The following is a 288,358-nucleotide window of genomic DNA, read 5'->3' on the forward strand; positions in this document are numbered from 1 at the left end:
AAAGATGCCTAGTAGAGTCAGATTCGGGAATGGAGCATGTGAGGTGTATGAAAAATCGTGTCGAATGAGGTTCGACATCGGAATGGAAAACAAAATTAGTAGTGTTGAGCGCCACTCACCGTAGGAGTGGGAAGGATTAAAATAACACATTTTAATATAATATGAAGGCGTATTGTTGAACAGAGACCCCGCATTTGATCAGTGTTACCGACGTAGTACCCTGGTACACTACTCTGTGCATCTTTTTACTTGACAAGAGATGTGGAACTCGTTCGATATCATTTCGACGACAGAAACGTTCGTATCATCTATGGAACATGCAACTAACTAAGAATCCTTGATTAAGTGGAGAACGTTTGAGGCAGGTTCAATGTCTTTCATCGCATTATCAAGTGTTGACAACGAAGGGAGACTCGGTTGGCATCCACAGAGCTGCGCCGTCCGTCGTCGCTTGTACGGCTGTGGGCACGGATTGTCCCTCTCGCAAGAACGCGCGTGGAACGGACGCGCTACCAGAACTGCGCCTCTCGGGACAAGAAGGGCGCGGGCCGACCCGCCTTGCAAGAACACCGTCCGGCGCCGGCCACATAAATCAGCTCCTCACGGCTCAATACGCGGCCTTCCGCCGCCGGAGGACGCCGCCGCGGCAGTGCCCGCCTCGCGCGCCCGCTGCCCCTCCCTCGCCGCGCCGCCCCCACCAACGTCGTCTGCGAGCGCAGGCGCCGCTCGCCATTGGACGGCACGCCCCGCCTCGCCCCGCCCACCGTCCTCTCACCCCCCTGGCCCCGCCCAGACGGCCCGTTAGTAGAGAGACGCTGCAAACGGCGGAATCGATGCTGGAAGGCAAGGACAAAAACCTGCCTCCGACCCCCCTGCGGGGCCCTTATCAAGCTTTTCAATGGGAGATTGCACGGCGAAGAGGCAAGGGGTTGAATATATATGAGTGCTCGCAGCCACCACCTCCGCGCCTCTCCCCTCTGTACTGGCCGCTCTCTACGTTTATGTGTGTGTGCTCCGAGAGAGACCCCGGAGAGGCATCGAACGTTTCTTTCCTTTTATCCCCCTCTCCCTCCCCAATCCCCCTCCCCGTTCTCTTGCTCTTCCGTATCGTTTCACCCCTTCCTCATCCTGCCGCAACGCTCGGAAAAGTTTTACGCGAAAATGATCCTTATTCGCGGACACGATCCCCATAATCTTTATGCGGTTAACTCGAATGTGCGTAAGTCATTCCCCAATACGGCGTTATGAAGTAGTCGTCGCGCTGTCTCGCTCGTTCCTCGCTCCCTCTATCCCATCTTCCTCCGTCCGCCCGCCGCGCTGCACCCCGTTTTTCTTTTCGCACGTCCATTTTCTTCCTTCTTTTTTTCCGCGTGCTAGCTTACTCTCTTCGCGCTAGTCATAGCGACTGCGTTGTGGCGCGACGGTGAGGGGTGGGGAGAAGGGAGGGAAGTGGGACCGGTTGCCGCTGGCGGGCGGTAGAAACTGGGCAAGAAGAGGGCATTAAGAGTCTGCCAAGTCGGTATTGGCTTGTTATTATCTGAAAAGCCGGGCTGCGCCTGGCGGGGGTTACGGGCGTCGGAGTAGGGAAGGAGCGGCGGTGTAGCGGTGGCCGGTCGCTGTAGCCTGCCGGGTGGGAGGCCGCCCCCAGTTGTTCTCGTCGCGCAGGGAGGAGCGATTTTTATTGTTATTATTATGATTATTAGCGGCGGCGCGAGCCAGGGGTGGGGGGCAGGTTGGCGGTCCTGAGCGCCCGCCGAGTCGCCGCTCTCGCAGTGGCGCATTCGACCACGTGGCCTGCGGACCTGCGCTGGCAGTGCTGTGTGGACAGGCGGCAGCGCGCACGTGCGCAAGGAAGTGGCAAGCGCTAACGGTAGTTCCACTCTGCTAATCTTCTGCGAGAAGGTACAGACGCTACCCGGGACTACCAACAGTGTTACCCTGTACGAGTGATTGTTAGTGTCGTGGCAGTAACCAGAAAACATCTGCGTCTCGCGGAGATGCTTAAACTGTTTTTGAACTTGATTTGTGTCTTAAATCAGCGGAACTTCACTAGTGAAAAATTTCGGCCGAGAGACTGGGAATTTGTCGACTTGGCTCGTAATGTAGTGCTAGTCTGCCGGTAAGGCGTCGGAGCGAGAAGGGAGACATGTACCCGAACTTGCTAGGGTCGCCGTTTTACCACCATCATCATCACCACCACCACCATCACCACCACCACCAGAGCATGTTGAAGAGCTCGCCGTTCCTGATGGACAACCTGCTGTCGACCAAGGGTGACGGCAAGTGCGCCGCCTACGGCCAGCTGCAGCCGCCCCCGCACGCGCCGCCGCCGCCAGGGGCGAGCGCCGCCCCCGCTGAAGGCACGCTCACCGTGGGCATCACGGCGTCCTACTCGATTGTGGCGGAGGCGCGCCGCGGCGCCGCGCCCGCGGCCCCGGGTTCGTGCCCCGGCGGCGATACCCACCAGCCGCACGGCCGCTACCCGTCGGTCGCCGGCGACGCCGCCTGCTGCCCGCCGGAGCTGGACGACGCGCGCCTTGAGACGCCGCCCCCGCCACCCCCGACGTCCGTGTCCGCCCCCAGCCTCATCTCCGCCTCCGACACCACGCCGTCGCCCAAGCCGATTCTCAAGTTCAGCGTCAGCGCCATACTGGGAGACGCCAAACCGCCGCCGTGCACAGGTAACAGCATCACCTCTGCCACAATTACATCACTGCTTGGCGTTGCCAGAAGTATTAAGTCCCTTTACTTAACCCTTTCGGGGTTACAACTCATTTTACTGGCATTTGAAAACTAGTAGCTCAAAAATGCTCTTCATTCATGGCTAGTACTGCACTTTCACTGCCAAAAAATTGGGTTGACGAATTGAAAGTCAGGGTGATAGAACACATGGAACCCAGAAGTCTAACTAGACGCAAGTTTTCGTTGAAGTTAGGATTTTCAGACCTCAATCTCTATTTGTATATGAGCTTTATACCAATTACGAGAAAAGTAGATATAACAGGTCAGTGTCAAAACACATTTACAATGATGTCAATGAAAAACTTGACTGAGTCTGAATCAGAAATTTTCTTACCAAAGTTTCATGGCGGCTTAGACGTACCATGCACATTGCATTATCTACATTGACAATCTAATAGAATTACTGACAAATGCAGTTATGTTTCAAAGTGATGCCTATAGTGTAGAAGGGAAAACATTAAATCACTTCAGACTACCTTGAAACGGGGGAAGATAGTGAAGTGATTTGATTTTTATAAAACAAATGCGCTGTTCCACCTGTAAACACATCTCATGTCGCTTTATAATTTTCAGTCTTCTGTGAATCCATCGCATTTTTCTCTAGATTCCGAAAGCTTCGCACTGATTGTAGCAGCAGACGTATCTGGGAAACAATCGAGTCAACTCTCAGATCTGCGCATTTCTTCGGTGGTGTAATATGACCCATAAACCATGAAAGGGTTAGTAGAGAAATAAATATAAATAATACAGTTCTCTGCATCAGTATCTCTTTCATTGTACCACAACCCATTTGGATGGTTCACAGTATCATTTTCAGATGGAAAAATATGACCACGGATTCAGGCACTATCGCTCTTGCGCAACAAAAGTGGGTCTTTATTCACAAGAAGTATCGCCTGTTATCGAGGAGGGATCTCAAGTTATTCCAGAGTTATATATTTCCAGAAGCCTCTTGACACCATTCTAATAACACAGTCTTCCACGTGAATACAGAAAAATAAGAAACACACTGTATCGCAAAAATTTAAAGGATATCGAAACAACAAAATACCGAGGAGTTACAATTACCAACAACTCACAGACAGAATTTTGTTGTCATAGCACTTAGAAGGTGCAACAAATCTCATAAAGGCGCAGCTTGCACTACGCTAGCACATTCTGTTCTGGAGTACTGCTGCGCGCTGTGGGACCCTTACCAGATAGGACTGACGGAGGACAATGAAGAGGTTCAGAAAGGGGTACTCGTTCTGTATTATTACGAAATAGGGTAGAGAGTATAGTGGATATGGTATTAGAATGGCAATCAATAAAACGAAGGATATTTTCATTGTGACGAGATTATTTCAAGAATTTTCAATCATAAAATCTCCTCCGAATGCCAAAATATTTTCCTGATTGTGACCTAAGTGGAGAGCTACGGCCATAGTCATAAAACAATTCATAGCTCTCACGGAGAGGTGTCATTTTTCTCACGCAGTATTCAGTGGTGGAACAGTAAACAAATAGCCGATTGTTGTTCTGCGCACTCTATACGAAGCACTTTAGTGTGAAGTGCAGAGTAATCGTGTAGATGTGGAAGTCGATGTAGGTGCATTCTAGACGTTACTACAGAGTACAGACGGCTTTTCATAGCTGAAGAGCATCTGAGAAAAATATTACTTTTAGTCTTTTGAGGTAAAGTAGAAGCAAATAGTTGTTTCATACAAAGAATAACTTACGCACAGAGAAGAATACACACAACAAATAGTACTATGCACAATATATTTGGTTCTACTTCATGTCAAAAGACGAAACATAACCTGCTGTGCTCTGCGAAAATGCTCTGTGTAAATGTCAAGAATGTAACTTAGTAATTCCTCTTCTGAAGATGGTGTGAATAAAGGAACGCGTGTTGGTACAATAAACAACGGACTGTCTAAGAACATTATTTCCATTATATTTAATTATCAGTGGCAGTGCTCACTATGGAGTCCTTTGTGGACGAAATAAAGAAAGAAAACTCGGAACATAACATTGCGCCGTATACATCCAAAGAAGAGTAATTATGTTGAATCTTGTAGCAGCAACTTCTTTAGACACATATTGAATCATGTAATGTGAATGTGACGTCTCATATATTGTCATATGCCACTTGGTACACTATGGAGATGTCCCGATGTATTCATTTACATGCAGCGCAGCATACATAATCGCAGCATAAGATACTCATTTCCAGTTCACATTATCTGAGTCATCTTAGCCAACAAGCTCGCTTAGGCAGGTCTTTTCTTTGATGAATGACCAGTTTTGTTTTCTTGGAATGGAGGTGGCAAATGAAGTGCACCCATTAGGTAGTATGCCTGTCAGTAAAGTCATTACGACTTGGAGCTGCCCAGTTGCTGGAAAGCCTGTAAATGTACAACTACGAGAGAGAAGATAGATCAGGTAAAGCGTAGATAATAATTATACAGTAATAATAATGATTAATGCCGTGTTTTCAAGGTGCAAGCTACAACTATATATTTAGATTGAGCCGGTTTTCGCAAAATATTAATCGATTTCGATCAAACGCCTGCATGTTTAAATCTCGCACTTTTTCTGTGGCTGTATCTCGCGTGTCGATTAACCATATACCCGTTCGCATTTCTCTTATTTCTAAACACTAGCTATACCCTTTTATCCAAACCCTTTGTGGATCGTACATATATAGCAGGTACAAGCGTAAATTAGTTTTATAAGCAGTCTGTCGCATAGGCAGACTGCAGTTTCTTAAAATCCTACCGTTTAATTAGAATATTTCCCTTTTCGTGTAAAACTTCTCGTTCCATTTCTCAAGTTACCGTATCTTATTACTCCCATATATTTGTACTACAGCTGATAAATTAAGAGTGCAATCAAAGGTTGTCATGCTTTTTAAGTTTCATGAACACCGCTTTAGATTGATATTTGCGTTGACTGATATTTTGTTAAGAACCTACAATAAAAAAAAAATGGTTCTGAGCACTATGAGACTCAGCTTCTGAGGTCATCAGTCCCCTAGAACTTAGAACTACTGAAACCTAACTAACCTAAGGATATCACACACATCCACGCCCGAGGCAGGATTCGAGCCTGCGGCCGTAGTGATCGTGCGGTTCCAGACTGCAGCGCCTGGAACCGCTCGGCCACCCCGGCCGGCACCTATAATATGTTTCTACATTTTTATCGGATAATATCTCCTAAGGATCAGAAGTTTCTGCTAAGGCATTCCGCTAAATCAGTGGCACAAAACGTTAACAGTACTAACCCTTGTCACACATACTTGTGAAAGACACAAATTGCTTCTATCCTACTGATCATCTCTTGTCCACGATAATGTGATGCGTCCTGCGTCAGAGTCGACCTAAACCTTTCTAGATATAGCATTTAAACTTGTAATCCTTCGCATGCTCTCTTGCAAAAATGCACAGAAACTGTTCTGAAAATATGGAGACACGAAATCCAGCTACTGATTAGAATAAAGGGCCTAAAGAGCGCTAATTGGGTAAGACATAATACACTCCTGGAAATTGAAATAAGAACACCGTGAATTCATTGTCCCAGGAAGGGGAAACTTTATTGACACATTCCTGGGGTCAGATACATCACATGATCACACTGACAGAACCACAGGCACATAGACACAGGCAACAGAGCATGCACAATGTCGGCACTAGTACAGTGTATATCCACCTTTCGCAGCAGTGCAGGCTGCTATTCTCCCATGGAGACGATCGTAGAGATGCTGGATGTAGTCCTGTGGAACGGCTTGCCATGCCATTTCCACCTGGCGCCTCAGTTGGACCAGCGTTCGTGCTGGACGTGCAGACCGCGTGAGACGGCGCTTCATCCAGTCCCAAACATGCTCAATGGGGGACAGATCCGGAGATCTTGCTGGCCAGGGTAGATGACTTACACCTTCTAGAGCACGTTGGGTGGCACGGGATACATGCGGACGTGCATTGTCCTGTTGTAACAGCAAGTTCCCTTGCCGGTCTAGGAATGGTGGAACGATGGGTTCGATGACGGTTTGGATGTACCGTGCACTATTCAGTGTCCCCTCGACGATCACCAGAGGTGTACGGCCAGTGTAGGAGATCGCTCCCCACACCATGATGCCGGGTGTTGGCCCTGTGTGCCTCGGTCGTATGCAGTCCTGATTGTGGCGCTCACCTGCACGGCGCCAAACACGCATACGACCATCATTGGCACCAAGGCAGAAGCGACTCTCATCGCTGAAGACGACACGTCTCCATTCGTCCCTCCATTCACGCCTGTCGCGACACCACTGGAGGCGGGCTGCACGTTGTTGGGGCGTGAGCGGAAGACGGCCTAACGGTGTGCGGGACCGTAGCCCAGCTTCATGGAGACGGTTGCGAATGGTCCTCGCCGATACCCCAGGAGCAACAGTGTCCCTAATTTGCTGGGAAGTGGCGGTGCGGTCCCCTACGGCACTGCGTAGGATCCTACGGTCTTGGCGTGCATCCGTGCGTCGCTGCGGTCCGGTCCCAGGTCGACGGGCACGTGCACCTTCCGCCGACCACTGGCGACAACATCGCTGTACTGTGGAGACCTCACGCCCCACGTGTTGAGCAATTCGGCGGTACGTCCACCCGGCCTCCCGCATGCCCACTATACGCCCTCGCTCAAAGTCCGTCAACTGCACATACGGTTCACGTCCACGCTGTCGCGGCATGCTACCAGAGTTAAAGACTGCGATGGAGCTCCGTATGCCACGGCAAACTGCCTGACACTGACGGCGACGGTGCACAAATGCTGCGCAGCTAGCGCCATTCGACGGCCAACACCGCGGTTCCTGGTGTGTCCGCTGTGCCGTGCGTGTTATCATTGCTTGTACAGCCCTCTCGCAGTGTCCGGAGCAAGTATGGTGGGTCTGACACACCGGTGTCAATGTGTTCTTTTTTCCATTTCCAGGAGTGTATTTTTTGGTACCAAGTTGGTTGCTGTGGAAAAGATCGTTCTAACCCAGCTAATGGCAATTCCAATTCCAATTTGTAGAAAATTATTCTTACTGGGAATCGCTCTGGAAGTATTCTCAGTCAGAGGTTAGCGTGTATTTTGAGTAGACGACACAGCTGGCGGATTCGTGTACGCATGGTTGACGCTGGAGTATACATCTTAACTGTTCGCACTTCATTTATCGTATTTTGTACAGACTTTTATTAGATATAACGCCTATCAGAAAAGGAACGTTATCAGCGCAAGTGATGACTATTGTGTATTGCTGCGGATCGTTCGCTGGTGAAGCCTTTTGCGACCGTATCATTACTTTCGGATACCTAATACCGTTTAATCTTCGAACGTAATTTAGTCATTTTATCTGATTTGCTCGGATCTCTTCCAATATATTCATTACGTCTCATTTGAGTAGTTTGCAGCTTAATTAAGGGTGTGATCTATTTATGTGTGTCCTAAAATCGCTGAGTGGATTCTTCGTTTTTGTTTTCTGTCAGGTTTCAACAATGCTGCGTAGAGGACCGTAGGATCTCAAATCCCATGAACCACTCAATTTTATTATATTTTCTCTGAAGTACTGGATGGCACACATATGATGTGTGCTTATTTCTCTCACTGTTCGTCTTACACACTACGAGACCTACCAGTTTTTTTTTTGTAAGGTTATGTGATTGTCTATTCTTGGCGATCGACTGGAGTAGAATTTCGGTATTTGGTGAAGGCAGATACGGTGTCTTCGTAAGTACTACAGGGTCCATGTCGGCATAAAATGTTGGCGAATCTGACAGTGCTCGATTCCACGAAGTCTCTTTTAGTTATAACACCAACTTCTTAATCAAATGATCGTATTTGTCTTGGCACAGCCATTTCCAGAACTCTACATTTTCTGTTCTGCTTACCTACGAAGCCAAAAGGTAATAAAAAATTTTTCTTTCTTTTTTCTTTTAAATTGATTGGGAAGTCTTAAGAAGGTGTATATCAACTTTATAAGCAAATGCAGAAACTTTATAAAGAAATTATGTCAGAAACCTTAAAAAACTGAGGCAAGGTGGTGTTTTCCTTTTCTTCTCGTCGTACAATGGAATGTCAGAGGTAACTTCCACACTGTAAACTCATTCTTCTGCTCAGCTTCTCGTTACGTACGTGAATCAAAACCAAATTCGCAGAATATTTCAGTAACCAGTTATACTTTGTTTAAGGAGACGAAAATTTCGTTTGAATGAAACTAGTGAGAATAAAGGTTTTTAACAACATAACGCGAAGAGGAAAGTTTCTGAAGAAATATCTTTAAACTGGACATCTTCCCTGTTTCCCAATAAAAACGTCGTAAATGGTGGCCGAGCTACTGATGAGTATTACCCGAATGCTTTGCGTAAGTATCCATTCATTGCTTCTCACGACACCTCAAAAGCAATGTTGAATTTAATTGATATCTGATGTAGGAAGAGATGTGCAACGAAACTGTTAATGCTGGAAAACAATCTGTGAGAACCAATGGATCGGGTGAAAATTTTTATTTAGAAGATGAAACCATTCTACCAGCGATCGCAGTAGACTGTGTTGTATCTTAGATTGTTCCTTGCGATCGATAAAACATTGTGAACTTCGGTTCACATTCAGAAGCATTTCATCCGAACGTAATGACAACGTCAAAGCCGGCCGGTGTGGCCGAGCGGTTCTAGGCGCTTCAGTCTGGAACCGCGCGACCGCTACGGTCGCAGGTTCGAATCCTGCCTCAGGCGTGGATGTGTGTGTGATGTCCTTAGGTTAGTTAGGTTTAAGTAGTTCTAGGTTTTAGGGAACTGATGACCTCAGATGTTAAGTCCCATAGTCCTTAGAGCCATTTGAACCATTTGACAACATCAAAGGTTCTCCTCTGCAGTTTGAGTGGTGACGCCGACAACGGAACAAAACGTCAAACTCAAGCACATCAAAGGATACTGAGACAAATCGTTTAGCCTTACTAAATTAACTGCTTATTTCTTAACACAAACAAATATGTGCATATTGTCCCGTACGTATCATGCAAATGTTACATGCAATTTCCAGTGTGAACATATCGTCAAAGAACGACTCAATACGACAAAAATTAAGAACAAGATAGGGAATATAAACCAACTTAAAATGCACGAAAACTGAAAGTCGGAAAAAATAACGTCGGAATCGGCAAAAAAAACATCAATTTTTTTCCTGTCTGTAACTAGATATGAGTGTTAGTACGTATCTTACTAATTTTTGAAAATCAGTATTACTCGTGAGATATATAAATTTAAAAAAAAAACTGTAAGAAGAAAGGACGCGCCTCTGGCAACCAGGAATGTTACGAATATGTAAGATAAAGGAGAGTACCATAAAGCATCGAAAAAAAGTAGTCAGTGGCATCAGCCTTATTATCTCTCGGTGTATCCATCCGAAATGAAGTAAAACGTAGCTAATCTTGAAACAGGAAAACCAAACGCCAGACGGCAGTCAATGGGTAGGTTTTTGAACAACATAAATTACTTAACGAATAAATACAGTGCAACACTTTGTTGCAGCTCACTGTCGGTGTAGTTGTTTTTGAGACTCCTGCTGCTAAGTGGTAGTGGTTGTAGAGATTGAAAAATTCAGTAATATCCCCACGATTCATGAACGTCTCGTCTAGTTGGCCGAAAGAATGACAAACCACTTTTCAGAGAGAGCTTCTAAAAAAGAAGGCATCAGAAAACATCTGTGCGTTTAAAACTACATTGCTAACCTGATAGCGTGCATGAAATATGGTGATAAAATATGAAAGATTATGTTCTCGATTGCTTTTATGGTACTTCCTGAGAATTATTTTAAATACCGCCGTGTTTCTCGAATGATTTTACAACGATAAAAATGCGGTAACAAAGGGCGAATATTGAATCTGGGAGGGATTTCCTTACATTTCTTTGTCACAAATACACCACTTACACGGACTATAATATAATTGCAGTATGTTTTGGAGAGCATTCTATGACCAGTTGAAAGTAAGTCCTGCTAGTATGTAAAATAAAGAAGAAAATGGCGGCGTCTGAAGATGTTGTCGAAACGCATCATAAATACGGAATATTATAAAATATTATTCGTCGGCATCGCTATCATTAGAAACAGGGTTCAGCTCACGAGGCAAGATTATAGGAAATCGGCTGCGGCTTTGCTGAACATACCGTCTCATAATTCCCCGTGACGGATCTGAGGAAACTACAAGAAACCTATATCAAGATGGCTGATAGGAATTTCTCTTGCTTCTTTATTATCGCTTACTTATTACCCCCGACATTAAGCTGTATGAAACAGTGATTGGCAACATAAATGCGAACGATTATTATGTGTAATGGACGCACCTTCACAAGAAATAATGAGACGTTGAATTAATTAGAATTAAGAGCGAATATTTGTCTCAGTGGAACAGGCTTTTAGTTTATATTGAGACTTCCTAGCAAGAAACTGTAACTTGTTTTCTTATCCTGTCGGTGAGCCGTTTGTCTCAGAATGTTGAGAAAATTTCTGTGTGATAATGATATCAGTAGTCAGACAAGTTTTGTTATAGGAATCGAAGAAGCTCCCTGTACCAGTAAACAATATTCTTACAGATGACTGTCTCAAATATTAAGACCCCATTCAGTGTAAACGTTCGAGTGAAAACAGTCATCATATATCCAAACAACTTGTGATCACCGTCCAAAAGTTGTGAGGAATCCTTACACAACATTGCTTTGTGAGTTCGTGTCCTTCTGGCGTTCTATACATGTCTTCAATTGTATAGGCTGTATCAGTAAATCTTGTGTTGACAAACACGAATTTCAGCCTTGGAAACATCTTAAAACTAGTTTAATGCCTTCTTAACGTACAACGTGTCAATTTTAAAACGCAGTTACATACTCAGGTATTATCTGTCATATCAATTTCTCAAACACTGAACAACTTCTAAACATCATCATAGTTTTTTGTTTTCTTTTTAGTTTATTCGTGTAATTTTCTCCCTGTGAATAAAGCGATAAGCAAATAATTTTTTTCTAAAATGACCAAACTCGAATGAAATATAAGTCAAACGTACAATTGTTGAAACTTCCTGGCACACTCCGCTGCAGAGTGAAAATCTCATTCACGTACAACTGTTGTTTTTCATTATCATTTAGCACGAGTGTGAAAGCTGTTTACTGCCGTCTTCATGAATGTGGTAGATTTCTCGTACTGTACTATAAATAAAACTGATACTGTAGGCAATAGACAAAATAAAAAAAAAACATATTTTTTGAAACAATGACCTGCCAAGCTCGAAGTGCATCCTTACAAAAAGTGCGCAAATATGCAAGCTGCACCTGAAAAGATCGGTGATTGGCCTCAGAAAATAAAGGAAACTAGCGTTACAAATAAAATGCCTTTACTGGCCTTCATAGTAATCAACCTTGGTTACAAAACACTTCTGACATCGGTTGTCAAGCTTCAGGAAACCCTTCTTATGGAATCGCTCGAAGCGCCGTGGTCGCGCGTTGTCGTATATCCGCAAGGTTTGTAATGATAGTGAATGGGAACGCTTACACTGTCTTTGCTTATTGATCCACAAGCATCTGTCCCACTCGTTCAGTGCTGCCTAACATTGTGGGAGTTGACCCGAACGCGGCTCACTCTCGACGAGGGTCTTTCCGTCTGTGAATCGTTTACACCGCTTAGACACACCCTTGTTACTGCTTCAGCACTGCACATTTGCAATAATACGCCATGAGTCTTCGTTGCCATTTTCTCTAATTTGAAGCAAAACTTCATATTAACGCGTTGTTCCATTTTGCGCTCCATTTTGAAATGACAGGAGTGCGACGGGTGCTGGCGGATGATGGGCGGTTGTCTTTCAAATTGATAGCAGGAAGGGTTGAACGTAGGCAAAGGGAGTGTAAGCATTATTGTTCACGAACGTTCGCTGACGTTACAGATATCCAACAACGTGTAACCAAGGTATTTCTACAAGAAGCGTTTGCTCGCAGCTTCCATCAGCTCTACAACAGATGTCAGAAGTGTTTTGTAGCTAATGGCGACCACTGCGAACGTACTATGTTGTTCTCAACGGCTTGCGTTCACCAGAGACCAGGGTGTAGTCAGGAGTGCCCCAAGGAAGTATGATAGAACCGCTATTATTTTCTACATTTGTAAATGATCAGGCGGTCAAGGTGGGCAGCAATCTGCGGTTGATTGCTGATGACGCTGTGGTATACGTGAATACGAAGTGCGACAATAAAGTAATGAGACTGATGTGAATAAAAATGTTGGTTACCGTTATAGTCAAGTTTAGTGTTGTCTCCTTCACAGTAATTCCCTTCTGACTGCACACCCTTTTTTCAGCGCTTCTGCCATTGATGGTAACATTTCTGGAACTCATCTTCTGTAATATCCTCCAAGACCCTCATCACAGCTTTTTGTGTTGTTTGAAAATGGTGTCTCTTGACCGCCGTGTTGACTCTTGGAAATTGAAAAAAGTCGCACGGCGCGATATCTGGTGAATAAGGCGGCTGTGGTCGTACTGAAATTCGTTTTGAGGTTAAAAGTTGCTGTACTGGGCAGTATGGGATGGTGCATTATCGTGATGCAGAACCCAATTATCAGCAATGTTGGCACGGACACGAAGAACTCTTTTACGAAGTTTTTCTAAAATTTCTTTATAGTAATATTGGGTACCTGTTTGTCCAGGAGGCACCCACTCTATATGAAGAATTCCCTTCGAATCAAAGAAGCACACAAGCATGCATTTCACTTTTGACTTTGACATGCGAGCGATTTTTGGTCTGGGTGATCCCTTTGAGCACCATTGAGAACTTTGGCGTTTTGTCTCTGGATCGTACTGAAAAAACCGACTTTCATCACCAGTGATAACACGGCTCAACAATTCTGGATTGATTTCCGTTTGCTCTAACAGATCGGCTGCCACATTTTTCTATGTTTCTCGCTGTTCGTGGTGTGAGATTTTTGGGGAACAGTTTTGCACAAATCTTACTCATACCAAGATCATCAGTTATTATTAGACGAACCGTTTCTCGATTGATGTTCAGTTCTTCTGCAATCATTTTCGCGGATAATCTTCGATCAGATCGTAGGAGTTCACGCACCCTGGCCAAGTTGACATCCGTCCATGAGGTTGATGGTCGACCACTGCGGTCTTCATCTTCAACATTCGTTCTGCCTTCACTAAACATTTTATGCCAAGGAAACCTTGAGGTCTTGACATATCCTCCTCTCCAAAAGCCTTCTGAAGCTTACCGTAAGTTGTCGTCGCGTTTTCACCCAATTTAACGCAAAAATAAATGGCATACCGTTGCGCAGCATTATGCGGTTCCATTTCCGTAACGAGAGACACAAGCAAGTGTTAACTAATTACAGCACAATTCACGACTGAGCAGTTGTGCCGGCCGCTGTGGCCATGCGGTTCTAGCCGCTTCAGTCCAAAACCGCGGGACTGCTACGGTCGCAGGTTCGAATCCTGTTTCGGGCATGGATGTGTGTGGTGTCCTTAGGTTAGGCAGGTTTAAGTAGTTCTAAGTTCTAGGGGACTGATGACCTCAGATGTTTAGTCCCATAGTGCTCAGAGCCATTTGAACCATTTTGAGCAGTTGCATCGATGTGCTGCTTGGACTAGAAGCAGCTTATAGACCAAGGTCAAAGATATTGTGCCTACGCAAGCCTACAGGGTTCCCACATCTTACAAAGAAAATCAGTGTCATCACTTTATTGTCGCACCTCACCTCGTATATCGAAGATAAGTGACTGTAGGATGATACGCGATGACTTAGGCAAAATTTCTAGTCGGTGTGATGAATGGCAGCTTGCTCTAAATTCACAAAAATGTTAGTTAATGCGGATGAGAAGAAAAAACAAACATGTAATGTTCGGATACAGCGTTAGTAAAGCCCTACTTGACGTAGTCAAATCGTTTACATATTTGAGAGTAACGTTGCCGAGAAATAAGAGCTGGAATGAGCATATCAGGATTGTGGTCGGGAAGACGAATGGTCGACTTCGAATTACTCAGAGAAGTTGAGGAAAGTGTTACTCACCTATAAAGGAGGCCGTATAGAGAACGCTAGTAGGACGTATTCTTGAGTGCTGATCCGCTGTTTGGGATCCGCGCCATGTCGGATTAAAGGAATACATCGACGCAATTTAGAGGCGGGATGCTAGATTTGTTACCAGTGAGTATGAACCACGCGCAGGTGTTACGGAAACGTATAGGAAACTCAAATGGGAATCCCTGGATAGAATGGTACGTTCTTCTCGGGGGCCGCAACCACAAACTTTACAAAACCGGCATTTGAACCCGACTGCAGAAAGATTATACGGCCTCCAACATACGTTTCGCGTACGGGCCACGAAGATAAAGTACAAGAAATTAGGGCTCATATGGAGGCATATATATAGTTATATTTCCCTCGCTCTGATCTGCGCGTAGAACAAGAAAGGAGTCGTCTAGCAGTGCTACAGGTTATCCTCCGCCAAGCACCGTACGGTGACTTGCGGAATATATAGGTAGATGTAGATGTAGAAGGCCACTAAAGCTATTTTGTTTGTAACTCTTGTTTCCTTTAGTACTTGAGACCATCCACCAAACTTTCCAGAGATGCATTTTACAGTCGCCCGCATCTCGTAGTCGTGCGGCAACGTTCTCGCTTCCCGCGCCCGGGTTCCCGGGTTCGATTCCCGGCGGGGTCAGGGATTTTCTCCGCCTCGTGATGGCTGGGTGTTGTGTGCTTTCCTTAGGTTAGTTACGTTTACGTAGTTCTAAGTTCCAGGGCACTGATGACCACAGATGTTAAGTCCCATAGTGCTCAGAGCCATTTGAACCATTTTACAGTCCCTCCTTGCTCTCTAAACTTAAAAAGTGTGGACATTGAAATTCTCAATATTTTGTTGCAAACGTATCAGAGGTTCCGATGCTTCGGCGTAAAAGACAGAAAAGCGCTTCCTCGCTCTGACAAATTATGAAATGGAAGAAACTGAAACTGTCTACTATAAAAGGTAGTGACAAAATGCATTGGGTTGATAGTCATATTGTTGCTCTTCCCTACAGTTGACAGCGATGCACTGTTCTCTAAATGTAGTCATTGGATCGCGGCTCACGCAACAATCTTAGGGCTTCCAGCCTACCACGCTTCTCATTTGAATTTCCAAACTCTCAAACCTGAAACCGAAATCGATCTCTGACACTTGTTACGGGGTCTGGATCTGAAAAATGGCTACGTGGTTCCGACAAACGCTAGAATCCCTTTTCGAAGCATTGTTTTAATATGCCACTAATATGTCTGTTTGTATACGATCTTCTACGCATCCATCAATTCGATGTAACAGTAACTAAATCGTTGTTGAAAACTTCTCTTCTTTCATGTAAGCACAACAGAAAACAAAACTTTATCTCAAGTAACGTATATTCTTTCGTGTTTTGTAATACCATTAAGTCTGCGACTGATGGGACACATATCGTCGCCGAAGAAACGATACCGCATAGGTTACTCTTACGATTTTAGGAATGTAGGGAAGATAGCATACTTATATCAACGCACATGCTGTTACAGCAGGAATGGCATTTTTTCGATTTTTTACAATGAGAATGAAGCTGAAAGAATACCGAGTAAGTCAAGGAATGTAAAAGAAAAGTGTAAATACCGCGTAACTGGAGCGTCGGAAGCTGTGTGACGCTCCACTTTCAAACTCTATTTTCAAGTGAACCACAATTTCTTTTCCGGTGAAACGATCGTCTTGTGAAACGCTGCTCTGTTCCATTAGCTAAAGTCTTGACTGTGAAACTGCTATCGAACATGAAGAGATACGTAACACCAATTACGATGTACTGTGACTGCTCGCGCTTTTGCATTTACATGGAAAATCGTCGCAGATTCACTTATGAGAGATTGTTTCTTCAACTGTGACATTTGTAAACACGGTGCGTTTAATGTGGACCGTGTTTCGCGGGTGGCATAGCACGAGGCTGTTGCGCGGGTTGCTTCAGAAAATTCTGCAGGCGACGACGCGGCAAAATTATAGGTATGATACGCAACGCACATCCAGTTTTATGGTTCTGGTGCACAACGAATAAAGCGTCACTTTCACCTTTTATTAATAGTATATTCAGCTATCGTGAAATCAATCATACGAACTGAGTGACATTCTTTAACCACGTATCCGTTCTACTGGTGAGTGTAAGGCCGAACCAACACGTATAATCTTCAGTAGTTATCTAAATCGCACAGCTTTATACGCTCTATAAATGGCTGGATTAAATTCTCAGTTGAATTTAGAAAAGAAAAAAAACCTAAGCAATAGCACACAAATAATGCACAGATTTCTTCAAATGCTCACACAATACATTTCAATCTCTCCTTTCTTGTAATAACAGGTGATCAATCGTATCACTGAAGGTTGCAAAAGGTACGGCTTATCTTCAAATTTGTCACAGGTTCCAGAAACAAGTGTTTATTTTTTATAAAAATGAAATATTTACAAATTTTCGGTTACTTAAATTTTAATTAAATTATTCGTAAGTGTAAAAAAAATACACCTCGTAAAATACGTCATGGATAAGAGTTTGCCCTCGTAGAGTAAATTACTGATATTTTATATTATCAACAGGTAAACTAAATTAGTGTATCCAAAAACAACAATCAGACAAATGAATACGCAGTAGTAAATTACGTCAACATTTATAAACGACGAGAAAGATTTCCATTAATTAACACTTAGCATGAGTTGCAAGTCTGCGTCACTAATTCACGTCGTCTACCCCGGGAAAATGTTCTAAATGACACAGACTTGGCATTGGTTGGTCACTTTCGTCTCCGTTTGATTTACTTGCTTTTTATATGTCTTCTCAGCTAAGCAGAACTGTTAAACGATGATATTCTAATCGAGAATCCGACGTTCCCTTCGAGTGCGAAGCTGTTACTGAGAAAAGCAAAAGGAACGGAAAAAAAGATTGACGTTGGGAATAATCCAGGCTTCTGCACATATGAAAGGATACGTTATCCACTGAATTATTTTCGAACTTCGTCGTTAGCGCACATCGCTTAAGAAAGCCGATCGCCAAAGAAGTCTTATTATAGACGCTTTTCGATATAAAGATATGAATTTCTACAATTTCGTATGAGTGTTAATTCATTTTATGTAGGATAGATCTTTCAAGATTCGTCATTAGTTGTTTCCATTACTGGGAAAATGAATGTAGAATTTCTTCCGGTATAAATACCACTGTTGTGTTATCATACTCGCTGTCGTTGTCTGTTGTGAAATACAGTAACATGAAACATAAATTGATTGTGAAAAATAACCAATTTCAGCTTTTCGGTTACATTTCACTTGTTTCCTTCTTGAACATGGAGAAAAAATCATGGACTTATTACTATAATAGCACAGAACATAGTGGTTCATGATCTTAATGTACCATGTTATTATGGTATAATACATATACACTATCATACTATAGCTATTATGCACAGCGTTTTAGAAAAGGAGAAGTTGAAATGTCGAGGATACCAGAAACGTCGAAATCAATGTTCCCGCGCCTTAACTCTATTTACATCTACTCTTTTTCCTTATTGCTTGTTTTTTCTTTTGCATTTCAGTGTTATTTTGTATGATTTGCCACAGATTTTAATTCCAGCTTTTCATCCTTCATATGGTTGACAGTAGACATAGAAGTGAAGAAAGGACATATAAACTGAAAACTTTTATTTTGCGACTGGATTTTTAAGCGTTCTGATGAGCACTGATGAGTGACCTCTTCCTCTCCCCCCCAAATTGATTTTCGGTGCTCTAGTTCAGTACCACATGGCTGCTGTGAAATATCGCCGATTTGAATGCGGTGTTAATAATCTGGTAAATTCGTGTACGTTTGTTTGTTATCTCCCCCTCGTGGAGCGAAGCGCAGCTTGTGTTTGGAATGTTAATGACGCAGAATCCGGTAATAGCCGCAGGCCCCGAAACGTGTGTGGCCTGACACTAGCAGAATGACTTCTCTTGTTGTCCTGTGCGGCTGACAGTGTGTGCTGATGTAAATACGATGTATCTGGAGCGCACGGTCCAAGGCCGCTTACAGTCTGACGGGCTACCGGTGTGAACTGATATCTAAATTCGTACTCTCCAGAAGAAGAACGCACTAACACTAGAAAGAAGTAACTACCTTAAACAAATAATAAAATACATAATTAGTAGCCTTTTGCTCTAAAAGCTAATAACAAACTTCAGTTTATCAGGTCTCAGATGTTACGTCCAATTAGCTTACAACTGATCATGCCTAATAGACTATATAAAAGAAAAAAAATCGGATGAAATCTGTGCGTATAGTTACAGAATAAGCAAACAATACAAAAGAAAATCGATTCTACATAATCAAAAAATCGTTATCATCGTCATCATCATCATCAGCAGCAGCAGCAATGTCACGTCCACTGCTGGATAAACGCCCCCTTTAGATTCGCCCACACGATACCATCTTCAGTTACACGCGTCCATATTGCTGTTGTACGTTTTCTGACGTCATCTACCTTACGGCCTTTATCTCTTGGATTCCAACAAATAGCGACGCCGATGCGTCTACCATCCATTCTCTTGGATTCACAGTCCGTCCATTTCCACTTAATTTTCATTACGGTTACAATTACACCTTCCATCACCTAATTTTCATTACGTTCATAATTACGTCTTCCATCCCAGCTCCTCCGTAATTCATTCATATGTTTCACGGCGATAAGAAAAACGCTTTTCAAACACACTTGAAGCGTAGTTTTCGAAACACTATTTCGTCCAGAAAAAGCTGCGTAATATGTTGTTACACATTTTATTTCTTTACCTGTCCATCCATTCCAAATATTCAAAAGCTCTAGATAGAAGACTCATCAATCGGTTCTGAGACCTCGTTGTTAATGTGTACTATTTTATCTCCGATGGCATCATTCCACATTATTTTAGCCTCAGTCTGGTCGATTTTCATGTCTAGTTCCAAATCCGCCCTGTTAAGTTCTTAACATGGCACTATAGGCAGGCAATGTTTTTACCAAAACGAAGGACCTTTAGAAATGATCTGGTGACTCGTATCACTTCTCCGTTTTTCCAGTTAACAGTTGTGAAAACTTCCACTATAGCTGCTGACAATAGTTTTGGTCATATGAAATATTCCAGCCCAACTCCTCTATAAGTTCGAGACTTCTCAATTTCCTGGTGAGACTTATTGGAAGTTCTAGCATTGGCTATATATTCTTCCGTTTAGTAACATGGTATGAGTCAATACCTTGTTATGAAGGACTTTTACTATATATGTAGTTGAAAGTGAGTCGAAAACTTTCTCAGACTCGATGAATTCGAGGCAAAGGGAGCATAATTCTGGGTATGGGTCGTGATTGGCAGAAACCTGACTACAGTGTATTTGGGTGTACCTTTATTGTTTTATGTGAGAGTAGGTGTTACGTTATTTCTGTATCAGTTACGTTTTCATCACCCTCTGTAAGCTGACGACGAAGGATGGACGTTATGGGTACGAGATATAGGCAGATGACGTTTGGGTTTCTGATCATTGTACGTTTTACTCGACGTTGAGTTGTAACCATTGTGCGGGACTAATATGCTCTCAAATTCATTCGGATGATGGCTGCACCGTACGAAGCCGAAATATTAGTAGAAAGAGATTAATATTTTCTCTAAGAAACGTAAGTCAAACAATTATTCAGTTGCCCGATAAAAACTGAACACTGATGTTCTTATAAAGGCGACATCTTCACAGTTAGAATAAACATTTGCTTTTTATTTATTACAGTTAATGGAAACATAAAAAACTTGACAAAAATGTATACAGCTTATTTTTTTGTTGCCCTAGTGCACTATATATTTAAGGTGAAGCATGCAATGAGTATCCAGCGATATCCAGTTCTGTGCTTAAATCACTCCTGTAGCATTTATTGTCGTGGATTCATTAATAGTAATGATGAACGTTCAAACTTAAACATTTGAACCATCAGTCAGGGGCTGAGGGGATAGTACTATGATGCCCCGTAGAATATATCTGAGCTGTAGATTTTATCAGTCGGCGACGAAGTGAATTAGAAATTCTTTTCCCGTTCCATACTCTCGTATCGTACACACTGTGCAGAAGATGTACATAGGAAAGAATAGAAAGCTATAACCAAATGAGAAAAACTTTCAGCGCTCGTCACTGAAGATTCTAAATTGCCAGCACAGACCAGGTGCAATAGTTGTAATGGAAAGCATATATCTTTGCGAAGAAATTTCTGTAAAATGTTCACAAAGCTGCCCACGTGCATTGCCCTATTAATTAATTGATGTTCGAAGATCAGAGGACGGTCAGCGTTTTTTACTGATTGCCTCGGTTTTAACGTCATCTACGGACACAATGAAATAATTTAACAATTACAATAGATTTCATGCTCATTCTACAGAGACTATTATAAATTACAAATTCAAATCAAAATGTTGCTACACTTTTCTGTGTGAGTTACACATACACCGCTAACACACGGAGGAAAGACTTTTGCTACCCTACCTCGAATGAAATCCGGTGTTTTTGCACCCAGTGTGATCCTATAACCACTAGCGACTGATGTCAGTTAAAAACAGGCAGGATTCATTTGTAAATGTAATTCTGTATATCAACAATCAGTCTTTTTTCCTTATTCGATTACAGTGTGATAAAGTATCCGCTGGAAGTAACTTACTTCTAGAGAGGCCGTTTGATTTTCTGTCACTGCCTGCTACTTTTTCCGAGAGTAAGTTATTTGAGTAGTTGTCTACACCACTTCTCTCTTTATAATATTTTAGCTTCCGTACACTAAAATAAAGTCATTCTACTGGTGCTTTTTATGCAGATCTATTTAAAAAGAGATGCCGGTTATACATTTCTGCTTTGTTTATGATGTTGGTGTGCACCGGCGCTTTCTTTACCTTAGAAACAAAAGTTACTGAAATGATTTTAGTGGTATAGACGATTTTTTCGTGATACCCTTCTTATGTCTTAAAATTGGTAACCTTCAGGGTTGTGCCATACACATTCCCCTTGCCGTAAAAGATTATTTTTGTTGAATTTCTTGGCGAAGCCTTGGTCTAAAACAATTTTCCAATTTCCTGGCAATTCCCCTGCAAGTTTATTCTGCACAGCAGACTATTCATTAGTATACGTAACAAACGTATTAATCAGAATTATTGATTAGAGTAAAATTAAATTGCCAATGTGGAAACTAGGTAGATAACGGCACAGTTTTATTAGCAAAATATCGGAAAACTATTCTATGACAGCACTGGAGGTAAGTGCGAAAACGTTTGAAGTGTAAAATAATCGTGGATGAAATGAATACATGAATAATTTTCTAAATACAAGACAAACTTTAGGAGAACCATCAAGCTAATACAAATTTCTGAAGAACACAAAAGCCTTGGCTTATACAGTTTATTGAATGGGTTTATTCTATCTTAGCCTTCTACATAATTGTATGTTTTCTTTATGGTATTGCAGTTCCATATTGACATGGTGGTACATCTGACATCAAATCTTAATTACGAGAAGGAAGTGACGTATGAAGATTTAATGCGTTTTCTACATAGTTCTGCATAGAGTATCGACAGCTCTCTGCGAGAATTACCGGCTCCCCTTGTGTGAATGGCCTGTAAATAATTTCTGACGGCGTTGACGATATTGGAAACAAATTCAATTACGCGAAACAATCTGTGCCATACGGTACAGTCAAATTCTGCTTTCTCCCAACACGACCAGCATTTTCTTAACTTCCAGACGTTATCTCCAGTCCTCTCCGAATTGAAGAATCACATTATCTCTTGTAAGTGTTCACACGGATTCTGGGTAGCGATGACTTGTCTGTACAGTCGTGAAAACTCACAGTGATGCCGACTGCGTAGTAAACGTTTTCGCCGTGTTCGTATGGATGAGTTCATTCAGAGTTTCGTCTTTTTTCCGTTACGAACACTTCCAACCATTAATGCCAAACAACTGAGAGGTTAGAATATATCTCCATGAGGTTATGCCGTCGTCTTTCGGTACCTCCGCGAAACAGGAGAAAAACCGGTGAAGAATACAACAGTTTAAATCTGATGGCTGATGTTAATAATGCCTAGCGGCTAATTATGTAAGATAAAAAATTCATATAAAACTCTTTAACACTGGTAGCATGCCGCCACAGCGTGGACGTGAACCGTATGTGCAGTTGACGGACTTTGAGCGAGGGCGTATAGTGGGCATGCGGGAGGCCGGGTGGACGTACCGCCGAATTGTGCAACACGTGGGGCGTGAGGTCTCCACAGTACATCGATGTTGTCGCCAGTGGTCGGCGGAAGGTGCACGTGCCCGTCGACCTGGGATCGGACCGCAGCGACGCACGGATGCACGCCAAGACCGTAGGATCCTACGCAGTGCCGCAGGGGACCGCACCGCCACTTCCCAGCAAATTAGGGACACTGTTGCTCCTGGGGTATCGGCGAGGACCATTCGCAACAGTCTCCATGAAGCTGGGCTACGGTCCCGCACACCGTTAGGCCGTCTTCCGCTCACGCCCCAACATCGTGCAGCCCGCCTCCAGTGGTGTCGCGACAGGCGTGAATGGAGGGACGAATGGAGACGGTCGTGCACAGCGATGAGAGTCGCTTCTGCCTTGGTGCCAATGACGGTCGTATGCATGTTTGGCGCCGTGCAGGTGAGCGCCACAATCAGGACTGCATACGACCGAGGCACACAGGGCCAACACCCGGCATCATGGTGTGGGGAGCGATCTCCTACACTGGCCGTACACCTCTGGTGATCGTCGAGGGGACACTGAATAGTGCACGGTACATCCAAACCGTCATCGAACCCATCGCTCTACCATTCCTAGACCGGCAAGGGAACTTGCTGTTCCAACAGGACAATGCACGTCCGCATGTATCCCGTGCCACCCAACGTGCTCTAGAAGGTGTAAGTCAACTACCCTGGCCAGCAAGATCTCCGGATCTGTCCCCCATTGAGCATGTTTGGGATTGGATGAAGCGTCGTCTCACGCGGTCTGCACGTCCAGCACGAACGCTGGTCCAACTGAGGCGCCAGGTGGAAATGGCATGGCAAGTCGTTCCACAGGACTACATCCAGCATCTCTACGATCGTCTCCATGGGAGAATAGCAGCCTGCATTGCTGCGAAAGGTGGATATACACTGTACTAGTGTCGACATTGTGCATGCTCTGTTGCCTGTGTCTATGTGCCTGTGGTTCTGTCAGTGTGATCATGTGATGTATCTGACCCCAGGAATGTGTCAATAAAGTTTCCCCTTCCTGGGACAATGAATTCACGGTGTTCTTATTTCAATTTCCAGGAGTGTAGTTCTAAGTTCTAGGGGACTGTTGACCTCAGATGTTAAGTCCCATAGTGCTCAGAGCCATTTGAACCCTTTGAACAAATGACAGATGAATCGCAATACAACGGCTATGGCTTGAGTTGCTCATTACACCATCCGTACTGTTCAGTGCGCACGACAGCACAAGTTCGGCAGTAAACACTTGTGGCACAGCTAGTAACGTAAGCCCATTCACAACGGCAACGATGTCTCGCAGTTGATGGAAAAAAATCGGTTTTTAATTCTCGTGATGCCGAAACAACGTATAACAAGCAAAATAACATCGGCTTCTAATTGACGTGAGATCGGCTCAAGATATATTCGGAATGCTATCCACCATTTTCTGCCACAATTTGAAATCGAGAAACAGCACCTTCCACAAGAGGTCGGAGTGTCTCAGGGGTCACGTTCAGAATGCACTGCGCAATGCGTGACTTCAGTTCAGCTACGTTTGTAATTGAAGCACTGAATACGACGTCTTTCGTGTAACTTCACAGCCGGAACTGACATGGATTAAAATTAGGTGACTTGGACGGCCGGGCTGTAGGGAAATGATGGCTAATAATTCTAGCATTCCCGAAATGTCTCTGCAGCAGCCGCTTTACTGTACGGAGGTAAAATGGGTACCACCCACACTTGTTGGGATGTCGTTGGTGCTCAAAAGACTTTCATAGCGTTTACCAGTTATGGTACAGGTAACATGACCCCCAGGACTCATCTCGTCGACAAAATACGGCCCAAGATAAACAAAGCCGTCGACCGGCACACACACTCATCTTTGCAGAGTGAAGTGGATGGATTGACGCGTACGGCTTTTTCGCTGTCCACATTCTGCAGTTCTGCGTATTGTCTTGTCCTTGGAGATGGAAACTGGCTTCGTCTGTCCACAGAATGTTCCACGACCATTCGTTTTCCGCTTTCATGCCAGCAAGAAATTTCAGAGCGAACGTTTGGGTTGCTGGCAGATCAGCAGGAAGCAACTCCTAAACATGGGTGATTTCGCATGGATAGCAGTGCAGGATGTTTCGTAGTGTTTTATGCACCGTGCTGCTAGGCTTGTCCAACGTTCGGGCAATTCCCCGTGCACTGCATGTTTGCACACCACCCTTTGACTTCTCCTGCAATGCTGTGGCCACATCTTCGACATACGTTGGAAAAACTGCTTTCCTCCCTCTGCCATATTGCTCTTCAAAAGATTCTGTCTTTTAGGATTGAGTAATCATTTCTCCAGACCCTTAGCAGACATCGGAACAACGCCTTTTTTTATACTATTGAGTGTCCGGAACTTTCAGAGGGCTGCTGGCGCACAGTCACCGTTCTTGAAAAAGAGCCTACCAGCAGCGCACGATCTTTCATGGAGACAGCCATGCTGAGCTTCTCGGACGCAAATTGAGGAACAGCCGTGTGCAGCGCGTCTATTGGTGTGCAAATTCTGACGCTTACAGCGCCACCTATTGGTGAAACTGATTTTTTTTTCAGACGTTTCCCCCTGCGTCAATAATAACCTTTTCAAATATTGCGCCATTCTGAACAGTACTTCTCTTTTTACAGTGTTTTGAAACTGAAATTTAATTATAGACATCCCGTATGTTACACATTCTTTGGATGAAATCGGGTTGATTGACAGACCGACCTCCCGATCCTCCCCCCTTCTCTCACCGGCCAAAAATGTTCAAATGTGTGTGAAATCTTATGGGACTTAACTTCTAAGGTCATCAGTCCGTAGGTTTACACTCTACTTAACCTAAATTATCCTAAGGACAAACACACACACCCATGCCCGAGGGAGGACTCGAACCTCCGCCGGGACCAGGCGCACTGTCTATCTCACCGGTCTATATGGGCAAGGGGGATGAATGAACAATGGAAAGTTGTAATAGCCGATAACTGCGGCATCTGTAGGAAGGTCAGTAGAATTTCTATGTTTGTTGCGAGGACAGGCAGTAGAATCTTAAGGTAGATAAGTGAACGTATTGTGCATATAAATAGGAATAAATCCGTTACCTTTCTATTACGCTGTTGGTGATAAATCAGTGAAAACAGAAACAACCGTAAAATACTTGATATAATAGTACAGACTACCTAAAAAGCGTTGCAGGTAATTTAGATGTCACGTCGAACTCCACTCGAAGAATCCTAGGGAAAAGTAATCCATCGACGAAAGAAATGAGAAGAATTTTACAAAACATTTGTTCGGCGGATTATTGAGTATTGTTCTCCAGTGTGGAACCGTTACCACGTAAGGCTGATAGAAAAAATAGAGAAGATCCAACGAAGAGCGAGCGCCTTACGCCACAGGTTCGTTTAGTAAGTGCGAGAGCCTCACGGAGATGCTTATCAAATTCCAGTCGCAGTCCTCAAGGAGAAATTTACAGTTCTGAGAAGTCACGTTCCAAGAAGGCGAAGGAAACATGTTACTTCTTCCCACATACGTCTCGCTAAATGAACACGACGGTACGACTAGCGAAATTCGAGCCCATGATGATGCTTAGCGATAATCATTCTTCCTGAGTAACATTTGAAAAAAAAATCGGTATTTTATTTGTCTAAGAAGCATTTTATAAGGATCCATGAGCTTAATCGATGGAAAACAAGTAGTATACACGCAGGTCTATAAATTTAATTACCAGAAATAGAGGCACCAGGACAAGGAATTTCACGGTTGTAGAGGAATTTTTCCTTATGATTCTCCACTTACAACTGTATAACTGCGCGAAAGTGCTTTAATGATTTAAGAGATTCTTCTGTTGTTTTTCCTTTCACAACGTATCGCTTATTAATGACATCCATGTTGGAGAATAGTTGTGGTGGTTCTGTCAGGATGATCTTTAACGTTGGCCTTGAAGTAAAGTAGGCGTATACGATCTCGATTCTAACTTTTTCTGAATCCACCACAGGCTTCTTCTGACTATGACATTCTTCTTTGATACTTTCGTTTGAGATTCAGTCGGCGATTGCACAAAATACTTCGCGACAACATTAGGACTGTCTTATTTAGTAACAGACCTTGGAGTAACTGAACGAGGAAGTTCCGCTGGCAACTCAGCCTCCTCAAATCTTAAATTTAATTTGCGAATACCTTGTGGACACGGAGGTTGGATATTTGGAAAACGTTTCATAAATATCACTGTAATTATGGTCGCTATTCCAGTATGTTCCCTAACAGACACACGCAGTTATGTAGTTAACATTCTATTCTGTTTTTCTTAGGTAATAGCAAACAACAAGCTTCAAACTGCTCGCGTCGGCTGACTTATGGATACTACGCACTAGTCAAGTTCGCAGTTAACAACCGCTAAGCTACGCCAAGGATTTTTACTGTCAACTGACTTAATGGCCCATCCTGTGTATACATCTATACATACACATACATAGATATATAGATGTACATGTACAAATAAACTGAATTAAATACATAACATACACGCAATACATATTTACATGTATACAAATATATGGATACTTATATACATAGGTACAGATATTTACACACGCATATATAAATAGAACTATAGGCACTGCTAAATGACTGCTATATGTATTGATAAATAATAATCATTCACAGGAATTGTGTTTGCAGTGTCAACTAAGCGACTTCTCTGGTGCACTCGCTCACCTTTCTAAGTAGGTATAGTCCACTTGTGTATTGAAACAGACTTCAACGCCGAGTTTTCAGTTAAACTGGCAGAAGTGCAGACAAGTGAGTCGATACTCCGAGTGCACAGAGGCGGCGGTTTGGAGAGGCCCACGAGAAACACAAAGACGGACCGCGGCGCGTACGTCACGAAGGTAGGCCAGACTCGCTCGCCTAGCTCATCAGACAAGCTGTGCTTCTGTGCCTCTTAACACGTAATTGCGCGTTTACGTACAAATGAGAATTGCATCTTCTACTGGATCCGCTATTATGAAGTCTTATAGTTTATTAGTCCTCCAACGAGCTCAAATGGTTCAAATGGCTCCAAACACTATGGGACTCAACTTCTGAGGTCATCAGTCCCCTAGAACTTAGAACTATTTAAATCTAACTAATCTAAGGACATCACACACACCCATGCCCGAGGCAGGATTCGAACCTGCGACCGTAGCGGTCGCGCGGTTCCAGACTGTAGCGCCTAGAACCGCTCGTTCGCCCTGGCCGGCCATACAACGAGCGAAAGTCCATATGCCTACTAATAATTTGTGACGGTTTTACTGTCTACAATAAAATTTTATCGGTTCGATGAGACACTACTTCTTGTATGAAATGACTTTTAAGCAATACAGATTAAATGCTATAAACGAGGTGTTATACCACTTATGCAGAGCATATATCTTAAATTACAGCTACTGCACAGATGTACCAGGTGATTGAAAAGTCAGTATAAATTAGAAAACTGAATAAATCACGGAATAATGTAGATATAGAGGTACAAATTGACACATATGCTTGGAATGACATGGGGTTTTATTAGAAAAAAAAAATACAAATGTTCAAAAAATGTCCGGCAGATGGCGCTTCATCTGACTAACAATAATTAGCATAACAAAGTAAGAGAAAGCAAAGATCATGTTCTTTTCAGGAAATGCTCAATATGTCCACCATCATTCCTCAACAACAGTTGTAGTCGAGGAATAAAGTTGCGAACAGCACTGTAAAGCATGTCCGGAGTTATGGTGAGGCATTGGCGTCGGATGTTGTCTTTCAGCATCCCTAGAGATGTCGGTCGATCACGATACACTTGCGACTTCAGGTAACCCCAAAGCCAATAATCGCACGGACTGAGATCTGGGGACCTTTGAGGCCAAGCATGACGAAAGTGGCGGCTGAGCACACGATCATCAACAAACGACGCGCGCAAGAGATCTTTCACGTGTCTAGCAATATGGGGTGGAGCAGCATCCTGCATAAACAACGTACGTTCCAGCAAGTGTTTATCAGCCAGGCTGGGGATGATGCGATTCTGTAACATATCGGCTTACCTCTCACCCGTCACAGTTACAAAACCAGAATCACGCATTTCCTCGAAGGAAAAAGGCCCGATAACGGTAGATGTGGTAAATCCAACCCATACCGTGACTTTCTCTTCGTGCAATGGAGTTTCCACGACAGTTCTAGGATTTTCGTTAGCCCAAATTCTGCAGTTGTGGGCGTTGACAGACCCTCGGAGCGTGAAATGAGCTTCGTCGGTCCACAACACGTTACTCAACCAATCGTCATCTTCCGCCATCTTTTGAAACGCCCACACCGTAAATGCCCTCCGCTTCACTAAATCGCCAGGTAACAGTTCATGATGTCGATGGATTTTGTACGGATAGCATCGGAGGGTACTCCTAAGTGCCAACCGAAGAGTAGTGTATGGAATGCCGGTGCGACGTGGGACTTCACGAGTGCTGACTTCCACGTGCATAGACGAACCCGCTACAGTCTCCATTTCTTCCTGAACTGTCTCAGCATCATTACGCCTTGTGCTCGGTCGGCCACTACGGGGTCTATCGTCTAACCAACCCGTGGGTTCGAACTTCAAAATCATTTTCGCCACAGCTGCATTTGTCAACGGAGCTTTACCCGTTCGAATCCCCTTCCTATCGCGATAGGATCGTAACGCTGAAGTAGCACATTCCTCATTATGATAATACAGCTAAAAGCGCCTTTTCAGGTAACGTCAACATGCTGCGACTGCTGGCGCATCTGATTCTCTCATTACAGCTCCTTTTATACAAGATTGTCATGCGCAACCACTGACGTTTTGCTGTCCAGCGCCATCTGTCGGACATTTTGTGAACTTAGTTTTCTTTGTTCTAATAAAACCCCATGTCACTCCATGCATGTGTGTCGATTTTTACCTCTCTGTCTACATTATTCCGTGGTTTATGAATTTTTCAAATTTATGCTGACTCCTTGATCACCCTGTATGTTTTGTTGTAGTACTAGTAATCAGTAAGACTCTATAAAAGCAGATTTCAGTACAATATGCAATGCTAGTTAGTGCGTAAACACCCAGTTACGAGTTAATTGTATTAGAAACGCATATCGTCTGCTGAACTGAGCGAGCGAGCTAGCTAGCTCAGGCCTGCCCTAGTGACGTACGCGCCGCGTCCTGTCTTTCTCGTAGGCCACGCGGCTTCCGAGATGACGTCATAGGAACCGCTGACGAGTTTAAGGCGAGTATACGGAGGTAATTTCTGGTCTCTGGTGTACAGTCAAAGTGCCTCACATCCCACGGTGACGCCGCGTACGATGTACACCCGCTTGCAGTGCTGGCCTCCCACAGCCAGACACTCGCGGCCGCTGCGCGCAAATAGCGTTCTCGCGGCCAGTCGGCACACCCTGCGCTGAGACGTCACCCACACGGTGTGACGCGCGGGCGTAAACACCTTGTCGCCAGGGAGCGCCCCAGCGCCAACGTGGTACGCCTGCCACATAGCGGAGGTGCACTGCCGGCCCTAAAGCCTAGTTTACACGACGACATTGGGTTGCGCCACTCGCTGCGTTGAACGAGTTGCACGCTAATGGTTTCATGTTTGACTCTAGACACGGCAAAACCAGTATACACTTCAGTTTCGTTGTTTTTTTAGGTTGCTGAGTCGTGTTTGAAATGAAAGTTTTGGCAGCTGCACGTCGCACGAATTGTCACGGAGTTAAAGCTTGTTGCGTGGAATCGCTGCATAAGAAAAAAACTAAGAAACGTTTTTCGATTCGTGACCTGATAAAGAAAAGACGTCAGTTCTGTTGCTCAGCACCCTTGCTGAAATTATTTGTAATGGAAGACCCAAGAAGCTCTTTTAATTACCTTACAATGTCACCAGAACTATTCAAATTTCTTCGAAATAGAGTTCACTAATCGGTAAGGAATAAAGGTACTGTACTGCATGAAGCACTGTCGCCAGAACTGAAATTACGCATCACATTGCCTGTATTACAATCGAGAACACTCGGCATGCTATAAGATGTGGATTTAGTTGGTGATGACGCTGTTTCATTAACACCAGTAATTATTAACATTGACAGTAATAATTATTAACATTAACAGCAGTAATTGTTCGAAGCAGGCCGCATTAAGTTGAGAATGGTTTAGAAACTATTCTCTTGAAGATAGATCTGGACAGTGGCAATATTTCAAAATTCAAACATACGTGAATGGGAAGCACTGCTGCGACGTTTTAAATAGATGAATATTGAATAAAGAATGCAGCTTCTTGATATGTGTAGCCTTCCCTCTTGTCAACAATATTCCTTAAAGAAAAAGAGTCGGCCAACTCGAACGATGGGATTTCAGTTTTGTAGACGAGAGCATTTCCGCAGCTCGAATTACATTTGCTTGTATTTTTCTTAGTACTTCAATAAATTTTGCCCTGCAGGTCAGATATTGTCAAATTATCTGTGTTATGATCACACGTGAAGGTCCCAGGGGTAGTAATATATTGGTTATTTTTGTAATTAGCATCACGGAAATCCCACAAACACCTATGCAAAGCATAGATATCCAAAAAGCGAACATTATTCTCCGTTCCTCACTGCATATTTCAGTTTGTTTACACTCTACGAACACACACAACGTCAAAACTCAAGCAACTAGTGTCGCCAAAGTTGGATCACGCCGAAAGTGTTTAGATTCACCGACATGCGGCGCACATGCGCAGTGGCCGGTAACGCAGTTGCCTGCAACCTAGTGTCGTCGTGTAAACTAGAGGTTTGCCAGGACTAGTGGTCCCGGAGCCCGTTCGCGTTCTGCGAGCTCAGTCGAACCTGCTCATGGTGCCCGTTTCCCCCACCACAGCGCTACTCCGACAGGGTGTATGAGTGAGACGGCTTATGCTGCAAGCTTCACGTGCGGGAGACTTACGACGACGTGTTTGCGACGCAGTGCAACTACTTCTAAGAGGCGAATCTAGCGGTATACTTCCATAAGCAGGATTTTATGACATGTGACCATTTTAAAATTTTTATATTTCTGGCAGCGCAGTAACCTTTATTACTTAACTGAAAAAGTAGATTAGATAGTGCTAATACGGTGAGAGGAACTACAGGGTCCGGCAATAAAACCTCCCCCACTTTAATAGGTTTTCACAGAAAAACTAAATATGAAAGAGAAAAACTACTTTTATTTATGAAAAATACATACTCTGCCACTTTGCATAATTTGGCTTTAAAAATTATACCTGCTAAATAATGTCCTCCATTGTTGGCACGTTGACGAAGTCTATCCCGAAAGTTCTCCATATATATTCGTGTCATTTATCTTGGAATGGCTGCCACTTCTTGGGTGATGGCCTGTTTAAGTGCTTGCAGTGTTCTGTACAATAGAGTCTTTAAGTGTCCCCAAAGAGTAAAATCACAAGGCGATAAATCAGACGACCTTGAGGGCCACGCGATGTCTCCTCGCAAAGGGACAAGATGACCAGGAACCAACTCGAGCAACATTTCCATAGAACGCCTAGAGGTGTGGGATGTTGCTCCGTCTTGCTGGAACCACACTTCTTGACCTTCGTTATGTGCAACAAACTGATTTAGCATAGGTTGAAGGAAGGTCTCTAGCATACGACAATAACGGTTTGAATTAACCGTTACCGTATGGCCACCTTCGAAGAAATACGGTCCCCACACAAAAAATTCTTCAACGGCGCACCAAACTGTCACATGAGGGCTGTGTAGTGGTCGCTGACGAATTTCACGAGGGTTCTCTGCAGCCCAGTAGCGGAAATTCTGTTTGCAGTTCTTGATGAGCGGAAATGGGCCTCATCCGAAGAAATAAACAAATCGCCAATTGGAATGTTTTGAAGAATTTCCTCAGACGCAGCTCTGCGAGTTTCAAAATCTCTTTCACTTAATTCCTGGGTAGCCATCATTTTGAAGGAGTGCATACGAAGTTCTCTACGAAGAATTCTTCTCAGATAATCCCAGGGCAACTGCACGTTTAAGTGCTGAACGCATTGGTGATTGTTGCACAGACACACTCACACACGCCACATTTTCCCGCATTGTAGCGGTTCGAAGACGGCAAGTAGGTTTTATTTTCAGTGCTGAACCTGTCTTTAGAAAATTTGACACCCACAGTTGAATAGTTTTTCTATCCGGGACACGATCATGTCGGCCAAGATCGAATCGCCTCCGAAGCGCTCGATGAGTACTAATTACAGAATCACAGTTATGAATAAATTCCACAACAAACGCACGATGCTCATCTAGCCACGCCATGGCGTACACTGAAAATGGCACGTATACCGCTTTCAAACAAAACATACTCCATATCAGTATCCTCACTGCAACTCGTACGCCGGCTACGTCAATTGCGGGAGGTTTTATTGCCGGACCCTGTAAAAAGACTTCACATACAGGCACTGAACACTAAGTTGTAATGTTTACATACTCATATTTCAATTTTAGAATAAGCAATATATATGGGACAGTGGTTCGTGATACAGTCAAGCGCATGGACTTAGTATATTACAATCTGTTAAATCCCACCGTTCGCCGGACTTTGTCAGTTTCATAGCACAATAAAAATGTCCTCATACATGTTTTGAACTCAACATTGAAATAATTTTAGCGGCCCCTTTGTGCAATTGAGGATGCTGATTTTGGGGTAACATTTTACAAAATTCTTGTAAGTACCAGAATTGGAAAAACACATCTTTAAGCTTGATGCTGCACTATACGGCAACCAACTCAAGCTGGAGGTAATGAGGTATGTCAGCATTCTAAAGGCATAAAGGCCTGACAAATAAATCACAATTAGTTTTCGAATGTCTTTGAGAACTCTTGATAAAATATTTCAATTGCTCCAACACAGTCAGTTGTTTCTGGTATACAAATGACTGCCTTGACTTCCGGGGAATGTTACGTACCACGATCTTGGTGCTAGTTTCTCTGTAGGATTAATTTTTGTTTGATTGCATTAATCTGGTCCAACATATTTGTTATCAAAGATTTTCGCCTTGCATTAAGGCACTTAACTCAAAATGGTTCAAAAGGCTCTGAGCACTATGGGACTTAACTTCTGAGGTCATCAGTCCCCTAGAACTTAAAACTACTTAAACCTAACTAACCTAAGGGCATCACACATATCCATGCCCGAAGCAGGATTCGAACCTGCGACCGTAGCAGTCCCGCAGTTGGGACTGCAGCGCCTAGAACTGCTAGGCCACCGCGGCCAGCATCAGAAGACAATACACATAGTTTTTTGGTGTCTTTATTGGAGGTGAGGTGTATGAAGTTGATCTGCAGCCTACTGTGCTTTATTAATGAAGAAAATAATTTTTTTATTCTACTTTGTATCACATACAGACCAACATTACAATGGGAAGCCAAACCATCAACTAACTCGAGCAGATTGATTGTCCACCTATATTAGTAAATGCATAAATTGAACAACCAGTCACGAAGTTTCAGTTGCAGATCCCCTGTCTATTGGCTTCTACAGAGAATAAACGTTTGACAGTCAGTGTTTCGTATAATTACTGACCGAATGTAAAAATTTAAATTCTTATGTTAAAAATTTAACGCTGTAACACATGTGCTACAGTTACAAAGTCCGTGTCTGTAGCTGAGCAATCAGTGTACATGCCTGCGACGCAGAGGACATGGGTTCGATTTCCGGTATTGCCAGGGAATTTTCCTTGGTGGGAGGACCGGTACAGGGTGCAGTCAGCCTCAGGATCCCAGCTTAGGACCTACTTCATTGAGAAGTTGCGGCTGCAAGCTCTGGAAATTTGGCAAAAGGATCGGGAGAGTGATGTGCTGACGATATGCCCACCACGCGCATAGCACCGCGTGGCAGAGGATGGCACCCGGTTGACATCCCTTGGGTCTTCAGCGGCTGCAAGAGAAGCTCGTTTTGAAGGTAGAAACTATGCCGTGAGGCGACGTAACTTACGACGAACATATTACCCCAACTATATTCATTCAATGACTTAGCGACTTCCAACAAACATAACCCAAAATTTCAGACCTATATGAAACTTTTTCTCGCTGATACGCCCAGCAAAACAATAAAAAGAAAAAAAGTTTATCGCTTACTACATTTTCCATTTTCATACAATGAAACTTCAGTATCAGGTATGACGTTTTAGTTCATTGCTTCTTGACCACTAACTCTGTTCGCAACATGTTCTGCAGACAGTATCCATTGTACCACTGAAAGTATCTGTGGAATTATATCACATACGATACATAGTTCAGGGTATATAACGTCACATACGTGGCAGTTCGATCATTTAGGGAATCAGGGCTATATGGGTTACTGGTTGTTATTAATGGATTACTAAACACCCTTAAAAGTGCAGTGCGTTCTGTGCTTTGAAATTTAGTCCAACATATTAACAATATACACTTTGAACGGTCCATTTCATAATTACAGAATTGCTTCAGACTTAAAGAGAAAGAGAAGAATGGTCTAGAAGCAGACTTCTGCAAACAGTGCTGAACGTTCCTAAAACCTTTACTTGAAGACAAATCCGCAATAGTGTATGTTGATAAGGTAGCTGTGGAGTAGCAATTCGACACTTGAATTTGACGTTAACGTGGTAGTGCTATTTTCTCTGTTGGAGAGGTGGGAAATATCCTGCGAAAGATGTTATCCTGTTTGATGTCCTCCATGAATTGTACTACCCCATAAAATTAAAGAAAAGACTTCAGTGTGGTCGTCACCACAAAAATGAAAACGAACTTCTCCTGCTCCATGACAAGGCAAGGCCTCACACAACTCTGCGCACACGAGAGGAGCTCAAAAACTTCACTGGACTGTTCTTCCTCATTCACTCTACATCTCAGATTTCACACCTACCGATCTCAATGTGTCTGGTCCAATGAAAGATGCACTCCGCGGAAACCTGTACTTGGATGATGGGGAGGATACTGACGCAGGAACACGTTGGTTCCGGCGTCGACCTGTAGAGTCGGCATACAGGCCCTTCCAGTACGGTGACGTAAGTCCATCGCATCGAACGGAGATTATGTTGAAATCCAGGGTTTTGTAGCCAAAAGAGTGGGGAATAATAACATGTGTAGGAAATCTGGATAAAACCAACCTATTTACAGAAAAATAAGTGTTGCACTACTTGCGGAACGCCGGCCAGATGGCCGTGCGGTTCTAGGCGCTACAGTCTGGAACCGCAAGACCGCTACGGTCGCAGGTTCGAATCCTGCCTCGGGCATAGATGTGTGCGATGTCCTTAGTTAGATAGGTTTAAGTAGTTCTAAGTTGTAGGGGACTGATGAGCTCAGAAGTTAAGTCCCATAGTGCTCAGAGCCATTTGAACCATTTTTTCTTTAACTACTTGCGGAACACCCCTTGTAACAATAAATAATCAACACGTAGAAAATAATATTCTACAGCTTTACAACCAGTTGATGAATTTTAATGTTAAGGGTAAGTGAAGGTATCATTTATAGTCATTCTGAAATATTATGCGACGGTTGAAATTGGATTACAAAAATGTATTATGTACACGAAATAGGTAAAACATTCGAGCACTCACTCACTAAGACTCACTCCCCCTTCTTCAAACACACACACACACACACACACACACACACACACACACACACACACACACACACACACACACAAAACTAAACTGCTACTGAGCCGTTTCTTTCAATTGTTTCAAAATAAAGACAGCACCAATTGAAATAAAGAATAAACATGAACACGACATGAAAATTATCAATTGCTCTTACATCACAAAATCAAATATAGTCATGTGGAACATAATGAACTGGAAGCTGTTGTAGGTCTTCACGACTCGGCAGGAAGCTATGTGCCAAAAAACTGAACAGTATACTACAAGAAGGCGCATAAATAAGGTTTCTTCTCGGATGTTCTGATTACTTTTGCTTAAGAAAATATCTCTTATTGTATCTATTGACACAATAACGATTCTTATTCTCCGGTTTTCTTCACTGATCAGCATAATCCAGCGTCGTTTCTTGCTTAAGACTTTGTTATGCTAATCTGAAACACAATTAGCCAACAAGTGTCCATTCACATTATTCATGTTATATCGTGTGATAATTTAATTCAGTCCTACAAGTTCTCTTTTACATCCAAGCATCTGTTCATTATTATCTTCTCTACAAAGAATATTACACTGGAAATATGAGTAGACGCTAATATTTAAAAATTTGATCGACAAAACTGAATAAGAATAATGAAATTAAAATACTGGTAGTCCTTTAACCATAGTCTTACGGTGGTTAAAAGAAGAATTACAGCATTTACTGTGGACTTTCGTAATATTCGAGCGAAGGTAGAACGATTGTAAACAAAAAGATAACGAAAGAACGTTGAAATGATTAAACTTGATGTCTATTAAAAGAAAATTAAAACTAAAAAAGAACTGTGACTGCCAAATGATTCGTGAGTCGGCAGAGTGTCTGAGTTGCCGAGCGTTATTTACTCTTTCAAGAAAAATGACTAAGTATGTGGTATGTATATTTTTGGTGCCTAAAATGCTAAAGTGAGCTACACAGGGAAGAGATAATTAAGAAGGTGATGAAACGACAGAAAGGGAAGCGAATAAAGGAACTTTGGCGGAAGGAATGCTAAAGTGAGAGAAAAGAAACAGAAAACTCGCTTGCGGAGAAATGACAAATAAACGACACAAAACGAGCTGTACTTCGCGAATAGAAGCAGCTTAGCTTAGATCATTTCGTGGCCGAAGAGAAAATGGTTCAGACGCTTTGCAATTGTAGCATAGTTTAGGAAGTTAAGTAGGCCACTTCAGTATCACGCCTAGATATAGCAAAGCGATTGTCAGAGCCCATCTACACAGTTATACTAAGACATATACTTGACGAGATGTACTCAGTATTCTAGCCAAGAATCTAGCTAAGAGAGGAAGACAGGTAGCACTCCCCCGTACGACAATATCAGTATTTTACAGCATTTTCTGCGATAGTTATTCACTAGCGATTTTGTGCTGTACCCTGATGAAAGGTTAGAGTTTAACGACCAGTCGGCAACGAGATAATGAGAGACGGGACATTAACACGGATCGCTAAGCACTGGTAAGGAAATCGGTCATACCATTGTTGAAAATAGAAACTCTTACTCGTTGGGGTGGTATATTTACATCACTGAAATCTAAATCACGCTCATTGAATAGGGATTTGAAACTCTTCCCTCCTGAGTACGAGTGTAGCTAGTGTCATAACCAATGCCCCACTTTTACCAGTACACAAGGATATGTGAACTTGACGTTGATGCCAGGCCAATGGGCACAAGGGCGTGAATGCGTACAACAGACGGAAAATTGGCCACTCTTAGGAGACTTGACACTACCCTGTAGCTTTGATAAAGGTCCCATTTCAGTGAGGAAGAATATCAGAAGTTCCTCAGGTACTCACTCCATAACTAGCTGAAGCCACTCATTGATGATTACGTCCCATAAAGCTACCAAATTGCGGAGATGTTGATTCCTATGTTTTACCAGCTGTTTCAAGTGGTATTGGACATTTCGCACGGAATTAAGGTCGAGTGATTTGATGGGCCGGTCGAGTTGCGGTAGGATTCACGAGTTTTCGCTAAAGCAGGAACGTGTTCTTGCAGCCTTTTGGAAACGGCTGTTGTCCTATTAGAAGATTGATTGTTCGCAAATTATTCATCATGAGGATGGAGAAGAGAGGACAACACTTGATTACCGAGCTTGTTGAAACATGCTGGTTCATGTTCGCAACAACCAGGACGAGTAGGCGTAAGACATGGTGCGAGAAACACGTAAAAAACATTATAGAACCACACCTGGTTTGAACTACACCCTCTCCTCACTGGGCCGTAGGTTCACTCACGACTCGTCGGATTATACTATGCACTTTCAGTCACCAGTCAGCAACTGTCCAGTTATTTGCTTCATTGAGTACGTGCAGTTTTAGGGGTGCTGCTGTGAGCATTATCTCGTCAGAAGTACCCGACTCCAAATATCCATTACGTGCAGTTACATGAGCAGTTTTAGTTCGAAACTAGTTCAAGTGGACTTGCACTAACGGACAGCAGCAATGCCTATGTGGCTTGAAACGACTGTTGCTGATATAGCGTGACACTCGTTTCCAGTTCTTGTCGGTTAGGATGTTTTTACAACCACTTTTCCTACACCGTCTTACTCGTCTTGGAGTGGTACACCATTCTTTGGAGACACGTCTGGCTGTCCACTTTGCTGCTCTGACTTAAACCAGCGACGGAGAGTCACATGACTGCCTGCGACCTTTTCTACACCATCGAAAGTGACAGATGTGCTTTTTAAGTGGGTGACATAATTTATCCTGCGAGCTTATCAACCAGACGGGTAATTTCAGGAATTAATATTCGAAAATAATTTAAGTGACAGCTTTCCTCACGCTAGTCCTTTCGAAGCTTGTGCTCCGTCTGTGATGAAATCATAGCCTACAGAACTTTAATTTTCCATTCCTTCCTTTGTACTAATGATCCTATCATCGATAGGAGGCTAAACCCTAATACTCCTTACTTCCTCCCTTCGTCCTTACTAAAAACAACGTCGCCAATGGAACTTTGAACCCAAATCTTCCTTCCTCTGCACTGATGACCTTATTACCAATGGAATATTAAACCTCAAGTTCTATTTCTTCGTTCCATCTAACGACATCAAGATCAAGTATTGTCTCTCACATCCTTCATAGAGTCAGGATAACAAATGAAGCGTTTGTTGATCTAATTACCGCCTTCGACACTGTGTGGAGGGAAGGCCTTATCTACAAATTTCTCCGCAGCATACCCTGCACAACAATGGCTCGACTGATTAACAGCATGCTAAGCGATCGGAAGTTGCAGATAATCATTGGAAGCAGCATAAGTAAGGAGAGGAAGCTGAACAACGGATTGTCTCAAAGATCAGTACTCTCACCATTACTCTTCAACCTATATCTATCTGATCTACCTCTCACTTCGTCCAGAAAATACTGCTATGCCGATGACCTGGCTCTAGCTGTAGGATATCAGGAAATGAAGACAACAGAAGAGATTGTAACCAATGACCTGTCTGCATTAGATATGGAGACTCCAACCCAGCTTGAGTAAATCAGAAGTGTGTTGCTTCCGTTTAAATAATCGGTTGGCGAACGTGAAACTGGAAGTAAGAGACAGAGGCAGAATTCTTCGTCATAATTGGAACACAAAATATCTTGGTTTCATCCTGCACCATACACTATGCTTCAAACAACACCTTCTTAACTTAGCTCAAAAGTTGAGGACTCGAAACAACATCCTCCATAAGCTATGTGGAACTACCTGGGGATCTTCAGCAACCACCCTGCGATCTTCAGCCCTGGGCTTGGTGTACTCAAGTGCTGAGTATTGTGCCCCTGTTTGGACGAACAGTCATCATACAAGGCTTGTTGACACCCAGATGAATACGACAATGCGCATAAAATCTGGCACAATAAGATCTACTCCAGTTTGTTGGCTTCCACTGTTAACCGGTATAATGCCTCCTGATCTAGGCAGATGTACTAAGCTTACGAGAGAATTCCACAAGATCTCCAGGAATTCTAACGTACCGTGCATAGCGACCTGCCACTTTTAAATCGTAAAAGACTGAAATCACGTCATCCAACTCTGTGCGATGCTGCTGACATGGTTGCCAAGAATTTCAAACCCCTTGAAGAATGGAAAGGTCAGTTGGAATCAGTGACAGATGTGCGCCTGCATAACACCTTATCAAGTACTAAACTTCCAGGTGGATTCAACCTACCACGCAAGACCTGGACTACTCTCAACAGAATCCGTACTGGCCATGACCGATGCAGGGATGCTCTCTTTAAGTAGAAAAAGCTGCCTAATCCACCCTGTGACTGAGGGGCTCCATACCAGACTGTTCACCACAATGTCAGTGAATGCAGAATTCGAGCGTATCACGGCGCCGAAGAGGACTTCCTGCTAGCAACTCCAGATGCTGTGCGCTGGATTGAAGGATTGGACATTCAGTTGTAAAGTCAAACTTAAGTTTCTTGAGTGTCAGTATGTGCATATGTGAATGTAATTTAATTTTATGATATGTCTGTATTAGCCATACGCTAAATAAAAGATCAACTTCGGTGTACTCAACGAGGCCCGGCTATTGGCTGATGTTTCAGAGAAATGCTTCCTTTTACCTACGCTACAGTTCACAAACGGTATCTGGAGCTGTCAGCGCCTCCGTCTCCTGTGTATGGAAAATTAACTACAAAATCATACCACCCTCGGTCGAGACGCAACGCGCGGCACAATACCGCGGCCCCACACCAGTGCCGTATCAGCAGTGAGAGTGGGGTGGCCCACCTCACCCCAGGGGACGCTCCATTAGCGCTGGCGTGGGAAGCGAGGGTGTCCCCTCCCCCGGCCGCCCTCACTGACTGACTGCCTGACCGCAGCACGCACCACCAAGCACTGAGCTCCAGCGAGACGGTCTGGGTATCGAGTTTCTCCTCCACCTCGACCCTTGCGCGTCCAGTGGTTTCTAAAAGATACCGGATCTAATAGGATGGTGCCTCTTGTTACATGCAGTCTAACTAAAACGACGGAAACAGTAACAAAAACTCTGAACTTTGCTCCCAAATTATGCTAATGGCCATTAAAGTTGCTACACCACGAATATGACGTGCTACGGAAGCGAAATTTAACTGACAGGGAGAAGATGCTGTGATATGCAAATGATCAGCTTTTCAAAGCATTCACACAAGATTGACGCCGGTGGCGACACCTACAACGTGCTGACATGAGGAAAGTTACCAACCGATTTCTCATACACAAACAGTAGTTGACCGATATTGCCTGGTGAAACGTTTTTGTGATGCCTCGTGTAAGGAGGAAAAATGCGTACCATCACGTTTCCGACTTTGATAAAGGTCGGATTGTAGCCTATCGCGATTGCGGTTTATCGTATCGCGACATTGCTGCTCGCGTTGATCTAGATCCAATGACTGTTAGCAGAATATGGAATCGATGGATTCAACAGGGTAACACGGAACGCCGTGCCGGATCCCAATGCACGAACAGTTCGACGACGTTTCCAGCAGCAGGGACTATCACCTCGGAGACCATGGCTGCGGTTACCCTTGACGCTGCATCACAGACAGGAGCGCCTGCGATGGTGTACTCAATGACGAACCTGGGTGTACAAATGGCAAAACGTCATTTTTTCGGATGAATCCAGGTTCTGTTTACAGCATCGTGATGATCGCATCCTTGTTTACCGTCATCGCGGTGAACGCACATTGGAAGCGTATATTCGTCATCGCCATACTGGCGTGTCACCCGGCGTGATGGTGTGGGGCCCAATTGGTTACACGACTCTGTCACCTCTTGTTCGCATTGACGGCACTTTGAACAGTGGACGTTACATTTCAGATGTGTTACGACCCGTGGCTCCACCCTTCCTTCGATCCCTGCGAAACCCTACATTTCAACAGGATAAAGCACGACCGCATGTGCAGGTCCTGTTCATGCCTTTCTGGATGCAGAAAATGTTCGACTGCTGCCCAGCCAGCACATTCTCCAGATCTCTCACCAATTGAAAACGTCTGGCCGGCCGCGGTGGCCGTGCGGTTCTGGCGCTGCAGTCCGGAACCGCGGGGCTGCTACGGTCGCAGGTTCGAATCCTGCCTCGGGCATGGGTGTGTGTGATGTCGTTAGGTTAGTTAGGTTTAAGTAGTTCTAAGTTGTAGGGGACTTATGACCTAAGATGTTGGGTCCCATAGTGCTCAGAGCAATTTGAACCTTTTTTTCTGAAAACGTCTGGTCAATGGTGGTCGAGCAACTGGCTCGTCACAATACGCCAGTCACTACTCTTGATGAACTGTGGTATCGTGTTGAAGCTGCATGGGCAGCTGTGCCTGTACAAGCCATCCAAGCTCTGTTTGACTTAATGCCCAGGTGTATCAAGGCCGTTATTACAGCCAGAGGTGGTTGTTCTGGGTACTAATTGATCAGGATCTATGCACCCTAATTGTGTGAAAATGTAATCACATGTTAGTTCTAGTACAATATATTTTTCCAATGAATATCCGTTTATCATCTGCATTTCTTCTTGGTGTAGCAATTTTAATGGCCAGTAGTGCAAATATGTACAGTGTGTGTTCGAAAGTATTTGGACTTCCCTATGTAATTCGAAGTTGACCCTGTATATGCCACAAGAGACGGACCCGTCAGTAAAAAAGAAGGCGGAGAGTGTGAGCACAGAAGTAGTGACAGCAAAGTGTGCTGTGAAGGAGAGCTCGCACCTTCAACGAATACTAGTCATTGGATGCCAGCTGAATAACGGATCCATCATGAATATTTCAACACTTCTATAGCTCCCCAAGTCGAGTGTTACTGGTGTGATTGTCAAATGAAAACAGCAACATCAAAAGCTATAGCGAGACTTGGCAGACCACACGTACTGACGGGCAGGGACCGTCGTGTATTGCAGACGGTGACTGTAAATAATCGCCAGAAATGAGCGGAAGGAAACAAACGTCAGTTCCATAGTGTTCCAGTCTAGATACCACAATATCTGTGCGCAGGGACTCAAAAAACAACGAGGTACAATGGTCCAGCAGCTCCTCGTAACCGACACATTTGTGCAGTCAGTGCCTAGCGAGACTTGAGGAGGTGTACAGAGCGACGCTATTGGATAGTGGTTGACTGGACATGATTGATCTGTAGTGATGAACGAATGTGGAAATCTGATGAAGTGTTTGGGTTTGGCGAATGTCTGGAGAACGTAACCTGCTGTCTCGTGTATTGCCAAAATAGTGAAGTACAGAGGAGGTGGTGTTACAGAATGAGAGAGTATTTCCTCGTTAGGATGTGGTCCCCTTATTCCGCCTAAGAAAATCCTAATTGCGGAAGGATGCAGAGGAGGAACTGTTTGGAGACGATGACTGGTTGTGTCATAAGGACAGTGCACACTGTCACAAAGCAGTTTCTGCGAGACATTGTGACCAATAACAATCCTGGAATGGTCTGCCTTTGCCAGAGTTCCGACCGAAACCAAATGGAACACGTTTGAGATGAGTAGGATCCTTCAAATGGTTCAAATGGCTCTGAGCACTATGGGACTTAACTTCTGAGGTCATCAGTCCCCTAGAACTTAGAACTACTTAATCCTAACTAACCTAAAGGCATCACACACTACCTGCAACCGTAGCGGTCGTGCGGTTCCAGACTGTAGCGCCTATAACCGCTCGGCCTCTCGGGCCGGCAGAAGGATCCTTGACGGCGCTACAGACCCTAGTGTAAAACTTCAGTACCCTCTCTGGTTTCGGCTATTGAAGTACAATGGGCGGCCATTCCTCCCCAGACATTTATACACCTTCAAGCTGCCAAATAGACACACTCCATATTAATATTCACTAATAAGTGGCTGGATACCTTTGATCGGTTAGTATACTCTCATTCGAGTTTTCGACTTCAATGCGGAAAGCTGTATGACGTATGCCACTTAAACACGCCCTATGAGCCAACACACAGCACTCCAGTTAGACGAAATCTAAATGATATGCAGGAGGGCCTCTGTGGAGCCTCAAAATGCTCTCCACCAAGAGTACGTAAACTATTGTACAGGAGCGAACGGGAGGGAGTCCATACGGATGTTACATTCGTACTACCGTTGCAGTGTCTTCGTCACCATCCACCCACAAAGGAAACAACATACAAAACCCTCGTTCGATCAGTACTTTAATATTACTTTAATATTGATCGTCAACTTGGGAAACGTACCAGATAGGATTGATGGAGATAATACACAAGACCCAAAGAAGAGCAGCACGTTTCCTTACAGGTTCATTTAGTAAGCGCACAGAATCACGGAGATGTTCAGCCGACATCGATGGCAGGCGCTACAAGAGAGACATTGTCCACTACTCTTAAAATTGCCTACATTCCTAGAAATGTCAAACAATTTGTTTCTTTCTGCCATTAGAAGACCATGAAGGTAAAATCAGAGAGATTCGAGATCACACGGAGGCTCACCATCATCGTTTTCCACCGCGTATCAATCGTGACTGGAACTGGAAATGAGGGAAGTGACAGTAGCCCACCAAGCACAGAAGTAGAGTCTGTATCCTTGCGTGTTGCCCTCGCCACACCTGCAGTATCGAAACTGTTTTATTGAATATCACTCGGACGCTAGGTTGCGTGAGCAAAAGCCCACCTAACAACTACCTGCCCCACGTGCCTGTTTCTTCCATCTCATGTAGCAGTTACTGGAAGCGATCGTTGTTGTTGTTGTTGTTGTTGTTGCGGTTATGGTTATGGTCTTCAATCCAAAGACTGGTCCGACGCCGATCTCCAGGCTTTTCTACCCTGTGGTAGCCCCCCCCCCCCCCCCCCCCCCACCTCCCCGTAACTACTGCAGCGTATATCCATTTGAACCTGCTTACTTTTTTCAACCTTGGTCTCTGTCTACAGTTTGTAGCCTCCACGACCTTTACTCTAACCGCATGCATACTCTTCCCTTCATTAGCAGATTTCCTTGATGCCTCAGGAAGTGTGTTCTGCAACTGGTCTCCATTTTAGTGAGCATGTGGCATAAATTTCATTTCCCCCCATTTTGATTCAGTATCTCCTCCTTAGTTATTCGATCAACTCAGTTAATTTTCAGTATTCTTCAGTAACAGTACTTTCCAAAGGCTTTTACTCTCCTCTTTGCCTGAACTGTTTATCGTCCATGATTCATTTACGTGCAAGGGTCGTTACGTCCTCTGCTGTTGAGTTTTGCACAGCTATATTACTGTTTCACGCGGTGTATTTCATGCCGTTTCTGCTGTTTTCAAGCATTAGGCATTTAGGATTTGTGCTCAACGCCGTGTTCTCCGTTCAGTTTTTTTCCTCAGCCTATAATTGTACAGCATTTACTGCAATATTTATTCTCTGACTTTTCTGTCGTCCGCTTTGATTACGCAATCATTGAAGAAGAGTTACATTTTATTTTCCTGAGGGCAACTATGTAATTAGGGACGAAAATTTACCTGTAGTCGGCAGGCATAGCCGAGAAAATCCGCTGTGCGTTTCTTGAAGGATCAAATAATTAGCATACGTGACTTGAAAACGTGTAAATCAGGGTGTTCTGGTGTCGATTTGACTCCCTTACCTTCTTATACGAGTCAAGTGCCATAAACCGTACATTACTTTAATCAAAACGATTAGAAAACTTCATCTCGATCACGGGCCAGAGGAACATTAGGACATACATATCAGTCTAACGTGTCCGCCGTTGTTGGCAAACGGAATTCATACATGACAACGAAAACATGAATCGATTGTTCTTCTACAATATACTTCATTCGATAATGAGAATTTGTGTTATAACAGAGGAATTATTTTTAGCCGAAAGTCGGTTTTCGACTTAAGTAAATGGAGACGGAAGGTCCATAATGGGGTATTTTAGCCCTTAACCACTAGTGTCAATGTGACCTCAGTCTAAATTTCATTTGTTTAATCATTAAATGACCTATTTGAAAACAGTATCATTACTGTTACATTGAAAAATTGTAGTATTTCTTTATACACGAATCAAAAAACGTTTCGCATCACTCCGATTCCCAGAACTCCTGAAGATAGACATTGACTGTGAATATTGTACCACGATGTCACTAAGCCCGGCCAAAGATGTAAACAACCATGCATGAGCAGCGCTTATTAGACGGGGGTGGTCCGACAGCCGATCAGTTCCAGTCATTCCACCAGGAAGGAGGTACACGGCTTGTGTTGTCTGTAGTTCAACCATGCCTAGACGGTGAATATCGCGGTTCGATCGCGTCCGTATTGTTACTTTGTGGCCGGCCGGAGTCGCCGAGCGGTTCTAGGCGCTACAGTCTGGAACCGCGCGACCGCTACGGTCGCAGGTTCGAATCCTGCCTCCTGCACTGGTGTTTGTGATGTCCTTCGGTTAGTTAGGTTCAAGTAGTTCTAAGTTCTATGGGACTGATGATCAAAGAAGTTAAGTACCATAGTGCTCAGAGCCATTTGAACCATTTTTGTTACCTTGTGCCAGGATGGGCTCTCAACAAGGGAAGTGTCCAGGTCTGTCGGAGGAGCCAAAGCGATGTTGTTCCTACATGGAGGAGATACAAGGAGACAGGATCTGTCGATGACATGCCTCGTTCAGGCCGCCCAAGGGCAGTGGATGTCCGCTACCTACGGATTATGGCTTGGAGGAACCTTGAGAGCAACCCACCATGTTGAATAATGCTTTTCGTGAAGCCACAGGACGTTGTATTACGACTCAAACTGTGCTCAATAGGCTGCATGATGCGCTGTTTCACTCCCGACGTCCACGGCGTGGTCCATCTTTGCAGCCACGACACCATGCAGCGCGGTACAGATAGGCCCAACAACCTGCCGTATAGACCGCTCAGGATTTGCATCACGTTCGCTTTACCGATGAATGACGCATTTGCCTTCAACCAGACAATCGTCGGAGACGTGTTTGGAGACAATCCTGTCAGACTGAATGCCTTAGACACACTGTCCAGCGAGTGCAGTAAGATAGAGAGTCCCTGCTGTTTTGGGGTGGCATCATGTGGGGCCGACATACGCCCCTGGCTGTCACGGAAGGCACCGTAACGGCTGTACGACAAGTGGATGCCATCCTTCGACCATATCGCCAGCATATTGACAAGGCATTCGTCTTCATGGACGACAATTCGCGCCCCCATCGTGCACATCTTGTAAATGACTTCCTTCAAGATAACGACATAGCTCGGCTAGAGTGTCTAGAGTGGCCAGCATGTTCTCCGGACATGAAACCTATCGAACATGCCTGGGATTGACTGAAAAGGGCTGTTTAAGGACGACGTGACCCATAAACCACTCTAAGGGACATACGCCGAATCGCCGTTGAGAAGCGGGACGGTCCGGACCAACAGTGCCTTGATGAACTTGTGGATAGTATATCACGAGGAAGACAAGCATGGATCAATGCAACAGGTCGTGCACTGGGTATCAGAGGTACTGGTGTGTACAGCAATCTGGACTACCACCTCTGAAGGCCTCGCTGTATGGTGGTACAAATGCAATGTGCGGTTTACATGAGCAATAAAATGGGCGACAGTGATGTTTATGTTGATCTTTACTCCAATTTTCTGTACAGGTTCCGCAACTCTCAGAACTGAGGTGATGCAAAACTTTTTTTGATGTGTGTATTAGTTCATTAAAGTGTTGCCAATTTATCTGTTGTGGTCTGTATGACCCTAGTGATACTCACTGAGAGAATACAATCCTGATAATAGGGGCTTAGATCAGCAATCAAACTCCCAGTGAATCTCTGACAAGGAAACATCGCTAACTTGAGGAGAAAAAGCACACTTACAAGGTATCAGCCCCAACAAAGAATCTCGCTCGAAAATTTGGCCATAATTCTGAAAGTACGCAGTTATGACCTGAACGTACAGTTCAAATGGTGCAAATGGCTCTGAGCACTATGGGACTTAACATCTGAGGTCATCAGTCGCCTAGAACTTAGAACTACTTAAACCTAACTAACCTAAGGACATCACAGACCCATGCCCGGGTCAGGATTCGAATCTGCGACCGTAACGGTCGCGCACTTCCAGACTGAAGCGCCTAGAACAACTCGGCCACACCGGCCGGCGAATGTAAAGTTCTTAAACTTCGTACGCACGGGTTGTTTGTCGCTCGCTTCGCTCCACTGCAGTCAAGTAATGCTAACGGAAGTCCAACTAGCATAGCGGCTGCGCGTAGGGAATTAAGAAAAGTATGTTGAACAGTGGCCCAGTACTTTCTCTGGCTCACACATTCCGTACAGAACACTAAGCGGCTCTCAGGCAGGTATAAAAACGGTGGCACTGGACAGAGGATGACTGTAAACGAGGGATCTGGGTTGACGGATGCCTGCAGAACATTATCTGCCTTCAGGGGTAGTGTCAACAGTGAAGTGCGGAATTGCTGTTAATACAGCAGGGGGGTGTTTCTCGTTGGGTGTATTCCGCTTATGACGCTTAAGCAAACGCTATATACCGGAGGTTCAAATGGTTCAAACGGCTCTGAGCACTATGGGACTCAACTTCTTAGGTCATCAGTCCCCTAGAACTTAGAACTACTGAAACCTAACTAACCTAAGGGACCTCACACACATCCATGCCCGAGGCAGGATTCGAACCTGCGACCGTAGCGGTCTCGCGGTTCCAGGCTGTAGCGCCCAGAACCGCACGGCCACTCCGGCCGGCATATGCCGGAGGATATGCACACGTTTCGCAAGCACTGAGTATTGCATACAGAACAGAAACAGTTCGGAGACAATGACTGTATCATGATGACTCTGCACCCTGTCGTACACTGAGATGGCAAAAGACACGGGCTACCTCCTAATATCATATCGGACCTTATTTTGCGTGGCATAGTGGAGCAGTTAGATGTGGCGTTGACTCAACAAGTCCTTGGAAGTACCCTGTAGAAATATTGACCCACGCTGCATTCACAGTTGTCCATAATTGCAAACGTGTTGCCGACGCATGAAATTATGCACGAACTGACCTCTCGATTACGCTCCATAAACATTCGATGGGATCACTGTCGGGCGATCTAGGTGACCAAATCATTCGCACGAAATTTCCTGAACGTTCCTCAAACCAATCGTGAACAGTTGTAGCACTGTGACATGGCGCATTGTCATTCATAAAAATTTCAACATTGTTGGGGAATGTGAAGTCCACGACTTGCTGCAAATGGTCTCCAACTAGGTAAACATAACTATTTCCAGTCAATGCTCCGTTCAGTTGGACCAGAGGACCCAGTCCGTTCCATGAAATACACTCCACAGCATTATGGAAACACCACCAGCTTGCATAGGGCTTCGTTGACAACATGGGTCCATGGCTTCGTGGGGTCTGCGCCACCATGATTAGCCCATACCAACTGAAATCGGGACTTACCTGACCAGGCCACTGTTTTCCTGTGATTCTGCCAATATGGTCACGAGCTCAGTAGAGGAACTGCACTCGAGTCGGTCGCCTGCTGCCATGGCCCAAATATCGGTGTGGCCGAGCGGTTCTAGTCGCTTCAGTCTGGAACCGCGCGATCGCTACGGTCGCAGGTTCGAATCCTGCCTCAGGCATGGATGTGTGTGATGTCCTTAGATTAGTTAGGGTTAAGTAGTCATAAGTTCGAGGGGACTGATGACCTCATATGTTAAGTCCCATAGTGCTCAGAGCCATTTGAACCAACCCAAATATTGCACGGACTCGTTCGCCACACGGCTCACATTGACTTCTGCGGTTTATTTGATGCAGTGATGTTTGCCTGCTATCACTGACAACTTCCGTAAATGCCGCTGCTCTGGGACGTTAAGTGAAGGCCGTCGGCCACTGCGTTGTCAGTGTGAGAGGTAATGCGTGAAATTTGGTATTCTCACACATTCTTGACACTGTGGATATGGAAATACTGAATTCCCTAACAATTACCGAAACGCAATGTCCCATTCATTTGGCTGTAACTACCATTCGCAATCAGAGTCTGTTACTTCCCGTCGTTCGCTCACAATCATGTCGCAAACCTTTTCATGTGAATCACATTAGTGCAAATGGTAGCTGTGCTAATGTATTTCCCTTTTATACCTAGGAGACTCGATACTAGCGCTATATGCTTATGTGCACATCGCTATTGGATGAATTCTGGCGCTTCAGTGTAAAGCAGCATTTGTGAGACAATTGTTTGTGGACAATGACAATGTCGAAATATATTGGCCTGCCCGGAATCCCAACGTGAACCTAATGAAACACGTTTGGGATAAGTTATAATGTTGACTTCGATTAAGAGACAACGTGCAACATCACTTCCTTCACTTTTTTCGGCTGTTGATGAGGGTTGGTCTGCTATTGCCCACACACATTCATTCTCCTCATTGAGCGGGTTCCAAGCGGAGTTGGAGCTTTCGTAATGGTGAAGGATGACATATTAAAGTCCACAAGTAGGCGTCTATCCAGTTTAACAATCTTACTAACAATCAGGATGTATTTTTATACATGTGTTCTTCATTGATTTGTGTTGCACTTACAACTAAGCCTTTATCAGCTAACTTGGCATCGTCATTGTCCGATCCGATGGTGGATCACTGAAAGGAACCACACAGAGCGAATCAACTATAGTCACTGCTGGAGGTGTAACCGTAAGAGAGAGCTTGAACGAGTTTCTCCTACAAGCACATCATCATATTCCGACCTCCTTTGCCTTTCGGTTTTGCTACGTTTCTCTGATGCTTTTGCGAAAAGTTTTATGTCACTATTAACAAGAACTCTCATTTTTGAAGAGCTTATCGTTAAAAATGTATCGTCCATTTGAAAAAAAATGATTCAGTAATTACGTTTATAAAAGACGATTCAACATACAACAACAGAGCGTTGTTTACTATCATTTGCCGAAAACGACGTCCCGATTTCTTGAATCGTTCACGACATAAGATAGGTGCTACGTTTTACGCGACTGTTACTCTATTACGCCGCTGAATTATTTGCAATGTCTGGTATGAAGTAAGAAAGGGGCAGAAAGCTGGCAATAGCGTGGTTGATAAGTACGAATCGATAACGACCTTCCTGGACACGGGACGTGCTGTTTTCCACTGCTTACGAAGATGTCGTAAGGGCACAGGTTACGCACCGAGAGAATACATAATGGTGAGGTGAGGCCGCTAATGCGGACAGCGTGTTAGAGGCCGGCCGCTGCGGTGACACACTGTAGCAGCAGCAGCCGGTCCCCGCGCAACTTTTGGGTAGGCAAGTGCGCGCTGGGCGACTGCGGGGGCGGCGGAGGCGGCGGTGGCGGCACGCATTCAGCCACACGCACCCCGGCACACGCACACGCACACGCACGCGTTCTCGTTCACGCGCGGCCGGCTCTGGTGGAGGGTCAGCTAAGTGGCGCCGCAGCTGACGCGCCGCCTTGAGGCCGGCCGGCCGCCCCCTGAATTGATTTAGCAAACTACACGGCAATTTGCACCCACACCCTGCCCGCCAAGTCCCGCCTGCAGCGGCCGCCGACAATAAGAGAGCGCTTCCTGCGTCCCGGCCGACCGCGTGCCCGGAACGAACTTTTGAATACATCGCCTACGGGAGCTCATTCTCAGTAACAATGGCAGGACGTTGCGTGCTGCCCGTTCCGCGCGTAAACATGCGTCACGCAGTGTCATTATTGCAATGGAATGCAAGGGAAATTGTGCGACTAAGCAGTCAAATACACTACTGGCCATTAAAATTCCTACACCACGGAGATGACGTGCTACAGACGCGAATCTTGTCCGACAGGAAAAAGATGCTGTGATATGCAAATGATTAGCTTTTCAGAGCATTCACAGAAGGTTGGCGCCGGTGGCGACACCTACAACGTGCTGACATGAGGAAACTTTCCAACCGATTTCTCATGCACATACAGCATTTAACGGGCGTTGCCTGGTAACTCGTTGTTGTGATGCCTCGTGCAAGGAGGAGAAATGCGTACCATTACGTTTCCGACTTTGATAAAGGTCGGATTGTAGCCTATCGCGATTGTGGTTTATCGTATCGCGACATTGCTGCTCGCGTTGGTCGAGATCCAATGACTGTTAGCAGAATATGGAATCGGTGGGTTTAGGAGGGTAATACGGAACGCCGTGCTGGATCCCAACGGCCTCGTATTACAAGCAATCGAGATGATAGGCATCTTATCCTCATGGTTGTAACGGATCGTGCAGCCACGTCTCGATCCCTGAGTCAATGTATGGGGACGTTAAGAAAACAACAACCATTTGCACGAAAGTTCGACGACGTTTGCAGCAGCATGGACTATCATCTCGGAGACCATGGCTGCGGTTACCCTTGACGCTCCATCACATACAGGAGCGCCTGCGATGGTGTACTCAACGACGAACCTGGGTGCACGAATGGCAAAACGTCATTTTTTCGAAGGAATCCAGTTTCTATTTACAGCATCATGATGGTCTCATCCGTGTTTGGCGACATCATATTGGAAGCGTGAATTTGTCATCGCCATAGTGGCGTATCACCCGGCGTGATGGTATGGGGTGCCATTGGTTATACGTCTCGGTCACCTCTTGTTCGCATTGACGTTACATTTCAAATGTGTTACGTACCGTGGTTCTACCCTTCATTTGATCCCTTGCGAACCCTATATTTCAGCAGGATAATGCACGACGGCATGTTGCAGGTCCTGTACGGGCTTTTCTGGATACAGAAAATGTTCGACTGCTGCCCTGGTCAGCACATTCTCCAGATCTCTCACCAATTGATAACGTCTGGTCAATGGTGGCCGAGCAACTGGCTCGTCACAATACGCCAGTCACTACTCTTGATCAACTGTAGTATCGTGTTGAAGGTGCATGGACAGCTGTACCTGTACACGCCATCCAAGCTCTGTTTGACTCAATGCTCAGACGTATCAAGGCCGTCATTACAAATGTTCAAATGTGTGTGAAATGTTATGGGACTTAACTGCTAAGGTCATCAGTCCCTAAGCTTACACACTACTTAACCTATATCATCCTAAGGACAAACACACATATGCATGCCCGAGGGAGGACTGGAACCTCCGCCGGGACATGCCTCACAGTCCATGACTGCAGCGCAACACACCGCTCGGCTAATCCCGCGCGGCCCGTTGTTAAAGCCAGATGTGGTTGTTCTGGGTACTTATTTCTCACGATCTATGCACCCAAATGGCGTGAAAACGTAAACACATGCCAGCTCTAGTATAATATATTTGTCCAAGGAATACCCGTTTATCATCTGCATTTCTTCTTGGTGTAGCAATTTTAATGGCCAGTAATTTACATACATCAGCAAATGTACACTGAAGTGGCAAAGTCACGGGATGGTGATATGCACGTATACAGATGGCGGTAGTATCGCGGTATAACTGTTATTTGTACTCAGGTGATTCATGTGAACAGGTTCACGAAGCGAGTATGCCACACTACTGGAATAAACAGACTTAGCACGCGGAATAGTACTTGGAGCTAGACGTATGGAGCCGGCCGCGGTGGTCTAGTGGTTCTAGGCGCGCAGTCCGGAACCGTGTGACTGCCTCGGGCATGGATGTGTGTAATGTCCTTAGTTTAGGCAGGTTTAAGTAGTTCTAAGTTCTAGGGGACTGATGACCACAGCTGTTTAGTCCCATAGTGCTCAGAGCCTTTTGAACCATTTTTTTAGACGTATGGAAAATTTTATTTCGATATCAGGGAATTCGGCGCTCCGAGATCCACAGTGTAAAGACTGTGGCGACAATTCGAAATTTCGGGCATTGCCTCTCGCCATGGACAACGCAGTGGCTGATGGCTTTCACTTAAAGACTGAGAGAAGCGTTGTTGTGTTGGGTTGTCAGTGCTAACAGACAAGCAAGGCAGCTCAAAATAAGCGCAGAAATCAATGTGGGACGTACGACGAACGTATCTGTTAGGACAGTGCGGAGAAGTCTGGCGTTGATGAGCCATGGCAGCAGACGAGCTACGCGAGTGTCTTTGCTAGCAGCACATCACTTGCAGCGCCTCTCCTGTGCTCGTGACCATATCGCTTGGACCCTAAACGACTGGAAAACCGTGAGTCCCGATTACAGTTGGTGAGGTCTGACGGTAGGTTTCGAGTGCGCCGCAGACCCAACGGAGTCATGGACTTAACTTGTCAACAAGACATTGTGCAAGCTGATGGTGGGTCCATAATGGTGTGGCCTATATTTACATGTGACGAACTGCGTCCTCAGGTCTGCCTGAACCGATCATTGACTGGAAATGGTTATGTTCAGCTGCTTGGGACACCATTTCGGAGCAATTCAAGGACTTCATTTTTCCAAATAACGATGCAATTTTTATGGATATCGATGCGTCATGTCACCGGCCCACAATTGTTCGTGATTAATTTGAAGAATATTCTGGATAGTTCCATCAAATGATTGGCCACCTAGGTGGCAGGACGTGTACCTCATTCGACATCATCCGACCGCTGCGGCCGAGGGGTTCTAGGTGCTTCAGTCCGGAACCGCGCTGCTGCTACGGTTGCAGGTTCGAATCCTGCCTCGGGCATGGATGTGTGTGATGTCCTTCAGTTAGTCAGGTTTAATTAGTTCTAAGTGTAGGGGCTGATGACCTCATATGTTAAGTCCCACAGTGCTTAGAGCCATTTGAACCATTTCATTCGACATCTACGGGACTTAATCGACTGATCAGTTCGTGTACAAAATCCTGCACTGGCAACACTGTAGCCTTTATGGACGTCTATAGAGGCAGCATGGGTCAATATTTTGCAGGGGGTTGCAACGAGTTGTTGAGTCCATGCCGTTTCGAGTTACTGACCAAGGCCGGGCTAAAGGAGATTTGACACAATGTTAAGAGGTATCCCATGGCTTTTATCACCTGACTATATCGCATCACATTGATATGTGGTGCAGGTATTTTCCTGTTCTGCAGTGGCGGACAGTGATCACGTGTTAATATGCTACAGCACACTGTAAATGTCGCACTAAAATTATACCAGTTTTTCATTTTATTTTATTCCTGCCTATCTTAACCTAAGAATTATAAAACTTAACCCTTTGCCTGCTACAGACTTGCTCCCTACATTTTGTCCTGAAAGCAGCTTCGTTGCCGCTAAGCTACTCGCCTCATGCTCCTCCTACCTGTGCTGACAGACGGAATTCTGTCCGCTATGAAAACCTTATCATTCGATTTTAAGAAAACTATTCAGTGAAGATATTTGATTTTTGTAGATCTTACAGTTTGATATCTTCGTTCGATAAAGAACTGAGCCGGCTGGGGTGGCCGAGCGGCTCTAGGCGCTGCAGTCTGGAACCGCGCGACCGCTACGGTCGCAGGTTCGAATCCTGTCTCGGGCATGGATGTGTGTGATGTCCTTAGGTTAGTTACGTTTAGGTAGTTCTAAGTTCTAGGGGACTGATAGCCGCAGAAGTTAAGTCCCATAGTGCTCAGAGCCATTTGAACCAAAGAACTGATTTTCTATTCGTTACAGTTACGGTGCTGCATCAAATTAAGTAAAGCTTAGGACAAAATTTTGAAGAGTTTGCAGAGGTAGAAATACTTTGTATATAATTTGCGTATGGTTGATAATACCTCATACATTTCTGTGTATGAAATGTAGATCAGATATTAAAATTTTATTTAAAATTGAGAGCAAAACGATATGTCATTTCCTTCTCGAGTTATTGATTTTCATATCCGTCAGACAGTTGCACACGATACGCCCATTTCTGTCCCTGCGCACTGGGAACCATGTGGTCACAATAATCGTCGTATTTCATAAACCGTTCGAGATACCGAAACGTGCTATTTTGCAAATGACAACACCCAAAAGAGGCACTTATACTTTATGATAGGTTCTTGAAACTGTTTTATTCACTGAGAATGGAAGTAACGCGTGTGCAGCAATGAGAGGGTCAGTGGAACAGCATACATAAACACGCCAGTAGTGGTTACTTTCTCCAAGCAAAGAATATGAGGGATTTTCGAGTAGTAGTACAGACATCAGTTCCATAGCCTACTGGTTAAGTGCATGGAATGGCAATTTGTTGACTCGATCTCAATTTCCACTGCATCCATAATTTTTTCGTCTTATTTTATTCCTCATAGTCTTAAAAGATTAATTACAAAGTTTAATTATGTTTTAACAGTTTGTATGTGTGACATTAATATATACAATTTAGTTACGACTACTACCCTTGTAAGTGAAAAGACTCTGGCTACCACATTTACGCACACTGATAAAATTTTGGAGCCAAAGCCTTGTCGTAGTGGTAACAATGGATCCCGTCAGATCATCAAAGTTCAGGGCTGACATACTGTGCTAGCACTTGGATGGGTGACCATCCGGCCTGCTAAGCGCTGTTGACATGCGGGGTGCACTCAGCCCTTGTGCGGCAAACTGAGGAGCTGCTTGATTGACAAGTAGGGGCTCTGGTCTCATAAACTGACATACGGCCGGGAGATCGGTGTGCTGGCCGCTTGCCGCTTCATCTTCGCATCCATTGATGAATGTGAGCTGAAGATGCCACGGCGGAAGGTCGGCCTCATGGCCTATTCGGTTGGACTTCCCTTTTTTATATAAAATTTTGGATGAGCCGCTACTGCTACTGTGACTGTTCCTGTACCAGTCAGAATATAACCGCTGACGTTGTTTGCAAACATACACACTGTTACCATGAGCACTTCCTACGGACGAATGATGCACTTGAATGGTTTGTAGCATTTCAAAAATGTTCAAATGTCTGTGAAATCTTATGGGACTTAACTGCTGAGGTCATCAATCCCTAAGTTTGCACACTACTTAACCTAAACTATCCTGAGTACAAACACACACACACCCATGCCCGAGGGAGGACTCGTACCTCCACCGGGACCAGCAGCACAGTCATTGGGTGCAGCATCTTAGACCGTGTAGCATTTCACTTGAAAGGGAAGCACCAACGGACTCGGATTAGAGGCGTCTGTGGGACAGGAGGAACATCCACCGTGAGACGAAGGACATTCACGACCAATGATCGTGTCCGCATAATCATGTTACGCACAGAAGGCTAGTGCACCATGGAAGTTGCTCGACGTGTGAAACCAAGTCAAAGTGATATGCTGCTGCCATGAAATCGGTTTCATTTGACATGTAATGCTGAAGATTTACCCCACACGAGTCGTCTACGTTCTACAGGTACACAGTATAATCGATATGTATGACTTTTGAGTCCAAGGAACCGTGTGCTGTGTGGTCCAGAACTGAATTCGGCCTTCGAAGAGACTACAGGATATTATGTATCGCTTCAAACAAGTGGTGTGAATCCCCATTCCAGACCACCATAACGAACACCTCGTCGTACGTCACAACGCGGTGGACACTATTACAGATGGGCAAGACATCAAACAGAATTGATGCTACAGGATCGGCGTCGGGTAGTGTTTACGGACGAGACTCGGATCTGTTTGCCCCTTATAATCACATACAAAGTGTTTGTAGACATTCCGATAACATCGCACGCCTCCAGCATTGCGTCCCGCATGAATGCAAGGTGGTGGATGACTGATGTTCTGGTATGGCATTACCTGGGACCACCTCACACCTCTTGTGGTTGTTGAGGGGAGTCTCACTCCTCACTGTTCTACAGTACAAGGTCGAAGTTCTTCAACCTATAATGGGTTGGTATCAACAACATTTTGTCCGCCCCCGGTAGCTGATTCGTCAGCGCGACAGAATGTCAATCCTAAGGGCTCGGGTTCGATTCCTGGTTGGGTCGGAGATTTTCTCCGCTCAGGGACTGGGTGTTGTGTTGTGCTAATCATCATCATTTCATCCCCACTGACACGCAAGTCGCCGAAGTGGCGTCAAATCGAAAGACTTGCATCCGGCGGACGGTCCAACCGACTGGAGACCCTAGCCACACGACATTTATTTATTTAACAACATTCTAGTGAAAATTTCGTGGCGATGGATGATAACTCGAGTGCTCATTGCACTGTGCTCGCGAACACATTCCTTCCACGAGCTAAGATATCCAGAATGGAGTGGCTGCCTGTTCCCCGGACGAAATCCCAGTCGAAGATGTGTGGGATCGATCCCCACGAGCTATTTTTGGATCGTAATCGTCACTGAAGAGTGAGACGAAATCCCAGTCGAAGATGTGTGGGATCGATCCCCACGAGCTATTTTTGGATCGTAATCGTCACTGAAGAGTGAGACAATTTGGACCAGGTCTGACTTATTGATCTCATCGATGGAAAGCTACGACTGTTTCAAGACTGCGTCCGAGCAAAACTTTTGTTGACACTAAATAATGATCAAAAGATTTCCTGACTACGTAAATTATCCCAATACCAGAAGGAAAGAAGGAATGTCATGGACTTTAATGTCTCGTCAGCAAAGAGGCCACTAGAGACGGAGCACACGCTCGTATTACGGAAGGATGGAGAAGGTAATCACTCGTGCCCTTTTCAAAAGAATGATCCGAGAATTTGCCGTCAGCGATATAGGGAAGTCACAAAATACTTAAATATGGATGACTGGACGGACATTTGAACCGTCGTTCTCCCGAGTGCGAGTCCAATGCTCTAAATATCACGCCATCTCAGTCGGTACCAGTACCAGGAAAAGCTGTATCATGAAACAAAATAAGGATGGAAGCATCAGCCACATTCTTGAGGCTATGTTGATATTGTTGCTGTTATTGTTGTGGTCTTCAGTCCGAAGATTGATATGATACAGCCCTCTACGCTAGTCTAACCTGAGCAAACCTGTTCATCTTTGCATAACTAACCCAACAACCATCCATTTCAACTTGCTTACTGCATTCACCCCAGGTCTTCCTACATAATTGTCGCATCTTCCCTTCAGTACTAAAATGACGATTCCTTGATATCTCAGGTTGTGTTCTATCAACCTACTCCATTCTTTCAGCCTAGTTGTGCTACAAATAACTTTCTTCCTCTATTTCGATCAATACTTCTTCATTAGTTAATCGTTCTACGTATGGAATCTTCAGCGATATTTTGTAACACCACGTTTTAAAAGCTTCTATTTTCTTCTTGCTTAAACTGCTTATCGTCCGTTTCAGTTGCATACGTTGCGGTTTGATACCTTCAGCATAGACTTCCTAACATTTTAAATTTATATTAGCTGTTAACAGTTTTCTCTTTTTAGAATCGTTTCTTCTGCCAAACTTCACATTCTTGACTTTGCGAGTGTGAACGACACTGCTTGAAGTCGAAGGCCTTCCTTGTTGAGGGTCGTCTTCATTGACAGACGAAAGCAATTGAATCTCAAAAAATCATGCTGCGTCCGATCTACACCATTATCTCCTTCAACTTGCTTGAAGCGTTTCAATAAGCAGTTTCCCTACTTCCACGTTATGTTTCTGTATCTACAACCACATCCATATTCAGCACACCACAGCGAATTCCATGGATGTACAAGGATTTCTCCCCGGCTCATTCGCGTACAGCCCCCAGGAAGAGTGATTACTTAAACGTCTCTGTGCGCGCTGTAGTAAACCTAATCCTGTCTTCACGGTGATTATGGGAGAGTCTGTAGTATATTCCTAGAGTCAACACTTGTCAACAACTTTGCACACAGGCTTTTGCCCTATTGTAGGGTCAGTCCTAAATTACCTGCCAGTTCAGCTTTTACGGTATTTTTGTTAGGCTGTCCCGTGGGTCAGACATACTCATGGTCATCCTTGTTGCAGTTGTTTCTGTGCGTTCAGTATACCTTGTTACTGCTGCACGACAGTTTTGTAAGCAGTCCCCATTGTGGACTGATTCCGTTTTTCTGTCTCCTATCAATGAACCGAGCCGGATGGTGTGGCCGAGCGGTTCTAGGCGCTTCAGTCTGGAACCGCGCGACCGCTATGGTCGCAGGTTCGATTCCTGCCTCGGGCATGAATGTGTGTGATGTCCTTAGGTTAGTTGGGTTTAAGTAGTTCTAAGTTCTAGGGGACTGATGACCTTAGAAGTTAAGTCCCATAGTGCTCAGATCCATCTGAACCAATGAACCGAAGTCTTCCACGTGCTTTACATACGCCTGATCCTATGTTTACATTTCATATCCGCAAAAACTGTTACAAGCATACACAGGGATTGAACATAAATATGGAAACACCGCGAGAAATTCGTGCTTGAACTTTAATGGAGATGTCAGCCAACCTTGTAGGTTCCGCAATTGTATATGAAGACGAACAGTCCCTGTGCAAAGTCCTCAATGCGTTGCAAATGTCAGTCGTGGTCACAACAATGTTCTGTGTCATTATGAGTGAATTACGTCAGAGCTAAGTGAATTCGAGCGTGGGCAAATTGTTGGTGTTCCTATAGTGGCTGCTTCCATAACCAAGGTAGCTAAAGTGTTAGGTGTGTTTCAAGAGGTACCGTATCGCAGATTTATACCGCGAGCAGGGAAGGTGGAGAAACGTCATCCGCTAAGTGACAACGCAGATGAAAGTATGTGTTGAGTCACTGAGTGATCGTGACAGACGCCCATTGAAAAGAATTCAAAAAGTAAGTGGACGGCTGCAGAGCTGAATGTCGCACCCGCGAACCTTGCCAGCATCAAAACAACACGAAGGGAGATCCAGAAGCAGGAAATTGCTGGGCGATCTGGAAATCAAAAACCGCTCATCAATCATATACATATCTGTACCATCAAAACGTGGTGCCGAAGCCACAAAACTTGAACATTGGAACAATGGAAGAATGTCATTTGACGGATGAGTCTTGTTTCACACTGTTTCCAACTCCTGGGCGAAATTACATTCTAAAAATGAAATATGGCGTATGTTCACTGATAGTTTGGGCAACCATATCGTGGTAGTCTATGTGCCCATTGGTTACTCTGCGAAGTCGAATTACTGCCAGGAATTATATGCCCGTTTTCCCTGATCAAGTCTATCCCACGGTACAATGTTTACTCCCCAATGGTGATGCTGTATTCTAAAACGACATGGCCCCAGTTCACACAGCTCGTAGCTTACGGAACTGACGTGAGTACGAGGATGAATTGTCACATCTCCCTTGGCCAAACACCCGATATGAGCATTATTGGCTCTTTGTGGTCTTCTTTGAAGAGAAGGGTGCACGGTCCCTGTCGACGTCCATCATCTTTACCTAAACGTGCCATTATTTTGCAGAGAGAGTTGTATAAGTTTCTCTTGAAAACCATGCAGGTCCTATATTTATCCAATTGTTTTGAATGCCATCGGGTTTCTGTACCGTATTAGGCATGGTAATGCCTTGTGTTGCCATTGTTTTGTCCACCCGCTGTAGTTGTATGAGATGATTGATTCCAGTTCTGACTCACGGACATTTTAGTCACAGGACGCTACGTTTTCGCGTTTCGTGCACAGTTTTACATTTCCGAATCGTCATTCTTTGGACATCTTCGAAAGTTTATCAAGATCTGACTGAATATTTATGAGCTTCGTTCAGACAGAACTTCATTATACATAACTGCATCCCTCCCGCCTGAGGTTCGTGTCCTCCCTCGAGCATGGATGCGTGTGTTGTTCTTAGCATAAGTTAGTTTAAGTAGTGAGTAAGTCTAGGAACCGATGACCTTAGCAGTTTGGTCCCTTAGGAATTCACACACATTCGAACATTGAACATAAATGCATCATTTGCAAATTGGTTGGTAGATCACTGGTTTACAACTTCAGTACCAAGAGTTTCAACACATCTACCTGTTTGCACGATTGAAGTTTAATTGTACAGTATTTTTGGTAATAAGAGCTGGTGTGTTAACGAGTGAAATGCTTTCGGGAGTCAAGAAATACTTCGTCTAACTGACCCCATCTGACCCATATGTTGTAGCATGTTACCAAAGAAAAGTGCGTGATGGTTTTCGCGTGACCGATGTCTTAGGAATCCGTACTGGCTGACATGGAGCCGGTCATTCTGGACGAGAAATCTCACTACATTTGAGCTCAAAATATGTTCGAAGATACTACGACGAATGTATGTCAAAGATACTCGACGGCAGTATTGTGTATCTCTTCTGCTAACGTTCTCTGTTAGATATTACTTGCTCTTTCTTAGAGAGATTTGGTGCAGTTTTTTGCTCGAGGGATCTACGGTATATTATGGTTCACTCAGGAGCTAACTCCAGCGCAAATTCTGTATACAAACTTACAGAGATTATCTCTGGCCCGTAGTTTTATTTAATTTTAGCAATGTAAGATGTTTCTCAACGCATTAACACTAAGAGTATTTGCTGTTTCGAGGCATGCTGCTTCTGGATGGTATCTCCACTACTGCATAGTATCGAGAAAATATGGTGATTTTTTATTTTCTCCGTCTCATTTGCATGAATAAACAATTTCTTTCTGCACTAGTTACAGGTTTTGGTCTGACACGCCCGTTCTTGAATCACACACTCTGTTATTGACCTTAACTAATCATACAACATGGCGCCAAAAGGCACGAAAGGCTTTTCTACAGAAAGTAAAACTGTGAGCGACAAGTACTCTCACTGATAAGACAGACTACGTGTCTCCTGTTACACATGAACGACACAACGAAACTCTGAGACACTGACAGTCCTATGGCAGCAGAGACATTTGAAAACTGAATTTAAGTTTTCTGATTTTGTTTAAATACCCTCTATTTCAGTTCCTCCATTTGTTCACGCACAAATTTCACAGTGTTCCGTTGCTGATGAAATGGGGAGGTGGATCTAGACTCGTCGTCGCTGTCATAAATCTGTCACGACCGCAAGTAGCCGTAGCTCAGAAGCTAAACAGGACGCCAAAAATGTGAACGGTTCCTCTTGTGCGTGCGAAGGATGTAGAGTTACCAAAAGCTAGGTGTTTTGGCACTTCATCGCTGCATTACAGAAGTTCGGGTAGTTTTTTCACTAAGCCTTGCACACTCTTCCATGCTGTATCTGAGGTTTGAACGGCATTCAGTGGTTCCCAACCTTTCTTAGACCATTACCCCTGAGTGCAATTAGACATTAGTTAATACCCTCCCTCCCCCTCTCTACCGTCTGTTGCGCCCCCTCTCCCATGTTATCACCAACTTTAGCCCCTAACTAAACCGTAGGATGAAAGACTTTTTTTGCAACACTTTTATTTTTAATATAATGAAAGATGAATGATATTTTATTTGTATGCGTACGTCTATGTGTTTGTGTGTGTGTTACAATGAATGGCTAAGGAACTTGTGGTGCATCGGAGGTACTTATTCACAATTCCTTCCCAGATAAGAAAGCAAACTATCCACAGTGTGGGTAGACACTTGCTACAAAACATACTTCCCCTGCATTACTCCTCTCCGTTACGCACTTGCTTGATATGCACGCTGCAATCCCATTTAAAATCAACTGAGTTAAAAGGTGTGCACTATACTTACTGTTCATAAATCACTAACTTGATTGCTGCACCTCTTACTTCTGAACTCGCAGAAATTGGAAGACTTCAGGCTGTTAAAGCTTTCTGTGTGACCACAGCCAGTAATACGAGGGCTATTCGGAAAGTAAGGAACGATCGGTCGCGAAATGGAAACCACTGTGAAAATCCGACGAGGCTTTTCACGGACGTTTTAGAAAGTGTCTCTAGTATGCCCGTCGATTGCATCAAGACGCGCTTTTCAGTTGTGAGTGCACTGTGAGCGAGGAAAGGCGCCTAGAGCAACAATGTCTCCCACCAAGTAGGAGGGCCTGCTGAGAAGCTTCGCCTTAATGAATGCAGCCCACCTAACACAACTGCCCCTTACCTCCTTTTCACGGCAATTCTCAGCCGCACTCTGCAGGGGCAATGAAGACGCTACTGCAGCCTTTTCGATGCGAAGTGTTCGATCACCCACAACACAGCCCTAATTGGCTCGTCCTGAGTATCACCTTTGTTCACATGAAGCGCTGGACACGAAGACAACGCTTGGGCGCAGGCTACGCGCTATAGACCAGCGTAGAGAATTATCAGAAAGCACCCGCGGCTGCCTTCTATGACCATGGTTCTGGAAATTCGGTATAACGCTCCGACAAATGTCTAAGTCGGAGCGGCGACTATGTAGAGAAGTAGCTGGAAGGTGTTGCTAAATGTGCAAAGAAAACAGTTTTTATTTTCACTGTGCTTTCCATTTCGCGACCGATCGTTCCCTACTTTCCGAACAACCCTCATAGTAGTAGTCTTAACAATAATAACACTATGTGCAGCACTATAGTAGCCCTTATACAGTTACTGCTTTGTCGCACCGTCAATTAATTCTTTTATCTGTGTCGAAGCGAGGAATGAAGCAATTACTGGACTACTAGCAATAATCTCCAGAATACATTTTCTTGAGATGCTTATCATTTATTAACTATATATCTCACTGTTATCATCAGTGATGTAGGGATAAAGTACGTTATATGTGTGTAGTGGGTGAACTATGTGAGGAACCTGTAACCTCCATCGCATTAATGCTACTAATTGAGAAAAAATAATTATTGATAACTTAGGTAATCGATATTACAGTCTTACCGAACTGTGACAGTAGTAATCATCTTTTCAAAACAATTTAGTTTCGTGACGGAAACAGTAGCGAATCGTTTAGTTTTTACCCCACAGAAAATATCGCTTTACCCCTGAGGAGGTAATTACCCGCAATTTGGGCATGACTGAGATGCCGGGTCATGGTGTAAAAGAGCACCGCACTCCAACGGGGGCTAGGCGCCACCAGAGAGGCAAGATGGCCGCTGATTGGTAAGTTCAAAACGAGTACTGAGCAACCAGCCAGCTGCCTATTGCGCACGGGAGAGCCAGTTGCAGCTTCACGGGCTGGCAGCTGCTGGCGACTCCCTCAGGGCGTTGTGTTACAGCGTTGCGGTTCCAGACACCGCCGCTGCAGCCAGTTCACACAGTGGCGCGTCGCTACTTTTCACGCTAACACACAGCGCTGCAACTTCTATTCAGCAGCACACATCCTTTCTCATCTACCACCTCCTACACCACGTCACGTTCATATAAGGTCATAAATAATAGGGCGTAATACAGATACAGTATGTCATACGGAAGTTGCGGTAGTGAATTCGATGAGGATGCAATATTAATGCGCTTTCGTGTCTAGTGTGTCGTGGAGGGTACTCTATGTACCACTCCTATTTCCCCCTTTCCCTGCTCCAGTTGCGAATATTTCGTGGTGAGAACGTTTGCTGGCAAGTCCCTCTATGAGGTAGAGTCTCATTATGTTTTTACTTCGACGTCTTTTCGTAAGATAAACTTAGGAGGAAGCAATGTACAATCTTATCGACATCTTTGAAATCGATTCAAAATTTGACACACACTTGACTAAAAACCAGAAAATAATTACTCAAATATTTTTTTCCAGTGTAACACGTATTTAAAACGGACTGAAAAGTATAAAATAATTTCTCCTCCAATAGATAAAACCATACACATAGTTCTGAAATTTTTTTATTGTGAATTTTTAATAGCTATAAAAATACAGGGTGTTTCAAAAATGACCGGTATATTTGAAACGGCAATAAAAACTAAACGAGCAGCGATAGAAATACACCGTTTGTTGCAATATGCTTGGGACAACAGTACATTTTCAGGCGGACAAACTTTCGAAATTACAGTAGTTAACAATTTTCAACAACAGATGGCGCTGCAAGTGATGTGAAAGATATAGAAGACAACGCAGTCTGTGGGTGCACCATTCTGTACGTCGTCTTTCTGCTGTAAGCGTGTGCTGTTCACAACGTGCAAGTGTGCTGTGGGAAACATGGTTTATTCCTTAGAACAGAGGATTTTTCTGGTGTTGGGATTCCACCGCCTAGAACACAGTGTTGTTGCAACAAGACGAAGTTTTCAACGGAGGTTTAATGTAACCAAAGGACCGAAAAGCGATACAATAAAGGATCTGTTTGAAAAATTTCAACGGCCTGGGAACGTGACGGATGAACGTGCTGGAAAGGTAGGGCGACCGCGCACGGCAACCACAGAGGGCAATGCGCAGCTAGTGCAGCAGGTGAACCAACAGCGGCCTCGGGTTTCCGTTCGCCGTGTTGCACATGCGGTCCAAGTGACGCCAACGTCCACGTATCGTCTCCTGCGCCAGAGTTTACACCTCTATCCATACAAAATTCAAACGCGGCAACCCTTCAGCGGCGCTACCATTGCTGCACGAGAGACATTCGCTAACGATATAGAGCACAGGATTTATGACGGCGATATGCATGTGGGCAGCATTTGGTTTACTGACGAAGCTTATTTTTACCTGGACGGCTTCGTCAATAAACAGAACTGGCGCATATGGGGAACCGAAAAGCCCCATGTTGCAGTCCCATCGTCCCTGCATCCTCAAAAAGTACTGGTCTGCGCCGCCATTTCTTCCAAAGGAATCATTGGCCCATTTTTCAGATCCGAAACGATTACTGCATCACGCTATCTGGACATTCTTCGTGAATTTGTGGCGGTACCAACTGCCTTAGACGACACTGTGAACACCTCGTGGTTTATGCAAGATGGTGCCCGGCCACATCGCACGGCCGACGTCTTTAATTTCCTGGATGAATATTTCGATGATCGTGTGATTGCTTTGGGCTATCCGAAACATACAGGAGGCGGCGTGGATTGGCCTCCCTATTCGCCAGACATGAACCCCTGTGACTTCTTTTTGTGGGGACACTTGAAAGACCAGGTGTACCGCCAGAATCCAGAAACAATTGAACAGCTGAAGCAGTACATCTCATCCTTATGTGAAGCCATTCCGCCAGACACGTTGTCAAAGGTTTCGGGTAATTTCATTCAGAGACTACGCCATATAATTGCTACGCATGGTGGATATGTGGAAAATATCGTACTATAGAGTTTCCCAGACTGCAACGCCATCTGTTGTTGACAATTGTAACTACTGTAATTTCGAAAATTTGTCTGCCTGAAAATCTACTGTTGTCCCAAGCATATTGCAACAAACGGTGTATTTCTATCGCTGCTCGTTTAGTTTGTATTGCCGTTTCAAATATACCGGTCATTTTTGAAATCCTGTACTTTTGAATTTAATAGGAAAAACTTGGAACGCATGCAATATACACTACTTGCCATTAAAATTGCTACACCACGAAGGTCACGTGCTACAGACTCTTAATTTAACCGACAGGAACAAGATGCTGTGATATGCAAATGAGTAGCTTTTCAGAGCTTTCACACAAGGTTGCCGCCGGTGGCGACACCTACAACGTGCTGACATGAGAAAGGTTCCCAACCGATTTCTCATACACAAACAGCAGTTGACTGGCGTTGCCTGGTGAAACGTTGTTGTGATGCCTGGTGTGAGGAGGAGAAATGCGTACCATCACGTTTCCGCGTTCGATAAAGGTGGGATTGTAGCCTATCGCGATTGCGGTTTATCGTATCGTGACACTGCTGCTCGCGTTGGTCGAGATCCAATGACTGTTAGCAGAATAAGGAATCGATGGGTTCAGGAAGGTAATACGGAACGCCGTGGTCGATCCCAACTGTCTCGTATCACTAGCAGTCGAGATGACAGGCATCTTATCCGCATCGCTGTAACGGATCGTGCAGCCACGTCTCGATCCCTGAGTCAACAGGTGGAACGTTTGCAAGACAACAACCATCTGCACGAACAGTTCGACGACGTTTGCACCAGCACGGACTATCAGCTCAGACACCATGGCTGCGGTTACCCTTGACGCTGCATCACAGACAGGAGTGATGGTGTACTCAACGACGAACCTGGGTGCACGAATGGCAAAACGTCATTTTTTTTGGATGAATCCAGGTTCTGTTTATAACATCATGATATCATGATGGTCGCATCAGTGTTTGGCGACATCGCGGCGAACACACATTGGAAGCGAGTATTGGTCATCGCCATACTGGCATACCACCCAGCGTGATGGTATGGGGTGCCATTGGTCACCTCTTGTTCGCATTGACTGCACTTTGAGCAGTGGACGTTACATTTCAGATGTGTTACGACCCGTGTCTGTACCCTTCATTCGATCCCTGCGAAACCGTACATTTCAGCAGGACAATGCACGACCGCATGTTGCCTTCAGCTACTTTATAGCAACTGTTGTCGATAATCTCCTTCCAAAACAAAACAATATAACAGTTCAGAGTGAAAAAAGGAAACATATCACAAAAAAAAAACAGATCACGCTTCAAGTTTCCAGGGGAACAGATAAATATTATCTTCAATTAAACGCATCAAGTCTGTCTCATGCATTAGCTTATTGCTCCACGTAATGTGAACTAACGAATATATCTCTGTCTCGCTTCCTCAGTGGACGTTTAGCTGAATGTGTAACTTGTGAATGGCGATTAGTGCCGATGCAGCAACATGTGCCCATATCCGTGTCCAGATTACGGTGTAGATTTTTTTTTTCACAACTGCGTCACTACTTCTCCCTGGCGTCGCCTGTGACTGTGCTAGCGAGAACTTAGGAAAAGTTTTAATTTGTTCCCCTTTTCTACACTGTGGCGTAACGGTGCACTCAACAGTCTTAAAGCGTCAGCTCTACCCACAATGCCCACGATTCGCAAGGGGTGCCAGGCAACTATTCGAACTCGTAAGCTCCAAGCAGGGCCACAAAACGGTTTTACATCTTGACCTTTTACCAGTCAATCTCAGCAGCAGAATGCAGATACTTTCATTTCCTCCTCCCACTAATAACATTCCACTACAAATGGCTGCTTCTGGTGTAACTGGTTGTGGTGGGCGATGCTTGTTGTGTTAGATGTATGCAAAATGGCTTCTTTTTTATCTGATATAATTAAATCGTTGCCCTCCAAAATAATGATCAGGGAATTCGTTATTTATGAAATAAAACGAGATTCGAAATCGACTTAGTTTATTATATCAAATTTCATGATAAATGCTTTGACAAACGAAGACAATAATATGCTAAGGCCTTGGCTAAGGAACGTGATTCGGATAAACGCGTATCAAGCTAAAACTATTGTATTCGTGAAAGTTGCACTGTGATTTCCAGAGATTAGTGTTTAAAGTGGTACAGAAGTGTAAGCGTGTGCATGCGTATTCCACCTATAGTTGCTGGCAACTTTTCAGAATGAAACTTGCATTACTGAATTTCATTAAAAATTACTCGATTTTCCCTATAGTTCGTTTCAAAACGGTACTTACTTAAAAAACACACCTCGTATTAAATTTTATTGCAGGGTCTACGCTCGGAGAACGTCTGCCACGACTTAGGTGTTATAATCCTCAAAGCACAGGCCAGTTTGACTGGCTTTTGCAGGTGCCCGAGAGTCCCTTCTGCGGATTCTCCTCAGGCAGTCCCCCCATCGGCTGTAATGGCCTACTGTAATTCTGCTCGCTCGTAGCCCATTGCAAGACGCTTTCATAGTGGCCTCTTAATCAGGGGAACATGTAATTCCGTATGAAAATGTAATCTACATTAGTAGATTGATGGATGTTTCATTTATGGGTGGGGATTAATTGTTCCGATTTGATTTGTCTGTTTATTTTGGGTTTCATGTCAGTGAAGGGACAGTTTAGAAAAACGTTCACATAGCTTTTGGTAGGGTTTTTCGTAAGTTTATTTCTAGCAGTTGCTTGGAAACACTCGTTCTCATGCGAAAGACAAGATCAGCTCCACAGGTTCTGACCACTTCCAATTTTGAAGGATTACAGAAAGAGTGTTCCATCTTCTCCTGGTTGGACAAAGCCTCATCCCCCAGATTTCATAAAATGGCTCCGGAGTTCACAATAGACAAATGTATGAGCCTATATATGCGACCCATTATGATTTCTTACAAAATGACAAAATCTTTGGTTACATACAGTGGTGGTAAAACATTACTGGATAGTTGAGCAGATCGAAATGTAATGTGTAACATTTTCAGTTTAGACTGTGTCGCTGATCATGGGATGTTTACAGTAGCATTTGGCACAGCATTGCGTACGCACAAGAACTGATGTAGGAAAGTCACCATCGCGACGATCTGATTTTATACACACATTTGCAACCAAATAGTTCAGGTGAGCTGATGGTGCAGAGGCCGCCCATTTCAACTGCGTAGTTCAGTCAACGAAAAAATCGAGTGTATCCACTTACTTAGCCTTAAGTGAAACAACGATTACAAAAAAAATTATACGAATATCGGCATGATTACGGAAATGGGAAGTGTTACATAATGAAGTAGCAGTCCTAAATTTATCAAAATTCGTGAAGATGTTCCTCACATGATGGGTATTAAATGATTAAAATTTCATTCTATTTCGGAGCGATACCAATTACCATCATTAATATGTGGTGTTACACACACGGACACGAAAGTACCCTTATATTTGTTATGGGATGGAAGCAAACAGGCTCTGAATGTGATCTTGAAGCATTTCTCGCCACTGCTGAAATATATGTGGGTGTAGATGTAGATATGCTTCGTGATTTCATAAAAATGTGTGGCTGGAGACGGGTATGAATGTGATACATCTTCCGTTCACTTCCGAGATTTGCTTTATAGACGACAAATCAGTCAATGGTCCTTACATTCTTCAAGGCGTCTGTTCTGCGAACTGCTGCGTGGGATCTGGGATTATCCTGTTGGAATGTGCTGTTTGGTACTCTGGTCATGAGGAGTTTACCATACCCGCCACGTGTTGCTGACCACGCAACATCCTTTCCACAATTGCCAAATCAGTTCTGCTGTCACATCCAGTGGTTCTCCACGGATTTATTCCAGGAGCAGAAGTCTGGGTTATCTTCTGTGCCTTCCACCTGGCCGTCTATGAACATGTCGGCGTAGATGTGACCACCACAAACAGAAGCGAGACTAATGGTGTTCCTCTGGGTGTTCAACCAAGTTGCTGATTCCATCCTCATACACGCAACGACGATAACCGACTTTCCTCAAATGCTGCGAGCTGTGCTGTTATGCATCCTAGCTGTCTGGATGGAGAGAAGACAGCGAGTACAAATCGCAGCAGTCGAAGGAGATGACTTGACGATCGTTGAGATACTATTGCATAAAATGAAGTCAACAACTTGGCTGTTTACCTGAAATCACACCATTAATTAATTAGGACAAGAAAACCAAACAGCTCAAAAGGAAGACTCATTGGTGACCAACATGGAATGTCACTGAACGTCCTAGTTGACTGGCTCTACACCATGCAAGTGACGGCTGTGATATGTTGTCAGCGGTAATGACGCATGACAGTTCGAAGTCACAACCTTCCACTGTTCTGTTCCTGACTGTTCATGGTGACACAGTGCATGTATTCACGTTACTGATTCTATTAACATTATCTTCCTTATACATAGTGTAACGAAGTTTTTGAAGTGCTTCGAATGTGTCACTGCAGACATCAGAAACTCTATGATACAGAGCCGCTATTTAAATTTGAAACAATGACTAACGTACGAGGATCGTTCAATTAGTAATACAACATATTTTTTTCTCGGCCAGTTTCGGGTGAAAAAATGAGAACTTTGTCGTGCGACATCGTGGAATATTCCCGCTTCACCCGCTATAGTTTTATGAACTTCCGATGGACGTCGGCGCTGTATGAAAGGTCAAGGAAGCAGAGAGGCAATTCTGACGTTGCGGCTGGTAATCGAAGCAAGATTAAATAAAAACAAGAAACGTTCATAGGTCTCGCCGACCTGGAATAAGCGTTCGACATTATTGAATGGTGCAGGATGTCCGAAATTCTGAAGAAAAATTGGGGCTTAAGCTGTAGGAAAAGACGGGTAATATACAATATGTACTAGAACCAAGAGGGAACAGTAGAAGTGGAAGACCAAGAACGAAGTTCTGGGATTAAAAAGGGTGTAAGACTGGGATGTAGTCTTCCGCCGCTACTGTTCAATCTATACATCGAAGAAGCAATGAGGGAAATAAAAGAAAAGTTCAGGACTGGAATTAAAATTCAAGGTGAAAGGATATCATTAATAAGATTCTTTGGTGACATTTCTATCCTCGACGAAATTGAAGAAGAATTGCAGAATCTTCTGAATGGAATGAACAGTCTAATGAGTACAAAATATGGATTGAGAGTAAGTCGAAGAGAGACGAAAGTAATGAGAAGTAGCAGGAATGAGAACAGCGAGAAACTTAACATCACTATTGGTGATCACGATGTAGATGAAGTTAAGGAAGTCCGCTAGCTAGGGAGCAAAATAACCAATGACGAACGCAGCAACCAGGACGTTAAAAGCAGACTAGTACTGAAAAAAGGACATTTCGGACCAAGAGGAGTCTGCTAGTTTCAAACATAGGTATTAAATGAAGAAGAAATTTATGAGAACGTACGTTTGGAGCACAGTATTGTATGGGAGTGAAATATGGACTGCGAGAAAACCGGAAAAGAAGAGAATCGAAGCATTTGAGATGTGATGTTACAGATTAATGTTGAAAACTGGATGGACTGGTAAGGTAAAGAATAAGGAAGTTCTCTGCAGAATCGGCGAGGAAAGGAACATGTGGAAAAAACCGACAAGAAGAAAGGAAAGGGCGATGGGACATCTGTTAAGACATCAGGGAATAGCCTTATGGTACTAGAGGGGACTGCAGATGGTGAAAATTGTAGGGGAAGACAGAGATTCGAATACACCGAGCTAATAATTGAGGACATAGGTCGCAAGTGCTACTCCTAGACGAAGAGGTTGTCACAAGAGAGGAATTCGTGACGGATAGCATGAAACCAGTCAGAAGACCGATGACAAAAAAAGTTTGAATAACCTTCACAAAATTCAAATCACGTCTTTAGTGTAAATAATGCATAATCGCACATCGCACGCTATCAGTCAACGTTCTGCTGCTACAGAGTCTAACAACACATGTTCGGCTGTTTCAGAGAATAAAATTTCCATGCACCAAATGACTTCTTCATTTATTTTGTCGTAAGCGGTTTAGTGACTCAAGCCTCGCTATGAAAAGCTCATCTTCATACAAGCCTATTAATTGGAAGCATATGAAATTTCCGCCTTTGTTTTCGTATTTTGTGGCCTCTTTACAGTTACTGGGACTGTGATCAAGAACTGTTGATAATGAAGCTTTAGACTCAAAGTTGTTATGACGAAATAAATGAAGAAGTCAGTTGTAGCTGTAGAAGTTTTATTTCCTGAAATATTATCACCTGTGGTTCCTCAGAAGTTTGCTAGGTAACGATGGAGACGATTACGAAAAACATATTTGGTTCGGGAATTGTAGAGTATGAAGATAACGCGAAGAGTTCGAAACGCCATTGTGTATATCGTAAAATAATGTTACTTAATGACCGAAGGCGACGGCTGCAAGCACATTCTTCCAGCTACGGACATATAAGGAGTAATGCTTATGCTTGGACGACATTTGGTATTGAGAACGCGTTCAGGCAGTATTCAGGCAAGATAAGACAGTTTACAGAGGAGGGCCACGCTTGCGAGGCACGAGCCGTGAACGCGCTGCGCGGCACGCCAGTCTGTCCTGCAAACAGACTGCCTTTTCTCAGGCTCGAGGCGGACGCATACCGAGGTCGATGCTGCCTCACTGAGGCTGGGGGGCCGACACCCGGAGCGCGTCTGTTGTTGTTGCGAGGGCCCTGAGCCGGCGTTGAATGGGCCGGCCCTATTCAGCCGCGACACAGGTAAAGTAGCCAGTTAAACGCGGCCAACACGCCCCTGGGGGCGCGGGCCGGATTAGACTTTGCGCAAACCCGTATAATAAACTCCCCGCTCTGTGCTATAGACCGGGCGGCCGCCGCTGCGGTCGCTGAGCAAACATTTGCCCGCACGCGGCTTAACGCTCCAATCGGCCGCTTTATTTCTCTCTTTTCCTGCTGCACGGTCCTCCCAGGTTTTTGTGGCTGTCTCGGTATATCTTCTGCGTGGTATGTTTCCATCAATTCCCCCCGTGGAACGTCTTCGGCGCTTTTGTAAAGCCGCAAGACTTTTGCGAATGTTAGTCCACACACATAGCACGCACAACCCAACAGTTCCGCCCTCCTGAATGCTGCAGTTTGCACTTTATTCTGCAGAACACTTCCATACTTCTCGTTTGACGGTGCCCTCGATTTCCAGCAATTTACTTGATAAAGAAAAATATTTTCGTGGCAGTGGAATCAACTGTCATGCACAGTTTGACCGTCTCCAGCTTTACAAAAATAAAAAATAAAATGAAGCTACTGGGAATTCAGCAGGGCACTTTATCATCATCCGCAAGCAGTTTTTCGACTGACTTAATATCCTGCCGTTCCCGAGGCAAACTGCCATTGAAGCTGTTAACAATAAGATTTTAGCTGGTGTTGTCTGCGTAGCACATGTGCAATATACAAACTGTCCTCTTCCAGAATGTGACAGTTTCGGGAATACTTAATTACGTTTGGTTTCATCAGTATTTCTTGGGGAACGGTATGGGCACACCTAGATAGTCCTCGTCTTAACCTTTCCATAACCTTTCTAAATTGGCGCTGTTTCGAAAATTTCTTGCCACTGCCATGGACTCTCAAACATGCTGTATTCGAATTCAAAGAAAAAGTGCGCTAGAAGTCGTTCCTACGCAAGTGAATTGGGCGCTTCAACTGTTTCAGTCTCCTAACATCGAGTAACTCAGTGCTTTAATATTGTTACTAAAACGATATCAGCTTTCCTGTGTATTTTATTATCCTTTACATTTTACAAAATACCAGTACTGAGTAACGATGCTAATACATAATGTAACACAACTGAAGGCTCTGTCTCACACATTAGACGAAATTACCTACGCCGTTTTTGAATGAATGCCGCTTTCGCCTTGACGTTGTCCACGCATTTTATTTCATATAGGCCCTACTACTGTCAGAAAGTAATAAATATTTGCTACAAACATTTTATTCCGTTCTGCACCTTACATATCACACCTTACGTAACAACATCTAAAAACTTGGATTGCCTATTATTATATCAATGAAGAATTTCATGAATTTTATAGTGATAGATATGTATTACTGGTTCCCACATATAAAATACTATCTGGAAAAGACATTGCTGAATACATCGGAGCATCGATATTACGTAAGATATCCGCCGCCCAAATAGAATTTGTTCTGTATTATTGCACCATTTATAACGTTGTGCAGGTCTGGAAATTTTGAGCACTCGAGAAGCAAAAAGCTTTGCTCGTTGTGTGGAGCCTTACAACACATCGCCGCACACACTTCTTTTTTGATAGTCAATACTGGATATCAACACGTTCTGCCAGTCTCAGAAAGAGTGTGATGTTATTTTTCTTCTAGGTGAAATATGCCCATATGCATTTGAATTCATCGATTTCATCAATCATGTGGCAGTGTCATAGCTTCCTCCGCAGTAGACGAGCATCCTGATAATTCTTAACATAGATATTATCATAGACAAAAATATTCAATCCTGTAGCCAAGTTCCCTGAAAAACTGTTCAGTGTCCTTGCTGATGCACATTCGCGCGCTGGTACGTTACTTGCGTCAGCTGCTTTCCCACCCGAGCGTTGAAGTCTCCACGTGGATCCCTTCATGGTGGTCGTGTAAAGAAGCTGTTAAACAATTCAGCCGATAGTTGCAGCGTTACCTAATGAAATAAAATATAGGTTGTGCATCGGAACACATTGGACGAAAACTGCAATACTAAGCACAATAACTGACGCGCAAACTGAGAGAGCACTGTCATTTAATTGCCCAGCTCACCAGCTACTGTCATTCGAGCAGTCGGAGACGGTAAGCTTTTTCATTTTGCAGGTTGTGCCTAGGGGTCAGACTCTTGATGTGCACTGCGTCTGTTATTCACCCTTAATGGGCTGGCGTATGCTTTACGTAGACGCATTACTTGCGTTAGTGATTGTCTTACAGACCTTGCAATTGACAATACATTTGTAATGATCTAAAATAAACTGCCACTCTTCAAAACTAATGTGCAGTTTGATTCAGTTTAGTACTAGTTGGCTTAGACCTACCAAATCGAATCATATACTATGCCGTAAAAGTTTCAAAAAAGTGTTAACCAATATTGTGCCAGAGTAATGTACAGACGGTGCATCGAGAAGCCAGATTCATCTGCCGCTATGGTCTCTAATATGAGAACCAACCTGAAAATAAACATCCAAATGTAATGAAAACGCAAGAGGCTACAAGCGCGTGCTGAACAGTAAAGATTCCGGATTTTTTATCTGGAAACTCTTGAAGCCTTTTTAATAAAGCAAACTTTATTAACATTCTACATCAGTATTCTTCATTTCGACATATTTACAGCCATCTCCCCACTAGAAGGCTCCGAACTGTAGCGTGCTACGTGGCGCAGTGTATTGTAACTATGATGGCGCGTTAGAAACAGCGTGCTGTAATCGAGTTTCGAATTCATAGAGTTCGTCCACACATGTGCAAGCGCTTCACTGTCATCGATCGTTCTCCATACAGTACTGTCCTGGTACCATCGGATTTTCATTTGTTTCCAAGATCTAAAGAACATCTTCGAGGACTTTGACAGTGATGAAGCGGTGCAAGCAAATGTAAAATTAAGTCTGCGTCAACAAAGGAAAACATTCTACAGTGATAACATCAGCAAACTGGTCTCTCGTTGGGAGAAATTTGTTCGTCGCTAGTATGACATGTTGGGAAATAAATATTCACACATGAAGAATAAAGATATGGAACTTTAATAACGTTTGTTTCGTTTGAAAAAGCTTTAAGGGTTTTCAAATAAAATATTCTGAGACATTACTTTTTAGCACGCCCTCGTATTTCCTTACAGTTGGGAGCATTTCCGTTCCTTCTTTGGCATGCAAGACATTTCAGAATTCATCATACCTCACTTGTATTCGTGAAACGTGGTCCAAATGGCTTTAGGGTACCATATCCAGCAAAGCACGAAGTTACGTAAGCAAGTAATGCTCTGTACAATAAGCTGGAAACGGTTGCAGAAGTCTGTCATATCATCTTTATTTCTGGTGGGAAATCTTCTGCTTCTATTTAGTGTTCTACGGAGCAGTTTCAAACGCTCCAACAGCTGTTTGAGGGCTCCTTTTACATTGCCAGAGCTGGTTTTTTTGGATCAAACAGTCGAATACATCTGTATCTGTTCGTCCGTAAGCCGCAATATGGTATCTAGCGGAGAGTACATGGCGCAGAAGTATCAGTTTTCTCTAGTTTGGGCCAAATTGGTTATCGCTTCTCCTCCATTTAAATCCAAGTTTTTCTAATTTTTCTAAATGGTCATTACGCGAGACTATCATTAACAAAAAGTAAAATGTTTTATTCACTCATCGTATAGAGTATGCTCTACGAATTTTAAGAATATTTTCTTACATGACGCACAGCACACAGATTCTTCGAAAACATTATGATCACCGCAAACTTCGAGTTCGAAGGCCGCTTGGTGACGTATAGGTGGCATAACGTGGAAGAAAAGTACATAACTGGATCAAAGAGGATTGGGGAGTTTTTCCACCAACGATACGTGCCGAAAATGGCGAAATTAACTGACATAAACAACTTTGACAAAGGGCAGCTTATTACGGCCCAGCACTTAGCAACGAGCGTCTCTACATGGTGAAGCTGGTCGGATGTTCGCGTGCTATTCTCGCGAATATCCACGGAAGATAGTTGAAAGGACGTGCAGACCGGATACTTGCCCGCTTTACTAAGGACAAGCGGCAGTTTGTGGCAGCTCTGACGACAGAGCACAGTGCAGGTATAGGCACGAGTGTAACGTAGCACACTATTCAGCAAACATTGTTGAATAAGGGGCTCCGAGTGTTGACCCAACGCCGTCAGTTACTATTACAGAGGGCACCGCATTGTCGAGATTGAAAACGTGTCACCTTGTCGGATGAAACACTTTCTTGTTACACCTGTTCTATGGTCCTACTCTTGTACACCGTCATCCAGGGATATAATTGTACCACACCTTGGACATTTGCCGGTGGAATTAGTATAATACTGTGGCAGGCATTCACCTGGGCTTCAATGGGGCCAGTGGTAATAATCGAAGGCATGATGACAGCTATGGAGCCGCGCGGTCTAGGGCGCCTTGTCACGGTCCTTGCGGCTCCCCCCGGTGGAGGTTCGAGTTCTTCATCGGGCATGAGTGTCTGTGTTGTCCACAGCGTAGGTTAGTTTAAATTATATTAACTAACGTGTAGACTTAGGGACCGAAGACCTTAGGAGTTTGGTCCCATAAGACCTTACCACAAATTTTCAAAAGCAGCTATGGACTACGTGATCATTATTGCAGACCACCTACGTCCCTTCACACTGTTTTCCTCCCTGACGATGATCTCATCTTCCAGCAGGATAACTGACCGTATCGTGCTGCTATGATTTGAGTGGTAGTGAATACACGGTGATGTCTTGGCTACCAAATTCGCCTGATCTGATCCCGACGGAAAACATCTTGGACGTTAATGGGCGCTAGCTTCACGCTGACTAACAACAGGCCCATAACGTGAGGGGATTTTATGACTTGCACATAGATATCTGGTGCTACAAAGCTCCACGAACGTACCAAGGATCTGTCGAATCCACCTCACATAGAATTGTTGCTATGGTACGTTCCACAGATGAAGCAACACGCCATTAATCAGTCGTTATACTGTTTGTCTCTTCTGTGTAAGTTTTCTTTTATATCTCCCATAGACAATTACTGAGCATTTCTGAAAAGCTGTCGTGCTGACTGAATAAAATTCTGACAGTTCTTCTATGACTTGTATGCGCCTCTTCTGTTCATAAAACTTCGTACGGGTGCTAGACTCACGAACTATTTTTGCTAAATGGAAAACAGCTTCATTCTTGGATGAACTTTTATGATAACTCCGCATTCACTGACGATTCCGTCACGTAGGCTAAATGCGCTAATTGGTCTCGTATAAATGGCTCTGAGCACCATGGGACTTAACAGCTATGGTCATCAGTCCCCTAGAACTTAGAACTACTTAAACCTAACTACATCACACAACACCCAGTCATCACGAGGCAGAGAAAATCCCTGATCTCACCGGAAATCGAACCCGGGAACCCGGGAGCCGGAAGCGAGAACGCTACCGCACGACCACGAGCTGCGGACTAATTGGTCTCGTCATCGATGGATTAGAAGTGCTATTCGTGATGGTGGGAGAAGGCGTAGCAGCCCGTACAATGTCAGCGGTGACCGCTCAAAAGACTGAATCATATATATGAGCAGAAGGGATTCAAGTTGAAACATAATAGCAATAGTTTTTAAATTTCGTACTCTGTTTCTGATGTTTACTGTGAGACGCTGTTAAAATTGTGACAGGCAAAGCAGTGAAAGCTGTTGCATTTCTGCTTGGTTGAAGGTTCTGTATGTAAATTTTGAAACTTCACAACAACGAAGGACGAAAGGACAATAACGTGGACAAATGATACACTTAATATCATTGCTGCCTAAATTATAAGACCAGCTAGTAAGTACCTACCTGGTGCACAAGTTTGTAGCATTTTTGTTTATCAAGTTGGTTTTTCGGTTACTATTGATTTATTTTTCGATTGTCGTTTCTCATTTGTACACTACTGGCCATTAAAATTGCTACACCATGAAGATGACGTCTGGAACCGCGCGACCGCTACGGTAGCAGGTTCGAAACCTGCCTCAGGCATGGATGTGTGTGATGTCCTTAGGTTAGTTAGGTTTAAGAAATTCTAAGTTCTAGGGGACTGATGACCTCAAGTCCCATAGTGCTCAGAGCCATATGAACCATTTTTTGAAGATGACATGCTACAGACGTGAAATTTAACCGACAGGAAGAAGATGCTGTGATATACAAATGATTAGCTTTTCAGAGCATTTACACAAGATTGGCGCCGGTGGCGACGCCTACAACGTGCTGACTTGAGAAAAGTTTCCAACCGATTTCTCATACACAAACAGTAGTTGACCGATATTGCCTGGTGAAACCTTTTTGTGATGCCTCGTGTAAGGAGGAGAAATGCGCACCATCACGTTTCCGACTTTGATAAAGGTCGCATTGTAGCCTATCGCGATTGCGGTTTATCGTATCGCGGCATTTCTGCTCGCGTTGGTCCAGATCCAATGAATTTTAACCGAATATGGAATCGGTGGGTTCAAGAGGGTAATACGGAACGCCGTGCTGGCTCCCCACGGCCTCGTATCACTAGCAGTCTAGATGACAGGCATATTCTCCGCATGGCTGTAACGGATAGTGCAGCTACGTCTCGATGGGGACGTTTGCAAGACAACAACCATCTGCACGAACAGTTCATCGACGTTTGCAGCAGCATAGACTATCAACTCGGAGACCATGGCTGCGGTTATCCTTGACGCTGCATCACAGAGAGTAGCGACAGCGAATGTGTACTCAACGACGAACCTGGGTGCACGATTGTCAAAACTTCATTGTGTCGGATGAATCCAGGTTCTGTTTACAGCATCACGATGGTCGCACACGTGTTTGGCGATATCGCGGTGAACGTACATTGGAAGCGTGTTTCCGTCATCGTTATACTGGCATATCACCCAGCGTGATGGTATGGGGTGCCATTGGTTACACGTCTCGGTAACCTCTTGTTCGCATTGACGGCACTTTGAACAGTGGACGTTACATTTCAGATGTGTTACGACCCATGGTTCTACCCTTCAGTCGATCGCTGAGAAACCCTATATTTCAGCAGAATAATGCACGACCTCATGTTGCAGGTCATGTATGGGCCTTTCTGGATACAGAAAATGTTCGACTGATGCCCTGGCCAGCACATTCTCCAGATCTCTCACCAATTGAAAACGTCTCTTCAATGGTGGCCTAGCAACTGGCTCGTCACAATACACCAGTCACTACTCTTGATGAACTGTGGTATCGTGTTGCCTGTTCGACTCAATGCCCAGCTGTATCAAGGCCGTTATTAACGCGAGAGGTTGTTGTTCTGGGTACTGATTTCTCAGAATCTATGCACCCAAATTGCAAGAAAATGTAATCACATGTTAGTTCTAGTGTAATATATTTGTCCAATGAATATCCGTTTATCGTCTGCATTTCTTCTTGGTGTAGCAATTTTAATGGCCAGTAGCGTAGTTTACTGTTGCTATTTGAGCAAACATATTCTCATTTTGTCATTGGGATATAGTGAGTGGAGCTATGGATGTTATAAAATGGACTGGGTGGTGCTGAAATCGGAACGTTTCCGACATATCCTTCTGTTTGAGTTCAGTAGAAAGGTGACAGCAGTGGTGTCAGCCAGAAGCATTTGCCTCGTGTATGGTGACGATGCCATCGGACACAGCACGACGTGAAAATGGTTTTCTCGTTTTAAGGGGGATCGTTTTGATCTTAGTGACTCTCTACGTTCAGCAATACCTTCCGTGTTTGAAGAAATTCGTTTAAATCCATTCATTCACAATGATTCATGTTAGTGTATTTAAGAACTGACAAATGTGATGAACTGTGATCATTCCGCCATGGGAAATTACATGCAATGGGAAAGGTTCAAATGCCGGGTGTATGGGTACCGCATGCTCTAAACCAAAATCGCTAAAATCAGCCGTTGGTCATAAGTGCGTCTGTGCTTGCTCGTTATCGATTGGTTTGTGAACAACAATGACCACTCCTATCTTATACAGTTACTGGCGACGAGAAATGTTGCTTTATGCTAACACAAGGAAAAGAAAGGAATTGCTTACGCAAGAAAAAGCCGCAAATCCCCATACAGAGATCTGTGCGCATCCACAAAAGATAACGTTACCCATCTGTGTAACAACGACGGTGTGGAATACTACGAATTGCTTCTCCGAGGTGTAACCATCAGTACTGAATTTTATTGACAACAAGTGAGACGTCTTGGAGACGGAATCCGAGAACAACCACCAGGAAGCTGCGCTAAGTGATGAAACTCCATGGTAACGCCCGCCGCCGCATTCTACTAGACAGAAAAAACCGCTACGCAGGACTTGCCTACGGAAATCATTCCACGCCCGCCATGTTCACCTGATCTTGCGCCCTCAGATTTGCATATTTTCCGCTCTCTATCGAACAACCTTCAAGGAGGTTCTTTTTCGGATGAAAATGCGCTCCGTCTCAAAACTACGTGATTTCTACAGTCGCGGAATCAAAAAGTTACTGCAGCGTTGGCAGACTGTTGTAAAGAATGAAGGAGAATATATTATTGATGACTAAAGTCTCTATTATGTGTATCTGTCGTGTTTGTTCAAATTCAAATGGCTGTGAGCACTATGGGACTTAACTTCTAAAGTCATCAGTCCCCTAGAACTTAGAACTAGTTAAGTCTAACTAACCTAAGGACATCACACAGATCCATGCCAGAGGCAGGATTCGAACCTGCGACCGTAGCGGTCGCGCGGCTCCAGACTGTAGCGCCTAGAACCGCTCGGTGACTTCGGCCGGCGTCGTGTTTGTTAAACTTACGGAAAACGCTACGAACTTATGCACTAACTCAGCATATAGCCACAAGATAAGACCTATCCGTGCAACGCGCGTGGAGAACGATGTCTATTGTAGTCTTCGTGGTGAGAACACTGCACCTACTGAATATCACTTGCTTACACTGTTGAAGTAACAACATTGCTAATTTGCTTGGAAGAGCATCGTTTATGTTGTATCAACTCTACCCTAAGGCATGGACATTAAGTGAATACTAAACATAAAAGTTATTGAAGGAATGTGCTAAACATTCAACGCGTTATAACGACAAAAAAGTGTTTTGAAATATTTTCTACTTTATTTCTGTAATTTATAGATAAATAATAATGAAATAATAAAGACAATTTCTGTTTGTTATTGTACAAGCTTACCAGACGTAGCAAACAGCGCCCCTTCAGTTACGACGCTCTATTTTTCTGTGTAGAAGCGGGTACGGCACTCCGAAAGCAGTGGGGGAGTATCGTCCTGTGCCGAGAAGCTGGGAGGTCGTTATGGTCTGACGTCCACAGTTCACAAGCAGGCAAGTACAGTACGCAAGGGATGGAGACATTCAGTCGTTCATCTTGCTGCTAGCACCACATCATATGTATCGGCAGTATTTAAATTCCCGTCGAGGCGGTATTTGGTCTCTGCCATCCGGGAGCTCATTCAAATGTAAACTGTAATTTATTTGTTTACTGAGGGAACAAAATTTGTCTGCAAGAGAACGGGATAGATGATGTCTGACAGGCGCGGATATGAACATGATTACGGGAAGTACTAAACGTTCCGGCAATTTGGGAGTCTCGTAGAACGTGTATCTTAAAGAACAAAAATAAACAGTTTTTTTTTTTTCAAATAATTACCTCGTGCCTGATGTTTCCATAAATGAAATTTAAATAATCAGGTGGGCAATATTAATGAAAGAAGGTAATTTTACAATACATGTTTACAATGTGAGATGTAGATTCTCGGCGTAGTTCCATTTAGAAATACTGATTATTAGTGTTATGCTGCTACAAGTCACGTATATATTTATTTTCTTTTTACCTAACTACAAAGCTATGCGTTTCGAACATGTTTCGCTAATTTTCAGACGTGTGTACAAACAGAAATATGTGTTGCTTAATGATAAAATGTTTTAATTAATCTAAACTGACACGCAAATGATAGGAGTACAATTTTATGCACTCTTCTGCAGATAAAGTGACTATTGTGGGATAATCGGGAGGGGGAGGGGGTTTGAGGGACGGGGGGAGGGCAGAAATCTATGTCCTGTGTTATATGCAGTGTTATAACTTTGATGTGGATCTGAGCAAGATGCATGTCGTCTGTAGAGTTGGAAAACGCAGCTTGTGTGGGATGCATGCAGAGAGTTGTACATCAGTTGCTATGGCGCATTACATGTGTGACTCTATTTTAACAGTTGTGCACTTACGATTTCGGCGTCCTATAGCTTCATTCGCAATGTAATTGCTTTTGGAAATCAAGCGATATTGTTGTATAACATTACACTCTTGCACTGATAATGCGTTTGGTGTATTTCGCAGCATATATTGTTTTTAGTTGGAAGTAAGCGTTACTCTCTGATAGAAATATTGTAAGATGCGCTCGCAAATGGATAAAACATCTGAACTGTCTTCTCTAGCCCAGGGTGTTAAACAATCATTCTATATAAATATGAATATGGCTCTGTAAGGTAGCTAATATTAGGTGCGGATTGAAACAAATTAATTACAAATGCTGCTGCCACGTAATTAGAATGCATGAATTAATAAAAATGAAAGTTTGGGATCTATTCTAGAAAGACAAAACAGCTGTTCCCTTTTTCATTTTACATATAATTTATCAGGTGGGCTTTCAGGGGTCAAGTGACACACAACAATCATTTTAAATTACTTTCAACACTCAATAACAAAATATTTAACTCTTGGACGTATCGAAATGGCAATTATTAAATCGTTATCTCTACAAATGAAAATGTTATCACAGACAAGAATGATCAAAAATCTTCATCTATTGAATTTACTTCTACGACAGCGTAGCTGGTCAATGCACTAAGTTGGTGGAGAATACCTTTTAAACCTATGAAAAATCTCTCATGTACTCATTTTGAGGGTAGGTTAGTATCATAGCTTTTGATATTCAATGATCAAAGCGTACGCAGGTACGCGTGAGCAAAATCTCGACTCAACATATATTGTGACCTAATGCTGGATGGTACTGCAACCGCGTTGTCTCCGTGCTGGATCTGGAACGCTAATCCTGTACTCTGGCCTTGACTGAATTCACTCAGTCTCAACTGTCCTGCGTTACGTAGAACGTTAATGTTTCCCTAGTCGAAATAATGCCTATTGCACACTCTCGCTAATGGTTGGAGTGACGTGTACAATTTCATTGCCCGCAAAAATTCACACAGGAATAATTAAATACCTCTTTGCTATCTGTCGACACGATACAAGAAACATATCTTCCACACTTCGCAGATGCAAGGCTCTCAATGCCCTCGCTATTTTCCACACACTTGTGTGGTCTGCTGCGAGATAGAAAGGATGGACGGACGCGGGATTGAGCCGTCGTCCTACCGAATGCGAGTCCAGTGTAATCTAAAGAACAACGGAATACAAATGTTTGTTGGAGAGGCAGATATGATATTCCCATTTACTAGAAAATTGTTAAGGAATCCATTTAATAAGATGGTATCTAACAAAATCTGTTCTTGATTTTTTGTATTTATTTAGCATTGGAAACCAACTTCACAACTTCACACATCCCTGAGATTGCTTAGAACTGTTACTGTTAATACTTCCAACACCATCACACATATGCGCACTCTTTTGCTGATGTTCCACTCAGAGTGCATTATTTTGTTGTGTATTTCAGATTACTGGATTACACTGCTTCATTATAGGCAAGTTAGAACGAAGAGTGGCCTCCATCGTAGGTTAACTCCAAGGTTACTTAAATAATTTCATATCGATTAAATTTTCTAGGGCTCCCAATCGCGTCACGTGGTTAAAAACCCACGATCTTTCGGCAGACTGCTCCCCAGTTGTTGTCAAGCGATCACTGTCGTGTTATTGCAGTATCACAGAGAAACGTAACTTCTTATTGTTTTGTAAAGTTTTACGCATCGAGAAGGCAACACTGTCGTTGGGCAAGTTCGTAGCTCACAATTCAAGCTGATTAGCGATTTTATAAATCCACTACTTTCAGTTCACAAACATATTATTTCCGAACTGTACGTGGTTTGTAGATTTTTCATCCCCATAGGAAAAAGGTGGTATTTCCACCACGCCTATTCGTAGCAAAGTTTTGTAATAGCAATAGTGATTAAATTTCAGTCTCTAAGCAGTTGCAGAAAATTGTCTGAGGCATTTAGTTGCTAAATATCATTGCTCTCGCCGGATCTGTCGTTGTACACACTTCTAATACTGTCCATAATCTACAGTATAAAGTTTTCCATTTCACTAACCACATTTCTTTGAGTTTTTGTTTTAATTGAGTAATTAAGACGAAGTTCGGGATTTTATTATCACGCTCTTGCCCTTATTATACCGATTACTTTGCTACTTTGTCTACCTTCTTATTGCCTTGAATGTTGCTCTGAGCCTTCAGACATAAAGTGCATTCTTTATTAAGCTCTGTTAGCTGTTGGGGCAGAGAAGATTCAGTGTAAATTTGCTAGAATTTCTCAGCACTAGATATTAACAGAAACGCACGTTACTCCACTGGAAAACTTTATGAGGATTTATGTACCTCTTATACGCTTCAAGAATCATGTTGAGCAAAATAGAAGATTTAGACCGAATGAGATGGCCCAGTGCATAAAGACACCAGACTAGCACACGGAAGAACTGGGTTCCGATTATCCGTTTACCTATCCACGATTAAGTTTTCCATGGTTTGATAAATCGAGTATGAGAAATTCCGAGATTGTACTCTAGCAAACGAGACGGCGAAGTTTCTCCTCAATTCGGAGCTTCTGCATCTTCTGAAGTTATCTCTTCGCTGATAGGATGTAAAACCCAAGCGTTCTTCGTTCCTCGCTTTGGAAGCATTGGGGTTTGTACGGAGGTATGCCGTTAATCCCATCCCGCGTATAAAAAAGTAAGAGACAAAGTGCACCCTCTGGAGTACTCAAGTAGACGAATAGATATTTTACTCGTAGCCCTGGACGTAGACGATATGAAAGCTACAAAAGAGGGTAATGTTACTTGATTTCACAGCACTCTGTCGCTTTCTACCACTTAAAACATTCGAGTGTTTACTGACTCAGTGACAATGGTCTCGAAGGAAATTTCAGTTCGACCTTGTTCAAGTATGCAATACTTCAGTTGCTCTAGTAAGTAGTATATTTTGTCGCCATAACCTAAAATATTTACATTACGACGTCCGCCTTTTAGCGTCATTTTGCACTGGTATTGATTTGTAAGGACAGAGTCACATGACTATACCGTTACCGTGAACAGCAATTTCTTTCTTTTTCGCCTTTCGTTAGCCCGTTACCACCACCTTGCTTTGCTTGCCAAGGCCACTGCATTCGTAAAATCCGGCCTTGACGTTGAACGTGTGACTCGTACGACGGAGACTGTAGCTTTGCGGAAAACCACTTGTTTTTCTTGTGGCAGAGCGGAAGGAGAATTTTGAGAAGGCGCGTTCGCCGGCAACTTTTCCCATTACTGGAGAGGTCTGCGTTACACCTGGCGCTGCAAGCGGCGGCCCGTTTTGTTTTATTTATGTTGTGTCGATGGGCAAAGTTGCTGCATCTGCCGACACGGCATCAGATGCTAAGGAGATGCCTCTTTTATGTATCCCGATGGAATCCAGGAGACACCGTGCAAGAAGTTTGGCCTGCAGCTCCAGAGAAAGAGCTACAGTCTGTGGCGTCAGCAAAGTGACAGTCGTAAGATTCGCTACCGAATACGGGTTTCGTCTCACACTTGCATCTTATATAGTCCGGTAGCCCGTGACAAAAAAAAATTGCATTTATTTTATACTGCCAGATATTTTAATCTGTTCTTATTGAAGACTTAACAAAAAGTTTGGATTCTAGGACATGCGACACCCACGCGCTTTCAAACCTGTCGTAAAACGTAATTTCCAGAAAGTATCTTACACTAGATAAAACTTCTTTTATGCACCATGAGCAATATAAATTGTTTATAGAAAAAAACAGCGAGCACCTAGCTACGATTAATGCCGTCAGCAACTTCCAAAATGTGTAAAAAAATGTGTATGATGAAACCATTTTATGCTGTTTGAAACCTTTGTCTTTTGCTTCGTTTCACACCATATCGCTATAAAAAAAATTACAAAATACAAATTTTTACACCTTTGGAACGTTGTTGACGGCGTTAGTTCCAACTTGGTGGTTGCTGACTTTTTCTGTCAACAATTTGTATTGCTAATGATGCATAAAAGAAGTTTTAGCTAGTGTAAGTTTTTTGAAATTACATTTTACGACACTTTTGTAAGTGTGTGAGCGGTACTTGTCCCAGACTCCAGATGTTTTGATAATGGTTTTTTTGTTTGCAAGGACGCGAATAACAAGCTGAAATATTTGACAGTATAAAATAGTTGCCCTTTTTTCATGGGATCATCGATTATATTCTCAGTGAATGGAAGATCTTTTCGTGAATTCTGCTAATATTGCCGTGATAGCGGATTTTTGATACACTGAACCGATTGTGTGGTTTTCACTTTTCCACCAACTCACTACCGGTATAATAAACATTTGCAGTAAATCCTTATAAAAATGTTTATCCTAAGAACTTTCTTGTGCGAAATGTGTGTTGTTCTTTCAGAATGTTGCAGGGCAGCTGAAACAGTCAGTGAAATTTCGTTTACTCCTTTGGAATAGATCGAACAGGTAAAAATCGTCGCATGTTACTAAATCTTGTTGGACAACTTGTAAACTTATTTTCGATCTAACCAAATACATGCTTGCGAAGTTCTTTTTTGTATCTGTTGTGATAACGTTTTTTCTAATAGTGTTAATTACATTCTGTTACTATATTTTAGTTAGTTCTTGTTACAAAACGCAAAAGTTCTGCACGCTGTGCATTTAGAATTTCTGGTAATACCAAGTTAAATACAACAAAGATTTACATGCTTACAGGCGCTCGCTTTTTTCCTAGTGTTGTATCAGCGGCGGAGCTTCGTGTGTAGCTCTCAACAACGAACTAAACTATAAACTAGACTTATGTAAGAACTGTTAAAAAGCAGCCGTTCATTTCTTACGTAGGAATTAGACAGTTAAGTTATATCATCATTTTTAGCGTCCATATTTCATGCAGGCCCAAACGCTATTGGTCTTTGTTTCACCATGTAATCGCTGTGCACTTTATTCTCAGCTTACGGAAAATAACCGTAATTAACATGGAGAGGAGAACCGAATACGGAACTACAGTCTTTTGCTCTGAAATAAATTTTATAGCTTAGATATCCACTAGAGATATTAGACATGCAAAGATACGGCTTACAATGCTACGCTGCTTCGAACAGTTATCAGCAATTGAAAAGCATATCATTGCATCTCTATATTAGGCCCACCAGACTACAGATGGAAGCACAGATGTGTGGCTATTGACTGACAGCCTCTGTCCTATGGTTGATTCTTTATTTATGTTTTAGCACTTCGCTCTTTATCGTAGTCATTTACTAGATTATGTACGTGGCGTTGCTTCGTTTTACCAGCATAAGTATTCACAGTCCCATGAAAGTGTACTCTGTGACATTTTGTTCCACTTTTACGATATGGTATTTTCTGCATATTGGGAATTTCCTTTTAAAAACTTACGGTAGGAAGTGATGGCCAGCAGCGAAGTCCCTCCAAATTAACTAGTCCATGGTAATTATACTAGGTTGGTCTGAAGGAAGTAGTTAACGCTTATTCTTCAACCCTGTAACGAATGGAGTATTACTGTTTTAAACACAAAAACTGTTCTCTGGTACACACCTCCATTAGGTTATAAACTGTTACGTTTTTGCAGTATTTATTAAATATCAACCTTTCTACGCCACAAACGATAACTCATATACAAACGACTATTCATTGCTAGGCTTCTTCACAGTTCTGTTATGTGCTTGCGATTAACGTTTTGGAATGACAAATGGAAAATATCTACCCACAGTGTGCAGTGCAAGAACACGAAAGGTGTAAAACAAAACGCAAGAACCGTAGCGTTCGGAATATATTTCCAACTAATGTACCCTCGGTAACGAAGTCATTGCACAGAAAAAGACGGTGGTAAAAGATAAATAAAGAATTAATCATAGAACAGAAGATAACAATTAATAATGCTATCACACACCTATGCATGCTTCTGCAGTTTGAGAACCTCATATCCACCACGCCCACAACGACAAATTTTGTAACAGTATTTTTTCTGAACACAGAAATATTGTAAATCGAATCTTTGCACTTGTACTACCTCTGGTTAAAATATTTTATGACGTTGGGTAACGTTAAGACGAGTAGAGCAAGGGCACATTTATACTGCCTCCGGCAGAAATATTTTATTATATTTGGTAAACGTCAGACGAACAAAACGATTGCACACTGATCAACAACTACGCGTATATTCATTTGAATGTCAGTTATTGGAGAGAACTGTCGAATGTTAAGGTAATAATATTTTGTTTTCTCGTGATATGTGGAATAAAATACGAAAAATGAAAGCATAACTGAAACAAAATTGCCCTGCTAGCTGAAAGATGTAACAGTACTGTTTTCCACTCTGTGATTTATATTCTCCATAATTTTTCCGTAGTTGTTTCATTGGGTGTGTGCAATTGTATTGGCAAAGCAATTAAAAGAAAATGTATGTGAACTTTCGAAAATAATTTGTAGAGAGAGATGGTGTATAGACAGACGTCAGAACCCACAGAGTGAAATAAATGATGCGAACTTCATAATACGAAAGAAAAAAACTTTACTATTGACACTACATTACTAAATCTGCTCTCAACGATGATATTTTGCGTTCCAATTCTTTAGCTCACCAATTGTACTCTTTTACCTTGATGCCCGAATTTTATTTTGATGAGCCTTACCTGGATTTTTTTCTCTGATCCGGTGCGTGCGCGCTGTCACACACACACACACACACACACACACACACACACACACACGCGCGCGCGCGCGCGCGCGCTCGGGTTCACACACAAGAGCATACGCACATACACAATGCATTCAGACAATGCTTGCAGTATGGTTTAGAATTATTACACACATTATGAGCCTCCGAAGTGCTATAAAACTACAACAATCAAATGGACATCCTCATGATTCACGTGAACGGTTGCTTCAACCCTAATTCGAGTGGGCGGACGAAATATAAAGTTATGTAATATAAAGGGCTTATACAGGTCGTTTCGTAATTACTTGTCTAAATCTTATTGAATTTAGATGGAGCCGAGAGGTAATGACTGGAATCAGGACCCGCTTCGGAATACGAGCTTTTCCAGTAACTAGCGTGAAAAACTCTTTTCCGCTACTGGTGGCAGTTTACAGTCACGACGAGGTAACTAATACAGTGGCCATGTGCACTACGAAGGTACACTGAGGTGCGGAAAGTCCTGGGATAACGATGTTCACATGTGTATATGGCAGTAGCACATCGTACAGAAGGTATAAAAGGGCAGTGCATTGACGGAACCGTTACTTGTACTCAGATTATTCATGTGAAAAGGTTTCCGACGATTATGGTCACGCGGAATGGTACTTGGAGCTAAACGTGTGGGACATTCCATTTCGGAAATAATTACGGTTTCAATATTCCGAGATTCATAGTGGTACGAGTGTGCCGAGATTACCAGATTTCCGGCATTCCTTCTCACCACGGGCAACGAAGTGGCCGACGGCCTTCACTTTACGACTGAGGGAAGCATAGATTTATCAAAACTAACAGACAAGCAACACTGCGTGAAATAACATCAGAAATCAGTTTGAGGCGTACGACGAAAGTATCAGTTAGGACAGTGCAGCCAAATATGGTGTTAATGGCAGTAGACGACCGACTCAGGTGCCTTTGCTAACTGCACGACATCTCCTGCAGTGGCTCTCATGGGCTTGTGACCATATTGGTTGAACTCCAGACCACTGGAAAAATGTGACCTGATCAGATGAGTCCCGATTTCAGTTGGAGAGAGCTGATGGTAGAGTTCGAGTGTGGCGCAGACCCCACGAAGCCATGGACCCGAGTTGCGAATAAGGCACTGTGCAACCTGATGGTGGTCCCATAATGGTGTCGGCCGTGTTGACATGGAATGGACTGGGTGCTCTGGACCAATTGAATCGATCATTGACTAGAAATGGTTATGTTCGATTATTGGAGATATTTGCAGCCATTCATGGACATCATGTTCCCATACATGTTCCAAGTCATGTCACCTGGCCATTATTGTTCGCGGCTGGTTTGGATAACAGCCAGGAAAATTTGAGCGAATTATTTGGCCAGCCAGATCGCGAGACGTGAATTCCATCGAACATTTATGGGACATAATGGAGGTATCAGTTCGTGTACGATAGCATATGCCGGCAACACATTCGCAGTTATGGACGGCTATGAAGGCAGCATGGCTCATCATCTCTGCAGAGCACATCCAAAGACTCACTCATTCAGTTGCCGCATTACGCCGATAAAAAGGGGATCCGCCGAGATATTAAGATAATTCCATGACTTTTGTCATCTCAGTGTAAATAGAAATGAAGACTATTCGTGTCATATTATATCCTGCCTGTATCTTCCTGTAGTGGTGGCCTGCATCTCATTGCTCTACTACATTAGCAGTGAGCAGTTGGCATTATTTGGTTGCAGATGTAGGAATTACTACAGTCAGAGTTATAGGTTGTGCACCCGCACTTTACTACACCATACTTTGTCTTTAAAAACACAAACAAGTTATCTAAATCAAATAAGTGCACTTAACACAAAAAGTATACGCCATGAGAGATAGGTGCCAATGTATGCGAAAGAAGAAAACCATTGTACTTAGTCAAAAACTTTTGCTGTTTGCCTGAATTGTCTCTTTCTTCTGAGTCTGTGCTGAAAGAAGAGTCATATACATTTCCGATCTGAGCTAAATAGATTTTAAATAGTGTAGATAAGAAACGTCGCACTGCACTCGAAGCTACAGAGACTGGTTGTGATTTGCGTGGTGGTATTTACATGGAAGGTACTATATTTTTGTCTCTGTAACGCTTTGTTCACAAAAAAACAATTAGTAATTATTACTGGTAGTAAAAGGAGGAATAAGTACAGACGAGTTTAACAATGTTACATACAAAAGCACTTCGTCTTTAGGCCACAAGTGGCCCAGCGGGCCATCCGGCCGCCGTGTCATCCTCAGTTGAGGATGTGGATAGGAGGGGTGTGTGGTCAGAACGCCGCTCTTCCGGTCATTATGATGGTTTTCTTTGACCGGAGCCGCTACTATTCGGTCGAGTAGCACCTCAATTGGCATCACGAGGCTGAGTGCACCCCGAAAAATGGCAACAGCACATGGCAGCCCGGATGGTCACCTATCGAAGTGTCGGCCACGCCCGACAGCGCTTAACTTCAGTGATCTGACGGGAACCCGTGTATATACTTTGGAAACGCCGTTGCCCGTTACATATAAACGCAGCCTAACTTAAAAGGGAAAGGCAGTATTAAAGTATAGTAACGTTTGGAACAGTTTTCTTATTTTATGACGTCGTTTACGTAAGATCAATTCAGCTTTCGATTAAGTTCACGGAAATTTATTCTGGAGTATATATAAAACTATTTCTAATCTGGATAAACCAGGATTGTGAACATACTTTTTTGGTACTGATATATTTCCATATGTCAGGCACCCATTAATTTGTCCTTCTGAAAATCTTTAGCATTAATTGGAAAACTTTGAAGTTATCGGCTTCTGTTTCTGATCTGAGGCTGAAACATCTCCATTATAATTAGGTCCATCCAAATTCTTTCCTTCATTATTAACTATAGCTAATATTATTAATTCTTGTGAAACGACATTAGTTCATTCCCAGTCTGCCATTTTTGCCTAAACTTGTGGCCTCGTATGGATCAGTGGAGAGCAATGGTTTTGGTATTTGGCGTCAACATGTATCTATCCGTATCTGCCTTCTGCGTGCTCTTCACCGTATTCATCATCAGTCACTGTTATATTCCTAGGAGTACCGGAAAATATTCACTATGGCGAACAGACTTTATAGCGCATGGGTAATTGGGACATTGCACTATTTTGTTTTTGAGGTGATTCCAACTATTTCCATAAATCCAAAAACAAAAACATGTCGGATGATCCATGTTGTTGTTGTGGTCTTCAGTCCTGAGACTGGTTTGATGCAGCTCTCCATGCTACTCTATCCTGTGCAAGTTTATTCATCTCCCAGTACCTACTGCAAGCTACACCCTTCTGAATCTGATTAGTGTATTCATCTCTTGGTCTCCTTCTACGATTTTTACCCTGCACGCTGCCCTCCAATACTAAATTGGTGATCCCTTGATGCCTCAGAACATGTCCTACCAACCGATCCCTTCTTCTGGTCAAGTTGTGCCACAAACTTCTCTTCTACCCAATCCTGTTCAATACTTCCTCATTAGTTATGTGATCTACCCAGCTAATCTTCAGCATTCTTCTGTAGCACCACATTTCGAAAGCTTCTATTCTCTTCTTGTCCAAATTATTTATCGTCCATGTTTCACTTCCATACATGGCTACACTCCGCACACATACTTTCAGAAATGACTTCCTGACACTAAATCTATACTCGATGTTAACAAATTTCTCTTCTTCAGAAACGCTTTCCTTGCCATTGCCAGTCTCTGCTTCGACCATCATCAGTTATTTTGCTCCCCAAATAGCAAAACTCCTTTGCTACTTTAAATGTCTCATTTCCTAAACTAATTCCCTCGGCATCACTTGACTTAATTCGACTACATTCCATTATCCTCGATTTGCTTTTGTTGATGTTCATCTTATACCCTCCTTTCAAGATACTGTCCATTCCGTTCAACTGCTCTTCCAAGTCCTTTGCAGTCTCTGACAGAATTACAATGTCATCGGCGAACCTCAAAGTTTTTATTTCTTATCCATGGATTTTAATACCTACTCCGAACTTTTCTTTTGTTTCCTTTATTGCTTGCTCAATATACAGATTGAATAACATCGGGGAGAGGCTACAACCCTGTCTTACTCCCTTCCCAACAACTGCTTCCCTTTCACGTCCCTCGACTTTTATAACTGCCATCTGGTTTCTGTACTAATTGTAAATAGCCTTTCGCTCCCTGTATTTTACCCCTGCCACCTTTAGAATTTGGAAGAAGGTACTCCAGTCAACTTTGTCAAAAGCTTTCTCTAAGTCTACAAATGCTCCATGGAAACAGGACATGATTGGCGAAGTTATTCTTTTAACGCGCCTGTCAGTAATGTAACACATGTGAAACAGCTTAGTTGGTATACGATTTCTTCTCCTGGTTTTCAGCCTTACACTCCAAATCAAGTTCCTCCACCATTTTGTAAAGGTGCTTTTACAAACTGAGCATGAGATTTCGTAAAACGTAACGCAATTTCCTTGAAGCGTTACACCTTCAGAAATTATACAACTAAGCCCTAACAGGGTACCCAAAGCACAGTGTTTGAACGGATTTTGAAAGAGAGAGGAAACATGTCTCAAGACAAGTTAGCTCGATAAGTAGAAACTGTTTTCGTGTTTGAATACAGGCCTCACAACTGCGCCAAAAATTCATTTATGCTCTTTGTGACAAAAATTCTGTTGATCAATGTAATAGAAGAGTCATGCATTTGTCAGGTGACGTGTGATAACTATTTATTGCAGAAGATCTTTCACAATACCGTGCACGATCCTTCATGTTCTGGTATCGCCTCCGAAATTTCGCTGCAATGTGGGTGCCTGATGAAACCGCCCAGCTACCACTGCGGTAATTTTCCCGCGCCAAGAAACCGCATCAGTGGCTTATTCGGACCCAGATCAATTCTCTGTACCGCTGTACTTATAAACTAAGTTTAGACAGGGGTCAAGAACATTGCTTTGACCCGCCAGACTGGGTTAATCTTCCCACTGTTCCAAAGTCGACAGCTAAAACCCTGTTTCTATGATTTTCTCAATACTCTCAGAAAGTTCCTGAAATCCGATCACTGCACTGGAATACGTACACCGCTAACAGTTCTAACATCGCCTCCTTTTGGCTCCTCGCAGTTTCCGCCGGTGATCTTCACAAAGATAAAATATCAATAAAGTCTCTCACTCTCTCTCTCTTTCTTTCTCTCTCTCTCTCTCTCTCTCTCTCTCTCTCTCTCTCTCTCTCTCTCTCTCTCTTTTTGTATTTTTCTTATTTTTTGATGTGGACTTCGCTAAGTGCCTCTATTGCATAAAATCTCCAGCTAGGTAATGACTCCACATACTTATACCGCCCTCTTCGTACTAACCATGTGCGCTCTTCACGAACCGCACCATTGCTCTCGAAAACCGGAATACCGCTGAGCACTTCACACACATGCAATGGAAACGCATCTGCCAAATCTTTCAGTTTTCGGTACCGGAAGAACTTCGTTGTTCAAGGTGGATCAATAAATCTCTGAACTCAAGAACTAGTAATTCTTTCGAATTAACACCTTCACTCCCGAGAGCCCAAGACTGCAACAAGCAGAAATGCTGCCTGTCAACTGTCTCGATGTCCCGAGCTCCAAACGGAACTGTTTTAACATTCAGGGCTGTGAGCCAATCAATCTTCAGGACAGAATGTGGGCCACTAATAGGACTTCACTGGAAGATACTGCTTCGTGCCAATAGTTACAGAAATTTGTTTCCATTGGGTGCTGGAAAAATCAGTCATCGTGGGACAATTACTCGCCCTTGAAATCGTCCAAGTATGCTCAGGCTACCACCCATTTAGGAGGATTGGAGAAAAAGTGGGCTGAATCAGACCCTCTACCGGAAACTGGACCTGGTGTACACAATAGTGTACAGAACGAGTGTGTGTGTGTGTTTGAGGTTTACGGGCGCTAAACAGCGTGGTCATCAGCGCCCTGTACAGAACGAGCACGGCCAGGAAATCTACATCTATAAGCACACTCCGCAAATCAATTTGAAATGCATGTTAAAGGATACTTCCCATTATAACAGTTGTTAGAACTTCCAGCTCGATTCACGTATGGAGCGTGGGAAGAATTTTTACGTAAACGTCTCTGTGCACCTTGTAAATTCACTCGTCCTCATCAGTCTTACAGGTGCGATACGTTGTGTGTCGTCCTGTACTTCTATATTCATCATTTACAGCTGGTTCTTGAATCTTTGTAGGTGGGAGTTCTCGAAATAATCTACATTTATCTTGAAATGCTGCCAGTTGGGTTCCTACAGCTTCTCTGTGACACTCCCATGGTTCAAACAAACCAGTGACCATGCGTACTGCCCATCTCTGCATAAGTTCAATACCCCCTATTAGTCCTGCCCGGTAGGGGCCCACAAAATGGAGCAATATTTTGAGACAGTTCGCACGAGTGCTTTGTAAGCGACCTCGTTTGAAGACAGACTGCATTTCGTCTTATGGATGAGCCGAAGTCTTCCAACTGCTAAGACGGAGCCTATGTCAGTGTTCCATTCCATATTCTTACAAATTACTATACCCAGTTCACCGATTCCATTTGTGACTTATAGAATACTATGTTTTTCTCGGTTTGTGAAGTGCAGAATGTCCTATTTCAGAAGGTTTAAAGCAAGTTACCATTTTTTGCGCTGCACAGAGATCTTAAACTGCAGCTTTTTTCAAGCAAAGATTCATCATAGAAAACAACATACTCTGTGAATAGTCTGACGTTGCTATTAATATTATCTGCAAGGCGTTTAATATATGAGTGCTGTCCGGAAAGTAAGGAGCGATTGGTCGCGAAATGGAAACCACAGTTAAAATCAAAAGTGTTTTATCTGCAATAGTTAGCTAAACCTTCCACCTACGTCTCTACATAGTCGCCGCTCCGACTTAGGTGTCTCTTTGCAGCACACTCGTCATAGAAGACAGCTTCCTGCGTTTCCCGACAATTTTCTACGCCAGACTGCAGTTTGCTGTCTGTGCCAAAATGTTGTCTTCCTGGCCAGCGGTTCATGTGAGCAGAGATGAAAATCGAAGGGAGCCACGTCGGGACAGTATGGTGGGTGACGAAACACTTCCCATCGAAAGCGCTGCAGGAGTGTCATCATTGCCTCTTCAGAACGTGGCTGACAATTGTCACGAAGAAGGAAACGCATGTCAGTTACGTTATGTGGGGTTGTATGACATAAGGGAATATCTCCTGACAGGCACTGGAACCTGGTAGAAAACACTACTTTCTAGCCATAGTTACACGCTCAATGTGCTCGCAGAACTGAGAAGGGCGACGTAACGAGATCTACAAGCATACTAGGGATACTGCTCAACACATCTGTCCAAAGCGTCACCGGATTTTCCCTGTCATTTCCACTTCGCGATCGATCGTTTCTTACTTTCCGAGTAGCCCCACGTACAACACCAACAACAAGAAATTCCAAATCCAGTCACAAATTTCGCTTGATACCACATACGATCCTACTTTCCATAGCAAGTGTGCATGTGCTACTGAGTTAAATGATTTTCGGGGCTCAAGAAATGTTATACCCACTTGACTGCCTTGATTCATGTCATCTGAAAAAAAGGGCATTTGAATTACACATGACCGATGATTCCGGTATCTGTTATAGCTGACATGGAGCAGGTCATTCTGTTCGAGATACGGAATTACATTTCAGTTCAAAATATATTTTAAAATTATATGAGAATTCAGCCTTTCTCGGCGAATCTCGATGATAACATCTTCTCGGGTTGACAGCCGAGTCAATGTGTTGTTCGGCTGTCAACCCGAGAAGATTTTATCATGTTTTAAGATTGTATAACAAACTGATGTCAAGGGCATTGTACGATAGTTATGTGGATCACTTCTGCCACACTTCTTGTAGACGGATGTCACCTGGACTTCCTTCCAACTACTAGGAACGGGTTTTTGTTCGAGAAATCTACCGCAGATTATGGTTAAAAGCCGCATCTTCGGTATAGGATCTGATACGGATTCTATCGCGTCCTGGCGGTTGCTCGATTTTATAGATTTTAGCTGTTTCTCAATACCACCGACACTAATATCTGCAGTGTGTCCCAGAAATGTTGCTACATCGAAGGGTTGTAGAGGATGTCTTAAGCAAAAAGTCGAGGATAAGAACCCGTGTTGTGGAACGTCATCCAACGACACTACAAAGCGTCGAATTTACAGACTACCACGCCTGCCAATAGTCCGACATTCGGCAGGAAACGTGACTTGATGCGCTGACGGTCCATGAGCAGAACGTCTCGCAATGTTGTTTGTTATTCAGTGATCGCGACTGATTGCCACGATCGCCAGTGGAGAAGATGGAGCTTGCTGCTGAACAGAAAGGCCTTGTCTCCTATGAATGCTTTGTTGCCTCGGAGGATGACGGTTTCGGACACACGTTTCCATCCGCAGTTTATGTGTGCCCTGGAACCCTCTAAAATCCCCAGTGTTTTTCGGTATGTAGGAGAAAAATGAACTGCAGGTGGGAACCCATGTCTGAAACCGTTATCCACCAAGGCAAGAGAGCATCGCATTCATAGGAGACAAGGCGTCTCTACGCGACAGCTGTCTTCCTATCTTCTCTACTGGCAATCGCGCCATTCAGTCGCGATCACTGAATAGCAAACAACATTGCGAAATGTTCCCCCTACTCTCCTTCAGCGTATAAAGTCACATTTGCTGCCGAAGGGGTGGCCTCTTGGCAGGGACCAGCGCAGTGTAACTTCAACACTCTGTAGCGTTGTTTGGTGCTTTTTACTGGACATGAATTCTTATCCTCTACCTGTTACTCAACACAGCTGTGGCCGAGCGGTTGTAGGCTCTTCAGTCTGGAACCACGCGACCGCTACGGTCGAAGGTTCGAATCCTGGATGTATGTGATGTTTTTATGTGAGTTAGGTTTCAGTAGTTCTAAGTTCTGGGGAACTGATGACCTCAGATGTTAAGTACCATAGTGCTCAGAGCCATTTGAACCATTTTTGAACCTCAAGACAGTGTCTCGAAGTGTGTCGCAACGTTTCTGGAATATCCTATACAGGGTGTTACAAAAAGGTACGGCCAAACTATCAGGAAACATTCCTCACACACAAATAAAGAAAAGGTATTATGTGGACATGTGTCCGGAAACGCTCAATTTCCATGTTAGAGCTCATTTTAGTTTCGTCAGTATGTACTGTACTTCCTCGATTCACCGTCAGTTGGCGCAATTGAAGGTAGGTAATGTTGACTTCGGTGCTTGTGTTGACATACGACTCATTGCTCTACAGTACTAGCATCAAGCACATCAGTACGTAGCATCAACAGGTTAGTGTTTATCACGAACGTCGTTTTGCAGTCAGTGCAATGTTTACAAATGCGGAGTTGGCAGATGGCCATTTGATGTATGGATTAGCGCGGGGCAATAGCCGTGGCGCGGTACGTTTGTATCGAGACAGATTTCCAGAACGAAGGTGTCCCGACAGGAAGACGTTTGAAGCAATTGATCGGCTTCTTAGGGAGCATGGAACATTCCAGACTATGACTCACGACTGGCGAAGACCTAGAACGACGAGGACACCTGCAATGGACGAGGCAATTCTTCGTGGAGTTGACGATAACCCTAACGTCAGCGTCAGAGAAGCTGCTGCTGTACAAGGTAACGTTGACCACGTCACTGTATGGGGAGTGCTACGGGAGAACCAGTTGTTTCCGTACCATGTACAGTGTGTGGAGGCACTATGAGCAGCTGATTGGCCTCCACGGGCACACTTCGGCGAATCGTTCATCCAACAATGTGTCAATCCTCATTTCAGTGCAAATGTTCTCTTTACGGATGAGACTTCATTCCAACGTGATCAAATTTTAAATTTTCACAATCAACATGTGTGGGCTGACGAGAATCCGCACGCAATTGTGCAATCACGTCATCAACACAGATTTTATGTGAAGGTTTGGGCAGGCATTGTTGGTGATGTCTTGATTGTGAAACGTCCCCTTAGAAAAATTATACATTACTGTGCTTAAACTGACACACAATATTTTTAGCGTAACGCAGTCTGACTTCCAAAAATCCCTACGAAAGAATGGCCCTGACTAACATTAACCTATACGTTTCACAAATCACTTAGCTCCAAAAAATCTTCGTTACTCAAGCTACTGCAATACAGCGAGCGCCACTACTGCCAGCTAAATAAAAGATTCAAACTACTGAAGGCACTAACTACTGATAGGCATAGTTAGCAAATGAAAGATACTAATACAGAACAAACAATGTATTTATCTTAATAGTTACAATATATATAGCAGTTCATGACATCCAGTCTTACAAATTTCAAAACTCCGCCATCTCTCTTCCCACGTCCACCACTGCTGGCGGCTCACCTCCAACTGCGCAACGCTACGCGCTGTTCACATCCAGCTGCCGCTGCCCAACACTACAATGGCAGGCAACAATGCAAACCAGCCACAGACTGCACACGGCACAGCCAGTGATTTTCATACAGAGCGCTACGTGGCGGCGGCGTTACCAATAAAAAAACCTAAACATCCTACTTACAATTGGACCCCATGTTCTTCCACCTACGCTCAATGGAGCACGTTATCATGATTTCATACGGGATACTCTACCTGTGCTGCTAGAACATGTGCCTTTACAAGTACGACACAACATGTGGTTCATGCGCGATGGAGCTCCTGCACATTTCAGTCGAAGTGTTCGTACGCCTCTCAGCAACAGATTCGGTGACCGATGGATTGGTAGAGGCGGACCAATTCCATGGCCTCTACGCTCTCCTGACCTCAACCCTCTTGACTTTCATATATGGCGGCATTTGAAAGCTCTTGTCTACGCAACCCCGGTACCAAATGTAGAGACTCTTCGTGCTCGTATTGTGGACGGCTGTGATACAATACACCATTCTCCAGGGCTGCATCAGCGCATCAGGAATTCCATGCGACGGAGGGCGGATGCGTGTATCCTCGCTAACGGAGGACATTTTGAACATTTCCTGTAACAAAGTGTTTGAAGTCAGGCTGGTACGTTCTGTTGCTGTGTGCTTCCATTCCATGATTAATGTGATTTAAAGAGAAGTTATAAAATGAGCTCTAACACGGAAAGTAAGCGTTTCTGGACACATGTCCACATAACATACGAGTATTTTCTTTCTTTGTGTGTGAGGAATGTTTCCTTAAAGTTTGGCCGTACCTTTTTGTAACACCCTGTATATCACTCATCTTTGCAACGGTGCGAGAATTAAATAGAGGCAAATTCCTAGCAAATGATGTGTTATGGTGCAAGAAAATGGATCGTAGAGCTTGGTCTATAGTCTTTTCCTCGCTCTGGAAAAGACTCTTTAGCGCAGCGCCATAACGTGTAAGGTACGTGGGTGGTCCGCGCGGCAGCTGTGTGACGGCGTGGTGTGGTGTGTTGCGCAGAGTCGTCGCTGCAGGCGGGGCCGCCGCTGTTCGGCTACGGGCTGTCGGGCTCGCACGGCATCGCCAAGCCGATCGCGAGGCCCGCCACCGCCGCAGCCGCCGCCGCCGCCGTCTTCAGTCCCCACCTCCACACGCTGCTCGCCTGCCGGCACCCCTACCTCACCGGTAAGCCACAACTCCAACATCCTCTCTCTCTTCTCTTCTCTTCTCTTCTGTTCTCTTCTCTTCTCTCTCTTCTCGTCCTTTGAGCATCTTCTCATTCTCAGTTAGTAGATATTCATACAGTCCCTGATCAATACTATCCGGACATCCCTAGGTAATTCGGGGTGGACCGTTAGATCTGAAGAGAGGCGGACTTGTCAGTATAAAATAAAGCAGGGAAGTAGGGAAGCAGTAACAGCAGACTGGTTCGTTCAGAAGAACTCAGTAACTTCGAATGTGAGCTAGCCATTGGATGCCACCTTAGTAACAAATACCGGGTGAACATAAAGTCAGTATAAATTCAAAAACTTAATAAACCACGGAATAATGTAGATACAGAGGTAAAAATTGACACACATGGTTGGAATGACATGGGGTTTTATAAGAACCAAAGAAAATTGCTAGACCTCTTGCGCGCGTCGTTTGGTGGTGATCGTGTGCTCAGCCGCCACTTTCGTCATGCTTGACCTCCCAGGTCCTCACACCTCAGTCCGTGCGACTATTGGCTTTTGGGGTTACCTGAAGTCGAAAGTGTATCGTGATAGACCGACATCTCTAGGGACGCTGAAAGACAACATCCGACGCCAATGCCTCACCATAACTCTGGACATGCTTTACAGTGCTGTTCACAACATTATTCCTCGACTACAGTTATTGTTGAGGAATGATGGTGGACATATTGAACATTTCCTGTAAAGAATATCATCTTTGCTTTGTCTTACTTTTTTTCTGATTATTGCTATTCTGATCAGATGAAGCGCCATCGGTCGGACATTTTGTGAAGTTTTGTATTTTTTTGGTACTAATAAAATCCCATGTCATTCCAAGCATGTGTGTCAACTTTTTGATCACCCGGTACATCAACACATTGCAAAGGTTCTAAAGCTGTCAAGATCGACTGCTGGTGATGCAGACGAGGAGTGGAAAGCCGGACGTTGTGACCGATCGGTTCTAGGCGCTTCAGTCCGGAGCCGTGCTGCTGCTACGGTCGCAGGTTCTAATCCTACCTCGGGCATGGATGTGTGATGTCTTTAGGGTAGTTAGGTTTAAGTAGTTCTAAGTCTAGGGGACTGAAGACCTCAGATGTTATGTCCCCTAGTGCTCAGTGCCATTTCAACCATTTTAGAAGTGGAAACCCGAAGATACAACCACAGTTGAACCAAGACCAGGCAGATCGTCTGTACTGAATGACAAGGATCATCGTCCACTGTGGAGCGTGAAATCAGTGGAAGGAATCTGTTTTGAGTTCCGAAGTGATACCAATAGTCCTGCTAGCACACTGATTGTGTGTAGAGGGTTAGAAAGAATGGCGTACAATGGTTGCTGAGCTCCCCTAGGCCACATCAGTACTAAGTGACACTTGAGTTGGTGTTCAGTACGCCCCTGGACTGTGGGTGACTGGAAACGAGTTTGGAGTGATGAATCACTCTATGCCCTGTGGCAAACTGCTGGAAGGGTTTGGGTTTGGTGAATGCCTGCATTGCGGTACCTGTCATAACGTGTATTGCCCACACTGACAGGGCAGTCAAATGGAGACCGAACACCCGCCACAACCGAACCATGGAATGGTCCCATTCAAAAATAATCACCGTACGCGCTAGGGCATTTACACTGGGAGACGAGAAGATTAGTTCCCGTTTCGTAGAAAACTGTCGGTCGCTGAGGGATTCACAACCACATCCGCTCTTGGACTTCGACGTCCGACTGAAAGCGATGTTTATGGATGTCTTTCTTCAGGTCGCCGACGATGTGATAATCACACGATGAAAGATCCGTGCTGTACAGAGGCGGTTGCAGGTTTTCCCAACCAAATCGCTGAAGCATAGCCTTCGTCCGATTAGCAGACTGGGGGCGGGCTTTATCGTGCAACAGGACGATTCCGTCCGACAGCTTTCCTGGGCATTTTGATTGTATGGTGCATCGGAAAACTTGCTAAGCGTCTTTATACCACAGCGCATTGATTGTCGTTCCACGCACGAGGAACTCGACGATCAGAGTGTCCTGCAGACGAAGAAGAAACTCATTACTATATTACCGGAACTTGTCTGAGCATCTTTCGATTTCTCTCGAAGGGGAGATGTGGGATGTTTCTTCTTATGGGGTTGTCGATTTCCCTCAGGCTGTCGGAATGCTGTCAAACGGAATCGTCCTGTTGCACGATAACCCCCTCCCCCACACTGCCAATCGGGGAAAGGCTACGCTATACAGATTTGGTATGAAAACAGTGCAATATCCTTCGTATGACCTGGATCTTTCACCGTTTTGGCGACCTGAAGGAAGACTTGTGTAGAAGTGCAAGAATGTGTGCAGTTGTGGATCTGTCAACGGCTGACCGCTTTCTATGAAACGGAAACTGATCGTATCGTCTCCCACTTGGCTAAATGACTTAACGCATATGGAGATTACTGTTGAATGAGACCATTCCATGATCCCACTGTGGCAGTTGTTTGGTTTCCATTTGACTGCCTCTAATACAAAGGAGGTGGGATACGATGGGTGGTATGTTTTTCATGGTTAGAGTATGGCCTCCTTATTGTGTTTAATAAACTGATAAATACGGAGGATATGAACACAATTTATAGCATTTTGTTTTGTGTACGGTAGAGGGAGAATTCGAAGATGTTGATTTTACCAGGATGACAATTCACCCTTTCATAAAACAACAGCTATGTGGAAAGTGGCCTGTCCAATAACATTCTTGATATGGACTGCCCTCACCAGAGTTCTGCCCAGATCCCAGCGGAACATATTTCGATTGAGTTAGAACGTCAACTTGGCTCCACGCCACAGCATTCAACATTGCTACATTCTCTGGTTTTGGCTCTTGAAGAATAATGGGCTGCCATTCCTCCAATGACATTCAGACACCTCACAGAAAGCGTCCGAAGCTAAGTTCAAGCTGTTATAAAGAAGAAGAGTGTTCACAGCCTTATTAATCTCCACTAATAGGTGTTCGGATACTTTCGATCACGCAGTGTATGTCTCCGCCACCAGTCTCTTCAAATAAGACGGTCAGCAATAAGAAAGGGCATATGTGGAACAAGAATCTGAATGCAAGGAAAAGCCGTGAAATATATACTTAGTTAAGCAACATGGCTGAAGAATCTCTCTCCCCCCCCCCCTCTCTGTCCCTCCTTGCCACATATCCATCACTTGCTGAACAATGATGACTTATGAGTAATTCGTTACAGTTCTGGTGTAACATGATGTTGTTTGTTGTAGCTGTACTGTAGTGACTGTACGCCATGTAGGGTCTCTCCCATGATGAACTGCTCTACTAAATACACACGTATCCAGTGCATAGTCAACTATGTGATTAAACTTGAGACACAGCTCTACATGTTCCTGTCCATAGCTAAATAGTTATTCCATAGTCAGACAGACGAATGGAATAGCTAAGCAAAATCAATGAGATCGAATTGGCATACATGTGAGCTGGAGCGTCAGAGGCATGAGTGGGCAACAGCTGTGACATTGCAAATAATGGAAATTTGAATTACTTTCATGAATTTCCACCATTATCAACTTAGTGCAAATGGGATTGGGTGTAATCTGACAACGCTACCTGGGTGAACCATGTCTTGTAAAATCGGATATCGACGTAACATGTACCAACTTCACCACAACTAAGCCGTTATGATTTGGGCAAGTAGGTTATTTTGAATTTGTCATCAAAAACTCTGCACAAGTGAGTTACCTCTGGCTGCGAAGACTGAAGTGTGTGGGAAAAGCCATGAAAGTAGAGGGGTGGGTGGGAAGGACTAACGACTACTAGTGTTGAGTTTAAGTCTCGAGCTGCTTTTGTACAACAATTGTAGTCTGTTTTGAACTAAAATATGTCCTGAACTAACACCACTGTGCTGCTCAATGCATGAGTGAACCTAGTAGAACAGGTGGCCATTTTGGATTCTATAGTTAGCACTGGTGACCTACATCCACAGTGACTTTAAAGCAGTAGAACAAATGAGCTAGACCCTTCATCTTGCATTCACTACTTCCAGAAACTTGTATTTGATGCATCCAAATTGGCAATCTTGGGTTCTATACATAGCACAAGTGATATAACTGCACCGTGACACCAGGGAAAAATCCAGGGGATAAGTGAAATCTGACATCAATCAAGAATTAATTTTTCGAAATACAGATCTGTAGAAACTGTCCATCGTAACTGCTCATCATTCTTTATTCCCTCTTTGAGTCGTCTCTTGAGTTTAATTGATGAACAATTATGGCAAAACTGGTATTATGACCGTGAGATGAGGGCTGCATCACGTGTGGAAAAAGTCTAACAGTTCCCATAATTTAATTGAGGTCTTGATCTATAATCTCGCAATGCAAAACATTTATAGCAGCCTTTGTAACAGCTGAAGAAAAACTGCCCCTAACCAAAACGTTAGTTTGAAAACCTACGTGTTTTAATAGGGTTTCTCCTATACGAGTGAACCTAGTAGAACAGGTGGCCATTTTGGATTCTATACTTAGCACTGGTGACCTACATCCACAGTGACTTTAAAGCAGTAGAATAAGTGAACTGGACCCTTCATCTTGCATTCACTACTTCCAGAAACTTGTATTTGATGCATCCAAATTGGCGATCTTGGGTTGTATACTTAGCACAAGTGATGTAACTGCACCGTGACACCAGGGAAAAATCCAGGGGATAAGTGAAATCTGACATCAATCAAGAATTAATTTTTCGAAATACAGATCTGTAGAAACTGTCCATCGTAACTGCTCATCATTCTTTATTCCCTCTTTGAGTCGTCTCTTGAGTTTAATTGATGAACAATTATGGCAAAACTGGTATTATGACCGTGAGATGAGGGCTGCATCACGTGTGAGAAAAAGTCTAACAGTTTCCATAATTTAATTGAGGTCTTGATCTATAACCTCGCATTGCAAAACATTTATAGCAGCCTTTGTAACAGCTGAAGAAAACTGCCTCTAACCAAAACGTTAGTTTGAAAACCTACGTGTTTTAATAGGGTTTCTCCTATACGGTAGAGTAGCCATTTGATTTTGTTCCCTTTCTTATTTGCCACTTGATATGTAACACACCATATAACCAGCCATTGTTACGCCACACTTCATTAAACAAAATCAGTGTACAATATAAAGTAGAAGCAATACACAAACAAAAAGTCACAAAATTATCTCCACAATCAACATTTTTGTTTCAGACATTTGTAATTTCTAATTACGATTGTACTACATCGCGCATCGTATGTAGCGTACAAAAACAGCTAGAAGCTAAGTTATCATGTTATTAGAAATTTGTATCACTTTTTTATATGTGTACATAGTTTATGAATAAGAAGCAATGCGTGTCAAATGGGTTTGGAGCCCTAGGTTGACTCAGTTAACGAAGTTGATTTATCTTATGATGTATATAATTAGAATACGTTACGAATGGGTGATTTATGTTTTGAATAGCTTCACTGTCGCGTTCGCACAGCGGGTTTTGTCAACACCACTTCTGAACACGTAAAATGTTGTCATTGAGTTCTTGATATGCTTGTGTAAGGTGTCTGCTAAACTTGCGGTCGGCGAACCAAGGTGCTACTGGAAAGCTGACAAGTACTAAAGTACTTCTACTTACCTCTCCAACGTTCTCAGGCAATGTTTCTTACTCATGGTATAACAGTAGACTGTGCGCTAGAGGCGACGATAGGACACGTTTTACTACGGTAGCACCATGAGATGTCCACTGTTGCAGCCCTCACCACCGACGGCGCCACGATCAATGAGCGGTCACTGCAAGTGGCTCTTTTGGCTTACGCCACTCCACATCACGTGATGGGACCACTCGACCGTCGGCTGTGTGTTAACTGCAACTCCCAGCCCAGAGTGACTTCTCTTCAGGGATCGTGCTCATGGAACGTTCAGTTGAGAGGGTCACTATCTTACCACAACTCTGGACCTGTATGGACATTGTTTCTGGCGGGCTTTAATGTTCCTGTGTCACGTTAACATTACATGTACTTGGAGTAAGCGTGTGCCTATACGGTGTATGTGTGTGTGTTTGGCTCAATAAATTGTGCTCGTAATTGCAGTCTGCAGCCTAAAACTGCTTTGAGATTTCGTGACAAAAGCCACAATGGCTGTGGGTATACTTGCTACCCGTCAGCTTCCATTACTTGTTCGGACTTACTGCAAACTTATACTGAACTGATACATCTGTCAACGAGGTGATACAAACACGAGATTGATTTACCAAGACTTTACATGTAGGTTGGGTGGCTGGGGCGGTGCGGTTAGGGGGTGACGGGATGGGGATGGAGGCAGCTTTTGTCAACTTGCCATAATTCTTCGTCTTGAGAAGGTGGATGCATCACCGTCAGGAGAAACAAAAGCCTATACCGAAATATCCAGAGCGATGACGCTTCAGGGAATACATGCGAGACAATAATGACATTTTAAACTGTTGTTGTTGTGGTCTTCAGTCCTGAGACCGGTTTGATGCAGCTCTCCATGCTACTCTATCCTGTGCAAGCTTCTTCATCTCCCAAAACGTACTGCAGCCCACATCCTTGTGAATCTGTTTAGTGTATTCATCTCTTGGTCTCCCTCTATGATTTTTACCCTCCACACTGCCCTCCAATACCAAATTGGTGATCCCTTGATGCCTCAGAACATGTCCTACCAACCGATCCCTTCTTCTTGTCAAGTTGTACCACAAACTCCTCTTCTCCCCAATTCTATTCAATACTTCCTCATTAGTTATGTGATCTACCCATCTAATCTTCAGCATTCTTCTGTAGCACCACATTTCAAAGGCTTCTATTCTCTTCTTGTGAAAACTATTTATCGCCCATGTTTCACTTCCATACATGGCTACACTCCATACAAATACTTTCAGAAACTACTTCCTCATATTTAAATATATACTTGATGTTAACAAATTTCTCTTCTTCAGAAACGCTTTCCTTGCCATTGCCAGTCTACACTTTATATCCTCTCTACTTCGACCATCATAAGTTATTTTCCTCCCCAAATAGGAAAACTCCTTTACTACTTTAAGTGTCTGATTTCCTAATCTAATTCCCTCAGCATCGCCCCACTTAATTCGACTACATTCCAATATCCTCGTTTTGCTTTTGTTGATGTTCATCTTATATCCTCCCTTCAGGACACTTTCCACTCCATTCAACTGCTCTTCGAAGTCCTTTGCTGTCTCCTGAAATTTTAAACTATGGGCTGAAAAACTTCAAGCAACCAATTGGTGCAGTAATAAAAAAAAATTTAACCACACTTGATAAACCATCAAAACACGAGCAATTCAGTACTAAGGAAATCGTTCACGACTGGCAGTTTACCGAGCGAGGTGGCGCATTCGTTAGCACACTGGACTCACATTCGGGAGGACGAGGGTTCAAACCCGCGTCCGGCCATCCACATATAGGTTTTCCGTGATTTCCCTAAATCACTCCAGGCAAATGCCGGGATGGTTCCTTTGAAAGGGCACGGCCGACTTCCTTCCCCACCCTTCCGTATTCTGATGGGACCGAGAACCTCGCTGTTTGGTCCCTTCGCTACAACCAACCAAACAACCAACTGTCAGTTGGCAATACCCATAGCACAGATTGAAGTAGATGAAGAGAAATTCGAATGATGAAACAAGAGGCAGCAATACATCAAACCACGTTGTTACCACAGTTCATGGGCTGAAATTTTGTTCACGCCCCCCCACCCCCCATAAAAAAATCTGTCCATGTTTTCAATGCCGTCGTGAGCAGAAAAAAGGCTGTCCACTTAGAATACCGTCAACCAATGAACGTCAGAATCACCAACGCCATTACCAACAGTCTCAGTTCTGCGCGTTGCCAGCTTATACTGCCGCCCAGCTTGCTTCAGAAAACAGTGCATGCGCGACGCACGCCTCCTAGCGGCTCCGTGTTCTCTCTCTTCACGTGCCTCACCTCAGGCGCGCGCTATATAGGCAGACTGAATCGATAACCACTAGGTCGATGTGCACACAACACCGCCTCCAAGTCTATGTCAACTCTCCCTTCAAGTGTCCGTAAGCTAGGAAGAAGTGTCTGGAAAACGACGCTCCTCCGAGTTCTCCATGCAAAAGACACTAAAAACACCTGTTTGCCAATCAGAAAGTTTGTTAGAAGCACTTCCAACAGGGTGCTATGTAACAGACTCCGCCCTCACTCCTCTGAAATATTTATTTTCCCCGCTAGCCAGCCTCTTATTTTTGAAAGTTAATCAAAATTGTAACAATTTGGTATCAAACTCCCACTCTTCAGAAAAGCTGAGGCTCAGACCTTTCCGAGGGAACCCACTTTTCCTTGGAAAACGGTGCTCGATCTCCCTCTCTGTCTACTGTTTTAGGTACCAACCAATTATCGTGTGTGTCAATATCTTCTTCAATAATTAGGTCAACAACTTCAGTGGCCCAGTGATAGAAAGCCGCATTTTCTTCAAAGCAGGCCCAACGTTCCACACGTTCTGCACTCGCACGGGTCTGACAAGATGCTATATGCCATTCCGGCTGCCCACTTTTTGTTATTAACGTCCAGTCTGCAGCTGGCAGGCACTGCGGAGGAGCCGGTCCCCCACAGTTCTAGCTACTTCTTCATTCAATTTTGCTACAAGCCAATTGTGCAGCCCAGCCGCCAGGTGCCTGAGCAGTTTCTCCGGAAAAGTGTCCCGGTTGCACCATCTTAGTGCTTACGCCTACCTACACATTGGCCAGCAGAGCGGTGGCCGAACTCTTGGCCAGTCAACCTGTGAAGGCGGCATGCCTTTTAGAACTCGAGTTTTGGGCGTTATTTTCCGACCCTCTTCCTCCGTCCTGCCGTAGCTACACCATGTGATCAAAAGTATCCGGACACCCCCAAAAACATACCTTTTTCATATTAGGTGCATTGTGCCGCCACCTACTGCCAGGTACTCCGTATCACCGACCTCAGTAGTCATTAGACATCGTGAGAGAGCAGAATGGGGGGCTCCGCAGAACTCAACGGACTTGGAACGTGGTCAGGTGATTGGGTCTCACTTATGTCATACGTCTGTATCAGAATTGTTTTCGTTTATAACTTTCGACTCGGTCTTTTTCGGTACAGGGATCCTTACTGCAAATTAATACATTTATCGTCCTCCATCATCCTAGAAAGTCTGTAACATCATAATGGAATCACCCCGTGTATATGTACATTTACACACGCCCGCGCCTGTAACTTTGACGCTCTGTAGTCTCGTTGTATGACGTTTCCGGACATCGGTTCCTATTTAAAATACTATGTACTCACTGCCCTCTACAAGTCCTATAAGTCTGTAACGTGAATTTCCGACCACCCTGTATACCCTCCACTGTTAGTGCAGCCATCTGCCGTCGGTGAGTCTTGAACTCGAATACGGCGGACGTCACAGTACTGTGACTGGACCGTGTATAACGGTGCGTTTTGTATCTGTGATGTATTACGTAGCGTCTTTTCCTGATGAGGTTACTGTCGTACTGGCTGTCTCGGCGTAAGGAACCGGACGGCGAGTGGTCGGAGAGCGCCCGCCGCAGCTGCAGCCGCGGCTGAAGCCCCTGTTGACAACGCGCCGGGCAGCCAATTTGCGGCGCCGGTGCCGCCTGACGTGACGTGGAGTGCCGCCGCTGACAGATGACGTCATAGCTCACGTCGACACAATAACTGCCGCCGAGTGGCAGCGTGTTTATTGCGCGCGCCCGCGAAATCACCGCCGCCGCTTTGTGTGCCGCTCCCCGCTCACTAACCGGTTTGTTTATCGAAGCCATCAAGCGATACGCCGCTGCAGCCTCGTGTAATGTGCTTCCACTTATGAAAGCAAGCTCCACGGGGCACCGTTTCAACCTATTACCTTGATAACGCCGTTGATGATCGTGTAGTTTTGCTCAGAGAGCACGACAGTGATGTCGCTAGCCCCGCAGCATCAATAATGACCAAGTAATGGAAAATTAAACATAAACTATAGAACAACACATATAAGACGATTGTTGAAACACGAAAAAAGAAGTGCAGCAGTGAGGGCAACAACTGTGTAAAGCACCACACAGTGTGAAAGGTCAGTTGGCAAAAACGAGCCTTGGTTCGAACCTGGAACAGAAACGAAAACAGTTCTCTATAATTTAACACTGTGGCTGTTACAGGATGCAGCAAAACTTTCTTTTATTGGGCAGTGAGGCCGTTTTCAAATATATGCATACATACAATATCTAAATCAGATTCCATGAGCTTATCAGTGCACAGAGGCAATAGTGTTGTCTTAGATTGTTGGTCGTTTTACGAAACTTCACAGTCACTTGCATGGCATGGCAAGACATAATTGTTCAGCGTGCTTCTTGCAAGTGTATAGGCACTGACCGAAGTATATACTTATGTACAATCTGATGAGCCAGAAGATTATGACCACTGCGCAAAACCCCTTGCATGTTTAAAACGCCGTTAAGACACAAACTGAAATTGTACTGCACAATGGAACGACTAAAGTGAAGAATTTATGTTCTTATATTGTGGAACCTAAAGTGGAAATTGCATAGTATTAATTTTGATATTTATCGAGCATGTTCTAAATCAACATATTAATTTATTCATATAAAAACACATAGTAAACAATGAAACAACTTCGATTGATATTACAAAAATTGCCCTAGGTAAATTATACCATGTAACCTGCTGGTTTTCAGCGTTACTAGCAATTAAATGACCTACACCACGATAAAATAAGGAAACTCAGAGCTAGTACGGAAAGATACAGGTGTTCGTTCTTTCCGCGTGCTATTCGAGACTGGAATAATAGAGAACTGTGAAGGTGGTTTGATGAACCCTCTGCTAGGCATTTAAATGTGATTTGCAGAGTATCCATGTAGATGTAGATGTACAAGGTTCCTCTGGGAGAAAAATGGACCAAGAATTTCTTCGCAGGATGTAGTCAGTCCATTCCAGTGCCTTCTGGATAATAGCTACCTCTGCCCACTCCTTTGTTATATGAATATTGTGTATATATCCAGGTAACACAGTGCAGCAACCAATGGAGTCCTTCTGTTTACATCAGTCATTGTACACTACTATGTGTACTCGCTACTGACATAGAAAACAAGTTGGTTGCCGTGTTTATAGAAACGCTTTCAGTTAGGTTCTGCGACTGCGTCTACTACAAAGAACAGGTTTGTACGTCATGCTTGGCCAGGTTTATGACGCGATTGAAAATTTCTTGACTGACCCAACGCCTCACACTTCTTTGTTTCAAGAGTCAGTCAGATGTTGACAAAGTATCAGCTTGGTAGAGAGAAGCACCTGGCTCTTTAAATATAACAAAGCGTGGTGAGCAGCGTTGAGACTCTGTACTCGTTCACAGGAGGATGGTGGTTCATATCCTGGTTACGGCGTCCAGATTTCCCTAAACCATTTCAGGTGAATAGTGCGATGGTCCCTTTGAAGGGGAATGGATAATTTCCTTCGTACATTTTAGGTTTTGCATCGGCCCTAATGACACCGGCATTGACGGGACGCTGAACTCGACTCTTACTTCATTTCCTTCACAATCAAAAACAAGAAAACTAAGGTGCGCACGTCTTTATACGTGAAAATGATTTAGCATTAGACTTTATGATTATTAAGTCACGACTAGTATGAGTCATGGTATACAACTAACTTGAGTAACAATGGGAAGAGATAGTTACGTAGAGTAAATACTGTTTTATCTCAGATTGCTTTTTCTCTCTTTTATCGCATTTTCTCCTATTTTACCCCATTTGTATCTAATAATTTCGTATGGCCGCTGATACCCTCGTCGTTGAGAGCCCCAACCCACAAATACACACACACACACACACACACACACACACACACACACACGCGCGCGCGCGCGCGCGCGCGCGTACTGTAGTTCCGTAGATCTATCTCAAGGACTCAGTTGTCGTCATTGATTCAAAAATGGCTCTGAGCACTATGGGACTTAACATCTGTGGTCATCAGTCCCCTAGAACTTAGAACTATTTAAACCTAACTAACCTAAGGACATCACACACATACATGCCCGAGGCAGGATTCGAACCTGCGACCGTAGCAGTCGCGCGGTTCCGGACTGAGCGCCTAGAACCGCGAGACCACCGCGGCCGGCCCGTCATCGATTCATTGGTAATATACAGGAAACTACTGTTTGTCTACAAAAGAAATTGCATACAAAATGTTTTTAAGCCTGTAATGGAATACTGTTGAGATGAGTGGTATGCGTGCGTATCAAGTATAACCAGCAGGAAACATTCAATCTCTAGCCGCTTGCATGTCGAACCGGTAGAGATCATGAATAGACAATTAGAAGGATGAAGATAAAACCTTCCTCAGAACTGTTTTCTAGTGCCCGTAGGTGCCTGAACATTGAAGGTACCAGCAGGGTGGCTGAAACATCGAGTTTGAAAAAGAAGTTGAGGAATATACGTAGTTTAATCAACCATAGGATAATACATATAGTTACAACGCCCACGAAAGCGTGCACAGCCATATAGACAAATATTGTCTCTGTGAGGTCTACGAGCAATCGTTCCTGCGCTCCATCTGAGTGCGGAACGGGAAGAAACCCCGATATACGGTGCAAACGCAAGAAATCTCTCTGCTGCAAATTTCGTAATGACATGCAGGGCACATAAATCGAGAAATGTCATATAAACAATAACATGATGAAACTTCCTGGCAGATTAAAACTATGTGCCCGATCGAGACTCGAACTCGGGACCTTTGCCTTTCGCGGGCAAGAGCTCTACCAACTGAGCTACCGAAGCACGACTCAGGCCCGCTAATCACAGCTTTACTTCTGCCCAGTATCCGTCTCCTACCTTCCAAACTTTACAGAAGCTCTTCTGCGAACCATGCAGAACTAGCACTCCTGAAAGAAAGGATACTGCGGAGACATGGCTTAGCTACAGCCTGGGGGCAGGGATTACTGAACACACAGTCGTAGCGAGGCTCAATTCCGCATCAAAGAATTTCACCAAAACTAAAAGCGAAATAAATCTATCTATAAAAGGAACTAAAAATTCGGTTGACGTCTTTCTAAGAGACAGTCACCAATCCTTCGAAACTATGTAAGTGAAGACCATATGTGGCTTAAGTACAAAGAAATAGTATCAACAGCACTCGAGAGATTCAGATCGAATAAATTAATAAGACACGAAACTGATCCCCCATGGTACACAAAACACGACAAAAAGCTGCTGCAGGAGCATCGAAAAAAGCAAATATAATTTAGACGAACGCAAAATCTCCAAGATTGGCGAAGCTTTACTGAGGCTCGAAATTTGGTGCGGATTCCAATGCGAGATGCAGTTAATAGTTCCCACAACAATACTCTCTCTAGACATGTGGCGGAAAATTTAGAGAGATTCTGGTTCTATGTTAAGTAAACCAGCGGAAAGACTTAGTAAGCGATGGGGAGGAGGAGGGTGCGACGAGGGACCCAACCCTTCGGAGCAGGTACAATCGTGGTAAATGTCCAGCGTGGAAAATGTCCGCACACCATGTGTTTGTCCTTGGGATAATTTAGGTTAAGTAGTGTATAAGCATAGGGACTGATGACCTTAGCAGTTAAGTCCCTTAAGATTTCAAACACATTTGAACATTTTTGTGACCTTCCCCAAAATCGCCCGAGAGCGCTGGCGCAGTGGTTAGCACACTGGACTCTCGTTCGGGAGGACGATGGTTGAAACCCGCGTCCGACCATCCAGATTTAGGTTTTTTCGTGATTTCCCTAAATCGCTTCAGGCAAATGCGGGGATGGTTCCTTTGAAAGAGCTCGGCCGATTTGCTTCCCCATCTTTCCCTAACCCGACGGGACCGATAACCTCACTGTTTGGTGCCGTCCCCCCAAACCAACCGACCAACCAGAACCGAACAATGGATCCGCAGCTGAGCGAGCGTGACGAATTACTAGCCGTCAGCTGCTGATGGCGTAGTAGAGGCATCAGCGTGCGGCCACTGGCACTGCCGGAGAGGAATGTGGGGCATCTGACGGAAGAGGCGCGGACAGCGCAGGGTAGGGTAGCCGCTATTTAGGAGGAGCGTGCCGACGCGCCACCGGCCCCTCTGCGGCAGCGTGGCGTGAAATGGGCAGTCGGGGGAGAGGGAAGGCAAACGCGGCAAAAGCAGCGGAAAAACCGCCCCGGGCGCCCGAGCCGACAAACAGCCTGGCCGGCATCGGGAGGGCCGCATTCCCTAGCGGATCTGCGCGGCCCGCGCTGTCTGGCGGTCAAATGCCGCGCGGTCCAACTGTTCGCCTCAAATCGACAGGCGCCGCTGCAGGTACACATCGGAGGTCGAGTGTATCGTCTCAAATGGGCGGAACAGATTATCTCAGAAGCAGACGTGTACGTTTCAACTTTGGCACAGTGGGCTGTGTATACAGTGCTGGCTATTACAAGTGCGGCACCAGGAGCGAAGACAGATGGCGAAAGTTCACTTCTTGTTCGTATACGGTTTATCAGCAATAATCCACTATTAAATCTGTAGATTATTTGGAGGTATGAGGCTGCGAACTTTGGTACACACAGCTGTCACTTCTGGCAGGAAAAATGCTTACAGCCGGCCGCGGTGGTCTAGCGGTTAAGGCGCCAGTCCGGAACCGCGCGACTGCTACGGTCGGAGGTTCGAATCCTGCCTCGGGCATGGATGTGTGTGATGTCCTTAGGTTAGTTAGGTTTAAGTAGTTCTAAGTTATAGGGGACTGATGACCTCAGATGTTAAGTCCCATAGTGCTCAGAGCCATTTGAACAATGGTTACAACCCAGCTGGGTATCTAGTCGCTGAGCCCTGGTCACAGATACAGCTACGAACACTACTGGCCACTAAAATTGCCACACCAGGAAGAAATGCAGATGATAAACGAGTATTCATTGGACAAATATATTATACTGGAACTGACACGTGGTTACATTTTCAAACAATTTGGGTGCATAGATACTGAGAAATCAGTTCCGAGAACAACCACCTCTGGTCTTAATAACGGCCTTGGTACGCCTGGGCATTGAGTCAAACACAGCTTGATGGCGTGTACAGGTACAGCTGCCCATGCAGCTTCAACACGATACCACAGTTCATCAAGACTAGAGACTGGCGTAGTGTGACGAGCCAGTTGCTCGGCCACCATTGACCAGACGTTTTCAATTGGTGAGAGATCTGGAGAATGTGCTGGCCAGGGCAGCAGTCGAACATTTTCCGTATCCAGAAAGGCCCGTACAGGACCTGCAACACGCGGTCGTGCATTATCCTGCTGAAATGCAGGGTTTTGCAGGGATCGAATGAAGGGTAGAGCCACGGGTCGTAACACATCTGAAATGTAACGTCCTCTGTTCAAAATGCGGTCATTGCGAACAAGAGGTAACCAATGGCACCCCATACCATCACCCCGGGTGATACTCCAGTATGGCGATGACGAATACACTCTTCCAATGTGCGTTCAGCGCGATGTCGCCAAACACAGATGCGACGATCATGATGCTGTAAATAGAACCTGGATTCATCCGAAAAAATGACGTTTTGCCATTCGTGCACTCAGGTTCGTCGTTGAGTACACCATCGCAGGCGCTCCTGTGATGCAGCGTCAAGGGTAACCGCACCGTGGTCTCTGAGCTGATAGTCCATGCTGCTGCAAACGTCGTCGAACTGTTCGTGCAGATGGTTGTTGTCTTGCAAACGTCCCCATCTGTTGACTCAGGGATCTAGACGTGGTTGCACGATCCTTTACAGCCATGCGGATAAGATGCCTGTCATCTCGACAGCTAGTGATACGAGGCCGTTGGGATCCAGCACGGCGTTCCGTTTACCGACCTGAACCCACCGATTCCAAATTCTGCTAACAGTCATTGGATCTTGACCAACGCGAGCAGCAATGTCGTGATACGATAAACCGCAATCGCGTTAGGCAACCATTCGACCTTTATCAATGTCGGAAACGTGATGGTACGCATTTCTCCTCCTTACACGAGGCATCACAACAACGTTTCACCAGGCAACGCCGGTCAACTGCTGTTTGTGTATGAGAATTCGGTTGAAAACTTTCCTCACATCAGCACGTTGTAGGTGTTGCTAATCATTTGCATATCACAGCATATTCTTCCTGCCGGTTAAATTTCGCGTCTTTAGCACGTCATCTTCGTGATGTAGCAATATTATTGGCCAGTAGTTTATTTCATACCTCCTTGACTATTATAGCAGATTTCGTCAAACATAGCGGATACGTTGTGGGTTTTCACAGTGTCGCAGCAGCCTACACCCAAGTGTTTTTAGTGGTTGAGACATCTGAAGAACGAGTTTACCATGACAACAGCCGGACACCCTTTGTATTGAGATTCTTTGGACTGGAGAAGCAACATGCGGTGTTTCGGTTATCTTGTTAAAAGATAAAGACAGAGAGACTTCGAAGCCAGGGTGCAGCCACAAGGCATAAACGTGAGAAAAGTAACCTTTATTGTCCATAATACTCATTACGCGAATCAGGCATGATCGTGTTGTATATCGAACAGCAACACCTAGCATGAAGGTAGGGGCGGGCCCTTATGGTGATGATGCAAAACGTCTTAATGTGATCAGTTCTATTGGCTCTACTGAGCTACCTCCAGCCTTTCTATGTAGTACCACTATTTTTCGGTGCATCCGTGCCTTTGATTCTGGCGAGAAGGATAAACAGTAGAATGTTGCGTTAGACAGGCACAGACACTTTAACATTCAGGTATTTTAATTCTTCAACTTATATTTTACGTTTCACACGTCTGTGGGTACATTAAAAGTAAACTCCCATAACCCTGTTTATCGCGTATCCACGCAAGCTTTCTGTGTCCCATGCTAAATTTGTGTGCTCCTTTTCCTACTACTTATTTCGTCTGCTTGAGAGAGTGTATGAGTGACAGTGTGTGGTGCCTCCACGTGCCTTGGTTCATGGACACGAGCTCTTTGAATCCGTGGTAGTTTAGCCAACTTTCGTGCAGACCTTAAGTCGTGTTCCTTACTTTGAGAGGCTAATGCGTTTCTTTCAGGCTTAGCCATGATATAACGCACTGTAGAACTTATTTCAATTAGAGAGTGCTATAATACTTATTAATATTTCCATTCTTTAACTCGATTCTCTGACCTACGGAAACTAAGCGGTTGGAGAGTGTTTTCAGGAATCTGCCATTTCTGTTAGTACGAGTCTCTTATGTGTGAATGTGCTGTGTGTTTTCTGTATGTTCGTGTTAAGATTCTCTTCCTGTGGATCAGTTTTATTTCATTTCGCGTATTACGGGTTTCAAGTGTCATGTGAGATGGTGATAGTAACCACATCCCTCTCATGGTAAGCAGAATCTTCAGCTCTGCTAACTTAACTTCTCTTACTTATTATGGGAGTGTAATTTTATTTCATTGCAATATCATACGTGAATTCTATGATTCACATCGTGTTTATCTGATTTAGACCACGGTCATTCTCGCCACGCTGTGAGTCCTTAGTTCAACACTATTATTGTTCAGGTTCGTTATTAAGCCTACATTTCAAATCGTGTTCTAATGTGGGTGGATTTCCGAAACGGAGGACGCGTAAGCGAGTTACTGACCACGCGGTCGACCAGTAAAGCTCTCTGGAACATGGCGTGTAAATTTGGAGTACGGAATTTACTTTATGGCCTCTTCTTTCTGTGTGAACTTATTGGTACGAATGTGCCTGTACGTGCGATTTGAGGAATCTGTCCGTTTTATTCATCCCACATTCTTTCCATGTATTGAGATACGATCTATGAAGCGGGTACTGTAACGTAATGTATATCAGGCATTCCCTGCGATTATGATTTTTAGTTATGCTGTTTTGTTATTTAAATCGTAAATAAATGTTAAATAGTAAATAATAGTAGATCCTAACGTTATTCAGTGCAATCCAGCCAGACTTTATATCTGCCTTCTTCAAAGCCATATGATTATCAGTGACGTTTACATTTTTCATATTTTATTTGTTAATCTGAGAGTTTTTAATTTGAATTTATTCAAATTTTGGAGATAAATTTCCAGTGATTCAGTGTGATCTTAATTGATTTAGTTACTCATCAACTCATAAATTTAACTAATTGAGATTTATTCTGTACAAACGGGCACTAGGCTCGCTCTCAATCTGACCAACGAACAGACGCGTGGTTGCTCTCTCTCTCTCCCTACTTCTCTCTCTCTTTGTCTCCTCTCTCTCTCTCTCTCTCTCTCTCTCTCTCTCTCGCTCTCTCTCTCTCTCTCTCTCTCTCTCTCTCTCTCTCTCCCCCTAGTCGTTTAGTTGACTGCGATTCTCTGTGACGCCAATTTCTTCTGACCTGCATTACATTCCACAGACTGTGCAGGTTTGAATTCCATTATCTCTGTGATACCATCTCATCATTTGCCGCATTGTTTTTCCTTGTGCTTTTGATCTTCACCAACATTAAGGTCTTTTCCTGCGAATCATGTATTGTCATGATGCGCACAAAGTTGCTCAATTTTTGTTCCAGTATCACATCTTCTAGGGAGCAATATGATTTCATTTGCTGTAATACTAATATGTTCGTTCTCTTTGCGGTCCATGGGACTTAAAGGAGTTTCTACCGACACCACAATTCAACGGAGTCTATTCTGCGCCGTTAAGCCTTTTTTATGGTCCACTTCTCACATCCATAGATTACAACCGGAAAGACCACAGTCTTTACTACATGGATCTCTCTTATAAAAGAGATGCGTCTATTCCTTAAACCATTGTCGAGATTGGACAGTGCTTTTCTATCAAGCAACAGGCGTCTCTTGATTTCGTGGCTCCAGTCACCAACAGCAGAAATCTGGGAGCCGATACACTGTAACAGAACGTTAAAACTACTTCAGTTGCTACTCCTCCTGTAGGCTATGAAGTGACAGGTATATATGCCACAATTTTGGTTTTCTTGACATTCAGCATTAAAACAGCCTTTGCACTTTCTTCTCTCATCTTCAGTAACACGATCTTTAACTCTTCTTTACTTTGTGCCATCAGGATGAAATCATTTGCGTATCTAAGGTTCTTTATATTTAGACCACCTATTTTAATTCCGGTTACTTCTTCATCTAACACGGCATTCCTCACAATTCGCTCTTCATAAATAAGGTGACAATATGCAATCTTGCCCTGCTCTTTTCTAACTGTAGACCCATTTATTTGCTCTGTGTAGGGTTCACCGTGGCTTATTGTTTAGAGAACAAAATCCGTGTGAGGTACATGATGTGATACGGTACTCCTATGTTGTTGAATACTTACCATAATTTATTGTGGGCGACATAGTCAAAGGCTTTAGCATAATAAATAAAGCAGAGGTACACATCTGTCTGAAATTATCTTCCCCGATCCATAAAGGGCCTACAACCGTACATACAGTTATCTTAGTCGACTATCTCGTTAGTTTGGTTCCGTGACATTTCTTTGTCTTTACAGTCAAACCTCGTAGAAGCAAATAATCTACATTACGTAAAAATCAATAATAGCAGTAATCCTTAGCAGATGCTAAACCATCTGGTGAGTATCGCGTCACAATGCTTTCTGCTCCAAGTTTTCAAATCTTCTATATCTCCTTCCAAGGAGAAAGCGATTTGCCTTTTCCGGTCATACAGGAAATTGTAACAATTGTTTCATTGGTCTTCAGATGTACCATCTACTGCACACTCAAACTTCTTTTGGTATTCCCCCCTTCTTACATTTTGTTCTGGTGTAGCAGACCGAAGTGGCCGAGCGGTTCTAAGCGCTATAGTCTGGAACCGCGCGACCGCTACGATCGCAGGTTCGAATCCTGCCTCGGGCATGGATGTGTGTGATGTCCTTAGGTTAGTTAGGTTTAAGTAGTTCTAAGTTATAGGGGACTGATGACCTTAGAAGTTAAGTCCCATAGTGCTCAGAGCCATTTGAACCATTTGTTCTGGTGTGAGAGAGCCATCTGTCTTAACTGCCTTTCCTTCTGTTTTCTGTTTTACAAATATTCTGTTCTTGCACCCTTGGCCATTTTTAAAAATGAAGCAGGTTTGCGCAGTCCTTCATGCACCTGATGAACCTCGTTTCCAATGTCTGATCTATACTAACGAGGTCAGTATACGTTACCCATGTTTTCAGACGTAGATCAAGACTTTTGCAGCCAATAATTTTTAAAACTAAATTCTTTTCTCCTTCCTCGCTGACCTAAGTAATATAGTTTTCATTTGGTAGAATGTTTTTAAACGTCAGTTTACTCATTATGTACTGTTAAAGATGACGATACCTTCATGTTACATGTCACTGCTCAACGATACGCTTCACAAAATAGTATGAAAAGACATTTTCAGTTGAAATATGAAATCTTTTCTCCTCCACCATGATTGAATTAATTACATTACATCAAAACTAGCGTCCGGCAGAGAGAGAGAGACTGAAACTCGTATACAGCATAAACGTATGACATTTGATTGACAACTACTCCACGTCAAGAAAAGCTGACGTACGAGTATTTTGAAGAGACTGCTCTAATTGGCATCGCCTCTCCGATGTTTTGTTTACATTTGTGGAAGATAATGAACAACACTCAATTTGGATATAATGTGTGAATGTGGGTCTGACGCACGTGTCTCCGAACAGTACTTGGTCACTTGGGTCAACAATGGCATATCTCGCGTTTGGAGGATCACAAATTAAACTGTACAAAATGTGTACAGTATCATCCACAGCCAGTAAATAAAAAATTAACAAGCGCTGACATAGTGAGATCAACACATGCCGGCAGCATTGACTGTTCGGGGAGGTATGACTGACAATGGACAGGTTGTGTTCTTTGACCTAACTGAACTATGAACACTGATACTCTGAATTACATTTTTAGAGTACTAGAGTTTATAGTAAGAATTGACTGATCTCCTTCACTTTGGAATTCAGGGTAAAGGTTTAGGTGATTAGATGTAAGTGGTTTAATTTTGTATTGTATATGAAAGGGGTGTTCTTATGTCGGACAGTAGAAATGGAGTAACCGGGAACCTATGACGGCTTATATGGAGGACGGATTTGGAAAGGAAACGCAGAACGCTGCAGAGCTGGCGGCCTTATCGAACCAGTGCTGCGGCGAGAGTAAGGGAGAAGGCAAGGCGGTGCTGGAAAGGGGTGCGGTCACGGGATTGGGAGGGGGGGAGATGTGGGTAAAGGGGGTGATATTGGGGGGTGGGGGAGGGCTACGGAAGGGGAGAAGAAGGAAGCGAAGGAGCAGGTGAGAGAATAAGCTGCCAACAGGAGCTTCCTGGGAGCCCGAGTGATATGTTGGCGCGATAACTAGACGCAGAAGTAAAGAGTGACACTTGCCAGTTGGCTGTGGGTCACACTATCCACTCTCACACTAGAGCACCATGATTTTGAAAGTATCACTTCCATCTCTTAACAGACACTCATTACCAGTGAGTGTATTGCTTGAATAATTTAAATTACAGGGTAAGCTTAATTCTAGCTTTACATTTGTTTACAAAAAGGCCCTCGGTCACACAGCATCCTGTGTAATATGTAATTCAAATAAATATAGGCAGTAGAAGAGGTAAAATGAAAACTAACTCTAGCGAGTGCAAGAATTTGCCTGGAGCGTAACAGCGACTGTTAGGGATTAAAACCGTAGAGCAGTGAGAAGTCGAATTTAACTTTTTTTCCTGTACCACTCGAACAACGCGAGCATTTTCCGAGCTTTCAAAATACAATGAGATGAATTCACAGATTCAACTTACAAAGTGATAACTTGTACATAGCCGGGAGCCACACAGTGCTAATATCAGGCTGCGTATAGCGCCGCCGTCATATATAAAATGGAGAAAGCTGCTTGTGTACAGTTAACGTAACTCTCTTGTCAGGTACTTTCTAAGATTAAACAGCAAGACATATATCATTTCTTGCTGCGAGAGTCAAAGCCCTGTGGATATACGCTGTAATTGAAGCTACTTCAACAAGCCTAATGTAAAACAATGTAATATAAAAAAACTGATGTCACTAAACTATGGCAAAATATCCGCCGCTTTTTCGGGCGTTCACGCATGCAAGTCTGAAAAACATAACTGGTTATTAAAATAATTTTGAAAAGACATTGTAAAATTAAATATCAGAATTATAGTTGTCACTTTTAAGGGCACCCATACACACGTTATGTACATAACATGTTGTTAATGCTATTAAAACCAACATATATTAGCGTAGATTAAACGTACCATTCAGACATGGTGATACGAGTCACCATTACAGTAATGACTATTAAGATTACAATATATGTAGACAAATATACTTATTTATTTACAACGTAGGTATCTGGTACATATACTCATTTGCGAGTACTCGTGAATTTTACAAATTCCAAATAGCATGGAACTTCCGTATGTAAACCAGATGGCAATTAGGAAGGCAATATTTGTTGGCCCTGCTGACGTCATAAAGAAGGGAAGGAGTAACTCATTGATGATTAAATCCAGTACAGGAAGCGAACCGTGGTAGTGGTGACTGACATGTTTCACCCGCTGTTCAAAATGACGCCACACATTTTCTATGGAGTTAAGATCACGGGAAGCAGCGCCACTTATGGCTAGATAAAATGTCTGAGTATACGTTAAAGCAGGAACATACGCGTCCATCGCCGTGAATACAGCTGTTGCCGTTTTTTAAGACGGGTGCGATCACGGCATACTTATCGTGAACATATAGAAAGTTGGAAAGTAGTGGTAAGTTCCTGTGGGAGTAAATTGCTAAGGACATCGGTCCCTAGGCATATACATTACTTAGTCGAACTTAAACTAACTTACGCTAAGGACAACACACACACTCGCATGCCCGATGGCGGACTCGAACCTCCGACGGGGGTAACTGCGCGAACCGTGGCAAGGCGCCCTAGAGCGCACGGCTACCCCGCGCGCCATATGAACATATAGAAGGAGGAACAATGAACACGGTAACCTGAATGAGTGGACCCCAGCTGTGGTACGGAAAACAAAAACCCAAAACTTTACAGGAGCATTTCCAGCCTGAACTACATCTTCTATATACTGCTGACTTAGCGCCACATTGGGCTGTCTGTGTATTCGACGCCGTGCATAGTTTGAAAACAGACACTTTGGGCCACACTAAACGTCTCCAGCCAGCTGTTGCATAGTTTCTGTGTAGTTTGGCCCACTGAAGACATACATCTTGATGTGCTGCTGTGAACGATCCCCTTCTGCGAAGTACCCCTCTCAAATGTCCACTGCCTGCAGTTCACTTCGGAACGATCGTTCATAAACTGTGCTAGATGGATCTGCATTCAGGGACAGAGCGATTCCTGCCTGATTTGAAATAGATGCTTGTCTCCAATTCTGAACTACTACACCATTTTACGACACTGTTCTTACGCCGTGTATAATGGTACACCAATCCTTATAGACACATTCATACACCAACAAATCAGGCAACTTTACGGTGCGGCCATGGACAACCATACGGGACAGGTCCCCTCTGAATTCTGCCAGGTCTGTACGTCGATCCATCTTACTGCGCTGATTCCATAAACGGACTTGCACGTATAACTTACACCATTTCATCTCAATGACTTGCGTCAACTGTAGGGGGTCACTTGAGGTGTTGGGAACAGTTTTACACAATCCACAGCGCTCCACAGCTACTAGTGTGCTTCATTTAATGCGGTGGCTAATATTTTGTGCAGTGAGAGTATTAGCTCACACGCATGAATTACGGTCAGCTGTTGCGTTTGAGACACAACACTCTAGTCGTCACAACGAATGGAATAATTGGGTGTCTTACGTGACTGAGAGGTCTCCATACTAGAATTGTGAGACTAATGTAGCCGGCGCAGGCTATCACGAGTAAGCGAAGACCACCGTAGTTTACCTAGAAGCTTTGGTCAGTTAAGATTATACCCACATTACTTGTATATTAGGTATGCTGCATACCTATCAGACGTTAACTCATAACGATCGCTTTCTTTACGTATGCGATCAGTGTCTTACTAGATGCCAGTAAAAATCGGAAGCTGTGGGCAGTGTAGACAGTGAGGATATATGCACTGAAGTGACAAAAGTTGTGCGGTACCTCCTAATACCGCCTCAGAACACCTTTTGCTCCGTGTAGTGAGCAATTCGGCGTTGTATAGACTCGACAAGTAAAGAAATACTGAACCATGTTGCGACTATAGCCGTCCATAATTGCGAAATTCTTGCCAGTGCAGGATTGTGTGTATGGACTGACCTTTCGATTATGTCCTATTACAATGGAATTCATTTCGGGCGATTAGGGAGGCCAAATCATGCACTCGAATTGTCTAGCATGTTCTCCAAAATAATCACAAATAGTTGCGGTCCGGTTATATGATGCATTGTCATTGATAAAAACTCCATCGTTGTTTGGGAACATGAAGTTCATTAATGGCTGCAAATGGTCTCCAAGTAGCCGAACATAACCATTTTCAGTCAATGAGCGCTTCTTTTGGACCAGAGGACTTAGTCCATTCCACGTAGGCACAGTCCACACCATCATGGAGCCACCACCAGCTGGCGTAATGCCTTGGTCATGATTTGGGTCCATACTTTTGTGGGGTATGCATCACACTCGAACCCTAGCATCAGCTCTTACCAGCTGAAATCTGGGCTCATTTGATCAGGCCATGGTTTTCCAGTCGCCACTGCGTTCTCCGTGGTGAGAGGTAATTCCTAAAATTTGGTGTTCTCGGCACACTATTGACACTGCGGATCTAGCACTATTTTTAATCCCACAACGGTTTCCGAAATGGAATGCTCCAGACGTTCAGTTCCAACTACCAGTCCGCGTTCAAAGTCTGTTAATTCCCGTCGTGTGATCATAATCACGTCAGAAACCCTTGCACAGGAATCACCAGAGTACAAATGACTGCTACGCCAATGCACTGCCCTTTCATACCTTGTGTTCGCGGTACTGCCGCCATCCCATGCCTTCTCTCACCTCAGTGTAAGTGGTAGAGTGTCCTACAGAACATTTTTGGTCTACAGTGTTATCCTCCTGCTGTTACTTAAAAGTAAACAGGATTTATAGCAAAACTGTAATAGTCCATCTTCAATTCAGGCTATATTCGAAAATTGTTGACTTGCAACGTGAAACAGAGGGATGTTGTGGTAAAAATGAATAAAACAATACAGATTTATCACAGAGTGCTAGTAAACACAATTTCTCCAAGTAAAAGGTAAAACAAAAAAAGCAAAACAAAAATTTATCAAACATCGCTTCAGTACTTCGTCGAACTTATACAAAATACGTTTTTGATATTCATTAACAGCTAACTGTACTCGCATCAAAAATAATTCCTTCCGTAACATAAAAGCGCAGATGCATGGTACACTACATTTGAATCTTTCTCATCCCATCTTAGCAAGAATATATTATTGGTACTTCCATGTGAGTAAAACAACCACCACCACAGTCAACCGGAGTGGGAAACAACGTGTTGATGACAATGGTCGCAATAGGGGACGGACGGGGCACATTGCAGCAATCGACTCGCTTTTGAGTGCTGGAAGTCAGCAACTGATCAGAAGCCGTACGATCAGTCACCGGCTAGTTGCAGGATATATAGAAGCCACCCCACACTCTGTGCCGAACTGAGCCTTTCCATACCACCTACATGCCGCAACGCATCAGCCAGAACCTGGCAAGGTGGGCACTGGCTGCTGACGCTACTAACCAGAAGGTAGAACTATATGGTGTATTGCAGAATCATATACAAAGTTTTGGATGGGGGATGTATCGCTCTTAAACGATAGTTTAAGATTATGGAATCTTCGACTCGTAGGATGCTGGTCGGTGTCGAAGGGAAGCTTCCCTCTTGGGGAATACGCATATAACGATTATAAAGTATTTAATATGTGATTAGATTGGTTCTACTTGACTTTCAGTGGTAATAAATTGTCGTCGTGTACGTCGTTGACTGCTTAACTGAAACCGTCGAATCATGGACCGCTACGCGTTGATAAAGTTGCTTGATCTTGGCTATAACAGTTTCGAGTTTTTCCTCTCTGTAAACGATTTCCTGATACTTCATGAACCCACAGAGATAAGAATCAAGAGACATGAGATTGGGTGATTTTGCAGGGCAGTTCACATGACCGTTAGATCCTATCGAAGGTCCTGAGTGCCTAGTCTTCCAGAAACGTCTCACTTCAGGTGAAAACTGTACAGGTGCTATAAAATGCTAAGAACACATTCGTCTCCTCGTTTGAACCATCATACCTACAACAAGAGTTAGGAGAAACAGTTGGAGAAATGCCAGTTAAACACGACGGTTCAGACAGTAAAGAAAAATCTAAGACCCTCCACAAGTATGCTGTCAATCAATTTTATCTTGTGATGACTTTATGAGGCAGTAAACGACAGCTTCATTTGCAAACAATTGTCTTTGTCTAGTTCTATCTCTTTTTCTCCCTCTTACTTCGGCGTCCCTCTTCCCCTTTTGTTTTGCCCTCGTTTCAGCAATGACAAATTTATGCGCTTCGTGAAAACAGTGCGCAAAGCACACATACATTCTGGCATACCATACTTACCCACTACAGGTGTGTAAAACGTTTACCATAGAAAGATTAAGGAAAGCCAAACCTACGTTTCTATCATTTGTAGACTTAGAGAAAGCTTTTGACAATGTTTACTGGAATACTGTCTTTCAAATTCTGAAGGTGGCAGGGATAAAATACAGGGAGCAAAAGGCTATTTACAATTTGTTCAGAAACCAGAGGGCAGTTATAAGAGTGGAGGGGTATGAAAGGGAAGCAGTGGTTGGGAAGGGAGTGAGACTGGCTTGTAGCCTCTCCCTGATGTTATTCAGCTGTATATTGAGCAAGCAATAAAGGAAACAAAAGAAAAATTCGGAGTGGGTATTAAAATCCATGGAGAAGAAATAAAAACTTTGAGGTTCGCCAATGACTTTGTAATTCTGTCAGAGACAGCAAAGGACTTGGAAGAGCAGTTGAACGGAATGGACAGCGTCTTGAAATGAGGATATAACATGAACACCAACAAAAACAAAACGAGGATAATGGAATGTAGTCGAATTAGGTCGGGTGATGCTGAGGGAAATAGATTACGAAATTAGACACTTAAAGTAGTAAAGGAGTTTTGCTATTTGGGGACCAAAATAACTGATGATGGTCGAAGTAGAGAGGATATAAATTGTAGACTGGCAATGCAAAGGAAAGCGTTTCTGAAGAAGAGAAATTTGTTAACATCGAGCGTAGATTTAAGTATCAGGAAGTCGTTTCTGAAAGTATTTGCATAGAGTGTAGCCATGTATGGAAGTGAATCATGGACGATAAATAGTTTGGACAAGAAGAGAATAGAAGCTTTCGAAATGTGGTGCTACAGAAGAATGCTGAAGATTAGATGGGTAGATCACATAACTAATGAGGAGGTATTGAATAGAATTGGGGAGAAGATGAGTTTGTGGTACTGCTTGACAAGAAGAAGGGACCGGTTGGTAGGACATGTTCTGAGGCATCAAGGGATCACAAATTTAGTATTGGAGGGCTGCGTGGAGGGTAAGAATCGTAGAGGGAGACCAAGAGATGAATACACCAAGCAGATTCAGAAGGATGTAGGCTGCAGTAGGTACTGGGAGACGAAGAAGCTTGCACAGTAGCATGGAGAGCTGCATCAAACCAGTCTCAGGACTGAAGACCACAACAACATCAACAATAACATATTTTTATTTATTTCTTTTTCTGTTTGCTACAGAAATAATTTTTATCTCTCTTACAGTAGTAGAATTGAGTAACAAAATCAGATTCCAAACGTGGGCGCAGTCGGGCAGCCCCAGAGGTCCCTCGTTATCCAGTGCCCCATTTGACCGCTGTGTGGAAGGCCGCAGGAGCAGTGCACGTGTGTCCGTGTGTGCCGCAGTGTCGACGGCCGGCGGCACGGGCGGCGGCGGCGGCGGCGGCGCGCCCACCGCCGTCTTCCCGCTGCCGGGCTCCTTCCCCTGGGCCAACAGCTCCAGGGGCAAGCCGCGCCGCGGCATGATGCGGCGCGCCGTCTTCTCCGACCTGCAGCGCAAGGGCCTTGAGAAGCGCTTCCAGATCCAGAAGTACATCTCCAAGCCCGACCGCAAGAAGCTCGCCGAGAAGCTCGGCCTCAAGGACTCGCAGGTCAGTCGCGCACACTGCTCCTGCTTCTCCGCACGTGCTCGGATGCGCCACAGACTCGCTAAGCTTCCTGCGATCTTGTGAGTTCGAGTTGATACCTAAAAGGCGAACTTACGCACTGGTCCTCTTCGATTTTCTTCATATTTCAGGAATTACGAAGCCAGTTCCCGGGCATAAGTTTCCTACAGCCAGAAGATGCACTGCTAAAAAATAACCGAAAAGCTCGATTTTCAACATTTTCACTCGTAGTTAAGAGCAAAAAATTTAGAGCCCCTGTTAACGGAGCGGTCCACACAGCTGCCAATCTAGCTAATGGCAGGGTAGCTGGTTAGATTCTCGATACAATCAACTTTTTCAAACATTTCATCGATTTTATTATCATTACTAGCATTTTACCTGTGGCTCCACACACATGTGCATTGGATACATTTACTGAATGGCCTCTTCCGACCCTCTCCATGACGAACTCTTCCTCCCTTTGTCTGTGCACCTCATTCTCCCACCTCTATCAGTATATCTACTCCTCTCAACTCTCTCTTTCTCTTCATCTCCTCCTTCCCTCTCTTTATACCATTTCCTCAAACGCCCCCTCTTTCCATACCCGCACTCTCTCTCTCTTTCCACCTTCCCCTCTTCCACATGTCCAAAACCCCTCAACACCTTCCACCCATCTCTCTGTCCACTTCCACCTCCCCCTCTCTCTGTCTATCCTCTCCTCTTTCCATCTCAACCTGCCACCATACTTACTCATCGTTATGTGTAGTCCCTGCAGTACAGTTCAGTAAAGCATGTTGGCACTACTCCCACAACATGCATGTTATGCAGGGCACACTGCATGTCAGGAGCTTGAAAGTCGTTTATTTGCCTCAACATTCACAGCAGGTTGATAAAACAGGCTGGTAACTACTTCAACACAACATACCTGTTATATTTGGGTAGCCTACATGTCAGGACCCAAAAAACTGTTTTTTGCACCTGACATGTCGACTGCTCTGCAAACCAGGTCGATTTGGTGGGCCAGTACTGTTCCCACACAATGTGTATATTGTGCAGGGCAGGCTATATACCAGGGGCGTAAAAACCACATTTTTACATGTATCTCCACTACTACTGGGTCAAAGTAACTAGTGCAAAGTAACTCCCTAACAAATCTAACTACCTGTTGATATGAACTGACTCCCTGCTACATCAACAAAATTAATTTTTGACGACCTTACATGCACTCGAGATAAATCCATAAATCCATCATAAACTGCACTTTCACTAGAAATGGTTATGTGCAAGACACCTACATTGCACTAGAACTAACCGTAAATCATGATGATCACAATACTATACCCCACACAGCAAATACACTGACGCGCCAAAGAAACACAGCATCTCCGAGGTAGCGATGAAGAGGCGATTTTTCCGTACGACCATTTCACGTGTGTACCGTGAACATCACGAATCCAGTAAAACATCAAATCTCCGACATCGCTGCGGCCCGAAAAAAATCGTGCAAGAACGGGACCAACGACGACTGAAGACAATGGTTCAACGTGACAGAAGTACAACAATTCCGCAAATTCCTGCAAATTTTGATGCTGGGACATCAACAAGTGTCAGCGTGCAAACCATTCAACGAAAAATCATTGATATGGCCTTCCCGAGCTGAAGGCCCACTCGTGTACTCTTGATGACTACATGACACAAAGCATTACGCCTCGTGTGGAATATTGGACTGTTGGTGACTGAGAACATGTTGCCTGGTAGGAAGAGTCTCGTTTCGAGTTGTATCGAGCGGATGGACGAGTACAGGTATGAAGACAACCTCGTGAATCCATGGACACTGCTTGTCAGCAGGCGCTGTTCAAGTTGGTGGAGGCTTTATAATGGTGTGGGGCGTGTGCAGTTGGAGTGATTTGGGGCCTCTGATACATCTCGATACGACTCTGACCGGTGACACGTACGTAAGCATCTTGTCTGATCTCGTGCATTCATTCATGTCGACTGTGCATTCCGACGGACGTGGGAAATTCCAGCAGGTCAATGCGACATCTCATACGTCCAGAATTGCTATAGAGTGGGTCCAGGAACACTCTTCCGAGTTTAAACACTTCCACTGGCCACCATACTCCCCAGACATGAACATTATTGAGCATATCTGGAATGCCTTGCAACGTGCTGACCAGAAGAGATCTCCACTCACTCGTTCTCTTACGGATTTATGGACAGCCCTGCAGGATTCATAGTGTCAGTTCCCTCCAGCACTACTTCGAGTCCATGCCACGTCGTGTTGCAGCACTTGTGCCTGCTTCCGGGGACCCTACACGATATTAGGCAGGTGTACCAGTTTCTTTGGCTCCTCAGTGTATTTAGAATTGTTAAGAGGGCCATTATGTAGAAAGCCAACATTGTTGAATGCATATTGACTGCGAGTGCATATTGACTGCATGTTACAGTATTATTTACTGATGTTTTTACAAGATGTTGATTTTACGTTTGACATTTCGTGGATAGCGACTATTTTCCAAATTTATGCCCAATTTTGAGCTTGATGTCCTGCAATATATGTTAATGACATAAACTCTGTCACTTTAAAATGGCATAAAATGTCGAAACCTGAGTCGTAATTAGCTAAACAACAATACAGTCAAATGGCGTTGTGTACATTTAAAAATTATTGTATGACTGTTGCTAAGCAACATGAAAACTGTTTACAAAGGCCGGAGTTTTGTTGCCCGATGGAAAACGAGCACCCTTGAAGTACGTAGACTGTGTGACAGTAAGAATGAAAACGTTTTAGAAACATTCATTATTACTAATGTTAAGGTCGCCAGATCTAACACTGATGAGCCAAAACACTATGACCACCAGGTTAATGGATTTTGTGTCCATCTTAGGAACGAAATACATTACTGACTATGCATGTCAGGGATCCGACAGATTTATGGTAGATTTTTGGAGGTATGTGGCATTAGATGTCGACGAACAGCTCATGTAATTCGCGTAAATAACAGGTTGCTGATTTACGTATGCGGTGATGGCGTCCGATATGGATTACATACTGTTTGCATCAGATGAATTTGGTCGCCGAGACATCAACGTGAGCTCACTGTAAAGCTGCTCAACCACTGTAGTACGGTTCTGGCTCTGACACACGACCGATTATACCTCTTAAACATGACATCGCCGTCGGGGAAGAGATCAAACACGAACGAATGCAAGTGCTTCGCGGCTGTCACTGTGTCTTCGATTACTACCATACAGGTCGATAACAAGCGCAGGAGAATGTCTCCCATAGCACAGTGCTGCTCCCACCATCTTGCGTGAGAGGCGCGCTTAACGTTTCGAGCCGCCGCTCGGGTCAACATGGAAACACGTAGGGGGACGTCTGTGCGCGAGCTCCATATTCAACAATGTATGATGAACTTTGTGCTCCGAAACACTTGTGCGTACACGAGCATTGTGGTCTTTCGACAGAGATGCCACACATCTCCATCAGTCCTACTTTACAGAGCAGACAAACCTCCGAGCCCCGAGTTTGTGGAGAGTCGTGGACGTCCAACCACTTAGCACCTATTGGCAGTTTCACTGTCCTTCTGCCTCTTTCCGCAGATGCTGACGACATTGGCACGTGAACTTTCGACTAACTTCGGCATTTTCGAGCTACTCGTTCACAGGCACCGCGTAATAATAATCTGTCCTTAGTCAAAGTCGGCTATCTCAATGGATTTATCCATTTGCAGCACATATCTTCGGTGACCCCCGTCCGTGTCTCATCCGCTTACATACTTTGGATGTTTCTGATGTCCTTAGGTTAGTTAGGTTTAAGTAGTTCTAAGTCTAGGGGACTAATGACCTCCGATGTTAAGTCCCATAGTGCTCAGAGCCATTTGAACAGAGAAAAACGAACAGGATCCTTTTTTAGGAAATTTAAATTTTCCTCTGAGATACGTTTCGGAAAGAGGTCATAGTTTTCGAGTTATTCAGGAAAAACGTAGAAAAGAAGCTTCGAACACATCCTCATTTCCACACCTGCCCCCACCTGTCAGGGAGTGCAACGAAGAACATACCGGAAATCCTGACTGCTGAAGGATGTTGATGTGAGTGTTTGAAGGTCACTTTCTAACATATTTCTTAAATAACTCAAAAATTATGGGCTCGAGGGGAAATTTATTCGAATACAAAATTTAATTACATTAAATTTCTACAAAACGGTTCTGTTTATTTTTTCTGTAGGGCTAACAGTTTTCGCGTAGCGAGCGAGAGAGTATGAAAGTCTCGCACATGGTTTTTGAAGGTTGGATATAGAACTGCCGGTTGCATGAAACAACATCGATAGGGGCAGCTGAATGACACTATGTATTATGTTTTTTTTACTGATTTGTAGGTAACTAAGGCTTGTATGTGTGTCTTTTGTTTTTATTTAGTTTTCTTCTTGAAGCTACTATAACTTTTGTTACTGTTTCTACCACGATGTAGCATCACAAAAAGTAACTAATCGAAAAAAAATATTACATCAGCTGGTTATTTCATAATGATACAACCCTACGATAGAAACTGAATTCTATCAAGAAATTCATAGCAGCTTTGGATCGGTACATACGAAAGAATAGAGACGAGCGACTAGAATAATCCATTAGTGCTATGCAACGTACGTTTATGTGATATCATGGAAGTATGCAATGGAGCACGCAGCGTATCTTACAAGCGTGGGGTCACCACTTTAGCCATGACTCACGAAGTAGTTAGGCTATAATATTAAATTTTTTTATTGCAACTAAAAGCTCATATTAACATTGAATCAATAACAACATACCTATTATATATAATCAAAGAATAAACACTGTGCGTCTACGGATGTTCTGCCACCCAAACCTGTAGGTTGCGCTGTTGTATGTGACGACGAACAGCATGTATGCAGTGTCCTCAATACACTGAATACGCTTAAATTTTCTTCTGAGATACGTTTTCGATAGACGTCGTAGTTTTCGAGTTATTCAGGAAAAACGTACAAAAGAAGCTTCGAACATACCCTCATTTCCACGCCTGGTCCCCACCAGTCAGGGAGTACAACGAAGAACACACTAGAAATACTGATTGCTGAAGGATTTGGATGGCCGGAGGTGTGTTTGAAGGCCAGTTTCTAACATTTTTCTTGAATAACTCGAAAACCATGGGCTCGAGCGGAAATGTATGCGATCAGAGCAGTGATCTGTGTAGTTATGAGTTGGGGTGGGTTGTTTGCGGGAGGAGACCAAACAGCGAGGACATGAGTCTCATCATATTAGGCAAGGATAGGGAAGGAAGTCTGCCGTGCCGTTTCAAAGGAACCATCCCGGCATTTGCTTGGAGCGATTTAGGGAAAGCAAGGAAAACCTAAATCAGGATGGCCGGACGTGGGATTGAATCGTCGTCCTTTCGAATGCGAGTGCAGTGTGTTAACCACTGCGCCACCTCGCTCGGTCTGCGTAGTTAAGAGTGCATCGTGTCGCAGGTAAGTGAATTCGAACGTGAACAAATTGTTGGTGCTTGTTTGGGGGACTCTTTCCATGAACAAGGTTGGCGAAGGTTCTTTTTCTTTGTGTGTGTGTTTCAAGAGGCACCGCATCAGAGATTTATACTGCACACAGAGAAAGTGGAAAAATATCATCCACTTCGTCACAATGCGACCGAAGTTTGTGGTCAGTGATCATGACAGACGGCCATTGAAGACGATTGTGACGAAAAATATGAGGATGACAGCTGGAAAAATCATTGGAGAACTGAACGTCCCACTCATTAATCATGTCACCAACAAAACAGCACCTAGGAAGCTCCAGAAGCAGGAATTGCAAGGCGAGCTGGAATTCCAAAAACACTCATCAGTGACGCAAATGCCAGTAACTGGAGAACTTGGTGCCGAAGCCATAAAACCTGGACTTTGGTGCAATGGAAGAAAGTAATTGCCGTGCGGGTTAGCCAACTCATTATCGCTGTACCAGCCGCCGGTGTGGCCGAGCGGTTCTAGGCGCTTTAGCCAGGAACCACGCGACAGCTACGCTCGCTGGTTCGAATCCTGCCTCGGGCATGGATGTGTGTGATGTCCTTAGGTTAGTTAGGTTTAAGTAGTTCTAAGTTCTAGGGGACTGATGACCTGAGATATTAAGTCCCATAGTGCTCAGAGCCATTAGAACCATTTGTTTTTTTGTTACTGTACCCTGTCTTACAGCCACAATCTCCTTTGCTCTCTCCTACTAATACTGTTTCTTCTCATTCTCGTGTCTCTCTATTGATCTGTCTTACAGCTATTTTGTCATTCATTCCCTCCCAATGCTGATGTCTTCTCACACTGTGGCTATATCTCTCTTCCTCATTGTCATAGACACTGTCTTTCATTATCACTGACTCTCACCCACTCGCACTTCCTCCTGGCTCTCTTCCACTGGCACTTGTCTCTTTTTCTAGTACTGTTCTCTCACAGTCAATTATGTTCCACTGCCACTATATGCCTCTCTTTCTTTCACGCTACCATTGTCTCCTTATACGTTTTTACAACACGATCACGGTCTACTGTCTTCCAGTAAATATTAGTTTTCCTTGTCTTTCGGGACAATCACTGGAGTATATTTTGCACCCCAGCCGAAAATTCGTGGGCATCTGGAGAGAATTTGTAGACAAAACTCTGGCAGCAATTAACTACCTCTTTCGTTCTCAGAATAAAAAAGCGCGAATATATTCGCATTCCAAAATTTATAGTGAAATTTTTAGAGGTGCTCAGGTAAGTAGAACGTGGCAGCTGGTATCCCACTTTTCAGTCAGTCTTTTATAACAGGAACATATTAGCCCTTCTTATACTGTGACAGAAACATTTTACCGCTGGGTGCCTTCTTTCCCCTGCCACAGCAAGGCATATCGCTCATTATGAAAAGAACTTATGTGGGTCAGTGAAATTTTGATAGATTTCTGACGTGAACCTGAAATAAGGCAAAACTAATTTTACACCTCAAGTCGGATTTTATGTGCACAAAAATGTTGCATCTGCTTCAGTTTTCTAAATAATGGGGATCCGAGAATCCTTCTGATGACAACGGAGATCCTACACAGCATACTTCTCCGTTCTAGGTCACTTAATAAACTACGTTTTCCTCACAAAAGACGGCCTCGGTGCCCGAGCGGTTCTAGGCGCTTCACTCCGGAAACGCACGACTGCTACAGTCGCAGGTTCGAACACTGCCTCGGGAATGGATGTGCGTGATGTCCTTAGATCGGTTAGGTTTAAGTAGTTCTAAGTTGTAGGGGCCTGATGACCTCAGATGTTGAGTCCCATAGTGCTCAGAACCATTTGAACCCCACAAAAGTGGATTTTACATGTACACCTAGGGTAAATTTGAACCTCTGTACCTCGGAGACGGATAAAGATACCAAGAAAATTTTCAAGGTTGTTCGAGATCACCATCTTAGGAATATATCGCAGAAATTACAGCCATCTGCAGCATTTTAAGACGCACCATGGACAACGTATAATGCAGAAAGAACCAACCGACTTCCTCCATTTGCTGAAGCTCGAGCAAGTGTGTAATATTTAAACTTTGGCCCTGTACTATGGGATAGTTAAAGTAATACGATACTACTGTTGGGTACGCGTATGGTCCCTCGCCCGAGTCCCGTTTCTGTAAGTGTCGTTTTCGAATAACTACTGGCCGTTAAAATTGCTACACCACGAAGATGACGTGCTACAGACGTGAAATTAAACCAAAAGGAAGAAGATGCTGTGATATGCAAATGGTTAGTTTTTCAGAGCATTCACACAAGGTTGGCGACGGTGGCGACACCTACAACATGATGACATGAGGAAAGTTTCCAACCGATTTGTCATACACAAACATCAGTCGACCGTCGTTGCCTGGTGAAACGTGGTGATGCCTCGTGTGAGGAGGAGAAATGCGTACCATCACGTTTCCGACTTTGATAAAGGTCAGATTGTAGCCTATCGCGATTGCGGTTTATCGTATCGCGACATTGTTGCTCGCGTTGATCGAGATCCAATAACTGTTACCAGAATATGGAATCGTTGGGTTCAGGAGGGTAATACGGAACGCCGTGTTGGATCTCAACGGCCTCGTGTCACTAGCAGTCGAGATGACAGGCATCTTATCCGCATGGCTGTATCGGATCGTTCAGACACGTCTCCATTCCTGAGTCAACAGATGCGGACGTTTGCAAGACAACAACCATCTGCACGAACAGTTCGACGACGTTTGCAGCAGCATGGACTATCAGCTCTGAGACCATGGCTGTTGTTATCCTTGATGCTGTATCACAGACAGGAGCGCCTGCTATGGTGTACTCAACGACGAACCTGGGTGCACGAATAGCAAAACGTCCTTTTTTCGGATGAATCCAGGTTCTGTTTATAGCATCATGATGGTCGCATCCGTGTTTGCCGACATCGCGGTGAACGCACATTGGAAGCGTGTATTCGTCATTGCTATACTGGCGTGTCACCCGGCGTGATGGTATGGGGTGCATTGGTTACACGTCTCGGTCAGCTCTTTTTCGCATTGACGGCACTTTGAACAGTGGACGTTACACTTCAGATGTGTTACGACGCGTGGCTCTACCCTTCATTCGATCCCTGAGAAACCCTACATTTCAGCAGGATAATGCACGACCGCACGTAACAGGTCCTGTACGGTCCTTTGTGGACACAGAAAATGTTCGACTGCTGCCCGGGCCAGCACATTCTCCAGATCTGTCACAAATTGAAAACGTCTGGTCAATGGTGGCCGAGCAACTGGCACGTCACAGTACGCCAGTCACTACTCTTGGTGAACTGTGGTATCGTGTTGAAGCTGCATGGGCAGCTGTACCTGTACACGCCATCCAAGCTCTGTTTGGCAATGCCCAGACGTATCAAGGCCGTTATTACGGCCAGAGTTGGTTGTTCTGGGTACTGATTTCTCAGTATCTATGCACCCAAATTGCGTGAAAATGTAATCAAATGTCAGTTCTAGTATATTTGTCCAATAAATACTCGTTTATCAACTGCATTTCTTCTTGGCGTAGGAAGTTTAGTGGCCAGTAGTGTATTTTAGATCGCATACTTACCTATAGCGCTGACGAAAAAGTTGCCATATCCAAAATTATACCCCCGGGCCCTGATGCTGACTTGTAAACTGTAGGTGTGCTCTGCTTTAGTGGAACGAGAAAGAGTACCAGAGTGACCTGTTTTTCCTTGACTGAGACTCATCCCGGATGGGTCAGGAAAACTGTTCGCGGATAGATGACGACTACTCCGGCTGTTGACGGGCGACGACTACCGCCGTGCTTGTGTTGTGATGCCCGCCCCGGGGCGCGGCCGCCTTGGAGGCCGCGGCTGGCCGTGGCCGGGCAGCCCTTCCTTCCGGGGCGTCGCACAAAGGCCCGGCGCGGCCTGGCGCTGATTCACGGCGGCGGCCGCTCCCGGCGCCGATACGCCGGCGCTGTCACCCGCACGCCACATCTGGACACAGCCTGGCCCGCAAGTCGCCGCGCCCTCACTCTGCGATTCCTCCGCGCCACGCCGGCGCCAAACAAATACACGACGTCGGTACTGAACGCCGATGACGTAGACAGATAAAAAGTGAAGAAGTCTTGGCGGTGATAGCCTACGCAGATGACCTCTTCCTGCTGGTTGGCGGCCGTAGTCGCGAGATATAGAGCCAAAAATAGAAAAGGCCACGAATAAATTGCAACTATGGTGCCAAAACACCAAAATGAAAATATCACTAAGTAAGTCAACATGTTGTTGTTGTTGTTGTTGTTGTTGTGGTCTTCAGTCCTGAGACTGCTTTGTTGCAACTCTCCATGCTACTTTATCCTGTGCTACCTACTGCAGCCTACATCCATCTGAATCTGCTTAGTGTATTCATCTCTTGGTCTCCCTCTACGATTTTTACCCTCCACGCTGGCCTCCAATACTAAATTAGTGATCCCTCGATGACTCAGAACATGTCCTACCAACCGATCCCTTCTTCTGGTCAAGTTGTGCCACAAACTCCTCTTCTCCCCAATTCTATTCAATACCTCCTCATTAGTTAAGTGATCTACCCATCTGATTTTCACCATTCTTCTGTAGCACCACATTTCAAACGCTTCTATTCTCTTCTTGTGAAAACTATTTATCGTCCATGTTTCACTTCCATACATGGCTACACTCCATACAAATACTTTCAAAAACGACTTCCTCATATTTAAATCTATACTCGATGTTAACAAATATCTCCTCTTCAGAAACGCTTTCCTTGCCATTGCCATTCTACATTTTATATCCTCTCTACTTCGACCATCATCAGTTATTTTCCTCCCCAAATAGCAAAACTCCTTTACTACTTTAAGTGTCTCATTTCCTAATCTAATTCCCTCAGCATCTCCCGACTTTATTCGACTACATTCCATTATCCTCGTTTTGTTTTTGTTGATGTTCATCTTATACCCTTCTTTCAAGACACTGTCCATCCCGTTCAGCTGCTCTTCCAAGTCCTTTGCTGTCTCTGACAGAATTACAATGTCATCAGCGAACCTCAAAGTTTTTATTTCTTCTCCATGGACTTTAATACCTGCTCGGAACTTTTCTTTTGTTTCCTTTATTGCTTGCTCAATATACAGATTGAATAACATCGGGGACGGGCTACAACCCTGTTTCACTCCCTTCCCAACCACTGCTTCCCTTTCATACCCCTCGACTGTTATAACTGCCGTCTGGTTTCTGTACAAATTGTAAATAGCCTTTCGCTACCTGTATTTTACTCCTGCCACCTTCAGAATTTGAAAGAGAGTATTTCAATCAACATTGTCAAAAGCTAGGAACGTAGGCTTGCGTTTCCTTAATCTTTCTTCTAAGATAAGTCGTAGGGTCAGTATTGCCTCACGTGTCTACATACCTATTACTAAAAAGACAGTTAATTAGAAACCCAACTGTATGAATCCAGGTCTCACCGGTTCTTCGGAGACGTGTGACACGGTACCTGGGAATCATCATTGACAGAAGGTGGAACTTAGGGAAACACATTGACATCTTAACCCAGAAAGCCCTCCAAACACTAAACAATCTCGTCTCCATCGGACATAAAATATTTCATCTTCCCCCTCACCTCATAAAACTATATCACAACGGCATCCTAACATCAATAGTAGTAACAGTAGTAGTAGAGGGTTTTTTTGGGCGCACGACAGCAAGGTCTTCAGCGCCCGCTCAGTAACGGGTGTCAAGAAGAAAACTCAGAACAGAAATATAAAACAAAACATAAACCACAAGTAACAAGCTGTGAAAAATATGTGCCTACCCACACCGAAGCGTGAGATGAAGCAAGGGGTCAGCAGTAAAACATGGAAAACACAGGAAGAAAATGGTAGAGGAAGCTAAAACAATGTAGCAAAGAAAAAAGGGAGGAGTCAGCCACTCTGCAATACACTAAAACCTCCAGCCCAAAAGTTTAGGCCAGAGTCCAGAAGCATCACAAAACGTTAAAACAGTAGACACACACTTCTCATCGTTAGCTAAAACACAAGCAGATCCCCATCAACTCGTGCTTCTCCCCTTGCATCACGGTATAAAATGCAGCCTGTTAAAATTTGCAGACCACAAGCATCACAAAACGGAGGCCTCCCGCCGTAATGAAAAGCTATGTGTGCCGCGAGGGAAGAGCCGAGCGGTCTAGGGCGCTGCAGTCATGGACTGTGCGGCTGGGTGTGTGTGTTTGTCCTTAGGATAATTTAAGTTAAGTAGTGTGTAAGCTTAGGGAATGATGACCTTAGCAGTTATGTCCCACAAGATTTCACACACAAAAAGCTATGTGTGAGAGGAGAGTGCCCGATCCGAAGACGTGTGAGGGCCACTTCTTCCCGCCCGAGCAACCGGCAGGAGGAACGCCACGGCCGGGTTGTGGACTTCACCAATCGCAGTTTATTGGCCGTCACCGCCAGCCATTCTTCCTCCCACAACTCCATGCACTTCCTGTGGAGTGCAGAGATGAGAGACTGCAAGGGAATAGGACACTGGACCACATCCTGCTCTCTGCAGGCCTCCTTGGCAGCCCGATCGGCCTGTTCATTGCCCCATATCCCTATATGACCAGGCACCCAGCAGAAGGATACCTCCTTACCCAGCCGTTGGAGCAAGTACAGTTGGTCATATATCAGCTGGACCATCTCCTCAGTTGGGTACAGATTCTGCAGTGATTGTAAGGCACCAAGAGAATCAGAACAGAGAAGAAATCGATTGCCCCGAATACGATTCATCTGCTCCAGTGCTTTCAGGATCGCGTGGAGCTCCGCTGCGAAAACGGTATATTCATCAGGGAGGCGAAGCCGGGTAACATGATCAGGGAACACTACAGAACAGCCAAGGAAATTCTCCTGTTTGGAGCCATCAGTGTAAACGACGGTGAAACCGTGATGCACATCTAAAATGTTAAAAAAGCAGAGATTGGAATCTAAAATCTGGTGTGCTATCTTTCTTAAAAGTAGTCAAATCTAAAATAAATTTGGGTCTCCGGAGAAGCCAAGGTGGAAATCTGCTCCAACCGTGACATAAAACACGAAGACCAGCCATATACATCGCAGCGAGGCAATCCTGTGCGCGAATCCTATAGGTCTGCGTCACACGTTGCCGATTGTGAAACAGCCGTGCCAGAGGAGGCTGAGCAACGGTATGGTATGCAGGTGTGTATGGTGTGGACAAAGTTTTAAAGGCCTGGCGCACTGTAAGTAGCCGGGTTACGGCTCGGGGGTCTGGGCTCACAGGCTCACGAGGGTTGTGCCCGCCATGACAGTGAGAATGGTTCAGAGAAACATGATACTGAGATCTGTGGGGGCCTAAAGAACATCCCCGGAGGAGCCCTATTAGTTATAATGGGGCTCTGCCCCCTGGACATCAAAATTCGAGAACAGGCTGCGTGGTTTTGGGCTAAAAAAAAGGAATACTGCGAAGATAGAAGAGATATTAGGCATTCGGGCTGAGGACAAGGGCGAGATAAGGCGAAGAGGCGAGCAATTGTGGCAAGAATTATGGGAAGCAGAAGAAATAGGTCGCAGAACATTTGAACTTCTTCCTGACATCAGGGAACGACTGGGCATGAGATACTTTGAACCTACCCAGGGACTGATCCATTTTCTCACTGGTCATGGGCCGTAACCGACATACTTATGTCGGTTCGGGGAAAGGGCCACACCCGCGTGTGAGTGTGGTTTACCAGAGGGTACTCCCGATCATGTGGTTTACGAGTGCCCCCTTTTCAATGATGTTGCTTCCACATTACGTGACCAATACCTGACCATGACACATACCACTTACTTAGACGAAAAGACACTTTTCCAACTCTTGACCAATTGGCGGATGAGGTATCACGAAAAGTGTTAAAAGAATACCTGAGGGGCATAAATTAAATTAACAATTGAGACACACCAAACACTGAATCTAGCGCCCTATTCCCGTACCGCCTGTGATTGGACAGGCCGACTTTCCTCATAGACTGGAATCTGCCGCGAACAGGACTAGGGGGAGTAGGGTACGACACCAGCAATACAGGACAAAGCACCGGACTTGACTTAGATTAGAACTAGTTAGACTAGGAAATTAGTTATTTAAGAACCTGCAGCCAATAACATCCTTGGCCTGCACAGTGTCAAGGGCACACTCATCTGGATTAGCTCGATGAGCAAGGCTCTAAAAAGTAAAAACTTCTGACACAACTGAGACTAAAAAGTATAAACTACTGACACAACTGTGACGCTGCAGGCAGTAGAGTTAAGTCAAGCGTAGGTCATATAAAGTTAATATTAATAGTAACAAATAAATTAGTTGCCATTGTTATCTAGTTAGCTGTAGCTCACTAATTAATGAAATTTGTATCTAGCTTCAATTAATGTTGGATAAAATTAGGACCCACCAATCATTTAAGGAAGTGAGTTAAGATTGTACAATTATTATAAATTTGTACTAAAGATTATTATTTAAAAAAAACTACGTGAGACTCCATATTTCTCTCCATTCCTATTCTAATCATGTGTGAGATGGACTATTGTCAATGAAACCACCCCCTTTCCTTGGGACACTGATTCCTAGACATTTCGAGGGCGAAACGACGGTTTGCAGTGCGCTGAGCAACAGACTTTCCTCACGATCTTTGATACTGCTGACATCTTCCTGATGCGTCAACACTTCTCTAAGTACTTCGTGAGCTAGCAACCCCCTTGAGAGTGAGCTCACTCATTTGGACTGCAGTACGATATCGATTTTGGCCCTGGCATAGAGCAAACCATTTAAACGTTATTCAAAGCATCAAAGGGTGTTTACCTTTTTCACTGCTCTGTGCCATGCCGTCCTGTGGCGCGATCATAGACAGATGCAGCATTGACACGGGTAACTGTCAACAAAACGGCAGACGTTTCCTCTAAGACCCATACACTATGTGATCAAAAGTATCCGAACACCTGGCTGAAAATGACTTACAAGTTCGTGGCGCCCTCCATCGGTAATGCTGGTATTCAGTATAGTTTTGGCCCACCCTTAGCCTTAATGACAGCTTCCACTCTTGCAGAAATACTTTCAGTCAGGTGCTGGAAGATTTCTTGGGCAATGGCAACCCGTTCTTCACGGAGTGCTGCACTGAGGAGAGGTACCGTTGTCGGTCAGTGTGGCCTGGCGCGAAGTCGGCGTTCCAAAACGTACCAAAGATGTTCTATAGGATTCAGGTCGGGAGCCTGTGCAGGCCAGACCATTACAGACATGTTATTGTCGTGTAACCACTATGCGACCGGTCGTACACTATGGAGAGGTGTTCGATTGTGTTGACATATGCAATCGCCATCCCCGAATTGCTCGTCAACAGTGAGAAGCAAGAAGGTGCTTAAAACATCAATTTAGGCCTGTGCTGTGATAGCGCCACGCAAAACAACAAGGATTGCAAGCCCCCTCGATGAAAAACACGGACACACCATAACACCACCGCCTCCGAATTTTACTGTTGGCACTACACACACTGGCAGATGATGTCGGATCGCCACGTTGTGTACCGTGATTCGTCACTCCACACAACGTTTTTGCACTGTTCAGTCGTCCAATATTTACCTCCTTACACCAAGCGAGGCGTTGTTTGGCATTTACCGGCGTGATGTGTGGCTTATGAGCAGCCGCCCGACCATGAAATCCAAGGTTTCTCATCTCCCACCGCACTGTCGTAGCACTTGCAGTGGATCCTGATGCAGTTTCGAATTCCTGTGTGATGGTATGGATAGATGTCTGCCTATTAGACATTACGACCCTCTTCAACTGTCGACGGTCTCTGTCAGTCAACAGACGACGTCGGCCTGTATGCTTTTGTGCTCTACGTGTCTCTTCACGTTTCCACTTCTCTATCACATAGAAAACAGTGGACCTAGGGACGTTTAGGAGTGTGAAAATCTCGCGTACAGACGTATGACACAAGTGACACCCAATCACCTGACCAAGTTCGAAGTGAGTGAGTTCCGTGGAGCGCCCCATTCCGCTCTCTCACGACGTCTAATGACTATTGAGGTCACTGATATGGAGTACCTGGCCATAGATGCCAGCACAATGCACCTAATATGAAAAACGTATGTTTTTGCGGGTGTCCGGATACTTTTGACCAGATAGTGTACCTACCTGCAGGTGCTTAGGAGTACCCATGAAAGTTACAAAGGTCGGTGGAGCAGTTTATTACTCTAAGATTTCTTCCATCTGATAACCATTATGACTAAACCGAATGCTGGAATGTTATACAACATGAGTTTCATACCATTATTATTGTATTGGTGCCAGTGGTTAGTCGCCTGAGAACCTTGCTGCCACATACTTTGTATTAAGCCGGGCGCGCCGCGGTCCAATGTCTACCTAACGTTTGTTACGTGTCGTAAGCACCACAGACCACGACCTTTATATTTCTCGAAGATGTTTGGCTCTCAAAGACAGTCCTGCTCTCCCACTCTAGATGTTACTCACTGTAAGCAATCTTGGGAAGCAAGAAATCAATCAAGCAATATTGTAATGAAAAAGATGTTGTAGCAAACAAGAACACGGATTTACCGTGATAAATAAAATATAATTCAGAGGGGCAGTGTCCTCCAATAAAGCAGATGTTACAGCTCCAAGTGATTGCTATTACAGTAATGTTTCGCACCTGTAGTTAATCTGAGAGCACACGAATGATAGAGTATCAGGCTAGCATCTTCCCTTACGCGCCTTATGATGACATATCTCTCCTTTATGTTCATAAATTATCTTCACAATGAATCAGGCTCTATCCTTTCAGAACAAAGAAATATATGTTAGTCCCTTCTAGAACGATATGTCTTCTCTTTACGTACATAGAATTTAGATACCAGATTCACTCAGAGTGCCAGGTAGGACTTCTAATGATGGAACTACAGCAAACGCTGGCTCGCCTGAACATTACCGCATTACACATAGAATTTAGATTCGTTTAACTGCACTCAACTGTACGGCCATCTTGTGTACAGTAAAACCTTGAAGACTTATTGCAAATCACACCATCGCCAAGCCACGCAAGAAATCACTTACTCATGACAACTAGACTGCATCTTGATTGCGATATACGGTTCTACCGCTGTTCTACAGTTCATCACAGTTCCAATGAGACTTCGTATCACACAATCAAAACCACTGATTTGCGTAAACTCAACTGCCATTCCAGACATTCTGAGCAGTGACAGGAAAGCCATGTGTACTGTAAAATACTTACTGAACGAATAAAGTTAGCATTTCATCGGAGCAGTTACATACGGGTCTGTTCATCATGAAGGACCCAGAGCGACTCTCCAAATCCGGCCGAAGTGGCCGAGCGGTTCTAGGCGCTTCAGTCTGGAACCGCGCGGCCATTACGGTCGCAGGTTCGAATCCTGCCTCGGGCATGGATGTGTGTGATGTCCTTAGGTTAGTTAGGTTTAAGTAGTTCTAAGATCTAGGGGACTTATGACCTTAGGTGTCAAGTCCCATAGTACTCAGAACCATTTGAACCATTTGCTTCTCCAAAGAGAAAGCACCAACGCCGAAACCAGCCCTCCTCTCCACTTTATTCGTATAAAAGCACCAATGAGTAATCACGGCATTATTTTATAAACTAATGAAAGAAAATAGCATGTAAGAGAGGAGATCGTTTTCTTAAAACCTGTCCTGATTACATGCTTCAGATTACATTTCAAATATATTTTTCTTAACCGGAAGGGTTAAGAACAAGTGAGATTATTTTCTTTCCATGCCGATATCTCGTAATATCGCCATCGAAGTTCTACAGGGGGGGTTCCCCTAATCATTCACAACCTCGCGCGCCCTCTGATACTGGAATGGTATCACTACGCTGAAATTTTCTAGACGGCAATAGAAACCTATCATTTTCCCGCGCAACTGGCACTGCCATCTACATCCGGCGACGTCAACCATGATCACACCAAGAGTGGGCATGGCACATGCGCACTGAAGAAGCATAGCACCTCTCGCTGCTTTGAATCACGTCCGCATTTCGTTGAATGGTTTTGAACGGTCTCTAGTGGTTCTGCCACATAAGCCAGAGCAAAAACTGAGGTCGCACTGCACTCCGAAGAGGTTATATCACGTTCAATAGTGTTGCTAACCCACGATGTCCTTAGAAAAGCGTTGACGCATCAGGGAGATGTCAACAGTATCAAAGATTGTCAAGAACGTTCTCCTATGGCACGCCGACCTGCAAACTGTAGGTTTTCGAATTTTTGAGAATCAACGTCCCAAGGAAAGGGGTGGTTCCATAGACGCCCGTTATGTCTCCTACTGAGGGCTTCCGTGTAGATTCTGAGTGGCAGCGTCTTTGGAATGTTTTCCTCTGTCACTCTCAAGAATACTGCGTGATTTCAATGCCATGCGTCATGGTTCTGACCTCCATCGCAGAGGCATAAAAAGGATGGGTGAAATAGCGGTAAGAGGGACTGTCACGACCTTCACATCGTGTGACACGTCCACGGTGGGTGTGCAGAATTTTCGTGAAATCTCACTTTACTTCTGAGCTACGGTCTTTTTTTCGCACCTTGGTGTTTGAAGCTTCGTCGAGCCTGACGATGACATCGCAAGACGCCACGCTTTTAAATCGTTACAGAGGAAGGTTGTAGGCATTTCTGTGTCGTAGTGTGAAAAAGTTATCCTTTAATTCTGTTGGGCAGTGTTTATATTCCGTATGCATATATCAGGTAGTAATGAAAGCTGGAGAACAGGCAGCATCCGAAAGAGATTTGATACCCATTTCCCATCACAGTTGGATATCCAAAGTCAATTGCTGCAAGTCTGTCGTCTACAAATTTTTTCCAGGTACCCATGAATTTTTCCTTTGGACATTCGTGAAAAATTTATTTCAGTTTTTGTCCGGATGTTCCGCAGACGAGTTGGTCATCATCGGTCATTCCCCACTTGTGTGGCGTTGCTTTGGTCATGGCGTGCCAAATTCTGATGCAGTTGTGGCAGCCCCATGTTTTTCTTGTTTGGTTTGCCCTGGTGTGTTGGATGGACGGATCTGTTTTACCTAACTTCTTATAAGCATGGAAGGACGTTCTCCATTCCTCCCTCAGATTACTGCTTTCTGCGGAGAGTTGGCCATTGTTTACCCAAGGTGGGTCTCTTGATTATAGCTGGATCCGTGGTAAGTTGTTTAATGTTTCATGAATTGATAAATTTCTGGATTTATGGAGTTTCATCCATTCGCGTGTTGCTGCTTATTTTCAACTTAAATTTGGAGAGCAATACAGGTGAGTACTGACAGTCATGGTACTGGTTTGGATTTAAAAGTTCCTATCACTGTCCTCATCGCATCATTTAGATGGATTAGATAACAATCTCAGCAAGTCCAGACTCTTGATAATCTGCAGGAGAGAACAGGTCCGAATCGCGGGTCGGTTAGAGGAACTGGAAATCGTGCATTCTTTCATCTATCTTGGGTCAACTATCTGTGACACGGAAATCTATGAAGGAGAGAAAAGAAGACACATCACGTAAGGGCAAGTGGCTGTGAAGAAGCTCACCAAGATCTGGTGGAGCAGAGCGATAACGAGCAGCACAAAGATATGGCTTGTTGAAACACCAGTGTTTTCGCTCTTCTTTTTGGTTGTGAAACGTGGTTCTCTAAAGCCAGGGACAAGCAGTGTACTGATGCGTTTGAGCTATAGCGCTGGAGCAGGATGCTGCGCATAAAATGAAGTGAAAGAAGAACGAACGTGTTCATTATTGAGCAGCTCAGTATCCAAGTATCCACAGGCACCTCTAGTGTCAATCAAAAAATTCTTTAGTTCTTTGGCGATACTGTGGGAAGAAGCGGAGGAAACTTAGAGGATTTAATCATGGATGGAAAGATCTAGGGCAAGAGGCAGACAGGGAGAATAGCGAGCAGGTTAGTAGGTCAAATCAAGAATATCTCCGGCCTGCTTCTCCAGTAGGTTCTAGGAGAAACCGGTAACCGTTCGGGATGGAGGCACTGGGTTCATGGGGACACGACGTTCTGCAATGAGGGCGACACCTGATCATGATAAGGCCGGCAAGGACCTCACACACGATCAAGCTTTCCTGCAAAGATGTAGTAGCCGACAGGCGCTACGACACATCTGTGATGAATTCAACTTCTCTTGACAATGTCTTCGACTGAAGGAAAAGCATTGGCCATAGTAGGAATGTTACTTGTTTTGTTTTCATTAATTTTGTGGAAGAAGTTTCACGCTTTCCTCGGTAAGGACACACCTTTCTTTTTACTTTACCTAAAGTGGTTTCCGATTTATGAAGTTCTGTGAGTTTCTCAATTGTGTTCCTTTCACGATTTTCCATGTTAGGAAAAGACAACACTACCTCAAACACAAAGGACATTACTATCAACATACCAGAGTAACATAATGTACACAACGATAGACCTCAGTTTCGAACTTCTCTGATGTCGACACGAAGACATAGGGCGAACTGAAATCTCCAGACCTGAAGCATGGGTGGACGACTCGCACACACTCTCTGATCTGGGCAGCTGCACAGAGAAGTATGCTTATGACATCAACATGCGCAAGTACGAGCCGGTAACGCTTAACTGCTTTCGCAAGAATCTCATTATAAGAAACTAAGAGTTATGCTTTCATCAAAATTGTTTTACATACAAAATTTGCATTTCCGAGCATGGTTTCCTTGTCAAAACTTTACCCACATAATCGCCTCTAGTATCCTTAGAAGCCTGTAATAGTAATTGTTAAACACCCTCTATATCATTATTGGGTCGCAGGCGTGTGAACACTCCAGCAACAACAGGTGATTAATTACATTTGCTGCTATTAATTAAATGTTGCTAACGCTTTTAGGAAACATTTAAACGGTTTTATCAGCTTCAGAATGTTTAATACGTATCTCTTACACTGAACCTGATTTTACTATTTACTTATATTAAATTTCTATTTTCTTATGTCAGAAAAGTTTCTCCCGATCTTAAGCGTGTGTTTTTGCTTATAAGTTTTGTATATAATCATTAGTGTATGGTTCATTACATCTGTTTTTGTAGTTTGACGCGCATTCTTGACTTGCCACCGGCGGGACCGCCATAGCCACTGACCTATGCCCCTCGGTGCCAAAATTCAGATCTCCTGGGTCACGTTCCTGGGAATTCAAAGTGTGTACATGATAGTTTTGTCCTGTAAGCACGCCCCCGTACCTCCTGCCCTAGCCAGCGCACAGCAAACCCAACGCAAAGAATCAAGTTCCTTTTATCTTTAGTTTATATAGCTGTACAGGAGTTTTGTGTCATTGCAACCTACAGCTCAGTACTGTGTTTGACAGTTCTACACAACACAGATGTTTCACTGTCTGGACTCCTTAAAATCGAAGCTTCATACAGTTGTAGCTGTCAGACTATGTTACCAGCGCCTAAAAAGACATACAGGTTGATTCAAAACCTTTGCGTCAAACACCTAGGGGTGAGGGGTAACAACATGGGGCAAATTTCACATCTGTTGGTCCATCATGGACAGGGGACATCGACTGGGTAAGTAATTGTCAATATCAGTGAAATTCACCAACAGCCACGTAACTTAAGATGTTATTTTATTTTATTTTGTAGGCTACCAGTTTCATTATTTCACTATTCCATCTTCAGGGCGCTGCATAATGAAAGTGTATACATGTAATGTAATGTCAGGATGTACAAAGAAAGCTTGCAGAAAGTGACAGGTAATTACAACAGCGCTTAAAGCTTAAAAATGGAAGTAGTGGCGTTAAACCAAATCTCTGCGTGCATCCAACACAATAGAATAAAACATGTGTACATATTTTTCTCTTAATATGCCGACTGCCACTGGGTTTTGTGTGAAGTTGTTTTTTGATGCTGTGATAACTAATTGTGTCACCAGTTGTGATAGTACCTAACTCGTAAATATGCATACTTTTGTAATTCATACATTACTGTGTGACATTTTACTTTAAATGAAGATAGATCCTCAAATATACTAGGGATTTTCTCATCGACAACAATTTTATATAAATAAAGAAAAGACAAGCTTTGTTTCAACAATGCTCTTGATAGTTCTGATCTTTTTAATGTTTTTGAATGTTCTCTTGTAAATCTGTGGTGTTAAATAGTTTCATGACTAACAAATGTTTTGGTGTATTGTGCTGGATGTACACATAGATTTGTGTTAACGCCACTACTTGCAATTGCAGCTTTAAGCGCTGTTGTGGTTACCAGCCACTTTTTGTAAGCTTTGTTTGTACACCCTGATATACACTACATATATTCTCTTTTATTATGCAGGAACCTGAAGATGGCATAGTGGAATGCTGAAACTGGTAGACTTCAAAATAAAATAACATTTTAAGTTACACTACTGTCAGTGAATTTAATTGACATTGACAATGAGGCAAATTTTGTTAGAGGCAAACTGTTCGATGATGCTTACCAACGACGTTAGGCGTTTTTTGCATTGGTTATGCTCCTGAGGGACGACAAGGCGAACGCAATCTGCGGCGTGCGTATGCATTGTGCATTGCCTATAATATAGCCAGGTGCTCCATGTGAAAGAGGCTAGCAGCCGTAGATAATTAACGTTTCTGGTTCGCTTTAAAAATATCTTTCTCCGGTTAGAGACAATTATTGTTATGGTTTCCTTGTTAAAAACCACTCTGTCAATTTACTGAGATAGGTAGTATCCTGCACATCTGGTCAGTACACCCTCCTAGTTAGGTGAAATCACGTCTTCCTGTACCGGCGAATACTAAAGGCCGCCTGCCGTTTCCGGAAAGCGCCTGCGAACATTTTGTCTCAAACGAAAGTTGTTTCCCATAACACGATCTGTCACCCCTACACGTTTGATCCAAAGACTGTAACACCATGTATAGTCTCATAATAAGGAAAATGTAAAACGTGGCCCTATTGAGTATTCAGCCCAGACTAGGCTGCGGACACCGAATTCTTAATGTGTGCGACGTCTAGGAGCAGAAATTGATACGGATATGTGAAGATAAAAATGACATGGACAACGAGATAGTTATCGGTGGATCACCTTTTCAGAGAGGAAAACTGCTTAGAGAATTTTTCTGGTATTCAAGTTTACTTCACATATGGAGATTCCTGCCAGTTGGTCACAGTTGGTTCTGGAGATGTCCGAAATGGTGCCGTGATTAAAATCTTCGTGTTGTATACAGGAGGAGCGGATTTCAAATTCCTGATGAGTAATCCTGATTTAGATTTTCGTTAATCACTCCAGGCGACTGCCTGGGTGATTCCTTTTATAGCGCATATCTTTTTACATCTCTTGCTTCTCTCGTGACTTCATTGCTGATAGTAGGCTGAAGTATAGCTTTCTGTGCTTTCAGTTGTGAAGTGTATGCTGATTATTGGATTCGCCGCAACGATATAGAAGAAAATTTTCACTTTATGGATGACTACATACTGGCATACTGGAAAGTAGAGTAATATGTATACTCGTAATTAGGTTATTCACAAACATGCGTATATAAATTGTGAAACGCACAACTTCACAAGTATAATTAGTCCATAGTCAAAATAGTTTCTGTTGTTTCTGCTCCTGAGCTTTGTTAAATCGTAGAAATTTCATATTATAGCACGTGAAGCTGCTTAACAATTTATTTTTAATTGAAAGACCGGTTTAGTGTCAGAGATCATTTTCCAGTATCCGTTGTACAACGTAATGAATACAGGACATGTATCGTGCTAAAAAGATACTTGAACACTATACCAAGATACGCAGAATATATGCAGTCTTTGTTAATAATAGGTGTTACATATATCCCATAAAACAGTTGCCAGAATGTAGCATTTGCAAATAATGTTTTAGTATAAGTAACAGGTGTTACATATGTCCCATAAAACAGTTGTCAGAATGTAGTATTTGCAAATATATGGAGTAAAATTTATGTCCTACATTGGATTGCATTGTATTACCAGTCCGAAAACCAATTTTTATTCCTGTTATACGAAATATATAGCGAATTTTGTCAGGTATTTGTCCGATATTTGGTAAAACTGCATATTTTTGTTTCTATCTTTTCTCCTCATTTATAAAGGCTACATATCTCTTAGTTGTCTTATAGTTATTATTTTTCTTATTGCTATAGATTTTATTAATTGAATCAGGGTTATATCCATTTTCTATGGCTATGTGTTTCAATTTATTTAACTTAATATCAGTGTTCTTATTAGATAATGATGAGCGGGTTATTCTATCTATCATGGAATGATAAAAACGCTTTTTTATGTGTCATAGGAGGACATGAAGTATTATGAATTGTCCCATTAAACGTTTTCGGAAAACATTAGATGTAATATAACTTCCATTTACATTGTAGATAATGACATCTAAAAAGTTAATGCTTTCCTCTTTTTCATATTCAGTGATGTATTGTATGTTTCTGTGACGTTCATTGAATTTCCAGTGAAGTGTTCCATTCAACAAAATATTCGTGTTATCTACGTAATGCTCCTAATACATTAACTTGCCAGTTAAAGACTTAACCACGGACCTTACAGGAACATTACTCAACTTTTTCTTGACCATGTAGAAAATAAGCTCTTCAAAGGCCAAATATTGCTAGTTGACATGATAATGCATTAGAGATGTTATAGAGATGAAAATCAACTTTCCCTGCATCCATAACGTTGTACAATCGCTACTGGGAAAAGTTCTCTGACAGAAACCGGTTTTACAATTATAAATAAAATTTTCAGGAGCTTCGCATGTTACAATATGTCGCTTCTACAGTTTAGAATGAATTTTAGATACCATATTAAGATTCAAATATGTTCTGAAGTTCCACTGCAGGCCTAACAGACTGATCCCATGCGTCACTCAGGTTCCCGGCCGGTGGGCACAACAGAAATGTTTACGGGCTACACCGCTCTAAATGGACGTACGGCGAGAGACGGGTGTAGCGAAAGAGATATGACTATCGGTTATCGATTTCCACCGAATCAGTCACTCCATCCGTGAAATTATAGATAGCACATTCAACAGTGAGTGATGCAGTGATCAAATGAATACATCACACAGTTATAAAGGTCAGACCTCATCCGCAGAAGCTAAAAAAAATTACCGCATAAAACCGTAATCTGACATTTCAGTATAGCCTCAGACATCCCTGAGAGTAATAAACTTTATTGCAATCGAAATGCGATCTCCTCCTGACATCGAATGGACGCTGAGGCTCGGCATATTATGAGGCACCACACAGGAAGTTGTATTAGTTGGACAAATGAAATTATTCAGTTGGAACAGACATGGCCACATTGTTATAACGGGAGTTTTGACTATGTTAAACGTTCCTGTACAAATTATGCTCAATCTTCCCCCAGGAGTAACATGGGCAACATGAACATCCCTGAGTGTAATTAAATAGCCGAGGATAAATGTTACTTGTCGCCCAGGCGTTTTGGAAACTCATCCGTGCGTATAATGCTGTACGTAATGTGCAAATGATACATGCACAGTGTGAGCAATTGTGATAGGTACACTACAAGTACAAGGCGTGTACGGAAAAGGGAGGTTACAGATTAACTTCACGTCGATTATCTTTCATCGATCACGACCTTAGTGAAACTACCCTCGAATTATAATTGTATAATTTAGGGAAGCAGCGGTAACCCTATATTAGGTTGGTTGCACAGAGCTAAACGTGCGGCTTTTAACTCGAATCCAGGGCCATAACCCCTACGCGATCTCAATTGGTATGTACTTTATTTGATGTTTATATCGTTGCCTATGGCATGAAGACTGTTAACATGATTCTAGTAATATAGATGTCTTATACCTCCTTTATTGTCCTCTCGTTTAAACATTCAAATGCAGCATAGAAATAGCTTCTAACAGCATTTACAGGCACATACATGCTCTGCAAACCACTGCGAAGTTCAAGGCAGATGGTACTTCCTAGTGCCGGCCGCGGTGGTCTAGCGGTTCTAGGCGCTCAGTCCGGAACCGCGCGACTGCTACGGTCGCAAGTTCGAATCCTTCCTCGGGCATGGATGTGTGTGATGTCCTTAGTTTAGTTAGGTTTAAGTAGTTCTAACTTCTAGGGGACTGATGACCACAGGTGTTAAGTCCCATAGTGCTCAGAGCCATTTGAACCATTTGGTACTTCCTAGTGTAACTGTTATTAGGTCTTCTTCCTGTTCCATTCATGTATGGAGTGCGGGAAGAATGGCCGTTTAAACGCTTCTGTGCGCGCTATAAACGTTGTAACCTTGTACTCGATATCCGGACTGGAGCGATAAGTACGGAGTTGTAGTATATTGCCTGATTTATCATTTCAAGCTACTTCTTGAAACTTTGTAAGCAGGCTTTCTCGGTATAGTTTGCGCCTACCTTCAAGCGTTTGCCAGTTCAGTTTATTCTGGATTTCCATGACACATGACACTCTTCTACAGTTCAAACAAAGCTGTGACCATTCGTGCCGTTCATTATCCTTTGGAGTGTTGTCCAGTGATAAGGAAAATGGCACATTTGCTACGTTTCTGGAAACAAGCGAGGAGGAATTCATTCATTGTGTGATGAAGTGTCATCACTTCTTATCCTGAAGTGGGAGAATTGAAAGTGATCACATTTTCAAAGCTATTTTACATCCAAACGCTGCATTTTCGGACGTAACTTTATCTACTACTTCCCCTTTGAAGTCCTTAAAAGCTTGTAATAAGAACTGTGAATACCGTGTATGCAGATTATGTAACTGTATTTTCAGTCAGCACCATCTCCTTGTATATAGGGTGTTGCGCATAGGGACGAACGTAGGGTGAACGCAGGGTGATTCACGAAGATATGCAAATATTTTAATATGTCATTCTACAAGAAAAAGTAAAGAAAAAAGTTCTTATAAGCAAAGGTCAGCAAATGTTTAGTTACGGAGTTACGGGTAATAAAAGATTTTGCCTGAAATTTAGGAACTTCGCTAATATGAAACCATCGTGAGGTTAAAGTAAAGCACGATTTCTGTTTATTTATTGGTGCGGTGAATCTAATAAAACATGTCCTAGACGTGTATCTGAAGTAGTTTTCCAGAACATCCAGAGAAACAAAGACGTGATTTCGTAAAATTTTTAATATATTATCTATTTGGCCCAATTCGTTTTTTAAATTCCAGACAATTGCACAAAGTTATCAACAGAAGTTTTAGAGAGTTTAATTTTGGAAAAAATATGGTAATAACGTTAACTGATACTGTGTGAATGTGTCAAATAATCTGACTTTATTAATACCATAGCACACGGTAGTTCATGTTAAACCGAAAAAAAAACACAGCTCAGTGTTAAGGAAGTTGTGCAGTGTAGGTACAATTTCACAATAAATGTTCAAAAATGGATTTAGCTACACTTGTATGAACAGATTTTGCTGCTCGTTTCAGTTTCACAGGGTTGTTCTTAACCTCATCTCTGCAGCTCGTTGTCTGGTGGCTAGCGTTGCTGTCTATTGATCACGGAGTCCTGGGTTCGATTCCCGGCCGGGTTGGGGATTTCTTTGCCCGGGAACTGCATTTTAGAATGCACATGCAATATTACGCAACGTTCGCTGGACAGTTGTTGAGGAGATAGGGTTAGTCGCTCGTTGGTTGGTACGGGCGGTCAGCTGCTCAACAGTTGCACGTCCATTCGTCCTTACACGTCTCCACCGCCGTTCAGCCATGTTACCTATGGCCTGTGGTGCTCCACACTTGCCTCAGCGCCAGTTTTGGATAGCGCCATTTTAGAATGCACGAGATATTTTAACCACGGCGGTGCGCGAGCATTTTACAAACTTAGCTATTTCGAAAATGCTTCCATCCTTGGCCCGAAAGTCAGTGGTCAAGCCCTTTTGCACGTCAGATTAATAGCTCCATTTCCGCATTAGGACAACGACTCCACTGTTATCCGAGACCCCTGATACACTTTACGTAACCTTCATTGCCTACGCTGCACCAGCCGTCTGTGAGGGGTTATTGCGCGTTGACGTCGAATATAGGCGGTGCTCGCGTTAATATGAGTGCACCGTGAATAATAGACAAACTAATAGTAAAACACATTTTGTATTCAGACAGCAGATTTTATTACCGGAGTCTGTGATGGCTTATAAGATGAAGAAATATCGTTCGAGATAGATGTAAATATTTTAGACATGTGGTAGTATCCCCCAAGCGCAGCGTTCATGAGAAGTGTGAGACAGTGAGGAACCGGATACAGACTTCAGCGGATGGTGACCGTAAGCTTGAGCTCACCGTTAACAGCCCTGCGCTGGCCTTGCGTGCAATTAAGGAAACCACTCGCGTGCTTACAGTGGATTAGCGCTCCAGTGCTCTGGCAGGGAGCGGCTATATAAGGGTGGCGGTGGGGGGAGGGCGGAGAGGGGGAGGGAGTGTCTGCTGGTGTTGAGCAAGCAGCAAGCAACAAGCAGCAAGCAGCACACGCGTCTGCGGTGTCTGTGGGTTACCCGCAGAGGCGTGAACAACAGACGAAGCACAGCCGTAACTGGTCTGAGCCGTATTCTCAAGGAACCAGGTTCAGATCCGCACCCGCCAATTCTCAAATGATCCCTTAACTAAACAGTTTCATCGCACTTTCTGCCAGCCACGAGTTGTGGGCACAGCAGAGCATCTAGACAAGAAGCAAGCGTTGCGATTCAATTCTGGTTTTTACTGCCAGAATCGTTGGACTGTTTCGTTGCCTATATCTGCGTCTGCATTCACGCTTAACTACCTGACAGAGGATTTAATCTAACCATCTCCAGACTAATTTCTCTACCATCCCATTCCCGAAGAGTGCGTGGGCGAAACGAACATTTAAATCTTCCGTATGAGCTCTGATTTTTCTAATTTTGTTACGATCATCATTTCTCTGTATGTAAGTGGGCGTAATAAAATATTTTCGCACCAGAAGGATAAAGTTAGTGATTGAAATTTTGTAAAAAGATCTCGCCACAACGAAAGACGCCTTTGTTTCAATGACTGCACACCAACTAGCTTATCATATCAGTGACTCTCTCCCTCCTCTTTCGCGCTAATGGAAAACGAGCTGCCCGTTTTTGAAATCTTTCGACGTCCTCCGCCAGTTGCTACGAACTGTCATCTTTCTGACTGGAAATTGCGAATACAGTCGCACAGCTGAGACGATATTCCACAGGTGCTCAATTCGATATGGAGCAGCTTGTGAGGAATGGTAGTGGAAATCTAAAAATATGGAATAAGTTCGAGATTCCTTGTCGATAGCAATCATTACTTAATGTGAATAAAGAGCTAGTTGTGTTTCACAAGAACGATGTTTTCTGTATCCGTTCAGTTGTGTATGATTGATAACTGTGAAGCTATTTCAGCAGTATACTTTGGAAGGAACCTATCTGGTATAGAATCTGGACTGAAGGACTTGCCTTTATTAAATGATTTAAGGTCCTTCTCACGGATGATATCGACTTCTAAGTTTCTCATATTTGCAGCTCTTCTTGATCCGACTTGTGGAATATTTACTTCGTTTTATTTGGTGATCGAATTTCAGAAAATTATGTTTAGTAACTCCATTTTAGTGGTGCTGTCATCGCTAACATTACCATTGCTATCGCACAGTGAAGATAGAAGCGTTTCTTGCTACTATTGTACTTTGCAGACAATCACAATCTCTTTGGATCATCTGCCATATATCGAGACAGAGTTCCGTTACTGAAACCATTATAATCACCTTGCATTGAAGTCCGCGCTAAAATTCGAGCTTCAGTAAAACATCGTCAGGCTTCGAGATTTTGCATTTTTTCAATTTGGCATATTTTGTTCTGCAATAATGTCCTGACCTGTTTTGTCTAACATGGAGGATCAGTTTCGTCTCTTATTAATTTTTTTGCTATGAACCTCTCAAATGCCGATGAAACAATTTATTTGAATTTAAGCCATATCTAGCATATGGTTGGACGAAGTGGATGCTGTCTCTTAGAAAGGCGTGAAGCGAATTTTATCTGATATTTAAATACATATGATTTGCTTTTATTTTTGGTTGATTTGGATGTTACTGTATTCAGTCTTACTGTAACGACCGTCTGGCCACTAATCACTGTATACGTTATAATGCTCCCTAATGGCTGAGTTGTAACCCTGTCAAACTGTATAAAGCGTCTAAAGGCTGAAAGGCAGATGTACGATCCGTCTAACGTCAGGTGAGAGGGGAAAGTGGCCTGGTTTTTAAAATTGCAAGCCTAGCAGGTGTCTCAGTAATGTCAAGGTGCCCTCCAAAATAATGAGTGAGGAAACTTAAGATTAGCAAATGAGACACAAGTCACGATTACTTAGAATTATTCCGATAAAGTGTGTGACAAAACAAATTACAGACATTAGAAACATTAATATAGTGAACCTTCTCATATCTGACGTATTCAGGAGGACGACGGTTCAATCCCGCGTCCGGCCATCCTGATTTAGGTTTTGCGTGATTTCCCTAAATCTCTTCAGGCAAATGCCGGGATGGTTCCTTTGTAAAGGACACGGCCGACTTTAGTATCCATCCTTCCCTCATCCGATGAGACCGATGACCTTGCAGTTTGGTCTCCTCCCCCAAAACAACCCAACCCCATATCTGACGTAGCAGCCGATGGGGGCGGGTGGGGTCGGGGGGGGGGGGGGGGAGGATGCTAATAAACGCGTAAGTGAATTAATTTCAATCAGGAAATGCTCAGTAATTGTCGTTTTGTTAATTGAAAACATATAGTACTGCAGAAGGGAATACGTCTCATCTGTGGCTGGAGTTGAAAGCAGGCTGTTTATTGGCGTTAAAATACGTCTTCAGAATGAAGCTTGAGGTAATCGAATTACTGTAAAATCATTTTAATGTCTTCACACATCGCCTCACTGTTGGGAGATAGCTCCGGACCCCAGCTTCCACGATCATTAAGTTCTCTGGTCCCCGCTCCTGAGGAAGAATGGCCTGCAATTCATCCACAGGCACTCAGATACCTCATCGAGAGTATCCTCAGCACAACCCAATCCGTGGCAAGGATGAAGAGTGCTCGCATCCGTCATTAATTCCGTCTAATAGGTGTCCAGATACTTTTGAACAAACAGATAGTGTATATTCCTGGCGGTTTGTGGCGACGCTTTTCCAGTATCCTCTGCTAGAGTTTTAGCTGTCGTCGCCCATCTAGTCGTCGAAGAACACCACGATCTTTTCGCCGTGAAATCGTTCTACAACGGCCCGTTCGTATTATTCTGCCCACACAATAGTCTTGAGTTCTTATTGTCACTACACATTCTATAGCCAGTGCACTACAACGAACTGTGTGATCCGCCAGTATGCTACTCCCATGTGCGTCATGCCAATGTTTCGACCTTCCTCAAATTCAGAAAGATTATGGTATGAGCTGGAAGTGCATGTCATCTAGGCACGCTGTGTTGCCATCTCCAGTTGAAAGATCCCATTACTGTTAGACGCCCCAATCAGCCATTGTGCAGCCACACCATTCTACGCCTGTAGGAACAGCTTTTTTATGCACTAGAAATGCTATAAAGAAGCTCATGCGTCTATTAATGTATCAGCGGCCTACATGACGGCTTGAACTCTTCTGGGAATCCTTTGAATGAAGTGTCTGAAGTCTGTGGAGGAATGCCAGCCCATTCTTCGTCAAGCGCCTCACTAGAGAAGGTAGTGATACTGGACGCTGCGGTGTAGCGCCAAGCAAATCCCAAAGGTGTCCATTGGGTTCAGATCGGACAGGCCAGTCCACTTCAGGAATTTTATCGTCCACAAAACATTGCCTTAGAGATGCTGCTTTATGACAGGGTGCATTGTCATGCTAATATAAACTGTCAACAGCTGTGAACCATTCCTCCGTTATACACGGTGTACAATACTGAAAAAATTGTTACTAGTTTTCGTATTTTACTAAATGCGTTGAGAGGATCACACTCTAACAACGGCAAACGCCCCCATACTGTGGCACTACTTCCTCCTTGCTTCACTTTTGGACTATAAAAGATGGCAGGTAGCGTTCTCCAGGTATTCGCCACACTCACATCTGTCGGGTTACCACAAGGTTCGTCACTCCAAATCACTCGTTTTTCAGTGACCCACGGCGCTGAGGCGTCGTTCCGTGGACCAGCTCAAGCGCCTCTTAGTACTGACTACAGAAATTTGTCGCTTACGAAGAGCTTCTCCACCATTGCATCCCATTCTCTTTAACTCCCTGTGCACCGTCATTGTGCTGGCCCAACTACTGGTAACGCTTTCTAACTCGTCTACATCTACATCTACATGGATACTCTGCAAATCCCATTTAAGTGCCTAGCAGAGGGTTCATCGAACCACCTTCACAATTCTGTATTATTCCAATCTCGTATAGAGCGCGGAAAGAATTAACATCTATATCTTTCCGTACGAGCTCTGATTTCCCTTATCTTGGTGAGCGTTCCTTCCTATGTATGTCGGTGTCAACAAAATATTTTCGCATTCAGAGGAGAAAGTTGGTGATTGGAATTTCGTGAGAAGATGTCATCGAGTCGAAAAACGTCTTTCTTTTAATGATGTCCAACCCAAATCCTGTATCATTTCTGTGACACTCTCTCCCATATTTCGCGATAATGCAAAACGTACTGCCTTTCTTTGAACGTTTTCGATGTGCTCCGTCAGTCCTTTCTAGTAAGGATCCCACACCGCGCAGCAGTATTCTAAAAGAGGAGGCACAAGCGTAGTGTAGGCAGTCTCCTTAGTAGGTCTGTTACATTTTCTAAGTGTCCTGCCAATAAAACGCAGTGTTTGGTTAGCCTTCCCCACAACATTTACTAAATGTTCCAATTTAAGTTGTTCGTAATTGTAATACTTAGGTATTTAGTTGAATTTACGGATTTTAGATTAGACTGATTTAACGTGTAACCGAAGTTTAACTAGTTCCTTCTAGCAGTCATGTGGATGACCTCACACTTTTCGATATTTGGGGTCAACTGCCACTTTTAGCACCATTCCGATATGTCTTATAAATCGTTTTGCACTTTGTTTTGATCTTCTGGTGACTGTATTAGTCGATAAACGACAGCATCATCTGGAAACAACCGAAGACGGCTGCTCAGATTGTCTCTCAAAAACATTTATATAGATAAGGAACAGCAAAGGGCCTATAACACTACCTTGAGGAACGCCAGAAATCACTTCTGTTTTACTCGATGACTTTCCGTCAGTTACTACGAACTGTAACGTCTCTGACAGGAAATCACAAATCCAGTCAGATAACTGAGACGATATTCCATAAGCACATAATTTCACTACAAGTCCCTTGTGTGGTACAGTCTCAAAAGCCTTCCGGAAATCCAGAAATACGGAATCGATCTGAAATCCCTTGTCAATAGCACTCAACACTTCATGTAAATAAAGAGCTAGTTGTGTTTCACTGGAACGATGTTTCCTAACCCATGTTGACTGTATGTCAAAATGTTCAAGTGTGTGTGAAATCATATGGGACGTAACTGCTAAGGTCTTCGGTCCCTAAGCTTACGCACTACTTAAACTAAATCATCTACATCTACATCTACATCCATACTCCGCAAGCCACATGACGGTGTGTGGCGGAGGATACCCTGAGTACCTCTATCGGTTCTCCCTTCTATTCCAGTCTCGTATTGTACGTGGAAAGAAGGATTGTCGGTATGCTTCTGTGTGGGCTCTAATCTCTCTGATTTTATCCTCATGGTCTCTTCGCGAGATATACGTAGGAGGAAGCAATATACTGCTTGACTCTTCGGTGAAGGTATGTTCTCGAAACTTTAACAAAAGCCCGTACCGAGCTACTGAGCGTCTCTCCTGCAGAGTCTTCCACTGGAGTTTATCTATCATCTCCGTAACGCTTTCGCAATTACTAAATGATCCTGTAACGAAGCGCGCTGCTCTCCGTTGGATCTTCTCTTTCTCTTCTATCAACCCTACCTGGTGCGGATCCCACACTGCTGAGCAGTATTCAAGCATTGGGCGAACAAGCGTACTGTAACCTACTTCCTTTGTTGTCGGATTGCATTTCCTTAGGATTCTTCCAATGAATCTCAGTCTGGCATCTGCTTTACCGACGATCAACTTTATATGATCATTCCATTTTAAATCACTCCTAATGAGTACTCCCAGATAATTTATGGAATTAACTGCTTCCAGTTGCTGACCTGCTATTTTGTAGCTAAATGATAAGGGACCTATCTTTCTATGTATTCGCATCACATTACACTTGTCTACATTGAGATTCAATTGCCATTCCGTGCACCATGCGTCAATTCGCTGCAGATCCTCCTGCATTTCAGTACAATTTTCCATTGTTGCAACCTCTCGATACACCACAGCATCATATCTGCAAAAAGCCTCAGTGAACTTCCGATGTCATCCACCAGGTCATTTATGTATATTGTGAATAGCAACGGTCCTATGACACTCCCCTGCGGCACACCTGAAATCACTCTTACTTCGGAAGACTTCTCTCCATTGAGAATGACATGCTGCGTTCTGTTATCTAGGAACTCCTCAATCCAATCACACAATTGATCTGATAGTCCGTATGCTCTTACTTTGTTCATTAAACGACTGTGGGGAACTGTGTAAAACGCCTTGCGGAAGTCAAGAAACACGGCATCTACCTGTGAACCCGTGTCTAAGGCCCTCTGAGTCTCGTGGACGAATAGCGCGAGCTGGGTTTCACACGACCGTCTTTTTCGAAATCCATGCTGATTCCTACAGAGTAGATTTCTAGTCTCCAGAAAAGACATTATACTCGAACATAATACGTGTTCCAAAATTCTACAACTGATCGACGTTAGAGATATAGGTCTATAGTTCTGCACATCTGTTCGACGTCCCTTCTTGAAAACGGGGATGACCTGTGCCCTTTTCCAATCCTTTGGAACGCTTCGCTCTTCTAGAGACCTACGGTACACCGCTGCAAGAAGGGGGGCAAGTTCCTTCGCGTACTCTGTGTAAAATCGAACTGGTATTCCATCAGGACCAGAGGGAGGACTCGAACCTCCGTCGGGACCAGCAGCACAGTACATGACTGCAGTGCCCAAGACCGCTCGGCTAATCCCGCGCGGCGACTTTGTGTCAATAGACCGTTTACTTCGAGGTAATTCATAATGTTCGAACACAATATATGTTCCAAAATCTTGCTGCACATCGACGTTAAAGATAAGGGTCTGTAATTTAGTGGATTACTCCTACTACCTCTCTTGAATATTGGCGTGACCTGTGCAACTCTCCAGTCTTTGGGTACGGATCTTTCGTATATGATTGTCAAGTGTGGAGCTAATCCGTGAGCGACTTCCTGCGCAGATTTCCTACGAATTTTTACCATCACCCTCTGCGACGCTCGACGGTCCCTATCCGTCACCACATAAGGTCTGCCTGGTCGCTGCTCCTCTCATTTCCACTTCACGACCACATCACCAACAATCGACTTAGACAACATTTAGAAGGGTTGAAATTTTTCCGGTGAGTCTGCTACGTACATAACGTACAGCGCCTAGTCCAATGAGCTTTCTTGACCGACCCATTCTGCCGTTACTGCTACTCTACTGACAACGTTACACTCCCGCCTCATTTATACTAACGGATCTGCCTCTCTGCCATCTAGCGGTCAATTTCACATTACATAACGGTGTTTGGATGCTTTTGATTACATAGTGTATCTCGCTTAGTGACCATGATACTTATATTACAGGAATTCGGTCACTTCAAGAGCCGTACAGACACTTCCTTCTCAAGTTCTTCCTGCAGTGTGATAAGGTGATGGGAACAAGCGGAAATGATACTGACCCAAAACGGATTCTGAGGCACGCAGCGTAGATGTCAGATGTGGTCAGCCAGTGGAAGCCTGACGGTAATTTACGATATACTGAGCAACAATCCGTAGTTGATGAAGTTAGGGCATGGAGAGTATTTTACGTGACGGTGTTGCCGTTTTCGCTGTTTGTCCTACCACTTTATGTCCGTCAGACGTGTCCGAAAGAACAGACACCACATATACAGGGTGGTCCATCGATCGTGACCAGACCAAATATCTCACGAAATAAGCGCCAAACTAAATAACTACAAAGAACGAAACTTGTCTAGTATGAAGGGGGAAACCAGATGGCGCTATGGTTGGCCCGCTAGATGGCGCTCCCATAGGTCAAACGGATATCAACTGTGTTTTCTTAAACAGGAACTCCCATGTTTTATTACATATTCGTGTAGTACGTAAAGAAATATGAATGTTTTAGTTGGACCACTTATTTCGCTTTGTGATAGATGGCGCAGTAACAGTCACTATCATATGGCTCACAATTTTAGACCAATAGTTGGTAACAGGTAAGTTTTTTAAATTAAAATACAGAACGTAGGTACGTTTGAACATTTTATTTCGATTGTTCCAATGTGGTACATGTACCTTTGTGAACTTATCATTTCTGAGAACGCATGCTGTTACAGCATGATTACCTGTAAATACCACATTAATGCAAAATGTTCAAAATTATGTCCGTCAACCTCAATACATTTGGCAATACGTGTAACGACATTCCTCTCAACAACGAGTAGTTCGCCTTCGTAATGTTCGCACATGCATTGACAATGCGCTGACGCATGGAGTCAGGAGTTGTCGGTGGATCACGATAGCAAATATCCTTCAACTTTCCCCACGGAAAGAAATCCGGGGACGTCAGATCCGGTGAACGTGCGGGCCATTAACAGTGCTTCGACGACCAATCCATCTGTCATGAAATATACTACTGAATAGCGCTTCAACCGCATGCGAGCTATGTGGTGGACGTCCATCATGTTGGAAGTACATCGCCATTCTGTCATGCAGTGAAACATCTTGTAGTAACATCGGTAGAACATGTCGTAGGAAATGAGCATACTGTGCAGCATTCAGATTGCCACCGATAAAATGGGGGCCAATTATCCTTCCTGCCATAATGCCGCACCATACATTAACCTGCCAAGGTCGCTGATGTTCGATTTGTCGCAGCCATCTTGGATTTTCCGTAGCCCAGTAGTGCATATTATGCCGGTTTACGTTACAGCTGTTGGTGAACGACGCTTCGTCGCTAAATAGAACGCGTCCAAAAAATTTGTCATCGTCCCGTAATTTCTCCTGTGCCCAGTGACAGAACTGTACACGACGTTCAAAGTCGTCGCCATGCAATTCCTGGTGCATAGCAATATGGTACGGGTGCAATCGATGTTGATGTAGCATTCTCAACAGCGACGTTTTTGAGATTCTCGATTCTCGCGCAATTTGTCTGCTACTGATGTGCGGATTAGCCGTGACTGCAGCTTAAACACCTACTTGGGCATCATCGGTTGTTGCAGGTCGTGGTTGACGTTTCACATGTGGCTGAGCACTTCCTGTTTCCTTAAATAACGTAACTATCCGGTGAACGGTCGGACACTTGGATGATGTCGTCCAGGATACCGAGCAGCATACATAGCACACGCCAATTGGGCATTTTGATGACAATAGCCATACATCAACACGATATAGACCATTTCGGCAATTGGTAGACGGTCCATTTTAACACGGGTAATGTATCACGAAGCAAGTATCGCCCACATTGGCACAATGTTACGTAATACCACGTACTTATACGTTTGTGTCTATTACAGCGCCATCTATCACAAAGCGAAAAAAGTGGTCCAGCAAAAACATTCATATTTCTGTACGTACTATACGAATATGTAATACAAAATGGGGGTTCTTATTTTTAAAAACGCAGTTGATATCCGTTTCACTTTTGGCAGCGACATCTAGCGGGCCAACCCTAGCGCTGTCTGATTTCCCCCTTCAAGCTAGACGAGTTTCGTTCTTCGTAGTTTTTTCGTTTGATGCTTATTTCGTGCGATATTTGGCCCGGTCACTGTCAATGGACCACACTGTATAGTGAAGGTGATGAAAGTCAATGATGAACACGAAGCTGGATCTCTTACGAGAATGGAGATGCCGCGAATAATGAGGCGACTGAGCAGGGACACTGCATCAGCAGTGTGTGGTGTAAGTTGAAATGTTGGGTCTAACGCAAGGCGTGCTTTCGGCCGAGTTGGCCGAGCGGTTGTAGGCGCTATAGTCTGGATCTGCGCGACCGCTACGGTCGCAGGTTCGAGTCCTGCCTCGGACATGGATGTGTGTGATGTCCTTAGGTTAGTTAGGTTTAAGTAGTTCTAAGTTCTAGGACTGATGACCTCAGAAGTTGAGTCCCATAGTGCTCAGAACCATTTGAATCATTTTGAAGGCGTGCTAGGGTGTCAGTCCGGTTGTGGTGATCACTGTGTCTGTATGGCGTACTGGTCAACGCATCTGCCCGGAAAGCAGGAGACCCTGGTGCGAATCCCGGTCCGACACAAATTTTCAACTTCGTCCATTGAAGTAAACTGATGCCCACTGGCACTGCGTCGAACACATTGTGTTGCTGATATGCAAGTAGCAGAAGAGGGATAGTCGGTGGTGCGTTTTGCGGAGCAGTAGAAGGACGTCAGCTGTTAGTCAATATTGACCGCCAAACTCAGTGTCGTGCTCTTGCGGCTTACAGCGCCTGATGATCACAGCGCGTCGCCGCAGCTCCACGAAGTACTCGGCTGGGATCGTAAAACGCGAGGGCAGCGCCTACGCCGCGCTGCGGGGCCCGCTTTTATTATTCAGTCGGGCCGGGCGGCGGCCGCCTGCTGCTGTTGATAGGTCGGCAAGTCCCGCCACAGGCCGGAAGCCAATTTCTGCAATTGATGGCGCGTGCCGGCCGCGGCGGCCGATAATCCGAGGGCGCAGGGCCTCCCCCGCCGTCTGCCTGCGGCTCCTCCTGCCTCCTCCCTCCCTCCGACGTCCGCATCAGCCGCCACGCGACTCAACGAGCCGCTTCCTTCCCCCATGAATGTGTGCGCACCATCTTCTAACACACGCCTACTCGTGTGGTGCGAGTTATCCAGATATATCTTCTGTGCATCACTGTAATTGTGATGCAGCCGGGGCTTTTCATTGTGCCATTTACTGTATAGTGTGTAAGTGGGTTATAGCCTCTTCCCGATGTTATTCAATCTGTATATTGAGCAAGCAGTAAAGAAAACTAAAGAAAAGTTCGGAGTAGGAATTAAAAACCACGGAGAAGAAATAAAAACTTTGAGGTTCGCCGATGACATTGTAATTCTGTCAGAGACAGCAAAGGACTAGGAAGAGCAGTTGAACAGAATGGACAGTGTCTTGAAAGGAGGGTATAAGATGAACATCAACAATAGCAAAACGACGATAATGGAATGTAGTCGAATGAAGTCGGATGATACTGAGGGAATTAGATTAGGACATGAGACACTTAAAGTAGTAAATGAGTTTTGCGATTTGGGGAGCAAAATAACTGATGATGGTCCAAGTAGAGAGAATATAAAATGAATACTGGCAATGGCAAGGAAAGCGTTTCTGAAGAAGAGAAATTTGTTACCATCGAGTATAGATTTAAGTGTCAGGAAGTCGTTTCTGAAAGTATTTGTATGGAGTGTAGCCACCTATGGAAGTGAAACATGGACGATAAATAGTTTGGACAAGAAGAGAATAGATGCTTCCGAAATGTGGTGCTACAGAAAAATACTGAAGATTAGAGGGGTAGATCACATAACTAATGAGGAGGTATTGAATAGAATTGGGGACAAGAGGGGTTTGTGGCAAACCTGACAAGAAGAAGGGACCGGTTGGTAGGACATGTTCTGAGGCATCAGGGATCACAAATTGGAGGGCAGCGTGGAGGGTAAGAATCGTAGAGGTAGACGAAGAGATGAATACACGAAGCAGATTCAAAAGGACGTAGGTTGCAGTAAGTACTGGCAGAGTGGCTGTGCGGTTCTAGGCGCTGCAGTCTGGAACCGCGAGACCGCTACGGTAGCATGTTCGAATCCTGCCTCGGGCATGGATGTGTGTGATGTCCTTAGGTTAGTTAGGTTTAACTAGTTCTAAGCTCTAGGGGACTAATGACCTCAGAAGTTGAGTCCCATAGTGCTCAGAGCCATTTGAACCATTTTTTTATTTTTTTTATTTTTTAAGTACTGGGAGATGAAGAAGCTTGCACAGGATAGAGTAACATGGAGAGCTGCATCAAACCAGTCGCAGGACTGAAGACCACAACAACAACAACTTGTAAGGTGGCTATAATTTCGCACCTTACAGCACAGATCTACATACTTTCTCGTGATTTACAACCGGAATTAGTTATCATTTGATATGTTGTACATCGTATATATGAATATTTAAAGAAGATTGACATTGTCACATAGACCTTGTAGCACTAATCTACATACTTTGCCATGATTTACAACCGGAATTAGCTATCATTTGATAGATTGTACATCGTATAAATGAATATTTAAAGAAGACTGACATTGTCACGTACATCTTGTAAATACTTTTTAACGCTGATTGCATGAATGTTGATAGAGTGTCTTTATTATCAAAGCGGCGTAATGAATGGTGCAAATTGTTCAAATGGCTCTGATCGCTATGAGACTTAACATCTGAAGTCATCAGCCCCTAGACTTAGAACTACTCAAAGCTGCGGTTGGGTTGTTTGGGGAAGGAGACCAGACAGCGAGGTCATCGGTCTCATCGGATTAGGGAAGGATGGCGAAGGAAGTCGGCCGTGCCCTTTCAAAGGAACCAACCCGGCATTTGCCTGGAGCGATTTAGGGAAATCACGGTAAACCTAAATCATGATGGCCGGACGCGGGATTGAACCGTCGTCCTCCCGAATGCGAGTACAGTGTCTAAACTTAAACCAACTAACCTAAGGACATCACACACATCCATGCCCGAGGTAGGATTCGAACCTGCGACCGTAGTAGCTGCGCGATTCCGGACTGAAGCGCCTAGAACCGCTCGTCCTCAGCTGTCGGAGGCGTAATGAATGACTGCTAATACTAGTAGAGGTTGGAAAGCCAGTGGAAATGAAATGGCAGGCGTATCTCAGGTCCTGGGTGGAAAGGCCTGCACAGGTGTGTTGGTCCTGCTTAACACAGGAAGTAACAATACCCAGATGGTCGGGGCACCTGAGCGGTGAAGCACAATATAGTGGCGTCTGGTTGGTTTGTAGCTAGGCCGGAAGGATAACCGGAAACTGTGAAAAACTACGACGCAGCAGAGAAAAACATGAATCACGCAGGCTGCGTTAATTCCTAGGATTTTTACTCTGAGAAGCGTACCATTGTATGAATTCCTAATTGATGGGGATAGGTATTTCCTCTCAAACTTTCGCGCTGGACGACGAAAGACTAAAATATGGTTGGTCGGCGTTGGGAAGAATCTGTAGCCGGCCGCGGTGGTCTCGCGGTTCTAGGCGCGCAGTCCGGAACCGTGCGACTGCTACGGTCGCAGGTTCGAATCCTGCCTCGGGCATGGATGTGTGTGATGTCCTTAGGTTAGTTAGGTTTAAGTAGTTCTAAGTTCTAGGGGACTAATGACCACAGCAGTTGAGTCCCATAGTACTCAGAGCCATTTTTGAAGAATCTGTAGAGAGGGAGAATATTCCGTGGTTTCGAGAATATGATTCGCCTTGCGCAGTTACGAGGGAGGGGAGCCGAGCTTTGCTGGGAAGCCAGTGGTGGAGAGAAGGTGGTCTTCTGTTGTGAGCGCCCTTGTTTGACGGTCGCTTAGTATCAGCTTTTGTTGGTACAGCCAGACTTGCTGTCTATGTTCACAGGAGATATTATAGTTAGAGCGGCTAGGTACTGTACTGTTGTGAACTTACACTAATCTGGACTTCGCCTATGGGTAGAGAGTCGTCGATTGAGTACGCAGCGTTCAGTGATTGAGAGCATTTCTTCTGCCTATACTCACGTTGAGACCTTATCTGAATTCCGTCCTTGTAGCCGGGAGTTCGCGTTTCATGTCTGTAGAACACAGAGAGGAGGAGACAGCATTAGATTACACTAGTCAGAGGACCGCCTTGTGCAGTCCTAGTATTTGAATGAGTTGTTTTTATTTATGTTTTGTGGCTGGAGTTCTTCCGTCGTCGCAGGCGTGCACGAGAACGCGCACTCCGACGCATCGGAATCAGTACATACGGAGATATTGGTAATTGTTTCGGCTTATTAGGGCTAAACAGCTGTGATCACGTAACTTTATTTCCACTGTGATTGCACACCACTGTAGATCATCTTTGAAAGTAGCATACAAAGGGGCAGATTTGGGCAACTGATCACTAGTATTAATTAGGAGATTCATTTGTGTCTCTTTATGTCCATTGGACATTAATATATATACAGTTATAATGTAAAGGGGTTTTTAATCTACAATAAATGTATAAGCAGAAACAACATTTATCATTTAGTAGTTACTAGTTCCCTTAATCATTCATTTATGTTTAGGTTGTAATTTATATGTTAGAGAGCAAGAAGGAGGGAATAATATCACAACTAAGAGAGCCTAAGATCTGCTTCAGGGGTCAGTCAGACAGGGCCAAATCTTGATTTTCGCGTTTAATATTTTCCGTTGCGCACATTCATTTTACACACGCCTGGAGTAGTATCTTGGAGCTGCTGACAACTGCAATTCTCTAAGTTGTTGGGGTGGTGTGGTAAGTGCTTTTAAATTCAATATACAATCAGAAAAAAACACGCACCACGAAGAAATTATCGGAATGGGACGGAACTCGATACTTGTGACGTACATGTACAGCAGACAAACAAATGATCAAATTTGCAGAAAAAATTTGATGATTCGCTCAAGAGAAAGAGCTTCACGAATTGAGCAAATCAATAATCTGTGAGTTCACCTGCTTTATGAAAGCAGTTATTCAGCTTGGTATTAATTTGTAAGGTTTTTGAGTTACCTCCTGAGGGAATATCGTGCCAAATTCTGTCCAATTGGTGCGTTGGATAGTCAAGATTCTGAACTGATTGCGGAACCGTGGCCATAATGCTCTTGATGTTCTCAAGTGGGGACAGTTCCAGCGAGCTTACTGGCCAAGTTACCGTTTGAGAAGCATGAAGACAAGCGTTAGAAACTCTCGCCGTGTGCGGGTGCGCCCAGGTTGGCTTGCTATGAAGGGCAACAAAACGGGGCGTACAATATGGTCGACGTAGCCCTGTGCTGTAAGGGTGTCGCGAATGACAACTAAATGTGTCCTACTATGAAATGAAATGGCACCACAGATCATAATTGCCTGTTTTCAGGCCACATGGCCGGCGAGAGTCAGTAGAATTATCTTCAATGATAAGTCCCGGTTCAAACTGAGCTCTGATGAGCAGCGAAGACGTGTCTGGAGATGCTCCAGACAGCCGTGGGGTGTCAACCTGACTTTCGCCCGCCATGCGACCCGATAACAAGGAATGGGGGGCTGTCATGCCATTTCTTTCATCGCAGCACCCTTTTGGTTGTCATCTGCAGTACTCTTACGGCACAGCAGTATGTCAATGATATTGTACGCTCCCTTTTGTTACCTTTATAGCAAGCTACCATGGGCTTGTATGTTCTCCCTGTTTCCGAATAGCGTCACAAGCATCGTGACAGGCTTTCGGAGAGTCTGCACATCAGCATGCACAGTGCTTTTCAGATGCCCCCAGAGGTAAAAATCCAGATAATCTAGCAGCCCATGCTACGTCCTACCCAGCGTGCGAATCCGGGGAAGACGGTGAGGTGTCGGCAAACCGTAATGCAGAATTGGGTGGTGCTCCTTCACGCAGACAGCACATAACCTGTCGTATTGCACCGCCCCTGCACGTTCGTCTGTCTGCAAGGACCCGTGACCTAGCTAAGGCTCGGAAATGGTTTGAAATGTTGTGTGATGTATTTGGTGTCTGTGGTGAGACTTGTTTTGGTATAACCGTGCTGCTTCTCGACCGTTTGCATCTGCTTGGCCATAAACTGACACCGTCTCATATGAAACTTCCTGGCAGATTAAAACTGTGTGCCGGACCGAGACTCGAACTCGGGACCTTTGCCTTTCGCGGGCAAGCGTACTAACACCTGAGCTACCCAAACATGACTCACGACCCGTCCTCACAGCTTTACTTCCGCCAGTACCTGGTCTCCTACTTTCAAAACTTCACAGAAGCCCTCCTGCGAACCTTGAAGAACTAGCATTACTGGAAGAAAGGTGCGGAGACAAGGCTTAGCCACAGCCTGGGGGATGTTTCCAGAATGAGATTTTCACTTCTCAGCGGAGTGTGCGCTGATATGAAACTTTCTGGCACTTTAAAAGTGTGTGCCGGACCAAGACTCGAAATCTGGAAACATCCCCCAGGCTGTGGCTAAGCCATTTCTCCACAACATCCTTTCTTCCAGGAGTGCTAGTTCTTCAAGGTTCGCAGGAGAGCTTCTGTGAAGTTTGGAAGGTAGAAGACGGGTCGTGAGTCGTGCTTGGGTAGCTCAGACGGTAGAGCACTTGCCCGCGAAAGGCAAAGGTTCCGAGTTCGAGTCTCGGTCCAGCACACAGTTTTAATCTGCCAGGAAGTTTCATATCAGCGCACACTCCGCTGCTGAGTGAAAATCTCATTCTGACACCGTCTCGGCTTGTTCCCTATGTGAATATCGGATCATTCTCCTACTTACAGTACGGTGCCTCAATCACACAGCCTGAAACACAGGCTGGTCAGAAAAATTTCATTCGTTATCGCCCTCTACCTTGGCAGCGATGCATTTCCAGACACATGTTCATAGGACCTTTCTTTCTCCATTTGCAGTGAGGAGTCGCTCGCTGCAGTTTGTCGGCTGTATTAATGTTCACGGTGAATATGTAGTAGATAAGCAGGAAAAGTTGTTGCGAAAATTCTCGAAAAGTTCTTGACCGCTTTACTTTAAACCTTTACAGGATATTCTGATAGACATTCGGAAGGACGTGGGCTAAATATTTCTGAAAAATAGTGTTCAGGTTTTATTTTGAAATTGACTCTGAGAAAGAAAATCGTGTGTGTTCTGTTGTGAAAATGTGAAGTTTTGTTTTCTTTCTTACAGTCAGACAGATTGTTTGTCCCACATATATTCCTTCTCATTACATATATGTATTTTTAAAAAAAATTGTGTACACAGTAATCTGTAATTTTGTTAACTTCTAGTTTTTTTAAAAAAAATTATTTTTGTTGAAGGGAACGGTTGTGTACATGGATGGAGAAAGGGGCGGGATATGTACATAGAGAGGGGGAAGGAGGACATGGACGAAGGAGGAGATGGAGAGAGTCAGGGGCAGGAGGAGACAGACAGAGAAATGGCAGAGGAGGAGATCGACAGAGAGAGAGGTGGGAGGACGAGATTAGGATGTACATCCAATTTCCATATATATTTAACAATTTCGAATCGTTGTCGGCTTCGATAGTGTTTTACTATAATCGTAAGAATCAGTAGTTAGTACAGTTCTTTTGGTACTCCCTGCCCCTCCCCGCGGATCGGTGTCTGGCCTCGGTAAGCGGTGGAAGGAAGTGGACGACTCCGCCAGTCTGTAACCGTTTGCGGAAATTGGATAGGGGCCCGTGCAGTGTTTGCCGCTGCGGCGTCAGGCGGGCGGCGAATTAGCGGAGGTACACAAGGGCCGGCCAGGGGCAGCTGTCTGGCCGCAGCTGAGCGGTCGCGGGCGGCCCTCGGGGGCAAACACCGCCGGCGGCTGTCACGGCGGCTCCTCCCAGCACGTGCTCCGCCGCTTACCAGGCCCTCACTCGTCGTGCTGTCATTCTGGCCGTGTTGGCCCTTGGGAGAGCACTAACACAGCGTTTTCTGTGCTTCATCGGTGTCCATACACTGCTGAGTGAACGGCTCATCACTATTCTTCGACTAAATTCCGGCTTCTGTCAACAGGTATCGCGGTCTTCCAGCAGTTCTCTTGATATCATCAAGCCATCTCGTCTGCGTTCTTCCAGTACGTCTCTTGTGTTTCCAAAGTACGCCGAATAAAATATCATTTCCGGCTGTATCCTCAGCCTCCTCACTATTGGCTATTCTGGTCGCCAGGTATCTTTCGGACAGGGCTTTTATCAAACTTCGAGATAAGCGACCTGCGTATCCCTAATCATTCTAAACTGGTTGTGTCCAAATCCTATGTACTGGGCCGACGTAAGGTTCTGTGACTTTCTATCAGGACATTGTTTACAAGCGCCTTGTAAGGAAATTTGGGACCAAACTGCAGAGATCATCGCTCCCTCGGCTTACATGCTTCTTAATCTAACTTAAACTAACTTACGCTCTGGACAACACACGCACCCATGCCCGAGGAAGGACTCGAACCTCCGACGGGGCAGTCGCGCGAACCCTGGCTTGGCGCCTTAGCCCAGGCGGCTACCTCGCGCGGCCTTTGTTAGGTGTGTGTTCTTTATAGAAATCGTTGTACGAATGCAAAGCAAGCCTAAGTTGCCCTAACGTGACAAAACTATCTCTTAAACAGGCAGTTTACAAAACTATGTGAACATCACAAACACAACATGGCACCACACTTAATACGGTGGACGAAAACGGTTGGCATTCAAAAGAGCTTCCAGTCGTTGCGGAATGGATAAATACAATGCTGTGTGATTTTATGATTTTATAAGGAATCTGGTACCATACTTCCTGCAAGATACTGGCAAGTAAGTGGGACATTCAGTTATGCACCGACTTTTGCAGCTGTCGTCCTGTAATCGCACGTCACAATTCTCTTCCACGATCGTGTTTCACGATCACTCAACACTCACTTTGGTCGGCGTTGCGACTTAGCGGACGGTGATTTTCCGCTTTCCCTGTATGTGGTGTAAATCTTTGATACGGTGCCTCTTGAAACACCAAACGCCTCTACTACCTTTATTACGGAAACACCCACCGTACGCCCACCAACAATTTGCCCACGCTCGAAGTCACTTAGCTACGACGTAATGCACTCAGAACTACACGGAGCACAGTTCTAGCCACGACCGACACTTAGACCGTACTGAGGGCACTGCACGCGTGCCGTTCTCATACAGACATTTCAGATACATTTCACACATATTTAACATATTTCACACAGATTTGTACACATATTTCACCTACATGTCTCGCGAGTTTCGCTCCGCAGTTTCGTTTTCACGTACCACAATGTTTACGATGTCATATCTCCTGAACCTCATACTGTATAATGATACACTTTTGCAAGTACATCCAGTGGCTTAGGTGTCTGTTGTCTACGAAAGTGTTGTGAACAGAGTTAGTAGCAAAGGAATAATAAATTGAAATGTCATGCTTCATATTATAGCTTTACTGCATTAATAGCGAAAATGTAGTAAACGATAAATTTTTTTCCTTTGATCATTTTGTGGAGGTCGTCAGTGAGAAAAAGTGCCTTAAAAATTTGAAATTATGTACAAAGTTTGTAGCAAGTCTCTAAGTGATCTCACTTTTAAATACTGGATGACTGAAGCACGGGTATCGTATCGTGGGCTACGCTTCGTTTTCACCTCCACCCCTTTGATAGGTAGGTGGGTCTTACTTCCACAGTGACTCTTTCCAGACAGTAAATGATACGAGGTACCAAGCTAGATTCAAATCGGTCCAGTGGTTCAGGAACAGACGTGGAACCTACACTACTGGCCATTAAAACTGCTACACCACTAACTTGACGTGCTACAGAAGCGAAATTTAACCGACGGGAAGAAGATGCTGTCATATGCAAATGATTAGCTTTTCAGAGCGTTCACACAAGGTTGGCGCCGGTGGTGACACCTACAACGTGCTGACATGAGGAAAGTTTCCAACCGGTTTCTCATACGCAAACAGCAGTTGACCGGCGATGCCTGGTGAAACGTTTTTGTGATGCCTCGTGTAAGGAGGAGAAATGCGTACCATCACGTTTCCGACTTTGATAAAGATCGGATTGTTGCCTATCGCGATTGCGGTTTATCGTATCGCGACATTGCTGCTCCGTTGGTCGAAATCCAATGACTGTTAGCTGAATATGGAATCGGTGTGTTCAGGAGGGTAATACGGAACGCCGTGCTGGATCCCAACGGCCTCGTATCACTAGCAGTCGAGATGACAGGTATCTTACCCGCATGGCTGTAACGGATCGTACAGCCACGTCTCGATCCCTGAGTCAACAGATGGGGACGTTTGCAAGACAACAACCATCTGCACGAATAGTTCGACGACGTTTGCAGCAGTATGGGCTATAAGCTCGGAGACCATGGCTGCGTTTACCCTTGACGCAGCATCACAGACAGGAGGGCCTGCGATGGTGTACTCAACGACAAACCTGGGTGCACGAATGGCAAAAAGTCACTTTTTCGGATGAATCAATGTTCTGTTTACAGCATCATGATGGTCGCATCCGTGTTTGGCGACATCGCGGTGAACGCACATTGGAGGCGTGTATTCGTCATCGCCATACTGGCGTATCACTCAGCGTGATGGTATGGGGTGTCATTGGTTACACGTCTCGGTCACCTCTTGTTTGCATTTACGGCACTTTGAACAGTGGACGTTACATTTCAGATGTGTTACGACCCGTGGCTCTACCCTACATTCGATCCTTGCGAAACCCTACATTTCAACAGGATAATGCACGACCGCATGTTGCACGTCTTGCACGGGCCTTTCTGGATACAGAAAATGTTCGACTGCTGCCCTGGCCAGCACATTTTCCAGATCTCTCACCAACTGAAAACGTCTGGTCAATGGTGGCCGAGCAACTGGCTCGTCAGAATAGGCCAGTCACTACTCTTGATGAACTGTGGTATCGTATTGAAGCTGAATGGGCAGTTCTACCTGTACACGTTATCCACGCTCAGTTTGACTCAACGCTCAGGCGTATCAAGGCCGTTATTACGGCCAGAAGTGGTTGTTGTCGGTACTGATTTCTCAGGACCTATGCACCCAAATTGCGTGAAAATGTAATCACATGTCAGTTCTAGTATAATATATTCGTCCAATGAATACCCGTTAATTATCTGCATTTCTTCTTGGTGTAGTAATTTTAATTACCAGTAGTGTACAAACATGCGTACTTCCGTTTTTATTATCTGTATAGTCTTCAGCGAACCGGAAACTTTCGTTACATTCTACGAACATCTTGTGCTCAAAGAGTTTCCTGCTTCAAAAACATCTCTTCGCTTCAACAAAGACTTCGTCTACTTACAGTTGATGGAGTATTATTAGTGGGGTGAAAGTTAGGGCGATGAATGTTTAGTACAGCACATTCACGCAACATAGCCAACTCTCAACGTTCTCATGTTAATGCATTCGCCAGAAAGTACAAATCATCATCACAGACCACTCTCTGAATGTCACAACCTCAGCCAATACAGAATTTTGAGTAATTTTGTACTGATGACCTCGTTAAGTTCCCACCAGTTTGTTGAGGCGTTTACTGACCACGATTGGAACCCGTATTCGTGCGTCACAATAGGTCAGACGTCTCCAAGTTGGACGAAAGCGTGGCCGCATTCGGGCGGCGCCCACTGGGGGCTAATGAGTGTTATCTGTGGGAAGGCGCGCCTGAATTAGCCGCCCCCCCCCCGTGCCGGCTTTGTGCCACGGAGAAGGGGTCGGCGATTTGTTTTTAGAGCCCGCCGAGAGTGCGGCCAGGCTCGACTAATTCCTCCTCACCCAGCCGGCCGGGACGCAGCTATCAAGGGAGGGCGGAGGAACGAGGGGGCTGCCCCGGCGCTTACGCTCATAACGCAATTATCACGGGAGGGAGGGGAGGGCCAAAGCATATGCCGGCATTCTGCGGTGCGGAGCGGCGCGAAGCCTTCCCGCTTTTCATTTGTCTCGGGGCGGCCGTCAGCTCCCGCCGGCGGCGTTTGGGCCCAATTTATGGGGCCAGCCCGCCCTCCTACACCCTCAACCGTCGTCGCACCCCAGCGGCGGCGTCGAGTGTTTGTAATTAATATCCGGCAGACAGCGTGTTGTTTGCGAGTCTGCGACGCCGCGCCAGCGCGTAGGCTTTCTATCACCTCCCCAGTGTAAGGGCGGAATATACTAGCACCCAGGTAGCTACCGTGCTCCCTTACTTCAGAAAGGCGTTCTGTGCAGTTCTGCACTGTCGCCTAAAGAGGACAGTACGACCTAATGAATATCAGACCAGCTTTATGGTGGGATTAGCTTTGTAAAACTGCTGTAGACTACTGTAGACAATCCTAGGTAAGCATACACTACGAAACTTTTCCTAGTAGCTTTGGTCAGTTAAGGCCGTACCCGTATTAGGTGTAAGTTAGATGTGTTGCATTTTTTTCCGGGCATTACCTGATCTCTATCGCTTTGCTTACGTAAGAGATCATCATCTTACTAGGTTCCGCTAGAAAGCGGAAGCGATGAACTGTCTAGAAAATGAGTGGGGATATAAACTGACAGAAAAAAGGAGTTGTATGACATAAGCGAAAATTGATAGGCATGTTTCTACATCTGAGAAGTGATGTCTAATAAAATTTCGCACCAGTCGAAAAAGCACGGCGCAAGTGACGCCACTACAAGGATACAAAGAAGGTTTGCTTTAAATACACACTGTAACAATTTTGAGCGTTAATGACCTTTGGGACTGGACGCGCTGAGTTGATGTTAGTGAAGAATGCCTTTAAGGCCACAAAGACGCCATTATCATCAGCTCACTGAATTTGAACGAGGTAGTGTAATAGGGCTATGGGAACTTGGATGTTCATTCTGCGATACTGCAGAAAGGCTTGGCGGGAATGATTGCTAGAAGCGGTGGTCACGTGAATGTACAGCCGGCCGGTGTGGCCGAGCGGTTCTAGGCGCTTCAGTCTGGAACCGCGCGACCACTACTGGCGCAGGTTCGATTCCTGCTTCGGGCATGGCTGTGTACGATGTCATCACGTTAGTTAGGTTTAAGTAGTTCTAAGTTCTAGGGGACTGATGACATCAGATGTTTAGTCCCATAGTGCTCAGAGCCATTTGAACCATTTTTGTACAGTCGCAAGAAGCCAGATTCCAGAGGGGCATGTGGAACTACAGAGAAGGAAGGCCATCGTGTTCGGTGTATCGCTCTGGCGCAAGCATATGCAATTTGTGCTGCAGGTAGCACAACAGTGACACAACGAACTGTTACAAATTTATTACTTCAAGGACACCTCCGAGCTAGAAGCGCTGTCGCATAGGCACTGATGTTGATACACGCCGATGTGCGTGTTAAACACCATAAATGTATTTGTTTCCTCATCTAAGGAAGTTGAACATAAGCATCGTATTAATCAACATGCAGTTCCTAGGCGATCCATTAGCTCGTCAATACGCAGAAGTGTAAATCAATCACTGTTTGAGTGGCAACCGTAGCTTTAAAGTCGGTACGAAGTCTCATCTTCCTGTTCGCTTTTCTTGTGATGGGAGTTGGAGAAGCCCACTCACTTGTAGGAACAGGTTTCAAAACTGCGATTTGGTCTAATCTATTGAGTTCGGATGCAGATGCAGTATCATCGCGAATGACATTGGACACCGGACGAGCACGGTAAACTTAGTTTTTCATTGTCTTTGCTCGTGATATGGGGACGAAAGTTCTTCGCGTCTCCCAGTATGCTATTGAACATATGCCCATATTTTTCATTCAGCTTCTGAATACCGGCATGGAAAAACTGTGCAACAACAGCATACACACTTTCCTGAATATCTAAACTAAATAAATCAAAAAGTATCCATGCCAAAATATTGAGACTAGAACGTGACTGAACTATCGTGAGCCGGACGGAGTGGTCGAGTGGTTCTAGGCGCTTCAGTCTGGAACCACGCGACCGCTACGGTCGCGGGTCCGAATCCTATCTCGGGCATGGATGTGTGTGATGTCCTTAGGTTAGTTAGGTTTCAGTAGTTCTAAGTTCTAGGGGACTGATGACCTCAGAAGTTAAGTCCCATAGTGCTCAGAGCCATTTGAACTAGTATTTGACAAATAAATGGAAATCAGTCTTCAGCGTGCAAAGTCTTGGAACCTCTTTTAAAACTCGCGATAAAATGTTTTAACTATTGTAACATATTCTGTCGTGTCTGGTATACAAATGACTGCGTTAAATTCCGGGAAATTCTTCAGGTCATGAAGCGGATGGTGATGTTTCCGTAGAAGTAATTTGTATTTGATAACACCAGTCGTTTCCATCATATCTGATGATTCTCCCCTTGCGTTACAAGACTTAATGAAATAAAACAATAGGTGACGTACGCTATAAAAATTATCTGACTGCTCTATTCACTCTCGTTCGTCAGAAGACAAGTGCATCATATCGTCTTCGTGGCTGGTTTTCTAATGATGTTCCAGTGAATGATGTTCCAGTGAATGTTCTTACAGCTCATAGTTGTGCAATAGTGTATCAAGCACTTTGCATGCCATTCAAACTATATGAGAAGTAAAGAAATCCAGTTGAGCATAGTGTGATATGTGTTCTCCACTTTTTCTTTTTTTGGATAAGTGCATAGACCAGATGTTACTCGTATTCCAGAACGTAAATCTAATTGAATACACTTGGTATTGTTGGCGGACTCTGTGCCACGCCGGTTACCTCGCTCCATCTGCAGCCTGTTCCCGTCCTCTTCACCCTTCAGCCCCGCTCGCCGCTGGACTCGGAGCGCTATGCAGGCGCGGCCGGAGCGGTCGCGGTCGCGCTCGGCGACCGCTGCTTGGCCAGGCCTGGCACACAATCTCAGCCTGTATCCTGTTATCAGCAAGATTCTGAATAACAGCATCGTGAAGCATTTTGTCTTAAAATGAGGTTCCGCAAGAGCTGTGAAATTTACAGTTCCTAGTCATGACTCGAGTTCAACAATCAGTGCCTTGTAAGATTGATTATTATGACGACAGGTACGATAAAATTTTAAAGCACCTGCAGTTACATCAATGTCCGCTTCTAACTAGTCATTTAATGCTCAAATAATGTCTCCATAAGGCGGGGTATGAGGGTGTAACGGAGGAAACAGCTTGCGACGCAATTGGAAAACATACACTCCTACGCAATCGGAAAATGTACGCTTCTACCCACCCACGAAAGAAAGAAAGCGCGTATTGATCCACCTGATATACTGTACGCAGCGAAGCGTTGCTCTCGTTGCAGGCGATGCTCTGTCCATTCCTCTTTGTCTGCATGAAAAGAGCGGGAGGGTGGAGAAGGTCGCATCCGCCACTGGCATTCTGCGCTTCACTCGTCGTTCTTTGCTGAGAATGTTGTGCTTCCATCAGTATGCCAATAGCTACTACCAATGTCCCAATTTGTTGGCTCTGTAACTGCATAAGTGCAGAGAGTAATTGTTCTCCAGAGTTAAGGTACTAATGAATTACAGACATTGGCTACAGGTTGGTATCGATGTAAATCAACTGAAAATTTGTGCCAGACCAGGATTCGAACTATGGTCTCCTATGCAGTTCCTCTGAAAACTTTTTTTCTTTCCTCAAAAAAACCTTGCTACCGCCCAAAGAGAGAAGAGCTGGGGCAAAGTGAACAGGGGTCGCAACCAGAAGCCTGGCCACCATCTCCAGTTCCCGCCCCCTAAGAACCAAGGAAAGCGGTAGGGAATGTGGAAAAGAGGTACGAAGAACATCAGTGATTTATTTATTTCTTTTATTAATTATTATTAATGCCACTGGGAATAGCAGGTAACTGATCTCGCGAGGAGGAGTTGGCGGCAAGTCACTAGACTCACTCAAGCTGTCGATGCATAGTTTTTCAGAGAACAACATTCCGATGACCAGGGAATATACTGGTTCTAAGAGTGGAAAAGGCATGCATCAACTCCTCATTGCAGGAACATCCCAGCTCTGGGATGTGTTAAGAAAAACACTACAAAGGAAACTGGACAAAAGTGTCTGTATTTGTGATTATGGACAACTGCACAATAGCCTTCATTAAGGAAGTTCGAAAAATTAAGGACAGTTTTCTCGCAGTCAGCAAACGAGTAGTGAACTGCGTGACCACAAGTCCAATCCAAGGAGTTCGTCTTCGCTTGAGGGATGTATCTAGAGTCCGAAAATATGAACAGGTGAGGAGGTATCTGATGAGGTGCTGTACGGGTAATTGAAACCAGCATCTGTCGCACCAAGAATGAGACACCTATCACTGATCCATACACCAGGCGATGCTCGTCTGTCTCCAGAACATCAAATGGCAACAAATAACGGGGTGTCTGCGAGGTCAATCCCGTGAAGGTGTAACCGACATACTTGCTTCCCATTGACTGGAAGTTACCGTGCAGACTGGAAGTCAGTGGCAAGATGATTAGCACTTACCAATCACCAGGCACCACCTGAGTGAGGATACTTCCCCTCAACTACTTTTGGTGACCCGTGTTGATGAAGACAGCCGTAGATCGCCTTCGCGGATACAAGTGCGTTGGCAGTATCTCAGTGCGGGCGTAGCTCAGTTCGAGGAAAAAACAGAGGAAGTATAAGAAGGGCAGCGGGACGTCCTAAAGCTGTGTACGGGCTAAGAGAGATCAAGGGCCTCCAGTAACAAGCTGGTAAGGACCGAAGGACAACGACGCCACGACACCATTTGAGAGCTGATGAAAAGGGATATCACCCTATCAGGGACGTGATAGTTATCTAAACCGCCACTGTACCGTGCGAGGATGAGGCTCTCGTACCTTATCTTGAACGACAGGCCGTGGCAAACATACACTGATCAGCCAGAACATATGACCACCCACCTAACAGCCCGCCCGGCTAGCCGTACTCCTTGTCCTTGCCGAGTGGGAAGGCGTACCTGTTCCCGGCGCGAATCCTACCGGCGGGTTTGTATCGAGGTCCTGTCTGCCGGCCAGCCTGTGGATGATTTTTAAGGCGGTTTTCCATATACCTCGGCACATGCGAGCTGGTTCCCCTTATTCCGCCTCAGTTACACTATATCGACGATTGCTGCGCAAACACAGTTTCCACGTACGCGTACACCTTAATTACTCCACCACGCCAAGGAAGCAATGAGGTCCTGGTAGGTCGCTGGAAGGAGATGGTACCTCATCTGAACGCGGAAGTCACATAATTCTCGTAAATTCCGAGAAGGGGAATAATGAGCTCTGACGCCACGTTCAATCGCATCCCAGATTGTTCGATCGGGTTCAGATCTCGCGACTTGGAAGACCAGCACATCAAGTGGAACTTGCCACTGTGTTCATCGAATTGCTCCATCACACTTCTAGCCTTGTGACACAGCGCATTACCTTGTTGAAAAGTGCCACTGTCATTGGGAAACATTATCGTCATGGAGTGCTGTAGGTGTTCAGTCCTAGCGAGTTCACTTCATATTTGTACCATACACATGCATTTAGCTGCAGTGTGGCTTTAATGTCACCCGAGGCAGCGCTTAAGCCGGCGTTTGATTGATGTAGACCGTACGGTAGCTGGATGCGAAGTGAATTTCTTTCACTGCCTCTCCGACCGTATTTATGTATGTGCGCAGCGGACGGCCAAGGGAACACCTGCCGTCATCCGCACTATTCCGAAGTAGCAACATCTAAATGGTCACTTTCTAGGTCATAATGTTTTTTAACACTGTTGCATTTTAATTAAGAAGCTTCGTAATTTTTGTATAAATGTAATTAAGTTGGCTATAATCATAGAAAAAGATTTAGCCCTCCTGAATTTAAACTTTGCCGTCTAGAATTTTTAGAACGGAACTGACAGTAGAACATGACCTGTGAACTACATCTTTGAGAGACGTATTGTTTGATATTTGCGTCAAAGTCTTGAAACTTGTTATAGCTCTATTATTCAATGCATTTCATCAGGTGCTGAAATCAAAACTTTCTATCATTAATATAACTGATATTTAATCTATTTCAAATAACGACTTTTTGTTCCAAATCTAGTTTTTAGTAAATTATTCGTATACTATTTGAGGTCACATAATTACTGCTTTTATATCGAACTGAGGCTTCATAGAAATTTTTGGCTTTCTAGCTTTATTATTTAACGCCACTTATTTTTCGTAAAAACGTGGATTCTGACGAAAATTTTGTTCCGATCAAGTTGAAACTTGTAACAGTTGATTTTGAGATACATTTGCACATTATGACTAAATTTTGGCTTTCTTGCTTTATTATTTAGCGGCACTTGCTTTTTATTTAAAACCATGTATTTAGGGAACGATATTTATCTGATCACTCTGACAATGACAACTTTAACATCAATAGACAATTAATATATAATTTAAACATTAATATACTAAAGAATATGTTGAAAAAATTTGGAAAAGTTATTTTACTTTTTAATTTCACGCTTACATTATGCGTAATAGTTGTATATTACGCACTGGCGCGTTATGATGACGTGGCGCTAGTGGCAGTGAACTGGGGTGAGTCCCGGCACACAAGCTCGTCCCGCAATCTCTCAAATGATACAGCTCTTGTTTCACCACAAAGAGTGTAGGGGATAGCACAACTTTGTAAAAAAAATACCTACAAATACGTTGGCGCACTAAAGAATAACGACTCTGAAGTTTTTGTTCTGTTCTCAATATCAGTTGATGTATTACATGTTGTGCAAATTAGTCGGTCGACTTTTCTGCTTCACCGATGCAAGTTGCGACCACCTGCCGTTAAAGGGCTCCGAATTTTTGCGTGTAACAAGGCGGTATGTAACGTAATTATGTCGATACGTCAGAAGCAGCGTGTTGTAATCGAGCTTCTAACCGCGGAAAACGTCCACACACAGGGCATCCTCCCCTTCAGCATGATCATGGCAGACCACACACGGGCGCTGCGCATCTGCAACCATTCGACGCCTTGGGTTCCCTGTCATCGATCATGCTCCATGCAGTCCCGACTTGGCCCGATCCGATTTTCACCTTATCCCAAAATCTAAAGAACATCTTCGAGAACTTCACTTCGATAGTAAAAATGCAAATGTCGTGTGACTACGCCCTCCTGTCAGGTAGACCGTTCGCCGGCAACTTCGGCGTCGATGGGGATGAAATGATGATGAGTAGGACAGCCCAACGCCTAGTCCCTGTGCGGAGAAAAATCTCCGACCCAGCTGGGAATCGATCCCGGGCCCCTAGGATTGACGTCGTCTCGCACTGACCACTTCTTTTTTTTTTTTAATTCTGTGTTGATTTCATTTTGTTCTATTTTGTTTGTTATATATGATCGGGGCGGACGTCTCATGACACCCGTTCAGGTTGTTAGTTGAATCGTTCACTAAGTTTTTTTCATTACAGAGGGTAGCTAAACCCTCTGACCGAACACGCTGAGCTACCGTGCCGCCTACCACTCAGCTACCGGGTGCGGACACATTGATAGTGATGAAGCGGTGTAAGCAGAAATGAGGCTGTGGCTTCGTCCACAAGTCAAACATTCTACAGTGATAGTATCAACAAGCTGGTCTCTCATTGGGAGAAATGTTTTCGCCGTCAGGGTGGCTATGTTGAGAAATAAATGTGTAGGTATGAAGAATAAAGATGTAGAATGTTAATAACGTTTGCTTTAGTTAAAAAGCTTTAAGAATTACTAATCAGTATCCCCTTGTATATTGAAGTGAAGCTCACATGACTGAGGAAGATAAAAAGTCACTAAAAAAAACGACAAAGATGTCTGAATTCAGAAGAGCTATTACTAGATTGCCGGCCGCGGTGGTCTCGCGGTTCTAGGCGCGCAGTCCGGAACCGTGCGACTGCTACGGTCGCAGGTTCGAATCCTGCCTCGGGCATGGATGTGTGTAATATCCTTAGGTTAGTTAGGTTTAAGTGGTTCTAGGTTCTAGGGGACTGATGACCACAGAAGGAGAGTCCCATAGTGCTCAGAGCCATTTGAACCATTTTTTTATTACTAGATTGACAGACAACGCTCAGTCAATCGAGAAAAATCACACAACTCAGAAATCCGAGGCCACGTGCAAAGGCAAGAAATAAAATACGTAACTGAGGGCGAGCGAGAATGATACAGTATAATGACTGCACTTGGCAGAAGAACGTGTCAGATTGCCTTAGCGGTGGTACGAGGGCACCGGTGAGTGTCGCAACTAGTGATGAACAAGATCATTAACTTTTCTCTGACTGACGGCAATCTTTTATGGACCATTTGGTGTCTGCAGCAGTCGGTTGAAATGGCTCAATGTGATTCCTAAAACGTACCATGTGATCTGGATACTGACTATACCAGCCACGGAAACGGGCCTTGAGGACAGAGCAACTAGGGTCATAGTGAGGCAGAGTCTTTACTGTCAGGCTTACTTAAAACCTCGTGTTACGAAGAAAGTGGCAACGCGTGCAGGGAACACTACTCTTTCATATCCAACCTAAGTATGCTCACAGTCAGGCTGGCTTGCACATTTTTGAGCAGACAGCTCAGTTGCGTTAACGTGACAGACATTGACTTCTTCTAACGGCCAGAAACGCTCCTCTGGTCCCTCCCTAGTGTATTCCTGCGCGAAGGACGGTTCAAACATAGCGCACAGCGTTCCCTTACAATGAAAATTGCCATATTGCCAAAAATTGCTATCTTTAGAATTAATTTCCTACTACGACCAAAACAAATAATGGATAATACCTCTTAACCAAAGCATTATAACTGTCTCTTTGGTGCTCTCATTCTAGCTCGCAACACAAAATCACGAATCAAATCAGAGTCAAAATGAATTAATATAATGGCTATCTTCGAAGGCTTGTTAATCCCCAACTAATCTAATTTTGATGTGATAACAATGGTTTGCTATCCGATGAGAGTGTGGCATCACGGCCAGACAAGCACTATGAGGCTCAGGGGACACGAAAGGAACACTGTAATCGAGAAGGGAGTGTGACAGGGTCGTACTCTATCCCAGAGGTTATTCAAGTTGTACGTTGTGCAAGCTGTGAGGGAAGCCAAGGGGCAATTTAAAAGGGAATTAATGTTGGTGGAGTAGAAATTAAATTTTAATGTTGGAGGATGTGTTAGAACATTTGTAACAGGCAGCAAAGGACTTGCAAGGTCAGTTGAATGGAACGGATAGTGTTTTGGAAAGGTGTCACGCAAACATCAGTAAAAACAGAATGAGATTTTCACTCTGCAGCGAAGGAGTGTGCGCTGATATGAAACTTGCTGACAGATTAAAACTGTGTGCCGGACCGAGGGTCGAACTCGGGATCTTTACCTTTCGCGGGCAAGTGCTCTACCAACTGAGATACCCAAGCAGGACTCACGACCCGTCTTCACAGCTTCAATTCTGCCAGTACCTCGTCTCCTACCTTCCAAACTTTACAGAAGCTCTTCTGCGAACCTTGCAGAACTAGCACTCCTGGCAGAATTGAAGCTGTGAGGACGGGTCGTGAGTCGTGCTAGGGTAGTTCAGTTGGTAGAGCACTTGCCCGCGAAAGACAAAAGTCCCGAGTTCGAGTCTCAGTCCTCTGTCAGGAAGTCTCATCAGTAAAATAAAATTATCGGTAATGGAGCGTAGTCTAATTAAATGAGGTGATGCTCAAGGGAATGGCAGGGTGTGCTCCTGTCGAAATATCGACGGTGGTCGACGACGTCACCCAGCAGCAAACCCGTGAGTTATTTGAACATTCAATTAGCCGGGAAAATTTAAGGTCTCACAATAATATTACAATTGTATCGAACTACAAATTAATATCCAGGCCACGAACACAGTCCAGTCCTCACTCCGTCATCACCAAGAACACTATTGGATCGCCAGGGAAGGCTTTCAGAGGACATTCTTGAATTACTTAGCGAACAGCCTGCTTCTCAGCGCTACAGTCACAACTACGAGAACTTATTTTCTTCGGCTTGTACAGAGAATCGACATACTTTCCAGTGTTGCTTCTCATTTGGTTGAGAACCGACCAGATCTGAGGTGACAATTCAAAGTCAGGTGGGTCGGTCGACATGCATGGCATCTAAAGCTGTTCCGTCGTAGCATTAATCTGCCGTGTCTGTTTCCAGCAGTTATCAATATTAAAACTCCTTCCAAGTAACGTTCTGCAGATTTCCGGCGGTGTGTAACGAGTTCGGAGCCTACCTTTACTGATTCTTGAAATGTCTAGGTGAATAGGAAGGTTAGGATTTTTCTGTAGTTTTTTCTACTCCCTTACAAATGCACTTTCTCGCTACCGAGATGGAGGTGGACTGTGTCTTAATATGGATAGCCAGAAAGTAGGTGTGGGTCTGATACCACCAACTATAAGACGCACGTTATGAGTGAGCTGTGTATGTACAAGTTTTGTGTGAGCACTACTCATCGAGACGAGCTCATGTACGGTGTGTCAAGGAGCGATTGATTATACCAGGCTAGTACCTTTAGGAATCAATATTCTGGGTACAGAATGCCTTTGCAACAGCTTTGCTATTTAGAACACGAGTAAGAATGAGTGACTTGGAAGTTCACATTTTAAAGAACTATCGTCAACGTGGCACAAAAATTTGGGGCAACCTGCTTATCAAACCGGAATAACAACGTTGCGCAGGAATCGTAACATAGGGTGTTATTTTGAGGGTACTACAAACTGAAAGCAAGAACAACGGTCCGAGTAAACAAAACAAATAAAAATGGAGCATAATTACTGCGGTTATCTCTCGGGGACGGTTGGGTGGTGAAGGAACATAAATCTGAATAAAATTAATGTTCCCTTCTGTGCAGAAGTCTCGCATGACGCCGCCTCCTCCCTAATGCGAAAGTCGGGTCATAAAATACGAGTCAAACTTATCTCATTAAATAAAAGCTTACGTGGCCGACAGCATTTTTTTAAATGGCAGAACACCTCTTCTGGTCCCTCCTCTTTTGCACGACCTCAACGCGAAACGGCATGACATCGCTGCAAAAATAAAGGATAACGGATACGCAACAAATAAAGATAATTAATTTTATCAGAGGATAAAATGACACGTGTAGTTAACTTTATTAAAGTGAAATGCATTTATATATCATAGCTTCTGCTCTTTTTGGTGCACACCCGGCTCCTCTCTCTCTCTCTTTCACGTCGCTCTGTATTTTCCTCTCTCTCTCTCTCTCTCTCTCTCTCTCTACGCTTTTATTTCTGCCCGCTCGCTTCTGCTCGCGCGCGGCCGCCACTGTTGAAAAGCCCATCTCGGAATTACGTCGGTGAGTACGCCATGCGGAAAAATACCGGGCTCGTTTCAGGTCTTTGCAGTGTAATACGTCTAGCGGAACGGACACAATTTGAGCCCTTTTTTAAAAAAGCGAGAGGAATGATAAAATAATTTTTTCCAAAAAACAAGCTGCGAGGCGCGGCGAGGGCGCGGTCCGGGCTTCCTTTTAATAGTGAGGGAGGGAGGGAGGGGGGAGGGAGGAGAGCTCGCGGAAGGCAGCGCGGGCCGCCGTATGGAAATGACACGTCGCGGAAGAGAAAAAGCGCCCAGCTCTGGGCGTGTGCGCGCGTGCGTTAGCCTCGCTCCGCCGGGCAGCCGTATCAAAGCTTAGTCCGCCAAAAAATATATATCAGCTTCTTTTTTGGGTTTCATTTGCACTCGCTCAGCCGACACTGCGAGCGAGAGAGAACGCCTCTGTCAAGTACGATAATAAAACAGCGCCGCTCCGGCATAATAAAATAAAAAAAGGGGCGGGGTGGGGGTGGCAGCACCAAGATTAGCCTCATGTGATTTCAGGGCCACAAACAACACAACCGCCGGCGCTCGTTATCTTCAATTGACTAAACATAGTCTTCTCCCCCCCCCCACCCCCTCCCCTATTCTCTCGCCCTGTTTGCCTCACTCGGCCCCTGCTCTATTTTCATGTGAGTCCAGGCGTAGCGGTATGCCTGTTATTCCCGGTGACGGCTTTATTAAAAAAAGTATACCGGTAGCAATACTGATTAGCAACTAGTTATTCTTTGTGGGTTAATCCAGCGTGAAGCTGCTAAATTAAAGGACGGTATTCTCTGCTATTGTCACTCAAAACCATACCAGGCGGGGTGGGACAGAGGTTCAGGAACTGGGCAAATACGTTGATAGTGTCGTCAAACCTGGCATAGGCAGAAAGGCCAAAAACTTAAGGTTCCAACCGTCTTCGCGAACACTGACTGCCAATAAAAATTCACTTCCTGAAAGAAACGGGCTGCTGTCGACATAATCCATACGAACATACCGTCAGCCAGTACGAATATGATTACAGTTTCAGTGAACTGTGGCGTCTGTAACGACCATCAGAGTACATTATTACAGTCACCACACTGTTGAAGCGGTGCTTCTGTTCCCTTTTGTCCAGCCGGTGTAGCCGAGCGGTCCTAGGAGCTACAGTATGGAACCACGCGACCTCTACGATCGCACGTTCGAATCCTGCCTCGAGCATGGATGTATGTGTGTCCTTAAGTTAGGTACGTTTAATTAGTTCTAAGTTCTAGCGTTCAATGGTTCAAATGGCTCTGAGCACTATGGGACTCAACTGCTGTGGTCATCAGTCCCCTAGAACTTAGAACTACTTAAACCTAACTAACCTAAGGACATCACACACATCCATGCCCGAGACAGGATTCGAACCTGCGACCGTAGCAGTCGCACGGTTCCGGACTGCGCGCCTAGAACCGCGAGACCACCGCGGCCGGCAAGTTCTAGGGGACTGATGACCTCAGAAGTTAAGTCCCATAGTGCTCAGAGCCATTGGAACCATTTGTTCCCTTTATTTCAATAAAATCACTAGCTACGAGTCGGTACAGGTTGAAAGTTCGGTCCACAACTCAGACTCCTGGTTCGCTGCAGTTACGCAACGAATAAACACTGTCAAATACTGAGAGCCCATCGTAGTTATTTCAAAAATACAGCCACAGTCGATCATCAGATATCGTCCAAGATTTCTTTATAGCTCGTCAACAAGGTAACAGCAGGTGCATATGCTGTAAGCATGTAGACTACATACGAGTCTGGCTCTTGTCACAGTGTGACCAGCCTTAGCTCGGTCCGTAGAGCACGGGGTTACGCTGGGGCCAACGAGATATTCGGGCCCTGTGTCCCCTGAGCCTCATAATGTTTGTCTGGCTGAGATTCCACACTCTCATCGGTAGCAAACCATTGTTATGACATCAAAATTAGGTTAGTTAGGGATTAACAGGCCTTCAAAGTTAGCCATTATACGAGGGTCACACCAAAAGAAATGCACACTATTTTTTATAAAAAATCTATATTTTATTCTACATGTTTGAAAGTTTTATGTTGTGTAGATAAATCCTTTAGGAACAATATTTTCATATCTCCACACAATTTCCATCCCTCTCAACTGCCTGTATACCCGCACGGTAAAATTCTGGACCAACCTGTTGGAGTCACTGTTTGTCAGCGTGCACAAGGGAGTCATCATCTTTAAACCTTGTTCCACGAAGAGAGTCTTTCAGTTTCCCAAAGAGATGATAGTCACAGCACGTGACTCTACAGGTCTTACAAGTTACAGCGCCCATCTCAGAGCGGGAAGCGAGTTATTACTTCAGACGACTTAAATCATTCGTAAATGCACATTTAAATACATCCAAACCCTCAATAACACATGACAAAATGGGCACCTCTTCACTGACATGTCATTTCCAGTGGGCCCGGATGCAGCAGAGCACTCGCGATGTATGCCAGGGAAGGCAGCTAGTGTGACGTGACAAATTCGCTGTGGGGCCTGTATTCCCATTGTCCCCGGGTCATGTCATGTCGGGGCCCACGAGAATTACGGGCCGCGCGACGTACTTTTGACGTCAAACTCGTTGTCTTGGCATATATACATTGTGGACGCTCGGCTGCATCCGGGGCCAGGTGGAAAGTCAGAAGTTACGGTGTTGCGAGTGTTGTAGTGTGGGCTGTATATATCGCAGGACGCTGAAATCGGTACTCTTGCTAAGTACGCTTAAAAAAAAAAAAAAAAAAAAAAAAAAAAAAAAAAAAAAAGCTTCCATTTTCTGCCCAACAGGTGAAAATACGGCACTGTAAGTGATCAGAATTAGGTACAGGAAAATTGAAGGAACGACCAACCACATGATAATGGTGGGTGATGCACTTTCATTAGGATATGATCGCAAGTTACAGCGTATGTTCAATATGGTCTCACGACTTACGAACATGCTGCATGGTTGCCAGCTGTTGACAGCATATCCGTAGTAAGCTATCCTTCAGATCATATGTTCTAATATCCATTCTGATGTCCTCACAACTAGAAGGCACATGGATTCAAAATTGGTTCAAATGGCTCTGAGTACTATGGGACTTAACTTCTGAGGTCATCAGTCCCCTAGAACTGAGAACTACTTAAACCTAACTAACCTAAGGACATCACACACATCCATGCCCAAGGCAGGATTCGAACCTGCGACCGCAGCGGTCGCGCGGTTCCAGACTGTAGCGCGTAGAGCCGCTCGGACGCTCCGGCCGGCCACATGGATTCAGGTCAGGGCTCTGGAAGGCCACACATCCTGAAGTTGACTACAGATGAGCAGGTCATTACCAAAGGCTTGCTGAAGCAAATCTTTCACCTGACAAGTGACATCTGGCGTCGTACTATCTTGCATGAAAAAAGTGAACACAGTTGTATTCTTGTTTGGTTGGTTGTTTTTGGGGAAGGAACCAAACAGCGAGGTCATCGGTTGCGTCGGATTGGGGAACAAAGCCGGCTGAGCCCTTTCAAAGGAACCATCCCGGCATTTTCCTGAAGCGACTTAGGAAAACCACGGAAAACCTAAATCAGAATTGCCGAACGCGGGTTTGAACCTTCGTCCTCACGAATGCGCCACCTCGCTCGGTTCGTGTTGCTGCAAAGCTGGAATCATGCGACTGCACAAGGAGGTCCTTATAAAGTGCAGATGTCACTGTACACCTAGCGGGATCGCGAGGCGTCATCTCCTAGAATAAAAATGGACCGAGAATGAGTGAGCTCGTGGAACCAAACCACACAGTCATTTAACCTGAGTGCAGTGGATGTTCTTGCACAAAATGTGGCGGAGTAGAAAAATATGTGTCGGTTTTGTGCATACACGGCACTGTGCAGAGTAAAATATGCTTCGTCCGTCCAAAGGATACTCCACGACCTCATGTCATCCATATCCATGCATGCCGTAAAATGAATGGTAAGGTCACGGCGTTATAGCCTGTCTTGGGGCTTCATTTGGTGCACATTTTGAATGTTGTAGGGATATCAGTGAAAAATGCGCCACAAAATCTTCTATACTATTGACCAGGACGGTGAGACAATTCCCGTGACACTTACTGAGCACTGGTTGCAAAATATGAAATATGTGCTGCACAGTCGGCTATAGTTACAGTAACCTCATCAGAAACTGCCATGGGAATCGGCAGCCTCCTTCTCCCTGCTGCACCACCTAATTCATGTGTCTTCAAGTTTCTTGATCCTATTCCTTATCCCATTTATTGACATTGGCCCTCTCGCAGCTATTTCTGTCGGCGATATTTCTGCAATGAAGCTCTGCTTTTACTGCCTTTATGGTAAAACACTTTTACCAGCAGTGCATGATCTCTCTTTTCAACAGCCATTGCGTTCCGTATGGATATCTTCAACCTTGTCAGTATTTTACACCTATATTCACTTCACAAAATAAATCACCACGTGTCACCGGGTAACGAACAGCATAGTGACATCAAAACAGGAATCATTTCACATTCTGAGTGCTCACATCGCCATATTTTCACCTGGTGGCAGAAAGTGGAACTATTATTTTTTCAGGATACTCTGTGAGCGCACCGATTAATGAACACACATACGATGTTTCAGAATCCTCCGGTGTATACAGCCCCCACTGCGGCACTCAGTTTAATTATAACCATCCGGTATTAAAGTGATGTGAAATGGTTGCTATAGGTCCTAAGACCTGTAGAACCCCGTGCTGCGACGCACGCCACATTGTTCATATATCTCATTGGCCCCGTGCCATGGGAAGTGACGTGGTGAAGGGTGGCGCATGTCCAGCCGATTGCGGTGTGCTCGCTTCATGCTGTGAATATGTAGTTCTGCTGATTGTGGCAGTAAGCAGACAGTCTCGATCTCTGAGTACCTGGCTACAGTGTACAAGATCGTGTTATCATGTCTGAGACCTCATATAAGGCACGTAAACAATGTCAAATGCTTAGTGATTACTGTGAAGTAATTTGCCGTTTGAGAGAACGATGCCATCACTTGATTAGACTTTGAAAGTGTCCACATCGGTGATCTGCAGTAAACAACTGGTCGAATCCCGCAATATTCAGTCAATGCGAAAGTGAGGGAAGTCACATGGATCGTTAAGGTACAGGTAAGCCAATTCTGACCACAAAGCCTCTGTTGATCCAATGTGAACGTGGGACAGCGGTCGGTCAACTATAGAACAAAGAAATTGCCCAAACAGCGGTGAACATTGAGAATAATTATGATATTTCATCTGTGATAATAATACTTAGGCCTTCGATAAGCACATTATTGTGTTCTTCATAGATTATAGTGTGACGTTTTATTTTGTATGGGGTTAGGTGCGATTATGACTAGGGTTTTTTTCATCTTTAAGAATTATTTAGATTTTTATATTTAAAAAAGGAAATTAAATTGACAAGCTTTGTTCGGCGGAACTTCTGACTGTATATTGCCTATGTTTGGCCTTTTTAATTTTTGGCATGTTATCTTACAAATTTGTGATGTTGAAATAGTTTCGACACTAACAAGTAGATACACACACTCTTCTCTGTAGTGCTCTATGTACACAGGGATTTGTCTTGACTATGTTACTTGCATTTTTTAGTTTTCAAGTACTTTCATTATCACCTTTCACTTTCTGTAAAGCGTTCCGTGGTACACCTTGATATACATTATATGAATATTCTTTTTATTATGAAAGCACCTGAAGATGGCATAATGGATTGCCGAAACTGACAGAAAAAATAAAGTAAAAGAACTTCTCGACCTGAACGGCTGTTTGGCGAATTTCTTTCTTAAATGAACACCAAGGAAGGTTCATTCTATTTTACACTGAACACGTCACACCTGCTTCATATTTACAACTACCATCTGGGCATTAGTGGTGGACTTAGCACAACAGCACTGTTCGTCCCGCACCAGTTGGAGACTAACAGCAGGCGCGCACGTTACTGAATAGCCGTCCCTTGTGTAGCTTGTCGTCAACATTATGGTACGGACGGTTGCCTTTAGAGTGGTGTCTTGTCTGGGATGCGTAGACGGCTGACGAGTGGTGCCACAGAATTTTCAGTGATGAGTCTCGGTTCTGCCCGACCGTAGAAATGTGGGAGTGGTCCCGCCCAGGGGAGGGGACATACCCAGCCGTGTTACAGGCAGCATGCGCCGTTACTTACAATCTTATGATATGAGAAGCCATTGCGTATGACCTAATATCACCTCTGCTATTGATTCTTTATTGGTGTCCTCATCTATAACATCTCATAAGGCAGCATCAATTGGTACCATAGAATTTGAAGCCATTTTGACTATTTTTCGGCCGTGACTGTCTCAAGAAATATGTAAAGGCTTTTTATTTTTTTTTACGAGGGTCAGTCAAAAAGTAATGCCTCCTATTTTTTTTCTACGTTTAATTGTCAGGAAATTTAAATGCAATTACATAGGTTGAAAACCACAACATTGAGGATCATTTTGTCATTTTTCAATGTAATCTCCGCCCATCTCTACAGTTTTGGTCCATCTTTGAACAAGGGCATGTATCCCAGCACGGTAAAAATCACAGCTCTGCTTCCTAAGCCATTGACGCACGGATGTTTTGACGGCCTCCTCATCTTCAAAATGAATCCCACGATGAGCTTCTTTTAGTGGCCCGAACAGATGGAAGTCTGATGGTGCCAGGTCAGGGCTGTATGGGGGATGAGGCAAAACTTCCCATCCAATTTTGACAATCTCGTCAGAGGTGTGACGACTGGTGTGTGGTCTTGCATTGTCATGCAAAAGAAGAACATCTGACATTGATTTTGTTGGGCGAACTCGCTGAAGACGTGCTTTAAGTTTTTTGAGGGTTGTGACGTATTGAACAGAATTTATTGTGCATCCCTGCTCCAAAAAATCAACCAGAATCACACCCTCTGTATCCCAGAAAACTGTTGCCATAACTTTCCCTGCCGATCGCACAGTTTTGAATTTTTTCTTCCTCGGCGAGCTTGTGTGACGCCACTCCATTGACTGCCTCTTTGATTCGGGTTCAAAAAAATGCACCCATGTTTCGTCCCCGGTCACAATTTTTTTCAGAAACTCATCTCCCTCCAAACGGAAGCGCTGCAAGTGTTGGGAGGCTATTGTTTTCCTTGCCTCTTTATTCCGATCGGTTAACATTCTTGGAACACACCGTGCACAAACTTTTGAGTACCCCAATTGTTTAATAATCGTGATCACACTGCCTTTACTAAGAGAAATAATGCGACACACTTCATCTGCAGTCACCCGACGGTCACCACGAATGATGTCATCAACTTGCTGAATGTTGTGTGGAGTCACTGCACTCATCGGCCTGCCGCTCCGCTTTTCGTCAGTCAACGGTGTTTGCCCTTCAGCTTCCTTACAACGACGAACCCATCGTCTAACAGTGCTGACATCCACTGTCACAACACCATACACCTTCTTCAGTCTTTCATGAATGCGTATGGGCGTTTCTGCATTCAAAAATTCAATCACACAACGCTGTCTCAAACGAACATCGATGTCGGCCATCTTACAAACTTCTGCTGAGCTGCCACCTGTTGACACAGAAAGTTACTACTGCAGTGGGTTGCAGAAGAAGGTTTGAGGAATGGCGCCAAATTCAAATTTTTCACTTAACTTAATTTTTTTAAGTAGAAAAAAAAAATGGGAGGCATTACTTTTTGACCGACCCTCGTAATTACCGGTACCAGTCACAAACTTTGTCAACTATTGTATTACTTATTTATTTTGCGACATGTTTCGAGGGTTACACCACATCTTCAGGCTAAATGGCACTACTAAAACAACATTACAATAAGGTCGAACTGATGTCACATAGTCTCTCCGGAAATGCCGTGGTCATCTTTGTTCTGCCACGCCGGCGCATAACTTCCGGGTAGTATTCCACACTAACTGCACGAACATAAGTCAGGAACTGATGATACACTATCCCATTGTAATAAAAGAAAACAGTGAGAAGGACCTTCACATGTGATCAGACTTGTCGATCTTCTTCGGTCTTGGTTCTCCTGGTAGTTTCTATCGGGCCGACTGGCCCTTGGTTTCGACGTCATACCCGTACACCCATGTTTCGTCACCTGTTATAACCTTGTTTAAAAGTTGCCATTCAGCAGTTTCTACGCGACGTCGTTCTTAGTCGAAATTCAGCAATTTCGAAAAAACTTTGCTGCTACACTTTTCATACCTAAAACATAAAAAAATTGTTTGGTATGCTCCAAAGGATATCTCGAGATTATCAACAACCTCATAAATGGCGATTCGGCGATTTTACAGAACCATTTTTTTACTTCTTTCACATAGTCATCAGTACTTAATGTGCTAAGGCGTCCACAGAAGTCGTCTTATCCACCCCCTTTAATATATTTATTCAGGTCTAAAATCTTGTCTTACTGTTAGTAAATTCCCCAAAAGCCTCAGTCAAGATTTAGATTGCAGTGCTGCACTTTATTCGGTTTTTCAAGCAAAATTTAATACAAATTCTTTGATCCATCTTCCTCGAAAATAAAAATTTGCTGATCACTCGAAAATAAAAGTATGTATAATCTTTTGACTGTCAACAATAAATTAAATATTCAAAATAGCTAAAAATACAAACATACATCAGGAACATGAGTACCAACAGGATAAAAAGAACTGAAAATCGGATGTTTGAAGCTCACAAATTTAAAAAAGTCCCATTGATTTTGCTCACACCAAAGCAGAATTTAGATATGAATATGTATGTGGATCTCCTCCCAAACTCCTGGATTGGTTTCAACCAAATTTGACACAGAAACAGCAGGCTTCACGATTATCAGCACTGTAGATCTATAACCTCTTATCTCCAATAGTAGTGGAGATACGGGCAAAAACATTTTTCAGCCCTTTGTGTATACTGTATAGGCTACCCTGCACAATGGGTATGTTGTGTGGCAACAGTATCTGCTAGGTAAGTCAACATGCTTTGCGGGGTGGCCTACATGTCATGGACAAGAAATAGTTTTCTGGGTCCTGAAACAAAGACTGCCCTGTATGACAGATGTGTTCTGTTGGAGCAGTATCAGCTGCTTAATCGTCCTGCTTAGAATGGCAACCTGTACATCAGGGGCAAATAAATTATTTCTATGCCCGTGAAGTCTAGCTTACCCTTCGTGACAGGTGTGTTGTGGGGGTAGTATTGATATGCTTTATTGAACTGTATTGTAGGAGCTCCACATGCTGATGTGCATGGCTGGTTAAATGGTGAGATGGGTAGAGAAGGGGATGGACAAAGCGAGAGGGAGAAGGAAATGGACTGAGAGAGGAGGCTGAATGTGAACAGGGGTAATGGCAGATGGCAAAGGAAGAGGGGAAGTGGAAACAGAGAAGGGGAGGTGAATATGGTCGGAGGGAGGGAAGAGGAATATATGGTCGGAGAAAGTGGGAGGATTAATTGGATGAAGGAAGCGGAGGAGGAGACGAAGAGACAGAAAGAGTGGGGAGAAGAAAATCGACGCATGGAGATGAGAAGATGAGGTGGACAGATAGAGGAAGGACAATGTGATAAGATACTTTATTGTCATATAACATGTTTTTATACAATCATTCGATTGAGAACATTGGTGACTCGTCAGTCTTTAACCTAAGTTGTTATAGTATTTTATATACTACAGGAAATACGTAATACATACATTGCTTAATGTAATAAAAATACAACATTATATTTTAAATTTTTTCGTAACTCATCGAATCATTACCATAGACTTCACATACCTATATGAAGTATGGATGTACTGAACGGAATACAAATCGCCATTCAAACTATAATTCTGTACATAAACATGAATATACAGTGAACGTGTATACTTTGTATCTATATGGCTTCGAGCGTATACCATTTGTACTTGTATCCTTAGTCACTATTCCTATTTATAAATTCTTCTAAACTATAACATTTGCTTTTTATTCATTTAGAGATTCTTCTAGACTATAATAACATTTGCTTTTTAGGTATGTGCCAATGGTGACCAATGTGGATTCCCCAAATATTGACCTTATCTTATTAATGATTTTCAGAGCCATGTAATATGGAGTATTCTCGTATAGTGTGAATCTGTGACAAGTTAGCATGCATTTCAATTTATGTCTAGTTTCATAGGCATGTGTGAATGTCTTTCTTTCAAACAGATGCGAGTTCTTCTGTACAAAGAGAAGTAAGTGCTTCATATATGAAGATGGAAGGGATTGTCACGAAGTCCAGGCTTTCGAATAGTGGTTTGCTTGTATGTCTACTATTCTGCTCTGATTATTATTATTATTGTTATTATTTTGATTGGAATACTCTCTTTGAAATTCCGAAGGTGGCAGGGGTAAAATACAGAGAGCGAAAGGCTATTTACAATTTGTACAGAAACCAGATGGCAGTAATAATAGTCGAGGGGTATGAAAGGGAAGCAGTGGTTGGAGGGAGTGAGACACGGTTGTAGCCTATCCCCGATGTTATTCAATCTGTATATTGAGCAAGCAATAAAGGAAACAAAAGAAAAGTTCGGAGTAGGTATTGAAATCCATGGAGAAGAAATAAAAACTCTGAGGTTCGCTGATGACATTGTAATTGTGTCAGAGACAGCAAGGGACTTGGAAGAGCAGTTGAACGGAATGGACAGTGTCTTGAAATGAGGGTATAAGATGAACATCAACAAAAGCAAAACGAGGATAATGGAATGTAGTCGAATTAAGTCGGGTGATGGGGAGGGAATTAGATTAGGAAATGAGACACCTAAAGTAGTAAAGGAGTTTTGCTTATTGAGGAGCAAAATAACTGATGATAGTCGAAGTAGAGAGGACATAAAATGTAGACTGGCAATGGCAAGGAAAACGTTTCTGAAGAAGAGAAATTTGTTAACATCGAGTATAGATTTAAGTGTCAGGAAGTCGTTTCTGAAAGTATTTGTGTGAAGTGTAGCCATGTATGGAAGTGAAACTTGGACGATAAATGGTTTAGACAAGAAGAGAATAGAAACTTTCGAAATTTGGTGCTACAGAAGAATGCTGAAGATTAGGTGGGTAAATCACATAACTAATGAGGAAGTATTGAATAGAATTGGGGAGAAGAGGAGCCTGTGGCACAACTTGACTAGAAGAAGGGATCGGTTGGTAGGACTTGTTCTGAGACATCGAGGGATCACCAGTTTAGTATTGGAGGGCAGTGTGGAGGGTAAAAATCGTAGAGGGAGGCCAAGAGATATATACACTAAGCAAATTCAGAAGGATTTAGGCTGCAGTAGGTACTGGGAGATGAAGAAGCTTGCACAGGATAGAGTAGCATGAAGAACTGCATCAAATCAGTCTCAGGACTGAAGACCACAACAACAACAACATTATTTTGTAGTTTGAAGATTCTAAGGAGGTTTGTCTTTTCGGAGATGAGAAGGAGGCTTGTTTAATTATATATCGAATACACATGTGAGCGAAGCAATGGGGAAAAAGGATCTTGTATATATTCTGAAGGCGAAAAAGGCAATTGCGCATTCCCAACGGTGCAAAAGTACAAGAGGAACATTGCTGTCGGAGACCACATATTTGCCCATTGGAGCGGAGTAGTTTGGACAGCGAGTGGCAGACAAGGAGCAGGGCAGGAGCAGATAGGCCCCCGGCCTTCCTCCCTGCTCGCGGCTTTCAATATGGCTGGCAGCTCGGCCCTCCCCAAGGCGGCAGCTTTCATCGATAGCCCGGCGCCAGCCCCACCCGAGTCTCCGTCTCCCCAGAGCAGCCGCCTCCTATCTCGGCTGTCGACTGCACCCAGCGCCGAATAAAATTTAATTATACGCGGAGGAGCCGACTGTGTAAGTTTCCTCATTTTGATTCGCGCCCGCCCGCGACTTCCTCCTGCTGGCCTCCCCTTTTCTTTATTTGATTCTTTTTCGCGTCAAGATGGCGCTCCAGTATTAGTCCACCATGAATAGACAATCGTATTATCCGCGGATGGGGGGCTGAATCGAGACGCATGCATTAAACATGAGCTCCCCCACCCGTACCCCTCTCCTCTCGCCCCTTACCCTCTCACCACCCACTCAATCTCGTGGAATATATATTTAATTTTTTCATTTTTTTCAATGGAAAAGTCGTTACCATAAAATTGATTCCCCTATACCCTGCAACTGCTCTCTCACGACAGTTCGCAGGGAATGAAATATCCCTGCTGGGAGATGCGGAAATATTTGCCATTGAGATGTCACGCTGCCGAAACGACGATGAAAATTACTTCCATGTCTGCGGGAGGCACGAAGGGAGAAGTTGTGGCAAGGGAGTAGCTTCCCTCTGATTTCGCTCTCTTTCTTTTCTTTCTGCTTTTCTTTTAATTTGACGTACATCTCATCATTCAACCGTTTCACGAAAAACCACGTACTTAGAGACAAAGTTTTGAATAAAACAGTAATTTAGTGTATTACTGTGGTGTGCGTACTGTAAGACCTTCGGTACACACACCATCAGATAATTTGACTTGACGCTCTAACGAAGTAGGCGAGTGTCAGCAATATGTCTCGTGGTCTTATCGTGGCGTGTTTATCTTCTGCCGTTAGGTCAGACGATAGAAATGCCACTTGCACGCTTAGAGTAGCAGATTGACGGTGACCAACTTTAAACAGAACTTGATTAATTTTCACACACATTTATTAAAATAATAACATTCATGAACATTACTTAACTTGATTCTGGATGCTATTTACAATTGGCAATCTGAAGTTCCTTTGGTCTTGGTACGTTAATCTTATTCTCACGTATCTCTGATAATTGACAAAGAGTCTATACATTTCTCTTCATGGCTATGTAAAGGAATATGATAATCTTATTAGGCGCAGACTGAAACTTGACTATAGACTAATGCAGACTAAGGCAGACTGGCTAATCGGATGTCTGTACACTCGTTATAGAACCTCGGGCGTTCAGGTAAAACTGCGCGAGTGTGATCCGCGAGGAGAAAAGGTTCTACGTTAGCAGCAATCTCAATGGCTGCGTTACATATTAATACGCGGATCGGCGGAAGCAGAATTTGGTCCGTCTTTATGGCAGCGCCATCTCGTAGTGCGGAGACGGACGAGCTCTGCGCCTGCGCTTTTGTGCTTAGCGGGGCGCGCTCTAGTGGGAAAGTTGTGTACACGCTCACTACGCGGAATTATGTACCTAACAATTACCTTATTCATATATTTTCTTATTTACTCGAACAGCGCTTATACGGAGCACGTTAAATCAATATTTCAGTTCCTGCTGCATGTATTTCGCTCCTCGTCGACAGTCGTTAGGTATGTCCTGAACTCTGCTTCCAGAGATGTTCGATGTTATGGGGCTGAACTCTGCTTCCAGAGATGTTCGATGTTATGGGGCTTTCTTTTTCCTTCTTGTCAGTCCCTGAAGATCACTTTCTGAATTTTATTATTAAACATATTCCTGCTATGTGTCCCTATTATGTTGATGTTTGACACTTAGTGTCTATGTAAACCGTGCTGCTTGTCCTTTCATAACATTACTAAAGATTTGCGTCGTCAGTTTGTTGTTACCAATCTACACAAATATGCGAAGAACCACATTTTTATTTCGTGGATTGTGTGTACTATGTTCTCTACATGTTCACAGATTTCTGTGTTAGGTCGTGGCCTATTGTATTCCGGGCATTCTTGGGTCAGTAAGCCTCTATCAAAGGAAACTCCCAATAGCATCCCAAATAGATTTAGTGTTTAAATGGCGCAGCAGATATCCCGTAAAAAACTGAATACAGATAAAGCATGAAAATAGGAAGAAGGTGTGCTGAGCTGTGAAAAAAGAAGCGAGATGGAAACAATGAACGGTCCAGGCTTAAAAAGTACGAGATCGAGAGGTATTTAACAGCAGCGCGACGTGACTATTTCGTCACAGTGTTGGACTATGAACGGGACGAGCTGTGTTCAGCACTCTGTCGTGCAATTTATTTATTTATTTCCACGACATCATGAACTGTCCGTGCGGTCATTGAAATGTTTGTACTCTTTCTGTAGTCTTGGCAGATGTTATAGTACACATTGGTTATAGAACATGAGTCGTTTGGTAAGAACATGTTATCGTAGCAAGTGAATGTGACGAACAGTGAAAGTAGGTGAGATACCACATAGACGTTTCACAGAAATGAAAACAACAAAGAAAGTGGTGTGAACTATGTTGCAACAAAAGAATTCAAGAGTCAGAACTACTAAAACGGTGCGTAACTTCAAAAACGTTATTTATTTATTTATTTATTTTTGGCAGAGCACAGGGGAACTGTGTGATTGTGAAACGGTTGCGCTCATTTGTTGCAGCTTATCTGACAAACTGCTATATTCTCATCATTTCCTTGCGAGTGATCACACTCACATACATACGGACACCGAAATCGGGCAAGGCGTAAAAATTAGGTACCTCGATAAGAGACTCCTATCATATGACACACGTACAGTCACTAACGCCGTGTATGACACACCAGACGTGATTTTCAGTGGAGTATTCTATTGACTTGTCACCATGTCATCAAACGTTTGCGGTTCCCATTCGAAAGCCACTTCGTTTCGGCTGCTTAACAGAGTAGCTGTGCAGTCTTCTGTCATTATAGGTCCCTACTTCACACCTCGCTGTTGCAAATGGACGTTACACCACGACTCAGATACAAATTTGAATACAGCAAACAGCGAGGAAAAAAAATTGGCATGAGGGAGGTTTGAACACGGCTGGCCCACTTGGCAGTTAAACTTTTCTGGCACCCAAAGGGAAGGTTGGGGGCAAAGTGAGCAGGGGCCACAATCCGAGACCTGGCCACCATGTTTCGTTCCTACCCTCCAGGAACCAATGAAAGCGTGGAGTAGAGGTACAATGGACAGCAATGGTTTATTTGTTTATTTTCCTTTCTTTTCTAAAGTAACATTAATACCACCGAAAAACAGGAAATCGGCGTCGCGAGGAGGAGGGCACAGCAAGACGTCAGACTCATGGAGATATCCACGTTTAGTTTTTTCGAGAAGAGCATTCCGATGCGCACAGAATATATCGGTTCTAAGTATGAAAGAGGTGGCGATCAACTCTTCATGACAGGAGCACCCCAGCTATGGGGTGTGTTACGGAAGACACAGCAAAGGTAATTGTATAAAAATTGTTTGTATTTTGGATTGCAGACAACTGCACAATGGCGTTCATTAGTGAATGTCCAAAAATCATGGACTGTTTTCGAGCCATCAGCAAACAAGTTGTGAGCTGAGACTCCACAAATTCACTTTACAGAGTTCGTCTTGCAGGAAGTATCCGGAGTCCGGAAAGAGGAGCAGTTGAGTAGGTATCTGATGAGGAATCGTATGGGTAATTAGGGACATCTAACGACACCTCTAGCTAGTCTGTACACCAGGTGATGCTCGTCCGTGTCCAAAACATCACAGGCGATACTCAGCGGGGTGTTTGCGAGATGAATCTTGTGAAGGTGTGACCAGCATACGTGCTTCCCATTGACAGTAAGGTACCATGCAGACAGGATGTCAGTGACAAGATAAGGAGTGCACACCTATCGCGAAACGCCACACCAGTCGGCGTGGGGATGCTTCCCCTTCACCACATTCGGTGACCTGTGCTGCTGAAAAAAGCCATAGATCCCCTTCGTGGGTGTCCAGTGCGCTGGCATTATCGCAATACGGACGTAGCTCTGGTCGAGCAAAAAGTGGCGGAAGTAAAAGAAAGGCGGCTGGAGGTCCGAAAGCGGGATAGGTGCTGAGGGAGAGAGAGTGGTGTAAGGGCCTCCAACAATGGGCTGGTAAGGCACGTAGGACAACGGCGACACAACACCATGTGAGAGCCGACGAAAAGAGCTAGCGGTCTGTCATGAACATGATACAAACCTAGACCGCCCCTGCACCGCGGGAGGGTGAGGGCATCTTACCTCTTATCTTATCTTGAACAGCGAGCCGTAGAAAACAAATGAATTCAATGCCGCCATCATGCGGCGTGCCATGGATGACGGAACGGGAAGTGTCTGTGCCTCGTGGATGATATGTGACGCGAAATATGCATTTACATATTGCGTCCACTGCAGAAGATCGAGTGCATGTAAACGGTGATCTATTTAGGGAGCAAAACAATTGATGATGGTCGAAGTAGGGAGGATATAAAATGTAGACCAAGGAAAGCGTTTCCGAAGAAGAGAAATTTGTTAACACCGAGCATAGATTTAAGTGTCAGGAAGACGTTTCTGAAAGTATTTGTCTGGAGTGTAGTCATGTATGGAAGCGAAACGTAGACGATAAATAGTTTAGACAAGAAGAGAATAGAAGCTTTCAAAATGTAGTGCTACAGAAGAATGCTGAAGATTAGGTGGGTAGATCACATAACTAATGAGGATATACTGAACAGAATTGGCGAGAAGAGAAATTTGTGGCACAACTTGTCTAGAAGAAGGGATCGGTTGGTAGGACATATCCCGAGGCATCAAGGGATCACCAATTTAGTATTGGAGGGCAGCGTGGAGGGTAAAAATCGTAGAGGGAGAGCAAGAGATGAATACACTAAGCAGATTTAGAAGGATGTAGGATGCAGTAAGTACTGGAAAATGATGAAGATTTCACGGGATAGAGTAGCACAGAGAGCTGTATCAAACCAATCTCTGGACTGAAGACCACCACCACAACAACAACAACAGCGAAAACCCTATAATATACAACAATACAAAACGTAGCCTATATACAAATGTAAAATTACTGTGATTTGATTGCCGTCGTTCCCATAACAGCCGAACATATCGTCATCGGGCCACTCTTCCAATGGGTTCAGTGAAACCTATGAGCCAACAACGGATACCAGTATATATCAAACTACTCTGAAAATATCCCTGAACAACGCCCAAAATTTTGTCGGTGGATTTCAGGTTACCCTGTTTACGGACATCTAAAGATGAGAATTCATCGAATTGTCCAGAATGTTCTTCAGACCAGCCAGTGTGGCTTGATGACACGGCACATGGACATCCATAAACATTCCACCGTTGTTTGGGGACACGAAGGCCATGAGCGGCTGCAAATGGTCTCCGAGTACTGGACCATTACCGTTTCCAGTTACTAATGTTGGACCAGAAGACCGAGTCTATTCCATGTAAACCACCACCAGTTTGCACGTTGCCTTGTTGACAACTTGGGTACATGACTTTGTGGCTTCTGCACCACACTCGAACCCTACCATCGGCTCTTACCTACTGACGTCGGGACTCATCTGACCATGCCACTGTTTTGCAGTCGTCTAGCGTTCAGTCGATATGGTCACGAGCCCAGGAGAGGCTCTGCAGTTGACGCCGTGCTTTTAGCAAAGACACTCGCGTCGGTCGTCTGCTGGCATAGTTCATTATCACCAAATTTCGCCACACTGTCCTAATAGATACATTTGTCGTACGTCCCACATTGATTTCTGCGGTTATTTCAAGCAGTATGTTAGCACTGAGACCGCTGCTGTCGCTTGTTGAGTGAAGGCTGTCAGCCACTGCGTTGTCTGTGATGAGACGTAATATGAAATTTGCTATTCTCGGTATACTCTTTGACACTGTGGATCTCGGAATGTTGAATTCAATAACGATTTAGAAAGGTAATGTCCCAGCGTCTAGCTCCAACTACGATTCCGCGTTCAAAGTCTGTTAATTCCTGTCGTGCAGTGCAATCACGCCGGAAACCGTTTCACATGAATTATCTGAGTACAAATTCAGCTCTACCAATGCACTGCTCTTTTATACCTCGTGTATGCGATACATCCGCCATCTGTATATGTGTATATTGCCATCCCATGACTCTTTTCACCTCAGTGTGAACGGACGTTTCACTTAAAAAGGAAAGAAACTCTCGGTTTAGAGTACTAGGTGCTGTACTAGCTGCTGTGGCAAGTAGTGAGGAATACGTCTAGTGAGAGCGAGAGTTACGAAGAACGGACGCGTGTTGGAAAGGGGAAGGGGAGGCGTTGGGTTTGGGACACCATACGTTGTTACTGAAGGTGAGGTGAGGTGAGTTGAGGTGGAGGGGTATAACGGCGCAGGTGTGGCAGCGCCTCTACGCACGTCAATAGCGGCCTGCGCTCGCAGCGAAGTAGGCAGAAGGTGGGGGCGACGGAACCCACCAACTTCCCTCCCGACACGGCCCCATCAATCAAGGCGGGGTCGACAACTTCTGCGGCGTGCCGTTTCGTACCTGACTGTCGCACTAGCAAGTGCTCTGCAGGCAGCGGCCTCCTAGCCACAAGATCCCACAGAGGGCTGACGTGCTCTGATGACTCAAAACAGTATGGCGTCTGTTTAAGATCTTGATGGTTCATTTTTGGAGCGCAATACGCTGGTGATTAGTCGTGACGTGAATTCGTCAAGCCCTCGCTAGGACTCTGGAGGTGGGGAAGGACCGCGTGTCTAGTCTCGATATCTCATTCGATAAGAGCAGTGCACGTGAAATGCAAGGTTCCAGATTCGAGTTCCAATCCGCCACCGCTCCGTCTGAGGCGCCTTGCCACGGTTCGCGCGGTTCTTCCCTTCGGAAGTTCGAGTCTTCTCTCGGGCATGGTTCTATGAGTTGTCGTTAACCTAAATTTTAACTGGCCAGGAAATATCTACATCTGTACTCCGGAAGCACCCAGTGTATTTTCGCTACCACTACCACTCCCCAAGCCCTCTTCCAGCGCCGGCCGCTGTGGCCGAGCGGTTCTAGGCGCTGCTGCTACGGTCGCAGGTTCGAATCCTGCCTCGGGCATGGATGTGTGTGATGTTCTAAGGTTAGTTAGGTTTAAGTAGTTCTAAGTCTAGGGGACTGATGACCTCAGATGTTAAGTACCATAGTGCTTAGAGCCATTTTGAACCTCTTCCTGCTCCATTCGCTAATGGTGCGTGGGAAGGGAGACTACCGGCATGCCTGCGTATGTGCTCTAATTTAAGAAATTTTCTCATCGTTTTCATTCCCTGAGACACTGGTGGTAGAAGTAGCACGTTTTCTTGAACGTACCGTCTTGACTTTTGTTATTAAACCTCTCCTCGGTGTACAACGCCTCTCTTGTGCCTCTCAGTTTGGCGATCGTGTTTGCCACGCTCTCGCGCTTACTAAGCGAAGTTGTGACAAAATGCGCTGCTCTTTTTTCTGTCTGTATGTTAAGAATCCTACACTCACGACCAATAATGAAGAATGCGTCGAACCAGTATTGTAAGCTACTTGTTTGGTGACTGAATTACGAAGGGACGTCAGAAAGTAAGTTATATATGTCTCCCACGCTAAGATCATTACGCAACAACAGGGCCACATTATCAGAAAAGGCTGCATGTCCCGGCTTTGCTGCAAACAATTCATGCACAATGAGGAAATAAATCACTTTGCTACTCAGTAATTAATCTGCATTGCTTCCAAACTCATGCTAAATTGCAACTACAATGCATCTGATGGGTAAGGTGCACACCCCATGACTGATTGGACTTACTGCCAAGGTGTACCACTTCCTGGGGCATTGTTTGTGACAACCAATGCATGAAGTGGTTTAAGCTGTTCATATCTTTTCTTATTTTACAGAAGTTATACGTAGATTTTTTTAATAAGTACACTCCAATGAGTTCATTTAAGAAAGACTGTTTACTCTTTTGCACATTCTTATTTGATATCACATACTGTATGCATATATGTGTATTTGTATGTATGTCGAGATCTCCCCTAAAACCACTGGATTGGTCACAACCAAATCTGGCATACAGACAGTAAACGTCATGAGAATCAGCATTGTGGGGTCCTAGTTGCTTCAATAAGAAAGGAGATGTGGGAAAAAATGTTGTTCTGCCCCTGCCATATAGGTTGTCCTTCATGAGATATGTGATTCTGGGATAGTAGTATCGCCCTGTGTATCGACCTGCTCTGAAGGGCAGCCTACATGTCAGTGCACAACAAACAGTTTGGCTGAAATGGCTCTGAGCACTATGGGACTTAACATCTGAGGTCATCAGTCCCCTAGAACTTAGAACTACTTAAAACTAACTAACATAAGGACATCACACACATCCATGCCCGAGGCAGGATTCGAACCTGCAACCATAGCAATTGTGCGGTTCCAGACTGAAGTGCCTAGAACCATTCGGCCACAGTGGCCAGCAACAAACGGCTTTCCAGGCGAGAGATATATACAGTCCTGCACAAAAGGTGTATTGGCATGACTTATCGACCAGCTTTGCAGGACAGGATACAAATCAAGATTAAAAAACAGTTTTCAGTTCCCTGATGCATAGGCTGCCCTGCACAACAGTCATGTTGTGGGGATAGTATTGGCCTGCTCCATAAACTTTCTGCACAGGAGCTAATGCTCCAGTAACCAATCAGGGTAATGGTCAGGAAGAAGGAGAGGAGAAGGTGATGGATATGGAGAGGGGGACAGAAGGATGTGTATAGTGAGAGGGGGTAGAAGTAGATGGACAGAGAGAGGTAGGAAGAAATGAACAAATAAACAGATGATCAGACAGGGGAGAGGAGGAGATTGACACAGAGTGGGTTAGGAGGAGATAGGCACAGAGTGGGGAAGAAGGAAGGGGTAGTGACAGGGGAGAAGAAGATGGTATGAGAAGAGGGCCAGCGGAGATGGGAAGAGGAGATGGTGAGAGGAACAGATCGAGAGACATAGGGAGAAGGAGGAATTTTTCATACAGAGGACAAAAGGAGATGGCCAGAGGGGAAGGGGGATGAGGAGTCGGACCAAGTATGAGGGGAGTAGGAGGTGTATGCAATTTAAGTGTCAAAATGCATATGCGTGCAAAGTCTCTGGGAAAAGGCTAATTAATAAATTTAATTGAAGTTATATGTTTCGTCGCACAGGCTGTACTCTAGAAGCGAATCAGGGGACAGTAAGGTCCACTGTTTCTTCATTGGCTTAAAGCAGGAGCTCACCGAACTGTAGTGCTGTGTCCAAACCTACACGTGACAACTGTCCTTGGTCGAAAATACTCATCAATTGTTTTGTGCGACGTTAGTTTCCAGCTAAAACATGTAAGATGTTTCGAATAACAATAAAACGATCATGGCTGTTAGACCTGTAAATTTTAAATTGCATTCAACGTAAGCAAAATGAAACTGTAAAAATGAAAAAGTATGTAATGAAGAACCTTTATTTGGCTTTAATAAATAGAATGATTAATAGTGGCCGTTTACTATGTTTTACTATTTTTAAGAATCGACGTGTAATAATGATTTGTTTTGTGTTATGCTTGATGGATGTTGGCAGCTGCCCCTTTTAAACCCTCACCCCTCTTCCTTCAAGTCGAGCCACGCTCGAGACGCAAGGCGCGAGAACTGAGGGGAGCGCGCGCGCCGTGCTGTGTTGCAGGTGAAGATCTGGTTCCAGAACCGGCGCATGAAGTGGCGCAACTCCAAGGAGCGCGAGCTGCTGGCGAGCGGAGGCTCCCGCGAGCAGACGCTGCCCAACAAGAACAACCCGCACCCCGACCTCAGCGACGCCGAGGCCGACCGCCCCCGCCTCGACCTGTCGCCGTCCCCGCAGCAGCAGCAGCAGCAGCAGCAGCAGCCGGGGGCCGGCAGGCCGCTCCCGGACGAGGAACTCACGCCCCCGGAAGACGACGATGACGACGAGGAAATCAACGTCACGTGACAAGAGGGAGCGTCGACTTAGCCCGCCACGGACTGCACGCGCACCAAAACGCCCTAGAGGCGCCATCGGACACACCTCGCCCTCAATAAAAACGTTGTTAGTATCTGAATCTTCCCGAAATCGACGTATTAGCGCTGTTGACGAGACTGCAGACGAACACTCGTTCACCCGAGAACTGTACAGGTCTCGCAGTGAAATTAAAAAAAAGAAAGATACGTCACTCACCCGCCCTGGTTCTGCCTGGTGTCAACCATTCACATCACCAGGGCACACATACATAAGTCAGAGGAAATAATACATAAATGACCTGAAAGCTATGTTTCATCTTGTTACAGACACTCGGTCAGCTTTCAGTATAAATAAGCTATGTGACCCATGTGACTCTGTTCTGTTAGTGAGATAGCGAGTCGCGAGAGAAACAAGGCCAGAAATCCTCCTCATGTTCACTTTTCCTTTTGGAGCAACTGCTGCTGTGTACAAGAGCAAACGCTAATTTGTTGACTGTAGATGGTTCTCTTTTGTTTACACGCAGGCCTCAAGCGCGACCCACACTTCCCTCCTTCGCGAGACTCCATCGCTGACGTCATTCAGCGCCACAGAAGAAATTTAACAGTTGTTAATGTGCGAGTGCTATTTTCAGACTGGCTTCCTAACACAATATCGTTAGTGGGACAATCAGATAGAATGTTGAAAACAAGTGCTTCGCTTCAGGTTGACATTACCCCTTCGATACCAGTGACTTTTTTATCGGGTGATGCGATACAGATCGAGGTCTTAAGACTCGCAGAATCAACGGTGTGCCTGAAAAAGTACTGAAAATACCTTATGCGACAAAGTGACCACGTGTTCCCGGATTCTGAAAGCCGGTTGCCTCTTTAAAGAAACAAATCACTAATTTCCGTGTTTTAGATTGAATTCGGTTGTCTGTAAATTCATTTTTTCCAAAAATAGGAGTAAATGAAAGACTGTTTCATACTATTTATTGGATAATTGTCTCTTTCTTTGTAATTCTGTGAACCAATACTACTAATTTTTGTACCTGATCCTTCCGGTAGGTTAATAAATCATTTAACGCAGTTTATATTTTCGGTGATAAGCACATTTTTGTTATAGGTACTAACGTAAGTGATGTACGGGTTAGATATTTCATCGTGTGCCACACTCCTCATTTATAATAGAAATTTTGGAATGTCTCATTTATTCAACTGATTTTAAGTACTCGCAACAGTCACTGAACCAAAAGGACGTATCCAATGCATTAAATGCTCACTCTGTCTTACAGATAATCATTTCCAAAAATGTTACTCGAATGGGACTATTCTACTCTTTACAATATACTTGTGTGTTAGCCCCACAGCCTCGTGGGAGAAGCTAAGTTGCGTTTGGAAGGAATAAGCAGAGGGTTATCGTAAGCTGTTCTTTTTCGTCGACGTGTGATATGTGCTTCAGTAACACAATTGGGAGGCCACTTCCCGATGAAATTGAGTATCCGGATTCAACATACAGCTTAAACCTTTCAAATACAATCATTTCCAGGAACTTTTGGCTCAGAATTTTAGTTCTGCCAGATGCTGTATTTCAGTATACGCCCCAGTATCTCCGTGCTTCAAACTTGCAGCATCGGAACTACTTATGAATAGAGTACTGTATCATTGACCTATTAAACGTAGTAGCCAAGAGACACATTTTACCAAACCCTAAAATGTCCGTCCCACATATTATACTATAAGCATACGAATGCTTCTGTCAATAGTTGTCTATTGATGAATGCAAGAAAGTGACGCCATTGTCCATCTTCTTCTGACAACCAAGTGCAATAACAGTAGCAGCTGCGTTGCAGTTCGACCTATTTCCGGCTACCAAGTCCAGCACAGCTGAATGTAAACCGTGCACGTAAGCCTGAGCCCTTATTAATGTTACGCATGCCCTGCAGGCTTCCTCGAGTAGTGGCCGTGGACACTGGTCTGACTGTTCGGCGATACATATGCTGAAGATCGTTTTGCAAAACACTGTCAAAGCCGCTGATGTACTGTCGTTACAGAGTGTAATCTAATCTTGTGTTGTATATTTACGCAAAAATAAATTATAGTCCACACCGATTTGTAGTATCCTTACTATTACATCATTATTTCCTCCCGTTATCCACCCATTACCGTAATTTAAACATCTTCCTGCAATTACTATCTCTCTTTGCTTTATATTTCAGCCAAAGGTATTCACGGGCGGCATAGCAGCTGATATTGACACTGGAATGTGTTATATAAAACTCGTGATTACTGCGCGCAAATGAATGTCATAAATCAGAACTCTTGCTCTTCTACGAAGGTGAGTCAAAGAGAATCCTAGAATTTGCTCCTCAAATGCGAAATATCACTCTATTGAGCTGAAAGTTGACAATAATGATAATACTAACTGCGCCCCGTGGTATTGCCCCCGGTTAAACAGCTGTTTACACTGAAGCGCCGAAGAAACTGGTACAGGCATGCGTATTCAAATACAGACATTTGTAAACAGGCAGAATACGGCGCTGCGGTCGGCAACGTCTACATAAGGTAACAAGTGTCTGGCGCAGTTGTTAGATCGGTTACTGCTGCTACACTGGCAGGTTCTCAAGATTTAAGTGAATTTGAACGTGGTGTTATAGACGGCGCACGAGCAATGAGACACAGCATCTCCGAGGTAAGCAATGAAGTGGTGATTTTCCCGTACGACCATTTCAGGAGTGTACCGTGAATATCAGAAACAGGTAAAACATCAAGTCTCCGACATCGCTGCGGCCGCGCGGAGTGGCTGAGCAACCGCTCCATGTCACTGTCTGTGTGGCCACTCCCGTCGGAGGTTCGAGTCCTCCCTCGGGCATCGATGTGTGTGTTGTTCTTAGCATAAGTTTGTTAAAGTAGTGTGTAAGTATAGGGACCGATGACATCATCAGTTTGGTCCCTTAGAAATTCACACATACACATGGCTGCCACCGGAAAAAGAGCCTACAAGAAAGGGACCAACGACGACTGAAGAGAATCGTTCAACGTGACAGAACTGCAACCCTTCCGCAGATTTCAGTGCTGAGCCATCAACAAGTGTCAGCGGGCAAACCATTCAACATCATCGATACGAATTTTCGGTGCCGAAGGAATACTCTCATACCCTTCATACTGCATGACACAAAGCTTTACGCCTCGTCTGGGCCCGTCAACACCGACATTGGACTGTTGATGACTGGAAATATGTTGCCTGGTCGGACGACTCACGTTCCAAATTGTATCGAGCGGATGGACGTCTACGGGCAGGCAGACAACCTCATGAGTCCATGGACCTTGCATGTCAGCAGGGGACTGTTCAAGCTGGTGGAGGCTCTGTGATGGTGTGGGGCGTGTGCAGTTGGAATGATATGGGACCCCTGATACGTCTAGATACAACTCTGACAGGTGACACGTACGTAAGCATCCTGCATCCATTTATGTCCATTGTGCATTACGACGGGCTTGAGCAATTCCAGCAGGACAAGGCGACCCCCGCCACGTCCAGAATTGCTACAGAGTGGCTCCAGAAACACTCTTCTGAGTTCAAACACTTCCGCTGGCCACCAAACTCACTTGGCACGAACATTATTGAGCATATCTGAGATACCTTACAGCGTGCTGTTGAGAAGAGATCTGCATCCCCTCGTACTCTTACGGATTTATGGATAGTCCTGCAGGATTCATAGTGTCAGTTCTTTCCAGCACTACTTCAGACATTAGTCGAATCTATGACACATCGTGTTGCGGTACTTCTAAAAATGGTTCAAATGGCTCTGGGCACTACGGAACTTAGCTTCTAAGGTCATCAGTCCCCTTGAACTTAGAACTATTTAAACCTAACTAACCTAAGGACACCACACACATCCATGCCCTACGCAGGACTCCAACCTGCGACAGTAGTGGTCCCGCGGTTCCAGACTGTAGCGCCTAGAACCGCTCGGCCACAACGGCCGGCGCGGCACTTCCGCTTGCTCGCGGGGGCCCTACGCGTTATTAGGCAGTTGTATCAGTTTCTCTGGCTCTTCAGCGTATAAAGAAATGTTAATGCCGAAACTCACTGTCCACTCGCCGTCCATCAAACCACGCGAAAAAAAGAGAAACCACCTGATTTTGAGGCGATGGGAGAAGTTGTGTAACCCCGCGCGGTTTAAGGCGCCTTGCCACAGTTCGCACGGCTCCTTCCGTCGGAGGTTCGAGTTCTCCATCGGGCACGGGTGTATGTGTTGTCCTTAGCGTAAGTTAGTTTAAGTTAGATTAAGTAGTGTGTAAGCCTAGGGACCGATGACCCCAGCAGTTTGATCCCACAGGAACTTACCACAAATTTCCAAGACTTGGTGGAAAGCGACTGCCATGTTAGTACCAAAGAGTTGGCCCGCCAGTACAGCGTAAGCCAGACGACCGTGGGCACGTTCCCCAAGACAATTGTTACTAGCCTTATCACCTACAGCATGTGCAGGCCTTACTAGCGACAGACTATCCACATCGGGAGTGTTTTGGTTCTGGTTTCTTCAACAGGCAACCATGATTCTGGGATTTGTGTCATCCATCCTATTCACAGATGAGGCCACCTTTTTGCGGAGTGGTGTCTTCAACTTTCGTATCAGTCATCTGTGGGACAGTATGCAGACCACCCAACGGTAGCGAATGATCAGCATTTGTGCAGGCAGAACGTGTGCGCTGGGATAACTGGCGACCGTATATTGGAACAGTCGTACTCCCACGACACCTAACTGGCCGGAACTATCGGCGTTTCTTGCGGTGACTTTGCCTCCCCTGCTGGAAGAAATGCTATTGATGATTCGAAGGGTTATGTGACTGCTACATGATGGTGCTCCAGCCCACTTCGCCGTTAATGTCCGGCGCATCTCGATTGCGTCTTCCCTGGTCGAGGGACCAGTTGCATGACCTGCTCGTTTACCAGATTACAACCCGTGAGATTTCTCGTTGTGGAGCTCTCTCAGAAGTATCGTGTATGCGGAGTGGAGACACTTGACCAGCGTATCCATGCTGTCTTTGACACTGTTCGGATGCAGTCTGCCCGATGTGAACGTGTGAGACAGAAGACGCTACGGCGCGTACACGCATGCGTTGAGGCACCTGGAAACCATTTTCGACACATAATGTAAGTGTGGGTGCATGGTGCAACGCGTATTAGACCGCAGTCTCTGTAACAACGTATCACTGAATAAATGGAATCTATCATGGAAACTGTGCATTTATGGACATAAGTTCATTAGATCTTTTCTGTTCCGTGGCCTCTCATCAATCAATCCCTAGAGTTTGTACTCGGTGGAAAAAATCACCCTGTGTATGGTATGTGTCAATGTAACACGTCGGTGCCACCGTCGTTCTCCTCATGAGATTGTACTGTCTCTTTCAAGTTCACATAAGCTTCAGAAAATAACAGAACAGCTAAACAAAGGACAGCAGGCCTAAAATTAAATTCCAATAAGGGCAAAAGCGTCACAGTGAACATGCAGAAAAGAAAACAACACAAATTAATAACAAAATCATAGAACCTGTTGATGAGCTTTTGTGTTACGACAACAATTGGAAGAACAATCAAAGAATAAAAAAGAAAACATAGAAGTAATAATGGCGTGGAAGGACTTCAGTTAACTAAATTGAAAGTGTGTTACCAGTTTCCTTACGTCACATATTCGTGAATATTAAATTAATTTTTGCCTCTCTGGCATGATTATGGATATACAGCTTGTTAGGGGTATAAGAGCAGATACTGTTCAAATGTGTGTGAAATCTTATAGGTCTTAACTGCTAAGGTCATCAGTCCCTAAGCTTACACACTACTTAACCTAAATTTTCCTAAGGACAAACACACACACCCATACCCGAGGGAGGACTCGAACCTCCGCCGGGACCAGAGCAGATACTCCTATTGATGACTGAGGAAAGTATACTGAACAACATTACATCAGTATTTACTTCCTTTCCACAGTAACAATTGTATCTAAGACAATTAATATGTTTTTAGGTTGGTTAGTACCTCCGCGTACTAGTGGCACAAGCCAGCATTTATATTTACTTTCTCTGGGCAGATACTAAAGTGTGGACGCATGAATAAAAAACGGATAGTGTATACTGACAGATTTCGTCCACTTCCTGGCGTAATTACGACTGTGCAGAAAACAACAGGTAGTAAAATTTATGATGTTCTTTCGAGAAGACCGTTAGACGCAGAGAAAAAACAACTAACACACTGAAGTGGATATATACTAGTAGTCATAATATCAATATCTATATCCCTAACACCCTATACCTTTCTCCTAACATCATATGCGTTTTATGGGTACTGGTATGTCGTGACACACAAAAATCCATGCTAGGTCGAGATACGAACCTGCATCGCATGGGTACCGTGTGCAGTCACTGTAGCTATTTAGGACTATTTAATGTCACTGATGTCTCCCTTTCGCACGGATTTTGATTCCTCATGAAGTATTCCTTGCAATGTAGGTTCAGTATTTCGGAAAATAATTCGCGGATGTCGTTTGTGGTCGTCGTATTATATTAATTTTAATCCAGTTTCTTCCATTCAATTAATTTCAATTAATTTAACGCAGTCGACGAGATGCATCACTATTACATCCTTGTCCGGCTCCAGGAAAAAATCGTGTCAGTGGTGAGAGCTATTGAAAGTCAAGGCCTCGAGCGCTACGTCTGACTCAACTGGTCCCTCACGGACAGGTACAGTGGAGAAACACTAATTCAGGCTCTGTGAACCGTAAGGGCCCAAAGCACATCTTTGTCGATTTTGAGACAGTAGGCTGTGTGCATGCTCCTGACACCTGTTGATCTTACGGTGAACCAGATTTATCAGTGTTGTACCCCTACGCTGTATATATGAACATTTGCGAAAAGCTGTCTCACCGATTTCTCTGATTTTCGCTTTAATACGAGCCCAAACCTCAAGTTTTCATTGCTAAAAGAACGCTCACTGGCTACGCCGACGCCCGTTGCTGGAAGCCTCTGAGCACTATGGGACTTAACATCTGAGATCATCAGTCCCCTAGAACTTAGAACTACTTAAACCTAACTAACCTAAAGACATCACACACATCCATGCCCGAGGCAGGATTCGAACCTGCGACCGTAACAGTCGCGCGGTTCTGGAGTGCAGCGCCTAGAACCGCGTGGCCAACGGGGGTGGCAAAAGCTGGAAGCTCTCGAAGGAATGCGCCCCATACCCTCACGTTCCATGGTCTCAGCATTCCAGTCTGTAAAATAGACGCTGAAGGTTTTAGAACCTTTAAGATGTTACCGACCACACCACTAAACCAAAAGTTGCTGTTCATAATAACAGTATGCATTTCACAAATTTTAAAATGATGAAGTTTATGACAGGTTGCCATGAACTGTTGTTTAAAGTCAACATATTCTTCATTGCAGTCGTGGTAGGTCACCATTCTCTTCAAGACGCGTCAGGGAAAGACACAGTTTCTAGATGCCTTGTAAAAATCTGGTGCCCAAATCCGTATACAGAAGGCAAGTATCAACACTGAAACATAAAGACTTAACAAAAGTAGTAGATCGAACTTGAAGCACACATACTTAACAAAAGTACTACAGTTCATGCCTAAAGAGAACAGACAGTTGTAACTGAACGTCAAGCCAGAGAATGTGCTTAATGAAGAGTATAACAAGGACCATGATATGTTGGGATACGTCACAATTGTGTCTGCGGGGCATCTGTTCTTTATTTTCTGATTCTAGTTTCACGTTAATTACAAACTACACACCAGTCAAAAAGACAGTAATGCCAATAGCCCACATACGAAAATTATGTGCATTCTCTTTGACAATAATAACCACATATATTAAATAACATTTCATAACATGAAGTGGTTATCTTATTTTTTATAGCAAATAAGGGATTTTGAGAAATTCTAAAGAAAAAAAGCATACCTATAAGCCTGGTGGTCTGCCTACAAATTTGATTTTCACAAATATCTGTTTTCCTCAAAACTTTCCGTCTGTGCTTTCGCTCCATACAGTTCTCAGTGCCTCAACTGATCTACGTGCCAAACACATTTTTGCATGTGAGCTGCGTAACTGTGTGGGGACTAGAACTTTAAAAAAATGTACTTATTCTTTTGGTTGCTGTGGAGAGCGGTGCAGAACTTCAGGTAAACTTTGAGAAAATCTGATCAAATGGATTTTTTGTAATTGTAAAAAGTCAGAAAACGATATTCATATCCAGTGGTCCAATGTGATTCATGTCCAATCCTTAAATAAACTGTTCGGCAATTCGGACGCTGTTACATAAATCCTTACTTTGTTTTGCTCTAGGGTGCTACAGAAGGTAAGTACCAGAGCTATGCTGCTCTCTCGTGATGTATAGTGACTGTTTGTTTGAGAATAAACTGATCGTCCTACTAAAGGAGGTTATTGCATCTTTTCTTGTAATGAACGACTCCTGGCTACTCTTTTGGCATGAGCAGCCATGAAGCTTTACCATGACCCTTTGAGTGTCTATGTATTTTCTTGAAGTGTAGTCAGAACCGAAAAACTTTTGTTCTGCCGTATCTGGTACCTTGTAAGATCTTGATGGCGTAGCAGAAGTTCCTTGATCAGCATACACAAGCTGCCGAAAATGCTGTGTAACTCACAAGGAAAGGTAGCCGCTGACGTTTGAACGCGGCCTGTTTATTTACGTTTCAGAACACAAGAAAGGCATGTGGTTCAATCTGGTATGCTATGGACAGCTAGAAGCTAAGAACATTATACACATCCATGCCCGAGGCAGGATTCGAACCTGCGACCGTAGCTGTCGCACGGTTCCAGTCTGTAGCGCCGAGAACCAGTCTGAAAGAAAGCAATTAGCGCTCTCCACTAGGTCCCAGGAAATGGTGTCAGACACGACGACATACGCAGAAGAAACGAAAGTACATCTCCGGGGACGCTATCTCATTATTGTTGTGTATAACGAATTCTCTCTCTTACAAGTACCTTTAAATTTATTGTTTCAGTTGGCGGCCACAGAGACTACGTAAGGGCTAAATTTGGTTAATATTGGTGTAATCCGCTGGTCCCAAAATCGTAATACGAAGGCTACTTATTTTTCAACCTCAGATCAGTCATTAAATGGAAACCACAGTGAAAATGAAAAAAATGTTTTACTTGCAACTTTTAACTATAATTTCCACCCTGGCCGGCGTGGCTGATCACTGAAGGATGCAACACTGACACATGCGTGGATGAAACGGCAAAAGGTCTTTGTTTAAGACACCCCTGTTCGTCAAAATCCTTTATTGAGAATTTTAACACTGAACATGTACAGAGACAATATGTAAAGTAGTTCGATGCACCTGCATGTAGGCAACCCCTTGACATCTCTGCAACGCCGGTTGCCTGCCTGCAATCACCGCGGACTACTTAACAGGCTATTTCCATACACCTTCGTTTTTAAAATTCTCAGTAATAGTGAGCGCGTGCCACCGAGTGTTTTGCTGAACTGATTGGGAAGGGGAAGTGATTTTAGAGAGATCATTTTCCCTTTTAATCCCGCATGTGTTAATGTCGCACACTTCCATAATCCCGCCATATAAGGAAGCGAAACAGGAGGGTTGGAAAGTCATAAGCGTTCTTTGCTGCTTCAGATCACGTTGAAATTTCGTCGAATGATTTTGAACGGTACCTAGTTGTGTTCCAATCCGTGCACGAGAGTAAAAATTACGGTCGCGCTGCACTCCAAAGGGGTACGATCAGCTTTAATGGGGATGTAGTCCCACAATGTCCTTAGAGAAGAACTGAAACGTCCGAGTGTGTCAGCAACGCCAAAGGATGTCAAGAACGTCTACGCTATTGCCCATCGCACTACGATCTGTCGTTGTCGGCTGCGAAATGTGTGAGAGTCAGCGCCCCAGGGAGAGGGTGGTTTCATTGGTAACCTTTTTGCCACCCCTCGGGCATTTTCATGCCTATTATGAGTGACAGTGTGTCTGGAATGTTTTTCTCAAGCATTCACAAGAAGACGGCATGATTTCAACGCGTCGCTGGCCTGCCCTCCATTGCAGAGGCGTCAAAATAGGGGGTGAAATGTAGGTAAGAGGGGCTGTGGCTACCTTTCCACTGTGTGGCATGTCCACGGTGGCGTTGGGCAGAATCGTGGTAAAATTTGGTACCAATATGACATCACCAACTCACTTTACACGCCACGTTAAATCAGAGGTGTGACCTTTTCTCGCTTGTGTGGAAATATTGCTGCCGGCCGGTGTGGCCGTGCGGTTCTAGGCGCTTCAGTCTGGAACCGCGTGACCGCTACGGTCGCAGGTTCGAATCCTGCCTCGGGCATGGACGTGTGTGATGTCCTTAGGTTAGTTAGGTTTAAGTAGTTCTAACTTCTAGGGGACTGATGACCACAGATGTTAAATCCCGTAGTGCTCAGAGCCATTTGAACCTTTTTTTTAAGTCTTGCTGTTTGAAGCATGGACGAGCCAGGGGAGTCGTCGCAGAGCGCCACGCTTTTGCACCATTACACAGGAAGCACAGGTTAATAGTTTTTTGGAATGACATTAATAGTAGCCCACACCGATAATGCAGTACTCCAAACCCAAAACTCTCGTCGCTATCCTTATCTTGTAGTCGTTTGTTGTCCAGTGTTGCAGATCCGAGGATTCGTATGCAGACTGAGGCTTTTTTTAACTTCATAAATAACGAAAAAAACTTCTCGGGATGTTTCGTTACCTGGCTACGAAGCAGAAACAACAACACTAGTGAGATGCACTCAGCTATCTCCCAGCGTCAGAGTTGCTACGTTCTTGCTAAGCAAAAGTAATGCAGCGCAATCTTGAAAACAAAAGCACATCTATGTCTATCAAAGCTTCTGCCTTATACACCCACCAAAAGGTGCGAAGACTGTTCCCTCAATTGGTACCAAGTTGGCAGCTTGTATTCTTAAGAGGCTTATCACTTCATTCCAATGGTGTCAGATTAGCCCTAGGTCAGAATTATGTCTCTTATGAATGAAATTAAGTGTCATGTAATTTAAAGCTATGTTTATGGACAATTCTAATTCAGTCCATCCAAATAACATTGGGAGGCTCTCACGAATTTTCGAGTCTAATCACGTGCAAATCGTGTTTATAAAGTCTTGACTGAACTGGTCTAAAGCAGAGTGGAAGGGCTAAAAACACACAAAAACAGAAGTCACTAGAAAAATGCCAAAATGAAATTCAGACAGAATGTTATCGTAAGGTACATGAAACGATTCCGCTCGCTAGAGGATTGTTAAACCGGAATATGATTTTCTCTATGCAAAGTATTACGACAGATATCGATGTATCGTTACCGATGTTTTAATCAATTACAGGGGTTTGACAAAGATATGGAAACACGACAAAAAATGCATGCTTGAACGTAATGCAAATGTTAATCAAGCGTGCAGGTGGCGCTCTTGTATTTTAGCACGAACGACACCTGTGCAGTGTCCACAATACGTGGCAAGTGCCTGGTATGGTTACAACCGATTTTGAGGGAGCTAGGTGAATTAGAATACGGGTAAGCTGACAGTGCTCGTATGGCGGTGTCTCCGTAACCAAGGTAGCTGAAGTATTTGCTGTTTCAAGAGTCATTGAATTGAAGACTTATACCACATACGGGAAAGGCGGAAAAACATTATTCACTAACTCACAACGGAGTGGAAAGAGTGTGTTGAGTGATCGGGACAGACGGTCATTGAAGTGGACTCTGACGAAAAATAAGAGGACGACGGCCTCAAAAGTCGGTGCAGAACTGTCACAACCAAAAACAACGTGAAGGGAGTTCTATAAGATGGGAAATGCTGGGCGAGTTTGAATTCCAAAAAAGCCACACCAGTGACGCAAACGCCCGTAACAGGGAAACAGGGTGCAGAAGACATAAAATCAAAACTATGCAAGAATGGAAGAAAGTCATTTGATAGTATGAATCTTGTTTCACTCTGTTTTCCACTTCTGGCTGAGTTTTCTGCCAAGAGTGAAACATGATGAGGTTTTAGCGACGATTTGGACAGCCGTATCGGGGTATTTCACGGACCACATAGTTATTCCACAAAGTCGTCTTACTGCCAAGGATGATGTGACCATTTTAGCTGATCAGGTCCATCCCATGGAACAACATTTGTTCTGCAATGGTGGTGCTGTGTTCCAACACTACACAGCCCCCCTGTTCACACAACTCGCATCGTCCAGGACTGAATATGTGAACATGAGGACGAAGTCTCACGTCTTCCATGGCCACCACAGTTACCAGATCTAAATATTTTGAGCTCTTATGTTCTACTTTGAACAGGCAGGTGCCTGGTCGCTATAGACCTCCAGCATCGTTGTCTGAACGTACTGCTACTTTGCGCGAAGAGTGGTATAAGGTTAGCTTGAAAACCATGCTGGACCTGTTTTTGTGCATTCCAAAATGAGTGGCAGCTCTTCTGAAAGCCAACGGTTTCCGCACACCGTATTAGGTGGGGTATTGTGTTATGTTTTTGGTATTTTCATATGTTTGTCCTTCCCGTTTATAGGATGTATCACATATAGATTGTTCAAAATAAGATGAATTCTGACAGAGGTTCTAGGAGCAGAGGTAGAAAGCTTCGCTCAACGACTCTCATCACGTTGACTGTCGACGAATCCGGAGCGGTGAGGGGAGAATAAGCCGCGCTTACCTCACGCTCTCACTTACCGGTAAATATTTATTTTCTGAGTGGCTCTGGGTGGTGCTACTTTGTGCTCTTAATTCCATACTAGTTCTCACAGAAAATCTGATATTAAAAAAAAAATGTTACTAGAATTTGCAGTCTGACAACAAAATGAACACAGCTCTCCAATTACGAGGCGTATTCTGAAAGTAATGTCCGATTAGGCACGAAATGGAAACCACTGTGAAAATCCGATGGAACTTTGCACAGATGTGTTGGACAGTGTCTTTAGTGTTCCTGTAAATCACTTCAAGTTGCTCTTTTCAATTCAGAGCGCAAAATTATAATGTAGGAATGCATAAAACAACAGAGTCTCCCGCCAAGTATGAGGATCTGGTGAGAGATTTCGCCTGAAGCCATGCAGCCCACATAACATAAACGTCATGCGTTTCTTCCTTCATGACAAATTTCAGCTGCAGTCCGCAGGGCCAATGAAGATGCTCCTGCAGCGTTTTCGACGGGAAGTGTTTGATCACCCACAATACAGCTCTTAATTGGCTCCCTCCATTGTTCATCTCAGCTCACATGAACCTCTGGCTACGAAGACAAGATTTTGGCACAAACAACGAAAGGTGAACCAGCGTAGAGAATTAATGGAAAGCGCAGGCGGCTGCTTTCTGTGACGAGGGTACTGGAAAGCTTGTACAACGCTACGATAAATGTCTAAGTTGGAGCGGCGTCTATTTAGAGAGGTAACTGAAAGGTGTGGCTAACTGTTGCGGCCGGCCGCTGTGACCGAGCGGTTCTAGGCGCTTCAGTCCGGAACTGCGCTGCTGCTACGGTCGTAGGTTCGAATCCTGCCTCCGGCATGGATGTATGTGATGTCCTTAGGTTAGTTAGGTTTAAGTAGTTCTAAGTCTAGGGGCTGATGTCCTCAGATGTTCAGTCCCATAGTACTTAGAGCCATGTGAACCATTTAACTGTTGCGAACAAAAGATTTTTGATTTTCACTGTGGTTTTCATTTCACAACAGATGGGACCTTACTTTCTGAACAGTCCTCGTACTTCGCAATGGCAACAACGTAAGTTTCTGAGGTTGTCAGTGGTCGGATACCAAAGACGACCGACCTCTACCGAATTATGCTGATTCAATATATATATATATATATATATATATAACATTCGAAAACGTGTCAAAAGTTACTGTTTGACGGAAAAAGATTGCTCGAGTACTTCGTGTTGCACTAACTGCGCACGACATTTGTGAATTCACCTACCCTGAAACATGCAACCGTACCTCATCAGAAAATCAGAGTATTCCGCAATCAACCTCCAGACAACGCACACATAGCAGTACCCTTCGAGTAACACTGTTTGTTGCCCAGAAACGCATATATTATCTGATCAAAAGTACCCGGACACCCTGTGTAATGCGGAATTGACCACTAGATGTCACGAGAGGCTCGCCAGTCAGTACAAAAGAAGGTGGCGAGTATTGTGTTGTCAGCAGAGAGGCAGTAACAGTGGAATGGGTTGGCCAGGAGAGCTGTGACTTCGAAAATAGACTAGCCGTTGGGTATAACCTGAGTAACGAAGCCCTTAGAGATATTTCAGTCCTTCTAAAGCGGCCTAGGCGGCTGTTGGTGAACCGGAAACGCGAAAGAATTACCCCGGCTAAGCCCAGACCAGGCAGTCCTCATGTGCTGACGGACAGGGACTGTCGACCGCTGTGGAGGATGATTGTAAAAAGTGGGAGAAATCACCCGCGAATTCCAAACTGCTAACTGCAGGCAAACTACTGCAGTCACTGTTCTTAGGAACTTAAAAACAATGGGGTACAACGGATCGAGCAGATCTTCATAGGCCACATAAATCTGTAGTCAATGCTAAGCGATGGCACAGGTGGTGTAAAGATCGGCGTCAGAGGACAGTGAATAACTGGTGACAAATTATTTGGAGTGATGAATCACGCAAAACCCTGTGGCAGTGCGATGGAATGGTTTCGGCTTGGTGAAAGCTTGGAGAGCGTTACTTGCCATCATGAGCAGTGGCAACAGTTAAGTATGGGGCGGATGGTGCTACGGTGTTGGAGTGCTTTTCGCAGTCAGTGTGTGTAGCGCGTCCAGTAGAGGAACAGTTTGGAGATGACGACTGTTTGTATCAGCATTACAATGTACTCAGTAAAGTAGAATCTTTATGGAAATTGTGTGTGAGCAATAACATTCGTCCCCTACCCGAACACAATGGAATATCTTTGGGATGAGTTAGAAAGTTGACTTCACTCCAGCAAACCCCAGCGTCTCAGCACTCTGGATCAGACCCTGTACATAATACAGGCTAGGCCTTCATATTGTTCCAGAAATAATTTTTAAAAACAGTTTCATTGGTTCTCAGGTATACCGTGCACTGCTGTCTTGGAAAATGCACAGTAGTTCGAAGAGGTGGGGGCCTCGTTGAAACAGTCACGAAGTTTCCATGGCAAAAGTCAATGCCTAACAATTTGCCAACCATTTATTACATAGGGATTATGTTAGACAGTACACATTGTACATTTGATGCACGAAGTGTTCCGAAGCGTACATGAGTTGGATAAATTTCGTAACAAGAAAAGTTGAGAAATATTTTTATAATGGCCTCCCTCTGGCATGGGTGTGTGTGTTGATCTTAGCATAAGTTACTTTAAGTAGTATGTAAGTCTAGGGACCGATGACGTAAGCAGTTGGGTCCCTTAAGAAGACACACATTCTTCTATTTTTATAAGGGCTATTTTTATAACCTCCGATTGGTCGCAAAATTAAAATGACAGTGAAAATACGACTAAGCTTTGTGCAGACTTGTTGCGCAATGTCTCTGGTATACCCATCGATTGCGACGTATCGCATTTTTCAGTTCTGAGCACACAGTGACCACGTAAAGATGCATAGAACGATAGTCTCCAAACAAGTATGAAGTGCCAGCTGAGGAGTTCCGCCAGATTTCATGCGGCCCTCACAATGAAACTGCCATGACCTTCCTTCTTCGTGACAATGCTCGATCGTACTTTGCAGGGGCATTGAAAACGCTCCTGCAGCGTTTTCGACGCGAAGTATCTGATCACCCACCATAGAGTCCGAACTTGACTCCCTCTGATTTTCATCTCTTCGCTCACATGAACTGCTGGCTATCAGGACAGTATTTTAGCACATACAGTGAGCTGCAGACGAGCGTAGGAAATTGGTGGAAAAGATAGGTGACTGACTTCTTTTGCCGAAGATACTGGGAAGTTGGTAGCACTCTAAGGAAAAAAAAATGGTTCAAATGGCTCTGAGCACTATGCGACTTAACTTCTGAGGTCTTCACTCGCCTAGAAATTAGAACTAAATAAACCTAACTAACCTAAGGACATCATACACATCCATGCCCGAGGCAGGATTCGAACCTGCGACTGTAGCGGACGCTCGGATCCAGACTGTAGCGCCTAGAACTGCACAGCCACAGCACTCTAAGACAGATGTCTCAGTTGGAGCAGCGACTATGCAGAGAATTAGCTGGAAATTATAGTTAAAAGTTGCAAGTAAAACATTTTAATTTTTATTTTCACTGTGGTTTCCATTTTATGACTGATCTGAGGTTGAAAAATAAGTAGCCTTAGTATTACAATTTTGGGACCAGCGGATTACACCAATATTAACCAAATTTAGCCCTTACGTAGTCTCTGTGGCCGCCAACTGAAACAATAAATTTAAAGGTACTTGTAAGAGAGAGAATTCGTTATACACAACAATAATGAGATAGCGTCCCCAGAGATCTACTTTCGTTTCATCTGCGTATGTCGTCGTGTCTGACACCATTTCCTGGGACCTGGTGGAGAGCGCTAATTGCTTTCTTTCAGACTGAACGCAGAACAAGCCCTACCGCTTCAGATTTACAAATTTTTATCACACCGACGATAGCAAGGTGATACGAGCAGCTGCTTCGTTGAAATACACTGTACCATCCGACTCTGGACACGAGAACTTTTAAAGTACTTATTATGCGGAAAAAACTCTGTCAACAGAAATTAGAAATAGCTCCAGCACCATCAGGGTCCGACGATGTTTTGCGGAGGTTGCTACCGGACTGAAGACAAATGCTGGAACTGGTAATACCCTCTTAAATAATTCCAGCTGGCGTCTTCTCTGCACCATACTCAGCACATTGAGATACGCCTGATGGATCGAATTTCAGACATCCCACCCTGCCATTTCCGAAAAGAAATGAAATACATTAAACTATGTGTAACATGTCCCGGGCAGAGTAGTTTGAACGTTCCATACCAAAACTTGGTATCGTTTGTCTGATGTTCTGTGGCCTCATGCTGCTCATATCGTTGGCAATATCTGGCTTCGGATTTGAGTCACTTGGTTCTCTGACAGCATTTCTCTAAGCTAATTACCATTCTGTCTGGAGTGTCTCACCTCCAGCTTGAATAACCTGTCATTTAACTGTTTTTACCTCTATGCGTTCTTTCTCAATCATTGTTTGAGTGCACCGGCGGGTTTGCCCTCTCATCTCTCCTATCTACTCTTTATAACGACCCAATGGCAGAAGACAGACATTCCATCCATGGACGATGTTATATGCTCACGAAATGCTTCTCGCCTATCGAATATGAACAAGCACTGGCTTGAGAGCAACTTAAAATACAAACGTCAGTGTGTGGCCTGTATTAAAAACGAATACGTAACAGAAAGTTTAAAAGTGTGCGATACTTATTAAGATTAATGGTGGAGAACGGTCTAAACGTCGAGGAAAAATAAACAACTAACTAACTAAATAGCCAGCCAACAAAAAATTTTTACTTTATAGGTATATGCCACTGTGACCTCAGCGTATCACTGAAAATTAAAAGGTAGCGTCAGGGATCAGTCACACTCACAAAACATGATATTATTATGTGAAGTATTAAACGGTACAAATGAAAATCGAGACATGAAAATTAAACAGTGTAATTTAATTCATGTCTTCACTTTGCAACGGAAAACGATATTTGTGGTGGGGTAAGGTAATTTTGCAATGTGTGGATTAAATCAAACACTTTCACAGAACGTTCTGCCTCTGTTTAACTGTTCGCAACCTTAACAACGAGCATTAGGTACTTGCTTCTATTGGTGCCCACCACCGTCGGTTCTGGATATCAGTCGCCTGTATACCACACATAATATGCTGTCGCTTCCAACAGCGATCAGGTAGAAATCATGAAATACGCTACTCGGGAGTGTTATTTACATTGTGTGTAGCTGTAAGATCTTAATATGTTTCAGTACTGTAGGAAATACAATGTACTCTCATATCTTTGAAGATGCGTTCAAAAACAAACAGTGCGAAAATCTGCAACTGTAGTACTCATGCAACTACAAATTTAAAACTTGATTATTCTTGCTTTCTTATCCGCCGGATCGTCAGTTATTACTTCTGACAAGATTTCAAATAGGTACCTATCTATAGGAAGCAGTTCTACATTATTAATTCTGTCTCTAGTAACAGAAATTCTTAAACATATTCTTAAACAAGATTAAGGTTCCAAAGACTCCTATTGGCTTGTGCAAACCGACATGTTGCGCCAGAAGAAGAGCTTTTGAAACTAAACTTTCTACTGTGTTCAGTACTGATTGGCACCCCCTTTATAATTCCTGCAAAGTATCAGTTTCAAATATGTGTCGATGCATACGTGAAGACAGACTGTAGTAGCGTATACCGCCACCAGATGGTGTCGCTGCAGCCGACCGCTGTGGCGGAACGGTTCTGGGCACTTCAGTCCGGAAACGCGCTGCTGCTACGCTCGCAGGTTCGAATTCTGCCTCGGGCATAGATGTTTGTGATGTCCTTAGGTTAGTTAGGTTTAAGTAGTTTCTAAGTCTAGGGGACTCATGGCTTCAGATGGTAAGTCCCATAGTCCTTAGAGCCATTTGAACCGTGTCGCTGTTTCCCATACGTGGCGCATTATGGAAAGCAGACAAACATAGACAACGGTGGACATTGTGGTTTCACTGGAGGGAAGGAGTAACTGCTTCAGACGTCCACAAGAGGTTAGTAGTCATGTGTGGTTCAAATGGCTCTGAGCACTATGGGACTCAACTGCTGTGGTCATTAGTCCCCTAGAACTTAGAACTACTTAAATCTAACTAACCTAAGGACATCACACACATCCATGCCCGAGGCAGGATTCGAACCTGCGACCGTAGCAGTCGCACGGTTCCGGACTGCGCGCCTAGAACCGCGAGACCACCGCGGCCGGAAGTCATGTGTGGGAAACACATGTTCGGAAGCCGCAGATCCGTACTTCCTTGCCTGTCAGAGTTCGTAGACGGCGGACACTGAAACACGCAGAACCACTTGGCGTCCAGCAACTGTATGCCGCCCAAAAGATGCCCAGCGTATCAATGAATTGATAATGAGGCACTGGCAAATCACGTTTGATGAATTAGAGAAGGCAACATGTCTACCATGGGGAACCCTCCACGCCATCATCCACGAGTATTTGAAATGATGAAGGAGTGTGCACAATGGATGCTCCATTGCTTCACCACTGCCTAGAATCAGAAGCACGTGGAGATATACCAACAGCTGGTGCAACAGTACAGTGAAGATCCAGCGGAGTTTACTGAGAGTCTGGTCACCGTCGACGAATCATGGTTCTTCCACGATACTCCAGAAAAGAAATGCCAGTCATTGGAATGGAAGGGTACTGGGAGCCCTCGTCTCAAGAAGTCACTGCCAGGTTTATAAATACCTCCACAGCCGGCCGCGGTTGTTTAGCGGTTCTAGGCGCTCAGTCCAGAACCGCGCGACTGCCACGGTTGCAGGTTCGAATCCTGCCTCGGGCATGGATGTGTTAAGTTTAAGTAGTTGTACGTTCTAGGGGACTGATGACCACAGATGTTAAGTCCCATAGTGCTCAGAGCCATTTGCACCATTTGAACCATAAATACCTCCACATAAAATGGGGCTGAGGTGTTCTGCTCCAACAGGACAATGCGCGGCCACATGCCACTCGGCAGACCATTGCCACGCCGCGTGAGCTAAGTTCTATTGTGCTGCCACATCGTCCATATCCGTCAGATATGGCACCTAGCGGCTATGCCTTTACGACTTACGACTCAAAGGGTTGGGTTGTTGCGGGGGGGGGGGGGGGGGGGGGGGGGGAAGCAAACAGCGAGGTCATCGGTCTCATCGGATGACGGAAGGACGGGAAAGGAAGTCGGTCGTGCGCTGTCAAAGGAACCATCCTGGCATTAGCCTGGAACGACGTGGGGAAATCACGGAAAACCTAAATCAGGATGGCCGGACGCGGGATTGAACCGTCGTCCTCCAGAATGCGAGTCCAGTGTGCTAACCATTGCGCCAAAGGAGTAAGATTTTCGCCACAAATGACGAATTCATGATGTCGGGATACATCTACATCTAAGTGATTACTCATTTATTCACAATAAAGTGCCTGGAAGAGGGTTCAATGAACCACCTTCATGCTGTCTCTCTACCGTTCCACTATCGAACGGCGCGCAGAAAAAACGAGCACCTAAATTTTTGTGTGCGACCCCTGATTTCTCTTATTTTATGTTCAAATGTGTGTGAAATCTTATCGGACTTAACTGCTGAGGTCATCAGTCCCTAAGCTTACACACTACTTAGCATAAATTAACCTAAGGACAAACACACACACACACACACACACACAACCATGCCCGGGGGATGACTGGAACCCACGCCGTGACCAGCCGCACACTCCATGACTGCAGCGCCGTAGACCGCCCGGCTAATCCCGCGCGGCTCTTATTTTATCGTGATGATCATTTCTCCTTATGTAGGTAGACCCAACAGAATGTATTCGCAATCGGAGGAGAAATCTGGTGTTTGAAATTTCATGAGAAGATCCCGTCGCAAAGAAAAACGCCTTTGTTTCAATGACTGCCACTCCAATTCACGTACTATGTCTGTGGCACTATCTCCCCTACTTCGCGATAATACAAAACGACCTCCCATTCTTTGTACTTTTTCGATGTCACCCGTCAGTCCCATCTGATGCGGATCCCACACCGCACAGCAATACTCCAGAATAGGGTGGATACATGCAAAGAAGGTTTTCTCACGCACAAGTATATACGGAAGCTGCCAGGACGATGGCAAAAGAGCACAGAGGCTATAACACAATCTGTATTCGTTTGTTCGGTGAATGGTTCCTATGAACAAACAAAATTTTAATGCCAATCACTTTCGCACGCACCAAGAATAACTCGTAAAAGGCAGTTTAGAGGTTCGAATGCTTTTGACAAAAGGCAAGCATACTGCGAAATGCTTTTTTTTATTATTATTTAAAGGCAACCCAACAGATCTGATAATTTCCCTCAGAACTGGCTGAAAAGACACACAGCCATTTGTGCGAACAGCCGTTTAGGTGGCAATACAAAATATTACCTACCTTTTTTCTGAGACCCGGTTTTTAAATAGAACCCACTTGGGTCACTCTGACTCACAGTGATCGGTGCCCTGGAGCAGTCAACACATTGCGTGAGTGTTGATTATGGATGGCTTTGTGGACGAACGCCCGCTGCCGTCGGCACAACACGGTGAGTTGCTGAAGTCTACAGGCAGGGTAACGCTGCATCATGCGTCACCATTACTGCTCATTGCTAGCGTTCTGGCCTCCCATTAGTCTCAACCTTCTAGGAGGTTCAGTGATTGCAGTTGTAAACTTTGGTTCTAACTGATGCTCGATAAATGGTTCAAATGGCTCTGAGCTCTATGGGAGTTAACTACTCTGGTCATCAGTCCCCTAGAACTTAGAACTACTTAAACCTAACTAACCTAAGGACATCACACAAATCCACGCCCGAGGCAGGATTCGAACCTGCGACCGTAGCAGTCGCGCGGTTCCGGAGTGCGCGCCTAGAACCGCTAGACCACCGCGGCCGGCGATGCTCGATAGCACGTGAGCTTGATATCGAATACTTTATACTGAACACTCATTCTTCGCGTTTCAGTGATTAGTATTATGTTTATATTACCCAGAAAATCTGAAATTCTAAGTAAAGGCTACCTCACTTGTACGTGAATATTGAGAAACCCCACATGTCCGAAAAACTAAACTTTTCAGGAGATGAAACATACTCCAAATCTTAAAATTATGCTGAAATTCCAGTTATCTTCTCTTTTTACGTTTAAATGAATGTAGAAGGAAGATTTACAGCGTCTGTAGGCAATCATTGTTTTCTCGACATTAGGATAAAATTTATTTAGTGAACATGTGAGCTTTATCAACATTTCGTAATAAATATGTATAAATCATCACTCAACTCTTCTTTATTGCTAATATGGACAAAAATCAGACAAATCACACCTATATTCCATTCCTTTTGATATCATTCCATACATGGTTCATTCTTTGATCCACTGTAAACGTCAATGCAGAAGTGCAGGATGACTTCTTCTTTTGGTAGGAATCGTAGAAATCGCCTTAGGCCAGGCACCTTTTTTTTTGTCATTTATAGGCACATGTCGAATGTTCTCTCCGTTTAAAACAGTGCTGACTACACAAAATTTTGAGAATCCATATCTTTTTTACGTGTAGGGGTTTCTCTTCGATTAGATGACACAATGGCTGCATAATAACAAAGAAAATGCCAGAACATATGATGTTGCTCTATGTCTTGATCAGACTGTATGTTAAAGTGCAAAATAATGGGTAACTGAGTTTCGTCAAATAATGGACGTGTGGGGTTTCTCGATATTCCCATTCAATTATGGATTCGAATGTGGACTCTCCCTGTCGTTATGACTGCAATGCTACCACTACTGTTCACCTACATCCTCTTGATTAACTTCGATTGACCCATTTTGAAAGTTATTGACGCTTGCAAAAAAGGCTCGAGTTAGCGGCAGTGGTGGGCAGCCAAGGTGTAATACCACATGCAATCTTCTCAGCGGTGAGTTAAGAATTCTTTCAAACATACGCAATATCTCGTAAATCTTAGCAAGGCTGTAGAAATCGTTGTTATAGTTTCTTCAAACTTATCAACGGAGAGCTTTATCCTTCATTTCAGATACGACCCCAGACAGATACATCTAAAGGAATGAATCCAGATGATCTTGGAGGTCAAGGTATAGGCTCTGCTCGATCTCTCCATCTTAGACTATAATGGCGCGTTAAATGTCTTCCATAAGCAGAAAAATGTACCGGTGTCGCATCATGCATGCAGTGCATTCTCCAACAATGGAGCATAGAAGAAATTTAAGTCCAATGAAGGGGACTGAATGGCAAAGTTCATATTTCCTACAGGTGAGTTGGTACTAACTAGGACAATATTAAGGTAGTTGGGGTGAACTTCACGAATGGGAACCGCACAATAACCCAGGGTTCGGTGTAGGGCGGCGGTGAGGTGGGTGGACTGCTGTGGCCTGTTGTGGAGTTGTGAACAACTGAGGGCTACAGCGGGTCGAAGCCTCTCCGTCGTTTCAATACACAATACACACAGAAGACCGATAGACGAGTGCAACGAACGGTACGTGTGTTATGAAAGCTGTAAGAATTTTATACAAAAGTTGTGCAAAAGTTTGGAAATAGTTCGAAAAGCTATCACCAGATGGCGCTAAAATCGCAGTACGTAGTGCACCATAGCTAAGAGCGATCAGTCCAACTTTTGAAGTGTCGAAGGAAGTTAGCGTACTGAAGGAAGAAGTTGAAATTATGTATTCCATTGAACACATCATGGAACACCACAGGTTAGAACACAGTCCTACGGCAACAAGATGCAGTTTTTAAGCACGACTTAATATTCCTGAAGGACCTTATGAGAAAACGATTCTGAAGGTCTTCACCAAATTCCAACAGACGGGCAGCACGGCTGATGATCTAGTTCGGAATGTAGCTACTCCTGCCAAATATCGCCACCGTTTCTGGAATTATTCATCAAAGTCCAAGGAAATTCGTCCGAAGAATGGTGGCAGAGACAGATTTGAAGTATTAGTTCCTGCACGCTGAAAATGCTGACGCAGAGCCTACGCACGTTTCCATTCAAAGTCCAAAGCCACCTGTCTAACTGTGGGGAAGAGAGGTGACTTTGCAAACTAGTTTCTCACAAAAACTGGTAATGAAGGATCGGATGTTGGCTGTAACTGTTTTACACATGAAGCACACTTCCACTTGAATGAAAACGTTGATAAACAAAACAGGTGATTGTGCGGGTTCCAGAAATCCTCGTTTCTGCAAAGCTAAACCGCTGTATGCTCCCAAAGGTACTATTTGGGCTGCATTGTGCAGCAGAGACATTACTGGTCCAACTTTGTGTGACAAATGATCAATAGTCAAAGTTACGTTGCAATTTTGGTACAATTTGTCGCCACACAGCTAGCGTTGGGGACCGACCAGTCACGAAGTGGTTCATGCACGATGCGGCCATACATCGCACCGAACAGGTGATGCGTGTTTCTTGAAGAATACTTGGGGAATAGAAGCACTGTGTTGGATTATTGTAAATTTAATGGCGAAGGGATGGATTGGCCTCCATATTCGCCCGATCTGACTCCTTGTGACAGCTTTACATGGGGCACACTGAAAGATACTGTCTACCGGACCACAGCATCACGCTGAACGAGTTTGAATCGGCGATCTGTCTGAGATCTGAATCCACTTCCGTTGAGACCCTACAAGATGCGATAGCAAATTACATCATTCTTTTGCGCCACTTCAGTATCAAATGGGCTGTGATGTGAGTGGAAAAATTGCTTGCAGAGACCAAGTTTAATTATGGACGCTGCTACTGTACGTGATGCACAACGTAGAGGACCATCTACTAGCAGCTTTTCGAAACTTCACTATAACTTTTGTATAAAATCCTTACAATTTTCACAATAAACATACCTTTAGTTGCACTCGTCTATCGATCTTAGCTTTAGATGTATTTAATTTTGGAATCAGGCTTGACACCCCGTATACTGGCGCACTCGTCAACGTCTATGTTCCCCCAGCTAAGTTTACACTCGTTAACACATAAACAAACAGTCGTCGGTGCTTGTGCAGAGTTCGCATGATCTTCATTACATTCAGTTAACCAGCGCAGTTGTACACTTCAAATAAAAAATGTTTAACAGTGGTGTAAAATACATTTTACTCCATCTTCCATGCAACACATTACACTGACCGCTTCATGTCTTTAAAAACTTGAAAAAAAGTGTTACAAGAATTATGAATGCTAAAAGTGACGCGGTGGGCATTTATATGATTTACCACATAGTAATGTACGGGTTAAGGAACTCGAGTATCACTATAGTTCCATCAACGTCACAAGAATCAGTTTGTATATACCTTCATAACCACAGCATAAAATGAGCATAGATACATCGTGGTAGTCAGACAAGAAAGGAAAGTTCTTTTCCTGCGCTAGTAATCGATTCCTAAGGATGCAAAGTTCAATAGTGATTTTTGTTTTAAGAAACAAACTGACGAACGGCCTACAGTTCGTTTCTGGAAGATACTGAACACAAAATTTCCATTTCCGTCGTACACTGACAGCATTAGATAAGAATACAGTGCTGTTGCGTCTGTTAAGGGTTTCTGAAGAAAGTTTCTCCTCGGATATAAAACGACTACTTCGATACAGGGGAGCAGGAGACGCCTGATGCGTATTAGTTGGCAGAGAGAATAAATTTGGCGTTCATTAGTATTTTATACGCGCAGCAGTTACAGAGGGAACGAGGACTGGCTGCTCCCCTCCCCCGCCCCCCCCCCCTCTCCCTCACCACTCCGCCGCTCGGGCGTCGAGTACCCCCCCCCCCCCCCCCCCCCTCGACCGCCCTCCGACGCCTGCAGCGCCGCCGCGCTCCAGACCACTTGATTCTCATCTGTTCTTGCAAGATGGTGTCGGCTGCAGGGGACGCCATTTTCATATCCATGAAATTATGGCCGCTCCATTTGCATGTTAAATCCATCCGTTATTTCATAACGACTTTAACGACCTCCGGCCCCGCAGCTGCTATTAGAATATAAACGTAACGCTGCAAGTCTTTTACTTTTAATAATACAGTCAGGAGTGCGAGCAGAAGATTACGCGCCGTAAAATCTGTTTTTAAGGACTGTTCACAAACAAACATCCATAAATAAGGGGTTCCACATTACAAAGGAACGTGTACCTGACAGGAAATTCGCGGTGTTGTTGCACTGCAGCAGTTCATTTGAAAGTGTCGACTTTCGTAATGTAGGTGATGAAAGCTACCATTCAATTAAGGCTCCATGAATATGATGAGACTCAGTACGAGTGGTAAAGTCGTTTCATCTGTTTGAGCGCAAAGTGGGAAATCATAACACAAGGTGCTTGTAAGTTATCTTCTGACAGTGCCGGTTTAAGGCCCGAGGGACACATGCGGTCACTCCGGGCGCTGAGCTGAGAGGGGTGTCACAGACGACCAAGTGCAAAATTTTTATACACGATGTATCACACTTAGAAGTGAGAACAGATATGGGTAGAAGTGTACGAAGAATGGTGGCAAATGATTTTATCGCTTGAGTGGAAAAACGTGTTAGAATAAGTTCTGCATATTCAATTGGTGATCGTTTTGCCATAGAGAATGTCTTATTACTAAAGTACTACTCGTATTAGCTATTTAATAGTTTGTATTCTACCGTTCACGAATTTCATTGTTTGTGCTGTAGAGACAGCGATCAGTTAAAAAGACCGGGAAATGATTTATTGAAGGTAAATATATACATAAGGGGCGCTCGATAAGTGATGCTACTTTTCTATGGTTTTTTTTCTTTTTTTTTTTTTTTTGCCAGTTTAGTTTGTATGGAGAAGGGGAGATTAAAAGTGGACAGCTATTAAATGTGGGAGAACCTGATTTATCTTCAAAGAGTACTTTTATGTCTCCGCTTGTATACACAGAATCAATAGATATTTTTGCTGTGCAGTGTTAAGTACTCCATAGTACTTTGTCGTAAAAGAGAGTTATATACAGCTGCAGGACATTCCGCTACAATAATGCTTGACATTTGTGGATATATCTAGAATGTACTCGAACCGAGTATAGAAATTCAAATTGTACACTTCCAGTGAGTTTTGAACTCATGACATTCTTTTTTTTTGTCTCATTTTGCTCTACAATGTTCGTTGAATTTGTTCGGGGCGGACGTCCGATGACACCCATTCAGGTTGTTCGTTGATCCGTTCACTCAGTAATGAGGGTAGCTGACCCTATGACCGAGCACGCTGAGCTACCGTGCCGGTATCCAGGCGACAGTTTAGTATCATAACCACTACACCACGATGCTACTCAGCCTCTTTTGCGACAAAATAATGCTACACAAAAATGTGTGAGCGCGTTAGATGACGCTGCGAACGATTGTTGTAAGTATGAACTCAAGTTATGTGTGGAGGTCACCATCGGCTTAGGGGAGTATGGTGAAGGAAGTCGGCCGTGGCCTTTCAAAGAAACCATCCAGGCATTTGCCTGAAGGGATTTGGGGAAATCAAGGAAAACCTAAATCAGGATGGCCGGACCCGGATTTGAACCTTCGTCCTCCCGAATGAGAGTCCTCGCTCGGTTTGTATGTGGATTAGGACCATTGTGAAGACATTTCACTATGACACTTAGTCCTCTATTGAAAAGGCACGGGAGGGACTCCATACTGTCATTACGATGTTTGTCTTTGCAGGGACTCACAGATTATTATTACATTTTTTTATGAACCCTCTGTCTCCTGTTGAAAATGTCCCACACTTAGAACTGCAGGCCATCTTCCTACTGAAGCTGACTGCTCGTTTCTCAATGGTTTTGTTTGTTCTGTACTTAGTCCATTGACTGTAATGCTAATGTTATTCATAGCAGTTACAACTGTCTCCTGCATCAGCCATCTTGTGGCTGCCATCTGGTGTCTGCGGTGGTATAGGAACAAGATTAGTGATTGTGGGTAGTGTGAGGAAGCTAAACACGGAAATGGACTCCTAATACCTTGCGTATACTGTTCTAACACTCCACTATGTTTTACAGTCAACACTCTTTCTTGGCGCTATTACAATATGCTGTGCAACGTCAGTGGAATGAAAGGAGTTGCCAACAGACAGCTCTTTCAGTCGGTCGTAAGCTCTACCACATTATCTGCGCGACATTAATTTATGCTCTGGCACGAAGCTGAACTAATTTGTGTCTCTGACTATATTGCTAAGAACGCTGTTTAGCGCCCTAAACCGCAAAAAAAGAGAATTACTGATATTAAGAAAAGACATTAGTCAATATAAAGAAAGTTGGTAGGCGTATGCCTACATCTGAAAGAAAATGTCTATTCAAATTTCGCACCAGTCGCATCACAGTGGCGCTGGTAGCAAATCAGGTTTGCTTTAAATACAAACTGTAATGGTCTCTAGCGTTAGTTACCTTTGATTTGTGTGTGGTGGGTTGATGTTAGTCAAGAATGCCTCTAAGGCGACGAAGACGCCATTATCAGCACCTCACTGAGTTTGAACGAGGTCGTGTAATAGGGCTACGAGAAGCTGGATTTTCGTTCAGCGATATTGCAGAAAGATTTCGCAGGAATGCAACCACTTTACATGATAGCTGGCAGAGGTGGTCACGTAAATGTGCGGTCGCGAGAAGGCGAGAAGACCGGACTCTGGACGACCACCTGCTTCTACCGATAGTGGAAGTTAACGAGCATTGCGCTCTCATTTAGATACATGGCCGAAAGAGTGAGCCTACAGGAATTGTGAGACGAACACTGTCGTCCAGGACCGCTTGCCACAAAGAGCGCAGATTCACCACGAGATAGGGAAATTCAAAGGCGTCTATTGTCTATTGAGTCCTAAGCGTTGTAGTGTGCGAGTGAGACAGACGAGAACCTACGTCATAGCGAAACCCAGTAGAAGTCGTTTGTGGCCGAGGAGATGTAGCAGTGTTAAATATGGCGGACCTAAGGTCGGCCGTAAAGGGAAACATTTATGAAAACTATTTAATTCCGTAGTAATGCAGGGAATCAAGCCACAGTAATTTTAATCTGACGCTGTCTATAAATTTCCAAGGTGGTCCCAATAAAACTTGAATATCGATCATATCTCTAATAGTTTAGGACTTACTGTGAAACTGAAATTAACAAGTTTTGTAACAAAGACCTGAATGCTAAAGTCTGAACCATTCGGTCAATGTTAACGATCGATATTTCATATAGAAGAGCGTCATTAAAATACAAACGTTGTAAATATCAAGTCTGTAACTTTATTTGCTTAAAAGATATAGTAAATTTAAGTTGTCAGTGTTTTCAGTTAAGTAGCAGATCATCATTTTCTTTACACAAAACACATTGAACGATGACAGTATTTCACCTTATTGAGTCATTAGGTATTAGAATATTTGTTGTAAAGTTTAGTGCATAATACTTACTTTTGTTCTCTATTTATGTACCAGAAAGCACAATGGTGCAAGGCTACTGGCCGTGACATTCAAAGTTAAGAAGGAAATTGCATTGGCTTTATGTAAAAGAATTTAACGTTTATTATGTAATGGATATTATTGTTACTTTATTTAGAACGTGGAAGTGCTCAAGCTTTGATTATTTAAATACGTTAAAATGTAAAATAATGTAGAATAAGCTGTAGCCAATCAGATGGACGGCTTCAGGAAAGGGAACTGCCGCAGTCAGTTGAGCGACGATATTCGGCCCTCGGGAAACGCAGCAGGGGACGGGCGGAGAGGGTGCTGGGGCAGACGCGGAAGTGGACAGTTCTCAAATGGTTCAAATGGCTCTGAGCACTGTGGGACTTAACTGCTGAGGTCATCAGTCCCCTAGAACTTACAACTACCTAAACCTAACTAACGTAAGGGCATCACACACATCCATTCCCGAAGCGGGATTCGAACCTGCGTCCCTAGCGGTCGCGCGGTTCCAGACTGTAGTGCCTAGAACCGCTCGGCCATCCCGGCCGGCAGACACCAAAGTGGACAATTCCGGTCTAGACACCAAATAGTACAGTTCGGCTGAAGACACCAAAGGGTACAGTTCGAACTGAGACGCGAAAGCGGGTAGTCGGTCTTTAGGTAGCTAGGATGTGAAAAGACAGAAAATTTGGCGTTGTGTGGCACCCTGAATGCATATTTGTACGTCAGGATGTTGATTCGACCTATTGTGTTGCCATTCATGAAAAGCATTCCAGGGGATTTCCCAACGGGATGCCGCTTGCCCACATACCGTTGTTGTAATTCTACATGGTCTACATAGTGTGGACGTGCTGCAATGCTCGGCTCGACCACCAGATGTGACTCCATTCGAGCATGTGTGCGACAGCATCGGACTACAACTCCAGCATCATCCACAACCAGCATTAACCGTCCCTGTATTGAATGATAAAAAGTGCAACAGTGCTTGGAATTTCATCCCATAAACTGACATCTGGTAGTTGTAAGACACAATGCATACACATTGCATGCTTGCATTCAACAGTCTATCAGTTACACCGGTTATTAATAAACTCACCATTTCACATTTGCAGTGCATGATCTTGCGCTTTTATTAACCTGTGATCTTGCAACGTTAATCACTCAAATAGGTTACCTAAACAAATGTACTCTAAAAATTCATTAATGTACACTAATTATTTCTGAGTGCTGCAATTTTCTGTCAGTGTATATTGTGTAGGTCTCAAAGTACCAAAACTTTTTGTCGAGAACTCTGCAAGAGATTCTAGAATTAACATCAAATATAACTCTTATAACAGACCTGCATATTCTGAAAATACTGTCCCTATAAGTTTTGAAATGATTTCAGAGCTTAACAGTGAATGAATGCAGAACAAAGTAATTGCTTAGAACTAAGGCGCTTCATTAACTATAAGCAATGAGTTTTCCAATTAAAGCTATAATCAATCGTTAGTCCCTAAAACTTGACATTTTCTACTTCTTGTATTGTGTTGTTTGATATTGCTCTGCCCTTCTCAATTTTTAAATGTTCTAGTTACCGATATTCAAATGACAACTTTTTTCAGATAAATGATCAAGAACTTAAAATACGTTTTCTGCAGACTTTATTTCTTTTATCCTACTTACTACGGCGCACAACAGTTTAAAATAAGTTAATGAAACTGATTATAAAAAATCCGTGCGTAAACAACTACCTGCTGACGCAAATGTAATAGGCTAAATTGAGAAGCTGCAGTGCCGTCAAATGCATGTAATCGTACTTCGTTCGTGCTGTTCACAAGTAAAGCCGCTAGAACAACCTAGAGAAACAACAGTTCGTTCCACTTCACATATGACGTGGCAAAACATAGCTCGCCAAACTGAACTTCCAGACATCATGTGTTATTAGTGCTAATGATGTCAATTCGTAATATTCAATAGGTTTCAATTGAGAAACTAGTGAAAAACAGTGTTTGATGGGAAGACACGTCGACAAGAGGTGTAAAGCGTCTCAGGCAGACTGGGAGGTATGGAACGTGAATAAGAAAGAAAAAACAAAAAAGATTATGTTGCTACTTTTCGAGAGGACGAATGCAGAGCCAGCCTCGGTGGCTGAGCGGTTCTAGGCGCTTCAGTTCGGAACCGCGCGACTGCTACGGTCGCAGGTTCGAATTCTGCCACGGGCATGGATGTGTGTGGTGTCCTTAGGTTAGTCAGGCTTAAGTTCTAGGAGACTGGTGACCTCAGATGTTAAGTCCCATAGTGCTTAGAGCCATTTGAACCATTTTGAACCATTTGACGAATGCAGGTAAACAATAAAACGGAGTTAGGCCTATACACAGATCGGCTAAAACATTATAACCACGGTGACGTTGGAGGGCGCTAGGTGGCGTTGCTGGCACAAAATCTTTAAACGTAGCAGACACGGATGGGGAATTTCCCTTGCGAAGTTATGAGCTGCAAACGGGGAAATAGATTGAGATAAGCGATTTTGAAAAATGGCAGATTATTATTACGCGACGGAACGATTACGTGCCGTGAGCGTCTACGGAAAGAGGCAGAAGGACAGTGAAACTACCAATAGGCGCTAAATGGTTGGACGTCCACGACTCACACAGATTGTGAGGTTCGAAGCCTTGTCTGTTCCGTAAAGTAGAACAGATGATGAACTGTGGCGTGTCTGCCGAAAGAGCACACTGCTGGTGCACCTACAAGTGATTTGGAACACACCGTTCTTCGCACATTGCTGAACATGAAGCTCTGCAGCAGACCAGCCCTACGTGTTCACATAATGTCCCAACGACATCGTTAGTTGCGATTGCAGTGGACACAGGACCTTTGGGATTCGACCGTCGATCAATGGAAACGTGTCGGCTCTTCGGGTGAATCACTTTTTTGCTACACTAGGTCGGTGGCCGTCTCCGCAAACGCCGTCATCGGGGTGTCGGCGGCTCGAAACGCGTAGCGCGCTTCGGACGCAGGCTGATGGGAGCAGTATTATGATGTGGGAGACATTCTCCTGCGCTTGCATGGAACCTGTGGTAGTAATCGAAGACACGCTGACAGCTGTGAATCATCTGTATCCCTTCGTGCTTGATGTATTCCCCAATGGCGATGTCATCTTTCAGAAATACAGTTGTCCGTATCGCGAAACTGTAACCGTGCTAAGTGGTTTGAAGAGCATTATATTGAACTCACGTTGATGTCTCGGCGACCCTATTCGCCTCATGTAAGTCCTATGGAACGCATTTGGTTCACTATTGGATGGCATCACCACGTACGCAAATCAGCAGCCCCTTTTTTACGCAAATTGCATGACCAGTGCATTGAAATCTAATGTCACATACATCCACAAAGCTACCAACAAATTTTGGTATCCCTGATACGAAGAATCAATGACGTATTTCGTTCCAAAGATGGACAAACAAGCTACGACGGTCGTACAATAAGTGATGCCACACATTTTTTTCTCAGAACATATTTATTGTTAAGAGTCAGAATTGGTGACAATATACATCAACATGTCTTGTCTATGTCCTACTTTTCTACGTAGACTTCATAACGTTCTATGGCTATACGCCAACGCTGTGGAAGAGCACGTATCCCCTGCTGGTACAAGCTCTTGTTCTGTAGGCGTAGCCGTGTTTTCACTGCATGACTGACACCCTAGTCATCTTCAAAGTGTGTTCCCTGTAGAGAATCTTTAAGCGGCCCAAAGATAGGTAAGTCCGAGGATGCCAGTTCTGCACTGTAGGGTGGATGAGGCAATGATGTCCAGCCGAATTTGGCGATGTGTTTCTGGGTTCTCAGACTTGTGTGCGGGCTTGCATTATCGTGTTGGAGCAAGATTTCAGCTAGATTCTTGTCCAGTCGAACACGTCGGAAATGGTGCTTGAGTTTATTCAGAGCCTTCGCGTATGCCTCTGAATTTATGGTTGACCCTCTTAGCATCACATCTACGAGAATGGTGCCATCACAATCCCAGAAGACTGACACCATGATTTTTCTGGTAGAGGGTGTTTCTTAAATTTCTTCTTTTGTGGTGAATGAGGATGATGCCACTCCATGGATTGCTGTCTGCAGCTCGTGGTCTAGTGGCTAGCATTGCTGCCTCTGGATCTCAGGGTTCCGGGTTCGATTGCCACCCAGGTTGGGGATTTTTCTCTGCCCAGAGATTGGGTGTTTGTGTTGTCTTCATCATTTCATCATCATCATTCGTGACAGTGGCTTGATTGGTTTGTGTAGAAATTGGTACTTTGTTTAGGCGCTGATGACCGTGCAGTTGAGCGCCCCACAAACCAAACATCATCATCCACGGACTGCCTTTTTGTTTTCGGCGCAAAGTGGTGAACCCACCTTTCGCTGCCCGTAACGATCTATGACAGAAAGGGCTCTCCGACGGTCTAAAAACGCTCCAACAATTCAGCTGAAATTGCCTTTCTTTGAACCTTGTGGTCCGCTTTAAGAATTCTGGGAACTCATCGTGAGCACCCCTTTGAATATCCGAGAGTCTCGTTCATTGCAGAAGCACTTCCAATACTGACCGACAACTGTAGAGCCAATTGTCGAGTTGTGATGCGCCGGTCGGCACGAATAATGGCATCCTCACGATTCAGCGTGTCTGGAGCAGTGGCTGTGACACGACCCTCCGATCTTGGCTGATCATGGAGCTCTGTTTCTGAATTTCCTGAGGCTGTAACGTTCAATACCCATCGACCAACTGTACTCCTATCAACTGCAACATCACCATTCACCGCACACAAACAATTATGGATGTTCACCACGGTTTCTTCTTCTGCACACAACAACTCAGGCCGGCCGGAGTGGCCGTGCGGTTCTAGGCGCTACAGTCTGGAGCCGAGCGACCGCTACTGTCGCAGGTTCGAATCCTGCCTCGGGCATGGATGTGTGTGATGTCCTTAGGTTAGTTAGGTTTAATTAGTTCTAAGTTCTAGGCGACTGATAACCTCAGAAGTTAAGTCGCATAGTGCTCAGAGCCATTTTAGCCACAACAACTCAATAACAGCACGCTGCTTGTAAAGTGAGTCGTATGTAGACGCCATTTTGACGCTGTACTACGGCTCTGCCGTCTGACAGAAGGGTTCGAAACTTCGCCGACGCACAGAACAAACATCAATTGTAAACTACCAACAAGGCCGTTTGTCTATTTATATTAATAGCTTTTTTTTTTAAATGTGGGATATTACTTATTGAACGACCCTCGTATTAAGTAAGTGGTCATAATGTTTTAGCTATCAGTGTATACTTGCTGTGGAAATTCGATCTTACGCAAAATACAATTCTGCACCCATACAGGTCGCAAAGGTCTCAAAACCATCTTTTCTCCATTCAACGAGTTGTTATTTACCTTTAAAAATACCTGATTTCCAGCATCAGCAGTGACCGAGCGAGGTGGCGCAGTGGCTAGCACACTGGACTCACTTTCGGAAGGACGACGGTTCAAACCTTCGTCTGCTCATCCTGATTTAGGTTTTCCGTGATTTCCATAAGTCGCATTAGACAAATTCCGGGATGATTCCCATGAAAGGGCGATGCCGAATTCCTCCCCCATCCTTACCTACTCCCCTGGCACCGATGATCTCTCTCTTTGGTCCCCTCCCCCTTACCAACCGGTTCTAGGCGCTACAGTCTGGATCCGCGCGACCGCTACGATCGCAGGTTCGAATCCTGCCTGGGGCATAGATGTGTGTGATGTTTAAGTAGTTTTAAGTTCTAGGGGACTGATGACCACAGATGTCAAGTCCCATAGTGCTCAGAGCCATTTGAACCATTTGAACCTTACCAACCACAACCACCCTCATCAGCAGTGCCACAGCAGCTTGTATAGTCTTTACAGCCTGAAATGAATTTCGGATCTTGTTTGTTTATGCAATGAGTAGACCTGTAATATGGAGTGAATTAAAATCGCCCCACAGAAACGGCCCGAAACTAAGTCAAGCTGTGGCACTGTCAACAAAAGACAATAGTTGTTTTCAATTCACTGAAGATAGAACAACTGCTGAAACACGTATGGATGAAGGAAACATGAATTGTATGGTTCATAAGGCTGAATTCCCATGTAGCTGTTTTCTTTTTTGTTTTTGCAAGTACGACACTCAAATGAGCTGCTACATTAGAAGGGTGATAAGTGTGAACAAATGAAAAAACCGTAAGTCTGAGAAAGCGACTTCGGTCACATCTGTTCTTGTTGATAGTGAAGAACTATGCATAAATGCAACAAGCTGAGGGAAGTATTCAAGCAAGAAAGGTAGGGACTTACCATAACAGCTTGTGTTTTACGGAGATTTGAAGGATTTACGCTCAAAGAGAGTGCTAAATACATTCAGCGACGCCATAGTTTCTAGTAGAGTGTCAAACACTGAATATTAATAAAGATGATGTGAAAGTATATGAAATGTCAAAGATTGATTAAATTTAATAAAGAAAATAATTTTCATATCTTCTGAGGAGATATGTTTGGGTGTAGTGGGTAATGATTAGGCAATTTGTTGATGGCACGGAGCGGTCACATGCGTCTAATCCCATAAGAAACAAAGGAATATGTACGAGGGCTGTTCAAAAAATTAAGGTGACTTTTCAAATTGCGCGGGCAACGTACATTCGATTATCGAGCCTTTATTTGTTACGTTGGTAGGCAAGTCCTGAACATATGTTCCCAGTTTCAAGTGTACACAATACTTCATTTGTTTTCTTATATAGTCGGCCGACACATCCCGAACCATCCCTACCTACCTATCTGCTGTCAGGGTGTGCGTGGAGGAGAACTTGCAGAGGTGCTACAGAGATTTTCATTTATACAGACAGCCAAGCAGCCCTGAAAGGACAGGCAGCCTCTGCAACAAGATCAAAGATCTTGGCAGAATGCCACAAAGTCCTTGTGGAGCTAGGGCAAAGCAATAGGGTAAACCTATTGTGGGTCTCTGGTCACTAAGGTCACTAGTGGTAATGAGAAAGCCGATAGGTTCACCAGGATAGGGGCGATGACGCCATTTATTGGACCGGAACCTGTCCTGACAATCACTAACGCGATGATCAAAATAAAACTACGAGACTGGACAAGGAGACAGCATGTATAATATTGGGCTAAGGTCCAAAAGCAAAAACATGGCAATGTACTGATGTCAAAGCCATGTTCTAAAACAAGTCTCTCAATCCTGAGCTTGAACAGGAAAGAAATGAAATGATTGGACTACTGACAGGCCCTGTCTGCTTAAAAAAAGCACCTACATACAATGAGGATAACAGAAGAAGACCCCAAATGTAGGATGTGTGAGGTGGGCGAGGAAACCACAGCACATTTAATCTTCGAATGCGAGGCACTGGAGATTGAAAGACACAGAATATTCGGATCAACCAGACCTGAAGAAATTGTGTCTAGAAAAGCACTGATAAAGGATCTCCTTGTACTGTTCAAGGGCATAGGTTGGCTTTACTAGAGACACAGGGAGCGATACCGCACAATAAACTCTGTTGCGGTGCGGGCAGTAGCGGGCTTGATCAATGCTGTTTTTGCTACCCTGATGAAATCAAATCAAATCAATAGTTTGTTTTTGACAGATAGAAATGTTAGACGTGTTTTAGTGTGATCGGAAATTTTTGATTATTTTAAAAAATGGAGCAAAGAATTTGCATCAAATTTTGTGTGAAAAATGGAATCAAGTGTTCTTAAACACTTGAAATATTGACAGTGAGTCTGCTTTAAGTAAAAAAAAAAATTACAAGTGGTACAAGCTCTTCCAAGATGGCCGAGAAGAAACCAATGACGAACCTCGGTCTGGACGCCCCAGCACATCAACAACAGATGATAACGTCGAATCAGTGGAGAAAATTATTTTGGAAAATCGCCGAATTACCGTAAGAGAAATTGCTAAGGATGTTGGAATATTGTGTTGACTCGTGTCATGCAATTTTTTCTGGTGTTTTGAGCATGAAACGTGCGTCAGCGAAGTTTGCTTCAAAACTTCTCAATTTTGATCAGAAGTGCCGTCGCATGAGCATCGCTCAGGAGCTCTCGAATGACGTCAGTAACGATCCTGATTTACTCAAAAGGGTCACAACGGGTGACGAAACATGGGTTTACGGTTGTGACAGTTCACACGTCGGCATATAAATGTTTCCTCAATCTGAGAGTCATTCTACGCTAGTAGCAGGAAACCCGGGAGGCGCTATCTTCACCTCGGTGACACTTCTCCATAACGTCACTATGACGTGTACAAGCCCAGTATCGACAGTCTGGGATGTCTTATCGACTTCCGTGGTCGTATCGAGTTCTGAGAAGTGGGAAAAGTCACATTTCATGTGTTTATCTCGGTTGCACATACCTGTACCTGGTTTCGACCCTTGGGGACTACATCTATCGACTTTCGTGGTCGAATCGAGTCTGAGCGGCGAAACATGAAATGTCGTGCGACTAGGACCTCCCATCGGGGAGACCGGCCACCTGGTGCAAGTCTTTCGAGTTGGCGCCACTTCGGCGACTTGCGCTTCGATGGGGATGATATGACGATCATGATAATGATGATGATGACAACTCAACACCCAGTCCCTGAGCGGAGAAAATCTCCAACCCAGCCGGGAATCGAACCCGGGTCTCTTTGCACAGCATTCGACCGCGTTGACCACTCAGATATCGAGGCGGACAGCATGAGCGGTGCTACTCCCTTTGGAACAGTCGTCCATCTTGTGTTTGCGGAGAGGTGCCAGCTAGGTGAGCCTACTGCATCATGGTTTCGACTGGGAGTTGGCACCATCGTGTTGATGTATGCCACCACCTAGGGAAAGCTTTTGAAGTAGCAGTTTACCGATGTGAAGTAATATGACTGGTTGCTGTTTTCAATACCTAATTATTTCCAAGCGTGAAAGTATTGTGTGGATAACAAAGTTATATTCTTTTCATAAATGGCCTGGAAATATCCAGTCGTTGTGTGTGCCCAATTAGTTTTAAAAAACTAAAATTCATTTACTGATTGTGCAGCAGTGGATAAGTCACATCTTTCCTCATCTTATTTATTTATTTATTTATGCATTTATTTTACCTGGCAAGATTAGGGCCTTCAGGCCCTCTCTTACACCTAACCAGGCATACTCAGATTGAACGAGTTACAGTTTCTACATAACATTAAGGACATTTAACGTATTATGCAGTATTGACGTTAAAGAAAAAAATAGAGATTTTAACAATAGTACAATGATAATTATTAATAAAAAATAATTATAACAAACAAGAATAATAATGATAATAATAATAATAATAATAATAATAATAGTGACTATGTATATGAAAGTAAACATACTTTTCTTTTGTGAATGTCAGTCCCATTGTTTGTTGGGAATTTTCTCGTTATATTCTTGCAGCTTGTGAGTTATTCTCATCGAGCAGAGACATAAGACGATAGAATGGGGTGAAAGAGATATATAAGAGGTAGATAGGTTAGAGGAAGAGAAATAGATTGGTAAAATTCGAAGCTGTGATGGAGAGGAGAAAGAAAGTGATGGGAGGGGCACAACAATGGTGGCTATACCGTCCCTAATATGTAAGTTTTGAGTTCCCTCTTGAATGTTGAGTAGTTCTGGATAAGACGCAGATCACAGGGGACTGCGTTCCATAGTCGTATGGCTGAGATGGAGAATGACACGGAGAAAGATTTTGTGTTATGTAAAGGTACAGCCAAGATGATGGACGTATCCGATCTGGTATTGCGATTGTGGAATGATGATAGGTGTTTAATGTGAGAAGATAAGTATTGGGGGCACCAGTGGCTAAGAAATCGATGAAGTAAGCACATCGTGTGGAGATCGCGTGCCTTATGTGGGCGTATCCAACCTATCTGGGAATATGAAGGACTGATATGATCATACAACCGAATATTGCACACGTATCTAGCGCAAGCATTCATCACTAGCTCGAAGCATCTAGAATTTTCACCATTTGTGCCGTGTTGAACTACATCGCAGTAGTAAAGATTAGGCAAGACTAGTGTTTGGACTAATTTTTGTTTAACATGGGTTGGAAATATTTTTCTAAATTTTTGAATTGCATGTAGGGAGGAGAGCGATTTCCGGCAAGCTGTGACTGTTTGTTCTTCCCAGTTTAGGTGTTCATCCAAGATTATTCCAAGGTCTTTTACTGGTTTTTGGTATGGTAGTTGGGTACCATTGAGGAGTATTTTAGGGACTGTTTCGCGAAAGTACCGGCTGATTTACTTTGGATGAGATATAAGTGTGACCTGGGATTTCTTGGGGTTTAGTTTCAGACCTAGGTTCTGTGCCCATCGAGAAACAGAGCAAAGATCTGCGTTCATACTCGCTACTGCGCCAGCAATGTTTTTGGGGCTTGCACTTATGTACAGTTGGATGTCGTCAGCATATAGATGGTAGTTGCAGGAGTGAATCACTGAAGAAATATCATTAATGTACAGTGAGAAGAGTAGTGGACCAAGGACGGAGCCTTGGGGAACTCCAGAGCGCACGCTTTTCCATGATGACTTTTCCGACCCACAAACGACTTGCTGACTTCTGTTTTTGAGGTAGCTGTCGAACCAGTGTATTGCGCTGATTGAGGAATTCAGCTGTTTCATTTTAATTAGTAATATATCGAAGTCAACTGTGTCAAAAGCCTTGCTAAAGTCAAGCAGTGTTAGGATAGTAGCTTCGCGTCTGTCCATAGCATGGTTAACGTCATCAGTTACTTTGATTAATGCAGTTGCTGTACTATGGTGCTTTCGAAAGCCTGACTGATATTCGTCATGGATGTTATGAGTTTTGAGGTAATCCGTCAGCTGTTCATGGACGATGTGTTCTAGGGCTTTACATATTGCAGGTAGTATGCTGATCGGCCTGTAGTCACCTGGCGACTTAGGGTTGTCAGTCTTGGGTATAGGCTGAATTAAACTTTGCTTCCACTCAGTAGGATATGTACTACTGACAAGAAAGAGGCTGAAGATGTCTGTGATAACTGGAATAATAGTGTCTACGACGTTCTTAATCATGCCAATGCTCACTCCATCATTTCCTACTGCCTCGGAAGAGATTCTCATAATTGCCTTGTGTACTGTGCCGGTAGTGACATGTTTTAGGAAAAACTTGTCTCTCGAGAGATTGATATCTCGGGGCTCGTAATTTGTCGCTGCGTGGCAGTTTACAGCTGTTGAGAAGAAATCGTTTAATTCTTCTGCAGATGCTTGATAAACAGCGTCATATCTTCGCTTCCCTATACCGAAACTGCGCAGCTTTTTCCACAGTGCAGCAGGTTTTGATATGCCGCATACGACAGAGCGGGCATGTCTGATTTTGGCATTCCTCACGCTTTGCTTGGCTTGTTTATTGACTTCGTTTAAATTGATCTGTTTTTATTCATTTGAGGACTGTATACGTAACGTAATTTTGTCTAATCACATATACCAAGTTATACGTGCTTTGCGCATGTTGAATAATAAATTAGTACTATCTTAAAAATCTTCTAAAACCGTGAAAAGATTGTGAGTACCGAGTATCGTTGCGACAGTGGTAGCCATTCTTGCTGACGAATTAAAGCGTCAACTCATACCTTCAGTAGGTACATTCACTGCAGTTTTGGAAAATATTGTTGTCTTACCTTTCTTTGAAAGCGAGAACCTGCCAGCTTCATACTCGTTATTTATATAATTATGTACTACGAAAAGTAGTGAACAATAAGCTTCCTCCAATGGTAAAAGTATGCTACTTGTATGAAATATGTTCTAACTTGTGCGAAAAATACAATTCGCGAGAAAAGTGAACTTCTTCTTTGCACCTGAAAATAACTGAAAGAACGAGAAAAAAAACAGAGTACTACGACAATACATTTCGCCTGCTTATAAGATGTTATTGTTTGGAAAAGAAGTCTTCTAAAGCAACTAGTTTGTAAAATTTCTTTTATACGATGTAGACGGCTGAGATTAAATTACCTTTTAGTTCTTTTTCAAATTATTGAGAATTTCTGTTCTTTTTTTTTTTAGTGTAACTTTGCTTTAACAGATGATCAACTCATTTGTAACATTTACTGGCATTTGCTTGTTCATTCTTAATTTCAAAATTATTGACAATGACCACTCACTTCTGGGAGAGATTTCTCTTCTCATACGTACATAATATCGAATGTTACGGAAGATACTTTCTTAATAATGTCCCAGATTATTTTAGAACAGCGAAGGAGAAAAATTTTTTAGAAGCAGCGGGACACGGACCAATACGTTAGCTGTACTTCTTTCAGAGCTCGTCACTCTGCCCATTACTCCATTATGCACACCTGCAAAATGTGACTCGCTTTTATATTTAGACACACTGATGACTTCAACTGCCGTTGTGTTTTTACCTCATATTTAATTATAACAAATAGTACCAACAACGAGGAGTTTTCGACAGCTCCTAAGTATCTGAAGCAGCATATATTCATAAGACGTATGTTGTTAACAGCATCATGCACTGTGCGGCTGGTCCCGGCGGAGGTTTGAGTCCTCCCTCGGTCATGGATGTGTGTGTTTGTCCTTAGGATAATTTAGGTTAAGTAGTGTGTAAGCTTAGGAACTGATGACCTTAGCAGTTAAGTCCCATAGTATTTCACACACATTGTAATTTTTTTTTTTTTTTTGTTAACAACACTTCTCAGAACACTATACGACCACGAGAGTCGATAGACATTCCAAACTGTCGAAACTGGGCATGTACACATCATAGTGACGTCACGGAGAAATTTCAGCCAGGTGAATCTAGCGTCTCCTATTTTTAACGACTTGCAGAATCTTAGTACATATTCTGAGCTCAAACAAAATGAGGTATTTCGAACAGAATAACCTCCACCTTACTAATCGACATGGAGTCAGATAAAATCGATCATGGGAAACTTAGCTTGCAGTTTTCTCATCGGGTATTGTGAAAGCCATGGCGTAATTCACTACTTCCTGATTTCCGGAAATCATTTGGCTTAGTAACGCACTTACGCTCACTATCGAAATTACGATCGTATGGAGTGTCACACGAATTTTTTTACTGGATTGAGGTTTTCATAGTATGGGGAACCAGCATGTTATCTTGGATGGAGAATCATCGACAGATGTAGAAGTAACTTTAGCTGTACCCCAGGAAAGTGTGTTAGGACTTTTGCTATTAATGTTGTGCATTAATAACCTTGTAGATAATGTTAATAGTAACCCCACACTTTTCGTAGGTGTTGCATCTATCTATAAAGAAGTACGGTGTGAAAAAGCTGTGCAAGTGAACAGTGAGATCTTGATAAGATTTCAGAGTGAACTAAATGTTGGCAACTTATTTTAAATGTTCAAAAGTGTAAAACTGTGCACTCCATAAATGGGGCACAGCCGAAATCTGCTAAGTCATACAAAAACAGAGGTCAACTATTTATAGTGGTATGAAATGTGACAATCACATGGTTTCAGACGTAGGTAAAGGAGCTAACAGACTAGGTCCATTTGTATAATACTAGGGAAATGCAGTTAGTCCACAAAGGAAATTGCTTACAAAACACATGTGCGACCCATCCTAGAATATTGCTTAAGTGTGTGGGACCTCTACCAAATAGAACTAACAGCGGTATCGAACGTACAGGAGAAGGATGGTACGAATGGTCAGAGGAATGTTTTATCAGTGGGAAGAGATGATGTAGAAACTGAAATAGCAGACATTTGAAGACGGACGCAAACTGTCCCAAGAAAGCTATCTCGTACTTAAAAAATTTCAGGGACCTGTCGTAAATGATGAGACTAGGAAAGTGCTACAATTCTACGCAACGCTCCCGTAGGGTTCGTGAAGGCAAGTTTCCATTTAAACATTCTTCCGCGCCGTGCGGGATTAGCCGAGCGGGATTAGCCGGGCGGTCTTAGGCGCTGCAGTCATGGCCTGTGATGCTGATCCCGGCGGAGGTTCGAGTCCTCCCTCGGGCATGGGTATGTATGTTTGTACTTAGGATGATTTAGGTTAAGTAGTGTGTAAGCTTAGGGACTGATGACCTTAGCAGTTAAGTCCCATAAGATTTCACACACATTTCAACATTCTTCCGCGCTCCATACGTGAGTAGAACGAGAAGAAATCCTGATATCTGGTACAGCGTGACGTGCGGTGAGCCATGCAGTTCACAGTGGTTTGCAGCGTAAAGATGTGGATGTGGCATTTGATCGCTAAAGTTGGCAGCGAGGGTAATCAACATTTAATTCCAGTGACAGCTATCGATTCGGTATTAAGAAGGCTAGATGCCAAGAAAATGTGAGAGCACTGTACTAGAGTTGAGCATTCGAATTACACAGAATCGAAGACGGTAAAGCTGAGTGGGCCTTTTTATTTAATTATTAGGAAGCGGAAACAATTACTTCAAATCGCAGTTCATTCCATCAAATATGCCTATGATTTAAAAGGCAAATCAGTTTTCTGACAAAAATACAATTTAATGCTTGAATTTCGTTACAATTCTGTATAAATTCTTACAAAAAATGTATTATTGTGATAAGCATATTGTAAACGTGTGTTTCGAAACAGCTCGGTGTTAGATTCGACTTCCCAAACATTACCTATACGAGTGAACACGGGGAGCTCTTGGCATGGAAACCACGTAGAAGAAAATATAATTTGTAGGATGCCGATTTTGCTGTATTTACAATACATAAAATTCATGCCTCTCCAACGCAAAGTACCGCCAACAAATCTTGCCTGGATGACTGATTTGCGAAATCAAATAACCGTGAATATAACTGCAATGTCGGGTATCTCCATACTGATTACGCATACGTGCTTGTGAGAATTTACGTTACGCATCCGTGGGAAGGTGTAGGCTATTTGACAGCTGTGTTCTGGGTATCACAGATTGAAAGAACTGCGACGTCATGTGACCGAGCGGTTTGAGGTGTCACTTAACGGATTGCGCGGCCCCTCCCTCGGGCATGGGTGTGTGTCTTGTTCTTAGCATTAGTTTAAGTAGTGTGTAAGTCTACGGACCGATGACGTCAGTAGTTTGATCCCTTAGGAATTAATACATTTGAACATATGAACTGAAAGAACTCAAGATGTTTGTTGATGTCTTACCTGATGACTGCTATTGTTGCTCCGCGCTCTTCTGAATTCCACGAGTTTCTTAAGATGTTGCTGAATGGGACAGAAACATTCATCTTGCTCGCCAGTTGCCTCGTCTCAGACTGTTACTCAGCAACGGCGTGGCCTGCTGCAGGGACATAACTATTGTTGAGAACTGCGGCACGTCGCCATATATTACTGAATCTAAGAAAATATGCAAAAAATAATAACTGCAAAATTTAGGAAACTACCCAGCGATATTAACAGGGTGTAACTAGACTGAGACGACCGCGGCATTGCCCCCAAGGAAAATGTGACCATATGGAGATGAATGAGGAAAAATTAAAATGGAAAGAAAAGTGTAAAAATTATAGTAAAATCAATCAAGAGAAGTCTTCCGTTATGTTAAAATAATGAATGATTGCTTTGGTAATCATTCTGACGTAAAGACATGTGAATCGCGTACCCTCTTTTCCCACGTCAAAGATGAGTCTGCATTAGGTTCAAATGGTTCAAATGGCTCTGAGCACTATGCGACTTAGCTTCTGAGGTCATAAGTCGCCTAGAACTTAGAACTATTTAAACCTAACTAACCTAAGGACATCACACACATCCATGACCGAGGCAGGATTCGAACCTGCGACCGAAGCGTTCGCCCGGCTCCTGACTGTAGCGCCTAGAACCGCATGGCCACTCCGGCAGGTTAGTCTGCATTAGGACTCAAACATCAGTTAATTGATTCTGTGGAACCAAAGCGACTGCTAGTAGCTACGGATGCATTGGAAAACTACTATGTGAAATCACTTGCGAAATAATCCAGAAAAAAATGAAAGTATGTGCATTCCACATGCGTGATAGAGAACCCTCAAGACAGTCGGCAACAGAATGCAAGAAATCTAATTGCGTGGGAGTAAGCCTAGGCAGCACATTGTCATTTAAAAGGAACGCTGTACTGCCCTGAAAAGAAAAATGAGTGAATGGATTGATATTATACGTAAACTGACTGGTTCAACATTGGGGGCACAGTCTGTAGTCCTTCCAACGTCAACAGTGGGACTCTGTTTTGCAGCCGAAGAAAGTGTGATACCAGTATCAGAAAGCGTCTTGCCACTCCAAATAAGTAGACGTCGCTTTAAATGAGAGTGCCAGGATTATCACCGGATGCCTGAGCCCTTCACTTTACTGTTTTGGAGTGCTTTTATTTTTTTCTGATTTTACGTTTATTGGAACTTGACAGACAGCAGAAGTCAGTTCACTGCCTTAAGCAGTGCTGTAGAATAAGACGGCAGTGAATGGAAGCCGGTTCCCACAGCGACAACGGCGCTCCTCCAGACTTCGGAAATGGCCCTCCACTGAGTCATGTTTGGTTTTCGTACCGTGCAGTTGCCAACATGCATGAATTTGGAGCCCTTGCACTGACTGACCCGACCACATGTTATGTGTTGAGTACATAATTTCGCGTAGTCGGCGCGTATACAACTTTTCCACTAGAGCGCGCCCCGCTAAGCACAACAGCGCAGGCGCAGCGTTTGTCCGTCTCCGCACTACGAGATGGCGCTGCCATAAAGACGGACCAAATTCTGCTTCCGCCGATCCGCGTATTAATATGTAATGTAGCCAATGAGATTGCTGCTAACGTAGAACCTTTTCTCCTCGCGGATCACACTCGCTCAGTGATACCTGAACGCGCGAGGTATTATAACGAGTGTACAGACCTCCGATTAGTTAGTCTGCATTAGTCTGTAGTCAAGTTTCAGTCTGCGCCTAATAAGATTATTACATTCCTGTACATAGCCATGAAGAGAAATGTATACACTCTTTGTTAATTATCAGAGATATGTGAGAATAAGATTAACGTACCAAGACCAAAGGAACTTCAGATTGTCAATTGTAAATAGCATCCACAATCAAGTTAAGTAAGGTTTATGATTATTATTATTTTAACAAATGTGTGTGAAAATTAATCAAGTTCTGTTTAAAGTTGGTCACAGTCAATCTGCTACTCTAAGCGACAAGTGGCATTTCTATCTTCTGACCTAACGGCAGAAGATAAACACGCCACATTGAGACCACGAGACATATTGCTGACACTTGCCCACTTCGTTAGAGCAACAAGTCAAATAATCTGATGGTGTGTGTACCGAAGGTCTTACAGTTCGCACACAACAATATGTGTTAACAAATACAATAATTTCTTACCCCTGCTGATGGAATTTTAAAATCGTTTGAATAAACTATTAGTGTAACTGAAGCGGATCTCTCTAAATTAATTATAGATATTAATGATTTAGGTCCATTTTTGGAATGACTAATACCAGGAAGAAGCCTTTGGGTCATAACATCTTCACTATAATAATGTCTGCAGTAAACCAGTCAATTCAGCAAACAAATGGCCACTGTTAACTTACTGAAGATGTACTAAGGTCTACAATGTTTTACAATGCAAGCAAGATATTTCGGCTGCGCTCCACTCTCGCCAGTCGGCGATGGGACGCACTCTGACCTTATCCTTATGCGATAGTCGGCTTTGCCCTGCTGCCGATTTTATTTACTTTTTGAAAGGAATCCTTTCATAATACTAAACTGTTACTATTTTATGCTATTTGCAAATAAACGCATGGCACCTTGGGAGTTATTTCATATAAATTAGCTTCCCACTCCACTATTTAGAATCGCAGGTTGCTCGCTTGCATCTTCTGGATAATCCACTGCGCAACAAGAGCTGCTTCGAGGTAAAACAACATCTTCGAGAGGTTCAGAAAGAACAAGTAGGAGTAAACCCTATCTGCTGATTCACTAAGATAATCCATAAAATGGTCATCTTGTAAGTAGGCTATTTAGGTTTTTATGTTGGTAACGACACGTAGTGCTCTGTATGAAAATCGCTGACTGCGCAGTCTGTGGCTGGTTAGACTCATTGTTGGAATATTCGCTTGTGTAGTGTTGGGCAGTTGGATGTAACAGCGCGTGGCGTTGGGCAGTTGGAGGTGAGCCGCCAGCAGTAGTGGATGTGGGGAGAGAGATGCCAGAGTTCTGAGCGGACGATCTGGACGTGTGTCCATCAGAAAAGGGAAATATATATGATGATGATGTGTGCCTTCAGTAGTTAGAATCTTTTATTTAGCTGGCAGTATTGGCGCTTGCTGTATTGCAGTAGTTCGAGTAACGAAGATTTTTGTGAGATAAGTGATTCATGAAAGGTATAGGTTATTGTTAGTCAGGGCCATTCTTTTGTAGGGATTATTGAAAGGCAGATGGCGTTGCGCTAAAAATGTTATGTTTCAGTTTAGTGATGATCGGAATAAGTAAAAAGAGAAATGTCCGAGTACGTTCAGTTTTTCTCAGCTGTTTGAAAATCAAATAACGTAGAAGTTTACCAGCACTGCCATTCTTAATTTTTCAAAGGGGACGTTTCAATATTAACCAGCGCAGTTTCGGGTAGGAATGCTAGACCAGTACACTGTACATCTATACTACCTTCGACATAATCGTGGCTTAACTGAGAAACTATTGTAGTTTGGAAGCGTGAGGGGATTTTGCAATCTGTCCACAAAATTAAACCTCGGCGGCCACACCGCCAAGACACATCAGAAGGAAAATAGCCAAGGAAATAGAGAAGAAAAGCAGCAAACCGACCCATGGTACTTAGTATAACGCCACCAAACAGTTCCAACTCGTCTTAAGTCGAGGAAGAGTTTCATCCTAAGATGCTAGAAGACCAACGTGAGACACGAAGCGTATTTTCTGGTTGGACAAAAAGAGGAAATGACAGAAAGGCAGCAGCTACAGTATAGTACATAGGGACCACCAGATAGATTAAGTATAGGAGTCGCAAAATGAACATGGTTAATTGGGGCCGCTCTGATGATGACTGGTACGATTGAACAATTACTCATAAAGGTATGCCCCAGGATGGAGTTCGTTTGCTCAGAGACAAGGACATTAAAGCTGCAGAGTTTTGGAAAAAGAGAGCTTAGATGTTCTCGCCGGGTCACGGAAAGTAGAAAAAGTAATCTATGAGCAAGTGTTTCAGCCAAGTTTATGATAGAGATCCACCAAGAGTGGCGTGTACAGCGGCATGAAACAAGGCTCAAGTTATAATTTAGATTTAGTCGTTAAAGGCGCCATAGAGGCTAAGAGCTTTGATTAAGAAGTAGTACCGTATTTCGAAACAGCTGGGAATGTCTACTGAAGTTTTAGACACCTACTGTTGTAGAATTTAAGACCTTAGTATGAGCACTTCATAGGTAACGCTAAAGACACCAGATCTAGCTCGATGGTCTGGCAGATATGAAACTTAAGGAGCGGTTCACTGACATTCTTAAGGCTCTGATGAACATAATTGATAAGGGTAGGGAATGTAACGAACGAAATGTAGCGACGGGTCTTAAAAAATGTAATCTTAACATTTTAAGATTCAATGTAAACCTACAGGAAGGAAATCATATACCAGCTAGTGCCATGTAGTTAGAGAGTATGGGCGTTGCAGCATTGAGTGACCTCTTAAGAATGGCGCTACCAGAAATATAGGAAGGGTGATTAGGTTCTAACATCCCGCCAACGACGAGATCATTAGAAAAGGAACACAAACCCTGGTGGAATAAGTACGAGTAAGTAAAGCTGCCCTTTTCTTTTCAAAGGAACCATCATAGCATTTGCGTCAAATTATTTTTTAATGGGGGGGGGGGGGGGGGAGGGGTGACACGGAAAACCTCAAACTGGACGTCTACAGGAGGATTTCAATTACTGTCCCCCGGAATTCTGTCCAGCGTGTTACTACGGCGACACCACGCTCGTTTGCTGTCGGAATTTGATAAGTGTCATGCTATAAACAGCTTGACGATAATTTAACGTCTATGAAAGGAGGGGCAACGAGTGTAAATTCCCTTCAAAAATGGTTCAAATGGCTTTGAGCACTATGGGACTCAACTGCTGTGGTCATCAGTCCCCTAGAACTTAGAACTACTTAAACCTAACTAACCTAAGGACATCACACACATCCATGCCCGAGGCAGGATTCGAACCTGCGACCGTAGCAGTCTCACGGTTCCGGACTGCGCGCCTAGAACCGCGAGACCACCGCGGCCGGCTGTAAATTCCCTTCAAGGGAATTAAAGCAACAGAGAAACATTTCGACGAGCTTTACAAAGAGAGAGACTAACAAAACCTACGTTTCTAGCATTTTTAGACTTACAGAAAGCTTTTGACAATGTTGACTGAAATATTCTCTTTCAAATTCTGAAGGTGCCAGGGACAAATACAGGGAGCGAAAGGCTATTTGCAATTTGAACTTGAAATTATAGCAACAATTTAATATACTATTATTGGCAACATCATTTGCAATTAAATATCTGATTTTGAGGAATGATACAGTATATACAATTAAATCTTTCCCTGAGACATTTAAGTCTCTTTTTATTATCTACGATAATGAACGAACCAGTAGTGACAATAAATAAGGGGGAAAATGAATTGAAATTTGTGTTGGGGAGGGCACTCAGCGTAAGCAGTTTGTGCAGCAATATTGACCATCGGGCTACGGTGGTGTAATGTTTAGCATTTCTACTTAGCAAACAAGAAGACCTAGGTTTGAGTCCTAGCTGCAGCACAACTTTTAATTCATTTCGTCTGCTTAGATCATTATCGTAGATTCAGTATATGTCATGGACACATACATAGAAGTAAAAATTTTTTTAGAAATGCTGCCGACGACGAAGACCTTAAAAATGGATTGAGGATGGAGGTGTGCTAGTGTAGTCAATGCAGTTGTGCAAAGCCTTCTGTGTCCTCGTCAACACTGTAGTATTCATGTACCATAGGACTGAAGGCAGAGGATGTAGTTTAATTGTTGGTACCCTCTTTCTACAACACAGCTACACACATATATTAACAGAGTTATTTATTACTTGAACAGATAGGTTAGATTAGGTTAGGCCGGTGTGGCCGTGCGGTTCTAGGCACTTCAGACTGGAACCGCGTGACCGCTACGGTCGCAGGTTCGAATCCTGCCTCGGGCATGGATGTGTGTGATGTCCTTAGGTTAGTTAGGTTTAAGTACTTCTAAGTTCTGGGGGACTGATGACCACAGACGTTAAGTCCCATAGTGCTCAGAGCCATTTTTGAACTTGGAACAGATAGCTGCTACTTAACTTAAAGTCTATGTGTAATGGTAAAAGCTGTTCATAATAGTCCACATTATACTCACTGCTGGTGAAGTACAAGGCCCGCTACGCGATGAATCACTGACGTAAACTAGGATGAGAGTTAGTTCAAATGGTTCAAATGGCTCTGAGCCCTATGGGACTTAACATCTGTGGTCATCAGCCCCTAGAACTTAGAACTACTTAAACCTAACTAACCTAAGGACATCACACACATCCATGCCCGAGGCAGGATTCGAACCTGCGACAGTAGCGGTCACGCGGTTCCAGACTGAAGCGCCTAGAACCGCACGGCCGCATCGGCCGGCCTGCGAGTTAGTGTTCCAGTGACTGAGCTAGTGACTGAGACTAGGATTGCGCTGTCTGGTCAGCGGAGGCGATCTAAATACTTGCGCTCGAAAGGCGTTGGTGGCACATTGCCTGCAAGTGTGTCTTTGCCTCTCTCTTGATAGGAGTGCTTGATCCAGCGCCTACCTACTATCGATCTTTTTGCAACATCTTTGCCAACTGGTGTGCTGGTGACAGCTCACGCCAGCACAAAGCCACTGTGCCTGGATGATGTAGTGGTTAGCACATCTGCCTAGTGAGCAGCTGACCCAGGTTCGAATCCTGGTCTTGGTATAAATTTTCCTCCTTTCCTTCACTCTGTGTTTATACATCACAGATGTTTCAAACTTGAAAAGTTTTCTGGAACCATATAGTTTCATTTGATTAAAACAGCTGCACTTGAGTTTTAGGCAGAATTCCCCATTTATTTTGGTGCTGATGTGCTCCAATACAGTTTGAGAGCCTCTACAGTCCGAGTTAAGAGCCAATACCAAGGGGGCTGAGGTGTAAATAGGAATTTGGATTGAGGACTGAAGCGTGCTAGGGTAGCCCATGCAGTTGTGCAAAGCCACTGTGTCAGAGTTATGTAGTGGTTAGCGCATGTGCCTAGTGGACAGGGGACCTGGTTTCGAGTCCTGATCTTGGAACAAATTTTCATTCTTCACTTTAGTCGACATACATACATCATAGATGTTTCAGACTTGAAAAAGTCTCTGTAACTGTATAGTTTCATTTCCCAAAAATGAAATTTGTCAGTCACATTTAGCTTATGTTCCCAGTAGGGAAAATATTGGTATTAACTTTCTTTAAATCGGTCCTTATGTAAAAGGCGCGGCAGTGGAAACGGGCGGTTTGGTAACCCTGAAAATAGCACATTACGTCAGGAACGACAAACCTGGACTGGTGCTGGTGCCATCTGGGCAACAAGCCTTTGCCATTGACGCTGATACCGATATTCAGTCGAGATGGCGTCGTGGACCGCTCAACAACACGCTGTTGCCGTGAAGATGTTTTACAAAAACAACGACGGCTACGTGGCCACCTAGCGTGTATTTCGTGCTCATTACAATCTCGCACGTCATTCGCCAGGTCCGTCGTCATAAGCTATCAAAGTGTGGGAACGGAACTTTGAGGAAACGGGTGATACGGTCTGAAAGAGGGGTGGAAGCGCAAAACGCGTGTGTGCACTAGAGAATGTTGCAACAGTAGAAGAAGCCTTCAATCGACGGCGCTGGAGCTTGACATATTGGATCGCTGTGTGCAGCGAATATTGCTCAGGGAACTGCAGTATCACCCATACGAAATTCATACAGTGCAAAAACTGAATACAGACGACCTTCCAAAGACACTACGCTTTTGCCAGGTATCGCTGGAAGCCATGAACGACAACCCACGCCGGTGAGACTATGTGTTCATGAGCGATGAGGCCAATTCTTATTTCCAGGCTTTGTTAATGAGCAAAGCTTGAGATATTGGTTACGTGAAAATCTTGAAATGTTTCATTAAACGCCACTTCACAGTCGGAAAGTGGTAGTGTAGTGCAGCGTATCGTTACTTACAGGCTATCTGGCTTGGAAATATCATCATTAGGGTAAAAGTTGCTGTGAGAGGTCACAGACTAGCAGGAAGCGTGCCAGAAATGATGAGAAATTTTAACCTCCAGAACTCAAAGCAGTGCCTCGTACATCTCTCAAGAACGTGCTCTGAGGACTTCGGGCCGCGCGGAGTAGCCGCGGGGTCTTGGGAGCCTTGCCACGGTTCGCGCAGCTCTCCCCGTCGGAGGTTCGAGTCCTCCCTCGGGCATGGCTTCGTGTGTTGTCATTAAGGTAAGTTAGTTTAAGCTCGATTAAGTAGTGTATACGCCTAGGGATCGATGACTTCGCAGTTTGGTCCCATAGGAAATTAAAAAAAGGACTGGGCTCCGAGATCCAACTTTCAGCTCAGAACCCACTAATATTCTGGAACCTCCTACATCAGTATCTATCCCGCTGTAGAAGTGTAGATAAAATTATAGATACAGCAGCACGCACAGAGGCACAGAAACATTCGTTCTTCACACTTCCCATCCGACTTTATGTTTCAATTAAAAATAAACTCTATCACGTAGTTTATAGTGATTCGCAGAGCATATATGAAGATATATAAACTCATGAGTGGCAGGATAGGATTAGGAACGTAGGAGGGAGAAGAGATTGCATTTTGTACACTTATCCCGGGACCAAATGGCTCTTACTGCGCCCCTGGTAGTCATGTAAATGTTGATCTAGGAGAAATATATAAAAAACAGCATGATTGGAGTAGCCTCGGAGTTTTCTTCAGTGTGCTCCTTTCTTTCTGATTGTAAATGATGTGTATTTCTCGTCTCTTTAGGCAAAAATATTGGGTGTAAGGTCATCTTTAGGACTGTTAATTACAAGTCAATTAATTAAAGGTGGTTTACAACACCCACTTCTATGTTAAACTCAATGTGATTCATTCCACGTACAAGGGAGGTTAGATGAGTTTTGTAAATTTCACAACGGAATTGAATAGTTTCGTCGCACTTTCGTGGTTCGTAAGCTTGACTGTTCCGAGGGTCGTATAAAGAAGTTCAACACTCTACAGCATACATCTCATTGTTGGCAGCCGTCTGCATTGGTCAGTCTGCCGACTGAGACTGAAAGTGGAGAAAATCGGCTTCATCCTGCTGTTGTTTCTCTTCATTTTAAGTGTTTCACAGCCTCAGAGAACAAAGCAGAATTGGACGAAGTTCACGTGGAGTCTGCACCATCACTGAAGATTATTTACTTTTCAATTAAAAAATTTAAACATGGTCGGTCAAGCACCAAAGAAGGAAATCAATGACAGTGGTTTTGAGTAATGACGTGCTGCATGTTATAGAAGCATATGTAGAATTATAACTTTTTTTAGAACTGCTGCCTGTAATAAAGACCTTATAGATGGAGTGAGGAGGGAGGTGTTCTAGAATAGTTAATACTGTTGTGCAAAGTCACTGTGCATGGGTGGTGTAGTGGTTAGAACATCTACCTGGTGAGCAGCAGACCTGGGTTCGTATCCTGGTCTTGGTGCAAATTTTCCTCCATCGTTTCAGTCTATGTATATACATCATAGATGTTTCAAACTTGAAAAGGTCCCTGGAAGCACGTAGTTTCATTTGATTAAAGCACCTGTGTTTGGGTTTCAGGTAAGATTCCCCACCTCGTTCGATGCTGATGTGCTTCAATACAGTTGAATGTCCTCTACAGTTCTGTTCGAGTTAAGGGGTAATGCCAAGGGGGGCTGAGGTATAATTGGGAATTTGGACTGAGGAGGAGGCGTGCGAACTCCAGCCGTCCAACTGAGGTCACCACGAAGGATACCAATGACAATGCATTCGAGGAATAATATGGTGTGTTACAGACACATATGCAGAAGTATAATATTTTTAGCTCTGCCTTAAAAATGGGTTGAGGAGGAGTCCAGCTGAGATCACCACAATGGAAACCAATGACAAAACCCGTGATAAAGTAATGCAAGATCGCTGAATAAAAATCCATGAGATAGCTGAGACTGTAGGCATCTCAACTGCACTAACAAGTGGCTTTGAAAAAGCTGTGTGTGAGGCAGGGTTGCCAGGTTGTACGTTTTTCCCGTATTCTTACGGTTTTTTACTGTTAATTTCGCCTTACGTTTTTTTTTCTCCCGTACAGCACTCTCTTTTTTTTAGTATTTGGCGCTAAACTATTGCAGAACCCAACACAATTCTTCCCCTTAATATACATATAACAAAAATTCACATTAATTTGGTTATATTTCTTATTATTACCGTTCAGATATAGATTCTAGGCTGGCCTACTTTTAAATGGGTACTTCCGACGATCACTCGATCGCATAATCGATAATGTTGTCGATATACTTACTTCCGATTCTGATGTGTACAACTACACATGTTTGTAAACTAATAATCGTAGTTACAGTGATAATTTCTTGAATCCATACAGTGGAGAGTCTAGTTTTCTTAATTTACTTTTGTTCAAGAATTGTAATGAGTTCACCAGCGAAGAAGAAACGCGGCAAGCAACAGCAGTACCGTCAAGTGTACTTAAAGAAATGGGAAGATACTTGCTCGTGGGTTAGGCATGGTTTAACTTCTGATAAACATGCTTTTTGTACGTTGTGCAAGAAGGAATTCAGCGTTTCTCATGGTGGACAATTTGATCTCAAGCAACACGCTCAGTGCAAAGGACATCAGTTAAAGGAGAAAGCAAGCAGTCAAACCACGAAAGTTTCCAAATATTTTGTGAACTCTAAGAAATCTGAAGCCAACGTTGTCATAGCTTGTGAGTTAGGACTTTTGTATCACACAGTCAAACACAACCTAAGTTATTCAAGTTTGGATTGTAGCAATAAATTGACGTCATGTATATTCACAGATTCAGAAACCGCCGTAAAACTTTCATGTGGCAAGACGAAGGCAGAAATGTTGGTGAAAACGTATTAGCACCTAAAAGTGTCAGTCATGTTGTTAATAGTCTAAAATCTCCTGAAAATAGTAAGTTTTTCTCAGTAGCAACAGAAAGATGTTCTCAGTTTGTATATGATACTTTGAACCTTTAGTAGGTGTACAGAACGAACTGTTGACATTTATTGCACAGCCTGATGAAACTTCAAATGCAGTGGCAAAGTAATTGTTGATAGTCTGGAGAGCCATTCACTAAATATTAATAATTTAACTGCATATAGTGCTGACAATGCTAATGTGAATTTTGGCAGGAAACAATCTGTTTATCAAAATACTGCTTTCCATAAATTCCAACCTCCAGAAAGCCAGTTGTTCAAACCACATGGTTCATAATGCAATGTAGCATGCTATGGAAGAGCTGGAAATGGATGTAGAGAATCTTGTTTTGAAGGCCTATAATCATTTCTCAGTATCAGCTAAAAGGAGTGAGGAACTGAAATCATTTTTTTGAATTTATGGATTTTGAGTGGCCTGAGATATTAAGGCATGTGTCCACAAGATGGCTGTCCTTAATTCCTGCTATTAACAGATTGATTGAGTGCTGGCCAGCTATAAAGAGCTATTTCAGGAGCATTGATGCCTGTCCAAAGCAACTTGCATCAGTATTCTGAGCTGAACACCCAGTGAAATGAATTATTCCTGAAATTTACTTGCATTTTGTGTCAAATATAGGAGGTCAAATGCAAACAGAATTCAAATACCTGGAGAAAGGGGAGCTAAGCATCATTGAATCACATAACGGTCTGTACATGATGTATAAGAAGATTACACAAAGAAAGAAGGATAAATTCTATGCGAGTGAAACCAAGAAATTAATGGGAGAGATTTCATCAACATCTCTTCATAAGATTTCATGTGAATTTGATTCTTTCTACGACACATTGTTGAAATATCTTGAAAACCATTATGACTTATCAGCTAGTAATAACTATGCAAGGTTGGAACCTCTTTCTTTGAATGGAGAATTACAATATTGTGATTTTGAACTTGCAGTGGAAACACTTAATCTACAAGATAGGATCAACCTGGGTCAGCTATATGAAGAATTTTGTGAAGTAAAAGATAACTTTACTAACTGTATCTCTAAGGATGGTGATGTTGCGTCTAAGTGGGTAAAACTCTTCACACTAGTGCCTAAACAAAAAGTGACAAATATCTCTCGGCTCATGTGTTTTATACTAAACATACCAGATTCAAATGCATTATGTGGAACGAGTGTTTTCGATGATGAAGAACAAATGGACTGATGTTAGGAACAGGTGTCCATCAGAACTTATAATATCAGAGCTTCAAATAGTAATAAATTTTGACATGTCCTACAAAGATTTTTTTAACCTGCTAAAGAATGACAGTACATTCCTAAATAAAGCTAAATCAGTTTCAAAATACCATACTGATATGATGGAATAGGGCTTAAGATGAAAATGTGAGCTATTTTTGATTGAAAATGGCATTTAATAAAACTATGAATGCACTGGCCATTAAAAAATATGTCCATGAAAAATCTTCCTTTTTTGTGAAAGAAGTGGTAACCCTAGTGTGAGGAGTGTGTCGTGATTGCTCACAGTCTACCAAAAGCGCATCCAACATAACATTTCAACATAATGTGTGGCTATGTTTGATTGCAGTCCGATAGACTTTTTGCGCCTATCTGTGACTGTTGATGAAACCTGAGTGCGCCATTGCTCACCAGAGTCAAAACGGCAGTCAGAGACGTGGACAAAGGGTGGTGAAAGCGCATCGAGGAAGGCAAAGATTATGTTGTCAGCTGGTAAGGTGATGGCCACTGTTTTTTGGAATTTACAAGGAATAATCATCATAGACTACTTGGAAAAAGGCAGAACCACAACTGGACCCTATAATGCTTCATTGTCAGATCGTTTGAAACTTGCGTTAGCTGAAAAATGACCGAAGTTCGCATACAAAAATGTGTTCTTTTACCAGGAAAATTCTCCAGCCTACCGCAACAGCGATAACAATTTCGAACGTACATGAATTAGGCTTTGAGTTAGTTCCTTATCCACTGGGTTCACCAGACTCAACCTCAACTAACTTTTTCCTTTTCCCTAACTCGAAACTTTGGCTTGCTGGGAAGCAAGGTGCGATTTGTGCTTTTACCAGTGGGGTGGGGTGGGAGGGGGGATGTCTTAGGGGTTTAGTAGAATTATGTATGTTACTAGCTTGGACCATGGCGTTATGCATGGTTAAACAGCTATTTATAAGTAGATGTTAATGCCGAAACTCACTATTCACGCGTATGCACTATCAGAAAGACCATCCTTTGTTATATCTTTAAAAGTACATTATAGGTAAAGCTTATTTACAAAATCATCTATATACAAGTATACGAGGGGAATTCAAAAAGTAGAGGTACATTTGTGAAAAGCTGTACTTATTCTGATGATAGAAAACTGAAACATATTAATAGTAAGACTTATTAAAAACTTTCAGTATTCGGCTCCACAAATTTAAATTATATGTAAAGTTTACTCCAGTGGGTGGGAAATAAACATCCTAGTTTGGGATGCATAAACTAAAACCAGAGGAGGGGATGGTCTGATGCAGATGGGGAGGGGGGGAATCCCCCCCCCCATCCCCCCCCTACAAATCGCTCACTGCTGGGAAGAAATTATCATCAAATGGTTCAAATAGCTCTGAGCACTATGGAACTTAACATCTGAGGTCATCCGTCCTCTAGAACTCAGAACTACTTGAACCTAACTAACCTAAGGACATCATACACAACCAAGCCCGAGGCAGGATTCGAACCTGCGACCGTAGCGGTCGCGCCGTTCCAAACTGAAGCGCCTAGAACCGCTCGGCCACATAGGCCGACTTATCATCAAATAAAGAAGTGATAGAGGCAGTCTAAGAGCATTTTGCAGAGTTTGACATAACCTCTTTATCCGATGCGATGAAACAGTTGGAGGATCACTGGACCTAGTGTATATCCCTCAAAGGAGACAATGTCGAGAAGCAAAGTGAGTTGTTTAGGAAATAAATATTTTTTTCTTGCTTTTTTTGCCGGACTTATCAAATAACCCTCGTACATCAAAGGACTGTTTAATGATGGGACGTATTGAGCAAAATTTGTAAACGAGTAATAAATATAATTAACAATGATATAGGACATCTGTTATAACTGAATGTGTTGTACATGGCATCGACTTTAACTTTTTATGTCATGGGATGTAAATATAAGATGCAGCACTCGCACTTTATTGTTTCTGTGTTTTGCTCGTACTATTTCTCAACATTTTTGGTCAGGTTATTAATTCGTTTAACCCAGTAAGATTAGCATCTTCAGGCCCTCTCTTACATCTAATCAGGATTTCACACAGAGACGGTTTTTTACATAATAGTTACGTAAGAAATAACAATAATTTTTGTGAGAAATAGTAATAAAATGATTTGAGTGTCCGTAGACACAATATGAATAAACAACACTAGATTAGATTAGATTTGATTAGATTAATACTTGCTCCATAGATCATGAATACGACACTTCGTAATGATGTGGAACGTGTCAGGTTAATGGAAGATGTCTGTAAAGATATATTACACAAAATATTGCATGACACTACTGTTTAAGTTAGTTTTTTTCCCTCCCTTAATTTATATCGAAAAATTCAGCCAATGAGTAGAAGGAGTTGTCATCTAGAAATTCTTTTAATTTATTTTTAAATGGTGGTTGACTATCTGTCAGGCTTTTGATGCTGTTTGGTAGGTGACCAAAGACTTTTGTGGCAGCATAATTTACCTCTTTCTGCGCCAAAGTCAGATTTAACCCTGCATAGTGAAGATCATCCTTTCTCCTGGTGTTATAGCTATGCACACTGCTATTACTTTTGAACTGGGTTGGATTATTAACAACAAATTTCATAAGTGAATATATATACTGTGAGGTTACTGTGAGGATCCCTAGATTCTTAAATAGATGTCTGCAGGATGACCATGGGTGGGCTCCAGCAATTATTCTGATTACATGTTTTTGAGCAATGAATACTTTTCTACTCAACGATGAATTACCCCAGTATATGATACCATACGAAAGCAGTGAATGAAAGTAGGCATAGTAAGCTAATTTACTGACATTCTTATCACCAAAATTTGCAATAACCCTAACAGCGTACGTAGCTGAACTCAGACGTTTCAGCAGACCATCAATGTGTTGCTTCCAGGTTAACCTCTCATCAATGGACACACCTAAAAATTTTGAAAATTCTACCTTAGCTACAGACTTCTGTTCAAAGTCTATATTTATTACTGGAGTTGTGCCATTTACTGTACAGAACTATACATACTGTGTTTTATCAAAATTTAAAGAGAGTCCGTTTGCTGAGAACTGCTTAATAATTTTGTGAAAAACATCATTTACAATTACATCACTTAGTTCTTGTTTTTTGGATGTTATTACTATACTTGTATCATCAGCAAAAAGAACTACCTTTGCATCTTCATCAATACGGAATGGTAAGTCATTAATGTATATTAAGAACAGTAAAGGACCTAAGACCGAACCCTGTGGGATCCCGTACTTAATAGCCCCCCAGTTTGAGGAATCAGCTGTTGTTTTAACATTACATGAACCACTTATTTCAACTTTCTGCATTCTTCCAGTTAAGTATGAATTAAACCATTTGTGCACTGCCCCCCTCGAACCATAATGATTTAGCTTATCTAAAAGAATTCCAGGATTTACGCAATCTAAGGCCTTTGAAAGATCACAAAAAATACCAATGGGTGATGTCCGGTTATTCAGAGCATTTAATATTTGATCAGTGAAAGAGTATATAGCATTTTCTGTTGAAAAGCCTTTCTGAAAACCAAACTTACATTTTGTTAGTACTTTATTTTTACAAATATGGGTGGCTACTCTTGAACACATTACTTTCTCAAAAATTTTCGATAGAGCTGTCAGAAGAGAGATTGGGCAATAGTTGTTGACATCCGACGTATCCCCCTTTTGATGCAATAGTTTTACAATGGCATATTTCAGTCTATCGGAGAAAACACCCTGCTCCAATGAGCTACACTCCTGGAAATTGAAATAAGAACACCGTGAATTCATTGTCCCAGGAAGGGGAAACTTTATTGACACATTCCTGGGGTCAGATACATCACATGATCACACTGATAGAACCACAGGCACATAGACACAGGCAACAGAGCATGCACAATGTCGACACTAGTACAGTGTACATCCACCTTTCGCCGCAATGCAGGCTGCTATTCTCCCATGGAGACGATCGTAGAGATGCTGGATGTAGTCCTGTGGAACGGCTTGCCATGCCATTTCCACCTGGCGCCTCAGTTGGACCAGCGTTCGTGCTGGACGTGCAGACCGCGTGAGACGACACTTCATCCAGTCCCAAACATGCTCAATGAGGGACAGATGCGGAGATCTTGCTGGCCAGGGTAGTTGACTTACACCTTCTAGAGCACGTTGGGTGGCACAGGATACATGCGGACGTGCATTGTCCTGTTGGAACAGCAAGTTCCCTTGCCGGTCTAGGAATGGTAGAACGATGGGTTCGATGACGGTTTGGATGTACCGTGCACTATTCAGTGTCCCCTCGACGATCACCAGAGGTGTACGGCCAGTGTAGGAGATCGCTCCTCACACCATGATGCCGGGTGTTGGCCCTGTGTGCCTCGGTCGTATGCAGTCCTGATTGTGGCGCTCACCTGCACGGCGCCAAACACGCATACGACCATCATTGGCACCAAGGCAGAAGCGACTCTCATCGCTGAAAACGACACGTCTTCATTCGTCCCTCCATTCACGCCTGTCGCGACACCACTGGAGGCGGGCTGCACGATGTTGGGGCGTGAGCGGAAGACGGCCTAACGGTGTGCGGGACCGTAGCCCAGCTTCTTGGAGACGGTTGCGAATGGTCCTCGCAGATACCCCAGGAGCAACAGTGTCCCTAATTTGCTGGGAAGTGGCGGTGCGGTCCCCTACGGCACTGCGTAGGTTCCTACGGTCTTGGCGTGCATCCGTGCGTCGCTGCGGTCCGGTTCCAGGTCGACGGGCACGTGCACCTTCCGCTGACTACTGGCGACAACATCGATGTACTGTGGAGACCTCACGCCCCACGTGTTGAGCAATTCAGTGGTACGTCCACCCGGCCTCCCGCATGCCAATTATACGCCCTCGCTCAAAGTCCGTCAACTGCACATACGGTTCACGTCCACGCTGTCGCGGCATGCTACCAGTGTTAAAGAGTGCAATGGAGCTCCGTATGCCACGGCAAACTGGCTGACACTGACGGCGGCGGTGTACAAATGCTGCGCAGCTAGCGCCATTCGACGGCCAACACCGCGGTTCCTGGTGTGTCCGCTGTGCCGTGCGTGTGATCATTGCTTGTACAGCCCTCTCGCAGTGTCCGGAGCAAGTATGGTGGGTCTGACACACCGGTGTCAATGCGTTCTTTTTTCCATTTCCACGAGTGTATTACATACGTGGCTGAGAATCCTACTTATCTGTGGGGAACAAGCTTTAAGTATCTGTCTGGAAATGCCATCAATTCCGCAAGAGCTTTTACTTTTCAGTGAGTTTATTACTTTACTGATTTCAGAGCGGGAGGTTGGTGGAAATACAGTTGTTACAAACTCCACAGGTATGGCCTCTTCTATTAGAAGCCTTGCCTCTTCTAGTGAAGATCTAGATCCTATTTTCTCCACAACATTTAAAAAATAATTATTGAAAATATTTCCAATTTCTGATTGTTTGTTAGTACACTTGTCATTCAGTTTTATGGCACTAAAGTCTTCCTGTGCTCTTGGTTGCCCTGTTTCCCTTTCAATAAGGGACTTTCACTGACTAAGAACTAATCAATTTAATACTGGCAGTACTTGTACTAGTACTGCTGTGAGTCATAATGATAATATTAATACACTGAAGCGACAAAGAAACTAACATAAACATGCATATCCAAATGCAGAGATGTGTAAACAGGTAGAATACTGCGCTGCGGTCGGCAACGCCTATGTGAGACAAGTGTCTGGCTCAGTTGTTAGATCGGTTACTGGTGCTACATGATTTTCCACGAGTGTTCCGTGAGTATCAGGAATTCGGCGAAACATCAAATCTCCGACATCGCTGCGGCCGGAAAAAGTTCCTACAAGAACGGGACCAACGACGACGCAAGAGAATCTTCCAAAGTAACAGAAGTGCAACTGCCGGCTGGAGTGGCCGAGCGGCTCTAGGCGCTTCAGTCTGAAGCCGCGCGACCGCTGCGGTCGCAGGTTCGAATCCTGCCACGGCCGCCTGTATTAGAGGCCGGAGTCGTCAAACTGACACCGTCGTAACCTGTGACGTCAGTAGACCGGCTAGAGTAACCAGCTAGGCCGAGACTGAAGTTTAGATTCCGTCGAATGCAGACGACGTGTCAGACATAAATACGCAAACACTTTCTTTTTTGTAGATTTGGTCCCTATAAATAACACAGTTACCTAGAAAAGCTAATTTCTCGCAGTATTACGCCGACTTTATGTCGGAATTACGCATTTTATTCTCGTTTCCTTGCAACGATGAACTTTTCAATAACTCACATGTGCTTCATAGCAGTATATTATGACGTTTCTTACCCGAGATTTGGAGATACAAGTTCAGCAAACAATTTTGTGAGGTGCCTATTATCATTATTTGCAGACTTGCAATTATTTCAGTCTGTTATTTGAAATGTATTATCATGTTCCTTCCAATATAAATGACAAACTAATATAAAAGTTTCTGACAGCTGCAACATATCTTTCACACCTTTATATATGAGGGTGGCATAATAATAATTTTTAGCGAACGTTTTTTGTGTATTGTTCATTAGTATGTTAGATTCTTTATGTACAATATAGTAGAACTTTTGTTGCAATTGTGTAGGCGAAAGTCGATCACGTAGCACACTTGCACATATACATGTAAAAACACTGCAAACTTCACAGAATTGTATACTTACATTGTGTTATATCTTCGACTGTAGTCACGACTACTTGCTATAATTTTTGCAGAGTCCAGTATAGCATAATTACACTGTAATGTCGGATAAAACAGACCCTGCATGTCAGTACGGGACTGTTCAAGCTGGTGGAGGCTCTTTAATGTTGTGGAGCGTGTGTATTTGGGACCCCTGATACATACAAGTACGTAAACAACTGCTTCCGTTCGCTACCTTATAGCCACAGCCATGCGGTAGACCTTAACGTTGCCACATTTCAGTCCTCCGGCCTCCAATACAGGCGGCCGTGATCCTGCCTCGGGCATGGATGTGTGTGATGTCCTTAGGTTAGTTAGGTTTAAGTAGTTCTAAGTTATAGAGGACCGATGACCTCAGATGTTAAGTCCCATAGTGCTCAGAGCCATTTGAACCATTTTTGAAGTGCAACTCTTCCGCAAATTGCTGCAGATTTCAATGCTGAGCCATCAACAAGTGTCAGTGTGCGAACCATTCAACGAAACATCACCGTTATGGGCTTTGGGAGTCGAAGGCCCACTTGTGTATCTTTGATGACTGCACGACAGAAAGCTTTACGCCTAGCCTGGATCCTTCAACACAGACATAGGACTGTCGATGCATTTGCGACCCCTGATACATATAGAAGCGACTCAGACAGGTGACACGTATGTAAGCATCCTGCATCCATTCATGTCCATTGTGCATTGAGCAATTCCAGTAGAACAATGCGTCTTCCCACACGTCCAGAATTGCTACAGAATGGCTCCAGCAAAACTCTTCTGAATTTAAACACTTACGCTGGCCACTAAACTCCCCAGGCATGGACATAATTGAACATACCTGGGATGCCTTGCAAGGTACTGTTCAGAAGTCATCTCCGCCTTCTCATACTCTTACATATTTATGGACAGTCCTGCAGAATTCATGGTGTCAGTTCCCTCCAGCACTACTTCAGATATTAGTCGAGTCCATGGTAAAGCGTGTTGCGGCACTTTTGCGTGACTCATGGTGGCCCTACACGGTATTAGACAGGTGTACCAGCTTCTTTGGATGTTCAGTGTAATAATAGTGGCAGTAACAATAATAATGGCACATACAAAAAGAATTTGTATTTTTACAAAATAGATATTTTCTGATACAGCTAGTGCTGGGGATGGAAAATTCAAGGAGACTGCACAAGCTAAGAACACTGGTAAATGAGGAAGATCTTGTTGAAAAGAAGGATGTAAAGGGGTAACGAGTGCGTACAGGACAAAGGCAGTCATTATTGTTGCTTCAGTAGACTTGTCATCAACTTTTTTTTTGAGACTGGAGATGTTATTCAGTTCTCTAATATAATGTGGTATGATACTCCATTGTGGGTTTCCTGCTACTGAAAAGGCCAGTTGAACGTCACAGACATATTATACACAGGCGTTCATAACCAGTTACAGGGGCCGTGAGCTTCCCTGAGAATGGTTTTACATTGTAATATTGCTGTAATCAAAAATTGGAAGTATAAGTGTTTCCATGAGTTTTTTTTCAGATCAGAAGGGGAGAGTTAAATTTTTGTATGCCATGGAGATAGCGCTTGTTGCAAATTGCAGTTACGTGCTCAGTCCCGTTTAGATTTTCATCTATTGTTTCTTAGATACTCTTGCTGACGGAGAGAGGTTGAAATGTGTCTCATATATGACCAAGGACGGTGCGGTAGGGAGTCTAGATATTTTTGGCTAATGAGCCTAGAATGACCAACCAGCGCCGCTTGGGATTTAGGTGGGTTGAGATTTAACACTGTATGCTGTTCCCAGTTTGATGTGCACAAAGGTAGAATTAAAATTCTAGTTAGGCTAGCTTTTGTGTTTGAATAGCTTGGTTCTTATAATGTTTTGTGTATGTATGCAAGTAGCCTTAACAGAATAGAATATGTTTGTTAACTCAGTAAGTCGATAAGCGATGAAATTACTGCAATAGTTCACGGACTGTCTATGACACAGCCATTGCGTCTTTCAAATTTCCCTGTCGTGTCACAGTTACCATTTATGCCTACAGATGGCAGTTCAAGCCAGCGGTGTTCATGTCATTTGTTTTTGCATGTGTCAACATCATTTCGTCACAATGTGCATCATCATTTCTGGATAATTCCCCTTGGAAGTTTTCCCTGTTGAAGTATGGAAGGCGCTGTTCATCAGGAAACGTTAGAACAAACAACGCCAACATTTTTGTTATCGTACATATCTGCAGGTTGGTATCCGTTACTAATTTGCGTGTTACGAAAATAATGTTCGTAAATGTCATTCTTAATGTCGCAATTCGCTTGTTTTTATTTGCTTTTGAATACATGCGAAACGTCAGATATTTTACACTATAATGCTGTGTACATTTTCCCACCAATATATTTAAAAGAAATTGATATATGTTATCAGGTGCTGATATTCTTCAGAACTATGGATGGTATATCCTTGGTGCAAGTTTATTGTGCCTGTATGCATGGAGCAAAATCAAACCCCACGTGTATAAATGGTTAAAGGACAGGGAAGACAGGCAGTTTGCTGCTAAGTACCACAAAGGTTAGTTCATTGGGAAGCTCCAACTATATTCCCGGTAATATAAATGCTTCACGAAACTAAACTTTAAGCAAAAGCACAGTCTTCTCCAAACTAATAACTAGTCATCACATCACTCTTTCATGTGAAAGAATTTAAGAATGACTTTCAGATCCAGACCTCATCTATAAGAGACAGGACGCTATCGAGACTGCCCGACGTCGCCTGGAGGAGAAATATGCGGCAGAAGCTGCCAAGGCTGCAGAGAAGAGGAAAGAGGTATGTTTGTAACTAGGATTTCAGCAATTTGTACCAACACTGAAATGTAGCCGTGTAAAGCTGTTGTCGAAATTTATATCCTGTCTGGTTCTAAAGTGAATACTACTATTATTGCAAGTACTATTCCTCAGGGTATTCTGTGAAAGAAAATATTTGAAGTATCGTACACACAATTTCCATGTGTTTGCCTTGATATGATAGCCTGTGATACTGGCATATATCTGTTCTAGAAAACTGTTGTTCTCTGAAATAAATATACACCAACTAATTTATAGTGTAGCCAGAGGGCTAAGATGAAGTGGACAATGTGGTTGTCATTTTGGAAATCAACAAATATTATGTTCTCATAAATACTAGGTAACTCTCTGCACAGTTAAGGTGGTAGTGATACCTGTATTTTGTAGACCTTGAGCTGTACTACAGATCAGACTGTCTCCACATTCAAAATTTCAGGGGAGGGAGGTATTATGATTGTTCTGGTGAAAGTCTTGTAAACTTCAGAAATTTCAGCAGCTATTTAGGCTAACTGAATACATTCCTATTGTATGTCTATTGTTTTGCTCAAAATTTCATTTCCTCAGTTCTACACTGTTGCTCTCTTGGAATAGAGAATTCTAGGATAGAAATGTAGAACTCGTACAGTTCTAAGAGATTAACTCGACCAGTGTTGCTATATTCTGAATTAGTTCATATTACCATTTGTCCACTGGAATATACTGTTAACACTCTGTTGAGAGGTATATTCATTATGCAATTTTACAACTTTTTTTAGGTTCACATGATCTGGATTTTCCTCAGAGAATTGGTATGTCACAGGTGCCAACTTAATGTGCAGAATGCCATTACTGTTGTGTGGATGGCTTTGGAGAAAATTCTCTTGCTTCTTTCACTTCCTCTCTGCTTTTGCCTCTGTGCTGTCACTAATTGTAATCTCCTTGTCCCTTTGCAGAATATTTGCTTTCAATGTTTTTTTACTCATTAACTTTCATCATTTAACTGTCTGCATACATACTCAACAAACCATTGTACAGTGCCTGACAAAGGATACCGTGTGCCACTAACAACCATTCCCCCTTCTGTTCCAGTCACAAATGGATTGAGGGAAAAATGACTATGTATTAGCCTTCTATAAAAGCTCTAATTTCTTATTTTGTGGTCATTATGAAAAATGTATTTTGATGGCAGCAGAATCAGTCTGCAGTTAACTGCAGTTGCTGGTTATCTATATTTTCTCCTTAGTTTTTTGCAAAAGGAATATCATCTCCCCTCCAGGTATTTCCATTTTTGATGTAGCAGCTTGATAATACTTGCATGTTGACTGAACCTACTGATAAAGAATGTAGTAGCAGGTCTTTGAATTGTTTCAATGTGTGTGTGTGTGTGTGTGTGTGTGTGTGTGTGTGTGTGTGTGTGTGTGTGTGTGTGTGTGTGTGAGAGAGAGAGAGAGAGATATCTGTTCTGGTAGGCATCCCAAACCCTTCAGCAGTACTCACGTGAGCTCAGTTGATTTCGCCATGTGTTTGATGGCTGTGCTGTACAGGTACTAGTCTGTCACAAGACCAGCTCCCCAAAATTTCTCAAATGGCAACTAATAATTTGTTCACCATATGATTGTGCGGTTCTTGTCTTTCAAGCTGTATGTGTTATGTTGTTCAGCTCACTTCTTTTACACTTTAATGCTACTGTGTGTCTATTGTTTCCTTTGTTATTAATGTTCTTTATTCACTTTTCCCCACATATTGCCTTTTTTATATAGTTTCTTTCAGAGCCTCTCCTGAAAACTGCTTTAAACACAAGGCATGTGTACTTCTTTGTTTTCCACAACTACTACATTGTCTCAGTGTGCCCCATCTTCCACTCTACGCTCTTATCTGTGTATAAGACTGATATTAAATGCACTCAGTTGTGGGAGATTAATAATTATAAATAAACTTTCCAACAAATCGACTTTGTACATGCAGTTTGTATTCCTTTACTTTCTTGTTGTTTTCTTAACTGTTGTAAATGTTTGATCCTTCTGTAATTTCTTATAGTTAGAAGAGAAAAAAAGACAAGAATGGTTGCGACGACAGGAAGGAACATCGCATCCAGGTCACCGACTAAATGAGAGACCGGATCAAGATTCTCATAATAATAGCACTGATGAAAATGCCAGCAGGAAGAAGCCAGCAGGACTGAGATCAGGTAACTTATTTCATTCAGAGTACTGTAAAGCATTTGGTACACTGGCACGAGTATCATGAACAAAATGAAAAGAAAAAGTTTACAGTGACAATGCCCAAGTCTTCATATTCAAATTCATCTTTTGAAACACGTTTTCTGGAGGTTAAGCTTCCTGTTATGTGAGCTTGATGCTTGCTCTATTGTCTTTCTTCAACTAAATTAACAGAAATGTAAAAAAGATGAACTAGAATAACTTATTTGTATTCCCCATTTTATGAAACAAGAAAACAATGTAATCCTTAGTTTTGCTATCGGATCCCATTATCCTCAAATTGTGATAAAAAAAAAAAAAAAAAAAAAAAAGACAAGTGACCTGACAACAGCAGAAACCATATATTGCTTTGCAAACCTTTCATTCCATCGTGCTCCCTTCACCAGATCACGCGTAATAAATGGAAGCAATTTATTTGTTGCTGTAAGTCCAACTATTTTTCCTCCCCCTCTTCAGTGCTGAACGGGTGATTTGTTTAAGAACTACCAAAACAATGTTTTTTTTTACAGCTGTTATTCTAACATTTATTTTTACCAGAACCCATTGTGAAGACAAGTTGATGTCTTCATAAAGTATAAGAGTCTTTTTTTCTGACAATTTTTAATCTCTTCCCCCTCACTTCACAATTTATATACCCTGTGCTTGAATTAATAACCCATTAAAATGGTGAAATTAATCTGACTGTAATTTTCTTTAACCATTGTATTAAAATAATTTGAATTCTTGATATATCTGCCAGCATTCATTCTCTTGTGCTTCATTATCTCTCAACAAACAAATCCTCTGGCCCGTGCTCCATGAATTTTTAAATATTAGCTACTTGTTTACTGCACAGGAGTTATGCTGTTCTGTAACTGTGCATTTTTTGAGAACTAAATGCCTTGTTGGAAAGTGATACTTTATGTATGTGAGACATGTGATTGGCAACTGGAGGTGAAGAATGGACCCAAGCAGTGGGCGTATGGTATCATTTTGTTAATAACAGCAATTAGTTTCCCTTGTGCCAACTTGTAAGGTATCGGTTACCTTTTGACAGGCTTTCGAAATTGTTTGTGTGTTTCCAAAAAATGTGCCTTCTACAGAGAGGCAGAGTGTCTCATGCAGGAAAGGAGGTCATTGAATGGAAAACTCTTACTCTGCAGAATACTGGAATGCCTTAATAAAGTTACTATTAAATGGCAAGTTTCATGCCCATACTTACTAAAATTGATTGTAATTTTTCAGTAGTTTTAACTGTGTTACATGTCTGGTTTAATTTGATGTAAACTGAAAATCTTAAATAATTTTTTTCTATTCCAGAAACTCGTTTTTGTTCATGCCACAATTTATATAATTTGGTTGTAGAAAGGAAGAGATTAGCACTTGGTGGCTAACTTGTAATGATTGTTACAGTTATATCTCCTACACAAAATAGTTTTTGTAAACTAAGCAAAATAAATATTAGCAAGTAAAACTACATGAATGGCGGGACACAATTTTCCAGATTATAATCCTCTAATGGGCAGTGGATCCAGAGGCTATCGCCCACCAAGACGTTCATGCTGTCCTTCTGGTGGTTGTGGATGAATAGTGGTAAGTTAAGGTATCTTGTCATGATGCCATATATAGTTGCATATGAAGATTAATTTAAACAGTTTCTTGCTCACAGTTGGTGACTGTAAGAACTGACTCCCATAACATTCCGACAGAAATTAAAACTTCTAACTGTGATTAATTTTTAGGCATTTACATAGGAAGTGTGTTTGAAGAAAGTCACTTTTTACACCTTTCTATACTGAGTATAGCTTGTGAGAGCAGTAGAGGTATTTTTGTAGCTTTATTTATTTGGATGGAATATGTTGTTTATTTTATAAGAAACAAGCATATTAACACATGATGAAATAATTATAATACAGGTTTATATGCATCAGATATTTAAACAATAATAATCATTGTAGAGAAAATGCAAGTAAATATCAACATCAAAGTTCTCAAGCCACTTCTGTTGGTTCTACCTATGCAGGGTCCATCTTGCTGCCTTGATTGCAACACTAACTGATATGCCTGAGGGCCTGGTTGGTTGCTTCTTAATCACTTTCTGGAAACTATATACAGGATGCATATGCTCCAGGAAATCCGGGAAAGACGTGGGAAGTTTTTCATCAAGGAAATGCCCAAGAATTCTTTTTTTAGGATTCTGGGAAGTTTTCGTTATTTTACTTTTCAGTTATATTTCTGTAATTTTAACTGGTGATAACTCATGTTTTGTTAAAGTGCTTGACTGCTACAATAAAACATAAACAAGAGATAACACCACAATAAGACTTTAGTAGCAAAGAAAAAGTTCTGTTTATAACAACACAACACAGTGCACATACAAGTGTGTGTTGACAGCAAAATGTGTCAAGGGCTTTATGGTGAAAACTATGCAATTCTTCGTAACAACAAACTGCTTTCAATGAATGTGACATCTCAATTACACTTCGAACAGCTCACGGGAAAATATTGTGAATGTTTAAGAAGCATTTCCTTCAAAGTAAATTTCCTTTTATGCAAGACAAATTATGTTATAAGTGAGGAGTGTGTGATTAATTTCTTAAATTATAGAGTGTATAACTCTTATAAAACTTAATGCTTGGAGGATCAGCCACTTAGAAATGTTTCAGGCACAGAAGACCAACCATTAATGACATCGTTAAAAATTTTACTGGCAGACCCATGTTTTGATGTACCTTAATGGATAACACAGCTAAAAGACCAATCTTCAATGTTAATAATAATGATAAAAAGTTTAACTGGCTTTTTAAAAAAATGGGCAGGGTGAGTTCTTGAGCAATTTGACACATAATCTGCTTTTCTATGGAAAAGTCGAAGTGCTCAATTGAACATGTATTCCGCCAGGTGACCAACAAGATGTTTGGTACATAGAAGTGAAATTTAAAATCATACTGGTCAGAAATATTCTGCTGCTGCAGTTTAAGTTCTGTTCTTAGGATCCTGCCTAACCATACATTCAGAAAAATGACCTCTCTCTCTCTCTCTCTCTCTCTCTCTCTCTCTCTCTCTCTCTCTCTCTCTCTCTCTCTCTCTCTCTCTCTCTCTCTTTTCCTTTCTGGCCAGTATTATATGTGAAAGCTCGACATTTTCTTGATGAAAATGTCATCTAGTAGTTATATTCTGCAAAGCAAGAACACACATTATCCTGCCATATTTTCCGGAATTTGAAGTTTACTGCAAAACTGCTCGGAGTGCTACTACGATCTCTGTTTTTGTATTGTAGCCTTGGAATCACACTTATTATATTTTGCTGTTCTGTGTTCTGAAACTACTGTGCTGTATTTGGTGAATTCATATTTATACTTTCGTAATAACGAAAATATGCAGGTGTGTGGTGCCGTGCATTAGAGGTCTTTCTAAAATGTTTTGTTTTTTGCTGTGAGTACCTGGCAGTTTGACACCAGTGTATAAAGCCTTTACCATTCAAAGTATTGATATGTTTCGTAGCCACGAGCGGAAAGTATATTGTCACTTAACGCGGAAAAAACATACTTTCACCGAGGTATAGTGTATTTTCACATGGAAAAAATGCAGTTTCACCTAGAAAAGGTATATTTTTAACCAGGAAATTCAGGGAAAATCAGTGAAAGGCCTCCCACCCATATGTCCTCCTATGTACTCCGGTATATCACTCCATCGCTAAGACTTTCATAAGTAATACTTCAGTTGCTGCCCGAAGAGCAGCAGCTTCTTCAAACTGAGGCCACTCTGAGCAACTTGTTCAAAAGATTACTGAATCATAGTACCAACAAAAGTGAAGCCTCTGAACTTTTGTTCTGGCAATTAATCAGAGAAAAAAGTGTGGTTAAGCTATGAGACTCCTGGAGAACTGCTGTTAGTACTCCTTCTCTTTCATAATGCAACCACCAACTCAAGATTGAGGTATAAGAACAAAATTAAGAAACTCTTCGTGCCTCATAGTGTAGATGACACTGTTCATTGCTTTGATCTTCTGTGTTGTAGATTATTGTCCTGCAGCTTGTGTGCAGAGTTGTTAATAACAAACTGATGCTTGAATTAATTACTCAAGAATGATTTCCGGAACCATTAGATCATGGGTAATGAGACTTAATGTCATCAGCACGAACCTAGCACAAAAAGATGAAGTGCACAAATTCACGTGATGGGGCAGTACTTTGATGACGTAACTGACATTTAGCCAGTGTGGCTCATGCCTTTACCTGTATCCGAAAGAATGACTTCTGACAGCTTCACATGCATGCATGTATGAACATTTTGTACACTGTATTTAAGTGGGGCATTCTATGTAGAACACATGAAGCATTAAAACCACCATCTTGACACTTCTTCACTTTTATTAATCCAATCTTGAAACACCGTAGACTGATGGGCTACATAATATGAAATACAAAAAAATTCTCAAGTAAATAGGCAGTCCTATATTCATTTTAAATTTACGAGGGTTGAATGAAAAGTATTGCCTCCACCTTCATTAATTGGGTTTGGATGGGAATATTTGAATAAATCAAATGCAGAAATAATCCTTTGAATGTGATCTTTAATTGCCAATATTCAATTTGCACATAATCACCAGCCAATTGGAAACATTTCTGCCAACGATGAACAAGTTTTCTGAAGCTATCATGGAAGAAGTGGACACTCTGTTTCTGCAACCACAGACTCGCAGTTCTCCCAACGTCTTAATCAGAAGCATAATGATTTCCCTGCAGATTGTCTTTCTTTATCGGAAACAGATGGAAGTCAGACAGTGCTAAATGTGGACTGTGTGGAGAATGTCGTAGAATGGTGACATAAACACTATCACCATAAACTGCTTTCTTTCTCTGATGAATCTCCTTTGGGGTGACACCTTCTGCTGTTAAGAATTCAATGACTGCACATTGCTTAAATCTCAGTGACTGACCGTGTGTGCAGGGTTCCATACTTTATACTGTAACAACACAACCGTTCAGTGCTTAAGCTTTCTGCCAACTGGAGCTCAAGAGAAAAGGCTGCAGAACAAGCCATTACCTGCTGCATACCAATGCTGCCAACAGTTGAAGAGTTACAAAGGTGGAGGCATTACTTTTCAGGAAGCACTTACAGAAACTACTATTTGTCTGGCTGAGGGGCTAGTAAACTTAGTTGTTGAGTGGAAACTTGTATATTCTGTCACTCTTCTATATTTGTAAGCTGTAGGCATACTGCAGTGTCTGTCATAGGGTGTGGTATGTTGAACGTTGAGCTACAGGAAGAGTGGAGTAAAAAGAAAAATTCCTTCAACCTCAGGATGTGTAGCATGGTGTCAGTTTTGAGCTGAAACTGTTATTAGTCTAAAAGTTCTGGGTGTGCCTCAGTGGTGTTAGTTTTTCTAAATAACTGGATCAGTCTTGAAAATGCGACTTTATTTCCCTAAGTTGGTCATATTTGTTCCAAGGTTTCAAATTCTTCAAATAAGATACCTCCAATGGAAAGGGTATGACATGTGTAAGTAGTAATACCCGCACAACTAAGATGGCGTTAGATAATTTGCAAAGCACTAGCTGTAACAAAAGTGTTTCTGATAATGTCTTCCTGAATGTTACAGGAGCAGAGTGGTTATGAGGGAAAAACAGTCTTCCATCTGCAAAAAGGCCCTATTTAGCACCCCTGTAGTGCTTTGCAGGCATTCTGAAATTAAAACCAAACTCTGTAATTGTTATCCAGGACTTAATATGATAGTCTTCAAAAGCTTTATAAAGAGTTAAGGTAAAAATGTACCAGATGGGTAAAATATATAGGTCAGTGGCAAACTCAAGTGCAGGCCACATTTATATTGAAATTTGTCACTGACTTTGCCCAATCACAAAGTAGCTTGTTTCATTTGTCTCAAGCAAGGCCTCACATTGTCAAGGCCAGAGGCTATTTTGTGTTGCAACTGTGGGCATACCATAATTGCAAGATACAGATTTCCAATTGAAAATGTTGTCAACCTACATGATGCCTGAATATCACACACAATGCCAAGTTTTTGGAGGGCTGTCCAGGTGATCATGTAGTGAGCATTGAAGAATGTAAAGCATGCGTCAAAGAAAAGATGATGTAGGTGGTATACATAGTAAAGCAGTTTCTGTATTTCGTCCATAGTTGCATCTGGAGAGTTATGCACCTTCTGCACACTTATTGCCGTTAGTTTCCATTAACACCACCGCTTGATGGCTCTGTAATTAAGTGCCAGACTAAAGATACAAAGGTCTGGGATTCATTCTCTGGTTAGTTCTAGCGTTTAATGTCATTTTACACTTTTTTGCCTCTGGCACTGACAATTAATATGAAAATGCTGTGTTCATGTTGAACAGTAAGTCCCCCGGTAACTGACTGGGTAACTCAGTGCAGAGGTCTGAGGAATGCAAGAGATACCATTTCAATTACTACCATTCCCAGTAATGCAGTTTGCTGACAGCTTTACCTTTTAACTTAGTTTCATCTACATTATAACCAATGTACTAAAGTCTACATGTGTCAATAATAATTAAAATAATTTAGCTACTGCTCCAGTTACATTAAGTAAATATGAGGTTTCCGTATTTGATGATTTTTTTATTTTATTTTATTTATTTTTTTTTTTTTTTTTTTGTGTGGGTATTTTGTTTTTGTTCCAGACCTTGATATGTTGTATTTGTTTATGTAGTGTGACATTAGATGAACATTATCTCAAAGTTTAATGTAAGAACTTAAAACCTCACATGGAAGTGACAAATTCAATAAGAACTGTACAGAAGTGACTAGGACTGTAATGCGGTAACACACACAACTTGTTATAGCAAACTTGATGTTGTTTTGGATGTGGTGTTAATTTAGTTAAATTTCACACATTGTCATCATTTATTTCTTTTTGTGTCTTGCCTGTTTTCTATATGCTGTTTCATATCTGTTAGTTGTTATCACTCAGTCAAAAATATATAATTGTGAACATATTTTTCTTTGCATTTGTTCCAGGATGGCACTGAGTGGGAACTGTAGCAAGTGCAACTGAGCTCTTGAAAGCTGTGTGTTGATAATTTGAAAGTCTGTGATAATTTGTGGATGTCTTATTTATCAGCATACTTGTTAATAATAAATGAATGTAAATAAATACTTAAGAAATATGTAACACAGGTCATCTGCTTTTCATTACTACAGTGGAGAATACCACATGGCACCAAGTGAGGTGGCACAGTGGTTAACACACTGGACTCTCATTCAGAAGGATGACAGTTCAAACCCATGTCCCGCTACCCTGCTTTAGGTTTTCCATGATTTCCCTAAATCATTTCAGGCAAATGGCAGGATGGTTCCTTCGAAAGGACACGTCTAATTTCCTTCCTCATCCTCCCCTGATCCAGTGACTCAGATGAGTTCACTGTTTGATTCCCTCCCCCCTAACCAACCAACCAACCAACCAACCAATACCACAGGGCATTTTGCAACTGTGGCAACAGTCAGTGTTCACCTTACATGCTCCCTCTTGCCCTCCACTCCATCCTTAACATACGTTCTGTACCAATGATTCTGTATTGATGTATATAAATTACATTTGAAAGAATATAACAACCAGACAGCTTTTTAAAGTTAATTTATGTGAAAACTCATTGTGGGTTTTCAGCAATCTAAATTTTACATGAGTCATTTTCATATTTGCTGACATTTCA

At 43.6% G+C, this 288,358-nt stretch overlaps 2 protein-coding genes across 2 annotated transcripts; both read left to right on the forward strand.

Annotated features, from left to right (window-relative positions):
• The first annotated feature begins 2,146 nt into the window (after positions 1-2,146).
• LOC126285133 (homeobox protein DBX1-B-like) lies at positions 2,147-214,663 on the forward strand. Its single transcript, XM_049984454.1, has 4 exons — positions 2,147-2,681; positions 102,319-102,422; positions 130,290-130,631; positions 212,347-214,663. The coding sequence occupies exons 1-4, from the start codon at positions 2,147-2,149 to the stop codon at positions 212,626-212,628; spliced, it is 1,263 nt and encodes a 420-aa protein (XP_049840411.1). The 3' UTR covers positions 212,629-214,663.
• A 63,061-nt stretch (positions 214,664-277,724) lies between these two features.
• Positions 277,725-287,827, forward strand: LOC126284753 (selenoprotein S-like). Its single transcript, XM_049983898.1, has 6 exons — positions 277,725-277,895; positions 278,078-278,221; positions 278,370-278,476; positions 280,510-280,660; positions 282,175-282,263; positions 287,667-287,827. Exons 1-5 carry the CDS (start codon positions 277,823-277,825, stop codon positions 282,255-282,257), a joined length of 558 nt encoding a protein of 185 aa, XP_049839855.1. The 5' UTR covers positions 277,725-277,822; the 3' UTR covers positions 282,258-282,263; positions 287,667-287,827.
• The last annotated feature ends 531 nt before the right edge of the window (positions 287,828-288,358 follow it).

Source organism: Schistocerca gregaria, chromosome 8 (assembly GCF_023897955.1).
Source record: "Schistocerca gregaria isolate iqSchGreg1 chromosome 8, iqSchGreg1.2, whole genome shotgun sequence".
NCBI classification, from domain to species: Eukaryota; Metazoa; Arthropoda; class Insecta; order Orthoptera; family Acrididae; genus Schistocerca; species Schistocerca gregaria.

What these genes read in the sequence shown, in the direction of transcription:
- LOC126285133 (XM_049984454.1), top strand. Translation starts at nt 2,147, where the DNA reads ATGTACCCGAACTTGCTAGGGTCGCCGTTTTACCACCATCATCATCAC. An exon ending in CAAACCGCCGCCGTGCACAG is followed by an intron (nt 2,682 to 102,318) that starts GTAACAGCATCA and finishes TGTGTTGCGCAG; the next exon opens with AGTCGTCGCTGCAGGCGGGG. An exon ending in CCACCGCCGCAGCCGCCGCC is followed by an intron (nt 102,423 to 130,289) that starts GCCGCCGTCTTC and finishes ACGTGGGCGCAG; the next exon opens with TCGGGCAGCCCCAGAGGTCC.
- LOC126284753 (XM_049983898.1), top strand. Translation starts at nt 277,823, where the DNA reads ATGGAAGGCGCTGTTCATCAGGAAACGTTAGAACAAACAACGCCAACA. An exon ending in GTTATCGTACATATCTGCAG is followed by an intron (nt 277,896 to 278,077) that starts GTTGGTATCCGT and finishes ATATGTTATCAG; the next exon opens with GTGCTGATATTCTTCAGAAC. An exon ending in GCCAGCAGGACTGAGATCAG is followed by an intron (nt 280,661 to 282,174) that starts GTAACTTATTTC and finishes ACAATTTTCCAG; the next exon opens with ATTATAATCCTCTAATGGGC.